The sequence below is a fragment of the Carassius auratus genome, unplaced genomic scaffold, assembly GCF_003368295.1.
Source record: "Carassius auratus strain Wakin unplaced genomic scaffold, ASM336829v1 scaf_tig00215628, whole genome shotgun sequence".
NCBI lineage: Eukaryota > Metazoa > Chordata > Actinopteri > Cypriniformes > Cyprinidae > Carassius > Carassius auratus.
The window spans coordinates 1-225,428 of NW_020528169.1; the positions used below are offsets into that span (position 1 = coordinate 1).

A 225,428-nucleotide genomic window follows, 5' to 3' on the forward strand; every position below is an offset into this window, starting at 1 on the left:
AGGGACGGGCAGTATCTTGGACCTTCACAGAGGTGAGGCTTAATCTTCAAAAAAAGACCATCAGGAGTGGAAAGTAACCTTCAAACCCCCTCTTTTAATCTCTGTGTAGGGTGCTGTACTATACAGATAAATGTGTTTTTCCTTTGTTTCCAGGAAAACATCATCCGAGAGTTTAACCTCAACGAGTTGTATCAGAAGTCAAAGAAGCTTGGGAAGGCCAAAGGAGAGAAGTTCGAGAGGGCCAGCGAATCTGTGTTCCCCCTGTGCCTGAAGAGGAAGAACCGGAGGCCGAGACCATCACCGCGATGGACACAGAGAGCAAGAAGGACAAATAGAAAGTGCATGCTGCTGAAGAGCACTGTGAATCACTTTGGGACTGGAGCAAAATGAGCTAATGTTCAGTATGCAGAAAAAGCATTATAAACCGAATGATTGTGTTATCGTTTCTTTTTTGTATAACGTATTAAATGCAAAAATCAGTCCAATAATATAGTAAATCCTTATATTAATATGTATTTAAATGTCATAATCATTGATATACTGGATATAGACGTCCAAACAGCTGTTATTTGGGACATTATTCAATTTAATTTAATCAAGTTAAACCGTTAAAAATTGGACATCTACCTCTAATATGGTTTATAATTGTGAAGTGATCATTAGTAAGGGGTTATTTTGTTGCATATGCATCACATCGGGGAGCAAACTTTATATCAGTTGGTTTTCTGTTGTATTGTCACTTGTATTGAGTTTTTTTTTTTTTACTACTTTTCTGAGATGGAGCTTGTTTGTGTGACGGTACTGACTTCTAGACTGAATTCGGTGGTCCGGAAAGAGAGGGTCTTTAATGCCAACGGTTTATTTTGAACATTTACTAAATCATTAAGAGCAAGATCTCAAGATAATATTCTGTAAAATTTAGTTGTTACTCAGTTACACATTTCATTTCAGAGAGAAAACTGCTGTAAAAGTCTTGAATGTTTTGTATATTGAGGTTATTATTTGAATTTTGTGCTGAATGAGTGTTTAACATTTTTATTTTAAACTGTCAGGCACGGAAGAAAGCTGCAGGCAGTCTTCACACTTAGACCATTTCCATTCCTTTTACTTTCACTGTTGAAAGCTTTTATTGTCTGTTTGGTTCTGTGGAATCTTCTCATCCATTTCCCAACAAAAATTACTATTGTTTTGTTTTAGTTCCTATTGAGTAAACCAGACTTGATTTTTCACTAATTTTTTATGAATTGATGACTAAAATGGGTTGAGTGGTTGTGAAAGGAAGTTTCAATAAAACTTTGTTCTTCACATTTTGCTCAGCTTGTGCATTTAAAATTTTTTCTCCAAACTTAAGACTTAACAGAACAACCCAGCAGATGTTTGACAAACTGGTCAGAAGCAGAAATGTGCACATCTAAATTACTCAAAGTGTTCATTAGCATTTGAGATTTGCGTTCAAATGGTCAAAGCATTCTCAGCGACGACACAAAGCCTGTGTAGTACCAAAAATATACATAAAAGTTACATTAAACACTTCCTCGTAGACCTTTGAGAACTAACTTCACTAATTCCAGAGTAAACACAGGTTCATCTCAAAAGGTCGTTTCAAAACAATAACTAAATATAAAATGTATTAATTCAATAATATATAAAACGTATATATATATATATATATATATTATATAATATATATATATATATATATATATATATAAAAACTTTTTATATAATAGCCAAAAACCTGTTAATTTACCAAAAACCAAAACAAAAAGCTTACAGGGATACTCCACCCCAAAATGAAATTTTGTCATTAATCACTTAGCCCCATGTCGTTCCAAACCCACAAAAGCTTTGTTCGTCTTTGGAAAACGATTTAAGATATTTTGGATGAAAACCAGCAGGCTTGTGACTGTCCATAGACTGCCAAGTAAATAACAGTGTCAAGGTCCAGAAAGTATGAAATACATCGTCAGAATAGTTAGTCTGCAATCAGTGGTTCAACCGTAATGTTATGAAGCAACGAAAATACTTTTTGTACACGAAGAAAACAATATAATGACTTTATTCAACAATTCTTTTGCCAATGGTCTCCTCGGTCTCATCATATCTCATATCACAGTATGTTCTTCTGTTGCTGTGTCCAAATTCAGGGTCTGCATCCTCCTTAGGATCCTTCCTACCCGGTTGAAGGAGGATGGGTCCTCCGACGACCGCAAAAACCGGAAGTCGGTGTTTGTGAATTTGGACAGCCTACCCTTCTTTCAGTTCCCTCCCTTAACCGTTGCTCATATCCTGTCGCCTAGCAACCGTGACAGCGCCAAGCAAGAAGCGGTGAAGAGCTCATCGTTCTCTCCCCGGAGCTTTATAAACACTTCTGTCTGCTCTTTCGTCCCTAGAAGCGTTAAAACAGCTTCAATCACTAACAAATAAACTGTGTGTAAGGGGATATTCACACAGGCAGTAAGGAAGAAGCTAGTTTACGAAAGTAAACGTTTTTTTTTTACATATACACGTACACATGTAAAAAAAAAATGCTTAATGCTAAAACAAAATGCCTAACTAGAAAACCACTGAAAATATATCTTTTTTGAAAAGCCAGTTTTTAAAAAACATCGAAAATAATACTCCTCCCCACTCCGCTACCGCTCGCTTCGTCCTGCCGAAAAGAATTATGGGATAGGTAGGACGCGAAAGGATCCATCACACCCATCCTTCGAATTCGGAAAAGGAGGACGCATTTGTGGGCCGCATTTGAAGGATCCTACGAATTTGGACAGCCTTCGTCGCGGCGCTGTGACGTAACATCCTTCAAATGCGTCCTCCGAAGGATGTAGACCCTGAATTTGGACACTCCGCGCCACAAGGATGCACTGTTTCTATGTGTATTTACCTTTGATTTGAAAGAAAACACTGCCTCCTTGTGGCACGGAGGAAACAGAAGAGCATACGCAGCATGTGTATGAAGAGACACAGAGACTGTTGACAAAATAATTTTTGAATAAAGTCATTATATTTGTTTTCCTAAGCGTATAAAAAGTATTGTCGTCGCTTCGTAACATTACGGTTATGTTTAGACTATTTTTCTGATGTCTACATTCACAAACAGGCTTTCACAAATTTGTGGATGGACAATTTTTTTTGGTGTATAGTTTTTCTAAATATTTTTATCTATTAAAACATATGCATTAAAAGGGGAAATAAAGTCAAAACTGAATTATAAAGAGTTTATTACCAATGCTCAAACACACACACACCCATACACATATTCACAACCATGTTCCTCACACTGAACTATACAGTTACACGTTCTTATTTCATCCCTCCTTCCCTTCAATCCATCTTTTGATCCAAAATATTTCTATAAGTGTATCATTGGCTTTATACAAGTCAACAAATACATTCTGTCTCCTGATTGGCCAGCTCTGATCTAAAATGTTGAACAACCTCTGACAAGACAGACATTGATTGAAATGAGTCCTGCACAACGTCACAATCTTCTCAAATGCAACAGGTAAGAATTAAATCATTAAAAATAAAAGGCTTTCACTGATTCATAATGACAGCTAACTTCCACTGATTGGTTCAACTGCTGTCCAATCAGAGGGCATGGATATGGTTCCCCATTGTTCTGTGGCATCGTGAGCAGGAAGCTTTAAAATCCTACGTGGAACATGGCTAGACAAGGCCACCAAAGAGATTTGGCTTTCACATATTAACATAAAACAAAATGAAAAAATAAATCAGATCTAAGAGGGCAGCCAATCAATGTTTATAGGATAAAATTTAAAATATGCCCCACATATTGGGCTCCACCATATCAAATGCATTTTTATGCTACGATTAACCCTCTGATTACAGGCTGAGCTCTTTCCAGTTTGTGGCCATCAGCTCTTTATCTCTCTATTTGATTAGATAAAAGTCCACAGAGAACAAATATCAGCCGTTGTAGAAAAAAAAAGGTAAAGAAAAAAGATTTTATCAATAGCCATTTATAAAAGTCATATAAAATAACACTTTATAAATTAAATAAAAACTTCCTTGAATTTCCAAAGCCATTGCTCAGAAAACACTACTTGAACTTGAAAAGGCTGCTGTCATTTAAATAATGCTTTAGTCCATTTCCTTATCTTTTCTACTGTTTTGCTTCACTGGTGCTGATTGGATACGGACGCAACATTGTCGCAAGCCAAACACGGTGGTCTGAAATGTCTACTGAATGCCACAGGTCCTCTTTTGTAAAAATCCACTCGGTGATTAAAAAAAAAAAAAAAAAAAAAAACTTAACACAACTGATCATTTTTTTGTCTATACAGAACAATTTACACATTTATGTTGGATAAAAATCTTTTTTGTCTTAATGTACTGAAATGTTTTCAAGGCAATCTGGTCCTTTGCCATCAAACTGATGCCATCAAACTCGCTCCAGCTCCTTACTGGTGAGGAGTCCTAAAGTCCCACTATATCACGGCTTGAATGACCCCCTGCTCCTCCTCCTCCTCCTCCTCCTCTATGTCATATCGAACCAAAACCTGCTGGTCAAAAAATAACAGCAGAGGACAGAAGTTTTCAGCTCTTTCCAGGAGGCACTAATAAATGTTCACCAAACAGGGTTTTCTCTGCTGTGTCAAAGGAACATGAGTCCATGGCTCCATTCTGGACAACACGGGTCAAACCAGAGTCTTTCTCACACAGAAATCTCATAAGTGGTCCCTCCGACGCCAGTCACCTTCTTCACCCCGCCTCCAGGCTTGTGGGCGGGGCTCTGAGAAGAGCCAGCACTGGAATATGCCTGACCTGGGCGAGTGGACACGCTGGCAGGATGAGAGGGGACGAGGGGGAGGAAGGTTTCGGTTGCCCGTTTGTCCGACTATACCGACTTCATCTGAATCTCGTCCCTAAAGCAGAGAAACAGAGATGTGTCAGAGAAAGACATAGAATATAATCTTCATGAATGTATTTAATTGCCTCTTCCATCAATTTAATGACAAAAACTTTTGAACAGCTGTGCAAGTACTAAAAAAAACTGCATTCTGATCTAAGTTATAATGATTTATATTTTAAACAAAAGCTCTGAAAACAAACATATACATACATACATACATACATATAAATATACACACACAAATCTCAAGGTTTCCACAAAAATATTAAGCAGCACAACTGTTCCCAACATTGATAATAAGAAATGTTTTTGAGCACTGGAGAAGTAGGATGATTCTGTAGAATGCATTCAAACCAAACAAGCCTGAATTATTAAAAATATACAGGTGCTGGTCAAATAATTAGAATATCATCAAAAAGTTTATTTATTTCACTAATTCAATTCAAAAAGTTAAACTTATGTTATATTCATTCATTACACACTGACTGATATATTTTAAATGTTTCTTTTAATTTCGATGTTTATAACTGACGTGCTAGTGCGTGCCAGGGCCAGTCGCGTTTCCACTGTCACTTCCGGGGCTTGATCGTGCCTCGCCGGGGCTTCCTCGGGGCCAACGGCCAGGGTTTTTGGCCTGACGAAAACCTTGGGCCAAAGCGGGCCAGCTGGGGCTAGAGGAGGGATTATGAACAAAGGCGGAGTTTCTCCGTGTCTGGAGAGCGTCAGCGCGGATCATTTCAGAAAGATAACAGCTTTAACAGCAGCATTAAAGACTTTTTAAAATAAGTTGAGCTCAAAACTTACTCTTAGTTAGCAGCAAGTGTTTGAAATAACTTGATCCGATGTGGATTATAATCACTAAACAAGGCATAAATATTTATAAGCGATGTAAAAGACTATGCACGCTAAACATTAACGTTACCATATAGTAAACATGGTAGGCTAAATATGACCGATTGGATAAATCAGACGTCAGCTTCTTATTCTCTATCACAATTGTGTATTTATTAAGTAAAATTTTATCTGTCGTCTCGTTTCAAGAGTTTAGCTCCACGTTGCATATCATCAAAATATAATAATTTTTGTTCGGGAGCTTTTATAAAAATAGCGAGTCTGCACTGCGGATCATTTCAGAAAGATAACAGCTTTAACACCAGTATTAAACACTTTTTTTAAATAAGTCGAGCTCAAAACTCTCTTTCAGTCAGCAGCGAGTGTTTGAAATAACTTCATCCAATGTGGATTATAATCACCATACAAGGCAGAAATATTTATAAGCGATGAAAAAGATATGCACGCTAAACTTAGTACCATAGTAAACATGGTAAAATATGACCGCTTGAAGAAATCAGACGTCGGCTTCTTATTCTCTATCACAATCGTGTATTTATTAAGTAACTTATATTATCTGTCACAAGTCTCGTCGCGAGAGTTTATCTCACGTTGCCTATCATAAAAGAATATAGCCTAATAATGTTTTTTGCTCGGGAGCCTTTATAAAAATAGAGATAATTATCATTCATTCTAAATATGACGGCTACTGTGGCTAATAAACAGAAACAGACTCGACTGAATAAGCATGCTATTTTCATGAGCGTTAAAAATAAATAAATAAAATAGAAATGTGTATTTATGTGTGATTAATTTTGAGTCCTGATAAATTAAATAAATTCTATAGTTAAAACATCGATGCTTTTGAATTTGAATATATAACAAAGCATGCAAACAAACGGCCTCTTTTATCATGTTTGTTTTGTGATCGCGCATGTTCCAGTGACTTATTTTTTAGTTTTCTGATAACTTCTCTTTGTTGGTGAAATTTTGAGGTTGCATGACGTTGTTCTGAGAGGCGTGTAAAGGGCATGTTTTAGTGACATGCAGCGGTGCTTCAGGCTCCACTGTGGAAACCCTGCGCTATTCTGGCCTCGGTGCTACTGGCCCGGGCTATGAGCCCCGCCCGGCCCGCTTTAAGCCCTGGCACGCACTGGCCCGACAGTGGAAATGTGGCTATTGACACCTTGCACAAGGAGGCCAAGACACAAAAGGTCATTTCAAAAGAGGCTGGCTGTTCACAGAGCTCTGTGTCCAAGCACATTAATAGAGGGGCGAAGGGAAGGAAAAGATGTGATAGAAAAAGGTGTACAAGCAATAGTGATAACCGCACCCTGGCAGAGGATTGTGAAACCTAACTCATTCAAAAATGTGGGAGAGATTCACAAAGAGTGAAATAAAATCAACTTTTTGATGATATTCTAATTATATGACCAGCACCTGTATAGGGTCAATAATAAAGTGGTGTGAAATGTGCAATTGTGTGTAGTCATGAATGTTTCACACCCACAGTTAAACAAATAAAGCATCATAATATAACCAAAAAACAAGTCACAACAAACACTAAATAACTGCAATATGATAACTGATAATATATAAATCACAATTTGCTTATTATGTCAGATTCACTTCCTGTGATAGGATACAGATGTTAGTTAAGACGCCTCCCAGAGCAGACATCAGTTCAGAAAGCAAAGTGCAAAAAGCAATGAATGAAGTTTATCCAGAAAGGCAAATTCAGCCTTCCCTGCCAGTAAATTTCAATTGCTCTGCCACACTATTTGGAAAGGACACATTTTCTTAAGCACAGAAGCATTGCAGGTTTATTCTAACTATCAGCTCAGCTTCATGCCACTGAAGTGACCGTTAATGAGGAGCGATCATTGCTTGGCCCTTGGTTTGTTTCCAAATAACAATGTATACATGTCAAATTAAAATATAAAGCGGTTATGACTGAATGCGTTTCATTTTGTTCTCTCCTTAATTCTAAGCAACGATGTTTCCTGTATAGAAGATTTATTCTCTGCTGCTTAGTGAAGGCCAGGTTGATTTAGTTTTAGTTTCAAACAGCTGACTAATAGCTTGAAGCAAAGCAGGCTTTCCAGAACCCTAAATGAGCACAGTGGTGAAGTTTTCTCTTTCTCAGATCTATCCATTTAGTCATTTTGCCAGTGATTAAAATTGATCTGTTTTGTTTACTTTAGAGTAAACAATATTCAGTTTATCTACCTAGGTCGCCATAGTAACAACTTAATTAGGAGCATGATGTCTGGAGACTTTACAAACATAGTTTCCACCCTGTCTCTGCACATAGACAAGGGCTTTATTTGATTCTGTTCATGTTTACGGTGACATCATGATATGGCACTGACACGACTAGGGAACATTAATAAATTTGCCACAACAGAAGCATTACTACATTTTTTGCATTCATGCAGAAGTCTGACCCTATCCTCAATTAAGAAGAAAAACTACCTGAAATCAGACCTGATTATTCAGAATAATTATTGTATAAATGAAATAATATTTATTGTATTTTTTTATGCTTGGATGAACAAAGCCTTTGAATTATGTAATAGTTGACTGGACATTTAAAATGAAATGGTTAGAGAATGTTTTAAATTAAATCAGTAATACTTAAATACCATTTTATTTACTTTTTCATGTAGATTTTTAAGTTTTTTTTAATGTTTTACGAATGTTGTAAAATTGATTAAATAAATACAGTACAGACCAAAAGTTTTGAAACATTACAATTTTTTTATGTTTTTGAAAGAAGTTTCTTCTGCTCATCAAGCCTGCATTTATTTGATCAAAAATACAGAAAAAAATGTAATATTGTTATATATTATTACAATTTAAAATCATTGTTTTTAAATGTATTATACTTTAAATTATCATTTAATTCTGTGATGCAAAGCTGAATTTGTAGGATCATTATCACATGATCCTTTAGAAATCATTCTAATATGATGATTAATTATCAAAGTTGGAAACAGTTCTGCTGCTTAATATTTTTTCAGAACATGTGATACTTTTTTAGGATACTTTGATGAATAAAAAGTAAAAATATTTAGTAATAACAATATAAACTACTGGTCAGTAATTTGGGGTCAGTAATTTTCTTTCTTTTTCTTTCTTTTTAAAAAAAAATAAAATCAATACTTTTATTCAGCAAGGATGTGTTAAATTGATAAAAAGTGATATTAAAGAAAATATATTATTAGAATATATGTTATTATAATTTGTTTTATTTATTTTGATTAAATGCAGTACTTTTTAACCTTTTATTCATGAAATATATTAGACAGCAGAACGGTTTCCAACACTCATAATAAATCAGAATATTAGAATGATTTCTAAATGATCATGTGATAGACTGGATGTCACATGTGACACTGAAGGCTGGATTAATGATGCTGAAAATTCAGCTTTGCATCATAGGAATATATATATATATATATATTTTTTTTTTTTTTTTTTGAAGTATATTCAGATAGAGAACTATTATTTTAAGTTGTAATAATATTTCACAATATTACTGTTTTGTCTGTATTTTTGATCAAATAAATACAGGCTTGATGAACAGAAGAAACAGCTTTCAAAAACATGAAAAATATTAATGTTTCCAATCTTTTGGTCTGTACTGTACATAAAATAAAAAAATAATAGTAACAATATTAATAATGAAATTTACAATCTAAATAAAGATTGGACATAATAAATTATATAGTCCCTGAACTTAATTTTTTTTAAGATAATAGATTTTTCTGCTGTTTTAATAATTTGACAATTATGATTCACAATGTTTAACACAATGACATCAATCAGCAGAAAGCAACAGATGATCACAGATGAAAGCATAAAATCACTGGCAAGTCGCCTTGATAAAATGAGTTTAGACTGATGGGAAAAAGCAGAAGGAAGAAAGAAGTGAAAGAGGTACACTCACAGGAGTCTGGGAGGAGGAGGAGGAAGAGTAGGAGGAAGGAGGCAGCAGGCTGCGCAGAGCTTCGTAAGGTTGATGGGGAGGTACTCACTTTGGCGCCTGTATGCCCCCTCCCCCGACCGAGGCCGAGGCTTTGCGGACCAGGCGGTACTGCATCTCTGCAGCGGCAGCGCTAGAGTAAGACAGAGACTTCCCCAGCGGCGGAGGGTGTGGCGAGTGTGGCGGGTGAGCGCTGGGCGGCAGGGACGTGTCAGTGGAGCGCGTGCGGTACGGATATGAGGGCTGAGGCGGGCCCGAGTCAGAGAGCAGCGGAGGTCGAGAGAAGCGGGGCGGCCGATGGTGATGGTGATGATGGTGGTGGTGGTGCTGATGCTGAGAGTCGTGCAGCAGGCGTTCCCGCTCGCGTTCAGGTGGAGCGGGCGGAGAAGTGGTGGAGCCACGTAGATAGCCAGTGTGCTGCGGTGAGGCGAGGAGGGCAGCGCTGGAGGCAGACGGCTGGTGGAGCTCCGTCTCCCGCTGCTGGGCGATCTGTGCTGACAGGAAAGGTGAACTGTATCCAACTACAGGCGTGCGCGGTCGGCCTGGTGACATCTCAGGTGCTGCCGACTCAAATTCTGGGATTTCGGACGATGTGAGCAGGCTATCGTATGACAGACTGCCGTTCCGAGGAGCTGGCGGTGGCGTCTGATTGGCTAAGCTCTTGTAGCTTGTGGAGGTTGTGGCTTCAGATGGAGGGGCATTGTGGGAAGAGCGAACACTGGAGGACCGCGAGGACCGTGGGGCCCCTCCGGCGAGAACTGTGGGATCAGAGAAGGAGGGATACGAACGCCCTCCTAGGGAGTATCCAGCGATCCCAGAGCCTGGAGGTCCTCCAGGACCCCCAGGTGTTCGCTCTGGCCCTCTTCGCTCCACTCCACCTCCCTCGTTCCCATCCAGACTGGGCTCAGAGCGATAGCCTGGCTGCTGACTGGACTGGAGGAGAGAGGAAGAGGACTCTTTAAGACTGTCCCCACGACTCATCTACAGAGAGAGCGAGAGAGAGACAGCAGGCAGAAGAGTTTATGCAGTTTCAAAGGAAATCTGAAAGCTAAATTCAAAGGGATGATGTCAAGGACAAAACCCTTGGGGTAAGGATCTTGTGGGCCACTGGGGACAGATGATTTAGGGAAAGCGCTTTCTATAGCTATAATAAAAAGCCAGCATTGAGACGGACAGAGAGCTAAGCTTGGAAAGGCAGGGAACAAACTTAGAAACACTAAAAGGCAGAGTGTCAATTTTGCTTTTTGTTTCAACGTTAAAAATCTAAAGACCACAACATCCATCTTTTCTTGCCTTGTGGTCTCTTTTGGCAGGGGATAAAAATCATTGGGGCCTCATGTACAAAAAGCTAGCTACAAGCAAGCATGACATTTACCCTGTTTGGCTTCTTAGCCTAAAATTGTAGCTTTGATTGTAGCCAACTGAGTGACTGTGCATAATTCATCCATTTAACTTGCAGGTACTTTTTTAGCTCTCCTCATGAATACCTAGTTTGTTTCACTACTAAATGATTTAACCAAAAACTGAACATTGTATATGTGATTTTACATCCTACCAGGCTGATAAAAGTCCAGTGCCTGTGATTTTCAAAGGATATCTTGTGATTTGCAATATTACTGTATGTGTAGTATTGACACAATATTAATATATATATATTTTTTTACATATCACAGATACTGGTGTATTGCTATTAAAAAGGAAGATAATTGTTCAATACAGACTTAAACCCAAGCCTGACCTACAGTTATAAATACTATTTAAAACTAAACCTTGTGTAAACACTTCCATAATGGAAACTCAGTAAACTTTTGTACATGAGGCCTCAGGTCTTTCAGAATCAATCAAAATCACATGAAATGGTGCATTTCACATCTAATATATCCTAATCCAGCATCATAGGGCCAAAACAGGCACACACCACAGCTATAACCAGCAAATTGTATTTCACAGCCCCTCTGTATGGGCTTTAGGCTTTATTAACATTACAAGCATTATAATGCAATTATAACCCTTAATCTTTCAAGTTATAGAAATGAAGTAACTGCAATAAGCTGCATATAAAAATTAATGCATATGGACCGTGGAAAAGACGGACACTAGAGAAAGGAGATGATCACTGGCACATAATAAAACAATAACACACACAGACACTCAGAAAAAGTAGTACAGTGTAAACTTACTGATACTGTTCAACTGAAAGCCACTGAGTCAACCAAATTGGAGGAGGGAAAACAATTTAATGGATTGAACAAAACGTTAGAGAAAAAAAAGACTTAAAAGTATGTGGCATAAAGGAAATAATAATTACAGTCATGCAAAAGAATGTAAATGATATCAAATTAAATGCTGTGAATAGATATAGATTGTGAATGAACACACAGACCTCTATACTTTGGATAAACAACACGTAAATCAACAGAGAAAAGTTACCTGGTTGGCGTAGGCATGTGTGAGGGCAGTGTGGTTCTTGCCCGGGCTGCTGTATGTGGGCCTGTACTTGAACATGGTGGGGGTGGGCGGGGCTTTATTCAACAGACTACTCTCTGCAAACAAAGAACAGAAGATTAGATTCAGAGTTGTAAATACATCTGAGGAATGTAAAGGTGAATTAAGCTGACACAGCACTGCAACAGGTAATCACAATCTTAAGACCGGTTCACACCGTACTATAAACTACAACTATAAAGTTTTGATAATCATTCTAAATCGAAGAAAACAAAAATTTTCACTTTTTTTGATTTTTGATTTTAATTTAGATTTTAGATTTTAATGCACTGGATTGCACACAAGAGAACTGCAGTGCTTGCTTATAATAAATAAAACATTAATGTGCTTTGGTGTAGACGCTAATATAGTTATTATAGTTCAATTCACAGTTATCATTCTTAGTGTGATCAGGCCTTTATACTTCATTCATCTACAGATGTTCATAAATGGCATTTGCAAAGAAACATATGCAAAGAAGACAAGACCGATCAAAAAGCATGTAAGTATTATGATGACATCACTGCTGTTATATTTTGAAAGCTTGAATAAACAGGAGCAAAAAGGAGCTATGTATGTTTGTGAGAATCAGAATGCTGCTGTAGTTTGCTCTAACCCTCAGAGTGTCCGGCAGGTCCTCGGGACAGCCCAGGGTATCTGAGCTCTGGTTTAGGTGGAGGTGGAGGTGGAGGCTCGGCGTCAGCAGACTGACTCTCCATCAAACTGCTCTTAGACTGAAAGAGTGCAAAAGAGAGGATGAAACACAAGTGGTTAATTAAACAAAGAAATAGACAAAACAGCGGACTAAAGGTATTTTCTGACTCGAATACAATGTCCGATAGAAAAAAACACTCATCATGACTCCTCAATGCCAAAGTCAATGCCAAAAAAATTACACTGTTGACGTTACAGTGCCTGAACCGGCAAACTGTGCGAAAGAGCTGCACATTGTTATTCTGGTCAGGTACTGAAATATGCTGAATTATTTATTTTTGTTCTACATTTTTAGTACTTGTTTAGCTTTGGTTTACCATGCTAGGGTTGTGTGATAAATCATTCGGGTTTTTGCTTTTTAGAGAAGTTTCTTGTACCAGTTGTTTTCATGTAAAGAATATTATTATTATCATATAAATAAAAACAATCAGGAAACTAGCTGAGATCAAATAAAGCACGCAATTTGCATTCTCTTGATTGGTGATGTGAGATGAATTCTTAATCATGACTATGATTTGAGCAAAGCAATTGTGATTATCAGATGAACCATTATTGTGGAAGTCCTATACCACGCAACCCTATTTGTCACAGACCAACAGGTTGCTGGGTGTGGCCACATGAACACACTTTAGGCTCTTTCTCAGGCTTTGGACCATTTGGCGTGCCAACTTTCCATGAGTAACTGGTAACAGCAGACACACCTCTGTTATAATTTGAACTAGGGCAATAGTATCATGGCAGAGGATGCCAAAAGATTCAGCAACCTTATCAGAGGGATAAGACCAGGACTTCTGAAGATAATGGAAGAAAAGTGAATGAACATTTCCAATAATCAGTTCCTTCCTTCCATTTCTGCACAGTGGTGTACATTTATCCAGCAGCTCTCTGCCACACTGTACTTCCTTCCTCCCTCTCACTATCAGTGCTTATAACTCAGCGAGCTACAAGCGGAGCCTTTCACTTTAGAAACCATTAAATGCAGAAATCCATTTATTGCCAGAAGATAGACTACCTTTCTTATAACTCCCGGTTGCATTGTTGAAAAATGTCAAAAGCATGTAATGAAGTGCTCCAAACTGGTAGAAACTAAGTTCATGTATTCTTAAAGAACATAAATCATTTCAGAGCACAACCTTTCATTATGGAATAAGAAAGTATTTTTGACAGTTTAAAAGCCAGTCTACATTTCAGCAATATTAATGCAAGCCTGTCTGTTTCAGCCGTCCTCAATCAGATGGTAAATGGCACAAACAGATATTTTTTGAGCTTCGTCTGCCAGAAAGGGGAATTGGAGCCAGTTGCTTCCAAAATAGTCTAAAGCACTCCCTGACCTAGGGATTTTGGCTCCAACGGGAACGTCTGCATCTCAGTGGCAAATGTAACGCTCTCAGTCTCATTTAAACATTTAAAGTCATGAATTTCTAGTTACCAGATAAGGGTTTTATAAATTAATCCAATTCAGAATGACTTCATAATGACTCATTAAGGATAATTTGTGAATCACTGAACAATTTATCAGAAAGAACAGACTCTGCACACAAAAACACAAGAGTAATATCTACAATTTCTTTAATTTCCTTGGCTTTTCTCTGGCCTGGAAAATACAAATTCAAAAATCCCTGATGTTTCATACCAGTTAAGAGACTGTTCTTCCAAAAGGAGAAGGATGGAGTGAAGCCTTAAGAGCACTTAAGAAAATAAGTAAAAATACTTTATTTCCTTACCCGGTGAAGGTCTCCTTGGATTCCGTTGTCGAGCACCTTGGCTGCCAGCTGAGCCTCAGTAAGCTGCGGTCGGAGGAAAGGAGGCTGAACAGACACTGTCTGAGCTTTCCTCTTTCTACCAAGATACCTGAGAGATCAGAATACAACACTGTGTAAAAACCTCAATAAGAAAATACAACATATAGGTCAAAGTTGTGAATGTAGGAGAAAACGTACCTGGGTGCCTGTGAGCTGCACAGAACGTGTGAAACGTTCCTCAAGCAGCCGTTTGTGAAGGGGTTCACACCTCCCCGGAACTTCCCTGTTACCTACAAACACAGAGTTGACCATTAAACAATAACGTTACTAGTTACTTTATTAGCGATTTGTCATAAAACATTTGAAAACAATAGAAAAAAGATGAAATGAGGCAGGAAAGAAGATTAGTGAAAGACAATAAGATACAAAAGTGTGCACATGTGGTTGACACAAAGAGGAGGAGAGATGGGCAGAAACTGGTTTGGGAAGAGGATTAAGATGAGATTACTATCTAAAGAAGAAGGGCTGAGAGAAGGTCATATTATGTAGGATTATAAAACTGCTTAATATGGATTTTAATCCCAGTTGACCAACAACAACATGGTTATTGACAGGAAAACAAACACAAAAGAAGATTATGATTGTGCATGTCACAACCTGCTCATTGGTGGTCCTGCCTCTTGCCACCAGAACGACATGGAAACCAGTGAGACCTGCCACTGGGATGAAGAAAAGCCCAGCGACACACATGACAGCCATACTGATAAAGGGTCAAGGAGGAAACTGTAAACTTTCATACAAATCACTTCTCAAGTTCAGATCTCACTGTTGCACAGTCTGAATTTTTAGCCAAAGGTTTTGGAGTGAGCACACATAAACTGAAACAATTGTTTGAGGATACGTGACAGCCGAATGCACTCGGTCCAGCTGCTGGGTGTGGTAGAGAATGAAAAGCAGGCCGAAGCCAAATACGCCCATTATGTGAGCCGTCAAAGAGAGCAAGAACAGGAAGAAGTAACGGTAGTTCCTCCGGCCGATGCAGTTGTTGACCCACGGACAGTGATGATCAAAATCCTGCAAGGAGAGAAGAGGCAAGTTGCATGTGTGTGTGTGAGTCATAATGGTGAAAAAGAGAGAGAGAGAAAAACTTAAGGCTGTCCAAAGCAAGCTCACTTCTCTACTCTACTCAATTAACACAAATTGATCAAGGACTGTAAATGTTATGGAATTCATTTGTTTCGTCAATACACATACTGAAGTCACATCTAAACACAATCACTGGAATAAGGTGTGTGTTGTGTGTGTGAGTGTGTTTACCTCCACACAGTTGTCGCACACGGAGCAGTGTGAGCAACGTGGGGGTCTGTAGAAACGGCAAGTAGAGCACCACTTCATCCGCACTTGAATGCCTCGAATCTCCACAGTCTTATAAAGAGGAGCTCGGAAATCATCCTCTTTATCCTCATCTTCCTCAGCTACAACACACACACACACACACACACAGTTTAACAAGCCTTCCTCTGTGGATCAAATTACAGTGGTGCTTTATTAAACTCCTGCTTAAAAGTCAACAAACCATGTTTACTCTATAACCATTGTGCTCTTTAACACGCATCTTCTTGTGCACAATTCATTAGTTCATGTTACTCCAAATGAATGAAATCGGTCTTTATAATATTTCATTATAATGCAATAAAATAAACAGCTTTTTTCGAGTGACGTCACCTAGGCCACACAAAGAGAAGAACTAATAGCCAATTAATATACAGCAGTTTTCCCCTTGTTGAATATTACATTTCACTCATAAATCTTAGGAAAGAGAAATGGACTGGGAGTGCATTTTCATGTTGACTTTAATACAGTGTTCTGTAGTACTGATTAACACTTAATATTATATATTTATTATTTTTTTGGAGCTTAAACTTCAACTTATTTTAGTTAGTTTGCAATGCAAAATTTATAATCTTTGTTAAAAAAATTTATTCAATAAGCTCTTCATCTAATATACATATTTTATTTCTATTCAAAATATTAGAAATCCTTTTTGCTCATTTTAGTTAATAAAAACACTGCTTTAAGGTTCATTCAGCTGATGTTTAGTACATCAAGGTCAGTTAAATAAAAAAAAAAAATATATATATTTATATATATATATCTTATTCATCGACTGAAATACAGTCTGAAGAATAGACTAAATGAAGAAGAGGTGAAAAACATTAAGTGGTTAATATATAAAGTGGTTTGTTTTTCCAATAAGACGTTTTTTCCACACATTCTACTGCAGCTGTATACTCACACACACACAGACAGACACATCACATGCAGATTTCTTTACTACCTCTAGGGAAGATGCCAGGATCCATAAAGGTGGCCATACAGAAGTTGGCCAGAACAAACAGAAACATAATGCCATTGTAGATTGGCACAGCGACAGAAAACTGCTCTGAAAGCCAAGGGCACCTGTGAGAAAAAGAGGCATGAATGAGACTGAAATCACACACTTCATGTATGCTTTTACATATCTTTGTCAAGTCTGTTTAACCGTCCTAATTTAGGAAAAGAGCTGGTTGCCAAGGGAACACACGACTGATAATGTTTTAGCCACATTCTTACAATAAGCAATATAGATGGACAAATAACCATTTCTCCTGGGAGAGGGTACCACAAAACATACGATGTGTGAGAGCACAAAAACACCCAGAAGAGAGAGAATAAAAAGGGAAGTGGCACTTTATGACAGATGCTGTCCTATTTTCATTGGCTTTCAGGGTTTAATTTGAGGGGTTGGTGAGAAGAGACGGATCAGAGGGGGCAAATGACAAGAATGAACAGACGTGACACAGCATCTGACTTAAGCCCCCCAGATTTCCTCTTGTGTGCCAACTGGAAGGGACATGTTTTTTTGGCACAGTGACGATTTCATGTTCCCGTTATATTTACAGGTCACAAGTTGCAGAATACAGGCCAAAAGAAGTTCTCAATTTCATTAAATGAAAACAACGCTGACTGCACTTGAAACGCTGCATAAACACACCGTCCTCATGTATCATTAAGGGATTCATCATTGAGACCTTTTGTTTATGCAACCATGCAATAACATCAACATCATGTCCATTTCAGTGTCAATACGTCAATCTACTAATGTCGTCTAGTCTAGTGTACTCTTAACTGTAAGTAGTATTGGCAGGAAGGCGACTCCTAAGACCAGAAATCCTTTTTGGATTTACATCAGTGATAGATAAATCCTAAGTGGAAAAATCTTTTATATTACTTCATGTAAGAAATGAAGTACAAGTACAAAAAGATTGTAGAATAAAAAAGATTATTCTAGTTATTTTAACACCGAGACTAGAACAATCTCAGATGTGGCTCATTTAATGATAAAAAGGCCGGCGTTAAAATACTGTCCTACCTTGCAATTACACATACTGTAATCATCACCAGACAAGTTATTTTGTAAAGTAAAATAATGGAATCCTGTGCACTTGAGTCGTTTTATACAGGATTCTATTGAAATTCATCTGAAATTACTCTGGTATAGCGGTGTTAAATGATAACATAGCAAAGGCACATTAAAAAGGACATGAATGGTTTTTAGTCATTTTTTTTCTAAATGTTGAAATAAGAACGAGAAGCGTATGCTGTCACCTCTCATCCCTCTATGAACATCTTTTGTTCAAACTAATTGTTCCTTCATTAAATATTAATTCATTTTACAGATATACTTGAACAGTAACAATATATGCAAACTCACAATGCAAAGCTTTTATAAAATGTCAGTAGTTTACTGCCTGCACATAAACACTATAATCTACAGCGTCGGCCTGATGTTTACACTCATATGCAATAAAGATAGCATTCAAATGTTACACCCATTTTATCCAAAATAGTTTTCACCTAGCTTGTGTGCACAGTTTTACTGTGAGCAAGCGAACACACACACAGACTGCTGTGTTGTAGAGAATAAGACTTAATCTTAATGTACCGTGCCAGCAAAAATCAGTTCCAGGTGGAATAATTTGGTGCTTCTAAATGAGCTGTAGGCAAAAACCTGCCATTACTCACTCCAGAGCGCATCAATACACCTTTGATCACTGTTATTTACCAGAACATGTTGACTCATCCATCATAAAGGATTGCAGCAATCAGTGTTAGTAAACGTGTCTGTGTACTCACGTGAAGCAGAAGAAGAGGGTGGTTGCTCCGACCAAGAAGGCTGTTGCCGCAGAGACTGGCACGTAGCGACTAGGCCGGAGAGGTCTGGATGGAGCAGTGGGGTGGGGTGGAGAAGTGGGTCCAGACACACCCCCACTCATGCTGCCGCTCGGCATCACCCAGGGGGCAGGATGGCAGCGTGCTCCGGAAAATTATCCGTTTGGAAGTGTGTTGGTGTTGTCAAGACAGCACAAATGCAAAGATAGACTAGCGGAGAAGTAGCTGTCCTTTCAGCATTATACAAAGAGGCCACAAGATGAGCATTGTTGCAAAAACACACAAAAAACGAATTTTCTAAGTTGAAAATGATAATAAAATAATTTAAAAAAATGAAGTAAACTGAAGAAATTTGGATTTTTAACAAATTGAGTTAAGTTTCTGATATTTAAACACTTATAAATTATTAAAGCATTTAACAAAATAAAAAGAAATGCTCAAAATCTTTAAATTTTAAGTATTTTGGGGTCATTTAAAACAATAAAAAAAACATTTAATTTCAAAAGGCTGTAAAAATAATAATCAATTGGGTTCAATCAGTTCTTTAGTGGTGTTTTAAAAATGTATTTTAAAAATTTGGTGTTACTGTATAAAATAAGAGGTAAGAGGAGAACAATGGGTATGAATTAGCTTTTTTTTTTTCTTTTTTTTTTAGATAACAAATATTTTAAATATATATTTCAGTTTGATGTGTTGATAAGCAGCACTGTATTCTATTAATGTTCTGGAGTTTTTCTGCTGTGGACTGGGAGTTGAAAAAACAAAGACCAAAACAGATTAAAAAAAAAAAAAGAAAAAAAAATATGAAACCGCAAAAGACAAAAAGAGGGACAGGAGGATTTTTCTCAGTTTTGGTGTAGTTCAGTTTTGAAGGGGGCAACAACAATGAAGGAACCAACCGTTAACAATTTCCCCCCACCATCCTCACTCAAAAAATATAAAAATGTCTTTCCTTCATTTCAACCAACAAGTGTGCTACAATGCACCTTAAATAATGGAACCTCACGTGTCACTCTCCAGAGTCGAAGCATTGCTAATCCACAGTTTCGTTTCGAAGGACAGGCCAGTATCTTCCCAAATAAGCAGGCTTACACCTGCATGGCTGATTAGATCAAATTTTCGCTTTTTGAGTCAAGGTGCATTAATGAGAGGAATGCTCCAGCTAAAACACCTCTCTTGATGGAGCTTGCACAGAGACAAAAAAAAAAAAAAAAACAGGTGAAAGAGCAGCGCTTAGCTTACACACACCTCAAAACTCCTGGGAACCGATCCAGGTCAGTGGAGCGATTCCGAAAAAGAAGACTTTGGAGCTCAGAGGAATCCTGGGATTCACAGGTGAGTATGTGAAGATTGAAGGAGGATGAGGTCAAACAGAAAACAATGGACAAGAGTTCAACTTCTCCCTTGGGACACTTCAGAGACTTCCTTGAATGTGTACGTGTGAGTTTATCAGGCCCAGCTGACGTCTATTAGCAGATGAGAAGGCATTACATAAGGAGCTCAGGGGGACGCGGCCTCAGGGGAGTGCCTTGAGCCATGCCTGCGCTTTCTTCTCTGACACTGTGAAGTTCTCTCGTCTTTAGCTGACCATACGCGCACTCAAACACAGAGTATCCACACACTCAGCCAATGTTGGGGCCTTCCAGTGGGTGTGCTGGAGAGAATGGAAATAAACTCCACCTGAAAAGAACAAAAGAGGGAAAAAAAATGAATTCTGAGCCAAAAAAAGGCTTGAGCAGCAACTTTTAAATGGTAGGGCTGACACAAACTACAAATATATAAAGCATTCTGTGAGTTGTACACTACAAATAATCATTCTACTATGCTATTTTGGTGCTCATACTAGAGCACAACTGTAAATAATGATTCTCTTAACAATGCTGGAACAGCTTTTGATGTTTAATATTTTTGCAGAAACCACAATCTATTTTCTCAGCATTCTTATTTAATATTATGTTCAAATAAAACAGCATTTATTTAAAAAACTAAACTTTGGTAACATTCTACATTTCTTTAATACCACTTTTAATCAATGAATTAATTGCTGAAGGAAAAAAAAAGCTATTATTAGTGCAAACCTGACATCACAGGACAGCCTGGGGAAGAACTCTTTCATTGACACTAAACCAAAGGGGAGAAAACCCCAGACCTTAATTACAGAGACATCTGTAGGGCAATACCTAACCTGTTTCTTTTCTTCACAAAACACACACTGAAATGACATCACATAAGCTTTCACTATCAAATGTTATGCAAACAAAGGTGATGTCTGAATGTTTGCAAAGCCTCAAGGCTTTCTGACATTGAGCACACATTAGGGCTGGGTATTGCTAACTACATCACCAAACAAAGAATGTACACAGTGATACTATCAGAGTTGAACTGCGAACCTGCACACATTTGTATTTGATAAAAGTTAATTCTGCCAACTTTCAACATATAGATGCTTTCACAAACACAAATGCTTTTTTTAAATCATGGGGTTCTCTATTATCTGTAAAATTAATTTATCCAGTCTACAGTGTGTATTAAAAAATACACAACAGAGAGGTGATACTGCAAGAGGAGACTGAAAATAAAGGAGAAAGATGTTAAAGCAACAGCCGTTAGGTGACAGCTGACAGATGTCCTCATTAATTAGTAAATAAAGGGGTGAAGGTGCAATTCAATACAGTAACTAACTCCTCCAGGAAGAGTCTACCATTACGGTCTAATCTAAAAAACATAAATAAATATATCTGTCACCAATACTCAGAAGATATCATGCAAGTAATTTTTACTTTTAGGGTAAACCACTCTTTTAAAATGCCATGACTATACGTGAAAGCAGACAGACTAACCACCGTAACCTTGAAATGCTAAAGCATTCTGGAAAACAATTAATAACAATACTTGACCTTTCTGTGTGATGAATGTACTGGTATTATGCACGAACATACGTTTTGGAGGTTTTATGACCCATTTTAATTGAGTCCAACCTTTATGACCAATTCAACGGTTAACACAGACCTGTGCTATTATTTGTTGTCCCAACACAATTTTAAAAAACCAAACCCAAATTGCAGTTGTGTCAAGTCATAAACCATTCAGTTCCAATGTCATTCCAATGCTATGCTGAAACGCACATTCACCTCATTTATCACTATTATTCACTGGCCCAGTGTGATCTATGCTCAGTTTTGGGACAAATTTTCTTTTAGATTTGTTGAATTAAGCTTGCTCAGCCAAGAAGTTCAAACAAATTTCAGACAGCCTTGTTATTAGTTCAGCTATGCCTGACATTTGGTAATCTGACCCAGGGTTTGGTCTAAAAACGCCAAAGCTGCGTAACCCTGCATAAGGTCCAAGGGACAACACTGCAAAGCATTTCAGGGTGGAGCTGCAAATCTGAACAGCTTGTAGATACTTTCCTTTGGCCACTCTGATCCTAGATCAGCATCCACTAGTGCAGTGCATCCTACAGCGAGAAACTTTGTTAAAGGCTGTATTAACCGCTGGATCAGGGTCCTGTCAATGTGGTTGAGTCAGCAACAGACAGGAAATAGTCTGGCTGACATTTTGACCAGTATTTAGGAAAGACTTGGTATGGGTTCAGTGTGTATGTTAAGTGAAAGAGAAAGAGTCTACAAGAGAACAGAATGCCAGAGATTAATCATTAAGTGAGGCCCGTCTTTCTTCATTCTCTTGCTTTTACTTTCATTATGGTCACTGTGTTATAATCATAAGTGTGGCTTATAAATTGTAGTTACATTTCCATAACCAGAAAAATATTTGCAAAGCCGCATTGCCTACACTGGTCCATATGGAAATAAGATTAATGATTTAAAAAAAAAAAAAAATCTATATCTAAAGTACTTGACTATTAGAATGTTTAAATAATATGTATCATTACCAACTAGTCAGCTGACATCCATAATTGTCCAATAATTATGCTTAAAGGGGTCACAAACTGCCCTTTTCTATTATTTTGTACTGTTCTCTGAGGTCCTTATAATATTATCAAGATTTGAAAAAAAACAATTTAGAAGTGAAGCATGAGGTACACCAAGCCAACATCAGGCCGTCGATGAGCGTCTGTCAAGCTAGTTTAGTTTGGTGTGTTCCACATGTCGCTTCTCATCGGGCACACATTGGCGGCAGGGACTATCGGGGATATCGGCGAGAGTGAGAACTCTGATAGGATGTTCAATCTATTCGTGCATAGTTGGACACTTGAACATTTTAAGTTTATTTGCTTCATTCGCACGTGAAATTCCATTCCCAACAGATGCGAATTCGCATCATGGGAGTTCACACAGCATTGCGATTTCAACCACCATTTATTCTGATAATTTTCAAAATATTACTGTTATGGTGTCATGAAATGTAGTTTTAAAAGTATTTCAGGCGAGAATGTAGTTGTTTAAAACTCAAACCTGCTGTTTATTCATAAAGACAGCACCTATTTAAAATATGTTTCACCGATTTCAAAAACGGTGAGCTCCACGCAATCAGCGGGAGCTCAGTGCTCATGTATCCACCTAGAGCTGTCTCAACTCGGCTAGTTCTTCTGACATTCTGACAGCGTACATCTCTGACAACCTTTTTACCGTTTCTCCTGTAAAATAACGAATATTTACTATTGACAGCTGCTATAGACAGCTAATACCTCTTACGCAGGCGCAGAATGCACGTTTTTGCTTTCAGTCAGCTGTTGTCAGAGTTGTGTGTTCACGTGCAGCTTTTTGATGGAGCCACTAGTTTTTTGAAGTCGGCTTTCCCAGCTTTAACCACCCTCATCGAAGTAGAAAACGCGGACAGAATCTCAAAATCCAGTCATGAAAATGAAACTTGCATATTAATATGGACAGTTACAGAATGTCAAAGTTAGCATAAGTTAATCAAATCAAATCTCCATATGGACCAGTAAATGTTAAGCCACAAAAGTTGGTTGAAATATGAATCCTGCATGTTCTGCACGTCTCTGTGTGAATGAATGAATGGTAGAGATGTACGGGTTTGTTTACTACGTAGACTGAAGCGCGTGAAGCTTGCAGTAATGAGGACATAAATACATCAACATCAACAGAACTGTTCTGAGTCACTTCACAAGCATTTTACCTTTTCATTTGAGTAAAACCAGTGTCAATTTAAAAGGTATTCTCGGCAACCCATCAAAATAAAAGTTCATTTTTACATAAAAGGCATTGTGCTAGAAATATTACTATTATTTAGTAGAATTTGATACTACTACTACTACTGTTGAAAAAATGTATACATCATATTTTTTAACGAAATATATAACAATATTTCTTCCATGCTTTAATTTTAATAGCAAATCCCTTTATTTATCAAAAAATAAAATGTGTTTAAATTTCATTAATTAAAAGACAAATTAAATTTGGGTGAAACTTGTTTACTGTTTTTCATAATTATATTTAGGGGTGGTCGATAACTCGATATTTAAAAATATATCAAGATATTTTTTAAACACGATATTGATTTTGACATACAGTATCGTATATATCGATATATTGTTTATATTTAATTCTGATTCCGCCACTTTGCTTGTTTGCATACTCTGTGCTGTGCTCGCCCCTGCTCCCTCGCCCCCCGCCTACTTGCTTTTGTCCCCCCTCCCCTCGCATGTACAGAACTAGTCTAAAAAAAAAACGTCGGGCAAACAGCAGGCAGATGTCTACTGTAGGGCCCTATGATTTGCGTTTTCTATGCAATGCAGAAAACGCGGAGGGAATCGCGGAATCCAGTCATAAAAACTGAATTTACAGTTTGACGTGGAACTTCATGGAATTTGTCCAATTTTGAATGAATTCATCAAAAGTAGGTCATTGCACTTACATTGAATCGCAATATGGACTAATATCTGCAAATATTAAGCGGGAAAAGTCTATGAATCCTGCATGTTAATGAATGGCGCAGAAGCGCGTCTTCATTCATTAACTATACACACACTGAAGTGTGCGTGACGCTCGCGGTGATTTCATCTTCTGTTGTCTCACTAAATTAGGACGTAAACACATGAAGAACATCTCCAGAACTGCTCTGAGAGTCACTTTATGAGCATCTGACCATTTGATTTGAGTAAAACTAGCATATCACATCATAGACTGTAGTATCACATGCACAAAACTGTAAAAGTAAACCCGTCAAAATAAAAGTATTTGCCAGAAATATATTACTATTGTTCAGCAGAATGTACATAGCCCACTACTACTACTATTAAAATGAAACGAACATCATTTTTAAGGAATAATCACACAACATTTCTTTCATGTTTTATGTTTAATAGTAAATCCCCTTTGTTTACCAAAAATAAAGTTAGCTTAATTTTAAATAATTAAAATAAATTAAATTAATGTTTTATGCCTTCCTTTTATGATAACCAGAAAAATGTAAATACACAGAATTCCTGAAGTGAAAAAAAATTTTCACATAAGGCTATTTTAAGCATTTTTTTTTTATCTAATTAAGTTGTTTTTATGCATTTAAAACACAGAATTAGGTAACAATAAAACATATGGTGAAGAAAAAAAATAAAACGTATCATAGGGTCCTAAACATAATATTTGGCATATTTGTTTTTGCAGTAGTTTTTGGAGGGTTATTTCTCCTGTAATGATATTGAGATATATATATCATATATCGAGATATAGCAAAATATATCGAGATATATTTTTTGCTCCATATCGCCCAGCCCTAATTATATTACTTGTTGAAAAACTTAAACACAACTGTAAATAAGTATAAAGAATGGCCTTGGTTTTATTTTTAGTGATAAAAAGTTTTTTTTTCTTTTTCTAATTAGCATATTTTTGTGTTTTGCTTGGTACCAAAATTGGTACAGAGAACCATGGATTCTCACTGGTATCGGTACCGAATACTGAAATTGTGGTACCGTGACAACACTAAAGAGAACTATGGCTCTGTGTAGTAAATGCTGCTCCACCTGAAGGCATGTGATGGCGATTTACTGCTAATCACAGAACCGGCTTTATGGACTAAATTCACATGACAATCGTGATTAATTGCATTCAGTTAATCGTGCAGCCCTAAATCATTCGGTATCGGTATCGGTATAAAATTTTTTAAAACTAATTGCATAAAATGGTTAATCCTTGTTATGCGAGGATTATAATTTTACTATCTTATAAATTGGAAAATGTGTCTCCTCGTTTTAAGGTTCTCATGTCTCTGTAACCCACTCCTGACCAGGTCGTAAAACTTTATGACCCCACTGGGCAACTCATGGCTCTGTTTTCTCAATGTATCCAAACTATTACTTTTTCAATGTGGTCGAGTATTGGTCGAGTGGTCGTATTGCTTTTTGGTGCATTAGAGATTCCCCATATAAATTGGAGAATCTGCAGTTTTAATTGTGTGCTAATCAAACGTTAAATGTGTGTAATTCTGCATTTGAATGTAACTTTGTGTTTCTATCAGTTATATATGTTTGGAATTGTCATGTTGTGACCCAACTATTCCCCTGTGTAAAATGTGTGTAAAATCTATTAATCTTGAATTATGAACTTGCTAGAATATCACTGATGAAATCTGACAAGCCCTAAATCATTAGGGTGGGTGTTCCACAGAGACAAAGGAACTTTTCCCCGCTTCAGATCCACTGTTTTTTTAATTAATTTATTGAGACAAACAACAAATAGTTTGTTTTAACAATCAAAGACAAAATCTAAATTAAACAAACATCTACTTTCAATTGTAACACTAATGAGCTGATGGTATTTCAGCCATCTGTTCCATATTAATGAATCCTGACTAACACATTCTGCACTCAAAGACCAGAACGTGAGTAAACAAGGACCTTTGGTGTTTACATAATTCACCATTTTAGGCGCCCTGAAATCAGCCATATCCTGCCTTGAGTGACAGTTATTACACCTATAAAAGAAATTCCAGAGTCACGTGGCGAGCCTCAACACACACACAAACACAAAAAACAAACCTTTCTGAAGGTTCTGTATCTTCGTCATTTTATTAATATGTATTTTGAATGTTTGTGTATTGCATAAAATGGTTAATCCTTGTTATGCGAGGATTATAATTTTACTATCTTATAAATTGGAAAATGTGTCTCCTCGTTTTAAGGTTCTCATGTCTCTGTAACCCCACTCCTGACCAGGTCGTAAAACTTTATGACCCCACTGGGCAACAGGACAGGAAAGAAGCAAAGTCACTAGCATCTTTTTCTCAATGTATCCTAAACTATTACTTTTTCAATGTGGTCGAGTGGTCAAGTATTGCTTTTTGGTGCATTAGAGATTCCCCATATAAATTGGAGAATCTGCAGTTTTAATTGTGTGCTAATCAAACGTTAAATGTGTGTAATTCTGCATTTGAATGTAACTTTGTGTTTCTATCAGTTATATATGTACTGTTTGGTGTTTTTGGAATTGTCATGTTGTGACCCAACTATTCCCCTGTGTAAAATGTGTGTAAAATCTATTAATCTTGAATTATGAACTTGCTAGAATATCACTGATGAAATCTGACAAGCCCTAAATCATTAGGGTGGGTGTTTCCACAGAGACAAAGGAACTTTTCCCCGCTTCAGATCGCGGACGCTCATTGGTTGTTCACGCGAACAGAGGCGTGAACCATCCCAAGCCATAAGAGCCGACCGAACAAGGTCCGATCTCTCTTTTTCCGCTCTCTTCCTTCACACATGTTGCTAAACGGCTTCGACCCTCGTTGCTCCCGCGAGTCCCTCGGCGCGGCCTTGGGCCGCGCTCATATCGCCGTCCCCCTCAGCACAGGAGCTGAAAGGAGACATTCTCATGGCTCCTTCCGGAAGCTTTCGTTTTCATTGTTTTGTTGTCTTTCCTTTACTAAGTTTATTCAACTATTCGCCCCTCCACACAAGGAAGACGAATTCTGGAACATTGTTTGTTGAACCTTTCAAATACCGCGCGATTCCACCGCAGCCCCGGGCCGGAAGACAAATGACCACGCCGCTCCAGCGCAGCTCCACACGCATGTCACACGGTCTCCGGCCCACACACGTTGTTTTCAAAAGGATCAGCGCACAAAGCGTCACAAAAAGACCACGCTCATGCACGCTGGGCCATGCAAGTATCTTTCTCTATGGAGATTTAAATGCTGCTTTAAAGTTGGTCTATGATTTGAATTGTTGGCTTTCCAAAAGTTTACTGTCTGTGATTTTCATCCCTGAGCTCATTCTTTGATCTCATTCATTCTCTCTCTCTCTCTCTCTCTTATTTGGATTCCGTTATGTCTTGTACAAAGTTTACTGTCCTGTATTGTCATACGCATATTTACTCTGTGTGATTTGTAGCTTTGATGTATTATTAGTCAATTATTAAAAACCCATATATTCATGATTGCCTTGGCCTCCACCCCACTCACATTACGAGTCCACTGAGATGTCTGATCTTTAGCTACAAGCTTTAAATTTAGAAACTAAATTTATCATAATGATAGGATAATGTTTTCATGGCCAGAGAATATTTTTCCTTGAATTATAAGAAGTGATAACTTTATTGAAAATTGATAGGTCAATCTTACGGCCGTTTGCTGGACCATTTGATTTTCAGTAATTTACAGTAAGAGATATCACAATAATTGATATGAAGAGTGGAATATTGACATATTAATGAGTAAATTACAGTGCCCTGTAATTAGTTATTGGTATAGACAATTGAGCTATTTTTCATCTTCAATAAAATTTAGTGTAACTGTCAAATGAGATGTATATTAATCATATTCCGGATTAATTATTCAAATTCCCTATATATCATTTGAGTTCATTATTATGTACAACCCATTGTTGTTACACAAGTTTTATATGCAGATTAAATAGTTCTTTATTGTATAGGTCTAATTGTCTCCCGAAGCCACAGGAGGTGCAATGAGCAAAATAATGCAGCACATTTAAATTATCAACACAAAGAAATAACTGCACATCTTAATCGAAAGAGCCAAAGTGCCATTCACACAGATTGCATTTAAAAACTTATGAGACTCAGTGAAAAGGAATAAACCTCCACAAATTTGTTACGTGTTTTCTAAAAGTTTAAACTGTTTTAACTTTGCATGGCTTTCTATACATCTCTTGTGTAAGACGTGAGTGCAGCAGTCGTATTTGTCAGTCTAAAAATGTGGTTAATATGCATCTGTGTGAATGGCTTGGTTTCGGTTTTTAACCTTCTATGTATCTCTAATATTTTGAATGAATAACGCAGCAGCAGTGTGTCTCTTGGGCTAGAGTAGACTAACATAACATTAAAATGCAACAATGTCACCTAAATTATCACTGATGACGCTCCCTGAGGGACATCTAATGTTCAAATGCAATTTTAAATTTGACTAATATTCAATCTTTATTCACAACCTCCTAATCACAGGCAGGAACAGCACTCATTTCAGCATGTGTTCATATGGGGTGTCTGCATCACTCACAGCATGTGCCTATATAGTCTGCTATATTTAAAAATAAAATTATATCAATATCGAAGAACATGCACCATCGATGAATATCAATACCGTTTTATCAACCAGGCCTATCAACAGTGCTCAAATATTAGCAGGACAATTATGTTTCTAAAATTTCAGTACCAAATAGTATCTTGGTATTTACTTTTGACACACACCAATTCTAAATATATAAAACTGCATAATGATTTTTTTTACAGGTTGCATTAATCAATACATCTTGTCAAAAAATAATCAGAAATCAGTCTCCTGACACCATGTTTACACTTGTATGTCAGTTCCTTGGTCTGGACCAAAAAATAAAAAGATACAGTTAGTCCTGGTTCACATCACACTGTTAATTTTTAACATCAAACCTTACAACACAAAAACAAAGACATAAGGATACAATCACAACCTGATCGGACAGCTTTTATAACATTTTGTGAACATACCCAGCAAACAAAACAATGCTGTGTGTTGGGGAAAATGTACTTGTGTGTGGTATTTTACCAATTCACAAAACAATCTTATCAAATGTGTAAAGGAGTCAAAACAGTGGCATGATTTCCATAAGGAGATCTGCTATAAGGACACAAATGTTATGACACCTGTCCTGGACCAAACTGTAATAGGCAACATAGTTCTTATAAAAAGAAGAATTAGGTCTGCTTGAGAATCCTGTCCTTTTAGGGTCAAGTATTGTGACATTACATACTGTTTTAGTTTCATTTAGATGTCTTCAATCCATGTTGCATTCATATATCAGCTGAACTGCACCAGAGTTTGTTTGGAAGCAGACCAATAGGTGGATCTCGGTCTGCTTGTTGGGTGCACATCAAGGGTTAGATGGCAGCGTTTACACTTTCTCAAATGAACCGGACAAACAGAGCAATTAAACCAGAGTTTATTTAATCAAACCAAACTTGTCAAGTGTGAATACTCCCTAAAAACCAGGTTGCATTAGGAATTGCTGCCTGACACATTTTGAAACTCAACACAAAATAATGCTAATGTTGCTGTTGGACTATGCAATCCTGTATTTTGTTTCAGGTCACACACACACAGAGTGTGTAATGATTCCTCCACTTTATTACATCCTTTTCAAGCAAGTTCTTTCTCTCTCAATGACGACTCACCGTCCTCTCACAACTCTCTCAATGACGACTCACCGTCCTCTCACAACAGAATGATTGAAGCCCAAAGCCATGTGGCATTACACTCCCTGCCAACTGAGGCAACCTGCATTTCACACAATCCACCAAATGCCTGAAAATTTTACATGGTGACAGCGAAGCAAAGCATCTCTTTGATTCTATGGGGGGAGCGAGAGATCTGTCACATACCCCTTTGAACTTTTTCATTGTCCAGACACGCCCCTTAAAAAAACAAACAAACACCAGCTATAACCTGGTACAGCTAGTTATGGCCTACACATAACTAGACACGCACACAAAAATACAATGGACCACAGCCAGAAAGCGTTTGATTTCCACCAGCACAGCTCATATTCTCAAGTTCAGCACGCTTTCATTCATAGGTGAGTCACTGACTGTAAGTAACCTAGTTAGTGCCCTGACATGATTTCATTTGAAAACAATGACTGCTATTTACACTCATTGTTAACTGAAGTAATAATAGGGCATTAATTAGCAGGTGATCTGATGAGAATGAATGACTCACACATGATTAAAACCACGAAACATGCATAACTCATAAATATGATGATCTTATTATGATCAGGTGAGAAGATTAAATGGTTCAAACGAATCAAAAAGCAGTGCGGCGTTGTCTTACTTTGAGGCGGTATGTATCTTTTGGGTGTGTTTCGCTGCAGCTGCACTGTTGTCATCGGTTATAGGCCCTGACAAGAATTTGCGCGACGCTTATAACGTTACTGAACGAAGCATCACGATTACACAAACGGTTTTTAACCCGCATATTTCAGACTTTGCCTGAAAATGCAACGAGTAATGTGAATTCAACGTAAAATCTATCTGTGATCACCACATTAAAACACTTATCCTGCTACACGAGGAATGACAGTAAAGACGGGCCTAGAATAAATGACTCGCATGTTAAAATAAATCAATATGTTTTTAGATATTGATGCGCTGGATTGAAATATAATCATTAGTAACGTTAGTAGTAGCAGCACAGCTGGGCAGGACTGTATTAGCATGACAGCTAGCATTAAATCGCCCCTTTTTCAAAACAGTGGTTACCTTAAAATAAAATACCAGCACTAGCGACCTACCTGTCAGTTCATTGGCGTCGCTGCTTTAGAGGATTGGTATGTGTGACATCGGTTATCCTCTTTGATAGATTAGATGTTGGCTTTAATCTCCGTTTCGATCTTTGGGTGGTGGGTCTTGCCGACGGCTCACTTAGCCAGTTAGCCTGCGTCCAAACTATCTATCTTTCGCCTTATTTCTGCAAACAATCGCGCTTATACAATTTCGCTGCAGCTGCACTGTTGTCATCGTTATAGGCCCTGACAAAGAATTTGCGCGACGCTTATAACGTTACTGAACGAAGCATCACGATTACACAAACGGTTTTTAACCCGCATATTTCAGACTTTGCCTGAAAATGCAACGAGTAATGTGAATTCAACGTAAAATCTATCTGTGATCACCACATTAAAACACTTATCCTGCTACACGAGGAATGACAGTAAAGACGGGCCTAGAATAAATGACTCGCATGTTAAAATAAATCAATATGTTTTTAGATATTTGATGCGCTGGATTGAAATATAATAATTAGTAACGTTAGTAGTAGCAGCACAGCTGGGCAGGACTGTATTAGCATGACAGCTAGCATTAAATCGCCCCTTTTTCAAAACAGTGGTTACCTTAAATAAAATACCAGCACTAGCGACCTACCTGTCAGTTCATTGGCGTCGCTGCTTTAGAGGATTGGTATGTGTGACATCGGTTATCCTCTTTGATAGATTAGATGTTGGCTTTAATCTCCGTTTCGAATCTTTGGGTGGGTGGGGTCTTGCCGACGGCTCACTTAGCCAGTTAGCCTGCGTCCAAACTATCTATCTTTCGCCTTATTTCTGCAAAACACTCGCGCTTTATACAATGTCATTCAAGTTTTTGGTCCTCTCGATACTCGCTTAAATCTAGATTCTGTCGCGTACGAACCTGCTAAAAGCTCGCGTAGCTGAAAGCTAGCGACAGGTTTAACCGTATTTTCACGCAGCTCAGCGCAGCGGCACGAGCTCCGGTCCACATCCACGAGCCTCCCAGAACAGTCTGACGTCTCCGCCCTCCTGTAAGATCATTGGCTGAGAGCTGCTGTCAATCCATCCCGAGCAGCCAATGAAAAGACGCAAGAGAACGTTTGACGGGAGGGACTTGTCAAATTCATTCCATTCTCAGGTGTTGATGAAAGAGTGTAAAGAATGGACACCTGAACGCAACGCTGTTGTACAGGAACTATGAGAACGAGCACTGTTATGACTAACAAATCGTTCATATGTTTATAGATACTACTTTTTTGTTTGTTTTAACATGTAATGAACTGACTGACATAAACAGCTTAACGGAGGATAAAAAGTGACACAGTGACATTAAATACGTGTGTCTGAGAGGGAGGCAGACAGTCAAGACGCTTGTGTTGCTCTGAGGATTAAACGGACAGCAGGAGTTTTACAGATAAGCGTCTAACCCCGCACCCACCCTAATATCCACACAAATCTGACCAACATCTGTCACACCACCTCTTTTAGACCAAATACTGTAACACAAATCTACTGCTCTGTGTACAACCACACATAAAATACAAGCACCCTGACAGATGCCAGGGCTAAACCAGACTGTAATTTCCTGTGAAATATACAGGGAAAACATCAATACTCTGAAATGCCTAGATATGGTCCAAATGACAAAGAGTGTAAAATAGAGCAGGCAACAAGAATACAGTAGTTGTGTTTGGCAGTGGCATATCATATCCTAAATGATGTGTGACCTTTTTCAAACAAGTTCATCATAACAGACTGTTAATCCAAGATCAGTAGATGCTCAAACAGATCCTGAATTTGGGGATAACTCAATTTTAATTGGTCCTCGAGCTGGAACAATAGGGGACCAAATGTTGACACATTCTGGATGTTCGGCTACAAATAAAGGCTTACTCATTATTCCTTTAAAAACCATCAAGGGAATTGTAGTCTGTTGATATATGTGCATATAGTAACCCTTGATGAGCTATTGTAACGTTATGATGAGCACAATGAACTGAGGTGAATCTGAGTGTGATTTATTTCAGTAATTGCAAATAAATTTAAAACAATTATTTTAATTATTCAAAATAGAAATTAAGTATAACAACACAAGCAGAAATTCAGATATATGTTTAAATTGTTTATATACTATTACTATTATATACATACAAAAATAAATAAATAAAATAAAAACATGTATGTAAGTATTCTTTGGCACTATGACAAATAATCTAATAGTGTAGCATTATACCCGTTACAATCTCAGTAATGCACGTCACAACAACTCTATCTATCAAAGTGCAATGTGTAATTTAAATACAGGTAAAATGCTGGTGAAAAATACAGAAAATTCCTTCACTTTAGCACAGTACACTGTGCCCTGTTTTTATGGACTTAACTGAGTATAGTAGTCAAGTTTTACTAGTAAAATATAATTGTTCAAAAATGTGTAACTTTTCAATAATTTAGTGTTATAATTTAAAAAAAGAAATGCAATAAAATATATTTATATTACTTTTACAATTAATCTATATTAAATGTTTATATTATTTTTACGAAGAAATCGAAATGAACATATATATTCTTTGCTGAGATTATTATTGTTATTTCAGTGTGTATTCTACGCAATGACGCAGTTTTGCGTCATGGTTTCATTATGACATCATCATACAATGATGTCACAACATCATTTAGCAAAAAATGTACCTGCCTTTAGCAACTTTACCTGAAAATTAGTTGGCAACACTGGAAGACAATGATGAGACCGTGAGAAAGACAAAGCAGCAGAAGTTAAATTTCTCTCGGTCTGCATTGCTAGGCTAATGTTACTTGAACCCAGAGAAGTGAAGAGACTTATAGCTGAGTATATGTTCTGGAAGATATGCAGCCTGTCAACAGTAGAATCCCTGGCTTTTAAGCTTGCCAGCAAAATCCCCATCAACAACACCAGCGATGGCAAGGTAAGCTAACGTTGCTATGATTTATATTAGGGATGTAATGTACCCCAAGTCGCTGAAATCAATAACATGTTATGATTCATATTGGTTATGAATATATCTCTGACTGTCTTAAAAAAAAGTTTAGCAATTAGTTTCTTCTTGCCTCTGTAATTTATATAATGCATTTTAAAGTGGCTGCTTTGTTTACTGGGGTTACCCAGGAAAGGCTGTATTGCTGCTGTTCATAATCACCACCTGCTGGCAGAGAGTGAATTTGTGTTTCATTCAAGCCCGTCTGATGTTTTTGTTTCGTTCAGGTAGGTTTTATGTTGCATAGCTTTAAAAAACTATATCTAAATTATACAATCTAATTTAAATATATAGAGCATATTTGTTTGGATCATGTTTAAAACGCAGTGGTTGCGTCCAATCAATGCATGTTTGTGCTATGAACTGGATTTAAAAGACAATGTAAGAAAAAATATTAAATTATAGCATTATAGTGTCTATTGTGTTGGGAATCTCTACCATGATTGACCAGATTTTGATTGTTTGTCTACTTTTGTGTTTCTAACAGGGAATGTTACTCATTGTGCCATGAGCCTTCACTGTGCCTTTTACATAATGTTGCTAGTAGGCTTGGGGGGCCTACACAGGCATTATGCTATATATAATGCTAAATAGCATTATTTAAATAATTATTTTTATGTAAGTATTTATTTATGCTTTACATTTATGTTAGTGTATTTATACAAGGCCTGAATGTATAGAGTGATGTTTGTACTATAAAATATTCACATAATCAGTTGAATTAAATTCAAATCAAGTTTATTTGTATAGCGCTTTTTGCAATACAAATTATTACAAAGCAACTTTACAGAAAATTAAGTTTCTACCATATTTAGTAGTAGCTTATAAGTGGTGACTGTCACTTTATGTTCATATGACAGGATTTTTCAGAATAACTAATAGTAGTCAACCAGACGATGAACATTATTAACAGCAATTAGGATATGATGCAATCACACTTGTAGCAATATTTGTTAGTTTTAGTTCTGTTTGTTGTTTCAGGGTTAGCATCATCTGAGGGGTTTGTAACCTACAAAAGCTTATTTTTTTATGGAATGTGACCTTTAATGCACAGACTATTAAATAATTTCTAAATTCAATTCAATTTGCTATAAACATAAAGCTGAAACTAGTGTTTTCACTTATGTTCCTTGAATCTACACTACAAGATTAGATATGAACATATCTTTCTTATGCTTTGAGCGTTTAAATATTCCTTATAAGGCTTTAAGAATCCTTTGATGATATTTGTACAATGCTGCACCCTTATGGCTAGAATGTGTATTACTATTATTATTTTGTGGCAAGGTGTATCATAGACTTGTGGGGAGAAGAAGAAAGCCCAATATTTGAAGTATCTAAAAAAAAAGAGGTAAATAAATATGCCATTCATTTTTTAAAAGCTTTTATTAATATAAAAATTACTGAAATTGTTGACCTGTATAAATATACTGGAATGTTTACACATCAACCAACACTTTTATGCCTTCCGACTTTCAATTACTTTATTTGAAGTCATTGTTGCTTTAAATCTTTTTAGTCAATATGCTATGCATTCTAGGTTATGAAATGAAAAGATGGATTAAAAACAGACAATGCATCCCCACTGGCCTAATCAAGAGATTTCCAATATTACTAAAAACCACACTGAGCAGCAGAGGGAAATCTGGGTCATTGGACAAGTCTGTTGCAAACTTTCACCTCTTGAGGGCATCGGAAGCCCATGATACACTAGAAATGATTATCAGGCTCAGACAGTGAAGCAAAAGTCTTTAAAGTAAAACACTGTCAATTTCATATGCCTTTATATCCTGCTTCAAACAATTCTCATCAAATCACAGTTATCAGAAATGGGTGGTAAAATGGCTGTCTGTCGGTCTGTCGGATTGTTCTGTCTGTCTGTCGTTGTCTGACTTTTGGTCTGTCGGTCTGTCGGTAGGTCTGTCTGTCTATCTATCTGTCTGTCGGTCTCTCTGTCTGTCGTTCTGTCTGTCTGTTGGTTTGTCTGTCTGTCTGTCTGTCTGTCTGTCTGCTGGTCGGTCTGTCTCTCTGTCTGTCGGTCGGTCTGCCGATCTGTATCTCTGTCTGTCAGTCTGTCTGTCGGTGTGTATGTTGGTCTGTCTGTCTGTCTGTCTGTCTGTCTGCCGATCTGTCTCTCTGTCTGTCTGTCTCTCTGTCTGTCTGTCTGTCTGTCTGCCAGTCTGTCTGTCTGTCTGTCTGTCGGTCTGCCGATCTGTCTGTCTGTCTGTCTGTCGGTCTGCTGATCTGTCTGTCTGTCTGTCGGTCTGTCATTCTGTCTGTCTGCCGATCTGTCTGTCTGTCTGTTGGTCTGCCTGTCTGCCTGTCTGTCTCTCTGTCTGTCTGTCTGTCTCTCTGTCTGTCTGTCTGTCTGTCTGTGTTTGTGTAGGATGGAGAGATTTGATACTTTAATAGAGCACAGGCTGTTCAGCAGATGAATGGAGAGAGGCAGCGGATGACTCATTATTGTCGGCCATCTTGAGAGGGATGATAGGGGATCCGTGAGTGTCCCAGGGCACAACTCTGCATCTGTCCTAGGTTATTTTTGATTCACTGAGATCCTTCTACGCACTGCCTAGACAAGCACGAGCAAAAATAGGCTAGTGAAAAGAGGCGGGAAGTGGAACAAAGAGCCAAAGAGTTTGAAGAGGAGAGATGGGTGGAGAAGGAGAAGAGGCAGGAGTTTAAACAAAAGAGAACAGGATGACGAAAACAGCAGCAGGGATGATGCAGAGAAAGACAGTGTGCGTGAAGTAAAAGATGAGGGATTGAAAATTGAAAAGACTTGAAAGGGAACACAGGAAGGAAGCATAAATTTGGTCATAGACATATGATTGATTAAATATTTTCTGAATACATATTTCTATTGTACATCTAGATAAAATCTTTGTTGAGTAATTATATTTGCTACGTCAGGCACTCAAATAGTATGATATAGGACAATATGGAACTAATATACGAGGAGGGAAAAAACACCCTGATTTTATTCTGCAGTCCAAATTATTCAGAGGAAAATTAGCAACTTTCTGATATTTATATGAACAAAAGATAAGATGAAATTCTGATAGCTTGTCCGAGATGTTTATAACATTATATCAGATTACTTATATAAAATGTATATAAATACTTAGTAAGATGTTTAAATGCTTAATGTTCTGATCAAACCTGTAGTTTTTATTGTGGGGCAAAACATATAATGCCATATATTACATAACATATAATGTAATATAGCGATGACTTCGAAATGTACAAGTAAACATTTCTCAAAAGTCTGATATATCATATTTGATACTTGCATTTGAACATGTTTGTTCCAACAAGTTCTGTGTGGAGTCACTTCAGTCCAGTAAGTGCTTATTTTGAATTATTATTGCTAAGAACATTTTTACGTTTACTTTATAAAAATCAGTAAAGATATATTTTCAAAAAGACAAGTACCACAACCTGAAGGTGGACATAGAGTGATATTTGTACTATAAAAATATTCACATAATCAGACAGTCACAGCTAAACAGCAGAATATTCTACAATTTAAGTGATTACATCTTAATAATACTTTTTGTTTTCATGTTTGTATTCATTGTTTGCTTCTTGCATAACGAGCCATATCACGCAGTGTTTTCAATAGATGGTTTCAATTCAATTAAATTCAAGTTTATTTGTATAGCGCTTTTTACGATACAAATTATTACAAAGCAACTTTACAGAAAATTAAGTTACTACCATATTTAGTAGTAGCTTATAAGTGGTGACTGTCAGTTTGAAACAATTCATAGCACTTTTTTTATAATAAAACTACCTTAATCAATATTCTAATAATTTTTAAGATGGAAATAGTATTACAGGCCAATGTTATGCTGAGTCAGTGATGTATAGCTTCTTAATACTGCATATGATATTGAACGTTATTAATTCTCTCAAACTTTGGACATAGCACAAAAGTGCAAAATAAGTAAGTCTGTCACTATAGCTTCATCAAAGTGAGCTCTGAACATTCAAAGCTGGGCAGATATTCATGGTGTTCCTAAACTGGATCTAGAACCAAAAGATTGAGTATGGAAAAAATAATGACGGATAATTTATTCATCTATGTCGTCACCAAATGTCTGGCAAAAATGTATTAATAGTGTAGTGTGGGTCGACAGGGGGAAAAACTGAAATAGTCCTCACAAGACTTACATCTTCACAAGACTCACCTGATGTGAGTGTGTGACAAAAATATTAAGAAGAAAAACAACGCTAAACTTTAAGAATCACTGTCAGTTTTCTGAAACCACTATTTACACATCTTTAGAAGTCAGGCTCAGACTGGTATATGCAAATTATCCAGTCCAGCCTCTGGAATTATGGGATTTCCAGTGGGAGACAGTGAGGAAACAAATAGGTAATTGACAAATCACATGGGCATAGTTTTTATTTATTTTTTATGTCATTTGCCATAAGTGATGAATTTATATGATGTCATGTCTAGTTAAAAATAGTTCAGCTTTGAAAAAAACAATGTCTGGAGACCGTCTCCTCTTTGTTCTGCTCTGTCTAGCTGTTTTGAATGCAATGCAAGAAAACCTCCTGCATTAATGGCCCCTTAGAGATGACAGTGTTCATCTCATCTCTGCTGTTAGATCCAATTTGGATACTGATTTGGTCATCATACAAGCAAATGTGTGATCTAGCTCTGCAGAAATAAGTGTAAACAGATGGCACTGGGGGTTTTCAAAAGCCTAGTCAGTGACACTCCGGTGTATTCACCTTTTGTGGCAGCTGTCTTGGTGCATCACCTTGGCGCATCCTTTGTAGCCTGCATTTCACATAACAATTCACACATGATAAGCTGCTGCAGCTTGACATGTCATGTCACCTACCCAAAAATATCACGTGCATAAAACCAAATGTATTAAAAAATTACAGATGATGAAGTTGCAACCATGTTTTGGTCATTCTCAGACTGTCTTACATGCCTTCACAAAAAAAGACATCCACTTTAAAAGATGTCTTTCTTAAAGATCTACTCTAAAAGACACCCTAATAGATAATATGTGACCCTGGAGCACAAAACTATTCTTAGGTCGATGTGGAATATTTTTAGCAATCGCCAAAAAAACACTGAATGGGTAAAAATGATAAATGTTTCTTTCATGCCAAAAATCATTAGCACATTAAGTAAAGATCATGTTCCATGAAGATTTCCTACTGTAACTATATCAAAACTTAATTTTTGATTAGTAATATGCATTGATAAAACTTCATTTGGACAACTTTAAAAGTGATTTTCTCAGTATTTAGATTTTTTTGCAACCTCAGATTCAAGATATTCAAATAGTTGTATCTCGGGCCAAATGTTGTCCTATCCTAACAAACCATACATCAATGGAAAGCTTATTTATTCAAAAACAGTATGCATAATATAGAGAGGTCAGACTGGAATTCTAAGTGAGTGTTTCCCCAACTTTGGTCACTTTTATGACAGTTTTGCTGCTGAAAGTATTTTTATTTATTTTTTAATAGCTGGTGTACTTGGTTTCCAATGAGAAAAAAATTGTCAGAGCATGTTTGCAAAAATAAATAAATAAATAAATAAATAAAGAATAAATATAAACAATGGAACAGAGCAGAATCTGAAATATCAAGGTAAATAGAGAATATGTTTTTTTAGGCCATTTAATCAACCTGTATTTGTGTTAAATTATGCAAGAAGTGCAAAACCTATTATTTGATTAAATGTGTTTGAAATACTTAAAATGAAATGCTAGCATGTTAAAACAAAGGAGTCTGTCATTTTCTTCCAAAAATAAAAAAAAGTAATTTCCTCCACCATCATTTCGACAACTGAAATAATGATGGAATCCTTCTTCGATTGCGTTCATTTTGCTACTGGATTTTGCTAATTAGACAAAGTAATAAACTAGTGTGAAAAGTGCTATTTATGTTTAAGTCCTGTAGGTAGCTACCAAAAAAGATGTTCCTTGTAACTAAATTTTACTTATTTCATTGGAGTGTATTTTTGACATTATTTTCACGTTGAAGGTGAGAAACAGAATATCAGGTGTAGAATGGGATAGAATTTTCTGAAAAGAACACATTTCTTGGTTCTAATCCCTAAAGCCCACTCTTACACCTACCCCGAGCTTAAACATACTGCTGCAGATGTCTTGCTTTTTCACAGCCAGTTAGGTGCTGAACACATAAGAAGATATTTTGAAGAATGTTGGTAACCAAACAACCATTGACTTCCACAGTATGGAAAAAATAATTATACTATGGAAGTCAATGGGTACCAGCAACTGTTTGGTAACCAACATTCTTCAAAACAACTTGTTTTGTACTCAAAAAAAAAACAAAAAAATAAAATAAAATAAAAAACACACACATAGAGGTTTGAAGCAACTTTAGATTGAGTAAAAGCTATTCCCCCTAACTGACAGCTGTAATTTGTCTTGTATGAGTACAGTGAAGAGGGTTGTTTAGGATTAAGATCTTTGCTTCAAGTTGACATGAAAACAGTGTCATCAGACAGTTAAGTTACAGGTATATGTGTAAGATTGCAACTCAGGCAGTGGAGACACGTGAAGCCTCCACGGTCCACTGATGAGAGCGATGACGCACTCCATTTGAAAACCGTCTGCCTCACTGCGGGAAGAGTGCAGCTCTCTGCGAATGTGTGATTAGGGCTAAATGAGTGTGTATGTGTGCACCCGCGCAAGTGTGCGACTTTGCATACGCAATTCATAAACTCTCCCAATGTCTGTGGCGCCGGAATCTGCCAAGAATGTGACTCAAATATTTCACATCTCCTCTCACTCCTCTCTGCATTTTATTCACCGTTTCACACACTATTTCAGCCCTGCCGATGTCTCTTGCAGTCTGTCTTTCTCTCTCTCCGTCTCCCTTTTGGTTCTCTTTCAAGTTTCAACGTCAGCCACTGTCTCCTCCATTTACGCAGAGCAGTAGGTTTTACATTTCTCTCCTTACACTTTGAAAACACATCAAAACACATGAGATAAAAAAAAAAACCTGTCAGTGTGTTTACGAGAAGAATAGGAGTTGACGCATCAAATTAGCACCCCCGCCACTTTTTATTTTCCTCAAGCAACGGATAGCCAGGCTAGTAATCATTAAGAAGGACATCATTAAATTCTGGGCCTCCAATACAAATCAATCCCTGGGTTCATTACTCAACAGCACTGGGCTCAGAACACCTATAATTAAGCCCAAAAAAGGGAGAAAAGAGGAGAGAGTCAAGAAAAATGAGTGATAGGAAGAAAACGGTGACATGCTCATGTCAAGAAGAGCTGGAGAAAGTGAAGAACCCAAGGGAGTGAATTGGAAAATGAGGGAGAGGAAGGTGAGGTGAGAGAGGAGCTGATGACGACAAACCGAGCGGAAAGACCGAAAGAAGACAGAGTGTGAAAAAAACTGAATATGGAACAAAGAATGAGAGCTTTGAGCTGTGCACAACTGCACGCTAGACAGAGATGTGGGAATTTATTTAAAATCATTGCTAATTTATACTGAATGAAACTCCAGCAGCAGCTAGAAATGAGAAATTTGTGCTTAGACGTTTTGTAATAATGTTTCATAGAGAGAAAATGCAATTTCAGATCACAGAAGTTTGCATGTAAAATGAACTGAACAACACCAAAGGGGCATCCATGTGTATGTGTCGATATGTACCAGTTACTGTATTTATTTGACATTTCTTTTCATGGGGGCGATTACCGACACTTCCAAACTCTTGCTGTGATGAGCAACTTCCGGTAAACTCACTCGCACACATGCACACACAAATAAAAAAACAAGTCGTTGCCTCCCATTTCTTTCTTTCTCACACATATCCCCCATTCATGTGAGTCAGTGACTCATTCTTCATCTAATATTCAGCGATACTGACGTGGTCGCCACCCCTCGATTGCCAGCCAACTCATTGTGTCTCATTGTTGAATAGCGTGGCCGACAGCCAATAGGCACGCAGATTGTGGGTGGGATGATGAAGAACTATTTGCGCAACTGTACTCCATCCAATGGGGGCATCGCGATGCAGATGTCTTCCATTCAAAGGCCTGATTCAGAAAATAGCCTCATGCATCAAATCGGCCATACACAGTTTACTCAGTTGGTTGATTAGTTGAGCAATAGAGTAGTTGTAGTCTACAAAATCATCACTGAAATCTTTAATCCACAATCAGTGCAAGTTGTAACACAGACAGGCTGACGATTGAGTATTGGATGGAAGATGAAACAGCCTGTTGGCAGTAGTTTTCATGGTAGATTTACAGTGGAATTGAGAGAAAAGGCACTTGAGCCTCTCACCGGGTCTCACACGTATTTGTGTGTGTGTGTATGTATGCGTACACGTTTGTGTTAAGCACAGCCTGCCTTTGCACATGGTGGGAGACTGAAGCAAACTCTGCATCTTGCTGCTCTTTCAGTGAGAGCCATCTGCTAAAGACAGAAAGACAGAAAGAAAAGAAGCTTTCTGAATCTGAATTAACAATAACCATTCAATACCACAGCAGGAGTGCTTTGTGAATACCTTATCCAATAACATCATCTTTTTTGTCAGCCTCAGGGGTGCGCTTACTCGCACACACGTCTTGCATACTCTGCAACTCTGAAGTGAAGCTCTGAATGGCGGCCAGAGCGTTGCATGGTAACTGCATGCTATAGTGAATGATGTTGCCTTCAAAGAACTTTGCAAGCGGTGAGGAGTAGAGTGTGTGTGTGTATGTGTGTGTTTCTGTCTATTTGTCTGTCTGTCTGTATGTGTCAAGGGAGGTCAGACTGAGGGATGCGAGGGAGAGAAGGCACATGCAAGATTCTGCTGTAGAGTCATGGCCGCTGGATAAAGATATAAAGAAAGTACGCCCACACCAGAGATGTTTCATATTCACAGATAAGCATTTATTCGTTTGTCATGCTTTCTGTCCAACACTTTGTGTTGTAGTGAAAAGATTGAACAGCTCATTCTTTCACATTCTTACGTTCGATTGCACATGATGCATACATTCTGGGTAAAAAGGTATAACTAATGCTTTGGTCATCTATGAGCAACCTCACAAACATGGTCACTCGAGAGCACCTTAAGGCAGTTTGACCTTACCCGTTCGGCTGATATACATTCACACATTATACAAACATTGTAAGACATAACTGTGTCATGGTAACATTCGAGGGACAAAAAGATCAGTATTGTTTGTCTCAGGGTATACAGGATATTGCTGGAATTAACAGTAGATCTTTATCTATTGTATTAAGGAACTATAGATTGCATTTCTCTTTATCAGCATGTCCATCCTTTATCATCTATCTATTCGCCTCTACTGCCCACATCCACCTCTGCTTTCCATGCATTTTTCCTCACACATTCATGTCCAATGTTAGACATTAATCTGAATGTCGACCAATATGTCACTAAGCACATTTTTTGGATTCAGTCCTAGTTTTTAGCACTTTGCCAATTTTTTTTTTTCTGACTATAGCTGCAAGCTGTGGCCTGGTTGGATTTAAAATTGATACTTTAAATGAGAAAGGATGTAATTTGCTGGAATATTCAGATACAATCAGTTGCATTTTGAATTTGAAAGGAAGAATAAACAAAGGGAAGTCTTGGAACAATGTAGGTAGTGTATTTTACAGTAAGAACATATTAACAGTATTTTGAAAGACATACAGTAAAAAAGGACATTCACACTCAGATTGATCTTTCCATGCACTGACCAAATGATATCACAGACGTTACTCACAGTGACATTCTTGGCCATTCAGAACAGTGACAAGCATAAGGCCTTTCATAGCATTATTTACAGCTCCCTCTGCCAAGATGTCATATTTACACAAGTGATAATTGCTGTCATATCTGGTGGGTGATGTAATCAATTCTTTCGCCTTTTCTTGTGCGTGCTCTCTGTCTCTTCTGCGTGTGCTTTCGCGCTCTCCGTGCATCTTAAATTATGGTTGTATTGCAACACTTTCAAACTCATCACTCCATTGTGCTTTCTCTATCTTGCTTCGCTGCTGCACGCCATTCCTTTTGTGCTTTTCAAGCCCTGAATGATTTTGAGACCCTTCTGTTATAATAGACGAAGTATTACATTCGATCGCTGCTTCCAAAGGGAATCAAAAGATTTGCTCATTTTGCTATTGTTACCAACTAACTACTGAAATAATGGAGCTGTGGCGTTGTTGGAAATAGTGACATCACAAGCTATAATTACAACTATCATAGAAGCACTTAGAGTGGCTGAAAAGTCTAAAAGTATACAAATATTGTACGTAAACCTAAGATGGAAATTTCTATCCTCTGTCTGCACTGACTGTGACAGAGACGGCTTAGAATACACTTGTCCTCAAAAAAAGAAGGACCGAGTATCTGCTTAACTTAACCAAGCCCTCTGAACAGCTTTCATTACTTTCCATTAAGGGCCTGTACCGCCCAACGTTCCCTGTTTACCCACTGTATCCTAAATCAGTCTAGTGCCCTCTAGATACTAGGAACTAGAGGCTCGAACTGAACAGAACAGAGATACAGGTGAGGCTGATAGTAAACAGGAATCAAGGCATTCAAGAGTTAAATTGAGCAAACAGGGTTTTCCCTCCTCCAGAGAGGAGAAAAAATGAGGGGGAAGAGGGTTCTTCTTGAGTTAAACAGATTCAGCCAAAAAGGAAGATGGATGCAGACAGTCAAGACAGACATGGAGAGTAGCAAGAGAACAGAAGATGCAGGAGCGAGAAGTAGAGGAAGATGGTGGCAGAGAGTCAAATTCGGGAGGGCACTCAAGCTCAAAGCAGCGCAAAGAGGTGATGCCCGCATCTTCATTGCCATAGTTGGCCCAATACTCTTCTGGGTCAAGCTTGGGAAGAAGAGCCTCTTCCTCCCCAAGCTCATATTTTGTGGATGTAGATGTGATTGAGGGATGCTGGGACTTGAAGGGGTACGCCTTGGTCTCGGAGGTCTTCTCAAAGATGCCCTTTGAAGTGCTGACGGGCTTGTGCTTGGAGAACCACCAGCGGGTCTTGGTGCTGAAGGTGGTGGTGGTGGTGCCAGAGAGGGAGCTGGGGTCGGGAAGAGGGCACAGAGCGAAGTCCATCTCCCTCAGAAAGCGCAGGTCCTGTCCACGACGAGAAGCTGGGGAGGCACACAGAACATCGGAGCTGGACACACGGACGCCTCTGAAGAAATCCCACAGGGGACGAGCCTCGCAGCCGCAGGCCCAGGGGTTGTTGTTCAGCCGCAGGAACTCGATGGAGGAGATGTCACGCATGGCCTGACCGGGCAGCTCTGCTAGGGAGTTGTTGAAGAGGAAGAGCATGGTCAGCCGGCCCAGATCGCGGAAAGCGCGGCGGTTGACCTGACGGACCCTGTTGTCGTGCAGCAGCAGACGGTCGAGGTTGACCAGGCCACGGAACACGTTCTCGGACAGAGTGCGGATGCGGTTGCCGTGCAGGAAGAGCTGGCTGAGGTTGATCAGGTCAGAGAAGAGATCGTCCTGGATGAAGTGGAGCTGGTTCTCCTGCAGGTAGAGGAACTGCAGGCTGTAGAGCTTGTGGAAAATGTCATGGGGAAGGGCAGCAAGCCGGCAGCGGTGCATGTGGAGGCTCTGGAGCTTCTCCAGGCCCCGGAAAGCTCCACCCTCAAGACGGTGCAGGTGAGGGTTGTCGCCCAGATCGAGCTCCTCCAGATCGCGCAGCTCGCTGAAGGCACCAGCCTCAATCCAGGTGATGTTGTTAGAGAAGAGCCACAAAACCTGGTATGTGATGAATTGATGGACGGAAAGGAAAGGAAGAGGGAGAGGGAGGGAGACGTAATGAGGCGAAGGTATTGAGAAGAAATACAAAATTAGTAAATATCTCATAAATGTACTCTCAAATGTATATTCACAAATGTAAATATTAAATGTTCTATTCTGTCGCACACCAAGAGCCTACATACGCTTCCTTACCTGTGTTCCAAAAGCAAAAGACCCCACTCTCAGTTCAGTTATGCGGTTGTTCTGCAGAAAAACGCGCTGGGATTCGTAGGGCATGCCGTGGGGCACAATGGTGAAGTTCTGCGCTTGGCAGCTTACTGTCATGGGGGTCGGGTAACACACGCACCGGTGAGGGCAGTTCTGCGCAGGAACGGGTTTTACCACGACCAGCCAGACAACCAGCCAGAGCGAGAGCGCGCCTGATGGAAAGAGAAGAGCGCGTCACATCACAAAGTCTTTGTAGCTAAAGCACAAGTTTCCATTTTGGAGAGCTCTCTAAAATGTTCTGTAAGTCTCATCTTATCTTTTGCATTAATTAATGTTAATAAAAGGATTTGATTTTGAAAAATTCAAGGATCTCGGAACGAATTAGCCTACTACAAATGCACTGTTATGTTTTACACATTATGTTAACATAGGCTATTGGTTCCATCCATTTACGTTGTGACAATAATTTCTCTCATTCAGAACTTTTCGTTATTTCAGTTCTTAAGTAAATCATTTTAGAGTGTTCTAAAAAAGCGTGTTTTGTTGTATCTTTAATTTTACTGACAGACTTTACAGCCTACCGCTCCGATTATTATTCTCTTGATCTCTTTGAATATAAATGCAATTCCAAATGTAACGTTCAACTTTTAAATATATGCGTACATTTGCTAAGACTTGTTTGAATAAAGTCATAATTCAAAGAACTAAAGCATTCATGCAAAACATTTTACGCATCAAGCACAAAATATATATTCTAACCATGCTGCGTAAAACCAAGCATTTTCGAAAGACAGCTTGGTCATATTCTAAATCCTAAAATAATTGATGAATACATGCATTCATTTCCATTACTTAGATATAGAATGCTTGAATTCCGGATTTCAAAAGCATATTCACTATAAAGATGAACAGAGAAGAAGCAGAAACTTACTCTTAAAGTTGTGCGCAATGGAGCTGCGTTGGCTCCGCGTAAAAGTTGATGTTTCCATTCCGAACCAAAGTCGAGAGCGAGTTAGCCTAAGGAGTTTAGAGACTGATTCCTTGCTATCTCCGCTGATGCTCTGGTTCCCGAGTCGGAGCGACTGAGAGAGTGCCGAATGATGGGTCCTGGGCCCAATTTATACCCGAGCGCAGCGCGCGCCTACGGCTGTGGGCACCATGGAATCTCTCCTACGTCACTAGTCGGGTCAAGCCCAAGCGAGGGTGGCAAACGGAAAAGGCGGTGCGGAGAGAGGAGGGGAGGGCTCTAACGCACCAGTTTGGACAGAGGGAAGTTGGACGTCTTAGCTCACAGTTACGATTGTGGAGACGTAGTTGGAAAGGGCGGGGGAGCGCAGGCACGGTGCCCGGTAATGACTGAGCTGAGAGCATGCGAGGAGGATCGCACGAGGCACATGAAAGAGGCACACAGCTCGTTTCTTGGCTTTGCTTATGCGTCCCTTCGGATTAGCTTGTCCTCCGCATTATTAATGAGATGCCTGAATGAAACAAACGCATTGTTTGAAGTGGAGCCTTTATGCTCTGGAGACACAAGTCATGACTTCAAATATAGAAATATAAAGCTATAAGCCTGAGATAATCGTTAAGGGAATTGGTAACGGATGACTAAAGAATGCAATTACTGTCACTTACTGCTGAAAGGAAAGACAAACCAATACCAAATTTGGTCTCAGCATCTCCTATTTGGGCATCTTCCTGGAATCTGCTAAAACATAAACCACTTTCCTTTTGTGTATCGCCTTTAGGTACTCCAAAGCTTTTTGCATTATAGGTATATGCTGCATTCACAACACTAGTTCATACACAGAATCATTAAAACCAATAGTAATATATTTTGTGACAATTGTATTGATTTTAAAGTGTATATGTGACAAGTGCTGCTTATGGTCATACAGCACCATTTCTGTAAGGAATAATGTAAAGCCAGTTATTTATTAACGAATAATAAAGCCAGGAAAGTAGATCAGGACTGACACAAAAATAAACAAATAGATGGACTTGAAATATTGATTTTACTTGAAATGATTTTATTATGTATGTGAAAAGAGTGTATCCAGGAAAACAGAACTCAATCAATCATTGATCATTGTCTTATTAGTTTCCTTGTAGAGACTATGAAGAGACCAAACAGAAGCACAGCTATTAAGGAAACATAGGATTTCAGTGTGAGTGGTCAGTTACACACCGCTGCCCTGGTCAGTGGCGTCACTGACCAATCAGAATCTAGCATTCCGGAGATCCTCGTAATAAACAGACAGACAAACCGAAAGACAACAGTAGACCCGAGGATGTCCATGTTGTTATTTAACACCTCCTCCATTCGCTCATGTTCTGGACACCTCTTTCTTTTCTTCCCTCCCTCTCCACCTCCACAAAAACTCAAGATGACTGAACGAACAGGCTTTCCCCGCTCCACCTACACCTACCAGCTGGGAGTGTGAGTGTGTGTGTGAGGGTTTTCATGTCTCGTGTATATTTCCCTATCACCAACAGTCAGCCGAGTGAATGCCATGACTGACAGCTTCTGGGTCGTGGGACAATTGTGTATGAAAACGAATTACCGGGCAACAACAAAAAGACTCTGACGGGGGAAGAGGAAGTACAAAGTATGGTTGGAAAGGAGGAGTTTATGGAATTAAAGACAAGGCAAAGAAGCGACACATGACTCATAGATAGTGGAACGAGAGGGATATGGGACAGCACTTGTAAGGCTTGATTAGTGTGCGGGCCAGCAGCCTAATGCATTAAAGCTGTATCCCTGTAGTGTTCCAAGAGTGGCTTTGTAGTGCCCTAAGGGAGTGCTCTCCAGTGGCAGCCCACATATAATGACAGATTTGCTTTGCCCTGTTGCATAGAGATAGCAGAATAAAATCAGCTCTGATAACTTTAGAGTCCTGCGTCATGAACCTCATTAGTTTGCTGTGCGTCGGAGAAATAATATAGGGCGGAGGCGAGGTTTTGAGGAGTCTGACCCCCAAATTTATGGGAAATTTTACCCCAAAGTGAAAATGATGACATCATTACTCACTCTGATGTTGTTTTAAAGCTGCATGACTGTGAAACACAAAAGAAGATATTTAGAAAAATGAGTAAATGATGACTTTGTTTACACATTCTTGTAATTTGTAATTTACTTTAAAGGGTTTAAATGAGTCAGATACAACTACTTTATAGGAGTCAATTAAAGAGGTTTTGAAAAAGTACATTTATAAACTGAAAAATTAAATGAAGTGTAAAATAAAAAAAATTTGCTTTGACATGAATTTTTTTTATTATTTTTTTCACATGCTTCTCCCTGGTGACATCTCCAGTCATTTAGTCTTCTTAAACTCCACCCCTTTCTAACTATCAGCTGCAAACTTGCATTCTGCTTTCATCCAATGAAGAAGTTCTTTTCTTTTTCAATAATCTGTTTCACCCAGATGTACGTCACAATATGAAAGAAAAGATCTGTCACTATTTCTGTTTCATCACAGATTTAATTTACCAGCACCTCAGCATTAAATAAATTTCTGTGTTAATCAAACAAAAAAAAAAAGACACATTCAGGAATAAAACATAACTGGGGGACAGTTTATTCCTTTCCAAACACAGACTATCCATTTAGGTTATCTCTTAGACCCAAATTGTATTTTGGCAGCTCATTTTTCTCTAGACACAGTGAGCTGCCAAAATACAATTTGGATGTGAGAGACTAACATAAACGGATCATGGCCTGAAATGAACTATAGAAAATATATTTTTAGAGTCATCTTTTGTACACTTGAAATAGAATAGAATATATGAATACATATATATATATTATTTCTCTCTCTCTCTCTCTCTCTCTCTCTCTCTCTCTCTCTCTCTCTCTCTCTCTTTCTCTCTTTTTCTCTCTCTCTCTCTCTCTCTATATATATATGTTATAACTCTATATAGTTTATATATTTTTTTATTCATTTATTGCTTTTAGTTTATTTAGTTTGTTATTTTAGTACCCTAAGTTAACAAAAATGAGAAATGATGCCTTGGCATCTATCCTAAATAAGTTTAAGTTTTTAATTATTTAATTTAATTATTTAATTTCAGTATCTTTTTTTTCAGGTGGTGCATTTTTACGGTTTTAGTTTAATGTACTATTGAGGGTAGCTATCTTTGTTGTTTATATTATATAAGTGAAGGTGCAGTGAGAAATGTTGTGCATACGTACGTACAGTGCTACATTACAGATACTGAGGCTGTCGCTGTTCACTTCCTGTGTGCTGTAATTCCCTTAGCTCTGCTTGTCTGGATACAAGAATAGTTACAACAAAGCCCAGAGCGCTGTAATCAGGATTCAGAAGAATCTAATGATGCAGAACCACAATCAAATGTTTAAAACCCCTGTGGTACCTTCACAGCCCACCTTTACTCTCTGTCTCTCTTTCTCTATGTCTCATGCTCATTACTTCTTCCTTCTTAAGCTCTTTATGTCTTGTTTATTATCAATGTTTTGCGTTGATTAGGATCATCATGTATACATTCACATATTTGAATTTGTGTAAAATTCTGAGGTGGTAATGTCAGGATCCTTTCATGTTAATAAAAACTGTCATCACACCTACACCTATCAATTGATTTCATAATTATTTATGAATATTTATAGTCTGTTGGTGTAAATAACTTCTAAACATGCTATCCATTTGAGAATGTGTACAGCAGCAAGTATAACATATGGATTATGTTTCTATTAGACGTGTCTTATATGACTCTTCTGTAACTGTCTCTGTTATATGTCTGTTGTAGCCGTTTGCTTTGATTATTCTCATTAGATGAAATCCATCTTAGACGCATTCGCCGGGCTTCACAAAGCAAAGTGTCCACTAGAGATTTGGCAGAAAATTGGTGCTGCGGTTGACTAGAAGCGTTCTTGTTGGCTCAAGTGGCTCATCTTGAAGACTGGGAAATATAATGATGTTGCCTCGACTGCACAAGAAAAAACAATCCCAGTTGGATCATAGGACTAAAATAGTGTTAGATACTGGATCAGTAAAGTCACAGAAAGACCCAAATCATATATTCGAATGCTCCTTCAATTATGGACACTTTTGACCCAGTCGAAATTAAATGTTCTCTAATAAATATTCTGTCATTCTTTTCCTCCCAATTTGTTTTGTACAAATTACATTTCCATCACCTAGTGTTTTAGACCTCAAATAAACAACTGGTTGTGTAGAGTTTGTTTACAAACTTTAATGTTGGCCTAAAAAAGCCTAGCCGTAGATAGATAGATAGATAGATGACTCAAAATGAAAATATTCTGTTCACAAGTGATATTTCCCTTGATTTTCCTTTGCTCACACATTTCATATTTCTCATACAATATTTTCTTCAAGTCTCATTTCATCATATTCTTGCTCTTCATGAGCATTGGAGGGTCCTTGGAAAACAAGTGCAAATAAAACCTTTTATTAGAAGCAAAATTCTAGGTCATATCAGACCAGTACTGAGCGACAGTCATAATAAAAATAAAATGTAATAAAAAGAATTACTATGAGTTTATATTATAATGATTTTACATGCAATAATTATACATATTTTTAAGAACATACGGAAACAAGATTTGTTTAATATGATGAAGAATCCAAAAGTTAAAATGTGTTTATTTTAATAAATTCAACCCCTGCATGTGACGTTAAAGTGCCTTTAGTTATAGAAACACTCGTTTGCATCTGGAAAGTTCTTGAGTCTAATACATCACTGACTACACAAGATTATAATTAGGGAGAGACTTCCAGTCACGCTTCAGACAAAAAGACCATGACAAGCTGTCAGACTTTTCCTGTCCTTCTTGACAGAAGCATTGTGTTTGGTAAGTCGTTGTCTTTCTTTCTCCTCTGCCTACTTACAGACCCACTTCCTCTCAGTGTTTCTCATACAGCAGTCATGCACTCTGCACTCGGCCACTATTTATTGATTTGATCCATTTCTGTAATGATGCACAAACTGAATCTACTGTAAAGTGATTTGACACTTGACACTTTAAAATCACATTACAACTGCATAAATATCAAACATTTTAAGGAAAGATAGCTTAAGCACACTTTTCCAACAATAGGTTTCACAAAAAGAAGTTTGTTGGTTTAAGATACCTCTACACTTTTGGGTCGCCACACTTAATGGAACATGTCCATTGTAACTGTGATAAACTACACTTATCCTGTTAGGACACTTACATGAATCTGAGCAGAACTGACTTCATACATCCACTAAAAATCATTAAGCAGACAGTCATAGTAATAATTTAATTACTGATAGTTGACTGTAATAAATAGTCCACTGAAGGCAAGTTGTGATGAACCCAAGTGCAGCTTTTATTCAAAGTAATCAAACAAACAAAGAAAGAAAGGCTTGACTTGACTTGACTTGACTTGACTTGACTTGACTTGACTCGACTCGACTCGACTCGACTCGACTCGACTCGACTCGACTCGACTCGGCTTGGCGACAGCAGGTTACAACATCATAACTCGACAGAAGAAAATGGCAACATGAGGGCTATTTATATCAAACAATACAGGTCACATGACTAAGACAACCAATGAGAATATGACACATGAACAAAAAGAACCAATAGCAGGATAACATGAGGGTAAACGAATCTCATGACTAGACAGGAACCACAACAAGGCAAAAATATCAAAATAAAAGACAATGAACAAGGAACAAATCCCAAAACCCACATTAACTTGGAGTTCCAGTGTTACTTGTTTTTAGTAGTAATAGTAGTAATGTCTAAACGAAACTATCAAAACAAAGCATTACCACTGTGGATGCCACTTATTGAATATTGTACGTTTTTAAAGTATCTGTAGGTGTCCAAGTAGTTTCTGAGGCCACATCAACCTGTAAAGGTACAGAATTAAGTATACAGTAAGTAGACTGTAAACCTAATGGACTGAATGTGTCACAATACAAAAATACACACAGGTTTCTTTAAGTGTGATGAGATCAACCAAGCAAAAAAAAAAAAGTGTAGTGGCGCATTCAGACGCTTTGTGTTCAAATGCCTGATGCGACTTTGATTTCATTTGAAAAGTTTTTTTTTTTCACATAGCGTACTGTGGATTGTGTCACTATTGTATGCCATGCTGTGAATAATACAATCATGAAAAGACCTCCATGTGATTCAGTGTGAATAAAGGAGGCTAGAAAGTGTTCATCTGACTCTCTCAGATCTTTGTACAGGGCGAGACGGATTATTAATTATGCATCGCGAAGTGCAAAGTGTGTCTCTGGTACACTAAGAAGCTGAACGTCACTGATGTTTTTCTAAAGCATTTCTTTTAAAGCCTGCGTCACTGTGCTGTGGTTCTCATCCTTATAATTTTATCATAATATAGCAAAATTATTTATATACTCAAGCTGTTCTATCTGAAATGCAAAACTGCTTGTGGTTTGTCTTTGTGTTTTTACTGCAATTTAATGATGTACTCAATTATTACATGCATTATAATTATAGATGTGCACTATATATATATACAGAAACATACATACATCTGTCTATACCCACACCTATATATTTATTTATAATTTTTGTATACAGAAAAGTATAAAATATTGTCTTTATAATAATATTTGATCTAAATAAATATTTAAAATTAAAATGTAATGATAATAATATTACATTTTATGTATTTTTTTTTCTGTCCTAAAAATCTTGATTAGACAGATTTGTTTTTGTTTTTTTGTTTTTGAGAGCCACTTCTACATAGGCTAAATGCACATGTACTGTAGACATCTAACTTCTCTATATTTGTAAGACTTGAACAACTTCAGACACTTTGAGCTTTTGAGATACAAACAATACAAACAGAGTATCTCCGACAATATCTCACTGAGAGTAGATGTGGGTAAACTCCTTTCTCACCAATCCATTACATCCCCATCCTTTCCTCCAGTCAGCACACTCATAATGGGCAATAGCGTGTTCTACATTAATGCAACTGAAATTCATTTGAAATGTTTCCCTGTGACTGGTCCAGTGGTCTAGGTCTTACAAGAAGTACACTAAAAGGTACGGTAATACAGATCCTAAGAATTTAGAATTATGTTGCTTACTGTAGAGGGTGTGTCATTTCCCAGTGTCTTTCTTGCAAATTACCATCTGTCCCCAAAAGGTGTAAACTCTCCATGTCTAGGACTTGATCAATGTAAATTCCAGTTGTTAATTCCTGTCTCTATTAAGATGATGTTTATCTACTTCAAGGGATAGTTCACCCAAAAAATGAGAATTACCCAATGATGTCCTACCTCTAATACAATTTAATTTAATTTTCGTACACCAAAAAGTCCACCATTGGAAGACTTTGTTGATCTCAATTAGGTGGACCTTACATATTGTATCTATCAGCATCTAACTATATCTTTATCTATAGGCACCAAAAGTGTACTTGTTTACATCCCTATCTATAGACAACTATCCATATCTACATCTACACATCTATATCTCACTATGCATTTATATATATATATAGGCACCCATATACAGTATATCTATGTCTATTTCTACATCTATATATACACCTACATCCATGCTTAGCAAACTCTTCACTTCTTGACTTCTCTTTGCAGTTGTTGCATAACCGTGACCCACATCTTTCAGTCCATTTCTCTGTTATTTTCTCACTCATCTGTTTCCTCTGTCATTAATGATACACAGTCGCATCTGCGTGTTGGCCTTCATTTTTGTCTTAATAAATCTTTCTGTTTTTCTCTCAGGCACATCCCTTCTCTCTGCCTCTCTCTCACATGTGCCTTTTGAGATTACAGTTCTTCTTAACTCTTCCTGCCTCATTCCCTCATTTTTTTCTGTTCTGTTTTTGTTTTGTGACATCCTCACTTTCCTCACCGTGCTGTTTTCCTCTCTCTAACTCCTTTTCTTTCTCACCTTCTTTTCTGCACTGACTCTTTGTCAGACTCAAAGAGAGGGATACAAGTGTTAGTTTGCTCACTGCCTTCTGTGTTTGTGATCGGAGTGTGGGCAAGTGTTCTGAAGGCAAAATGTGTAATGTTTGTGTACAGACACAGCCACAGTATAACTGACCCTCCATGTGCATTGTGGAAATGTGCTAGTGTGATGCTCAGCTTGAACCGTACACGTGTCTCTCTATGAATGTGACAATGTGACCATATTTTTTATACAACAGTTTGTTCCAGTCCTCTGATTTGATTGGCCAAGCCATTTTCTAAGATTCAAATCAGAGACCTATAATGTGGAGGAGGCGGACCACACACATAGAAAAATGATAGGAAAACTCGAAAATGCCATGATTTTAGCTAAACTAGCTAGATTGCTTTGGCTGCAGTTATTAGCTAAATATTGCTACATGAGCTTAGCCTTTGGCTTTTGACATTTTTTAAGTATCTATCTATGACTATTTAGTTTGGAGATGTACAAGGTGTTTCAACAAAAAGTCTGGCAGTTGGCATAAAAGGGATTTGCTAGTTTGCTAGTCTTTCACTGTCCTGTCGTTTTGCCCAGGGAAATGAATTAATCAGAATTTCAGTGTTTTTGCATTGTCTTGCTTCAAGACAACATGCAAACTTGATACTTTGGCTTATTTTGGAACTATTTGCGTTGATGGGTGAAAAAATTCAAAATATCCCACCAAATTTGATCTGAAATTATAGGTACTTGATATTAACTTGTGGTTTCTTTGACTGTTGTATACGGCTGTGTCTGAAAGCTGTGTTCAGAGGCAGCACATGCAGGTAGGAAAGTAGCAAAGCAAATCCAAATCCAATGATCATATCAAATTCTGTGCCCTGAGATACTTTCTTCTGATTCATTTTTGAAGGCAGCATAGATGGTAGTCCTAGCTGTCCATGATATCCACTTGCCTGTTCAATTCAATGACAGTCAAACTAAAACAATGGCATCTAAATGTTGCAGCTGCCATTCAGTTTGCTTAGGTTTTTGCCAGTTTTTTTCAACTTAAACTTAATTTCTTGCAAGAAATCAATATAGAGAATGATGCTTCTCCACAAATTTGAATGTTGAGGAAAAGTTCATTTATTTGAGCAATTGCACTGAATTTATTTTAATATGTGAGTTTCACAATTTAAGTTGAATTACTGAAATAAATCAACTTTTCCTCGACATTTTAATTTATTGAGAGGCACCTGTAGTGGTTTTACAATATTTGCTTGAAGATGACCAAAGTTCTCTCTGTTTAATTATAGATCATTATACAGTGATGGTGTCTCAGAAGCCTTTCCGAAATCAGTTTCAGAAGGTACTTTCAAGTTCAAACACTGTCTGAGAAGTCACTGGCTGAAGGCTGTGACAATCCAAGTCGACGGTCGGCTGTCGGCCAGTGTCTGTCGACTCTGCTTTTGTGGTGAATTGGTTTTGGGCAGTTTGTGAGACAGATCACTCTGACTGGCTGTTACAGCAGATGAGTGTATTTGAAGAAAAGCGAAAGTGAAAAAAGTGAGCAAACAACAAAGTCATGAGGGCACATCCAGTACAGAAGGCACTTCTTATTTTACATCTTCATCTTACCTGAGCATTACGATATGCAACATGCAATAATCCAATATTTTCATAATGGCATGCCTGCCTTGAATGAACAAGGATCAACAAGACCATGCACAACCAACGTGCTATTTTCCTGTTGCCTGTATTTACAGCATTTGATGTTGATTGATGTTGGTTTGGTGTGTTATATTAGTCAGTGTCTTCACAGCAGCAAGGCAAAATGTCAACTGCCTATGCTTCAGGGGCTGTTTACACGACAACCTTATCAGCCCAAAACAGTAAACATTTTATGGATTTTTTATGGTTGTTTCCTTGTTAACACTCAATAAGGGAACCTTTAAAAATGGTGATGTCATGCACGTGCTGTCACACCTGGACTCTTTTAGTGTGTTTTTGCCCGTGACCCAGTTTCTGTCTTTCCGTGTTTTGGTTTGATTAGTTCCCAGGTGTGTCTATTCTCTTCCTCATGTGTGTTAATTTAGTGATTCCATCCACCTGTGTTTCCCCATTATCCGCTGTACATAAGCCTTGTCCTTTCAGTTCTGTTTTGTCGGGTCTCCTCACTTGCTACTTACGTGTGTCTACCTCTGTGCTCCATGTTGGATATCCCCTGTGTTGGATATATTAAAAGCCTTATTCCGTTTATCCTCGACTCCGTATTCCTTCAGGCAGCGTAAAACTGTGACAGAAGACCCGACCTCAAAAAAGAAAGTAGAAAACTGCGTGTTTTTCCCTCCGTTTTGCTTTCGTTTTTTCTCAGTCTTTTTGTTTTGTAGTGTTTGATGGATCCCCTCTCTAGCCCCGGATTCCTCCTCCTCATGCTGGAGCAGGAAGGACGCTCTCTCGAGGACCACACCAGACGGTTTCTGCTATTAGCTAATGCCACCAGCTACCCGGACGACGCGCTCTGCACCTTCTACAACACCAGCCTGAACTCCGAGTGCAGAGCGTTGTCGCCCGAAGATGGTCCTCGGGAGGATTTCGCCGCATACGTGGAGTGGACTCTGGCGAGAAATGGCTCATCTTTCACCGTCAGCCCCATAGAGGATCTCGCCAGTCCCACTCCCTACCCAGAGACCAGCCAGCCACCAACTCGCTACACGGAGCCAGAGCCCACCGCAGCCGCAGAGCCCGAGCAATTCACCGACAGGGAACAGGATCTCGAGAGCGCGACTGACCAGGCTGAGCCGGCAACACCGTGCATCGTGGGAGTCCTCGTGGAGATCGAGGGCGTGGAGGAAAGCCCTGCCCACACTCCTGCGACTGAGGGTGAGCTATATGCAGTCTCTGAAGATCGTATGGAGCAAGTTCTGGATCTGATGGACTGGTCTATGGAGGTAATTTCCCCGCTGGTTCCGTCCAGCCCTGATTCCCCTGTATACCCTCTCAGTCTCCCACTCCTACCTCCTCCAGTCATTTCCTCTGCTCCATTTCTGCTGGTTCCGCCCAGCCCTGAGTTTTCTGTTTCTCCGCTGGTTCCGCCCAGCCCTGAGTTTTCTGTTTCTCCGCTGGTTCCGCCCAGCCCTGAATCTTCTGTGTCTCCGCTGGTTCCGCCCAGCCCTGAGTTTCCTGTGTCTCCGCTGGTTCCGCCCAGCCATGATTTTTCTGTTTCACCACTGGTTCCGCCCAGCCCTGAATCATCTGTGTCTCCGCTGGTTCCGCCCAGCCCTGAATCTTCTGTGTCTCCTGTATTCCCTCCCAGCCTCCCTCTCCCGCCTCCTCCCAAACCTGCTGGTCCCTCTACTCCTCTTTCGCTGGTTCCGTCCAGTCCTGATCCTCCTGTCCTTCCTCCCATCCTTCTCCTCTCTCCTCCTCCTAGACCAGCCAGTTCCTCGTCATCCCTGCTGGTGCCAGTCAGTCCCGCAGCTCACCCTCAGTCCGCGCCATCGGGGCGCGGTGGTTCGCCGCTGGACTGCCAGTCTCCAGCTCCGCCTTGGCGCGTTAAGGCCCTGTCTCCGCCTCCAGCCTCCGAGCCCTGGACTCCTCCTCGGTCCTTCGACCCAGCGGCTCCGCCTTGGCTCTTAGCTCCCTCGTCTCCACCGTGGCCTGTCATCCCACCTGCTCCACCGGGCTCCCTCGTCCCTCCGGCTCCACCTTGGTCAGTCGTCGACCATCCGCCGCCTTGGGACTCCACTCCTCCGGTTCCACCTCGTCTTTCCATCCCTCTGGCTCTGTCAGGCTCCTCCTTCTCTCCGGTTCCACCTCCATCCTCGGTCACTCCGGCTCCACAGCGCTCTGCCAGGACCCCGCCTCCGCCTTGGTCGCCTGAGCCTTCTGCTCCACCTAGGCCCTCCGGAACCTCGACGTCCCCCTGGCTCTGCGGCTGTGCTGCTCCATCTTGGGCTCCTCACCCAGTCTCCGCCTGTCGGCCCCCTGGTGTCGTCGACCCCTCCTTCACCATGGCTCCTCCCGCCGTCGACTCCACCTTGGATCTCCGTCCTGGCTGGTCTCTGGTGGACCATCTGGCTCCTCCTGCTCCTGTCTCCTCCCTGGCTCCTCCCTCCGTCGTCTCCTCCCTGGCTCCTTCCTCCGTGGTCCCTGTCTGCTGGCCCCCTCCTGGGAGTCCGTCCTCCACCGGAACCTCCTCCCAAGTTCCCACCCACGCCTCCCTCGGTTGTTTCTACGGTGCGAGGACGCACCTACCGGGAGGGGGGAGTACTGTCACACCTGGACTCTTTTAGTGTGTTTTTGCCCGTGACCCAGTTTCTGTCTTTCCGTGTTTTGGTTTGATTAGTTCCCAGGTGTGTCTATTCTCTTCCTCATGTGTGTTAATTTAGTGATTCCATCCACCTGTGTTTCCCCATTATCCGCTGTACATAAGCCTTGTCCTTTCAGTTCTGTTTTGTCGGGTCTCCTCACTTGCTACTTACGTGTGTCTACCTCTGTGCTCCATGTTGGATATCCCCTGTGTTGGATATATTAAAAGCCTTATTCCGTTTATCCTCGACTCCGTATTCCTTCAGGCAGCGTAAAACTGTGACACGTGCGAAGTATGTGTAAGGTATGTAGACATGCGCAGTACGAGTTGATTTTCTGACAGTAATGCGGAGAGACACAGAGAAGACAAATTGTTGAAGTCATTATTTTTGTTTTCTTCATGTATTCTCGTCACTTCGTAATGTTGAACCACTGATTGCAGATGGAGTATTCTGACGATGTCTTTCATACTTTTCTGGACCTTGACAGTGTAATTTATTTGGCAGTCAATGGGACAGTCACAAGCCTCCCGGTATTCATCTAAAATATCTTAAATTGTGTTCCAAAGATGAACAAACCTTTAACCGGTTTGGAACGACATGGGGGTAAGTGATTAATGACAATTTTTTTTATTTTGGAGTGGAGTATCCCTGTAAGTACTAAAATAAACAAAAACGAATAAATAAAAGTAATAAAAGATATATTGAAAAAATAAAGATACAAATAACAAGATTACTAAAACTTGAACTAAAATCAAAGTGAAAACAAAAAGATTATATACTTAACAAAAAGTAAAATAGTTTATTAGAAAAACAACCCTTAAGTAAAATGACAACCGTGCTCATATTCAGCAAGTTTACACGTTCAAATTTTCCAGTTATCCTCTTGCCACGTTTTCTGGTGTTTTACTTCCAACAGATGAAAGCTACATATAGATACTTTTTCCAAATAAAGGTTATGAGTACTATATATCATCCTCTTTCCACTTTTACACCTATCTAACACTAACTCATATTCTCCCACTAAAAATACCCTGCCTTCACATACGGCTCTTCCCCCAGATTCCTCAGACTTGCCCCAGCATCCCAACGCAGTTTCTGGCCTCTCAGCCTCATGCACTCGCTCACGCACACACTCTCACCCCTCTCTGCTCTTTATTTTTAACTCAGTCAATCAGACACCGCTCACCGATGACGCAGATCCACATGCAGCACTGACACCATCAGCCAGAATGAGAGAAAGAGAGAGGGAGGCTGGCAAAACAGGGACAAGCTGTGGCAAAGAGAAGAGACGGAGGGAGAAAAGAGTGCCAGATTATAATTGAAGATGAAAATCCTTGAAATGTACAACTGCATGACAAGTGCATTGTTCAAATATTTTGTCAGGTTACATCTAAATTAATTGGTTTTATTCAAATTATGAACTAGTATTGCTGAATCAACCACCAAAAAAGTTCCCGTTATGAGTCAGATCAGGTAGAAAAAGCTCCTCAAGGTAACACCTGTACATTTTCACCTTTTTTATACAGTGTAGAGTGTGTAAGATAAATATGCGTCTTTGTAGGTGTCTTCATCCTTTGCCTGTCCTCCACTATCTCTCTGTCACTTTCTCTCTAACTCTCTCTATCTTACTGATAGGTTCACACCCACTCGTTTGTTAAACACTGAGACAAATAGCTTACATCACTCTCGGCGGAAAGACTTTTTAGGAAGTTCCAGAAAAAGATGCGCTTCTCCCCCGGCTAACTCTCAACACAGCCGTGACGCAAGAAAGAGACCTGCCACACACACACACACACACACACAGCTCTTGTAGAGTCTGTATATGCGTGTGCTTCAGAAGCAGAGAGATGAAACAGCAAAGGACATCTCTGTAGATTTGTGTGTGTGTGTGTGTGTGTGTGTGTGTGTGTGTGTTAAAATGGAATACAGAATATCCATTAGTGAAAGAGGATATTGCACTGTAAAAGGGATTTCTAAGGCAACCTAATGTGCTTATCTAATTTAACTGATCACTAATATGATTCTAAATAGGTAGAAATAGACCTTTAAGGTGACAACTGCATATTTGCACTGTATGTGTGTGTAGATGTGAAGCCATGCTGTTGTTGACGTCATCATGACGTATTTCTCGAATGTTGTGAATAGAAAGCAACTACAATTATTTTCAAGAGCCGAAAAATGTGTAAAAGGAGCAAAAGAATAAGAAAACTAAGTAGAAAGACTTAACATAATTGTTAGTACCTTCTTGTGGTGGTTGTGTGGAACTACAAGAGTGAGATTCAATTACCTCAGAATCCCACCGGGAGTCTGTTTTCCCTCTAAATCATTCCAGCCTGTGCCCCGAATCATGTCTCTGTCTTCTCTTCATTACCTCTCTGAGAGTGAGGATGAGAAAAGTGTGAGAGATGGGATGATCACACACTTAGGATGTGGAGTTACTAGATTTCCCAAGGTGTTTGGAGTGTGTGTGTGTGTGTGTGTGTTTACGTGAGTGAGGCCTTAGGGCGACTGACGTCAGTGGAAAGGCTGGAGCTGTGATGAATCTTAATTGTGTCTGTGTATATGTTTTGGCCTTATGTGGGAAGCATGACATCAATTTCAAATAAATTATTAATTCATTCAGCAAGGTTTAGAAATGTGCTATGTTAAGATAATATAATATTCATGCATGTGTATGAAGAAATTGGTCAGGTGTTATTTGAACCCACAATCATTCTGTTTATGATGATAGAAGACTATATCGGTCTTATTTTTGCATTTTTATTTTTTAAATGCAATGAAATACAATATAATTGACAGGCAGAACAAATGTTGCTTTTTATTCAATGCATAGGCTCCAAAACTAATTATCAGCTTGTGTAATTATTATGCAATCTTAGTTTAGTATATTTGACAGCTCAAAAGAGTAATCCTAGATTGTTGCTGTATTTAAATAATTTAAATGGGTCATATCATATTTTTTATTTTATTTTAGTGCATTCATGCTAATGTATGCTTTAATTTAGTCTTTTAGTATTGCTTTTACTTTCTTAACTAAAACAGGCCAAAAGTATTTTTTATGACCATATTCTCTCTTTAGGTGCTTTTGAAGTATTCTGTCTAGCACATGACAACGTAGCTTAAGATACACAGTGTGCATTATGTGCGTTTTTTTTATTTATTTATATATATATATATATTTGGTATGAGTAGGAATTTGCCAATTTCCGAATTGCTGTAGGTGTTTATTTCAGGTGCACCGATATACTTTTATAGCTTTTATCATTATTTTGTGGTTAGTTTTTAGTATTATCTTGTGTTTTAATTTTAAATTTAGTTCAATTTCATTAATTTTGTTCTGTCATTTTTTTAGCATTATATATATATTTAGTTTTTTTAGTACATCAAGTTTTACTAAATGAAAATGAGAAATGTAGCGGAAATGATCCAAAGTTTTAAAGTTTTAGGTCACTATATCCCTGTAGCTTGTTTTTATCAGTATACACCAACCTTAGCCGCTTAGCTCCAAAAAGTTTCAGATTTCATAGTATGAAAATTTTCATTCCAAAAGACCAAGGACTTTATATTATACTACCCTTTACAGATGCTTTAATGCATAATTAATGTTAGCATTTGGTCCGTGTCTCTCTCTTGAAGGTGTTAGATAGTAGATTGAATTTTTGGGAATCTGATGATATGAGAGGCCTGACACATTAATACTAAAAATAAAATGCCATGGACACAGATAATCAGCAGTGATAACAAGGAACAACGGTCACAGGTGTTGCTTTTATTACTGTTCTAAAAAGATGTGGAGGTTTTACACGGCCTTTAGGCCAAAACACCCTTCCCTCTGCCACCCATTGTCCCGCCCCCCAACCCACACTTGTCAATCATCATCCCTGACCCCCAGGCATCAGTTAAGGCTCTTTGTGATGGACTGATGTCCTCAGGGGGAAAAGTAAATGGAGGATGAGGAAGGGGAGGAAGAGGGAAGAAAGAATAAGATGGAGAAGAGGTGAAGAGGGGTGGGGAAGAAAAAAGCCATTCTTTCATCTGTTATCAGCAGCCAAATTTCTATTGTGACGTTTTATCTGACTGACCTCCATCCCTCTGGCCCTCTTTTCCCTTCCCAGGATGACTCATACGGGTGGTGCGCTCCTCCTCTCCTTCTTGCCCCTCCCCCCTCCCCCTCCTTCATCATCTCCTCCTCCTCTCTTTCTCTCTCCCCTGTTCCCTCTCTTTCTCATCCTCCCTAGCCCTCACTTGGTGGCCATAGTGTAGCAGCCGTCTGGGTGCCACTGCATGTCACGGATGCGCCTGACGGACTGAAACTGGGGATGGCGAGCGCCGTACTCATTAAAGTGACGGTAGTCGCCCTTCTCCAGCAGGTACTGGCTGCCACGGTAACCAGGATACTGGTAGCCCACCCAACTAAGACAAGAAATGAGAGGAAAGACAAATAAACACAGAGAATGGATAAAACTCAAGTACAGATTTGAGAATAAAGAAGAGCCTCTTTTTCAGTTCTGTAGGGTCAAAAGTACCACACTGGAAATTATTTTATTGAAATATTAAGAGCATTAATACGGTTGAGTAACTATAACTGAAATTAACACTGAAGTGTGAAAAGCAAGACAAAAGTGACTGTTTTCAAACAGGTTTCCAGAAAGTCTGCCGGTTATTCGTAACAGTTTTATGTTTTGGAAAACTGGTGGCTTATTCATGTAAATTATGCAATTCATAAAATTTAATCAAATTATATCATTTGTATGATCTGTTTATGCAACAATGTCAGTTATGTTTAGAAGACCTTCATACTTTTTTCTGAAAATCATACATTTTTGTGTGATTAAGATTATATGAAATTACCACCTCTTAGAACAGTTATGTTTTTTTTTTTTTCTGTGAGTTTGGGTTGGTCTTGCCAAAAAAACAATGTTTTAAAAGTGCCAGATTTATACCATATTTTGTTGATTGAAATATTAGGAGCTTTGATACTGTTATCTTTTTTAGTTTGAGTGTCTTTAATGGAAATTAAAAGTGAAGTGTATAATGCAAGATAAAAATTAATGACTGTTTTCAAACAGGTTTCCACAAAGTCTTCCATTCGTCAGACAAACAATCTCCTGGTAATTCATAACTATTTTACGTTTTTAAGATTACAAATGAACAAATCACTTTCGTACAATTAGCTTTTCCCTCAGTACTGGTTAAGTTGAAGTCTTTCATTATTACTTTTTTTTTTAATGTATGTATTATTTGAATTCACGTATAATTTACAAATTAATCCATATTAAATTGGCACCTGGCAAAACAGTTACGTTTTCCCACGAGAAAGGGTTGCCCATCCCCCCAAAAAATATCAATGTCTTGATAGTGCCACATTTTATACGCTTTTCGGTAGCTAGAAGAAAGTGTTTTAACATGAGAAAATACACATTTCTGTTTTAAACTCGGTGGATTTAGGAAGTGAGGGTATGACTTATAGATCACAGACTTCAAAATTCTCTCCTATCAGATCTATATTTTATGTTGAGCTCTTACTTCAGATACTCAGAACTCATTTCTTTGATGAGAGACCACTTACGTGCCACAGCTGACCATGATGCTGCCGACGCGGTCAGTAAAGCCGAAGGTGTACATACTGGGAACATCATCATCGATAATCTCCATCTTACGGCCCTTGAATTCACCAACTTCGTACAGACAGATCTTATGCTTTTCTGGGTCCTGTGAGGAGCACAAACAAGAGGAGATCAAGGTATAATATTTACTAATAAATGCATAAGATTTAAAAAAAATAAAAAATTCTTTGACCACTTTTATCAGTGAGTGAGATAGGACAGGAAATGATGGGAGCTAGATTCAAACTCACATTGCCTTCAAAAACACCAAGGCTACCGTGACATGAAATATATTCATGAATATGTATAATTTTTTTTTTATTATATATATATATATATATATATATATATATATATATATATATATATATATATATATATATATATATATATATATATATATATATATATAATTATTATTATTATTACTTTTTTTTTCCTTTTTCGGTTTATCTGTAGCTGGGAACAGGAAACAAACTCATTTTTCTGAATGAGGACCATGGCTTAGGGAACCGTTACCTGACTTTATGTTGGAGTGATTTTGCTAAAAATGGAACGAAAACATATATAAAAAAAAAAAAACAGAAATGTGTATAATGAATAGAAGGGATGGATACCATTTTGATTGGTCTGAAGGACAGCAGGTAGTCGTTCCTGTGGCAGTTGCTCCAGCAGTCCCAGCGGGGGTACTCGCCCTTCTCCAGGATGTACATCTCTCCACAGAAGTTCATCTGCTCCCAACCCACCCAACTAAATAAGAGAAAGAAGCACAGAGAAAATGGGAGAATTGTTGAAATGCACAACTGGTAAGTCACCCAAATGGATCATGGGAACACTCACGGGCCGCACTCCACGCGGAGGGAACGCACTCTGTCCATGCCCATTTCACACACGTTCATGCACTCATTGGAGATCTCGATCATGCGACCCTGAAAGTTCTCCTGATCATACACATACATCTGAGAGAGGGAAAACAAGAAGAAAATCAAATTAGTTTTGCTTGTTATGCAACTCTCAATTAAAGTTGTCAGTTTTTAGTTTAGCTTGGTGTAAAAATAAAGCATGCATACAACTTCCACATGTATTTCTATGGAAACTAAATTGACACTCAGTTTCATATAGCAGTTTGTTATCGTGCACCTTTCGTCAGTCATCAAGTGCAACTTTTATGCATCAGTAAATATTGTACTGGCACATACCCTGTAGTTCCCCACGCCCATCTCAGTTTTCTTCTGAGTTTGCGCAGCCTTCCCATCAGGCTGGGAGGCAGGCTTGGACTTCTCTCCACCAGTGGACATGATGGCTACAACAAGGGAGCAGAGAAACGTGAATAACTCGTAGCCTTCTTTCTGGAAATGTCTATTGTTGGACATGTAGTGATGTGCTCAAAGCAAGTAATTAATCCCATTCCAACAAATCATCGAGTACATTTATAGCCCTTGAATGAATTCCTCACCCACTTACTTTGAAACACTTACACAATAGTGTTACAGACGTACAATGCTCATACGTAACAATTTGCCCGGGATGACTAATTTACAAATATATCACAAAATGGTACATTATGATGGCTGAATATTCAATGTGAAACATGGAATGAGACCCTTACGGTATCTGATGGAAAACTGAGGAACTATTGGATGATACAATTCTTGCAACTTCTTCAAAATATTTGCGTAAGATATTAAATTAACCTAGCCCCAGATTCTCACAAGGCTTCAAGCAGCCCTTTTTAACTAAAATATCACCCGCCCCAACAAGTAATTAACAGTAATTTAAATCGTAGACTGTGTTTAATAAATAAATAAAAACCTGCATCACTTGGTACTACATTATTTAACACACCACCTATAATTTATTTCTGTCTTTCTTCATATCCACAGCTTTTCTGTATTCATTTTTTTCTGTTATGACAAAAAGGTTACAGTTCTCCCTGATGATGAATAAAGTGCTATTCTCACAAAAGGATTACATTTTAATTGCCTTCTATCGGTGACTAATGTGTCAAAGCTGTTCGAGATATTCTTACACAAGCCCATGCTGGGGGATCCTTGCTGTAGACTATGCAACCAGACTAAACGTGGGATCAGCTCTCTCCCAGTTTTGTTTTTGCTCACTGAGCCCAGTCTCTTACCTGTGTGTTAGTCAGTAGCCGCTCTCTGTCTCAATCAGCGTGTGTATTGAAAGCAAACGTGTCCCTTTTATAGGCTGGCGCCCAGCATGGGGGTATTAGGCCCACAGAAACAAACTTGCTGAGCTCACCAACCCACACACAGAAAAGAAATGACCCCATCATCAAACAGAGAGAGAGAGAGAGAGAGAGAGAGAGAGTATATTTAAGTATAAGTATACTTATTTCTCAAACCCAAGATGTCTTTTTCAAAAGCTTACCTTTTGTCAATGTGCATCTGGTTCTGAAGCTTTTACAAGGTGACAAAAAATACAAGATATTGAGTGCCATTACAGCAATACTTGTAAAATGAGGTATAGGAAACCTGATAAAAGTAAACCAAAGGAAAAATACCAGCAGCAATGTTACCAAAGTGAAGGCTTACGTTTGATCTATCATATTTTACATAAAAGCTTAATTTATTTAGTGGTAGTAGAAGTTCATCATTTTAACCTGATAGACATGAATGTGCATGATACAAACCTAAATTTTTATATTTCATGACTGAAAACATTTTGTAACATGATTTTGATGTACCATTTACATGGTAATGCAATGTCTGATTTTAAAATGGGTTTTAAAGGATGAATTTTGAGATTGTAATATAGTATAGTCAACGTAGGCGTCCCGTATACGGGACGGGGTGACATTTAACAGGTTAAAACTACATTATTAGCCTGCTTCAACAGTACACTGAAATTGACTAAACAAAATCTCATTTGTCAGTGTAATGGAACACCATCGGGCCAAAGCCATCAGGCGCCAAATTGAAGACTTGGCAAATTTCCAAATGTACACTGAATTTATGAAATTTTTCAGAAAATGCATGCTAATGTGGTGCCAATAAAAGTTAATTTGCATCTTATTTCCAGAGTACATTACCCTTCATAAGCAGCCCATATGCTGTGTTAAAATTCTGGTAGACATGCTGCCAACTGTGTGAAAGTTAGTTTTTAGGATAATATGTCAACAAAACAGCACCAATTACAACATAAGAATCATGGTTGAATGATACTGTTAGCCTATTAATTGTAGCCGAAAAAACATGTTACAAGAACATATCTCCTATGTGAAATATGTTCTTTTACACACAGCCACAAAGCACTCTTATTTAGGAGGTGAAGATGTTACGTCAATGGCTTTGTTCAGAACAGCAATAAATCCCATAATGCAATGAGTTTGACTGTGATGGATGAACCGAAAGTAATATCAGCCATAGTTTGAAACCTCTTGCCTTAAAATTTGTCAGTATGATGACACAGTAAGATATATTTAGACAAAATTGGGGGGAAATGCAAAAAAAGAAAAGAAAAAGAAAAGTAAAAAATGCATTTCCTAGATGGTAAGATCCTTAATTTCTGAGATTTTATTTAGGCATACCATTTTTCATGCATTATAATTTGCATTACTATTCAGTAAACAGTGAGCTAGTCATCTAGTCTAAACCACATTCCCATTACTTCAACACTTCTGGCCTGGGTCATGGGTTATGGGCCATGGGTCAAGGTGAGGACAATGAGGAGCAGCCAGTTCCTAATGGAACACTACATGTATATTCTAAAGTGGGGATTTATTGATTTATGATGAATTTAGTATAGTACACTTGATTATAAAGGAAAAAGGTATTGTTGCATCAAAGAAACGTTCTCATATTTTAATTTAAGATTTGAAAAAGTTATATTTCCTAAATGAAATTACCATGGACAGACAGAATTACGTTAGGCCAACAATTTTTTTGTATAAACAGAAAAGAAAAGGGGGGAAAAAATCATTTAACTTATAGGACCTGCATCAAATTATTTTAAACCTCAAACTGAAAAATATAAAAATCTTAATCAAGACTAATCAATCTCCTGTTTAATGTGTGGGTTCGTTATGGTTGAGTAAGTTTACGAAAAATGACTAAACTGCCGTGGCTGTCTTCCAAACATTAAGACAGTAGACAAACTACAAAATGTTTCTGATTTTTGAAAGAGAGGACGTTCACAGTATGCAGTGGGTCAAATCCCTGTATTCTCCACATATAGGCCGCTCATTGTGTAGCATACGATGCACAGTGCTGACCGATAGGAATACAGGCGCTCGCGCTCCATTGTGTGTCACTCAATGTGTCTGCATTCACACGACCGCGGGCGTGCGCGTTCGCTCGCGGATACATCAAAACCAATGCGCTGACGGAGCAAAATGCTCGACAACTCTGGCCTCACAATAAAGAGTATGATCTCACAAACACACCCAAACACACACTCCCTCTAAATCTCAAAGATCCGTCCATCAGTATCAACGTCGCGACGCGCACCCAGCTTTGATGGTCGCTATAAAATAGAAGGGTCAAATAATCATAAAACTCCTCTCCAAACGGGACTGACGAGCATCACAGGTGGAAATTCAGGTAAGATAAAGCTAGAGTAATAGATGGGTTTATGGAAATTAAGCCATAAAGACAAAATAAAAAATTAAGAACTTCAATTAATTTCTAAGTTATTGCACTTTGTCACAACAATAACTTATTTGCAGTGTAGCATGTATGCTTCCGCTCACAATCAGCCTAGCAACGAACGCTGAAACAATATTACAATATTTTACATATTTTTATATGCAATATGATAAACAATTGTAATCTGCAAATCCACTTTCTATGGACGAGTTAGCTAAAATGTTACATGTAACGTAATTTAACTCCAATTTCTCTCTGACTGGTTATTCTTGTAAATATATAAGTTATCATCATACAAGCCATACTGAAGGTCACAAAAAGTATTTTTACCACTGTTGTTTTGAGATGCAATGTGTTGACAGTCAGCTATTTACTTTTTTAGTATTTGTATGAAAAAGAGAGCTCGCGGAGTGATAAAAAGGACATGAATGTAGCACCTGTTTGTTATCAGAATCAAGTATTCGGAAGAGATGCAATTATTCATGTAAAATGATCATGTATTATAATAAATATGATTTTATACTGTATATATATATGTATACATTCATACACACACACACACACACACTTTTATGTTTGTTCCAGTAGCCTTTTGACAGTAATTTCATTAGCACTCCTTAGGTTTTCCCAAAATGCCCAAATGTACGTCAAACTATATGTTTGTATAAAACGTAACTGTACATCTCACAAAGTTGGTAAAATACTTTTGAAGAAGTTTTAAGCCTTCACTCTTGTGCAGAAGAGAGGATTAACAGAGTTAGTAGGATCCAAACAAACCCGTCGATGTCTGGGATAGACATGGCTCCTTGCTTTAAGGTAACCACTCTTTCTCTCTTGTGAGAAGAACAATGAAATTGTGAGAAACAAGCTATTGATTCTTTGTCTGAGAGTGAGAAACAAGGCACCAAACTATCAATATTTTAACAAAGGCTTTCTCTGCTTAGGTATTGATTTTGAGACTTTAAAGATGAATGCTCTGTGGACGGTTGCTGCTTCTTGTCCAAGATGTGCAGAAGTATGTGAAGAATTCTGTATTATTTAAAGGGATAGTTCACCGGAAATGAACGTCATCGAGTTGTTCCAAACCTATATGAATTTCTTCTCTGGAACACAAATGTTTTGAAGAATCTGGCTAACCAAACAGGTTCTGGTCCTTATTTACTGCTTTTCCACTGTTTCTACTGACATGGGGCAGAACCACTGATCTATATATAACTGGATCGCTCATCGCATTCTAAACTGCCAACGGGCAGTGAAGCCACCGGAAGTGTTCGATCCGTCATCATACTTTTTTTTTTACTTGTTGACCACTTGGTTGGTGGTTCATTTAAACACTACTGTTGTCATGTCCCCTGCTATCTCCTCATCAACGCGCGTTTTTCTCATGCTACTTTCTAGTTTGCCTTGGATTTACCTCATCGACCAGATAGCGAGGAGAGCTTTGGTCTCTTCTGCGGACCACTGACATTTACTCCTTGTTTACTTGCCTGATCTGTGATAACTTAAAAAAAAAATGGCGGCTATCAAACTGTGGTCTGTTAGTTGGAAGCCCTGCCCACTAACATCATTTTAGGGCCATTTGTGGGCACCGGCTTATGATTTTTTGTGGAAAAGTGCAGCCAGGTTCCCATTTGGGCTCCAGCACCGGCACCAGCACCGATGGAAAAGTGATAATATAAATGTAAACTTTCGTAGTAGGTTTTTTTTTCTTTTTTTTTTTTCATTCTATGAAAGTCAGTGGGGACCAGCAACTTTGGTTATGCACATTCTTCAAAACATCTTCCTTTGTGTTCAAGAGAAAAAAGACATTCATACAGGGTTAGAAGAACTTAAGGGTGAATAAATGTGGCCAGATATTTCATTTTTGGATAAACTATCCCTTTAACAGATTGAGGACATAATGGAAGGACAGGAGGCCAGTGGTTGTGTGTGTGCAGGAAAGATACATTTCTCCAAATTAGAAAACGGAGCCGTGGCATGTGTGTGTTTGTCAGGTGACCGTGTTCGAGCAGGAGCATTTCCAAGGCAAATGTCAGGAGCTCCTCAGAGTGCCGCAACATCCAGGAGCGTGGGTTTGACAACATCCGCTCTATCCGTGTAGAGAACGGCGTGTGAGTCGCCCACTCTGTGTTAATAATTGCAAAATCTTACCAGTTAGTAAGGAAATTACAGTTTTTGATGTTTTTGAAAGCTTTTGGGTGTTTCATCCTGAGATTATTTAAAATGTGTGTTGGGAAGTTTCTAATTAATTATGAATATGATTGAGATGCCTCAAGATTACTTGAGAATTGGTTTCGTCTTGCTTCCTGTAGGCAACTCAGGGAAAAAACTAAGCCAGAAAAAAAACAGTTTGGGCACAATGCTTGTTAAAATACCTTTTAATGAAAACAAATCATCATATATACCTCAAAATCCTATTGTAAGCACATCAAAAATGTTTCATTCTTCTTAATTCTGCACAGCTGGGTGAGATACGAGCACCATGACTTCCAGGGACAACAGTATGTCCTGGAAAAAGGAGAATATCCTCACTGGGATGCCTACTGTGGCAGTCTGGGCTACCATGTGGAGAGGATGATGTCACTGCGCCCCATCTGTAGCGCTGTGAGTGTGTGAGCACATTCTGATGCTTTGAAAGGGTTTCATTCACAAAGTATTCAAAGGATTTGGACTGATTTTGCCTGACAATAAAAAAGATGAGAAAATAATTTACAATGAAGGACAGAGCTGAGTCATATCTATGGACCAGAGTATAATAGACTCTTTTGGCTAAGCAACAACACTCAAAAATTAAAGATTTATTGGCATTAATGGTTCCATGAAGAACCTTTAACATCCATGGAAGCTTTCCACTGCACAAAGGTTTGCAAACTCTCTCTCAATTTGTAGGACCACCAGAGCAGTCGCATGGTCATCTATGAGAAGGAGAACTTCTTGGGCCATAACGTAGAGCTGTCTAACGATCCCATCTGTACCCATCTCTACAGGCCATGGGCTGGTGTGACAAGTAAGTGGGCTCCATGCATGTGCTGTGTGGCGTGTGACTAATGCTTGACAAAACAGTAGTGCCAAACTACTGTTCTCCAGAACTACACATTTATCATGCACAACAGCTGTGCTGACAATACACTTAAACACAACACAGATGAGACCAGCGTCATTGGCTCATAGTATCCAGTCCTTGTATTTATGAAGTGTTAATGATTTTGCTTTCACAATAAAGTCAAGTGTAACATACCATCAGATGAAACATCTTTCTTTGACTGCACATTCCTCACTTGGTGCATCAGACGCACTCGCATAACAGCAATACTGTACCTTTGACTGACACATCGGTTATGTAATGATGTTATATCAACTTGATGTTTATGCATGTTTTATTCAATTTAGCATAGTGATAATTTACCATACCATACATGAAAGGAGGACTTGCAGTTTTCATGTGTTAGGTGATAAATCAGTAGAAAAACATACCATACTCCAAAGGGGCATAGAGAAGCAAAACTCTTATTATGATTATTTTAAATATTCCATTCTCATACTTTAAGGGCCAGTTCTCACGATGAACTAAGGCTTCCCCCTCAATAAAGTCTTAATTTGCTGCTTATTAATAGTTAGTAATGTAGTTGTGAAGTTTAGGTATTGAGAAGGATTAAAGGGTTAGTTCGCCTATAACTGAAAATTAGCCCATAAATTACTCACCCTCAAGTCATCCTATGACTTTCTTCTTTCAGACGAATCCAGTTGGAGTTATAAAAAAAAATGTCTTTGATCTTTCAAGCTGTTTAATGGCACTCAGCGGGTGTTGCATGCATCAGTTCAAAAGAAGTTAAATAAAAAGCACCCATCCATAAAAAAAAAGTCTTTCACTTTAGTAGGTGAACAAAGTCCTCCTGTAGCGAATGGGTTTTTGTAAGAAAAATATCCATATTCCAAACGTAATAATCACTTTAATCTAGCTTGCGCTCACTGTTGTACATGGTAGAAGCTCCAGATGTGTCTTCACAGTGTGTGTGTGCGTGCACTTTGGATGGGTTAAAAGCAGAGCAGTACAGCAGTAAAACAGTGAGCACAAGCCATTAAAGTGATTATAAAGGTTTGAATATGGATTTTTTTACAATAACACATCAATTCGCTTCAGGAGGCCTTTGTTCACCCATACATTTTTTTTAATTGATGTACGCTTTTTATTTAAATTATTTTGGACTAATGCATGCAACACCTGCTGAGTGTCATTAAAAAGCTTGAAAGATCAAAGACATTTTTTAATATTACTCAGACTGGATTCGTCTGAAATAAATAAGTCATATACACCCAAGATGACTTGAAGGGGAGTAATTTATGGCCTAATTTTCATTTTTGGGTGAGATAACCCTTTAAGGGTTGAAGAATATGGTATGCAGATTATGTGCTTTATAAGTACTTATAAACAGTCACTAGACATGTTAGCACTGTTAACTAGTAAACCATGAGAATTGGTCCCTAAACTACGGTGTTTTTGCACATTAGAATCTAGCCAAATTTGTTAAATGAAGATTATTACTTTCTATTAAAAAAAATTTTTTCCCTGTTCCCTTCCACACAGCTTGTCATAATGTATTCAGACGCCACATTTTCTCCTCATTTCCTGTCATTGTCTGTTTCCCTGCAGCCTTGTGTGTTATGAGTACCCTGGCTATCGAGGACCCCTCAGATCCAGTCCATCGACAGAATCCAGCAGTAATGCCTGAGGGCGCAAGGAAGGAAACGGAAAACATGCAGAGCTTGGAAGCAGAGTCGTCACACCAGTCATTGTAGCAGCAGTCACTTTATGAGGTGCAGTGTGGCAAATTGTAAGACCATCAATGGCTGCACGTAGTTTCCACTTCAAAGCATACAAAGATCCACATCAATGCCCATTCAACAAAAATCACCAGCTCACATTAATCCCCATGTGATCCAAGGTAAAGTAGTAGCATATAAAAACAGTATTCTTATGAAACTAATATTCTATACAACAGAAGTAAAGTGGGAGACACCGGAGAGTGAAAAGTGTCAATCAAGGCAAGATGTGTATCTGTATATGCAACCATGTCACGTCTCTGTGACGTTTGAGTGCCATATGGGGACAGATGGGAGTGTGTGTTACACCATTCGGAGGAGAGGAGGACAACGGTTGACTAATAAAAACATACTCACCTCAAACTAGCTTCTTTTTCTTTTTGCCTGTTCGCAAAAAGACTGTAATGTAAAGATAGTAATATATCTAGTAAATGTTTTATGATAGCAGTAAGGCACTAATACACAAAAAGGTCATAATGCTGGGGACTAAGGAATGTATTTTAAATTTAAAATTATTTTTGGGAAAAAATCCTGATTGACCACCATTCAGAGCAAATCATACTGTAGCGTCAAAGCATGCTCCTTTTTTTTTCATCTGAAATCCAAGCTCAGATGGGGCAGTTCGCATTATAACATCCCACTGTTTATATAAACATGATGTGCTAAATTTTTTGGCTGTTGCATTGCAGTCAAGTCTTGCATCTTTTGCAGCATTTTGCAAAAATGCATTGTTGAACTTTTCTGAACTTGAGTACTACATTTTTAGAATGCTGTGTCATGCACGAAAGTCATCTAGAGCATGTTTAAATAAAAAATAAATGGAAAAAATAATGGCAAAATACCAAAAAGTAATTCTGTGTAAAGAAGAATATAATGGCATAAAATACCTTACCAAATGCATATGAAAGGGAATCACTGCAAACTCTAAATCAATAAAAAATAAATAATAATCCTGCAGTATTATGGAGTTCATATTAAAGCACATCATACATTGGTTTAAAACATTCAAAAATAAGCAAAAGCACAATTTGAAATTATATATCTCATCTATTTTATGTTTATTACAAATTTAAAACTGGTTTTTCAGTTACAATCAGGAAAACAGATATGAATTGAATAAAGAAGTACAGCGCACAGAAAAGAATCAGAATTGACCAGGAATCACCTTGACCAAGTCTGAAATGTAGAATATCCATTTCTATGGCAACAAACCACTTAACTTTACAAGTTATCTGCAGTCCTCATTTAAATGAAATGTTTGGTTCACCTCTACTTTTATTTTTACACTGTGAACTACTTTCTGACCTTCATTTTTTCCATCGGTGGCCTAAACCTTTTCTTTCCAAAGAAAAAAGCACTATTTAATATAAAACTGAGTAAATGCTGCCCATACCATCGCTTCTCCTTCAATTGGCCATTCAGTATTTTACAACTTCCTCTCAACTCTTTTCAATCCCCAATCGTACCTTTTCACCTCTCCTTTTCTAGTCTCTCATGTGCTGGACATATTCCTCCCTCTCTGCTGCGTGTTCGTAGGCAGAGTTGTCATGTTTCTTTCTGCGGTCCCTAACCTTTCTCCTCTCCGGTCCCTGTGAACCCTGGGAATCCTCGTCTGTATTTCTGTCCTCCTCAACCAACCTTCTCTCATCCTCATCTTTCTCATCAGCATCACTCAAGTCTGTGTCAGATTCATCAGAATTTTCTTCCTCGAGGTACCGGTAACCTTTGACCTGGAACAGGACAGTAATGTAAGACATTAGCAGTGAGAGTGATATGGAAGTATAATAATCCAAATTGAGGATGAGTCAAAATTATCGTCTGTGGTTATCGACAAATTCTCTCAATAAAGTTGTTTTGAACCTGGAAACGTAATTTTTTTATTTTACCGAATAAATTAATCTACTTCTAAGCTAACAGAAAGGCACTGGAGAGGCTGTTTCTTTTATAGAATCACTTTAAAGCCTCCAGGGACTCACTGCAGTGACACATTAATAGCTGAATTACCTTGTGTCGTGGACGGGGAATCCGCGGCAACCTGAAAGGAATTTTCTTTGCCAGGCGTCGCTCCATCTGTACGTAGCAGAAGCACGCCACTATGAGAGTCAACAATAGGAGTCCAAGCTTGGCCTGTGAAAGAGACCAGAGATAATGTTCAACAATGTTAAATATTGATTTTTGTGTTAAAAACATGTGGATACATTTCCACATTTTTAATGGAATTTCATGAAGAAAATTCTGTCGGGAGTTTTGCGCGAGTGTGAAAAAGCGCCCAGTGCAGAATTCGCAATGCTCATGTTAGTAACGCAAATGAAAGCTGCTTGGTTTGAATTAACTTCTGTGTGAACTGTGCTTCATAGTACAGAAAAAATTTGCTGAAATACTGCTAATGTTGCCACACCTTTAGACAGAACGCCAGACTACCACCAAACTGTGGTGTTTGAGTAGATCTCAGTGTTTTCTGTACTCATTAACAATGTGATTTTTTTTAACAAACCGTTTTTTAAGTGCAGTGCAGTCACCATTTCAGCGAAATTTTGTTGACAAAAACAGTCCATTGTCCATTATCAGTTATAGTGCAGTGATATATAAAAAGCACAATTCACATAATGGTCAATTTCAAACCAAACAACTGTTCAGTGTCGCAAATTTGCATGACCAACTGAACCCAAAGTGAACTCTGCAGGGGGAAATCATTCATCCTCATGCAAAATTTCCCTGATCTTGTGGGCTCCTGCTAAAATTACTAAAAAGCTTTAAACAGGAAAAAATAATTCAAAAAGATACACAAAACAGCTTGTTTACGTCATTTATTAATTCCAGTTGTTACTGAGCTCACAACTGACTCCCCCTTACTAAACAGCTACTAACAGTATATCCAATCTGAAATTAACTGAGGACCCTTACATTACTGTATTTACTTAATCATTCTCACGTTACAATGTCTAATTAATAGTTCATATTCAAAACAGAATTTTGACTATATGACCAATTTATAATAGTACTTAAAAAAATGCACTGAAATTTGTAATTACATATAAATGCTTAAGGTTTCTGAGATTTAAAGGGATAGTTTACCCAAAAATGAAAATCTTCCTCAAGCCAAAGTGTTTATGATTTTCCTACTTTTTATATTTTAAAAAGTGTCCTGGCTCTTTGAAGCTTTATAATGGGGCTTACACTACGCCTACATCATCAGCTGGAACACCGCCACTCTCTCGTGAAACACACAGGAAGTTTTAAATATGGATATTATTTTAACACAAATGCATCGACACACTTCAGTAAGCATTTATTATCCATGTAGAGTACTTTTTATGATGGATTTATGCCCTTTATGTTGCATCAGGTGACATGTTGTAACCATAATTGACATAACTGAACATTTTGTAAATTATGTTTTGCCTAGTGTCCTGTTACAGCAAATGCAAAGTATGCAGCCAAAACCTACAAAAAATAAAGGCTTTACCCGCATAGGCAATGCAGACCAAAGATAGACGATGAAGATTGCAATGGCCTGCCACCAGTGGTAGATGGTATAAACAAAGTCTAGTCGCTCCTTGTCTTCATACAGCATCCCCAGCAGAGCTACACATAACAGCATTATGTTAAATCATTGATGTTAGAGCAATTTTGAAATGAGTGTAAACTTAACGTGGAAATGGCACATATACTCACTGCTCAGTCCAGTCTTGTTGAGCGCAGTACCCAGACCCCAGAGGGCAGTGAGCACCAACAGATACGGAAGATAGCTAGGCTCTCGTGGATGGGGCGACCAGCACATAAGGGCTATAATTAGCACAAAGTGCACAAAGGCACCCACCAGAAGAATAGTCTGCCTGGGCAAGCGCAGCAGCATCAGGGCCAGGCCCGAACAGATGGAGGATGACAAACCATACACCATAACTAACAACCACAGCTTCTCCATCCCTACTGCACACACTCCATATGACTGAGAAAGACGGGCATAAAAAAAAAGAGAAAATCTGTTTAGGTAATGAGTGATTGCATGCAGTTCCTTTAATAGCGTAATTAACCTAAATAGCAGGCAAATTGGTTTACTTGCAGTGTCTTCGTAGGCGTTTAATATTGTAAAACAGCAACCAAAAACTTGCCTTGTTAAGCTAAAAAGATACTCAGTGCTGAAGGCTGACACTGTGACTTTTGGTATTCACATTTTACTTGTGTATTTCAGCTACACAGTTTTTCTCATTTTTTCTCACCAGTATGATTCCCTGGACGGCGAAGAGCACTTCAAAACCAGAGTAGACGAAGAACGGACAGAGCAGACGGAGACGGTAGTCTCGTAAGTGCTTGAAGGGCAGCTGGAAGATGTTCCCCCAGCCGATGCTGCGGAGGTCAATCTCCTCTGTGGGACGATATGCAGCTCCACACAACACCAGGAACTGTTAGGGAACACCGGCAGCACACTGTTAAAACCGGTAGTTCACTCCAAAATGGCAATTATTTTTAAAGTGCAACATGAAAGGTGAAGTTTGATGAATTATGAGCAGTTTAATCCACTCGCGCACTACATGATAAAACATTGGAACGTTGTGTGAGGAACAGTCCAAAATATATGCTTTGTTGCTGGTATCAAACCAGAGCACAAGATCAGATTTTTTTTAATGACATTCTACATTATTCATTTGAAACACAAAAAGAAATACTTTTTTTGTAGTATGAGAATTATTAAATATTTCAATAGACAGCAATTACTGTTTTTTTAACTGAATTTTCTTAAAGAGAATGTTTAAAAATAAAAATAAAAATAAAATGGACATCAAACTTGATGTGATTCAGTTGAACAATGATACAATTTTGATTTGTTTATCCCATAAAAACAAAACTGCATTGTATGGACCACTCTATGTTCATTTTATAGTACTTGTTGTCATTTGGAACGTGGTAGTCATTAAGTCATTCAATTATAGGGAAATTAATTTTAAAAAGAAAAAAAGACATTTATTATTTTAATGTGTCTTTGTTACCATGTAATTACAAATGTGTACCCAGAAATCAATTAACGACGTGTACTTACCATACTAACTCTTTTTTAATTATGCATAATATACTGTTATTTCTATAATAAATACATATAATGTGTAACAAGGACACATGAAAAAAGTGCTAACAGAAAGTAATGGATTCAGAATAGCATGAGTCTATATAAAAGATTTATTTCTGGGTGAAATATTCCTTTTTTGAATTACCACTTGATTTATTAAAAACAAAATAACAATCCTAGTTTGTTTCAGTATGAAATATCTATGTGAAAAGACTATCAAGGTCAAATTGCTGTTGACTACAGACTGATATAATCCTTTATTTTATTATTTTATTTAAGATGATGTGGCGGATAGAGACGTCAGTGATGATGATGATGATGATGATCAAAGTCTTACGATGAGCATGGCGAGGAAGGCTGCCCCCATAAGCACACTCTCCACCTCGATGAGGAGCAGAGAGCGAGGCAAGCTGAGCAAAACGGTCTTATTTAAATTCTCTATCACCCCTTTCCCAGAGGCTCCTGAGAGAGAGAGAGAGGGAAGATAAATTAAGACAAGAGAAAATAATGCATTGCACAAGACTGCAAGACAGTTTTTATATTACATTTTGGGTCTGGATGCATACATTTTTTAAAGACTTGAGACTTCAAACTGCTTCTTTCTTTATACAGTGTTTTTTCATTACAAAATATGGCAAGTGGGTGACTTTCTATGTTAAGCAGGGCTGCTGGTAATTTGGCTATTTTGCAATTTTAAACACTGGTAAAAAAAAAAAAAAAAAAAAAAAAAAAAAAAAAAAAATAATAATATCCTCATCTCTGCTGAGAGCTAGGAAGAGTCAGAAACAGCAGAGCGCTGAAGAGCAGATGTGCTGATGCCCTGGTTTGCAGGAAGGCAGAAGTGTGAAATTTCTCATTGCCAAATAACTGATTTTTTCTTAACTGTAAATATTAACACATGAAACTACCATGCCTTCAAGATGATTTTGTTCCTATTTTTTAACTATTTTCTTTAGTGTTACATGGAGTTGATTAAGGGTAAATTTATTTTCGTTGTAATTAAGTAAATGTAGTAGAAGTAATGGGCATTTCACTCTGTTAAGTATTTGGACACTACTAAGGCCATACAACATATACAGAATACATTCATTTAAATTAATTATAAATAAATAAAAATAAACTAAACAATTAACAAATAGATATATATTATTCTAGAGAACCAACTTCACTTTTCGGAGTGAATTTTGCTATTAGTTACTGCATTACTTATGATCATGATTCACTAACATTTGACAAACACAAATGTGACCCTGGAGCACAAGACCAGTCTTAAGTCGCAGGGGTATATTTGTAGCAATAGCCAACAATACATTGTGTGGTTCAAAATTATATATTTTTTTCTTTTATGCCAAAAATCACTAGGATATTAAGTTTGTAAATTTGAAAAGTAAATAAAAAGTTTTAATATATCAAAACTTAATTTTTGATTAGTAATATGCTTTGCTAAGAACTTAGATTTGGACAGCTTTAAAGGCGATTTTCTCAGTATTTTAATTTTTTTGCACCCTCAGATTCCAGATTTTCAAATAGTTGTATCCTGGCCAAATATTTTCTGATCCTAACAAACCATACATCAATCGAAAGCTTATTTACTATATATTATTATGTATAAATAATACAAATATTTTAATTTAAATAATAGAATATTATGACTTTTTTTGTCCAGGGTCACGAATATGTTTTCTCTTAGTTATGAATCCATACATATATTGTTTTATAAAACCAAACCAAAAAAAGACAAAGAAATTAGAAAAAGGGTTTCAAATGCTAAACATTCAAAAGTTTGGCAGTCAGTACATTTTCTCAAAGAAATTATTACATTTATTCAGTAAGGATGTATTCAATTTTTGCTCTCTCATTTTTTAGTCTCTTTGGATTAATTAAATAATTAACTAACTAATTCAAATAAATGCTGTTCTTTAAAACAATCCTGGAAAATGGTTTCCATAAAAATAGTATGCAGCATCAAGTCAGTATGTAATCGTGATTTCTGAAGGATCATGTGACACTGAAGACTGGAGCAATGATGCTGAAATCTTAGCTTTACATCACAGGAATAAAATGCATTTTAAAATATATTCAAATAGAAAAACATACTGTTTTACTGTATTTTGATCAAATAGATGCAGCGTTTGTATGCATAAGAAAAAAAATATTTTTTTCAAAGATCTTACTGACAAACATTTGAATGAATCTCATACTGAAATCGATTTTCTTCTGCCGTTGGGTTACTCATTTTCCTAGCAATTCTGGTCGGCATAGAAAGCAACAGCTGTTCGGGTGTTATATTGTTTTTCCATAGTGTCAGTTTTTGTTTTTATATCCTGTAGCTCCCTTATAAATATGTATACCTTATGTTTAATGTGGTGGGTTTTATTTTTATAGGTGTTATAACTCGCAAAAGGTGAACAACTTTTTACAAGTCTCCCCAGTGAGCGCAGCAAGCCAGCACATCAGTTTTGAAAGTCTTTAGTACTTCACACTCCCAAGTCTTTTTTTGACTATTCTTCGTTCTACATTGAGCATCAAGCATGTGAAAACATCACAAAAAGATATGAGAACTAATGCAAATATCATACTAAGCAGCTGCTCGGTCTGTGAATGACACCAAGTGTGTAAAGCTAAAAAGAGTTCAAGATCAAGCGAGAGGATTTTACCACACTGCGTGACTTTGAAGAGAGTGTGTTTGTAATCATTCAGATAGCGATTGAGAAACAGCACCATGGGGAACTCGGCAAACACGAAACTCAGCTGCAGGAGAGAAGAGAGACAGAGTGAACGCTATAAATAGCTGCATATTAATGCACAAACCCACATATGCAGCCGGGATCTGACACATACACACACACGCAGCTCTGAATACACATAAACACTTCAGGGGAAAACACAACTAATTAAAGGTTAACTATTACTGATTTACTGCAACTGCACACATTTTAGCCAGAAACGGATCATCTTATCTCACATGGAAAATGATGTAGAAGACAGACTGGAAAATGATGATGTAAGAATTGAAGGCTCCTTTGGGGGGCTTCTTCTGCTCCTGGACATGTTCGTCCTTATAGTTCACATACTCATAATACTGCTGGGCCATTCTGATCACCACACAAAACAAAGAGGAGGGAGTGGGTGGGGAGTTAGTTAACTCTTATTGTATTTTTCTAGTGAGCAAAGACTATGTGAGGTGGTATAACTGAGAATTGCTAAATGCATAATCTGAAAAATGATGAGCAAGCAGGTTTCTCCGTTTACCAACTCACAGAACTGATTTGTCGAGTCGGTGTTGCAATAATGAAAATCATCCGACATTTTGGCTTAGCTATAGTTTCTCCAACAGAACTGGGATCATTTTACATTTACATTCAATCGTTTAGCAGATGGTTTTGTTGTTGTTATAAATAAGAACAATAGAAGCAATTAAACCAACAAACGGGTAATTTTTATGTAAATATAATATGTAAATACTGTGACAAATCCAGATTAGTATAACACCACTAGCAAGGGTTTTTAAAATAATAATAATAATAATAATAAAAAAACAAGTAGATAGAATTGAAAAATCTTTATTTTTTCAAATGCTACTGTTGGAGGTCAAGTTTCTTGTATTTAAAATATTTCACAGCGAAGGATGGTTTTCATGTTATGGCCTGTAACTGCAAAATATGTGACCCTGGAGCACAAAACCAGTCTTAAGCCACTGGGTTATATTTGTAGCAATAGCCAACAATACATTGTATCGGTCAAAATTATTGATATTTTGTAAATTTCCTAAAATTTACCCTCAGATTCCAGATTTTCAAATAGTTGTATCTCGGCCAAATATTGTCCTAATAAACCATACAACTTATTTTTTCAGCTTTCATGCGATGTATAAATCTCTATTTCGAAAAAACGGACTCTTATGACTGGTTTTGTTGTCCAGGGTCACATATATATTCAGAATTCTCTAATATTGGACAATAATCAATATAATACTGATAAAGTGCATTACAACTGCAGCTTCAGTTTTGCTTTTATTTTGCGTAATAATGCTGAACTACTGCAGAAAATTGAGAAGTAGAATAAAATACTGTAAACTTCCAATAAAATAGCAATATGCTTAAAATGACTGACCCATACACCATCATTCAAAAATTCTGTATGTTTTTCTGAAAGAAGCCTCCTATTAAAAACACCAAAACTGTGAAATATTATTACTATATATTATATTATTACTATCTTCTATTTTAAATACTTTAAAATCTTAATATTTCCGGTGAGGGAAAAGCTGAATTTTCAGCATCATTACATTTTATTAACAATGACCATTTTCTCAGGATTTATTTATAGAATAGTATTTATAATATTATAAATGTCTTTACTGTTGCTTTTGATCAATTTAAAGCTTACTTGCTCAATAGAATCATTCATGTCTTCCTCAAACTATACTGTACATCACTGATCCGGGCACCTTCAGCTTCTGAACACCCTCACCTGGTGATGTAGTTTCCAAGTGATGCCCAAAGAGGAACGATGACAATACCAATGGCCACAGCTGACGGTACAAGAGTGTAATATCGCTCCCAGTAATTGGTTGATACAAAGAGAGCATAGATGCCCGAAGCCAGGAACATCATCCACTTAGTACCAAGAAATCTGAGAAAGAAATTGAGAAAAACAATTAAGGGTGTGGGATTACTGAACTGTAATTATCACCAGTCATTTTTAGTTCACACCACAGACGTGAGAAGACCTTTGGTGCCAAAACTGCTTGAGCATTAAGTGGACAGTAGATGAACAGTAGAAGCTTTGCTAATAACTGTGACGGCGGGTGAAAGAAAACATCCAAAAAACCAAACTAAATGAGCAAAGCGGTAAAAACGTAGGTTGCATGAGCATTATGAAACAAAAGACAAATGCAAGGAAAGAGAAAAACTTAACCTAATGAGCACCGGCGTGTAGAGCAGGCCGACAATAGGTGTAACGTTGATGCCCATCAGCATTTTGTTGTCGATATCCTCCAGCCCTAAAGTACCATACTTCACCTCTCTATACGTCTCATCGTAGTGCAGAATTAACTGCATCTGTAATAGACCTACAAAGAAACAGCTCATGATGAAACATGCACAACTCTCCGAAAACCTTCTTTTGTTTTTGGCTTGTGACAAGATGTCTCAGATTTGTCAGCTGCTCCTCGATTTCACAGTCTCGGTCCAAATGAGACATCTTTTTGTGTGTGTGTGTGTGTGTGTGTGTGCATGCCAATGAACTTGCTAAAAATGGCCAGAAGAGTGAAGAGTCAGTGAAGTATGCCATCCACAAAACATGTCATATTCATTTGCACTGCAGACAGTGCATAATGAAATCACACTGATACAACAGTGTGACATAAGTAGAGTCCTACTCAGTGTCGTATTTAGAGTAAGATCTTTTTATAAAGCAGCGTGCAGACTTTGAGGAGTATGAGGTCATCACTGGACTGATTCATGTTATGTGCCTGTGGTGTGTGATGCACAATGGCTGACCCATGTAAACGCTGTAGATGATCATTCCTCCGCAACTGGCCCCCACCACGTTCTTCACTACGCCCAGCCTCTTTCGTCTGTAGTACTTGCGCTCCTCCTCATCCTCATCGTAGTCAGGATGTGGGCCGAGAAACTCCTCAACCTGTCAGTGGAAGAATGGTCCAAAAGGTCTGAGACAATATTGAAAATTCGAGATTTTACCATTTTTCATGTATTTTTCAAATAAATGCAGCCTTGGAGAACATAAAAGACTTTTGAACAGTAGTTTAATTAGGGCTGCACTGTCATGACAAAAAACATAATTGTCGATTATTCCCTTGAAATTGTACTTGCAATTATTAATTATGATTCTCACAATTTACATTGAATCATGTTTATACCATCGTTTGATGCAAGTGGATTCCGTATTTTTTATATGAAAGTAAACAAGCTGAAAACACTAACTTAAAAAAGCTTTTCTATAGTATTAAGCCTCAAATGTCAAATATGCAGGTGCTGGTCATAATACATTTATTTACATTTACATTTATTCATTTAGCTCACGCTTTTATCCAAAGCGACTTAAAATTGCTATATATGTCAGAGGTCGCACACCTCTGGAGCAACTAGGGGTTAAGTGTCTTGCTCAGGGACACATTGGTGTCTCACAGTGGAGCTAACACCATAATTAGAATATCATCAAAAAGTTGATTTATTTCAGTATTTCCATTCAAAAAGTGAAACTTGTATATTATATTAATTCATTACACACAGACTGATAGATTTCAAATGTTTATTTCTTTTAATTTTGATGATTATAACTGACAACTAAGGAAATCCCAAATTCAGTATCTCAGAAAATCATAATATTGTGAAAAGGTTCAATATTGAAGACACCTGGTACAACACTCTATGCAGCTAATTAACTCAAAACACCTGCAAAGGCTTTTAAATGGACTCTCAGTCTAGTTCTGTAGGCTACACAATCATGGGGAAGACTGCTGACTCGACAGTTGTCCAAAAGACGACCTTGCACAAGGAGGGTAAGACACAAAATGTCATTGCAAAAGAGGCTGGCCGTTCACAGAACTCTGTGTCCAAGCACATTAATAGAGAAGTGAAGGGAAGGGAAAGATGTGATAGAAAAAAAGTGCACAAGCAATAGGGATAACCGCACCCTGGAGAGGATTGTGAAACAAAACTGTGGGATAGATTCAAAAAGAGTGGACTGCAGCTGGAGTCAGTGCTTCAAGAACCACTACACACAGACGTATGCAAGTCATGGGTTTCAGCTGTCGCATTCCCTGTATCAAGCCACTCTTGAACAACAGACAGCGTCAGAAGTCTCTGGAGACAAAAAGGACTGGACTGCTGGTGAGTAGTCCAAAGTTATGTGCTCTGATGAAAGTAAATTTAGCATTTCCTTTGGAAATCAGGGTCCCAGAGTCAGGAGGAAGAGAGGAGAGGCACACAGTCCACGTTGCTTGAGGTCCAGTGTAAAGTTTCCACAGTCAGTGATGGTTTGGGGTGCCATGTCATCTGCTGGTGTTGGTCACCTGTGTTTTCTGAGGTCCAAGGTCAACACAGCCGTATACCAGGAAGTTTTAGAGCACTTCATGCTTCCTGCTGCTGACCAACTTTATGAAGATGCAGATTTAATTTTCCAACAGGACTTGGCATCTGCGCACAGTGCCAAAGCTACCAGTACCTGGTTTAAGGACCATGGTATCCCTTTTCTTAACTGGCCAGCAAACTCGCCTGACCTTAACCCCATAGAAAATCTATGGGGCATTGTGAAAAGGAAGATGCGATATGCCAGACCCAAGAATGCAGAAGAGCTGAAGGCCACTATCAGAGCAACCTGGGCTCTCATAACACCTGAGCAGTGCCACAGACTGATCGACTCCATGCCATGCTGCATTGCTGCAGTAATTCAGGCAAAAGGAGCTCCAACTAAGTATTGAGTGCTGTACATGCTCATACTTTTCATTTCATACTTTTTTTAGTTGGCCGAGATTTATAAAAATGCTTTCTTTGTATTGGTCTTAAGTAATATTCTAATTTTCTGAGTTAATGAATTTGGGATTTTCCTTAGTTGTCAGTTATAATCATCAAAATTAAAAGAAATAAACATTTGAAATATATCGGTCTGTGTGTGATGAATGAATATAATATACAAGTTTCACTTTTTGAATGGAATTAGTGAAATAAATAAACTTTTTGATGATATTCTAATTATATGACCAGCACCTGTACATCAGATTGGTGTCTTTAAATTATAAAAAAAAAGTAAAAATATGAATGGTATTAACATGTTATACTAAAATTCCAATTTAAATAATAGGGAAAACACTTAAGATAACATGTAGAAAGAAAAAACGCATCTTAAGCACGTAGAATAACATAAGTGGACTTGTAATCGAGATTAGAAATTCGATTAATTGTGCAGCCCTAAGTGTAATTTTAAAGAACATGTTGTAATAAATATAAAAAAAGACTTGAGTCTTTTAAACTTCATGGTACATCAGTATATTAAATTCACAAACTATAAATTATGAGTATTTAAAGAAAAAAAATAAAATAAGAAGGATTCAAGGAAATGTCAAATTAAAATTATTTATTATTTTTATATTATTGAATTATTTGATTAAAAGATGTAAAACATGTAACATTACATCACATTTCGTAAAATTATATAACATTTAATGTCACCTAAACAACAGTTTTTATTGAAGAATTAAGTTCTGGAATGATAACATTAACAGTGGTTAAATATTTATTTCGTAGATTTTCTTTTTTTTCAGTTTAGAAAACGTTTCAAGCTGTTTTGTCGTCAATAAAGCAGAAGTATCACTGATACATCCTAGCTTACATAAAAAAGAAAAATTCTTGGCCCGCTACTGACGCTACCTATCCCTGTATGTTTTCGTCAGGAGCGGCCAGCTGCACCTGATCATGTGCATCAGCAGGGGGCGCTCGGTTTCCTTCCGCCTCCCTCTCCGCCTCCGCCTCGCTGTACACGTTCTCCTCAGTGATCACTGCTGCCATCTGCCGGCCGCACTGCTCTCTCACCGCGGTAATGCAGGTAGATCACTGCCAGAGGTAAACATTTCAAACATAAAACAAAATAAACATTTTGAGTGACAGCAAAAAAGAGGGAGAAGAATAGAAAACTGTTGCGACTCTGAGTCTGTAATGTAATTAAATACTACATAAACTTGTTCGAAACAAGGTTTGATTGTGGGCGGAAGGTCTAATACAGGTGTATAAAACGACGACACGATAGCGCAACGGCTTTTTAACGCATTTATAGGTAACTTAATGTTGTATATGTAATGAAGCTTGACGATCAAGCAGGGCGAAGTAAACATTAAGCACTAACTAATGAACAAACTTACCAAAGTGGAAATGTCGCTATAGCGACAAAGTCTGCACAGCCGTTTAAAAGATTAAAACCTAACGTTTAAGCAACTTATATGGAGCATCTAATGAAATTTTCGCCTCATAAAACGATGGCTGTAGGTTTTATTAAAAAAAGAGAGAAGGAAATGAAAGTTTTCTGCCCTAGTTCCCCATTGTCTTAAAGGGACAGTGCCTTCTAATGTGGGCTGTTCACACGTGACATAAGGCAGTTGAAAGTTTGCTTTTAATGTTTGCTCAACTTAATGAAGATAACATTGCTGTCAACACACTAGTTACTAGCGAATTATTAGGCACCGTCTTGATTGATTGCAGTTTTAATGTCAGTGTTGCCAACTAATTTTAATGGGAAGTTGCTAAAGAAAGTTTGATTTGTTGCTAAAAGTTGCTAAATGACCCTGTGACGTCATTGCGTAATCACAAAGCAAAATTGTCACTGCATTAAATCTCAGCAAATATATATATGTACATTTAGATTTGTTTGTAAAATAATAAACGTTCTTAATATAATATTAAAATGCTAATAACTGTTTAACTAAATATATTGAATTTAAAAAAAACGTAGCTACCTGTTTTGAACGATTACAGTTTAAGATTGTTTTTTTTTTTTTGTTGGCTAGTAAACTGGAAAAACTAAACAATCTGAACAATTCTATTTTTAACAGTGTATTAGGAGTTAGTTAGTATGCTACACTCTAAAAAAAAGTCTGTAAAATAGGGCTCAAATTACTAGTACCTTTTCCATTTTTCTAGTATCAACTTTTTGCTACCTAATCAACAATTGCAAGTACAAGCTACTAACAAAATGTATCATAAATAAAAAATTATTAAATTACTAAATTATAACATTTTTATTATTAAAAAATTGCAAATAGTAGCAAATTGAATTCACATGATGTGTGTGTAATACTAGGCATCTTTGACTGAGACTTGTTATAGCACTTGTGTATCATTGCTCTTGTGTTGTTTTTGATTGCTTCCATTGTCCTCATTTGTAATTCGCTTTTGATAAAAGCGTCTGCTAAATGACTAAATGTTATGTAAAAGTTCCCAAATAAATTTTAATAGCTAAATTTGTTGCTAGGTGCTTTTGGAAGGAAAAATTGCTAGGGTAGTCTGAAAAGTTGCTAAATGATAAAACTTGAAATAAAGGTGCCTTTGGAAATAAAACAATTACCATTATTAATGGTTTACCAAAAAATTAAATTGTTCATTTTTACCCTCATGTTGTTCAAAAACTGTTTGCTGTTGTTTCCATGAAGAATCTTCAAGCAGCTGTTTTCCATACAAATGTCAGTTTATTGTGATCTATAGTGACCAAAACCGAACAGGAAACGTCTCGTTGAAAACAGAATTTATTACATAAGTGGTTCCTTAAAAAGATGAATTTACTGACACAATTCTTTAGCATACTGACAGTCCATTGGTTATTGTTAAAAATAGAAACTTTTAATGAATGCTCTTTAAACATATAATAATAGAATAAAAACTACATTCTCAACTGTCAAGTAACCATATTAACACAATTTTATTAAATAATACAGTTGTATATAATAACATGCTAATATTTGCTCATTTTAAAGAAAGAGTCAGAAGAGAAACAGAAAGGTAAACATTTTAATTATATTGCGCAAATAAAGGTACACTTTGTAAAATGCCTGTCAGACATTACAAAGATCAGTGACAACATAAAAAAAGTCTCAAACAAGTTCACAAGGACATAATTTCACAATATTTCACAAATATCCCTTCCCAGACAAACACTTTATTCTGTGACGTTAATAATGTTCATGCCAACAAACTATCAAAGACTCGTAGGATAAAATATATCCCACCTTCTTCCAAAAGTCTTGATCTTTCAGTGCAATGTCTAATAATGGATCAATACTTGTCACAATATTGTTCATATTTGTGTTATGTTGCTAATATCCGTAGCCATGCTGCCCGATTTCCCCCTTTAGATGTCCACAGAGCCCATTTCTCCCATAACCCCCATCCACAGGCCTTCAGGCCCACCCTTAGATTCTGCAGGAGGTCTATCCAGTGCCTGCAGCAGCCTTCCTCATCACCTCCTCATCCTGAACAGAGAGCTCAGTGAGTTTCCGACCTAGTCTCTCATGCAAGTCCAAGTATTTGGCGACACAGCGGTCCAGACACACAGCTTCCCCCTTTGAAAGTTCTGCCTCCTTGTAATGAGGTGGAACACATTTCCTGTGACATGCATTGGTCATTCTGCATGAGGAAAAGGCACAGGACGAATTAGATCATACACATTTGGATATGTAATGCATAATCTAATTGAAACACAGAAATTTCACAGAAAATTTTCATGAATTATTCAAGTAATATAATCTTTATTAATTCATGTCATTATTTTGTAGAGACTACATACTAGGTCTGCAAGAATTAATCAACAACATCTAAACAAAAAATTGCTAGAAAAAAAAAAAGGGACAACAAATTTGTTGATTAATCGCAATTGCAGGAACGTCCAGAAAACAGCCAGTATTGCCATTGTACAGTAATGAATAATGCATTTCTATAATTTGAGCTGCTATATGTCTGCAGTAATTCTGAATATAAATATATGTTGATATGTTAAATGTATGTTATAATGTAATGCACAAGTCATTGTATTTTTATGAGCGCAATAACAATAAAGGAAATATTGTAATGGGGTATAGATATTATTACTGTTCAGATTCAGCCTCTTACCACTTAGCCTTTTTTTTTTTTTAACTAGTGTTTTTAACTTTAAATGTAAATTTGCAATGTGGTTTCATTGCCTACAATTTATGTGATATATATACACAAAATAAAATGCGGCTTTTCCTCTGATTAACTGAGAAATAATCGAGTTCTATCCATTTAACACAATTTAATTTTTTTATTCACCTGCTATAAAGTGCTTCTGTTAATTGCAAAAACTATGCAGATCTAAGCCGCCTAAGGGGCACAGGCTAACAGTATGAGAGGTTTTTATATAAGGTTTTTGTTGATCAATCTGCTTTGACGGAGGCCAGAAAAGATGACATGATTCGAGCTGTACGATTAGATACAGGATTCTATTTGAGTGCATACAGCGTGAAGTACAAAATAGTAATGTGGCTTTACTGATGTGACGTATATAGCCACTGACTGTAGTCCTACGCTGCATCTACAAGATACTATTAATTCAATAGCGTCACCCACTACACAAGTCCACAGATTTCGTATGTCAGATGACATTGTAAGTAATCTAACAGAAAGCATGCTGTCACACATTTACAGAGACTACCGTGGGCTTCATACCGGTTATACATGTCAGCCATCATTTCGACCTCCAGCTCCGCGGCGAGCTGCTGCGCTTTCATGGGGTCCATCTTTGCTAATGACCTTTCGGTTTATCCTCACTAAAAACCCACCGGACAACGCGTGGGTCCCGTTCAACAAAGAGCTCTGACAGCTTGCTTAACCTTCAGTGAGCGCACTTGACCGGAAAAAGTACCCACGTTGATGGAGAAGGGTCTGGCTGCAGACCATGGGCGAGTGGAGCTCCACTCTCAAACCGGAAATACGTCACCTCCACTTGAAAACATCAAGATGGCGTCGCCGGGAGTACTTCAAACTTAAACTCAGGTAATTTTATCTCTGCATCGCTAAAATGGTGAACTGACGCTGTTGTAACGTGCAGTGTAAGAAAAACGCACAGGGCTTACGTGAAATTACTAACAAAAGAATTAATAAACACTATGGATTTATAGATTTATATCGCGAGCAATGTTGATGTCTGGCCACTGATCATATATACACCACATAGTAATTTATAGATCAATGTGTCTGTCCAATGTGTTTTTTTATTAAGTTATCAAGTTCAATTACAAACCTTTACACCAGATTTCAACAACTGAACACATATAATTAGTGTTGATACAGACAAATAGAAAGAAAAAAGATGGAAAAAAATAACAAATAACAATAATCACACCATAAGATAAAACAGAATAAATAACGTAAAGAAAAAGAAAGATGTCTTAGGGTCTTATTCTAACAACAAAAACAAGTTCAAAGCATACAAGAGTTTCTGGGCGTTCCTGTCAATCCTGAAATGAAGAGACTTTGCAAATATCTTTAGTTCATTCTTCCATCCGCTGAAGTGAGGTTTAACCTTTAAAAACGTACTTATCTTACTTATCTACTTATCTATGAATCTAGTATTTGCACAAAGTAATTAAGTTATTTATCAAAAAGTCTAGGATCTTTTCCTTCAACAATACTCCAACTTTAACTGAGATCACAGTCAAAGGGTGTATTGATATCTGTTTGAAATGAAGCCAGTTTTGAAATTCCAGCCAAAAAGTCTGTACAGATTCACATTTCAAAAACATATGATCAACAGTTTCAATATCTTTCTCACAGAACCCGCATGAATTGTTCTCCCAATTAAATCTTTCTTGTAGGAAGTGATTAGATGGATAAATGTCCTTTAGAATTTTAAATGTTACTTCTTTGGCTTTAGGAAGAACTGGATAAGTAAAATAAAGCTTCCTTATTTTCTTTGCCTCTTCTTCAATAAATTCTTGAAGAACATACTTTCTTTTCAGTTGACTGGGGAAGTACAGTTTGGATAATACATTTCTGATAAACTTATTTGTTAATTGTTTGCTCTTTAAATTTTTACCTTCAGTACATGATGGATAGCATAGGTGTAACTTAGTTTTTGGTGGCTTGTGGTAAAATAACGTAGTGAATAATGAAAGGACACGATCGTTTTGTATGTGTATACCTTTAGCATTTGTTGTATAATTTTAAAAAGGTCATATGAGGAGGTTGTTTTCATATTTAATTTAATTTTCCAGGGATAGGATTGGCATAGAAGATGCAGCACTCTTTACATTTTAAATGTATGTTGCCACCTTAGAAGTCAAGGTCTTTTTACATGTGACATTAACATATTTATTTTTCTCTATTTTGTTGTTCTGTTATTCTATTGTTTGACTTTTTTTTGTTTCAGATCAAATGTATATCAAGTGTTATCCATCCTTGATAACACCTCCACAAATAGAGACTGGAACTTCTGAGCACCATCACCTTGTCTGCTTTGGGACTGTCATAGGTGAATGATGCAGTACTATTCTGTGTTGAATTTACAAAACGTCAGTACACAGACATAGTTTTGTTCCAGTTTTGCTGTGCTCATGTCTTCTTTGTGTCCCCAGCCCAGCAATCAGATGCATCAGAACAACAAAGCACAACTGTGGTGCCCCAGGCACCTTCAGCAACAAGTAAATTGCTTTAACATTAATGATAATTAAATGTCAGTATTGTAATTAAACTTGACCCATCTGACGTAATTGTTCATGCCAGAGATTTAACAACACTGTCAGTCAGGAGCATATTTAACAGGAGCCACACTCAACTGGCTTGATGGTAACTTCAGTAAGTGTGGTAAACCCTCTTGTTTTTGTGGCTATAACAATTAGACTAAGTAATCTCACTCTCTTCCATTTCCTTAACATGAAACTTTTTGTTTTTGTTGATACTGAACAGGTGCAGTGAAGATATTTAAAGAGACACTATCTAAAGTACAGAAAGCCTTACATCATCTCTAGGTGCAGTCACCTACAGCGCAGCCAGCTTCACAAAGACTGTGGGGCTGGTCACCAGGAAAATGGCCAACAAGGAGTGCTTTTGGGGTTTTACCCCTCAGATGACCACCCTGGCTACTGTAGCTGGGATTGCTTCACAGACAATGGAGGTCTTGAAGAGTAAAGTGTGCATGCATGTGAACACATTGTGTTATTACAGTAACAATTATGGTCACTTGCAGTTCATGTGTTTTCAATGTAGTGTAAGATGTGTTAATTATTATTATTATTACTCAAAAACCATTAAAACTTCTAAATTGTGGAAGTTATTGTTCATTATTTTACTGTGGTTATTTTGTATATGTTGTTATTTTGATTAAAATACAAAATTCAACACATTTAATTCTGGTTGAGGTATTATTTTAATAATTTATTTAATATTTCATTTATTTTTCACTGCTAAATATTAAAAACATAAGATTAACTTTCTAAAATGTATGGAATGTTACATTGGCAGTTGTACACTGGTAAAACAAACATGAACAAATTGATGTCTGTAGTGCAAATTGCTGGGGGCGGGGGGAATAAAAAAAAAATGCTGTCTTGTCATAAACTGTAAAAGATTAGTGTGTATATATATATATATATATTATTTCTACTAGGTAAAAGTAACAAAGAACATATTAACATTATGTACAAAGAGGTGACATAACTGCCAAAGCACCCTTTATACGTGTATATAACAAGTAATACAAAACGAAAGTTTGGTGGTAGTGACATATTTTCCCTCTTAAATGGAGCTCCACTCGCCCCCATGGAGGCGACGTAATTCTACGTAAAGTGTTACCCGGACCAACATGGCGGCCGCGTCATTAGTGGAGGCGACGTAATTCTACGGAAAGTGTGGCCCGGTCCAACATGGCGGCGGCGTCGCTAGTGGAGGTGACGTATTTCCGCTCTTGAGTGGAGCTCCACTCGCCCATATGTCTGCAGCCAGACCCTCTTGCGTTGATGCGTGGATCCTATCTATCTAGCAAATTGATACTTCCGCTGACAATAAAGTTTTCTATTCAAAACCGCAGCTGTTTGCTAAGCTGCGTTAATTTTTATTATTATTTTTTTTTTTGCTGCGTTATTTTATGCTTTGATTCTGTATAATGACAATATCCCTTTAATTTATTATTTTTTCTTAATTTAACTATTATTTCATCTCGCTATTATCCTTATTCTCACATCTTTAAAAAAAAAAAAAATCCTATGACTTCCAGTTACTGGATAAAGAATATTACTATTTTAAAATTGAATAGAAACCCCGTTGTCAACATTTCTAATATAATCTTATATAGCTGTGCCAACAGAATACTACCACATTCTTTCAAATTTCCTAATATTTTAAAGAAATTTAAGATTTTCACATCGGGAAAGCGATTTTATGCTATATACTTGCACAATTATTTAATTTAAGAAATAAAGATACACACAAAGTCAGATAAAATTAATTTAAAAAACAAATAGGTATTGTGATATATTTTAAATAAAGCACACGTACAAAAGTGTAATGTGAACTTATATAAATTGATTTTAATTTACATAATTTTAATATGTAACTTTATACTTGTATGAGACAATCCAAAATAAACTGAATGAATTTACAGGCTAATTCACATAATGTCATATTGACAAAAAAAAAAAAAAAAAAAAAATTATTCTCACCATTTGATATATTAAACCTTGGGTTAAGAACTTGGTTTAAACATCTGCTATTGATTTCAAAATGCTAAACATGTATTCTCAACATGAACATAAAAATTTATTCTGTCTCTTCTCCAGTGACATCTACCTCCTCTTCTTCAGTGGCATCCAGCTCATCCTCTTGCTCCATTAGACACTCAATAGCCAGTGTGACAAACTGTCTAGCTGCCAAAAGCCCTAACGGATCATCTACAGATTCATCGACAACATCTACGTCAATATCTTCTTCATCGGATGATTCTGAACTGGACGTCACCGCTGAGATATTCTCACTGCGCACTCGGGGGCTTTGATAGTTTGACTGAAGCGATACTTCAGTCTGGACAGAAGGAGCATCTCTGCATATTATTTCTTCTGTTTTTCTCAGTGTCAGAGCTAGGAGGACAAAAGAGAAATCAGGAATATGGATTATTGATAACAGGAGTATAAAAAATGTTGAGTTAGAATTCAAAGTTTAGACATTTTACCTCTGTTTGATGCATCATCTGCAATCCCAGCACTCCTAATGTGTCCTTTACTCAATTCGTCTTCCTCCAGTAGGGTCTGTTCATTAGTCTTCCCAGCACTGTACTGGTGCCCCTCTTCATTCATTTCATCATCATCATCCAAGCTATTGGTGGTTTCCAAACACCTATCATCCGAAGAAGCCTCCACAAGCTCAGTTGCCCTCAGAAATTCAGTTTCTTCTCCATCCATAGTTTCTTCAATCATCTGAACCTTGTTGTTTCTTCCTATACAGCTAACATCCTGGGTATTAACACCACATGCTTCCTGAACACCTTTGTCCATGTCTGATGTCTCATTAGAAACAGTATCTTCCAGGTTTTGTTCATCTCGGAGATGTTCTGCTGGTTTACTATCAGGATTCGTACTGAAATTAATTTCTATTCCCTCCATCACTGTCAGTTCACTGGTAGAACCATCACAGTCTTTCTCTGTGGGCAACTTGGGATGATCAGCATCATCGATATCATCAGCCAGGATCATCATTTCCTTCATTACGTCCTCCTCAGCTGTTAACGGCAAAGATATCTCATTCATCTGGTCCTGAATGTCTTTTCCCATCTCTTTTTGGGAATCATTATTCTGTAACACATTGACTTGTCGGTCACTTGTAGGTGATCCTCCGTGCTTGTCAGATACCTCCATGTCTTTATTCTCGTTCATCAGCAGAGACATCTCTGCTTTTTTCTGCTTATTGAGCACTTCACTGCTATTCATCATTAATTTACTACACTCGTCTTCACTGTTCCCTCCTTGGAATATTTGAAGGCTAAAAGAGGCGTCTCGTTGGCTAGATGTTAGCGGCTGATCAGTATTCAGAGAACTCTCACAAGCGAGGCTTTCAACACTTGGAAGAGTCTGATGGAAAATTTGATCAATGATGCTTTGTCCTTTTGCCTGAGCAGCATATTTTAAGTGAGAATTCAGTGTCGCCTGTGCAAAATTGCCATTAGCATCTGCTTCTTCCACTTCTGTTGAGTCTTTCTCCTGCTGTGTATTTGGTTGTTGCTTATTACCCTGCTCAATCTCACTGTCTTTCTTAGTTTTTTCTACTTCACTATCATCTTGTCTTGAAGCGGGCAATTTCTCTGCACTGTTGCACATGTGAGCTAGAGCGGTGTTTTTAGACTTAGGGGGTCTACCACGACCACGTTTTACAATACCAGTGTAGTTTGGTTGTTCACGGTCAGCTTTCACCGAAGGCATTTTCTTACTGATAGGTGAAGACATTTCTTTTTTTCTCTTCACACCTGCAGTTGCTTTTCTCTTCGCATTGATTATGCGGGTACTGACTCTACGTGCGTTAGAAGTTGACGGCTTGATCTCTTCACAGCGGGGATCATCACACTTTGATATCCTCGGTTGAACCTGATCCGGATTTTCTAGCTTTTGAAACTTTGTATCCCCATTCACTTCTGAATTTTGAGTTGCAAGCCTCCGTCTTCTCGTCCTTCTCTGCTTCGGGTGCTCACTAGCATCTTTCAAATCATGCCGAATGGTGTTTGTACTACTCCTACTCATTAACTCATCTTGTAAAAAGGAAGTCTTCGATTCTTGCTTTTCTGCAGGGTCAGGGCACGATCGATTTTGGCAGGCGATGAGGTCAGGCTGTGGATGTGGGTAGGAGGAATCAATCATCGAGCTTAGAGGGAAGTCCAATTTCAGTGGTGCTTCAGAAAGCCACAAGGGAAGGTTTTGCATTTCTAGGTCCTGTCTGTGTGGTGGTTCTTGTGTAGGAACATCACTGTCTCCCTTATCTGATTCAAGGGGGGAAAGGCATCGTAGTAGTTTGAATTCTGGCCTGTCATCCAGTATGCTGGTCATACCAAGGCTTGGCATTTCACCCTCGGCCGGAGAAGGGTTAGCTGGGGCTTTTGGGGTTAAGAACAGGTCTTCTAACAGTGAGGGGGTGGGGTTTCTTGCCCCACCTGCCAGATTCTTATCTTTGTTCAAGTCGTCCTGTCCAGGTGTCTGAATCACGAGTGTATTGGATTTTGACTGATTTTGTAAGCCTGAGTGGTCTAAAAAACAAGGAGTACAGTCAGGAATAAATCACTCGATGACATATATATATATATATTATTATTATATTATATTATATTATATATATAGATATGTAAAATTAGCATATTTTAAATAACTTAAAACATATTTTTGGGACCAAAATGTCAAAGTGATACAACTGTCCTGATATAGTGAAGAGAATACTACTATTATTATTATTATTATTATTATTATATCTGAGAAAAAATATTTGAACAAAATTGCTTTAATGTGTAGTAATATAAAAAAAAAACTAATATAGGCTACAAAATCAAATACGCAAATCAATCAAAACGTTCATAAAAAAAGTCATTTTTTTGCCTTTTAAAGCATTAAGTGTTAATATATGATGGTTGCACCATAGGAAATTTCATTAAATTATTTTTTTTAACTAAACTAACATGAAACCAACATGAATTCAGATTTTTAAGATATTTGCACTTGTGTTTTAAGCCAGATTATTTATATTTATATTTATCATATATATATTTATCATGGACAGTCTTATTTTTCATTGACCCATAGACTAAGGCACTGTTTGGGTTAAATAAGCATGGGAAGAGTACGGAGTTGAGAATGTGGGATGTTTGACGAATCTAAGTGCTATACTAAAACCATGAAAAGGAAAGCTGGGAGCACCACAAGACAATGAATGTGGTCTAAAGAACCATAAACCCAAGATGATGCTTTATTACCTTCATCTCTTGGTCCTGGTGATCCAGCTGGTACTGCTGTCTTGCTAACATCAGATCCCCTCATCTCTGGCTCACAGCTTTGCATAAAAACACAAGCACCCTGAGCAGAGGCCTCGGCAGCCCTCTGCTGACCTTTCGGATCCTGAAGAAGACCTAGCTGCTCTTGCTCATCCAGATTTCTGTCTATTGGCATCAATGGCAGGATGTTCAAATCCATCAACATATCATCCAACATCTTTGCAATATGTTCATCAGATTCATCTGCTTGGGGAGGGCTTGAAGATAAAGTTGGTATTACCAAAGGGGAGGAGATAGAAATGTGGTGTGGAGTATGGAGACATTTATCTGAAGAGGCGTGCGAGGAAGAATAGGAGGGTGAAATAGTCAGGTCCGTCGGTGGGGTGAGGGTTTCAAGACTTTGACCAGGAACTACACTAGCTGGGCAGCTCTTTAGTCAGAAAAAAAGAAAAAAAAAATTAAATGAACATGTTTTCAGGGTGTTTTTATCTATGTCAATATATCCATATAAACTATGTTTTATTTGTCTAAATTGTGTTATAAATTTAGATTTAAAGATAAATCCTTACCTGAGTTTGAAGTCCACACTCTTTGATTTCTTCTGGGTTCTTCTCGCTCTCACCTTGGACAGAAACGAGAAGGTTGCTCTCCCAGCAAGCTCCGCTCCTCCTCAGTTTTATCCTAACTTTAAGCTGGTCCAATTTGGCCTCCTTCTGTTCAGCAGTAGCACTTTTTTGCCTGTTATCTACCTCTAAAAGTTTCTGGAAGTTTTTGCCCGAAACATTCATTTGTTGGCGAGTTAATTTTTTTAGCTGGGTTTCTCTCTTTGCCATTTTCCACCTCTTCTTAGACTTTGTTTTCTGATGATTTATTACAGATGCTTCTGTCACGATGGTGAGGGAAGGAATATTGGCATTACTGGTCCGATTAAAACCTGCAGTTGGACTAGTTTCATCAAGTAATGACATTGATGACAAATCGGCGTCCAGTAAACCACAAGCTTGCACTGGAAGAGTACTGCTCTGTATCCTTAATTGCTCAGAAACTATTTCACTTTCCTGGCTATAGACATCTTCTGTCTGTACACCAATCTCTCTCCAACGTCTCACAACATCCTTATCTCCTCTTTCCACATACACTCTCTTCTTTTCAAAAAGGTTTTTAAGTCCAAGTCTGAAGGAGGCAGTCATTACCTCCTCATGTTCACTCTGACTCTTGATCTCCATTTCCCCTGTGTACAGGAACTTAACTAGCTTTAGTAAGGCATTAGATCCTACAGCCTCAAGGCTGAGAAGCCTGTTCTGCCCTGCCTGTGGAGCAGGGGAAGTGGAAAGGACTCTTGACAGGACAGGGCTTAGAGCAGCTAACACACAACTGTGAGCTGGAACACACACACCTGAAGAGATTAAAAGATTTTTTTAAAGAAAAGGCAAGTATAGAAAAATACAACATTAAAGGGCAACGGAAGTCTATAGATTCTTATGAAACAATAAATAAATAAATAAATATATATTATTGTGTAAAATAAATGCTCAGAAACCAAATTATTAATTCCCCCTAGCAAAAGGCTCCTTTTTTAAATTCTTAAAATGTAAAAAAAATGACCTTCCAATCAACTTCCAAAAATAAATAAATATATAAACACATCTAAATGGTATTGGAACTTGCATCAGGAGCATTCAAACACTACTAAAATATTACTTGAAAAAAATGATGAATGTGTTAATAGAAAAATACGTTCATTAACTTATGTCTATATGGCCACTGACTGCTAATTAATGTCTGTTGTACAAATTGGAAATCATAGCATTGACATAATCAGGGTCTGTATATGATTTGTTTACAAGGTGCTCACTGTAGAGTTGAGAGCTCTTTCCAGTGACACAGACCCAGAGCTGGCCATCTTCAACAGAAGAGCTCTGATCTCTTACCGTCAGTCTGCAGAAGTGTGTCACAGAAGACGCTTCCCTGCTGCTGCTGCTTCTGAAGTTCTCCAAGCAGGAATACTGCAAAGTCTGGATGCTGATACTGCCACATGCTGGTAGCAACTTCAGACTAAAACATATTTAGAAACTCCAAAACAACGGTTACAACTGTTAACCATCCAGAAATAACAGCTTTCTTCGAATTTGCAAGATAAGATTTACTTGCTCTGTGTTATCAATTCTGATCCAACTGTTGATATTAAGTTTTTTTTTTTTTTAGATAGGACAGACCGACCTGTGATTTAACGTCAGGTAATTGTGTTCAGTTCAACGGATTTATGTTGCTCGGTATTAAATGGCAAAGAAAGGCTAGCTCAGCCATATTTTCAATCTCTAAGGTCAACTGAGCCTGATATCACGAGAATTTATCTGTTATTATATTAATACTGCCTTGTTTTCAAACGCTTAGTGCACGTTGTTCGTCAAACTTGCTAAAACGACACCCTTTTATAATCCAACATAAACAATGTAACATACGCAAACACAGGTGATCCGTAAGACACGTGAGCCGCTGCATCACAAATCATCTGAAGTCGAGCTCCACTCATCAGCTTTCAGTCACGTGAATCTTTTGAATCGGTTCACCAGAATGATTCACTCACTGATTTGTTCAGTGGCTCCGCCTGCACCGACGCACCTCTAGATGGCGCTATGGGCGAGTCTGTTGAATGAATCATTCAAACGATCCGTTTAAAACACCAATTTCATGATTTTGTTCTCGTTTGCTTTTGCAAAGCTCTCTTCGATTAGGGTTGTATTGGTAGTTCTGAGCAGGGGGTGCTCACTATGGCTTAAAATAGGGCAAAATAAGCTTTATTATCAGCCACAATTACCAAAACCCAACATAGTTTAGCTTCGTTTAAAAAAATAAAATAATAATAATCCCTGGGCATAGGAAGTAGCCTATGTGGCCATGTGGCGTTCTCATTAGATTTTGTTGTTATGCCAAACACACTAAAATATCAGGTATAAATTATGAGATGACTTAACTCGTGTTAATGCTTTGGTAAAAAGGGATGGGAACATTGACAATATTCAGGAAAAAGCTTGTAGTAAACCACTGGTTTACTGAAGTAATTTAAGATGACAACTAGCATGTTTAGTTCATCTGTCTTGACTAGGTTTTTTGTTTTGTAACTCTCATTAGGTTTAATAAATTCAATAATGATGCCATGTGTAATCAAACATATTTCTCTGTAAGCAGATAGGCTGTATATGGTAAAACATATTACATTACTCAATTACTTCATTATACTGATATTCTGAAAATGAAGAATTCTAATCGAATGTATTAAATGTGTTAAAACACTCTTTGAACCACAAAAATTCACTGTCAGAACTCTGGAAAAAAAAAAAAATCATTCTTTTATTTAAAAAAACAGTATTGCTAAGTTACATTTTCAATCCATGAGAGAAAGGTGCAACAGTTAAGACCAAAGGTAAAGTGTTGAAATATAGGAATTATGAATCAAGATCCACATGTTAGTGTTGCAGAAACATGTCAACAGACAGTACGACACAAATAGTTTTTCCTTTCGTCTTTAATTAAAAGATATAAACCGTAAATGCATTTATTTAAAAAATAAAACTGATTGCATATGCATTCACCCACAACACCCCCGAAAACAACATCAGCCCAAATCATAAAATATAGAAAAGAAAAAGCAACAGAACAAAAACCAAGAAGAAAACGAAATAATTAAAATTAACAAATATTCTCTGGTATATATAGTAAAATGTGCTTTTTTATCCATCTTCTTATCTCATCAAGCTAGAATCCAAATCTAGCTAAATCCTGCCTCAAAGAGATGCAATTTTCTTGTAATTAAAAGATTTCTTTATCTGTCTCCCTCAACACTGATCAATCGATTGATTCCTCAAACTTGTGAACAACCTCCTGTATCAAGACTCGGACTTCTGGCTCACATCCACTCAGTCAACAGCCAACCTTTCCTTTACTGACTCGAGCGTCTCGAAGGATTGGCCTGCGGATTGGCAGACAGGGAATTAAAAAGGAATAAAAAAAAATAAAAAATAAAAAACCATCCATTGCCCCTGGTGCCAAAGTTTCCATTCAGTAAATATCTACAACAGACTTACTGTGCATTTTTAATTATGCAGTCTAAGAAACAAGCACTGTACTTACGGATGTCAGAAAAAAAAAAAAAAAATGCATATACATCCTCAAATGTACACTCGTTCACGCTCTACAGACAGGCACTGAAACCAAACGTCCCTGTTCACCGCTCAACACAAACGACACGCTGAGCAAGTGAGGCACTCCAAGTACGCAGAGTGGATTTGTGGGACACGGTCATATTTACACATTCATTTACATTCAGACAGATCCAAGACCAGGGCTACCATTTGTCTCTGAGTTAAAGGCTTTTTTTTATCTTCTCTTTTGTGGTCATTTAATTGTCCTTCTAAATTAATAGTGAGGAACTCTCGAGTTCCCACACAGAAGCTAATCGTTGTCAGTGACCATTTTAAAAGACAAAACAAAGAGGGGGGGGGGGGGGTATCATCCCAAATAAGCTTTCCCACTCTGGAATTCTTTGCAGATTTGACAGCTGAATGAACAATTATACTTGCCTACCGCTAGAGAACTTTCTTGAATGCTACTGGTTTAAAAAACAAACAACAACAAAAACAGATCTCCCAATCAAATATCCCTCTGCATCTTTTGTGATGCTTCATCAACATGTGCACAACCACTTCCTAGAGACCCAACACTCCACGAGACCACATATGGATAACTTAAGGAGAATTGGTGGTCATCTAGTGCTTTCAGAAAATGACAAAAAATAAGCCTCATGCCCGTTGCAATTTATCAACAAGACACAAAACTTACCGAAAAACTCTATATACATTATTTTCTGCAGGCTGCATATGAATGATGCAATTTGGCATTACCTTTTTATCAATGTGAACCACAAAGCAGGATGAAGCAAAATAATCAAAACACCAATGCTGTACTATACTAATGTTCTAATAGATGCAGAAGCAAAAAATAAAAAGGAAATGATTCATAAAGCTAAATAGAGCTTGTAGTCCCTAGTGTTTCCATTATTTGACATAAAAAGAGTCTGTTTGACGTAGTGGCTGTACTCAATCACATTGATCTCAATGAAAGCAGGAGAGTGTCAACTTGAGAATGGAGTAAACTACAGAAGGGTCGTTGCAATTAGTGGCTATGGTCCCGTAAGTGATGAGATCAGAGGCTCAGCAGGGACAGTAGGCAGGAGGAGGAAACTCACGGCGGGTGATGCACACGATCAGTTTTTCTGTGGACAGAAACAGGATGAGACGTGAAGGTCAGATGTTGTACTTACTCGCTTACATTGATAAAAAAGGAAAATGATTCAGTAATGTGTCATCAGAGAGCGGAGATGGGAATTTGTGTGCATAACACAATTCACATCAGCCATTTTATGTGCCAAAGTGATGACGGATACAACCACTGAAACATCAGTCATGTGACCAGAGTGGACACATGAGAGGAAGAGATCAGTGTTGGGGAGTAACTAAAGTAGCAACACTACTAATGGAACGTGACATTGGCTGAGCTGTTTTCTGAACATATTTAATGTACTTTTCAGTCATTTGTTCAGCACCAGATTAATTAGAGCTCTAATGAAATCAATACAATAATACATTAAAAAAAACAAAAAAAACATGTGAAATATTGATTATTCAGTATTTTTTCTTTAGTCGTTCATTGCAAATTAGTTTAAAACAGATTAAATTGCACAAAAAGCTGATCAATTGTAAAATTTAAATTAAATAGTAAATTAATTTGAATTTAAAGCTGTCATCCCATTAGATATCCTTGTTTTTGCACCAGATAAATGGCTCCAACTGAAAAAAAGAAATGTTAAAAAAACATTACCTCGACTTTAGTAGTTAAATATTTCACAAAATAAATAATTATATAATTATTATTTTTTTTGTGAAATATTTCACAATATATATATATATATAATTATTATTTATTTTGTGAAATATTTAAGTCGAGGTAAAATGTTTTTTTAACATTTCTTTTTTTCAGTTGGAGTTGGATTTATTTTATATATATATATATATATATATATATATATATATATATATATATATATATATATATATATATATATATATATACACATACACATTTTTATTAGTGCTGTCAAAGGATTAATCATTATTAAATCACATCCAAAATAAGTTGTTTACATAATGTGTACTGTGTATATTTATTATGTATATACAAATACACACATTATTAAATATTTTGAAAATATTTATATTCATATAATTTATATTATATATAAAAAAAAATCTTAAATACATACATGAGTGTGTTCAATTGTTTGTTTTTGTGCAACGTAAACCGGTCTTCCTATTTTACATTTTTATTTTTGTATGAGATAATTATGGCCCCAGTAGTAAAAATTAAGTTCTAAAAATCCATTACGATAAATTCATTCATTTTAATAAACAGCTTGCATACCTAACTGCATTTCAGTAGTTGTAGCTTAATTCAACTACTGTGAAACTAAAGCTTTCCAATTTTAAAGAAGCTTCCCCAACACTGGACGAGATTTACAGAAATGAGTGAAAACCATTTCCACTCAAGTTCAGAATAACAAAATACAGTTAATGAGGGTCAGAACCACAAATACACTGAGCAGCACACATACACTTAAATATCCACATGAAGGCCATGCAGAAGGTGGACACACATACCATGCGTGCTCATGCACTGAGTGGGGGGGAGGGGGAGTGGCCTAACCATCATAAGAGTCCAACAGAGGCAAAGAGCCCCGCCTCTCCCCATACATTCCTCCCTGAGAGTCAAAGAGAAAGAGAGAGAGAGGATAAAAGAAAGGGAAAGGCATTGAAGAGGTGAGTGATAATGGAAGGAGAGAGGTGTGTGAAAGAGTTAGTTGAGGCGAGACCCCTCCTAGTATTATTAGTGAAATCACAGCAGGTTAATAACAGGTTTCAGGTTGTGTAGTGTGTGAGTTTTGGGATGTCTGGTGTGCTGAATTGCTTGTGAGGGAAGTTTAGTGAGAACAAGTTTGATGTGTGGGTGGATGTTCCCTTGCAGGGGTGTGTTACCTGAGGTGCCTCTCTGTCGGAGCGATCCAGAGTGTCATCTAAAGTGTTTCTCCGTCCTCTCTGGTCTATTGTAGAGTAAGCGTCTGGCATCACAGATAAAAAGCATTCAGAGTTGGGGAAATACTTTTTTCCCCCTCAAGAAAGTCACACTTGTATTCAGCAAAAGTGATAATCTGTAACACTATAAGTGTGTTTACTATTTCTTTTTTTTTTTCAAAAATGATGTTAAAATCAGCATATTAGAATGATTTCTGAAGGATCATGTGACAATGAAAACCTAATCCACCGGTGGAAAAAGTGGCAAAAATGTCATTTTTGACACTGTATATAACCATTAGGTGCGTCCCAGATCCTGTACTTATACACTATTCGATGATGTTTTTAGTTTAAATGGTGCGAGTAGTGCATTCACACTGAAAATTCCAAAAAGAAAAAAAAGTGCACTCTAAACAAGCGGATGGTGCACTTAAATAACCGCAAAAATGAAGTGTGGAATGTTGGACACTTCATGCACTCATCTGTCACAGCTTTAATTATGTAGCGAAGGTGGAGGGGCTATCAAACTCTGATTATGATTATGATGATTATGAATGACAAAACATCCTTATATAATTCATGCACTACATGGTTGAGTACATAGTGCTAAGTACATAGTACATAGTGCATAGTGTGTCATTTGGGAAGCAGCTACAATCTATGAGAATACAGTATGTGTTTTTTTACCTGGTCCCATGTCATTAAGAGGAATCATGTCTCGGTCCTGTTTGCCCCCTAACAAAGAGACCCAAACAAAGTCAGATCACAAAAACACTTGTTTGTTGCATTAACACACTAAAGAGCATTCAGCAGGAATGTGTTGTGTCTTACCCCGGTCTATTAGCGGCAGGGTGCTGTCCTCGTATCCTCCGTTGCTGCGGGTGTTGTTAGGAGGGTTAAGGTTCACCATGAAGTCTGTTTTCTTCCAGCCATCTTTCTCCAGCGTGCGGCGGAGATCTTTGAAGCCCCACACGATCTGCAGCACCTGCCCAGCGCCACGCACCTCCCGATCTGAACGGTTGCTATAAGGGAAAGCGGAGGATTGGCATTTGCAGTTAAATACTTGTTCCTCTTCAGTTTTCTCCAATGTGACCAGACAGTTTAAAAAAAAAAAAAAATCACTTATACATACCCGTCTTTGTTGATGAGCACCAGTCTCTCGATGCCCTGGGAGCTGCGCAGGGTTTTGGCCGCATCCACGCTGGAGCCGACCACCTCCGCCATAGTGCTGAGAACAGACACCACCGTCTCCTCCGAGAGCGCGCGCGCAGGCTGACTCTGACCACCGCCTGGCAGATTGGCCACCAAGTTAGGCACAGCATGCTTCCCTACACAGAGAGAGGAAGAGGAGAAAATGCACTGGGATTCGTTCACTGGGACTGTACAAATTTGGCTTTTTAAATATGAACAACACTGAATGGACATGAACATGTTTGCTCACATACCTAGCAGATCACGGTTGCGAGCATCAATGGCCAGGTTTCTCAAGGCTCCGGACATGGCTCGGACCACACGGTCGTTCCCATGAGACAACAGCTCGGTCATCATCGGCAGGCCATGCTCCTGTCTAACCACTGCTCTGATGTACCGCCCATACTGAAGAGAGAATGACAGAAGTTCAATTATAAAACTGTCAGATTTTTCCTCCTGATTAAATCACCTTTGGGATGTGTGACAACCAATCAGTATCATTAAATAAATGTGGCATATTTATTGTAAAAGAGGTCAAATGATACTTTCATTTACTTTTCTCCCCACTGATGTCGGTCATATTTTATTCAGTGGCAAAATAAACAAAAAAAGCTACAGAAGTTCAAAACGAAATTGTTTTTACAGCCCATCTTCCATAAATGCTTGTATTTCTATATTAAAGAGTTCAAGTTGCATTAGGTTTTCATAGTAAATCAAGCTTTTAATTACATAATAAAAATATGTCTCCTTTAATGATGAATAAGTCTAATACGGTATCATATCTTCATACAAAAATCTATTCAAAGTGACTATAACTCACAGTCCAGCGGCCCGCACACAGGTTCTGCACGGCCCCCGCCGCCGCTTCCAGAACCGAGGGGTTCTTGCTCTCTTTCAGGAGAGAAGTGTACACACGCACCACCTCTGGCTGGAACAGCAGCTCATAACCTACAAAACACAATCGGTCCGCTTTACTTCATCTATTATTTAACTACAATACGAAGGAAAACTAAACAAAGCATTAAAAGCATTAAAGCATTCAGAGCGAAACAAGACTGTCATTGTACCTTTGGCTGGTGTGCTTCTCTTTGGAATGTCAATAGTATCTGATGTTCCATCATCCTCTTTTTTTCCTGAACAAAGCAGACGGCATGAGCAACGAGTGAAATAGAGTAGTGACACATGAAGTGGCACAGAAATCTTATCTGCTGTTTAATGGTTGTGATGTCATTTGTGATTTAAGAGGACAAAGACTTCTTCAGACACCGTTATGGCAGAGGCTACGTTTATTCCCCGAGGAAAACCCCATGTGCTTTAATGACTGATGACTTTAAGCCCCATTATACTTCAAGCGAAGTCAAAGAATAAACTGGTCTGGTGTCATTTCAAATAAAATCAGCCTAAAACAAAGTCCATTCTGAGCTTGAAACGGCTTTGCTAAAGCAAACTTTCCATTATGAAGTCCACCACAATGACTAGTGAACACCTATGAATGACCATTCGACTTCATAGAGAGGTGACAGAGTGCAAGTTTAAAAGAATCAGATAATTCTCTTTTAATAGGTCTATATGATTAAAGATTAACAATCATTTAAGGTTTATAAAGAATGGAGTTATCAGAAGTGCTGCGTTCTGGCATCCTCTGGTGGCTACTAGTGAAATGTTATAACTACAGAAAACATTTTTACAGAGCAGTCACACAAAAATCATATCTAAACGATTTTGATGACATTTCCTAGTTGTCCAAGAACAGATTTGTAAACTCATGCTAAAGATTTATTGTCTATGATATGTCTGGATACCTACTGGGCTTTAAAACAGAGGCCCTAGTCTTCAGTGTCCAGCGACATAATCTGATACTTGTTAATGATTCCACGTCTACTTCCTTCAGATCAATAAAAACCTTATTTGTGTGACTGGTCCCCTTAAAATGCCTTCTACTTTACCAAAGTAGTCCAGCTCATAAAACGAATTTGAAATGGGATATATATATAAAAATTTAAAAAAAATATTATTTTGCCTTAAAACACTTGAGTTTCCCACTTCAGATGCATTTTCTGAACTTTGACCTGTAAATGTGTTAATGATGGGTTACAGTGAGATGAAAAAATGTGATTCCCATGAAAGCAAAGCAAAGCCTTTTTACTCCCTCCAAAAAAAAAAGGAAAGAAAATAAAAAATAAAAAGAGAGTAAAGCTTACCTTTGGAAAACCACTCGTCTGTTACAGGATAAAAAGACGTACGGATTGAAAGCAGAAGAGACAGATACAGAAGAAAATGAGAGGAAAGGACTGTTTTGGCAATAAAAAAAAAACTGCAATAGTGCCCCAGCCACCATACAATTATTCAGCAACAAACCCACAAAGCACATACTCGTGTGAAAGTCATGCACGTCGCATCTCCTTCGTGTGTAAACAAACTTGATCAGGCACATATCAAATTTACAAGCTTAACACACTTTAAAGTGTGTCCTATGATTAAGACAAGGAATAGACCTGGCCTCTTGGTTTGGTTTACACAACAGATCATGCACTAGAATGCAAAGATAGCAAGTTAACTTCTTTTCATTGGTGACGACCCACAGCCAGTGCCTGTGTTTTTCTTTAAATGAATCAGACACGCACCTTTGCCCTTTCGGGAGCTGAAGCAGCCGCCCTTTTGGGCAGGGGCGGGGCCTTGATTGACAGGAGCCGTCTCCTGATAGCGCTCGCAGCCTGGTATCTCCCGATGCACCTGATAGGACAGATTCCTCAGGAGACACACACTGTTCTCAATCAGCTGCACAAAGACATAATAAACATGATTAAATATTAGATACCGTGTAAGAGAATGAAACAGGACAGCTACCAATGCAAAATTTTGTTCTAATATATAAAATCATTGAAGACTTATTCTATTAACTAAAGAGTAATATATGAAGTATGTAATATATAAGTATATGAGTTTAATAGCAAAATAAATATTATATATATATTAATAAAGGTCAAACACCCCCCTTCCCAAAAAAAAAAAAACACTAGCTCTAAATAACCCTTCCCTGACCCAAATTATAACACCGCATCAATATGCAATAATAAAATTGACCAACAATGCTTTGTTCCCCCTTTGCTCTTCCCTAAAACGCTCTACTTATGTGCTTCCCCATCATAAAAAGAGTAGTGCGCACTAAAGTACAGCTTTCAAATCCCGGAAGGTCAAAGTCCAGTTGTTACCTTGTTGTCCACATCTTTACAGTTGATCTGTGACTGGACGATGTACATGAGCGAGTCGACCAGTCCAGTGCACTCCCTCAGCTTCCTCCTGGCCTCGCTTCGCTCCGAGCTCACATTCCTGAGAGCAAAACGTCATGCGACTAATTAGGACACAGCCGGTTTAATGTTTGGTGAAGTTTGGCATGCACAGAACATTTTAGCTCCAGGACATCACCTAAAACATATTAACCGAGTGTATACACAGATGGCATCTGAAAAGCTGAACGGGGAGGGTTATAAAAAGGCAAGACACCGTTAGCTCTACTTAAATGTAATCACGGTGTAAAACCATTCCTCCGACTGCTTTCTAAAAACAGGCGAGTAGGAGAAGTGAAGGACACTCTCAAAGAGAAGCACTCAAGGGAAATAAGTGGACTCAAAGATCACATTTCTCTCTTTTGTCCAAACTTGGTCCTGATTCTTTCACAACCTCAGAGGTTCCTGATCGCAAACACAATTCAAGAGCATTTCCTTTGCACTTCACTCCTTTCTTCAACATAAAATGCAGTTTCCTCACACACACACACACACACACAAACTTTCTTGACAGGAATTCTTTAGCAGCACTGAGGCACACCCCTCCTCCCTTTAACCTCTTTCATTAATCTGAATCATAAAACTGTCCCTCCTCAATGCATCCTAACACTTTCCTCCGCCTCTCTCTCTGACTTAACTACTCTTGATTCTCAGGCTGAAAAAATTAGCATTTGAATTAGCTCTCAGCCACTTTGGATAAAAGTGTTTGGCGAATGCATGAATGTAACGCACCTTAAGCAGCCGGTGGTGTTGGTGAGTGCCGTCTCCCACTCCAAGTGTCTGGGTTTGCAGCTCTCCTCTCCCCCCTCGTTCCCCCTCTCCCAGCCCGAGTGAGGAACCATCACCTCGTCGGACAGGGCATGCAGCGCATGGTCAACGATCTCCATCTTTACAGAGTCGTGAGACGACAGGTTCCACAGCGTGCCTGATAGAGAACGAGCCATCAGTCAATACAAGATGTAAGCGACAAACTGTCTTGTGCTTGAATCACCTGAAATAGGACGGTGACATCAAAATGGAAATTGACAGAACATGAGTCTCTAATGCTTTATTTGATCAGAAATAAAGTGAAAAAGCAATATTTTGCAATATTACAGCTTTTAAATAGCCCTTCTATATTAAATATTTTAAATCAATTTATTCCTGCCATTACTCCAGTCTTTAGTGTCAGATAATCGTTCAGAAATCACTCTAATATGCTGATTTGGTGCTCAAGAAATAGTTCTTAGTATTTGCTTAATATGTCAAAACAATGATAATTATATTTTACCAGGATTGTATGATGAAGTTCTGAAACAGAAATCTTCCATAATCTTAAAAAGGTAAACGTGTTTACTGTGACTGTTCGATCAATGTAATGAACTTAAAAAAAAAAAAAAATTCAATTCAATTCAAATATTAAATAAAATTCAAAGTGTATTAAAAACAGCCAAAAGAACTAAAGTTGAAATACACACATTTTCTAAATGCATGTTATTGATATTAAATGTAAATGATCAATCCATGCATCTTTTGTTTTTTCCTTTGAGCTCGTAATTTTTTTAATCAAAAGGTTAGATTTGTATCCGATGACATTTTACTGCATTCAAATCTGCCTCCAGCCAATCAACAAATAATGGATAAGTCCCCGTCCTACATTTTTCCTTTTTGGTTAAAAAAAATGGATTTGGTGCTAATCCCGGACGTGACCGTTGTCATGTCATGCTGAAACTAGTCTGTCTACACTGGATGTGGCAAAGTAAGCATTGAAAAATATTTGTTGCTAACAAGGCAGCAGTTTACTGACTGGGATTTGTTGTGTCGCATCCATTGTAGATAGCATCACTGATTATAATGATAATCACGCTACACCACGCCATTCACATCCGTTGTGGAGACGGTGCAAGTCGGTTTCATTGTGACTTTACTAGCATAAAAACCATTTGTACCCGTTATGGTGTCGGTAAGGTCCTGATCTCTCGTCTTCCTCAGTAGCCGAACCAGCGCGGGAATTCCATCACAGTTCTTGATGGCTATCTTGTTATCTGGATCTCGTCCGTATGAGATGTTCTTGAGTGCTCCGCATGCTGCGTAATGCACCTCCTTCTTTGGGTTATCCAGCATGGACACGAGGGCAGGGATCCCCTTCAGTCGTCTTACTTCTGACTTCACCTGCAAAGACAGAGAGGAAAGACTGAGGGCATGGAATCTGCACAGACACCATGTAATTTGGGTGACTTTTCATAAATATTAAGCAGAACAACCTTTAAACAATTCGGCTCAAGAAACTTTACGGAATTCTGAAGGATCATGTGACACTAAAAATTGAAGTAATGACTGATGAAAATTCAACTTTGCTTTATAGGAATAAGTGACATTTTAAAACAACAATACTGTTTTTTTTTTTTTTTTTTTATAAAAAAAAACTGACCCCAACTTTTGAACAGTACTGGATTTGAAGTTTAATATACATTTGTCCCAGCACCTTGTGTACATTCATACTAACCTTATCGTTCTTAAAAGTGAGATGTTGTAAGTACGCTGCAGCGTTGCTTTTGACAGGGTCCAGGCGGTAGTTGAGCATAGCGATGACTTCAGGAAGCTCCGGCTGCCTCCAAGCTGTGGGGGCGGGGCCTTTACGCAGAGTGCTGTCCAATGATGCCATGCTGCCTCTCTCTCCCTGAGCCAGCGGAGCTCCTCCTCCCCAATAATACATATCACCAGCTCCACTCATATCACCATCCAATGTGCCCTCATATGACCTACACAAAACCAACAGAGGTTCAAGCTGACTCACTTTTTTTTTGCCCTTCTCCAGTCAAAATAAATACACTTACCCTGTCCGGCGTGGAGGTGGTGCGTGATGTGCATGTGCCAACCGGGGCATTGTGCTGTAATGCATGGCTGGTCCCATGCCATAATCAGATTCGTCGTATCCCAGGCTCCTCTGATCATCCTCCAGGCCGTATGGCTCTGGTACAAATCGCTGAATGCCAGAGATCTCCATAGCACTGCCCATTCGTCCTACCTGGGGCTGGGCTGTGTACGGGTCCAACTGCGGCCGGCTGTGGGTGCGATACGCAGAGTCCAGCGTGCGATAGGCATCCACGGGCCTAAAGAGAAAGAACCAGGTAAATTAATTAGTAAATCCACAATGCTCGCACTCACACAATGCAAACGCAACAGGCACAGACCTGTAGCGGTCATCCATTCGTGTTCCTCGGCTGAGACTGGTGTAGGCTTCAGAATGAGGGTAGCTGCGCAAATCCTCATAGCCTGGTGGTCCATAGTGGTAGTTACGGGGGACAGTAGCGGTGGGGTAGTCCATGGGGCCAACCGGTGGCCTGTACACACGGTCCATTGGGGTATTACAACTTGGCATCCCAGTGACTGAACCAGTGCCATCAAGAGAAAGTGTGTCGGAGACTGAGGGAATGACTGTTCGTGTGGTAGTCGTCTTTGTGACCTTCTTTACCTGATAAGAGAAAGCACCATCATTATCCTTCCAAAGACAAGTAGTCACACTTGACAAAATATTGTCAGTTTAATCAGATTGCACACTTACTGTAGTCTCAGTGCGACGTGTGGTGCCATCATCACTGGTTTCAACTGAAATAATTGGCATCGACTCACGGGGGTCCTCCTCCACTGTGACCGACTCAACAATATGACCAGGGTCCAACATCCTGTACTGTAGCACAGACGCATTAACAAAGAACAATAGTGAGCATAAGGCAAGAACAGGAAGTGTGTACACTCACGCAAACACACCATCTGGAGAATTCGCTGGTGGACGGTAATGACAACACAACAACAAGTTAGTGCAGAAACAGAAGAATTAAGTGTGAAAGTATGCGCAGGAGTACATTTCACGTACACTGACACACAGGGTTCAACAACAGAGACCAGAGCTGTTTTACAAACCATAAAACAGATGAACAAGAAAGCATTTGAATTTACCCAGTGTACATATACCTTTTTTTTCCTGAATAAAAATAACTACCGTAACTAATCATTATTTAGTCCTATATTTTATAATAATACAACCATCTTAATTATATTTCATTTTTGTGAAATTATTATTAGCAGTAGTAGTATTCATATTATTAATCTAGTTGCACAATTGGAACAAAGAATCCATTGAGGACACCAAACTAACCTGAGTCCCGTTTATGTATCCGTCGCTTAATTTGAGCCGTTCTAACTCTGCATCACCAGTGACACGGCCGTTCTAAAGAGAGAGAGAGAGAAAAATTACAACAGCCCGAAACAACAACGAAAAAGAGATGCTGTCAATGTGGCCAGTGATCATGTCAGTGAATATCCAGAGAGACCACAAATTGTAGCAGGACCTCGGATTAAATATCTTGACAAATAAACATTTTCTTATGAAGGTTCATGCAAAGGACGCATAGGGATGAACAACACTTAGAACAAATGACTTAGGTTAATGAGTCCATTGCATAAGAGAAACATGACAAAGTTGCAGGAATGGATGATGGATGAATAAATGACTGCCAGGAATGAGAAGGGGGTTGACTGCTACTAGATAATATTACTCATGCTTTTACATGACAATGGCATGCAGCACCATTCACACTTCTCTACACACAAACCAGGGGATATGGGCTGTTGTACTGTTCCCAGTCCACAGAGGGAGCCGTGAAAGTAGATGGTAATCTTAGCTGACAGGCGGGCTTGTGGAAACCTGTCAGCAGGTAGGAACGGAGCCTGCTCAGCATGTTAAAATCTACACAACTATGTCAACAGAGAGCAGATACATATGATGGCGGCATTCCAAGCACTGCTGACCAGCTTATCTTTACATACATGTCTGTCTCTGCATGTTAAAGTGTGCTAGAGGAATAAATGGAAAAGATTTATGAAAGAAAAAAAAATTTTAATCGCCAATTTAAGCCGTATGGTACTTTTATGTGATGATAATACCTAGATCTCAATCTTTCTGTAGTTCTCAGTATCATTCACATTTGTGGTGAATTCAACAATGTGGAGCATCAAAATGTGTTGCACAAGCGTCGAATGGTGGTTCTCTTGCTCCATATTCAGTGCAAATGACATCTGAGAGTTATGACAGATGGAAAGCTTTTTAATTAAATCAAATTAAAACTATTGAAGTGGTGGCTAGAATGTTTGGACTGTATTTATGGTGCTTTATGTTAATTTCTATTAAGTCTTTATTAGTAAATAATATCAAGTCCCTATTTGTTATTATAAATTGAATTAACACAAAGTGCAACCTAGACATCCTGCAAAAGATCATGTTGCACGTAAGAAAATAAGCCGTAAGATAACGGTCTTATTAAAATAACGGTGTTATTAAAAGGATAGTTTACCCAAATATGAAAATTGTCATTTACTCTCCCTCATGTCATTCCAAACCTATGAGTTTTTTTTTTCTTATGTTGAACTATGATCAGCTATCATTTTGAGTGATTGAAAAAGCAGGAAAAAAATGAAATGAAAATCCTAAATTTAGAAATGTTGGCACTTGAAATGATAAATCAACAAAAACTCACAACTGACTGAAGTTATACAAAAATACTTAAATGACAAGCACATAAATTGCTCAAACTAAAATGGAAATGAAAAAAAGGCAAATTCAAAACATTATTAAATACTACATTATTATATAAATGACACTAAAACAACAGTTATTTTACACTGAGAGAGTATAAATGACAGAAAATAAATTTTGGTGAAGTACTGCCAATTTTGAGAGATTATGTTTGTCTGATGTATCTGAGTGCCAAGAGAAGCAAAAGTTGTCTATGCATCTATCTAGCCATGAATAAAACCTTCAGATCTTTTGAAATCACACACCCAGTCGACGCCCTCGAAGGAGGGGCAGTTCCTAAGTAGAATCCCGCAACCAATCAGAGAAATCTTCTAGTCTGAAGTAAACTGAGATTAAGACGATACTTGACATGTTCGCATTGAGCAATTGCCACCATACAGATAGAGCTTTCTGACATCCTTTACACACAAGGGAGACTCATCTCACTAAACCGGTTTGTTATCTCTCCACTCACAGGCATCAGAGGAAGGGGGTTTTGGTGTTGAGAAAGTTTCAGTGATATCTGAGACGTTCACCATGAGGACAGTGAGTAAACGAGGGAAATTCCTCTTCGCTGAAGAATTCTCATACCGCTAAGTTAAACAGAAAGGTTACGGACACATGTACAGACATGCGTTTGTGTGACATTCACAAAAAAAATAAATAAAATGGTTATGTGGTAAACAAATTGGCGACATGAGGAAACATGCAAGGGAAGTGTGACTTTAAAACAAAGTATTCTGTGATGCCATAAACCGCAGAATGAAGCAGACGGCTGCGCTTTATGACGAGAAAGGGCGGGTGGTGAATGATGACAAGAGGGAAGGATGCAAAAAGTGGTTTCTGGTGACATTAGACACAACGGTGAAGGATGGGTTAATCGCCATGCTCCTTGAGGTGCCAACATTGGTGCAGAGTGGTGCAGCATGGGTGATGATGCGGAGAACCCTGCTGCTGCGTGATTGGCTGGGAAGGCGTTACCTGCAGGGTGGGGAGGGGGCGGGGTAGGGTACCGGAGGGCCCCACGCTCCTCCTCTCCTCCTCCAGAGCTCGAGTCAGACGCTCGAACTGCATCTCCTGCTCTCGCACAGAGGCCAGGAGAGATGCGGCATTCTCACACTGCTCCATACACACTGAGAGAAAGAGGACAGGGTTACACACTCGCACACACCATGAGACTCATGACACACGTGCCCCGAAACACACACACACAAACATGCGCTCCACGCAGACACAAATACACCACATAAGGAGGAGAACGCAACGTGACCCATGCGGCAAGCTAAATCGAGATACGGTAACTCTGAGAGACGGAAAAGAAATGTGAGAGATAGAGAGAACATGACAGACAGAAAATAAGAACTGTGAAGAGACGGGTGCTAACAAAGCGCTTCAGACGCAGACGTGATCACGCTGCCACCGCTGAGTGACAACACACAGAGGAAACCAGACCGGTTTACAGCTCGCAGATAGGAGAGTGATTCAGACGCTGTGTGAGAAGAGATTGTGTCGAGGCAGGAACGACGAGTGCAGACACAACAAGTAATGAGCCAAGGTCGGTTCAAATCAAAAGCAGCTCAACGAAACCGTACTGCAGCTAAAGAAACGGTCCGTTCTGCTGTGCTGGCCTTTCTGGAGGCCATTTCACTGTCTGACAACTGGAAACAAACTCTGTGTTTTAATGCTTAGGCATTTTCTAAATAGCACTGCAGAAGTAGCACGGTACTGTCAGCAAGACATGTATAAACAATGACATTGAATAATAGATTTGTTAAATGATAAAAATCTTCAAATGTATAAATACAGATAAAATTAAATAAAGCTAAACTAAAGCTAACTAAAACACAAAACAAATCATGGTATTGTTGTCATAAAGACTCATTTGTAACTAGATGGTCACTGCAACTAGTGTTGTCAAAAGACCCAGTACTTTGGTACCATGTCTGTACAAAAAAAATTAAAATGTCACGGTAGCAGGTTTCTTTAAGTACCGGTGATACTGAGTACCCGGTCAACCCGGTTCTTGACGCATACAGCGCTATGATTTCCGCGAAGCAGAAAACGCGGACGGAATCTCAAAACCCAGTCATGAAAATTAAACTCACATTTTAATAGGGATGCACTGGTTGACCGGCCATAAATCGGAACCGGACGATTTTTTTTTTTTTCGGCGCCTCGCATGCACAGACTACATTGCAATCGTTCGCTATGTCATTTGTGTGGAAAAGTATTTCGAAATCTGTGCGCAGGACACCGTTCAGCGCTGGAAATTGAGCTTCATGTCTGAGGCACAGATAGCAGGAAGCGAACAGCAGTTGTTGTACTGGCCCACAAATAAGAGAGCCCCTTCCCCGCACCCTGAACATGAGTAGACCGTGAAGAGAGGTTCAGCTCAACTTCTCATGTGTTGGATGAGAAACGAAACGGACTAAACTGTGACAAAACTGAGATTTTTTTTTCTTTTTTTTTTCGTTTTATAAAATGAATGTTTCATTCATCCAATTTAAGAATTTTAGGGTAATGATTCACATTTATATTTTTTAGATTGAGACAATAAGTTATTTATTTTTCAAAAATATATATTTATAGATCATTACCCAATTTTTATTTTTAATTTTATTTTTTTTGGATGAATGAAACACTTTGCATCTTTGTTTTATTCGCATCAACATTATTTGATTTTAACATTTTGTAATGTATTTATATAGCATACTTTTATTTAGTCTCACTGGTAAAGACCTTTTTTATTTTATTTAAAACCAAATTTAAAAACTTAAATACTGAATGCTGATTAAGCAACCTCTTATTGAATGCGTGTTGCTTGTGTTGTTTGGACTGTAGAACTATGAAGTTGTTGCCTTTAATTTCACATGATTACAGTTAATCTTTTAATTTAAGGCCAGTTCAATGTAGTTTCAACCCAATTAAAAAACAAAAGCTAAATGCTGATGTCTGTACCATCCATGTTTGTATTGAATGTAGGCTACTTACTGTGCAGTTACTGCTGTTAATTTCAGATGGTTACAGTTATTGTTTTCAATAGCCAAAAGCCAGTTTGACCTATTAAATACCAAATAAACATCTTGTTTATGCATACCTTCCCTTCTTTCTTGTTTGTTGCTTAATTTTTTTTTTTTTTAAATCGGAAATCTGTATCGGAATCAGCCAGATTGCTTGTAAAAAAAAAAAAAAATCGGTATCGGAATCGGCCATGAAAAATCAACGCCCTACATTTTAATATGGACAGTCACAGAATTTGTCAACGGCGGCATAAGTTAACCAAATCAATTCTCCATATGGACCAGTATCTGTAAATGTTAAGCCGCAAAAGTTGAAATATGAATCCTGCATGTTCTGCGGGTCTCTGTGTGAATGAATGAATGGTAGAGACATGCGAGTTTGTTTACTACATAAACTGAAGCGCGTGACGCTTGCAGTAATGAGGACATAAATACATCAACATCAACAGAACTGTTCTGAGTCACTTCACAAGCATTTAACAGTTTCATTTGAGTAAAACCAGTGTCAATTTAAAGGTATTCTCGGCAACACGTCAAAATAATAGTTTGTTTAAAACAATATTTCTTCCATGTTTTAATTTTAATAGCAAATCCCCTTTATTTACCAAAAAACAAAAGGTTAAAATTTCATTAATTAAAAGACTAATTCAATTTGGGTGAAACTTGTTTACTGTTTTTTAATAATTAAATTACTTGTAGAAAAACTTTAAACACAATTGTAAATAAGTATAAAGAAAAGAATGGTACTGCTTTTATTTTTAGTGATACAAAGTGTGTGTTTTTTTAATTAGCATATTTTTGTGTTTTGCTTTGGTACCGAAATTGGTACAGAGAAGCGTGGTTTTCCACTGGTATCGGTACTGAATACTGAAATTTTGGTACCGTGAAAACACTAACTACAACTATACACCATAATTAAAAAATGTTATGTTACAGGTCAAAGAAATTAAGTGCTATACACACACACACACACAAAACAGTATTTTAGTACTTTACAGGCAGTATCTGCTCACTGCATTTTTACCCTGGTTTTAAAATAAGACTCTTATTAACTAACAACTACAGTGAAGTTTATAAAACAGCTGGAGATGCTACTGTGAAAGCTCCGTGATCTTTTATTATTATTCACTGTTAAACATAGAAGCTCCAGTGTTAGATGTGAAACTTATCAAGATATCAGTAGTGTAGTGTATAAATAACTGCTTCTGTGAGTTCAGGCTGCATTTGCTCGTTAGCACCACTGATCTGGGTGGGGTGCAAACGCTGCGTGTGAACGGCAGGTGGTAAAAAAACACCACCACCTCTGGAGCCCTCATCTGAGCCCTGATAACAGCACAGTGATGTGCTCTGAAACATGACTGATGTCATCTATGGGAAGCTGAGTCAATTTGATTCAGGTCAAGAGAAGTTTAAAAGGTTCCCTGGAAGAGCTACAAAGAGGGAACGGCAGCTTTACACAATCTATATAACTTACACAAAAGGGAAGATAGAGAACCAAAGAACCATTTCTGATCATTTCCAACTGAACTATTTTTTTTTGTTTTATTACGGTTAAGCCAAAGTGAAAGAGAAACAAGGCTTTACCTGCCCTTGTTCGGGAATCATTACTACGATATAATTTCAAAAGATAACAAAAACATAACTTGGGCACATACATCAATGGGCCAAATGTAAAAACAAAATTCCAAACCTGTGACAAAACAAGCGATAAATACAACTGGAAATCCAAATTCCCCTAGAAATCACCTGCATGCAAGAACAACCACATTACTATGTTTCCAGGAATAATTCATTCAAAGAAAAGTCAACATTTACTCACTCATTCTCATGCCATGACTAGTCTATAAGTGATAGCTGGTAGTAGTCAACTAATATGAGCTTTTTAATTGCCAATGCTGATATCTGAGTGTAAATTAATAATATAATATATAAGAGGAATATATTGTTCACCCTGCTATACATTTAATAACTTATTTGTAAATGTTTTGTAATAAATGCATAATTTCTGCAATTAAAAGATTTAAGTTTAGTAAATATAAGAAATAAATTAAAGGATCAATATGAAACAATTTGAACTTGATAAATCTGTGAAAGAATCTGATTTTTACTTAATTATTTAACCCTATTATAATATTTTTCACAAACTGTTAAATTATGAATAAAATTAATTGTAACCAGCAGCGCACTCAGTAATCGGATAAATTTGTGAACACTGGAAATCATATTTTCCTAAATAAATACAAATAATAAAACACGTAACAATTATTTTTTTATCTAGTACAAGTGAATATGTCATGGATCTATGACATGAATAACTTGAAATCAAGGATTTAAAGTTGCTTAATCGACTCAACTCTCTTGTCTGTATCCAACTCACGCACTTTGCATCCTTCACATATCATAAAAAAGAAAGATAAGCTAAGCTTGAATATGTGAACGCACAAAAGAAAAGCTTTAACTTCTGGAAAGATTATCCATGAAAGTGTCTTTATGCCTATTGTGCAACATTGGTCCACTCACTGGAGCCTTTAGGATGCAAACAATGCAACATATTTTCTGTGCAATATGATATTTAATAAGGCTTAAATTTTGTTTGTACTGTCTTTGTATTGTATTGTTAAAAAGCAAACTGTTTATCACTGACTGTACTCCAGAAGAGGCTTAACTTTGCACTATTGCCTTGTTTGTATTGGTTTGTGTAATGTATTATATAGTAATAACACTTTTGCTCTATTAAAGATGTTTAAGTAACATGAGACTGCACTGTTAGGGTAGCTCAACATTCACTATCCTTGTATAGTGACAATAAAGAATCTTGAATAATAAACTTAAGTTTTAGCCTAAAATATACGGCTTGAAAAGACTTCAGAACATGTGGTTAAATACTGACAGTTTTAATGGCTGCATATAAAACTGAACTATAACGCATGACTCATACGGATCATTTTAAGGTACTTTGAGTTGTTTTAGGAACTTGATCGCTTTTGATCACTTTATGCTTTGTTGGATGGAAAAGAACAGCATGGACATTCTTCAAAATGCACACAAGAACGATCATCGAATGTATATTTTCAGGTGAAAAAGGTATTTAAAACAAATAAAATCACAAGATTCCTAACAGCTAGTCAAAGCACTCCCAAACAGTGGTCTTTAACTAAATATGGACTCGAAGACCTAAAACAATCAATCTGGGCTTTGACTCTTTATCTACAGCTCTGCAGGGATCGAAACTTCCCAACATCTGTAACAAAGCCACTGCATAAAGCACAAACTCAACTGAGATTTCTAGACATGCACAAAACTACCGTGCATGTCAGAAACTATTTTAAGGAGACCACAAAAGCACAACAATCCAAGAGCGAAAAAGAATCCCGAAAAACAAACAGCGGCTATCATGAGAGCAGGACTGAAATGGAAGCATACAAGAGTCCAGGCCAAAATGTACAAAACGGCAGCATAGGAAAAGCTCCGCCCCCCCCCCCCCCCGAGTGCTGTGGCCACTGAAGATTCAAGAAGCGAACTCAACCCGCAACCAGCTCAGGAAATATTTGCAGCTGTCTGCCTGGTGGTTAACAGAACAATAGGAAATGTGTGTCCACTACAGAGAATCAGTGGAGAGGGGGACAGCAGCGGGGTGTGCATATGCCGTGGTGATTTTAGTTTGCCGGGGGGGTGTGGGTGTGATGATCGCATTGTCCTTGAAAACACAGATGCAGCAGTCAGTTTCATCTAGGACTGAAACTGTTTTCCACCTCTCTTCGACTTCCCTCCCCACAAAGCAAACAGACTCTCGTAGAAAGCGAGGAATGAACACACACACACACACATTCCAGCTTGTATTGTGGCATGTCAGATCCTGTCTCAGCTCCTCTGGCCGCTCGAAAATAACTGAAAAAAAAAAAAAACACTTCTCTTCCTTTCTCCTTATATGTCGCTCTTTCTCTGCATTCCCTATGACATATGTCCTCATTCTTTCCCTAAGCCTCTGATTGAAGAGTGTGTAACCAATGACTCATTCACATCTCAGACCGTTTCTGGCTAATGCATGCATCATCCAGACAACAAAGACTTCTGATACACTTTTCACAAAGTTGAACACAGAGGGGAGCGTCTTAATTCTAATGGGAACTCTCTGGGAATACTTCATTCTGATTGGTTGATGGCAATATTCTGTGGTTAAACATTATTGTGCTTGTGTTAGTTGCGCATCTCTCATTCCGCTCTGTGGTCTCTTCGACCATTATAATTTAATCTTAAACCATTATTTTACGTCCATTAGTTTGTTTATTTAATAAGTAGTTTGTATTACGTGCAGTAATGTACAGAGAATTAGTCGTTACTGGAAAATAAACCCCATTCAGGATGATAGAAGGATATGGGTTTTGCTTTATTTCACTATGATGACCAGCTGGAACTGCATTAGTACCAACTAGACACTCATCCCACGAGACGAGGAACGAGACTGGGTTCACGAGGACGAGACAACACTTTTTTTTTTTTTAAGGAATCCTCAGTGATGAAATATATAGGGAAAAATTGTATTTTATTCAACTGAAAAACACAAAATGCAAAAAATGTAGTTGCATTTTGAAATCAATTTGTACTTTATGAAATTAAACTTCTATTTTAATGAATTATATGCAGAAATAACATGAGAGCTGCAAGATCGTAACAGACATAGCTGAATCGCTGTCATTCAGGAATAAGATCACGTGGGTGTTTGATTTGAGATCGCCATCTTTAAATGATTAATCTTGCAGCTCTAATGTAAACACTGCAAATTGTTTTGCGAGACAAATCGGATCTAGTCACATCCCTAGTACCAACGTAACTTTGTTTTTGAGAAATATTATTAAACAAAACATACGCTTGTAAAGAATGATTTTCGAAGTTGTAAATAAAACATTGTTAAAGTAAATTTTTCAATCCGTTTAATCTTGATGTTTAAAACAAAGCCATTTCTTTGTAATAAGTTGCACTAGAATTTGTTCAAGTGTTCTATCATAGAATAAAACATTTTCAAACATAAATCAACAGAGAAGTGGCGTATCACAAAATCGAGTTATGACATTTATTAAAAAGGTCAAAAATAGTTAAAGGAAACATTTATGGATGAATTGTTCACAATAAGCTTGTTAAGAAAACTGATATGGTGCATTTCCATTTCATGCTGCAACTCCACAACTGTAATGACACATACAAGTGACACCTTGCAGACAAGACGCTATAAAACCATGGTGTGCGGGTGTGATTGTGGTTCACAACCAGAGCTTCGACTGTGTCTGAAACAGAAGGCAGCTTCCTTTGCTGACTAGTCAATCAATGACTTCACAGACAGCAGTTTTTGTAAAAAGGTAGCTAGAATAAAGGAAACCAGTCTTCTAAATTATAGACCAAAGAGATGGACTTCTAGCACTAAAATGCTACACAACAAGTGAGCTGAAATCAATTCAAATCAAACATGAATAATGAAAGAAATCAAAAAGTAATAAATATCTTAAATATTTACTTATGATTATATTCTGTCTAATATAAATATACATCAGTGAGATGAAGGCTTCCAAGTAGACAGGATGTTACACATTTGTAAGCTGCATTTTTCAAGTTTCAGACACAGCCTATTTGCTTTACAAATAGGCCTCCACAGGACGCTACCAGCGAAAGATCTCGTCTTCTAAGGAGAAAACTGTCATGGGACGACTCCCTAAATAGGTCTGACCTAGAACACCCTGAAACTTGGGCAAGAATCATATAAAACATGGTTTAACACCACAGGTACACTATATCTGCAGAGCTCAGCGTGCTGAAGTATGTGTCAAAAACCCAGCATAACTGGCACAAAAAAAACACATCTGGTCAAATGCCAGTCCATATTAAGAAAGCGTGATTCATAATGCACCAAAACCCCACCGAGACTGCCCTGAGCTCTGGAGGGATTACAGAGAAAGTGCCCTGTGTGACATCATCAACACATCATCAAAACCATTTGACTTTAGAAGCCTCATGACAGACGGAGGTAGGGATGGCGAAATTAGACATAAGTCTGAGTCATTTCATTTGCAGGTGCTTAACCATTTGCATCCTTTAATGGGATAGCAGAGGTATTAGACAGCTAAGCCACTAAGAATCCAGACTCTAAACACCTTTGGGTTGAGATAACACTTACAGCGAGATACAATATAACAGGACACAGTTTAAACATTAAGGGCAAGAAAATTGATCTTGCTGTTTAACAGACTGCAACTGCAGCAGGCGGTCAAATATGATCATCATATGCACGTGGGAGGCAATGCAGACAACAGCTGCTGACTTCTGCTCCAAATATGTGGTTTATGGGAAGAAAAACATTATGTGGACTATAATGTGCCTTCATATAGAGAGACTCTGAGACAATGTCAATACAGGTGTCCAAGTAGGAAAACACTTTAAGACCTTAATCAGGGTAGAGTCATTAAATTTTTGATCGCAACAAAAACAAGGCTGCGAGAGACAAAAGTACGGTATGTTCAATGGATTTTACAACAGTAAAATTGATCCGACCGAAATAAAAAAGCTGCATTAAAAAGTTGAGTTTGAAAGGGAGTCATGAAAACTAAGTGATCTTGGATTCTTCTGCCACTGTCAAGACTGTAAGTCTATCCCTCACAATCTGGCTTTCATCCGCGTTAAACTCAATATGGCGTCTAACCTGACTAAGGTGTATAGCATTTGTAGTGCTATCTCGCCACACATCATGCATGCTTCTGGGTTCCTGCTGACTCAGGCAATGCTGTGCAATGTAAAGAGCAACACCATCAGCACTGGCTCGTCTCCAGTCTAATGCTCAGTGAACTTTGGTACACACAGAGCCATCTGATCCACAATCAGTCATGCGCTTTAACCCACTCAAACTGCAACTCCAACCCACATTCGATGTATGTTAAAGCCTCAAAGCATTTGGGAAGTATCTACTGACCTTTTCTGCACAGACACATGAATTAGTCTTTATAAATTATAGCCTTTACTTCTCATTCAGTCAGAACGCAGGGACCAGGAAACTGGTGCTGGTGACGTAATGCTTTTCAAACATCAACCTGAGGCCGTTACTGCAGGTACAAGGTAACAAGGAGGGGCAGACCTTCCTGTCTTCCTGTAATGAATGACGTTGCCTGGAATTTGAAAACCTAAAGTATAGTGTTGTAACCACTGAGGAAAAGAGAAGGGTGTGCTTTTTTTAAACCATGCTTGGAAGAACTATTACTAGCTCAGTTTCTCTCCACAAAGTTCTTTCCTTTGGAAGAACTGCAATAGAACAAGTGGTTATACTTTTTGGGGGGGCCAAATTGCTTTAACAGAGACATAAATGATACATTGGGCTATTTCTGATAAAAATGGAAAAGTATTATCTTATGAACAATTTATGAGTACATAGGATTTCCCTATACATTTGGAAGAATAACTTATTAAAGCAAGCCCCTCAACTCCTATACAACTAGAAAGTCAGCAACTCTTTAGCAGTTATCACTTCCAAACTGGGTTAGATGAGATAAAAAACACATTTTTCAAAAACAAAACTTTTTTGGAAACTTCTGTTGCCTGTAATATGTTAAAGACCAGCTGGCTGGTTCTCCACATTAAAATCAGATAAGAGGTCCCAAGCAAGATTTAACCCGTCAGTTCTTTAATCGCCATTTAATCTTCCACTGACATCCCATAATACGGCCATCAATTAGTATCCCTCATGTTATTTCAAACCTGTATGACTTGGAATATAAAAATATATTTTGAGAAATGCTTCAGTGTTTTGTACAATGAATGTCAATGGTCACCAACATTATTCAAAAAAAATGTTTGCAGGAGAAACAAATCCATAAAGGTTTGGAAGGCCACAGGGGTGTCTAAATGATGACAGAATTCACATTTTTGGGTGAAACATTCCTTCAAGCAAAAAGGTTGTAGCATATCGTTTATAGAGTCACTGTTCAAGCATGCAGCGAAGTGCCTTTTTGCTTGATTGTTAATACATAATAAATGTGAGAAAACATTCAAAAACCTACCAATCTAATAAATCAAAAGTCTTGATCTGTCATTTGTCATTTTAACTTCATAAACAAAACAAAAAAGTATACACTTACTTAATGCCCAAGGTCCCAAATGTTCTTTTTAAAGTCCAGATTTGATCTTTTAGATGTTAAAAATGTTCCGCCTTTTTATTCTACTACTAATAAATTATTATTATTATTATTATCATCATCTTTGCATGGTGCTACTCTGGTTTATTTTTACAGTAATGCACGCTACAATTTACCACTATTATTTTGCACCGGTATGCTATGTTAACTGTATCCTGCATACATGTTAGTAAGAAATAATTAAACCGTTTTTAAAAACAGTGCTGTGTCCTTCCGCGTTTGAAAGACACACCCTGCTGTTAACATTAGAGCCGGTCATTACCGCGGTCAGACTATTTGGTTACCAGTCCTCAAAGACACACCTCCCCTCGCAGTTTTTGACTCATTCTTCACTAATTCAGTTAGTAACGGGAGGATCGAGCTTCCTCTATGGGTGGGGGGCGTCTTAAATCGGGCGAGTGTACACACGCACCGGTCTTTACAGGTCAAGGTAAGAGAGGAAGTCCCAAACATTCCTGCTTTGAGCCCTTTGGTTTCTGCTAAGGGTCTGATCATGAGCGAGCAGCACTGACGGGTCGAGAAGTAAATCACACACACGCACTCAGTGTAACCTGCTGCTTCACAGGGGTTGTGTGTAAATGAGAGTCACTGTTAACACACACACACACACACACTGGACCGCGCCTTCCCCTTCCCCCACCCACACACTAAAATACTAACTCAACAGGTTCCCAAACTTTTCTTCGCAATGATCATTGACTATATTCCGATTCCGAACTGACCGAATCTTGCCCTCTTCTGGGAAAAAAAGTAGTCAAAGTCAAGCAAGCCTGAGGAACACAGCGCACCTGTGAAGCTCAGTTCAGGTGAAGCAGTAGTGGCCAATGCGATATACTACATAAACATGTGACTCCTGACCCAATACACATCTGAAACACCAATCCATTCATCCTCATTTGAAAAATGGCGTTATTTTGATTTCAGTTAAATCCACTAGTTTATTAAGAGCCACTTCAATTTTTTTTTAATACCAAAACTAATTGGATACCATATTTTCCAACTTTTTTTCCCTATTCTCCATAAACAGTGCTTCAAATAACTTCCGCAAACTCAGGTGTGTTCACGGGCCTTGCCCTGTTTGACTTCACTGCAGTGAACAGTTCCTCACTGACATTTATTCACCAACAGATGCATTACCTACAGTATAAATTCACATATCAAAAAAATAATTGCGATGACACCTACAATTACATCAAAATAAATTAGTCTCGAGAATAAGAAAAAAAAAAAAAAACAGGCGGAACATTCCCACTGAGGAATATAAACCATTAAAATCGACACATTATTAGATGTGAGGCACTGACGCCAATCTAAATGTAAATCAGCTTCTGGAATAATTCGGTGGAATTATGTCTTGAATATAAACATTATTAATACAATAGCACGGTCAGGTTTACGTATGCACATTAAATAAAAGAGTTCCCAAAACCCAGAACTTTATCCGCTCTATTTATCCTGAATATCGGTTAAGGGAAAACAGCAGAACCCTCCGCTCCCAGTTATTCTCTCACAAAGCCAGCATTACAGAACAAAGCAAAGACAACGCACTCGATTTACAGACGAACTTTGAGGAATTTCAGGGACGCAAGCTCCCTCCGTCCCAAAGATCCTCCTCACGCTCGTGCCATTTCGATTAGCACGGCGGCTAACCCCACTAGCCTGCTAACATGGAAAGCTGGCTAACTTTGTTCTAACATTAACGTTACTCCTCAATTACGAGGCCAAACAGGGCAAACCAGAAGACAACAAAGAGAGCTATCAGAACAAACAGAAGAGTTTCCATGGAGTCTACCTTTGTTTATGGTTTCGTTAAAGTCCCGATGTGAGGTCGTGGCCTATCGAAACGGGCTTCTCTATGGCCAGTTTCAGATTTTCCAAGCGGTAGGAACTGATTGTAATTCCAAACGTTTGCTGTTCTATATTTGGGCGTTTCAGCCCCACGTTACGCCAGACGCATCTGCCCTATATTATGAGTTCGCTTCCTAAAGACCGGCCTGTAACGCGTTTCTTCCGACGAAGCAAAACAAAGAAGAAACCTGAGATTGAACAGATTTAAGGAGTCTTTTTAAAAACCCACCAATCTATCTGGCTCCCCTTGTTCACTCCTCTCTGTGCTCGTCGTCCCACCGTAGAGCGTCTGACCCCTCCCCCGTGGAGCAGGAGTTCAGCTCACCGACACTCACACCGATTTGGGCGGGCACACGGAGCACTTTTCAATATGCAAGCGAAAGAAAACAATCGCAAGATCACGCTGCAGAGTTGCTCTTTCGATGTTAACGCACTTAAACGCAGTCATTCGTCGTCGTGTGAAGGATCAGACTGCGCTGTAGATGATATGCCGCGAAACGACGACTTTTCGCTGCACCTGTGAACCTGCGATACTTCGTCACGGATTGACTGGAAATCTGAGCTGAGAGAATTCCACCAAAATGGAATCGTTTATTAGGAACAAAGAGAATATATACATATACAAATAAACATAAAAAGGCAAAAAAAAGAATGCACTACACTTTTCTCACATAATTCATTCATATTTATTAAAACACTCTTTTGTTTATTAATTATATTTTGTATTATTCGATCAAACTTCTATTTATTTATTTATTCCAGTTTTTTGCCTATGTGTTAAGTCCCTATTTTTCATATATAGACAGTTATTTATCTTAGTTTTTTATTTTATTTCTTCGTTTATTTAGTTAAAGTTCATTTCATAATTCTGTATGATGATATGAAAATCAAATGAAACTTTTTAGGGTTCCCCATTTAATGTGCTCAGATTGTCAGCTTGTGGTTCTCCAACGGGTTCAACCATTGTAAATATTTCCTAAATTGTCTTTTTAATTTGTACCCTGCTTGAGCAATATAGAAAACAATACAAAAAAAAAATGTTTTTCAAAAAAATAAAAATAAAATATCAGTCATTATCAATAAGAGGTAAGATAATATGCTGGCTAACTATTTAACCTGATTTCAGATTTTGAATTCATTATTCTTTTAAGAAGCCATCCCATTAATTTTCAATATGAACTATGAGGAATATGAGATTTGAGGTTGGTTGATTTACAGTTTTGAGTTTAGTGGAGATTCTATTTATTCAGTATGATGAGAATCTTGGTGGACTTGTTATCACTACACAGAACTGACATTGCATTCAAAACATATGAATTATTAATGCTGTGGTCCATCTCAGTTTGCATTTCATTTGCTCAGAAGACTTCCTGAGGTCACCAGATGGATATGTCACTTTTCAAATAGATTTTATAATTACAGTAAATAACAACAAGAACTAACCTTAAACAGTGATATTGGTAATGAAAGGTTATCTGTCATTTTTTGCCATGTCAGACAGAACAATTAAAGATAACTAAATAAATAGATAATTCTGACAATATCACACAGTAACTAATTAAAGAGATAGACATCAGTAATTTATGGACTTTTAACTCAGTAATTTATAGACTTGCTATTGGTGTCAATATTAGTGATCCAAATCTAAAAGTTCAAATGTTATCTATATTACTTCCATAACAACCAACTCATTTCTATATTTATCACTTGATGATCTGTCACTGGTGGGTCAATGAAGCATCAGTCATAATGTCATCTGAACCTTTCAGCGTGGGATATTACAGTAACACTGAGTTCCCCACCCAGTGAATAAAGCTCTGCTGATGTTAAAACTCGGTTCAGTTGAAAACTAAGCTTAACACAGCCAGTCAGGAAGGGAGTTTGTAGATCCAAGCGCTCAGTATGAGTCAGAGTCACCCAACTATTAGCAAGTAGGAGCACACAGTAGCTCCTGATAGGTTCGTAGGTCACTCTCTTGACTCGATCGATTAAACGCAACCTTGGTGAGCATAAAATGTTACAATCTTTTGAATGGTAGTGTATGCCCACTTGGCTCTATTGTTTATTCTATGCCTGCTTAGAACAGTTCCTGATGTTCTCTCTGAATGCCACACTCAAATCTCAGATAAGGTTTAGGTTGGAATCCATGACCATTTCAAGGACTGACAAGACAAATAAGCAAATACTGGCAAAACAACAGAGACGTGCAAAGACTCTCTCACATAATTTATTATTATTATTTTTTTTTTTACATTGAACAAAAAGTAGGAACCAGTTGTGCTGTATCATTTCAGTATGTGCCTTATTTCACATATATTGCAGCCTTTCTTGAAAAGGTCCCTGAGATACATCCTAATCAAATAGCAGGCATCCATTGAGGAGCTAGAAACAAATCCACTATTAAGGCATTTCACTTTACATTATCGCTTCTAATAAAGCTTTCTTCAGTAAAAATGTCCATTTCCTGTTGTCCTCTTAGATCAAAATCCACTGACATATTAGGCTAGAACTGGAATTTGTTTCTTAAAAACACAAAGCCTTTCACCTCACAAGACGTTAATTGTGGACTATTGTGTTGTTTTTAACAGCTGTTTGGACTCTCATTTTGACGGCACCCATTCACTACAGAGGATTCACTGGTGAGCTAGTAATGTAATGCTAAATTTCTCAAAATCTGTTCAGATGATGAAATAAACTCATCTACATCTTGCATGGCCTGAGGGTGAGTACACAGCTATTCGTTTATTTTTTATTTTCGGTAAACGATTCCTTTAGGACTGAGACATTAAATGGACAGAAATAGGTAGATGAATACAAACTCAGCTGCAAAGACATAGTTGCCAAAAGCTAGACAGATCTGATTAAAAGTGTTTCATTGAGCTGACAAGAAGAGAATGCAGGAAGGTTAGGATCAGATGAAGAATTTTAATATTTGCCAAATGTGCCAGAGAATGAAATAACTGATTAAACTTTGCATGGGGGCACAAGATGACTCATGATGTTGAGCAGAGCAAGTCAGTCATGAGAGGGTTGATTAGGGCTCTCATGGCTCCATCTAGTGTTTATCAGTGGAAACTACAGCGGGGCCCTCTGAGCACTTAAAAAAGAACATTTGCTGTTAATATACACACAGATTAGTTTGTTTTTTAAGAGGGAGAGATTTGCAGGAATTTAGCATTTCATTACTTGCTTCCCAATTGATCCTCTGCAGTGAATGGGTGCCGTCAGAATGAGAGTCCAAACAGTTAAAAAATATCACAATAATCCACAAGTATAGATCTGTTTTGGATTGCCTTTGGTTGTAAACAGTACTGGATCTGTGCATATTTCTCTCCAAATTCAGGCCAGACAACATTTTCACTATGAATATTATGGATGGAGTCATATTTTAGCTGGAAATAACTCTTTTTAACACCTTGATGGATTTTAGCATTTCACTTATGATGTTTATGATGCTGACTGCAGTCAGTTGATTATTGTGATGTTTTTATCAGCTGTTTAAACTATAATTTTGATGGCACTGACAACACAGACACTAGTAGTCTTTATTCGGACCTTCACCTTTTACACATGTAATAAGTGTATTTTCATTTCCTTTAGCACCTGCATCACACAAAGACTGCACAAGCTCTCATGATCAAACACACAAAGCCTTAATGTCAACCCACTAGAGGGAGCCAGATGGCCACAAGATTTAATTATCTGTTCAACCAGGCAGGACAGATAAAGGTCAGGAACTGCAAGTCCATTATATCTTTAACCTTACCTGGTTACTTCCTTGCGGTCGCTTGCTCTGCATCTCTTTAAGTTTTTCATCACACAAAGAAGTGGCACTTTGCATAAAAAGAGTACAAAATATTGGCAATTTCTTCTTTTTCTACAAACGGACAATGAACTTTAAATAAATGTTTTATTTTGTGTGTGTGCACTTTTTTTTTATTGTGTGCTTGCCAATTTTTGCAACAGTGGTTACCAAAATGTTGCAATAAACATTTTATAAATAAAGAGTTTATTTTCAAAAATAGATAACTCAGCTTTTTAAAATGGTCAAATATTATGCTTTTTATCATGTTTTTTTTTATTCTGTTAGTTGGCTGTATTTTTTAATCTAAGCAAAGTAACCCAAGTGCAGTTTGATTGAGATTAACTTTAAAAATGAAAAATTCAGGAGTTAGCTGACAGCACAATTAGAAATGAGTTATCATCACAATAACACACTGAGCAAAATATTGTCTATTTATCGTAATATAATTATTTGTCGATACTGCAAACACTTAAATTGTCTTTCCTTTATTTTGATGTGCCACCCCAAGATTTACTGTGGCCTCATGTGGCCACCCCTATTAAAAATTTCTGGGGGCGCCACTGGAGGGGAGGGGCTTACCAATAGGTACATAAACAACTTAAAATAATTTTTTAAACCGCGAATGTGAAACTCATTTCGTAGTTCTATGACCAATTCATATATTTAAATAATTATTTTAAAATAACTGCTTTGGGCTGTAGTCAATAAATCTGTAATAGCAGGCTAGTAACAAAACGGGTTCTCGTTCACTTTGGCTAACTGCCAGGCTCATGAACGCGCACAGACGTGCACACAGGTTTAGTAGCCTACTGTTCAGCTCAAACGGGATTTTACAGCGCTTCAGCGTTTCCGTCATTCAGTGTGACAGAAGACTGTTGTGAGTAGATGCCTATATGCAAATAGAATAATTTTGTAATAATTTAAATTGAGAAAAACCTGACTCATGCCCATGTATTTGCTATTGCTCAAGATTGGAATGGAAAGGGAGTAAAATCCATTTGCTTGTGATGGTTTTAATTTAATTAGATCTGACGCTCTTTTAGCATTATATCGGATATCGCCTGTATCTGTTTATATCTTTTGCATTACCCATAAAAACGGTGGACGAGGACAACTGTTGTTCTTGTTAGAGAGATTAGAGCTCGCAGACATGATAATCTGGATTAGTCAACTGTCCACAGAGCGCGCACACGTGTGCCATCAGTGATCAACAGTTTTACCTTATGTCACATTTCAAGATTCGAGACACTGTTGCAGCACGTCTTAACTGCTAAATCACAATTATGTAAGGGATACTGTACAGACAGACGATCATTATAACAAGAAAAAAACCTCTTCATCCGGGTTATCCGAGATCCCCTCTTTATAGATCATGATAACCCTCGCGATATTTAAATGTGATTTTTTTTTACTGCTTGCCAAGTAAACATAGACAAAAATATTGATTTGAGTTGAAATTACACATTTCTTTTTTCCGTATAGCCTGTTATCTATTACATTATTAATCAATAATAATAATAACACCTTTAAATTACTACTACTAGTTTACAACTACTACTAATGTTTTTGTTGTATTGTTCTGCCATTCAGATTGCTTTATAAATTAGCTTTCTTCTCTTTTTTGTTTTTATTGTTTTGATTGGACATAGACTGGGAATTCCCATGCCTCTAACTATTGATCAATATTTTATTCTCGCCATAGATTTACATTGTCCTTCCATCTGTTTTTATTATAAGCGTACTGTCAGTGTTCCCAGTGATCCTGAGATGGTGCTACTGTAATTTGCGATGCAGGATAAATGTCCAATTTTGGGGTGATTATTCAAAAAATAGTTGAGTGTTGCTCAGTGCTGTGACTGACTGATCAGAATCAAGTGTGTTGGTTAGGCTATTGATACCCTTGAAAAATATTTTTTATTGATTAAATTGAATAGCATCAGTAAAATGCGATTTTGTCTGTCTCTTCTTGCAGTTTTACATAACCTTCAGACACATGCACAGTTTTAGAGGGTGGCAATTTTAGGGAGAGGCCTACAAATTAAAAGAATCGTGGCATACAAAGATAATAAACTCCACTTCTTACGTTTTCTGTCATGTTGTTTTCAACAGCAGATCTGTACCTCCCTCTCTTGAGAGGAACATGCACAATTTAGTCCATACACGTGGAAAACGTTATCTCTACCACCATATAACCGACTTGCATGGTGTCTTTCTGGTCAATTATGAGCAAGCCTTAACACAAACAAGAGAAGTGGATCAGGATTTAGGATGATGCATTCAAGATTAAAATTAATTTAACAACACATAGTGGCAAGCGTATACAGTGCACTTTCCTACACAAGTGGATATTTCAAGAAGCGTTGCTGACCCCGACGGTGTGGAAGTGCAAAGGATGCTGGGATGCAAGGGATCATCTGGGACTGGGGTGAGATACAAGCTGACTCTGGCTACAGGACTGCTGGAGTGCTTGTGTTTTGCTGGAGTCGTGTTTGGTTGGGCGTCTCTTGTGTTTGTCCTAAAGACTGATGGCTACTTCAACGATTTGTGCATCAATGCGACAGACGCTAGTGGAGAAGTTAGCACAGGTGAGGCCATTTACAACAATGGCTTTTAAGTTCTTACATGGTTTACTTCATTTTATGCTTTTTCATATTGGTCTGTGTCTGCCTGCTCATCTGTTTTTCTCTTTAGATTGCAGTCTGCAAGATGAGAATTTCTCACTGGTTTTTACCGTGGCCTCCTTCATGAACAACTTTCTCACTCTGCCCAACGGATTCTTCTACGACCATTTCGGCACGATGGCGACACGATTTTTGGCTATGTGAGTTATTTCCTCATAGGATGCAAAGCAGAGGTCAGGCAAGAATGAACAGAACTGCTGTGTCTCTGCAGTAGAGACTGGAAGTTTATCTGATTGTGTGTGGGGTGTGCTTTAAGCAGATAGTAGAAATCATCGTGGGCGTTTGACTGGGCTCCAAAAACAGGGCTTTGTGCACTGCAGCCATTAAGTAAAAACAGCCCCTAAGCAAAATTAGTTGAGACTGCCAGAGTATGTGCAAATGTAAGCTGTTCTGTAATGTTAGTGACCACTTGTTCTATACAGAAAATATACATTTATAAAAAGAAAAACACTGAACCATCACAATCATATTTGAACAGTTAAATGTTTCCTAATTGATTTTGAATTATATTTTATTTATACAACTTTATGTATAATCATTATTTTGTAGATTTCTGTACACCACTGGGACTCTTATTGTGGCATTGTCCAATAAAGGTAAAGACAGATTTTTTTTTTTAATAATTACATCACACTCATCATGGACATATTTGATTTGACTAATTTTTCTTTCTTTTCATTGAAACAACTTTCTCTGTCTTGCTTTTTCCTGCTATGTCGATCGTTGCTGTTGGAGGTATTTTATTTCTAATGACAAATATGCAGGTATGTTCATGAATGATTATATTCCATACATGCAATACATCAAGGGTATGATCAATTGCTTGTCCTCATTATAGGTGGGGAACCTTTTTGGCTCTCGTAGATCTACAATTATTACAGTCTATAATGGGGCCTTTGACTCTTCGTCAGTTATTTTTCTTATCATCAAGGTAAAAACTACTCTCTCTCACACACACACACACACACACGCACGCATGCACACACACACACACACACACACACACACACACACACACACACACACACATATAAAATGCATTGAAAAATCCTATATTTGTTCCACAGTGATAAAAAAGAGTTTATGATACCCTGTATAACCATTTCTGAAGGTGCTCTATGAGAAAGGGGTTTCTCTTCGCTCCTCATTTCTCTTCCTCTCAGCTTGTAATCTCATTCATCTCCTCCGGACTCTTTTCCTTATGCCAAAATCACACATTCCCTATCCCATCCCAGAAGACTACAAATATGGGTGAGTGAAATGATAAGATGAGTATAAGATGAATAAACAACAGTCCAAATGTTTTGGGTCAGAGATTAATTATTTTATTCAGCAAAGATTCATTATATTGATCAAAGGCGACACTGTAGACTTTTACATTGTTACAAAAAATATTTAAATTTTAAATAAATGCTGTTCTTTTAAACTTTTTATTCATTAAATAATTAAAAAGAAAAATCATGGTTTCCAAAAAAGCATGAAAGCGGGACCCCTGTTTTCAACATTGATAATAATAATAATAAAAAACAATTTTGAGCAGCAAATCAGCATATTTGAATGATTTCTGAAGGTTTATGTGACACTGAAGACTAGAGTAATGATTAATAGTGATTAATCACATTTAAAATAAAAGTTTATGTTTACATACTTTATGTGTGTACTGTAGTCTATTTATTATGTATATATAAATACACACATATACATGTATATATTAAAGGGGGGGGTGAAATGCTATTTCATGCATACTGAGTTTTTTACACTGTTAAAGAGTTGGATTCCCATGCTAAACATGGACAAAGTTTCAAAAATTAAGTTGTACGTTTGAAGGAGTATTTCTGTTCCAAAAATACTCCTTCCGGTTTGTCACAAGTTTCGGAAAGTTTTTTCCGAGTATGGCTCTGTGTGACGTTAGATGGAGCGGAATTTCCTTATATGGGTCCTGAGGGCACTTATGCCGGAAGAGCGCGTGCTCCCTTATAGCAGAGCACTGAGAGGCTGTGAACAGACAATCACTGATCAGAGCGAGAGCGTTGCGAAATGTCACAAAAGGAGTGTTTTTGGTTGCCAGGGCAAGACAACCCTGCACAGATTACCAAAGAAAAAACAGCATTAAGGGACCAGTGGATGGAGTTTATTTTTACAGAGCATCAAACAAGGCCCAGTTTGACGACGGATTTGCATATCGTTTATTTTTTAAGGATGATGCAATCCCAACGAAAAAGGGTCACGTTCGTGTGTTGGAACTGCAGGCGGTGAGTAAAACTGCTTCAAATATCTCTGCCTCCTTGTTAGTGCGTCCGCCTCCCATCGGAGACCCGGGTTCGAGCCCCGCTCGGAGCGAGTCGTTGCTGCTGCTGCTCTCGTTCAGTTTCAGCCTCGGGATCTGATTCTGGATCATAAATAAACGCTGAATCTGACTGTTAGCCATGGTTTATTTTGGATGATGGTTTTTTCCTCAAGGTAATGTCAGAGCCATTAAATATGTTTTTCAACGGCTCTGGGTAATGTCACAGCTTCCAAACGCTCTCAACACAAAAGCCTACTGGCGCTCGTGATTCTTTAGCTCCGCCCACACGTCATGCCTCCAGTCGGTCGTGTTTTTCCGGGAAAAATCGGTACAGACTATCTTTCTTTTATGAATATAATAAAACTAAAGACTTTTTGGAGTTATGAAGGATGCAGTACTACTCTATAGGTACTCAAGATTAACAGGATATTGAGTGAAAACGAGCATTTCACCCTCCCTTTAAGGAAAACATAAATATTCATATTTAATATAAATTATATACAAATATAAATAAATAAATATATATATATATATATATATATATATATATATATATATATATATATATATGTATATGTATATGTATATATGTATATGTATATATGTATACATACAAATATTTTTTTTAATATATACATATATGCCTGTGTATTTATATATACATAATACAAATACACATTACACACATTTAGTATGTAAACAAAAGCTTTTATTTTGAATGTGATTAATCACAAGTAATCGTTTTGCAGCTCTAATACGTATATACTCTATATTTATTATGTAGTAAATCTGATATATCCTTAACTACGTATAGTACATAATTCATGCTCTTATCCATATTAATTCAAATGCAAATCCTTATTTACAGGATGAGCTGTGCTAAATCACGTAGCTACAATGTTGAACAGTATGAGGCAGAGCGAGACCCGAGTTCAGACAGAGGCAGAGGTGGAGCTAATGAGCCACTGGAGACTGACACACTCCAGCTAACAGACAACTCTGAGAAAGGTGCTGCTTGGCTTGCATAGCTCTTAATTTGGTAGACACTGCATGGTTGTGGAACCATTTCTTTTCAATGAATGGTTCAAATAACAACTGACTGAAATATTTTTATAAAATTTTCCCAATAGACAGCTTTAGGAGCTGTGTTCTGTCCTGGTTCTTTCTGTGGCACCTCATATGGCTGTCAGTCATGCAGCTGCGGCATTATTTCTTCATTGGAACTCTAAATCCAATGCTCAACAGACTGGCCAACCAAGACCCAGACATTGGTAAACAATTTTTTCTCTTTACTATGATGCAGTTCAGTGAATTCTGTTTAATCTTTGTTAATGTTAGTAGTCTCTCTGTTCATAAAATCAAGTGGAATTTGAATTACAGGACGAGAAATTTGCTGAATTCAAAGACAACACTATCACACATTAGACTTGATTTAAAACACTCTGGGTTATGAAGAGATTTTGCACTATGGCCCATAAACTAATATATACTGTATTTCTATATTAAATATACTGTATACTTATAGATATTTAGATTTAACTTATATAATTAACATATTAAAAGTAAAATCATTTAAATAAAAAAAATATATTAATAACATTTCCACAACTGATTATTATTATAATATATAATATAATGATATATTGTATTTCTATATATCCTGTGTGTGTGTGTGTGGGCATGTTTTTTTGACATTTCAGGACACAACTTTGTATAATGACATGGGTATGACACAGGTATTACAAGGAGAGGGTGACTTATGAGGACATAACCCATGTCCCCATTTTTCAAAACGCTTATAAATCATACAGAATGAGTTTTTTTGAGAAAGTAAAAATGCACAAAGTTTCCTGTGAGGGTTAGGGTTAGGTGTAGGTGTAGGGTTGGTGAAGGGTGATAGAATATACAGTTTCTACATTATAAAAACCATTATGCCTATGGGATGTCCCCTCTTTTCACAAAAACAAATGTGTGTGTGTGTATAATCATTGCTAATTTTTCAGATTTACTGAATACAAAGGCATTTAACACAATCACACATCAGACTTTGTGGTAAATTAAAGCATTCTTAAATTATGTAAATTAAATGTATAAATATAAATTTTATAAAAAAATAAATGAATTCAAATAAAAATATATTTTAATGACACATTTCCAGAAATATTCCATATGTTGTGTGATGGGTAATTTTTATAGATAATTTTAATTGACAGATTTTTTTGTCAAAAACTACACTTACAACATGAATTCAATTCCATTTGAATTCTACTCCCTTAAATAAATAATAATAACAAAAATCTATCTACAGTTCTACATCCTCTTTCCTATACCAGTCAAAATTCAGGAATGGAATTGGATTTTCAGTTGTCAACACTCAAGGATGTAGCAGCAGAGGTTACGGAGTTTGACCGAGACTTCTTTATCTCTTTTTCATTCTCAGTGAGTGAGTACACCAATGCATTTGCTTTCACCCAGTTGTGTGGAGTTCTCTGTGCTCCCTGGAATGGACTGCTAATGGACAGACACAAAAGAAAACCCCTAGATACAGGTCAGTTAAAAGAGAAATGTGAAGGTCTGTTCCCTTTCAATACTTCACTTGTACTGCGTTGCTAGACTCTCTTAATTGGAAAACTCCTTTTTCTCCAATCACTGAAGCCTTTTTCAATCACCTTACGGGGTCCATGGGGTCGTGCAGTGAAATAAAAATGAATCAATGGCTCGCCAGCGGAGCAAATTTCTCAAAAGAGCAAGAGTTCTCTCTACTCAAGATTGCCAAGTCCCATCACAGTGACCCACCACACGTACCAAACCAACACCTAGCCACATGAGCAGAGGCCCGTGATTCAGGGGCATATTTTAAACCTTAGTGCAGAGCAAGGAAGCTCATGTCCCATGCTCCAAGGTGAGGATTTTACTGGCAAAAGGAGCTGTAGAAATGGATTTCGCCAGCTCAGAGTGAGTCAGGCTTCTACAACCATTACTTTCTTGTCCCCATCTTGATCCTCGATCTCAGGCACCTGTACCGTGCTCTCATGTAATGCTGATTCTGGATGACTACTTTGAAACAGATCCTCTTGCAAATATGGCCAGGGGATTGGTTCTTTTCTTAGTTTTACATTCAGATAACCCCCCTCATAGATGATTCCTGAGATTCACAGATTCCATCCCTTCGGACTGTCCCTGGCTTTTACAGTATGCATGGATGCGGCTCTCTCCCCTCTGAGACAGATGGGAATCTGCATACTGAACTACCTCGATGAGTGGCTCATCCTATCCCAGTCGGAGGCCGAGATAATATCTCACAGATCCCTCTTTCTCAGCCACTTAGAGTTCCTGGGTCTCAGGGTCAATTTTGCCAAGAGCTCACTGTCTCCCAGCCAACAAATCTCAGGATGGGAGCAGTTTCTGATAGTTGCATCAGAATGCGCAAGGGTCATACAACAACTTGTGGCTTCCTTCAAAATCGGAGCCTCTTCCCCTCTCAAAATGTTTTAAAAGACACTAGGCCCCATGGGAGCTCTGTGTAAGGCCAAACCGACTTTCAGCTCCTGGTCGGACAAAGAAGGTCGGCTACACATCAACTGCCTTTTTGGTAGTGTGTCGAGCCCTTCAGACTTACTTGCCAGATCTCAAGGGACACTGTGATATGCTAGTCCACTCGGACAGCATGACAGTGGTATCTTATATAAATCGCCAAGGCAGGTTCACCCCGAAGTGACCCTTCGAGATGGTAAACCGCCTCTTGGAATGGGCACATCTCAACATTTTCCACCTGGTACTAACACTTGCCAAAAGCTCGGCTTCCTGTGATATTTATATTGTTCTTCCTACAAGAGCTGTTCCCATTCCACACTCATGGTCTGTGTGGCAGCTATAGAAACTCACCATGCTCTTATATCCGATAGTAGGTGGGCAGGAACAACTTATTTTTTTACTTTTTGAAGGGATCCAGGAGACTCAATCGGCCTCCGCCTCTTACCATCTCTACATGGGATTTGTGCATGGTTCTGAGAGCCCTGAAGGGTTCCCCCTTTGAGCCACTACAGTTAGCATATCTAAGAACCCTGTTGCTAAAAAACACTCTGCAACTGGCATTGGCATCGGTAAAGTGAGTAGGTGGCTTGCAGGCACTCTCTATAAGCCCTACTTACATTGAGTTTGGGCCTAGCAATTTCAAGATTGTCCTAAAGCCAAGGAATGGATATGTTCCCAAAGCACTCTACACCCTGGTTAGAGCACAGGTTATTACTATCTCTGCGCTTCCTCCTTCGGCGGAGGACCAGGAGCTGAACCTTCTCTGTCCTGTCAGGGGTCTGAGAATTTACATCGAGCATTCCACCCTGTTCATGCAGTCAGAACAACTCTTTGTGTGCCTCGTTGGCTGCACCAAAGGGTCTCCGGTCACGAAGCAGAAAATGTATTGATTGTTAGTTGATGCTATTCCACTAGCATACTCCTCCCTGGGCCTGAAGTGCCCCTTGGGAGTAAGAGCCCACTCTACACTGGGCGTAGCCTCGCTGTGGTCTAGCAGTGTGTCAATAGCAGACATTTGTGCAGCGACCGGCTGGGTCTCGCTGTTCACCTTTGCCAGGTTCTATAACTTGGATGTTTCGGCCTTACAGGCTCAAATCCTCTCTGCTTAAATGGGCATGCAACTCCCAAAAAGCAGGTCCAATCTGGCGTCTGCTTTACTTCATGTAAGCTCTTGGCCCTTTTTAGAAGTGCCGAGGCTAAATAGGATTGTTTGGAATGATTTTTCAACGCTGAGCTGACCTCATTGAGTTCAGCCCTCCTGGCTCCTGCGGGGCTCATCCTACTTATACTTGGTCCATTTGAGCTCTTAGATGCTCAAGTTAATTTTAGTTGTTCCTCTATCATAGCATGTTGGGATTGTACTGGTTCCCTATAAGCGTCTAGAGATGCAGTACGAGTGAAGTATCGAAGGGAACATACTCGGTTACTAACGTAAACTCGGTTTCCTAAGTTACAGGAGTACTGCTTTGTTAGCCATGCTATGATGCTACATGACTCCGTGTTGTCACATCAGTCGAATTTACCTGAAGATCCTATGCTTATATAGCCAGATGGCCCCACCCATGCTGACACGCTCTGTTGGGCTTCATTGAGGCTTGTACAGTTCCACTGCTGAGCCATTGGTTCGTTTTTATTTCACTTCATGAACCAAGAGTTGTACAGTTACACTTGGTTATTGAAAAAGGCTTAAGTGATCAGAGAAAAAATTGTTTTATTTTTTCCCTATATGTGTCTAGCGACGCAGTACTCGTTCATTACATTAGTAACCAAGTACGTTTTCTTTAACATGTTTCTTTTACTTTCACACCGTTTTTTTTTTTTTGTAGGTGTGTCAGAACGTGAAGCAGACCTGCGCTCGTCTGTTCTGTCTCTCCTCCTCACCTCTCTGCAGTGCTTGTTGTTTTCCATCTGTGCAAGCATTCCGTTCCTCCCTCTCCAGTACGTCACATTCATCCTTCAGGTCCTTAATCGCTCTTTTCTGTATGGAGGGAATGCTGCATTCATCAGCATAGCGTAAGTAAATCGGGTGATACAAGTATCTCGACTGTCACTAGACTGGAATCTTTACTTTAGTGAGTGCAATAAATCTGAATTCCTACAGGTTTCCTGGCCGTCATTTTGGAAAGCTGTATGGTCTAGCGATGTCTCTATCAGCTGTGGTATCATTGCTGCAGTATCCCTGCTTCGCCCTCAACAAAGTTTTTGGAGGAGACCCCTTCTGTGTAAATCTATGATTCCCACACCGTTTCAACTACATAGAGCTCATATACATCATACACAGTGGCCCCAAAAGTTTGTATACACTTGTAATTGTATGAAAGTCATTGAATTATATCACAAAAAAATCAACCAAGTGACATTTATTTTAAATAAATCTAGCACAAGCACTCTTTAAAAGCAAGGACATTTTTACTAAAAGATGTTTTAAGTTATTAAACAATATACTAAGATACAAAAAGTATTGATTGAACTTGATTTGATATTTTGTTATCTAATTTAATTAAATTAATTTATTTTAAATCTGTGCATTTGAGGTTTTAAAATTATTTGAGCCGCTAGATGTGGATTCCTATGGAAGCCCATTTCTGTAAAATAATTTGCTTTGATAAATCATAAAAGCCAAAATTATATAAAGTTAGAATTATGAGATAAAAAGTCAAAGCTAAAAAAAAAAAAAACTGAAGTCAAAAAGCTGAAATTATTTGATAAAGATTATTAGATACTGTGTGTGGCAGAAATGTTCTTCCATACTATACCTGCAGCGAGATTATATGATTAAATGCTATATACTAAAACCATATAAATACTAAAAAAGCCTATAAAAGTGAGTTTTTCACATCAAACATTAATACAAAATAAATGATTTCTCCATATAAATTTCCAGTAGCATTTGATTAAATATCCAGTTAGTTTTAATTCTTTGTGTTTAAATTGACCATAATCATTCATTTGTTTTTTCCAGCTTTTACTGTAATTAGTAAATTCTCCTGTGTTTCTTTAGGTGAACATCATCTTGACTGTCCTGACTCTACTGGCCTTCATTCATCCTGTCTATGTGTTTCTTCACTGCAGAGAGCTTGCAAAACAGCGAGAGAATTCACAAAGTATTTCAGAAGCCTCCATACAGGAAACATCAATGTATTAATTTAAATCTACTATAGACATACTTGAATAATTATTTTGATTATGCAAACCTATCTAGGCCTTAGCTTTTGTAACTGACAAAGGGAAGATTATTAAGCATTTTGATTCTTGTGTATTCAGTGCAATGTTTTACCACCATTGTATTTAGCGTTTGAAATACTTGAAAATAAGAGTTAACAATCAGCAATTAAATTAATTCCATTTAATTTAACTGGTTATTAAATATTTACAATCTTTATGAGTACAGAAATAGCAATAAAAAATATTGAATTTTTTTTTAATAGTTCAGTGTTGGCATGAACAGATATTTAGATAAAAACATTTATTTAAACAATGATTAAGGAGCAAGGGGAGATCACATAGGTCTCAGAAACATAGTGATCTTTACAATTGACCTCCAGACTGTATGATGACTTGTATGATATGCAATTTTGCATGTTAATATCCTGTTCCCACTGCAAAAGCATTAACTGTCCTTAAAGCATCATAAAGGAACTCTAGACCCATTAATCAGTGGTTTACCTTCCAAAACACACGTAATACTAAGTCCACAATGACCATTTCACAATCTCATATACAGTTTTCAGAAGTTATTAATTCATGTCCATTTAGGGTTTATAGCATGTTTTATAAATAATATGTGCTACAGCTATGCATCCTTACAATTCTGAACATGTTGTGGAAATGTGGAAAATTACTTAATTAACTCCTTAATTATTATTTTTATTTTATTTCAGACCAAAAGTTTGAAATAAATTATAAGAAACAAACGTTTCCGCTTTGTCATAAAAACAAACAAATGTGTGCAATAAAGGTCTGTGTATGAAAGAAAGAAAAAAACAGTATGCTTTAAATAATTACATACGGTAGTTAATTAAAGCAGACACATAGCATTTCATTCTTCACATTAGGAGTTGGCAAGCTGGTTCTCTTCCTTTTTCATGATTCTTCTAAGTTAGCGAGACATCATTCGGACAAACTCTATGGAGCATAAGGTGAAACAAACAGGTTATACAGATTAAATGTATTTATTTACATTTATGCATTTAGCATATGCTTTTGTCCAAAGCAACTTAGAGTACATGCAGGCTATTTATTTGTTTGTTTTACCAATATGCATGTTTCTGGAAATTGAAACCACAACCTTTTGTGCTGACACAATGCTCTACCCCTGAGCCACAGGAACAGCATGGGCTCAGTGGTAGAACTGATTGTTCAATATATATATGCTTAGTTGCTCCTATGTGATTGGCTGATTAGAATTTGTGTTAACAAGCAGTTGAACAGGTGTACCTAATAAATTGTCAAGCGTTATTAATAAAGACTACATATATAATGGTTTCCCCAAATCCACATGCAAGAAATAAAATAAAAGAACCTGTGGAGCACAATTATATTTCAAACCTTCAAAGTCAACCTGCCCATCTCCATTGAGGTCAACATCCCTGAGGATCTCATCAATCTCTCTGTGGTTGAGCTGCTCTCCCATCAGCTTCTTCATGGCTTCCCTCAGTTCAGCCAGACTGATCTCACCATCACCATCTGAGTCAAACTGAGACAAAAAGATACATTTTAAAGGGGTGTGACTTGAGAACTTGGGAATACAGTACACCTGTCAGTAGCATGGAACACCAACCTCTCTAAAAGCATCTCTCAGTTCTTTCACTCCGATCATATCTGCTGTCTCAGCCAGCATCTTTGGACCCATAAGGTCTACAAAGTCCTCGAAGTCCACTCTACCACCACCTATTGAACAAACAAACAATCAAGTAAGAAGGAGCATGAATACACCCCAAATATACAGTATATGCTGCCAACTGAGATAAGGAAGTACAATGATAACAAGGTCAGGGTTTCCATCTCTCAAGCATCTGGCATGACACTCACGCTTGGACTTCAGCATGAGATTGATGCTGAAAGTGTGAGTGTCATGCCAGATTCCTGAAACCTGCAAGGTTGCCACTCACAGATCTGCTGACTCAGTTCAATCAGCTCCATTTCTGTTGGCATGTAGCCCATCGTCCTCATGCACTCGCCCAGATCCTTACAGCTAATGAAGCCGTCTTTGTCTTTGTCAAATTCTTGGAAGGCTTCTTTCAACTCTGAAGGCAGAGAAAGAATGAGAGAGAGAGCGTCTTCCTCGGTTTGCTGACATTAATGTGTAATCTGTCTGTCCAGTAAGAGGATTTTGAAGGATAAAGGTACGGTGATCACTCATATAATTTGTTGGGGGAATAGTTCATCCAAAACTACTCACACCTATGCAATTGCAAAGCAATAGCTAATGCCCTATTTTCATAGTTTAGCTGAATTATTAAATTGGATGTATTCTCTCAAGGGATTTAGAGGAGACTGAAGGTAGACTTGTTTAAATTGAGAGAGGTAATGGTAAGATTCCATGTTGATGGAGGGAGATGAAGTCAATCAGGGAAGGAATCATATTACTTTGGATGGTGGGAGAGTTTAATGCTCTTAAAGATATAAAGCATATCGGTGATGTTGGATATCTCTGTACCTTCAATTTCCTCTGGCCGTAGATCTCTGTCCTGCAGTGAGAACAGATTTCAGAGACATACAGAGACAAACTATTAGGACAGACACACAGATACGTAGCCAGGCACATACATACAAAACACATACATAAAATGTGCGTAATAATGACAATTATGATAAATAATGAATACAAATAAATAATTAAAAATAGTATAATCATAACAAAATATAAACAATCAAAATAATGCAATTACATTTTTTTTTTTACGGTTTAGTTACCAAATCATTATAAATGGTGTGGGAAAATCATTAAAATGTGGGAACCCTGTATTATAATCTTTCCTGTAATCTGCTTTGCATTCAGACTGTGCTTGTTGAACTCAAAGTACATTGTAGCAGCGCGCCTCACACACACCTGTCGCTGGGAGCAACCATCTGCACACCACTGCATGAACACGCGGGTGGATGAATGAAACACACGAGGCTCAGATCACCGGTAAACACAAGTAAAGACAAAAGAAGTGCCTGCACGTAAAATGTGCTTTGAATCACACATAACACTAATGCATGTATCTTCTTCTTTCCAGGGAAGATTCAGCTGATCCAGATCACACTTGTTCTCCCAAAAAAATCCACAGAATAATCCACAAAATGGATTTATAAGCCCTGTTTTGGGGTTTACAACTGTTTCACCTACAGTACAACAAATACTGCACAACATACTAACAAATGTGGCAGTTCACTCAAAAAATGAAATATTGCCAAAAATGTACTCACGCCATCCAAGATTTAGATGAGTTTTCTTCATCTGAAGAGATTTGGAGAAATTTGGCATCACTTGCTCCAAACAGTTGATAATCTACACAAGTAATCTACACAACTCCATCAATCCATTAATGTCTTGTGAGAAGCTGTGTGTTTAAATCCATTATTAAGTCGGGTTGACTTCAAACTTTTGCTTCTGGCTGAATTATGAGTCGTCTATCCATCATATGGCTTTTCCCAGTGAAACAGTCATCTTGTCAGGGGAGAAATATGCACAGATCAAACACTGTTTAGAAAACACCTAATGGATTTGTTTATTACAAATACCAAGCGTTTCACTTCACAAGATGTTAATTGATGGATGTGAGTTGTATGAAGTACTTGTGCATTATTGTGATGTATTTATCAGCTGTTTGGACTCTCATTCTGACGGCAGCCATTCATTCCATTGGATCGATTGGTGAGCAAATGATGTAATGATAAATTTCTCCAAATCTGTTTAGATGAAGAAACAAACTCATCTGTCTGAGAATCACAGTGTTATGATATTATGGATTACACTGTAAGTTATCAAAGGATAGAAATGCACACACATGGGATTGCGTGTTGTCAGATATTCATGTTCACGGAAATGCAGAAACTCTGTCATTAAAACATTATCAACATAGCTCCAAGTAAAAAAAGAACAAGCAGAGCAATGAAATCTCAAATGAATCAACATTTATACATTACATAAGTAATAAATGGTAGAGTGATTTGGATTTTGATCTGATTGACTGAGTCTGTGTTTTGGCAGTGGCCAGTCAGAACATATTCACACAGCTGGGGAGTATTTAGGCTGATTACTACCATGAATTGGCAAGCATGATGCAAGCAGCAGTAGGATAAGGTCTCTATGGTGAACATATTACAAGGGTCCAGGTTGCCAGGCAACAAATGGAGTCAATGGAGTTCACATATTATTATTTTTTGAAAATCAAGTTTACATCCATACAATATATAGTTTTTAAGTAGTCTGTTCAACGGGAACCCTGGAGCATCAATAAGTGCTGCACTACTAAGCAGATAAAAATACAGTGATATTATTTGGTGAAAAAGGCTTTAGATAAATAAATTAATATGTCACAAACAATTTCAGGGATATTTTCCATCTGTTTTGTCTTTGCAGCAATTTCTGCAGCTTACACCCTACTTTTCTATCCACACCAAAAATGATTCTGGGATTATCAGACAGATGTAGACATTGATATGAAACATTAAGCTACTATGAAACAACACACTTGTACACTTTTTCTCTTTGTAGTTTTGACTACATTCACCAGAATAACATAAGGATCTGATTATAGATCAATGACTGTCATAATGACTGTCATAATTTTTTTTTTTTTTTATTCTGCAGAGACATAAGAGGTTTTACCAAGATTCTCCCATGAGTAAAACAAAACATTATACTAATGGTATATATAAATCACAATTGACAGCAGAAGGATATTACACTGTCTCAGTCACATCGAACAGTACGTCTAGGATCTACAAGAACTTAATTTACAATTTTAAAAACTACTAATAAAAAAAACACTATCAGGTAATATTATATTATTCTATATAATTTCCGATCTGGTGAACACTCGTACGTAATTAGGTTGTAGAAATGCATTCATGGTAGGTTGTGCATTCATGTCTATTATGAACACTTTCATGTGAATTGTTACTTTTAAGTGCATTTAAATTTAAGTATCCTTACAAATCTGCATGAAGGACTTGGCAACATAAAAAATGACCTGGTATTGTCTCACAAAGAACAATGCGGCACAGCATCCTCCAGTCATAGGAATGGAGATGGTGGGTCATTATGAAAATAATGGCGGCTCAAGGGAGGATTTGACTGAAGATGGATAAGACAGATAATTTGCGTTCAAAAAACCTTGATGGAAATTCTGACACTGATGTTCTGTGTCCACACCATGCATTGTCTAAAAAAGTGTGTTTGTAAGTGTGTGTGTACATACGAGTTGAGCCTGAGCGAAGCTTTGTCGGAGAAAGATGCAGGCCGGGCCCACGATGTTGTGTAGCATGGTACAGTTCTGAACCAGAGCACATATCGGCTCCTCAAACTGCTGCCCCAACTCTTCATCATCCTCATCCTCAGCTGCCGCATCACCACTGTCTCCTAACACGGCGGATGCCAATGGAAGACCACTGCCTTCGAGGGGAGGGACCCCCTTTGCAAGGAACCATTTCGTTATGCACCAGACAAAATCGCAGTCTGACAAGATCTAATGCTGTATGTGGTGCCAATGTCTATACTATGAATTACAAATATTATTTTATTTAAAAATCAGTTCTCAAAAAAAAAAAAAAAAAAAAAAACATAAGTAAAAGCACCATAAAAGCATCACAAAAGTGCACTATATTACAAATCTTCTGGGGCCATATGATTGCTTTGTGTGACGTAATGAGTGAAATTTGATTATAGGAAATCTGAAAAATCCTTCTCAAAAGCAATGGTTACCATTCAGTTTTACTGTCATAGAACAGCTTGGACATTCTTCTATAAATATTATGTTTGGAATTACATGAAAGTGAAGATATGTATAATTTATCATTATACATAGTACTTTTCAAAGGTTTGGGGTCAGTAAGGGTTGTAATTTGTAAACAATTAATAATTAAGTTTTAAGTAATTTACCATTTTCTTCAGCAAGAATGCGTTAATTTTACAATAAATAAATAAATAAATAAATAAATAAATAAAAATAAACCTACAAGTAAATACATTTATAATGTTTCCAGTATTTTCCAAAAATCTATTTTAAATAAATGTTGTAATTTTTTGTATCCCTATTTAAACAAATATTAAGCAGAACAACTGTTTATATCATAGATTGTAATAATAAATAATCTTTCAGCATATTCAGTTTATCAGAATGATTTCTGAAGGATCATGTGACAGTGAAAACTGTGTTAATGACTGGTTAAAATTCAGCATTGCCATCACAGGAATAAAATGTAACTATTTTAAAATAAGGTAAAGCAAAACAAAGTTATTTTAAATTATAGTAATATTTTAGCATACGTATCAGCACAAGAGACTTCTTGTTAACCCCCCCAAACTTCTGAAGTGGTGAAATATTCCTTTAAGTTTGTACATTACAAATATTACAACTTACACTCACACACTTTCTTTCAATAGATTAATTTATCACACCACAATACTTTCTGCAAAAGGCCAAGTAAGTATGAATAGTTTCAAGTAATTTTCTAAATCAGTCTCACTAATCTACATCTTATAAAATAGTCATTTTAAAAAACGTACATAGTTCTTACCTTCTTCACGCTGTTTCTTTTAGATGGCTTCGCTCCCATCATTTGTATTTCTCTAATTCTCTCTGCTCCAACTCTTTCTTGTCATCTCTGTCCCTCCCTCTTTATCACTCACTCTTGGTTCCTGTCCTCAGATTATTACATAAACTTTGCGACACACAATCCCTGTCGTCAGAATATCCCAAAAGGGGCGGAGCTACTTAAACAAGAGGTGATGGGTAGTGATGCTCATATAACCAAAAACAGTCACGGCATGCTTAAGGGAGGAGTGAGACCTATTCCTTCAGCCAGAAATGGCATTTCCATGGTTTTCTGAGCACAATAACCCTGATGCTCTCGGACCTTGCATCTGTTGTCTGTTTTCTGTCTCTCTCTCTGCACGTTTTTTCTTCTCCCTTCTTTCTTTTTTTCACATTCTCTCATCTCACATCCTCATTTTGCTTGTGACGGACTCTAATCGCACTTGTTCTACTGCAAGTGACTGACACGGTACAAAATGGGATGGGATGGAGGGATGAGGAGAGAAATAGAGAGAGAGAGAGAGAGAGAGAGAGCAAAGGGGTGGGAAAGGTCCGTATAATCCACAACATTCCAGATTACATGGTGAGTGCAACGCAGCTGGCAATGCTGATAATGGAAAGAAGGATTGTCGAAAGATTGTAGAGCGCAGGTAGACAGCCATCAGATTGTTTTTTAGAAGGGCGATGAGCTGCAGTGTCAGGGGTCAGAGGTCAAAAGGGTCAGATGAGAGGATAGATGGATCAGTAGATGAAGCCAAATCAGTACTTATAATAATAAATAATAAATAAATATAAAAAATATAATTAAAATATTAAATATTATTAAATATTAAATAATATAATAATAAATGTCAGTGATGAAAATGGGGGAAATGTGTATATTGTTATATAGCTTATTAGTTACTATATGTTAAGTTATTCAGTACTATACATAGCAATATATATTACCATATATGTTACCATATTGAACTATATTATTACTAATAATATTAATATATGATCTAATTTGGTCCATTTCCCTTTAGGTGAAAGACTGTTATAAACAAACAAACAAATAAATAATGAATAAATATCAAAATGACAGCTATCCCCGGACACATAAACATGGTTGTTTGTTTTGATCTAATCTACTCATAACTCCCAAAATATGATATTCTGGGCAAAGATCTAATTCTTGGTATTACAGGGAAAAACCAAACATATTTTACATTTTGGCTTACAGAATTACTTTAGCGAATTACAGAATTATCTCTGATTAACATCAGTAACACTGGTGGAAATTAAATTATGCTTGTCTATAAGATTAGATAGGTTTTAAACATGCAGGTTAGGGCGCAAAACATGTTTTACAAGCAAGAAGAGTTTTTGTCCAGAACAAGGTATTACTGTGTTCAATCCCACATTCATGCGATATTACAATGTAATCTCTTCATGCCATGCCAGGCTATTCTCTTTTATACACAACTAAGATATTTTAAGATCGGCTAAAAGATAATTGTGCTTAAAAGCTCTTCAGGTGGAGAGAAAGTAGGTATACACAGACAGAGATGCAGGGCTGTTTCGTAATACCACACAATCTGGCATTTAAATGATGTTAGGTTTGTTATTATAGATCTCCCTAGCACAAGAGGTCAGAGTCAATTCAGTGAATCCTGCATGAATGATTTAAATATGAATAATTCATATTTTCTTTATATCTGTTTTATAAAAGAGTGATCTTACACATCCTGCAGAATAAGCTAAAGCTATATATCTAGCTCTCTTCAGATTCCTTTCTATCTACAGTCAGCAGCTGTATTATGGAAATATAACCACTAGGGGGAACCAAACAAGCACTTTTGATATTCCGTGATGTTTACAAGGTGATAGACCTGTGCAACACCATTTACACACTTACATTAGTTAAGATTTGGCAAAAATGAAAATATTGATGCCGAAATCATCTGTAATGCATATGTCCATAAAAAGAAAATAAATACCTGTAATAGCTTATAAAAAATGTAGAAAATAGAAAATAAAGAGTGGGTGTGTCCAAACCTTTGACTAGTATGAAATGAGCATTGAAGGAAAGGGATGTAATCTCGTAAAAGTCATAAATCCTGAAGTTTTCTGCTGAATTCTGAGGGTGAGGATTATAACCAAAATCACACACACAAACCTAAACTAAAAATAACATTATTTCAGGTAGAAAATTCATACACATTTACAAATGTACAAAGATTCAAATATTTAATTATTTTGTATTTAATTATAATCAAAATAAAAATCCTTCCTGCATCACAGTTTAAAGACAAATTAATTTAAGCAAAACGCATTATTGGTAAATGTTCTTAAATATGCTCTATAATGTGTTTACTTTTTTCATAGAATCAGTCATTGAAATAGGCTACCATAAAAGTTATTTAAGCATTATATTAGTATATTATATAATATTATATTATTTTATTATAGCCTTCCAGGTTTTGACTTCGGGCTCAGCATTCCATAAGTACACCACACCATAGAGCAGGTCAATGAAAGTAAATGGGGTGCAAAACAACACTGTACAAAAAACAAAAAAAAAAAAAAAACCTGAGACATTCTTCTGAATATCTTCTTTTGTGTGCCACAGGATTCTCACTCATAATTGTTTTTCATGTAATAAAGTACCAGCCGGTGATACTCTACAGAGCGGCTCCTAATTGGGTTACACATAAATACCTGGTCTCTGATTGGTGGATTAAATGACTTATTGTCAAACAGCCAGACAACTGACCTACAGCGGTGAAATGTAGAGCGTCTCGTTTCTGTTGACTCAAACAGCTTCTGTACTTGTTTATTTGTATATGTGTATGGGCTATAGAGGAGATTTGGGTTGTCTGCTGTGTATTGGTGGGCTTTCGATGGATTAAGGCCAAAACACAAGAGACAAGCAACAGTGAGACACGGAAGCAGAGGAAAAAAGATGTTAACTGAATGCAGAATGTTTGTGTGGCTGTCAGCACCTGATGTATCCTACAGTCACACGAATATTTACATTTTTTTACTCTTTTTAATTTAACAAAATTACATCTTGATCAGAAATTACACAGTAGGTGATGTTTTCCTTCTTTGGCAGTGTTTCCATGTGATCAGGAAACCAAAATGTACGGAATTGGTGAAAAATAAAAATGGATGTGGCAGTTAATATTTCTCTGATTAGGATATTTTCTTCTGACTTGAAGCAAATATCTACGTATTTTTTAACTTTAATAACGGTTGTAATTTGTGTAAAAGAAGTCATGTAACACACACACACCCAAAATGATATATTTAATTTCACACTGAATTTAGAATATGATACTTTACCATACACCAATTATTTAGTCCAGTGTACATTCAAATCTAAATTTATATATAAAAAAATAATAAAGAAATAAAGAAATAATAATAAAAAATAAAAATGTGACTTTCATTTTCCAAAGAAAAAAGTTTTAAACTCTTAGTTTTCATATAAATCAATAAACCAGACATATAATTTCCTGCATTTAAAGAAACAGTGACCTTGTGATTTCAGCATCTGGTATAATGGATGGTGCATGAGATGTTTTGAAACTTCTGCAGCAAAAATAAGATGCGTTAGGTTTAGTGTTTAGGTTATGGTATGTTGGATGTACAAAGCTGTCCCCACGTCTAGTGTGTGTTGTGTTATTATTACGATGGCCAAAGCTGGAGTGTTCACAAGAGTGTTCTTGTGAGTGAATCAGTTTTTAGATCTGATCTCTTTGAGTCATTAATCTCACCCATATAATCCTCCCCTTCTCAATCAATCTCTCTTATTCTTTTTCTTTTATCCCTCACTCTCTTCTCCCACGCTTTTCACTCCTCCTCCTTTCTTCCCCCTTTAAGTGTTTATCTTTGATCGAGTGTTATGATATCCAAGATTCAATCTCTGCATTGTGGATGAATTACACTTTCTCAGACGTATGTTTTTCTTGGCATGGTAGCAGCATACTAAGACTGTATTGTTATTAGATTCTGACACGTCAAAGGATAAAATTGTAGTGGTTTTTTTTAAAGGTTTTGAAACTAGTATTATTAATGCTATTAAGTCAGTCATGTTTAAAGAATTTGAATGTTGTTAGAGTTGGTCTTTATTTTAAGTAAGTGATGAAGGTTAGTGAATTAGTGAAAAGGGAAATAAAGAGATTTAATGGAAAGCTGTGATCGTTTTATATCCCATGTGTTTGGGAAGGCACGCTTTAAAGAATGAGGTGTGGTGAATAATAGATAAAACATAACACTCTTTCAGCTTTTACTCCAGTACAGAGCCATAATCCTCTGAAAGCAGAGAGTTTGTCAGAAAATGATTATTATGATTAATGCTGTGTGAAAGGGTTTCAGAATAAATAAACAACAGACCGGAAAGAGTAATTGTGAGGGGAGTGTAGATGAAGAGAACAATTCTGTGTTTCTTAACAGATTTTTCAGCACTTAACAATGGTGACATGTTTACTGACAAGTTTATTAAAGTTATTTTGGTCTTGTTTTACAAGAATAAACTAATTCAGTCTGTCTGCTTCACAATTTCATGTTTAAAAGAAAATTGTTTGTACACCATTTCTATTTTCAGTGACAGTCTAATATCTCCCATCCAGTTAAAATATTTTAGCTCCCAGTGTGTATTATTATTACATAAAATGTCTAAGCACAATGCAGGCTTCAGATAACTTTTGACCAACGTTTGATAATTCAGCATTTGAAATAGGCATTTTTCCCCTTTTTTTCTCCATTCCAGAAGAAATGCCAACTAATAAGTAACATTGTAGTAAGAATTTATTTTTAACATCATGTTCTTAACATAAAACGTTTAAAAAAGCACAATGTATAAACTGCAAATAACCCAGACACTAAAGAATCCTGACTAGCGGTCTTTCAGTTAATTGAGCAAAAAAAAAAGCCCATGTGACCCATTCACAAATAGAGACCCTCGTTCAGAATCACACAAAAAACTGCTTTTGGAGTATCCATCAGCGTAATAATAAGCACTATTTCATTAGCAATCACAGTTCCTCTTTTCTTTTAATAGTAGGCCTGTATGTCAGACCTGATCACCATTTTTAGTTCAAGTGTGAACTGTATCATCAAGCACTTAATAGAGAAAGTTTCGCATTAACCACTATTTGATGCTTACAGCCTGTGAATAAGCTCAAAACATTTGTTTAAATGTGAGCTCACTGTTCACCTCAGCACAACACAAAACCATAAATAACTTCCTGCGTGACACAGCAGCCCATACCTGACCAAAGACGGATGCCACAATGGGTCTGAGTTTCCTGCGCTCGGTCTCTACTCTGAGGGGCTCTGTGTCCGGGTCAGTGGGTGAGTTCAGACTGAGGGTTTTGGTTTTGGGTGGCCGTTTAAAGCTGCCGCCGCCTGAAGAGGTGCTCCATCTCCTCAGCTTCTCTATCTTCTTCCTGAAGGACCCCTGCATTCACAGTATGGAGCAGAAGAGCATTTTATAATCTAAAATTAAAAAGTGCACAGACACTTTTCACACACTGCTGTGTGTACAAAATCCCAAAAAACTGTAATATGTCTACATGCTCATACACTACATATCATCTTGCATTGTTCCCCAGCCTGCTGCTTGATTTACAATGTTTCTTTTTGCACATGTACAGTATTATGTGAAGCATATTTTATTTAATTTATATATAGATAAACATCTATATAAAGTATATTTATAGTCAGAATCTGTCATTAGTTTAGTTGCATAGGTTTATACTGTTTTACTTGTTGTATGTCTGTATTTATGTAGCACCGTGGTCCTGTGAGACATGACATTTCATTCCACTGAGTGTCCACACACGTAGCGGAATGACAATAAAGTTCAACTTGAACTTGAACTTGAACTTGAACTTGAGCTCCAATTATGAAATGTGGATGCCAGGAATAGTTGTCACATGGGTTATATATCAAAAACGATTAGATTTTGAGGAAAGTACAGTCTCACAAGTACTTGTACAACAGTAGCTAATGTGAACTATATCTTAGCAATAATGGTTAAATAGTGTATAAAAACTTTTGATTGTCCAAATTAGAAGGTATGTGCCTGTACAGAAAACCTAGAAACATTAACTTGACTAAAAAGTGTGACCACCAGCCTCAGTCTTTCTGATTTATTTCATAATTGTTAAGCACACATACAAAGTTTCAATCTGGAAAACTTAGTACATTTTCAATCATTTGTCCTCCATCTCATAATCTAAGACTCAAAGGTCACATACCTTTTTGACAATCTTGTCTTGAGGAACCTCAATGGTTTCCATGCTGCCTGCTTCCATTGACATCTTTCTCTGTGATGACTGATGAGCATTAATGCTTTTCTATGGCTCTGTGATTCCTCCTCTCACTCTGAGGAATGTTTAGATTCTGTTGCAGAAAATTACATTGAGTGTTTCCATCTTTGGACATCACTCGCCCCTCCTTTCCGCCCCCCCACCCCTACCCCCACAGCTCGCATTCTCATCATTCAGTCTCTCTCAATCTGTTCCTGTCTAATACTGTCCCTCCATCTCTCATTCTCTCTCACTCATTCATCCGTAGGTTCTCTGTCTCCTCCCCCTTTGCTGTATAGATTCTCTGAGTCAAGTAAATATATCAAATATTTACAGACACATGACACATGTGACTTCACGAACAGTGATAAAAGAAAACTATGATTCTTTTGACTTTTTTTAGTTACAAGAAAAACTACTGTCTAACTCATATTCAGCATCATTTCACATCTCAGTCTTACCGTTTTAGTTGTGGCAAATTGTTTAAGGCAAATTCAAATGAATTTCTCTTCATTCTCACAACAACAACGTTGATTTTCTCTGATCAGACACTAGATTGATGCACTGGCAGTTTATGATTAGACTGTAGATAAGAAGAAATGTTCCATCTCTCATTCTTTTTCCTGATTTACATCTGATTTAATCCTTTACCCTGTCTCCTGCTCTCTCATAAAATCCTCTTACACGTCCATGTTCTTGTCTATAATTTTTCATCCTGTGTTTCCACCCATCACCATTTATTTATATTGTCAAATCTATATGGGTCATTTGAAATGAAGTCAATAACCTTCTGTAAATGTTGCTTACCTTTTGTTGATATACATTAATAGTATAGTAGTAGTAGTGGCAGTAGTAGTAATAATAATAATGATAATAATAGATATATGATAATAATTAATATTTTACAAGATTAGTCATTTGTGGGAAAAGTATGCATCTTCTGAAGTCAGACCTCAGTCATAGACCAGATGTTCTGACAAGCAGCAGCTTAAATAACTAGGTGTAAGACTCACATTCCACAGCAGTGCTTTTGTTTGCAGGTGAAGATTTCATGATATACTAAGCACGCACAGCCCACACAACAGTAATGTTATGTAAAAATAGAAAAAATCGAATCTCTATGATCTGCATATTGTTCTGATCTCGAGTAACTGTCACATTCACAGAGATGCTAGAGATGTATTCAACTGGTAATCTGACTGCTAAGATTAATTATAATAAGAATATGTTAATGTGGGTTCTTGCTAAGCATGTATGTGTTAATGAACATGTACACTCTGGTGTAAAGCGCTTCTTGATTTGGTCACTGTCCATAGCTGGGTTCCTCATTCCCTTTGTCCTCAAGTGCTCAGAGTAGCCGCAAGCTGCTAGTGACGCATAAATGGAGTTTTAATACCCCTAAGAGCATCTGTTTCATACTGTTACAGCAAAGAGCTCAATGTTTTACAGCTTAAAACGTGAACTGTTCCGTCTGTCCACTCTGTGCTCCATCCGTTTAACAATTTAAACATTTTTTTCCCCTCCCGCATGATCCCTTGCTAACTACAACTGCTTATTAAAAACTGGGTCAATGCACATGGAGTATACAGATACTGTGGAAGTTTTGTACAGTACAAAACTATCTATTAAGTAAGCCATATTTAAATAATAATTATTAGAGATTTAGTATTTTGACAGTGATGGGAATTTAGGAAGAAATATTTGAGATTCTGCACTTTTCAGTGTCACTAATCCAGTAAGCAAATTTATAACGTTGATCATGTGAGATTCTTTGTACAGACCGTCAGATGTTCTTGCTTCCATTGAAACATAAGCTGCTCTTTGGATCATCAGAATCATCCTGGACAACATGATCATTAGGTTTTACACAAATTTGTGAAGTTTATGCAACTTTTGTGCTGCAGAGTTCACAATAATTCAAAATCAAATGTTTTACCATATGTATTTTTCTTGGTTCTGTGGAATGCAATACATATTATTTATAGTAGAAGATCCAAACTTTTTCATGCAGTGAAAGTGATTAGTAACCACAGCCATCAAACAAGATTTAAAGTGATTATCAACCTATGAAAACTCTGCCATTAATTACTGTGTGGTACTCTTGTGAATGTGCATTGAAGACTGACACAGAAGAGAAGAAATTGTTTAATAAATTTGTTATTTTTGTTTTCTTTGCACACAAAAAGTGTTCTCATAGCTTTATAATATTATGGTTGAAACACTGATGTCACATGGACTATTTTACCAATCTCATCATTACTACCTTTCTGGGCCATAAACAGTGTCAGTTGCATTGTTGTCTATGTAGGGTCTGAAAGCTCTCCGATTTCATCACAAATATTTTAATCGATGTTCTGAAGATGAACAAAGGTCTTACGAGTGTGGAACAACATGAAGGTGAGTAATTAATGACAGAATCACTGTAAATGACGGCCTGTTCCTTCGCAATCAAAGGACAAAATGTTGCATTAAAATCTTATGTACTCATTTTTATCATGTTTTTTTGTTTACTTCTGACAGTTTGTCAGCCTCTGGCCAACATTCAGTTTTACAGTATGGAAAAGAACTGCAGTAGCATTCTTCGAAACATTGCATTGTGTGTTCCACAAAACATGACAGACCAAACACAAGAAATTCTGAAATTCATGTAGTTAAAAAAAAAAAGTAAACACACACACACACACACACACACACACACACATATATATATACTTAAGTTGTTATACTGATAATTTAATTTGTAATAGCAATTTAATGTTATCTGCATATGTGTGGCCTGGGTTAAAATGAGCAGTAATATTTGTATTAAGTCAGCAAACATATTGCATTTAAATGCTTTTCAGCTAATTTTTTAGTGTGCAAATATTTATATTAAGATAAAACACGAACCCTACATACTTTGCAGGCATTTGATGAAAAGAAATGGAAAAATTAGTCCCCGAACAAAAGTAGCAGTGAGTATCTTGTGTGGTCACCAGCTGCTTTAAGCACCTCAGTGTGAGATGTTACCCCACTCTTTCACCCAGAAACTTGCAAGTTCTGGAGGGAAACCTGGTTACATTTTGATACTTTGACCCTGCAAGGATGATGGCATGTTCACACAGGTGATCATCAGGGACCATGGGCATCTTATATCAGGATTTTGAAAGTCAGTAGAAAGGTCTCTTTATTATCCTAAGTAACCGTGTCTGTGATTGACTATTAAGGACTACTCCACAGTTGCATGAGCAAAAATTACTATGGTTCATTGAACAAGCATGAAAAAAAAAAATCTTTTCAATAAAGACCCTGTTGCTGAGTTATATATGTATGTAGTCAGTAATCTAAACAATGCGAGAGAACAGAAACAGGAATATGGGTCATGTGTGTTTGAGGGGCTTTGGTTTTGAGTTAATTTGTGTTTACCAGTGGTAATCCAGCATGACTAAAGCCAGTGAAGCAAAGAGATGCAGAAAAGATAAAAGCTTATAAGGCCATCCCATGATTGTGACATCTGGTTTGTAGACTGTAGTTCACTCAGAAACATTAGTCATCAATTCCAGGATATGATAAAGTCACATTTTGTCATCCCTCTCTCCCTCATTTGCCGGGCAGTTTTTAAAGCCAGTGAGGTTGATGGAGTCCTGCATGCCATGCTGAATGTGAGTGGCTCTGGTGGGGGTGGGAGAGCTGGGTGAAGAGGGGAATAATGAATCTTTCTTCCTCATCCTTTCTGTAACCCATATTATGGGTCCAGCTTCCTCCACCAGCCCTTCGAAAAGAGCCCCAAAACTTTGGCGGATACGAGTGCAGAAGTTTGGACAGCTAAAAGTGTAGATAATTGGGTTCAATACAGAGCTTAGGAAGGAGAAGGTTGTCAAGACAGGCAGGTACACCTCCACAAGCTCCACAATTTCTGTCTTGTACTGAGCCGTCACCTCCAGCAAGCAGAAGACGTGGTAGGGCACCCAGCAGAGAATAAAGGTTGCAATCACTGAGGCGACCATCTTCATGAAACTCTCAGAGAGTCGAACGCTGGTTTGTCTGTCTGATGAAGATAGGCTGCGGAAGAATTTCAAGGATCTCACTTTGCCATTGCTCACACCCTGTCGTCGACTCTCAAGCCTCTTTCTGCGAGCTCGCAGTTCAAGAAAAATGGAAGTGTAACTGATGGCGATGACAATCAGAGGTACGACAAATGCCAGCAAGACTTTGGACACTGCCGTCGCTGCCTGACGCACCTTACAGTCTCTGTGCAGTGTGTTTGAGGAGGAATAGAGTGCAAAATTGTGATAGCAGAGTTTGCGGCCATCCTTCTTTTCCACAACGGAACGGAACATGAAATACGGAAGTGCATTAACCGCCGCCCAAGCCCATCCTAGACCACAGATCTTCCACGCTGCCGACACTGTACGATTGTTCTGAGTCCAAACCGGCTTAGTCACCAACAAACAACGGTCCAATGATATCACAGCCAGAAGGAAGGCAGAGACAAACATGTTGAGGAAAAAAATGGAGGCCTGGGCTGCACACAAAGCACTGCCCAACTCCCAGCTGTGGTTCATCAATAGGTAATGAGTGAAAAGCGGCAAGGTTAGTGTGGTTAGGAAGTCCGACAATGCCAGATTGAGGACCCATACTGCAGCAACCGTCTTGCGACGAAGACGGAAACCAAGCACCCACAGCACCAGTCCGTTTTCCAGGATCCCCAGAGTGGATACCACACCGTGGATGCTCACCACTGCCAAGTTCACACCAGTGTCTTTGTTTAAGGTGTGATTGCTCATTGTTTGCAGAAGAGGGCAGTGGAGCTCTGAGGTGGATGATGGGCTGAGGGTGGAATTAGGAGGGAATGAGGAAGTCATTGCTGTCACAAAAAAAGAGAAAGAATATTAACATATTTTATTACAACCTTCTGCAATGAAGCATAGATCAATGAAACCTTTATTATGTGTTTTTTTTAAATGTGTGTGTCGGTGTGTGTTTTTTCTTGAAGATGAAAATCTGTAGGACCTTCAGCCAGGTGTTGTATTACATCCACGCTCAGAAAAAAGGTACAAAAGCAGTCATTTTGATGGTACATTTTAAAAAGGTATGCCTTTGTATGTATAAGGTCTATATTAGTACCTAAAAGATATAAAAGTGTAAATTTGGAACAGTTACCGCCCCAGTGTCAGCTTTCGTACCTTTTTCTGAGAGTTTGGGATCTGCCAATTGTTTTAGCTTTTTGGAAAATTTGTGAAAGATGTCTCTTATGCTCAACAAGTCCAAATTTATTGGCAAATAAAATACAGTAAAACAGTAATACTATGAAACATTAGTACAGTGGGATATAAAACATCACGGTTAAAACTGCAGCTTTTTGAGATTTAAAACTTAGCATGATTTGTTTGCATAAAAATTCCCTTTATAATAAGACATCTAGTTTTGGAATTTGAAAGCAGTGACATTCCAAAGATTATGGTATCTGCCAAAGATTGATGAAAAAAAGAAAGAAAACATATTAGGCTGCCAAGAGACATCCCTTAACATTAAAGGAGCTGCATTCATGTGTGGAAAGTAATGGTCACTTGCTGCATGTTGCAATAACATTCTTTATTCTCCATGTCTGTGGTGTAGCGTGCATGAAGAGATGGAAGCTGTTCAGCAAAAAAAAAAAAATGATTTGAGTAAACTACACTGAACTTTTGAACCCATGATGGAGATGGTGGATCATGCAACAGATGCTTCAGAAGAAGAAAACCTGCAAACATATATATTTCATTTTTACACATAAAACTTTTTGTTTGTTACTGGTTTCAGTATTACATTAAATTTGGATCTGACATGATTTTACTAGGATTCCTTTTTTCTTCTGATAAAACAGGGGCCATTTTAACAGGGGCTTGTAGACTTTTTATACCCACTGCGTATTTTAAACTAGCGGTTTTCTCTTTAAATTTCTTTTAGAATGTAATTTATTGCTTTGTTGCATTTTATGGCTGAAAAACAGAAGATTTCCTAATGCTTTCAAAAAAAAAAGAGGAAGAATGTTAAAAGGAGTGAAAAAAACAAGCAAATAGGAGTTGACAAAAGTTAAGCAATCTCAGTCAACTTTATGTCATTTGTAATGAACCGCCTTGTTCTCTTAAGTCTGTTAGATTGTCTGTGAAACATCACACTTTTCATCCAAGACAAGGTACGTTAAATCTTTTTCTCTGTTTAGGCATGTGCACGGATGATCGTATAAGTGTTTTGAGTAACAGCATTTGTCTGCATTTTGTTTTATCTTGTTATCAAAAAAGAGCAGTGAGGACCAAGTCCTGCCAAAATGTAGTGAAATCTGAACAGTGGTGGACGAAGTACACAAATCAAGTACTTGAGTAAAAGTACAGATACATATAATAAAATATTACTCCAGTAAGAGTAAAAGTACTCCTTTTTCAATTTTACTCAAGTGAAAGTACAAAAGTATTTGATTTTTTATGTACTTAAGTAAAAAATTAATGAACGATAGATGTTTGCAATTTTATATAGGCTACTTAATTTAATTTTATATTAACACATATTTTTTTATAATCCTACTGCTCAAAATACCTGGGATTTTTTCCAAAATAACCCCTATATGGAGTCAAGATATATTTTTGTTGTTGATATGGACTACGCTGATGAGAGTAATGTTAACTGTGAAGCTTACACTGTGATGTACCCGAGAGAAAACAGAGATGACCATCTGATCTTCACCAGTAAAAACAAAGTATTTTAAAGCTTGTTGTTTTACAGAACATCAAAGTTACAGTACAGACCAAAAGTTTGGACACATCTTCTCATTCAAAGAGTTTTCTTTATTTTCATGACTTTGAAAATTGTAGAGTCACACTGAAGGCATCAAGGGCTATTTGACCAAGAAGGAGACAGATGACCTGGCCTCCACAGTCACCGGACCTGAACCCAATCGAGATGGTTTAGGGGTGAGCTGGACCGCAGACAGAAGGCAAAAGGGCCAACAAGTGCTCAGCATCTCTCGGGGAACTCCTTCAAGACTGTTGGAAGACCATTTCAGGTGACTACCTCTTGAAGCTCATCAAGAGAACGCCAAGAGTGTGCAAAGCAGTAATCAAAGCAAAAGCTGGCTACTTTGAAGAACCTAGAATATGACATATTTTCAGTTGTTTCACACTTTTTTGTTATGTATATAATTCCATATATAATTCCACATGTGTTAATTCATAGTTTTGATGCCTTCTGTGTGAATTTACAATTTTCATAATCATGAAAATAAAGAAAACTCTTTGAATGAGAAGGTGTGTCCAAACTTTTGGTCTGTACTGTATATATGACATGATAATAAGGCCTGAAGTTAGGAAGAACATTTTAAGGAAAATATAATTATATTTTCATAATGATTTTTTTCCTTCTCAAACCTTGTCTGTGGTTTAAAAACACCCCTGGCCAAACGGGGTGCATCTCTTCCCACTTTGATAATTACTGTAGTTACCATCACATCCTTTCTTTTCTACCCAGGTGTAATCTATATATATATATATATATATATATATATATATATATATATATATATATATATATATATATGTGTGTGTGGTTGAATAAAAATATTTGGACATTATTTATAAAAATTACCTCAACTTAGCACCAACAAGCTTGTTAGCTAGACAGTTAGCATCAGCTGACAATATTTACTTATTTTCAGTACGGTTATGAATAAACATTCATGTCTGTCTACTCGTCTAGTTCCCTCTCGAGAACGGTCTCTCGACATGGCGTTAACGCCTTGGGGACTCCCTTCCTTCCTAACCTACCTGAAATCCTATTGCACAACGCCAGTGAAGTTGCAACTCTCACTGGCCAACTCTCACTGGCCAATGCCAGCCAAGATGGCAAATGTGGGCGGGGCCTCGCCACTATATATTGTGCCGTGTTGGCGGCATAACCTCAGAATCTTCCTCTTTCAATTATCCTACGGAGACAGCTGTTGAGAAGACGCAAGAAGGCAGATTTCCCTCCTGGCGTTCCAGCATGTCGAAAGTTTGCACGCTGTGTTCGGGGCCTATCGAGGCCCCAGACACCCACGAGTTCTGCATCCGTTGCCTGGGCCTCACCCATGCGGAGGCAGCACTCAACGGGTCAGGCTGTCCACACTGCAAAGAATTCTCAGTGCGGGTGCTTAGGGCCCGAAAGAATATCGCACTCAGTGATTTGACAGGTGGGATGACAGCCGCACGTGGGCGATCGAGCGGAATGGCGCAATTCACCTCCCCCCTGCTCTCCAATGTGCTTGGAGGAGGATCTTCAACCTGCTGCTTGAGCATCAGAGATTATTTCATTCGGTGCAGCGAGGGACAACGATTTCGATGAGGCGCTGTCCCTAACGACGTCCGAGAAGGACTGGGCCCACTCTCCAGAGGAGCACTCTGAAGTGGAGGGACACGCTGCATTCCAGGATGAACTCGTCCGGATTCTCACTAAGGCCGTGAGTGGTTTAGGCTTAGAGTGGGAATCCCCCGACAAACCAGCTAAGAGCAAGCTGGATTCTTGAAATCCCTGGACGAGGGCGGGTCGGATCCAGAGGCGTTTAAAGATTTACGCGCAGCAACGGATTTCGCTCTCAAAGCCACAAAGAAGACGGCCCAGGCGATCGGGCGGAGCATGGGCTACATGATTGTGCTCCACCGGCACCTGTGGTTTACTCTCACTGAGCTGAAGGATGCGGACAGGAGGGCGCTGCTCAACGCTCCTGTATCTCCATCTGGCCTATTTGGAGATGCAGTCGAGGCTATCGCAGAGCGTTTCTCAGAGGCACAGAAATGCTCTAGGGCGATCAATCACTTTCTGCTGCGCCAGGCTGCAGCACAGCCTTCTGCGCACAGTAGATCCTCATCTACTTCCAACCTGCCGTCGAAGCGCCAAAACTCCGTGGCAGAGGACACCGAAGGAAAGGTGTCACAGGTTCAAGAAAGGCGGGAACCGTCCCGGGGGAGCTCCTCCGTCAGATCAAAAACCTCGTTCCTGACGAGAGGGCATGGAGGAGGAGAGCGCTGAGCGGAGGCCCCGCTGCGAAGCGTCTATGATATTCTTACGAAGTCCCCTTGGCGGTTGCAGGCGACTACGAGAATGTCTGTGTTGTGTATGTTCAAAAAGCAATAAAGTCTGTGACACCCTCACAAAAAGAGCATTTTTCTCCTCCCCCAGTGATAACTGTCTTACAAACAGCCATGAAACAGTCAATAGAACCGGGCTCACAGCTTTCCCGTGTATCTGGCAAGGCTCATGCCCAGGTGTCAGGTGTCAGGTGTCGGACCTACGCAGCCGCGGCTTGCTCTCGACATCTCGCACACACGCACATGCGTGTCATTCAATCATTCAACAGGAGACTCGCGCACCCCGCTGATCGGCGAAGCACGACCCTTCCTAACACACATCGCTCCCACTCGTCCCGTGAGTTTTCTGAAAACAACCCCGGTACACAGCAGCGTCATTCAGAATGCAGAGGGCGAGGCGCTTCGCCCTCTGTGTCTTTTTGCGAGCGCATGGCGATCCATTCCGGGCATTTCGGTTTGGTCACGGAACGTCATAGAGAACGGCTACACGCTTCAGTTTCGAAAGCAGACCACCCTGGTTCAATGGCGTGGTCATGTCGACGGTTCCGGCTCACAGCGAGCTGGTTCTGGGACAAGAAATTCTCAATCTCCTCGCAAAACGCGAAGAAAGGTGGTGGTCTCCATCCAATATTAGACCTGAGACCCGTCAACCGTGCGTTGTACAAACGCGCTTTCAAAATGACAATGCTAAAGCAGATACTGGCACAGATTTGACCCGGAGATTGGTTCGGTGGACCTGAAAGACGCATATTTTCATATCCAGATCGCCCCTCATCACAGGCGCTTTCTGAGATTTGCGTTTGAAGGCATAGCATATCAGTTCATGGTGATGCCATTCGGGCTAGGGCTTGCGCCCCGTATGTTTACGAAATGTGTGGATGCATCACTTTCCCCTCTGAGAGTGAGCGGAATGCGCATACTGAACTATTTGGACGATTGGCTGATCTTGCCACATTCAGAGGATGTGCTCAACGGCCACAAACACGCTCTGTTATGTCACCTGCAGAGTTTGGGTCTCTGTGTGAACGTACAAAAAAGCGTGTTACGCCCCAGCCAAACAATCATGTATCTAGGGGTGCAGTTGGTCTGGCTTACAATGAGGGCACGTCTGAGCCAGGAGCGTGTACAACATTTAATGTCCGCTCTGAACGCATTCAGACTGGGCCGTCCCGTAGCACTGAAGGAATATCAGAGGCTGTTGGGGCGGATGGCGGCGGTCGCGACGGTCTGTCACCTCGGTCTACTCTATATGCGCCCACTCCAGTTATGGCTGAAAACGCAAGTACCGAGAAGGGCGTGGAAATTGGGCTGTGCCCCCATTGGGGTCACTCGCAGGTGCTTAAGCATGCTGAAACCATGGCAGAACCCCGACTTGTACCAGCGCTGCGTCCAGATGGGTCTGGTCACGCGGTGGAAAGTGGTCACGACAGACGCATCGACGACAGTCGACAGTGAGAGTTGCAACTTGATTTCAGGTAGGTTAGGAAGGAAGGGACTCCCCAAGGCGTTAACGCCATGTCTCGTTCCCGTCTCTCAGGGAACCAAGGTTACGACAGTAACTGGAGACGTTAATCCAAACAATATAACATTACTGTTGATAAACAATATAAAAACAGACGTCACATAGGACATTTTAATAAAACTGTTAACATTACGGCAGCGGGGAATTTGAACGTGCATTAATTATTGTATTTAATCTGTGTTATTTGAAGTTTTTTTTTTTTACCTAAAATTGATATGTCTGCATCGTCTGCACTCGTGCATTTCAGTGGGCTTAAAAAGATCACCCTTTTTCCAACGGATTTAGTTCCCAAACAACTGACAATTTTGACCTAAATATTATTTTCAGTTACAATTATTAAACCAAAATGTAGACATTAATAACTTACTTTTAGCAACATCAGACGCACGTGCACTCACAAGATCTCCTGGTTCTTAGTTCTGGAGACTTGCACTAAACAGTTCATTTGAATCAGCGAGTGGTCGACTCCAGAAAAGCTGCAATCCATAGACAGTAGGCTGCAATTGGATCATTCTAATTCGTAAACGAATCATTTGGTGCGATTTGCAATCCGATTTAAAAGTATATTTTCAAAAGACTCAGTTCGTTCATGATGAATCAGACACCGCTTCTGCGTGTCGGAGCACTTGATATATTATAGGGAGTAACGATATGTTTTATAAAATGTAGTGAAGTTAAAAGTACGATTTTATGCTTTGGAATGTAGTGAAGTAAAAGTTACTCAAAACTACTCAAGTAAAGTACAGTTACTTGAAAAATGTACTTAAGTACAGCAACGAAGTAAAGCTACTCCATTACTGCCCACCACTGAATCTGAACCATAGTTTATCAAGAGCACTCATTTTCTAATCAATATAACAGTAGTTTACAGTGTCTAAACTAGCATATTGCTTAATAAATGTGCTCAGATTTAGATTCATTTAGTTTCACAGTGTGTTAAACAGGAATGTATCTCACACTTACATAACAATTGGTGTTTAAGCAGAAATGATGACTGCGCGATGTCTACCGTTCGTTTATCCTACATCATCCATTCATGTCAAAGTTGTCAGTTATTATTCCTCAGAAAAATCTTGGTGTTGAGGATATAAACCTACTAGACTTTCATTCAGGAATGGTAATGGTTCTCATTGTTCCTTGAAAAAAGTAGATTACGAGTGGGAACATGAGCATGTCAGTGCCTGTCCGACAATTCCTCTGTAACAACAACATTTACTTAGAAACATGAAAAGGGCAGTGGGAAGATGAAAGGCAGTCTTAGAAGAAAAGTGAGCAATCGGTTTCATTTGAATTATAATGTAATGACACAGATGTTTACTCATCCAAGACTTAAGGATGGGTCTTCAGAGGAAACCTCCTGAAATACAGAAAAATACAGTGGATAAAATATTTCATTTTGTGTAAAAACAGATGTTCATGTTCATCAGCATGATTTGAGAATGTTACAAATAGCATCTTTTGCTTCACAGAATTTTTTTTTATTTAGGGCAGAATCTGTAATCCCCATGTTATTGCAAACCTGTATGAATTTATTTATTTTTCGGAGCACACAAAGATAAATTCCTGTCATATGAGGTCAAATAGCTTTGCCTGAGGAACAGACTAAAATGTAGTCATTGTTCACTAATAACTTTAACAATCAATATTGAAACAAGAGCAAAAAACAACAACTTTGTGGTATTTCATGGCACCTTTGAGCCTTGATTTTTGTCTGCCTTGATTCTTCTTCTCTTTATTATTATTATTATTATTATTATTATTATTATTAAGAGATCAGTGAGGATGTTCTTAAAGTCCTTCTTACTATTTTAGTTGATCAGTATCTTGTTTCTGTAAAAAGGGAATTTCAAACATATTAATCTTTTTTGTGCCACATTTGACAGTAATACTGTAAAATATGATTTTAAATTATCTCTTGTATTTAAATATGTATATTTATTGTAATCTGTCTGTGTGTGTGTGTGTGTGTGTGTGTGTGTGTGTGTGTGTGTGTGTGTGTGTGTGTGTAAGGTGATACTATCATATTTCAAATAACTTTTGTGAAAATAAAACATCAAAATATGGGGGAAATACTGTTCCAAAGTGTTGTATTGTCATTCAGTGTAAATATCTGGACTTTGATTTTGCCATTACATCTTTAAATAAACATATGAAATACCAGGTTAAAACATTATGTTTTTTTTTTTTTTTGCCATTTTCAATTAAGTGTTGGCTTTGTTATATTAAAAGGACTATGTCTTATCAGTTATAACCAGGGGACTTTCGTCCCGGAAATGCAGTTTATCAGAAATCATTCAGTGTAACATGAAAAAGAAGCCATTCTGAAATCATATAAAAAACTGACAGTCATTTGACTGTCTGTGACATCTTCAGATGGCACCCTGAAGATTGAGCAGTGCTGCAAAAAAGTGAATTTATTGCTCTTAAAAAATTTTGAAGTTACAAAAACACATTTCATTCAGTGAAATGCCAAAAATCACTTTGTTAGATGTTTTGAAAAATAAGTTGATGCTGTGAATAATTGTAATCAACTTTACTAGTCAATCGCATATTTGAAATAGGTGGCCAGTTGATTGCCTAATGTTTTTGTCATTTAATGCAAATTCCATGTTACATTGTCATGATTTGGTCATTGAACTTCCGTTTATTCACCATCAGAGGTCATCATCCACAGCACAGACTCTCACACTACACAGTACTCCCTAGACTACATTTCTTATGCTCCATTGCACCAACCACATTCTCCAGATAACTATCACACACAGCTGCCACCAATTACACACACAGCACAATCATCAGACACACTTTATAAGCACTGGACTTCCTCTCACACACCGTCGAGTATTGTTCTGCATACATCCCTTTCCTAGCAATTGGTGTGATACCAAATTATTCCTTTGTTTTCATTGTGTTGTTTTAGTTTCTTGTTTTCATAGTGCTGTTTTAGTTTCTTGTTTTCATAGTGCTGTTTTAGTTTCTTGTTTTCATAGTGTTGTTTTAGTTTCTTGTTTTCTTAGTCTTGCCTTAGTTTCTTTATTTCATAGTCTTGTCTTAGTTTCTTGTTTTCATAGTCTTTTCTTAGTTCCCTTGCCATTCTTCACTCATACTGCGTATGGGGAAAAGCACCTTTTTTCCTTAATACTGAAGCCTTTTTTCAATAACGCAGTGCAATTGCACTGCAATTGGTTTAATCTGTAAACTTTTTTAAACCGATGGCAGCGCTGCGTAGCTGCGCTAGACTGTGGCGATGCAACGTGCCAAAGCCCGCCAAAATGGGGGGAGGGGTGGCTATATAAGCAGTCAAATCGCCAGAGGAAATCAGATCTCACTCCTTCAGCGACGACTTCACTTCGCTGGGTCCCGACTGAACGCCTTCGCAGGAACGAGCTCTCACCGTTGAAGAGGCACAAGAGGTGATTCTGACCCCACCCACTTACGTCACAAGAGCCCATCGACGCTAGAGCAGGGATGGATGACGAGCTTCTCCGTATCCTCTCCAAAACTTTGGGCCCCCCCCTAAAGAGCCGACGCGCAGCAGGCTGGATGAGTGTTACCTGCCGGGACACCGCCAGGCCCCCCACCAGCGCTTTGCCCCGTTCTTCCCTGAGGTTCATGACGAGCTGACCAAGTCATGGCACGCCCCCTACGCACTTCCGCTGCAGCTCTCACCTCAGTAGACTGCTCTCAGGAGAAGGGCTATGAGCAATTGGCGCGCCTGGCTGTGGGGTGGAAAAGCAAAAGAGCCCTTTCTTCCAAGCCCTGCAGGATGACCTCTGCCATGGCCGACAGAGCCTACATTTCTGTGGTTTTCATGGCCATATTGCAAGTGTTCCGGGCAAAGCTACTCCGTTCCCTGGATGAGTCTAGGCCTAATGAACCTGCTTTACACAACCTTTACACGCCACGAAAGTCACAGCCCAGGCCATCGGATGATCTATGGCAAACCTTGTTGTGCTGGAGTGCCACCTCTGGCTCAACCTGACGGAAATAAAGGAGAGCGACAAAGCAGCTTTCCTCGTTGCCGCAGTCTCTCCATCCGGTCAAGAAACACAAATGATTCTTTTTTTTAAATATGTTTAACAATATTTTTTTTTTGGTATATAAATAATGTTAATGAAATTTAGTGGGTTTCTTCTGTAAATCATAGGGAACAAAAAATGTATCAGAAAAACATAAATCCCAGTTACAGTTAAATTACACTATTAATGTATCACAATATTATTACTGTATTACAATTTTGTTGATTCTTGAAACACCTTTTCCTCTTTCACCCATATATGAAATATATTGCAATAAACATTTGTTGTTGTTTTTATCAGGGTTGACATTTTAAAGGATCCTTTGATAAATAGGAAGTTCAAAGATTTTACTCGGTTCAAAGCTTTTTACTCTGCCACTGCCATTAGTTCCTCTATTCACAAAGCAGCACCCGGATAGACTAAAATGAAACATACCTTTTATGAAGTTTGTTTGCTGTGCTCCCACAGAGCATCTTCTTCAGGTGATCTTTAGGTGTCCCTCAGTTTCTTTCTTCTGTCTCATTTCTTCTTGCTCTTCACTCTCTTTTTTCCAATCCTGTGTCTCTTACATCATTTGTATGTAGTTTTGAAGAGGTGGGGTCTATCACAGTTGAAGAACAGTAAAAAGCTGTAGGTGTAAGTGGGATCTTTGTGTTTTTCTGTCACATGACAGTTCATCTATTCATAATTATTATATTTTGTTTCGCCTACAGATAACAGCTGTATGTATGTATTCAGATTGTATGTCTTTTAAATGTATGAATAGTGCTGAACAATACATTTGAATTGTTTTATTAGCAATTTGAGGCCACAGAGGAACCAAATAAATAAATAAATGAGCAGAGACAATGAAAGGTTTGACAAAATACAGACAAGATAATCACCACAGTAGATTTAAAACTTCTTAATGTGTGAAAATCTCATTACCTTGCTGTAACATGATGGTATGGCTTATTTTTTGGCTCACATCCTTAGATCTTTTAATTTAAATTATCTGAGAGACATGGTCATAGTTGCTGATATATAATCACTGAATAAGACAATAATGATTGACTTTTTGAAAAATGAGGTAAAAAGAGCTGAGCAGGGCGCGATTCAACAACCATGTGATGTAAAAGACAGGTTGAAATCTGCCACATTTGCGAAAGAAATGTATATTTTGTCAACCTGATTGATAATTGGAACTAAATTGCTCCTACATTTGTTTTTATTTTCAGTTATGTAAGGAACTTCACATGAAATAATGAAAAAAATTAATCTGGTTACACTTTAGAATTCAGCTCGGTGGAACATTGGCAAAAACTGTATTTTCCAAAAGTACTATTCATTTATTTATTTTAATAAGGACCATTTTTGTACAAATTTAAATAAAGTAATAGTATAATACAAAAGTAAATTCTGATTCAATGATTTAATTAATCCAATTAAGGTTATATGGATTTCCTTATTGCATCCTGGCAAGTCTCAAGATAATGTATGAATCTCAGTTAACCTGTTACGAAATACAGTCAATAATATTACTGACTGAGCAATTTACTGAACTTTCAGGGGGCATCAGTGTTCGAGAACAGGTCTGCTCTTATCGCAGAATGTGATTGTTGTTTCTATAGATTATAATAAACTGGGACGAGGCTCATACATTCATAAAGTAAATTAAAATTAATCAATGTAGAATTTTTATATGCATGGTCAAAGGTGGATTTGACCCAATATAAACTTATCTGACATGCTTCAGACCAGAAACAGTTAAGTCGTAAACTCAGTTTTATTACAGCTCTAGTTTTATAATAACAGTTTTGGATGTTATTTCACAGTTGATGTTGGCTATTATAGTAATGATTCATAATTTTGTTTTTGTGTGAGATGTAACAATATTTTAAAGGCAGCCATGTAATAATGTAATTCCTCCATTGTGGTTAATCATTTGCTGCGGTCTGATTGCATGACAACTTCTGACCACTCTGAGATAAGACATTATATATACTTGTCATCAGAGACTAACAAGGATCCACAATTAAGGGGAGATACAGGAGGAAAAGAATCAAATTGCAAGTTGGTGTAAGGTAAGAAGGTCTTATATTTTCATATCATATCATATCATATCATATTAGATCATCCTATTCTAATGAAAGTAATAGTTTACTTATTTATATATATATATATATATATATATATATATATATATATATATATATATATATATATATATATATATATATATATATATATATATGAGTTTGTGTTTGTGTGAGACCCTGGACCACAAATAAGTCATAAGTCACTGGGGTATATTTGTAGCGATCGCCAACAATACGTACTTAATTATGTATCAAAACTTAATTTTAGATTAGTAATATGCATTGCTAAGATTGATGAAAATTTCTCTTACATAGTTATTTTCACATATCTGTAACTAGTGCTGTTGCACAGGCCAGCTTTACTGAAAGTTAATATTTGTACACTTAATTCAGATGATCATGAAGTTATTGGTGCCCACCGTGGCCCTGATCGCACTAGTAGTGTCCAGGGTGCAGGCATTTTATTCAGTTGGGGAAAACGAAAACACCCATGTGACCATTACTCACAATGCGGTAATGGCGAAGATCCGTGAGGTGTGTGAAGCAGTGGCTGAATCAGAAGGAAGAGATTTCAAACCCATGGTGAGTTTGTGTACAAGCAGAGGCATAAAACAGCACTAGCATGAAAGCTGTGCACTTGAATATGAAAGACATATGATAATAATTTTTCTAAACTATGACACATAATTGAATTTCCCACTTTAACTCAGAACTCATCAGCAGAAGAGCTGCTGCATGCGTGTCTGGGCAGAGCCACAGGTGAGGTATCGGGGGCCAAGTTCAGGACAGCACTGAATCAGATCTACAAGCAGAATGGCTTTGTGGACCAGGACTTCATGAGCAGCGCACCACACCACTTCAATAATGAGGCCTTCAAAGAGGGTCGCAACCTTATCATTCAGGGGATTGTAGCCATTAAAGCGAACGTCCGCACCGACAACTTTCAGTCTGCCCGAGAAACACTGGGGCGAGTGTGTCACACACTTCAGGTCAGCAAGAGGGAGATAAGTCAGAATAAGTGACATTGCACAAGTATATTGCCTCAGAATTGCTCAAGTCAAGTCGAGCTTTTTGTCTTTCCGCTACATGTGTGGACATACAGTGGAATGAAATGTCGTGTCTCGCACGACCACGGTGGTAAAGAAATAATCATAAATATACAACACTAAATATAATAACACATAAATATAATCATAAAAATACAACACTAGAAGCAAGAACAATTTTTAGACCTACATAGCTTACTTTTTCTGAAGCGGTAATCTTAATATACCCTTATGAAACAAAAATATATCGCAGTATATTGGAAAATATCATGTAATATATTAGGCATATATTCTTATATATATTTATTTTTCCCAATATATTTCATTATATTGAAAGCGGCAATCATTTGTATATTTTGCAATATATTATATAATATATGTATCATCAATATATTATTAAATGTATTCAAACATATAAAATATTAGAAAACAAAAAGGGAAAAAAATATATTACAATATATCACAATATATTTTAAGAAATGTATTGGTAAATATATTTTCCTTTCGTAAGGGTACATATACTAGAATAGTTGACTATACATACATATAACCTAAGACAGACTACACAAGTACTTTACATAACTGTGCATGATATTGTGCAAAAGAGTTAAGGTTAAGATGGAAGTAGTGCGATATGATTTGTGGTGCATTCAAAAGTAAATATTTGTGTTATCTTATTAAGTCCTTGTAACATGAATTCATAAGAAAAATTCTGGTGGAGTGGTTTGGACGGTATTTGATCATCATCGTCTGTCTGGAATAACACGGAGAAACAGAACAAACTGAGACAGACTAAATCCAGACTAACACATCTCAAAGATGCTTCAAGAAACCTACCAAAAATATGCCAAAAATAACGTCATAAAACTTCTATTAACTGAATTAAATTAACATTTGGTGTGAACAAAAATCTTACTTGATTACAATTTATGGCAAAATGAATGTTTGTGAATGTAAACTGTTATTTCCTACTGAGACACTACAGCAAAAGATAGAAATAACTGACTTAAAACCATTTTTAGCTGGTGAAAATACTAGTGTTTTAATAATTGTGGCCACCACTGTGTGCGAGTATATATATATATGTATATAAATAAATAAATGAATATAAATATATAAATTATTATTTTTAATAAATTATATATATATATATATATATATATTTTTTTTTTTTTTTTCAGGATTTTTACAGCCACAGTAACTGGGTTGAATTAGGTAACCAAAGTCCTTATACCAACCTCATCAGTCCGGATCTCAACATTGAGAATATTGCAGGTAAATAAAGCTATGGGTGTGATTTATGAGAGAGGCTCATGTAAAAAAAAAAAAAGAGATTACTCCATTTTTTTTGGTGTTTACATGTCCAATGTTCATGTGTAATAGCTCTTAATAATCAATATTTTTAATGAAAACCGGAGGTAAGTAAACAGATGACTTGGTGCTTAACTGATTAGAGTTTATACTTGGGAGTACATATCATATTATGTGAGATTAATCTATGTTGACTGTTCCTAAACAGCAAATAAGTCAATTGAGTGCATGACTGTGATTTGCATGTGTATGTGTTAATGTGCAGACATTGAAATGCCAACATGCAGTGACTGTGCCAGTGGAACCTGTCCAAACCAGCTGCTTCCGGCCATTCTGAATGGGAAGTACCTCACTTCAGGATATATAGGCTTGTTCTCCTCTGTAAAACCTGAAGGTGAGGAGACATACCTAGATATATGGATGAGCAAACATACTGCAAAAAAAAAGTTGAACTCAAAATGTATTAGCAACTAGTTACTAACCTAACTTTACAGTCTTGGTTTTGTAAATCCTATTAACTATGTAAATAGATTAGCTTTTAAAAAAACAATTCATACCCAAATGAAGTTTTGGTGTTCAGCCCTAGTATGGGTAAACAACTGAGCATGGACTTTTTTTCAAATGACGTTGTAACTAGGATGTTGTCGGATGTTGTAAGGTTGTGGCAAACTGGCACATTTTTTCTTTCATTATTACATCATTCAGCAAAATCTATTTGATATATTGTGTTCATGGGGTAAGAAGTGGCTTCAAATTAAGCAGTATCCAAATTTTAAAATTTGTTGTGAAAAAAAGAGTTGCTTTTCATATAAGTAACTCCAGTTATTTTGTTTCCCATGTATGGACTGACAGCTCTAGTATTGCCATGTTGAGAGAAATCGTGAGAAAGTGCAAGTCTTCAAAATCAATAAAAACAGTCAAATGCAAACTCAGAATATTAAACAAACATTTAATAATTAAATGTGTTAAATAATACAATATAATTTATGTATTTAATCCCATTTTATTAATCAATGTCTTTGCTACTGACCTTCGATAATCCAATTCAACACTTATAAGTAAAAATGATGCATTATTTTTCGTAAAAAGTAATTAACTTAATTACTTATTAGGGAGTAACACAGTAATGTAATGCATTACTTTTAAAAGTAACTTTGCCCAACACTGCTCTTATTAGTCTTTTATGTGTGTAAAAGGAAAATGTAGCCATGGTGGGGAGACTGATCTCAGCAGTAGCCAGAATCCTCGAGGTGGGATCAGTAAAGATGAGAGCCATCCCTATAACGCTAATCTACACAGGGATGCTGTGAACCTGGCAGCTGAAGCCACAATGGAGCTGCTAGAGGACATCCGTGGAGCTATAGGAAACCAAAACTACCTCAGGTATGGAGATAGACTCCTCCTAAAGGGATAGTTCAGCCCAGAATGAAAATTCGTCCAACTTCTACCCTACCTCGAAGAATCCTAGGTGAATGTGACTGTCTTCTTTCAGAAAAATCCATTCGAAGTTATAATAAAAATTGTCCTTGCTCTACCAAGTCTTTCAATGTGGGTAAGCGGGTGTTTGTTGTCGACAGTTCAGAAGACGTGAAATAAAGTTCACGGATCTGTAAGAAAACATCCCTCACACGGCTCCGGGAGATGAATAAAGCCCCTCTGTAGCGAACTACGCAGTGCTGACATACTACGACATCCACCTGTACGTCTTCTGGTTCCCCACAGTCAGCCAATCTGAAAAAAAGGTGTTTATTGCATTTGAAATCTGGATATTTATTTTACAAAAATGCATGGATTCGCTACAGGGGGCCTTTATTCACCCCCCGGATCCATGTGAGGGACATTTTATTACCGATGAGCGCACTTTATTTCACGTCTTCTGTACTGTTGACAACAAACACCCATTTACTTCCATTGAAAGGCCTGGCAGAGCAAGGATAATCTTTAATACAACTTCGATTGGATTATTCTGCAAAAAGAAAGTCACATACACCTATAGGAAGCTTCAACAGTGAGTAGAAGTTGGACGCATTTTCATTCTCAGAAGTGAACTAACCCTTTAAGACAAACCTTCTTAAACTTTTAAGAGATTTGCAAAGAACTTACAAAGTTACAAGTTGTTCTCTTAACAACCGGTTCTCTACACCACTACTCAAATGCTTGAGGAAAGTAAAAAAAAAAGAAAAAAAAATCTGTTTTTGAATCCATTAACCAAAATATTTCTCTCTTTTTCCTCCCCCATCAGGCTGATGGGTATTGCGAGATCTGCAGTGCTGGCTTTTGTGATTGACACCACAGGCAGCATGGGAGACGACATTGCAGAGGCCAAGAGAATCGCCTTCAGCATTATTGACAAAAAGAAAGGAACTCAAGATGAACCATCTGAATACATTCTGGTGCCGTTTAATGACCCAGGTGAGTGCAAAAAACAGCATATAGCACATAAAAATATTAAGTAAAATTATCCATTTTAATTAAACTGAACTGTTTCAATTTATTATAGGTTTATTTATTACCAACATTTGTTAAATTATCCTGTAAAAAAAAAAAAAAAAAACATGCATTGCTGCCTTAGTATATATCTTAGGAAACATAAGAAAAACGAATCATAATAAAGGCTTTGTGATATGGTGACTTAAAATATCACCTTTGTAGGTTGCTCACTAGAATTTGAAATAGGGCAATGATGTATTTTTTCAATCAATTATGGCAAAAGTGAACAGATTTAGTCTAAATGAATATAAATCTAAATTATTTACTGACCAAATATGTATATATTTTCCATTAATTTGTAGACTTTGGACCGCTATTAAGAACCACAGACCCAGGTGTTATGAAGTCAGAGATCTCCAAGATCAGCGCTAATGGAGGAGGAGATACCCCAGAAATGTGCCTGTCAGCACTTCAGGTACTTTGTTTTATTTGTGGACTTTCAGCCAATCTTCTCAATTGTCAAATGTGAATACTGCCAATATAATTCCTAATTAGAACTAAGAAATATTAGATAATTGAGCAAGGAGTCCACCCTCTGTTTCTCCCACAGTTGGCTCTGACAGGAGCTCCTTCCTCCTCATATATATATGTATTCACGGATGCTCCACCTAAGGATACACACTTGGAGAATACCATAAAAGCCCTTGAGAGCAGCACCAAGTCTACAGTAAATCTATCCATTCTTGTTTCACATGCAGTCCTTGCCATCAAAATGTTCAGCAGCCCTCCATCAGTTTCCCACTTTTCCATCTCTTGGCCTTTCTTTTCAGGTATCTTTCATGCTGACAGCATCAAGCAGGAGAAGAAGGGCATTGAGTGCATCGTCACAGTTTCAGATGTATTATGACATGGCCTTGGCCTCTGGCGGTCAAGCCATTGAGGTCTCCAAGTCCAGCATATCTCAAGCTACGGCCATCATTGTAGACACCTCTAGTTCAGCACTGGTATGATCAGTGTCTTATAGTCTTTTCACAATTGTAAACATCTCACAAACAAAACAGTTATGCTAGCTCACTGACAAAAATACAAACAAAATTGCATTTTCAAAAAACGTTCTATTATTATTTTTGTTTGCACACTGTTTCTTTATCTATCAGGTGACAATTCTTCAGTGCTCTAGGGATCCAGGACGTGAAGAGAATTTCCCCTTCTTACTGGACGGGTCTTTGTCCAACACTATCATCTACATCACAGGAACTGGCCTCACGTTCAACCTCCGCAGCCCCACAAGTAAATTCGGAGACACCTTGAACTAAAACTAAAATACTAATATTTTTTTTCTAACCAAATTAAATTTTCATGATAAAAAAAAAAAAAAAAAAAAAAAAAAGAAAATAAACAAAACTAAATAAAAAATGTACAACTATAATAACCCCAACAAGAATGGATTGTATTATATTGTGTTCAGCTTCAATATAAGATATCTAGGTAAGTTCTAACTTGCTTCCAGGAGTGACTCAATCGAACACTGTTGTCAACGGACCTCTGGGAACAATTCAGACAGTGGGAAACCTGCAACGAATCCAATTAACTGGAACAGAGATGGGCCTGTGGCACATTGACATGACGACAACACGGCCCTACACCATAAAAGTGATGGGTGAGCCATCATGTACTTATATGATAAATCAATGCAAAGCCAAACATAAAAACTATTGCCAACCTGTTATGAGAAGAATACAGATAAAGTCCTCTCATGAAGCTCAGGCATGTTGGGTCTTTAACATAAACTATGATATTATTTAAAGCATTAAACTACCGTGTTAAACCAAGCTGATTGGTTCATGTTGGACACGCAGCCAATGAGTTTGCTGCTTTACATTTGAATGGATGGTTAGCATTTGCTTGAGTTTTCAGAGTTCCTCTGAAACTCTCCACCTTCCCCAACTCCACCTGTACAGATCTGCTACATATGCTATTTGTGCAGCAACAGTATATCTAATACAGCACCGTATCAACAGCAGAATCAGCATTAACCTAAAATAATAGCAGTGTTCCTGTAGCTCAACTGGTAGAGCACTGCGCTAGCAAGCAAGCAAGCAAGAGCTAGATTGGGGGTTTGATTCCCCGGGAACACATGATATGTAAAAATTGATAGCCTGAATGCACTGTAAGTCGCTTTGGATAAAAGCGTCTGCTAAATGCATAAATTGTATTTAATTTAATTTTAATTCAGTAACAAACAACAGCAGCAGCGTAGCAGATCTATTCCACCAAGACCAAATACATTAAAATTGTCATATCCATTACCATGATAAAATCTTCATAGAGTCATGATAAAAATGTAATTGTTCTTTAATAGGCACCCAGAGATGGATGTTGAGAGTATTTAGACCCTTTTTTGCCTTTATAATTTTAAACCTTGTTTTAAAGGTCAGAGTGCGATTACATTCATCTACGACTTTGTGGAGGAGTTCAAAGGTCCCCATCCTGGATTTGCTGCCATTGATGGGCGGCCGAAATCAGGTTTAAACGGTCGCCCTGTTTAACTATTAAACAATTCTTATTGAATGATTTGAATGGAAGTGTAGGGCTACAGATATTTTGCTCTTTATTTAGGCTCACCGGTTAAGCTGCTGCTAACACTGACTGGAGAGAAAGGTCCAGAGGCTCTAGAGCTGCAGGAGGTTGCTCTCATGGAGGTGTCTGGGGTCAAAGTGTCTAAAGGAACCACTGAGAAAATGGCTAATGGAGATTACCTGGTTACTGTGAACGAAGTGCCAGAAGGAGAGTTTGTCATAAGGCTGAAGGGAAAAGACAAGACCTTCACCAGCCTGTTCCAGAGACAGACCACCACACTGATGTCTCAGTCTAAAGTCACCATCAAGGTACAGATGGCATTCTTCTTATTAAAACTTGAAATTAAAAATTAATTATATTTGTGGACTGTGTTATTTAGCTTATTTAAGTGTTGTGCTGTTAGCTTAACAACATGCTAACATAAACATCTATTGAAATAACTAACTAACTCGTGGGTCGAGAAAATCAGTAATTTCTAAGTTCCCATGACCATAATACTTCCTTACGAAGGCAGTAGTTAGCTATAGCTAGTTGTTTAAACAAATGTAATTTGTATTCTGTTATTTTCTCTCCATCTACAGGCAAGAGCAGACAGCTCCATGCTACCAGGACAAGTATTTAAACTCAATTTTACTGTTACAACCAAGGGAACCAGTGGCACCTACACAATTCGTGCAAGGAATGACAAAAACATCCCTATGAATCATCCATCAACGTAGTTCCTTCACTTAGTTCTCAAATCACTCAGTGATGATTGACATACATGCTTTAACCAGCTTGTCTTATCAAGAACAAAACTCAGTGCTACTATTCTGTTTCTTTGCCCTCACAGGCTCAATCTCGTGAGTGGCGGCAGTGCTCAGGGGACTGTGTCTCTCACTCCACCTGGTGATACAGTCTCAGGCACAGATGTTACGCTAACCATCCAGGCAGAAAGCCCAGGAGGAATTGATTCTAACTATGCTGTCCTTCGCCTTTCTGTTCTCTCCAAGGTAACCTCAAGAGGTTTCAGAATGACTGACGAAGCATTCTACTATTGTGAAATTTCCATGGAAAAGAATGTGGGCTTGGAATATTTTCATGTGAATGTTATTTCAGTCTTTTCAGATTCTCTGCTGATTTTGCACTAGTGGCGTTCCAGCATAAGAAAATGGACAGTTTAGATTTCAACATGATTTCCATGACAGCCAATTGTTTCATAACACAAAACGTCTCAGGTTACAAATGTAACCTTTGTTCCCTGAGAACAGGGAACTAGACAATACGTCATCGACGCTATGGGGAACGCCTCAGGTGTGACAGGTGTCTGAAATAAAATATCAACTCACAGCAATCATGCTGACCGGCGACAGCCGTGAATCATCAGCTTGAATGATGAGCGTGCGACCTGGATATAAAAGGGGCGCCTTGAAACCATGACAATATCCTTTCGTCTGAAGGGACTGTTTGGCAGGCAGACCCTGAGGCATGGCTGGGAGACGTATTGTCTCGTTCCCTGTTCTCAGGGAACAAAGGTTACATTTGTAACCTGAGACGTTCCCTTTCGAAGGGATCCTCGACAATACGTCATCGACGCTATAGGGAACGAAATACCCACGCCGCCATGCTAAAGGGAGTGCATGCCCAATGGCAGTGACAACTGTCAGAACCAGCAATTCAATGAACGCTAGAACCACTCACCCTCAGGTCACACAGGGCTGTCAGTGACAGCACTCCCTACGGTCATAGCCCAAGCTATATGATACCACAGAAAACCTCCATAAACATAGTTTAGTGAAAGGTCTACCTGGGCCTGCTCAAGGGCCTAGGACCACAACTTCAACTTCTTAGAAGGGGTCCCTTCTAGGGAATGTGGCTAGGGAACCCGAGGGAACCCCAGCCAGTCACTATTCAGGGGAATGTACCACCTGAAAAGCCACCAGGCAGGCCTGACCTGGTGTCACTACATAAGACACTACAGACTGGCCACTTCCTGTCTGTCCGAAGACAGAGCCTCTGTACACTTGCCTTTAGGAAGGCATCCAGCCCGAGGAACTGTGGAGCAGGCTGTGAACCACTCGGCCCGGATCTCAGAGACGGGATATCCTGGAGAGTATGACTCAGCGTAGTGCTTTACAACCCTTGCCAGCGAGGGGAGTTTCTCTACTCGATCCACGGATCTACCCAGTGTTTGTGTTTCAAAAACACTGAGGAGGCCTGTGAGGGCCTTAGGACTGATCTAACTGGGAGGCCTCATGAGAGGCCTACGACAGACTGACCAGACTCAGGAGACCACATACTCACATTGACCCTCAGTGAGGGGAGCATAAGATCTACCTGGTAGGCAACCAGGCTTTAGCAGGATAAAGAGGTTCCAGGAGGGAACCCGTAGCAGAGAATAAAAACTTGAGCCAAGCCAGGGCGCAAGCTCACCTTCGGTAGCTGCCTGCTAAGGACTGCTAAACTGAAAGTAAGCGGCCACTAGCTTACAAAACCCAGCATCACCGTGAAACTACTCCCAGGGAGACCTGGAGAGGCCTACTACCTGACCACCACAGTATGTGGGAGCTCACCTTCGGAGAGGCCTGGTGAAGCCTACTACCTGATAACCACGATATGTGGGAGTTCACCTACAGAGAGGCTTAGAGAGGCCTACGACCTGTTACCAGATAACCACCTTAAGTGGAAACTGAAAGTTATTTGAAACTCAACTCCAGGGAGGCCTGGTGAGGCCTACTACCTGACAACCACAGTATTTGGGAGCTCAACTACAGGGAGGCCTAGTGAGGCCTACTACCTGATAAACACAGTGCAGGAAAGCTTACTTTTAGGGAGGCCTGGAGAGGCCTACTACCTGAAAACCATAGCTGATAGTGAGCCAGACTGGCAGTCCAGTTGACTGTCTTTGGGGCCTTGCCTTCAGGGAGGCCTTATGAGGCCTACTACCTGACAGTTCAAGGGAATTCAACTTCAGGGAGGCCTGTGGGGCCTGCCACCTAGTAACCACAGTATGTGGGATTAAACCCTCAGGGAGGCCTACTAAAGCCTACTACCTGACCACCACAATTTGTGGGAGCCCACCTTCAGGGAAGCCTGAAGAGACCTACTACCTGAAACAGTCTAATCAGCTGGATGTAACTGCTGCTGGGGACTCGCCTAACAGGGAGGCCTGGTCGAGCCTACTAGCTGATAGCGAGTCTATTCTGCTACTTTAACGAACACTGCTGGAACCATACTATTAAAAAACTTTTCCCATAGTTTTGACCTAGTGTATGTTCCACAATGTTGTGAACCACGTCCGAGGAGGCCTGTTAAGGCCTACTAATCGGCAGTGAGCCTTCTGCCCGAACTACCAGGGCCAGCCACCGAAGGTGATGCATAGGCGTCAGCCCATGGCAATGCTCTGGCTTCAAAGGGAGCGGAGTTCAAACCGGAGTGAAATGTAGTTTAGAACACCCTGCTCAACCGGAGCCATCATGGTGTGAGGTAGATACATACAGAGCTGAGAATGGACTACTCAAAACTACCCTGAGTTAGCGGGGGAGTAACAACCATATGCCCCTGCAATGTTAGACAGGGAGCAGGCCTGCAAGTGGCTCCAAAGGGTGACAGGGATTTGTCCTGCGCCCAGCCTAGGGGGGGCTAAATTGCAAGCCAACCCATTTCAACCCATCGGTCGAACGATTAGCTCAACGGGCTGAGTGGAGCCAGCTCTAGAGGCCCAAAAACATCTCTGTTCGGCAGGGTCTGACAAACTGTCACTTCGCAGAGCGAAAGATGCCTAACCCTGCCAGACTGATCTTACCTCAGCTACCACCCTGCATTACTCTATCACCCCTGAATGCAGAGAAAGGGGCGGGCCTTGGCCAACAACTCCCATTTAAGGGAGGAGGCTGAAATCTAGGGGAGGAAGCCTAACACATAATGAATGTGGCAGCTATACTTAGCAACACGCCTCCAATATCCCTAGCATAGCCTAGGCCAGCTACAGAGCCTACAAGCATAGATCTACCTGAGGGCTCGGAGGAGCCACAGCCTACTTGATTGAGAGGCTGTGAAAACACTCAACCTACTGAAACCCTACAGAGCTCAGGGGAGCGAGTACTCAGGATACCAATGTCACAAACCGATAGGCAGGACATCTATCTGAAGCGCCAGCGTCAGTCTAAACCTAAAGCAAAAAAGTTTTTTTTTTTTTTTTTTTTAGGAAGACCAACTACTCTACCCCTGGGTGCCTAATAGCCCTGAGGCTAAACAGAAATGAGCGGTGGCCCACCACGCATATAAAATGTTATGACAGGAAGGCCATCACATACTCAGCACAGAAGCCAAATCTCCTTTGAGCTTCTTCCTAATTCGTTCTAGCCACCAACTGGGGGAGGCTTCAGGGCCCTAAAGTCCATACTTTAATTGCTCTTCTAAGAATGACCCCCTAGGTCTATACAGGGAACAAGGTCTGTAGAGAAATACAATCAGTGTTAGTTATACACACAGAATTTTACAAACCAAAAAGTTCACCTGCGGCGTGCGGAGTGAAGACTCGCCAGAGAGTTCCCAATGAATCTGGGGTCCACCACTTTTACATGCCTAAAAGAGGCGCTCACATCAACCAGTTGCTACGGCGGCCCATCAGAACATAGTTCTCATCATAAGGCCCATCCCCAGGGCTGGTGTAACGTAAACGCCTGGGGAGTCAAGAAGAGGGAGAGGGCTGGTAGAAAAAGCCCTCCAGGGAGATCAGACCCTACTTCCGCTGAGCATTGCAGTGCTTGTGCTGAATGACCTCCCTTAAGTCCCTCTTTTTGCGGGAGGCTCGCCTCCTCTGTGTCCTACTCCTCCATGGAGGGGGGGCACGAGAGGCGACACTAGACCTCTGGTCCTGCCTATGGTCCTCAGACCAAGACGGACCAGGTCCTCCCGCCTGCCTGGGCTGGGGCCCGGATCTCAGCGGTATACAGGTCTTAAATGCAGCCGAGCGCGCCTTCGCCTCCCTAAACTTCCCAACCACCGCCTCAACGGAGGTGCCAAAAAGTTTAGCAGGCGAAACTGGTGAATCAAGGAGAAGGGACTTTTCTTTCTCCTCGATATCAGCCAAGTTGAGCCACAGATGCCTCTCTGTGGCCACCATGGCCGCCATCGATCGGCCGATCGCGGCAGCAGTCTGTTTAGTGGCCCGGAGGGACAAATCTGTGGTCCGGCGCAACTCAGCGACCGCCTCAGGGGACAGCCCTGCCCCCTGGTCGAGATCCTGCAGCAGGTCAGCTTGGTAGGCTTGGAGCACTGCCATGGTATGAAGGGCAGCACCAGCCTGACCTGCTGCCGTGTACGCTCTGCCATTCAAGCAAGCCGTGGTTTTAAGGGGCTTGGATGGCAGAGTCGGAGCTTTTAGTGTCGACACCCGCCCAGAAACGAGATAGTTCGCAAACGTCTCGTCAACGGGCGGCATTGACACATAACCGTACTCACCGATCCCCTCAACATCAGCAAAGTTACCCCGCTGATGTCGATGAATACGGGCAGAGTACGGTTTCTTCCATGCCCTCTCGATCTCTGAATGGAGATCAGGAAGGAATGGAAGGCTCTGCTGAGCTGGTGGTCTATGTTCAGGGAGAAACCGATCATCCAAACGGCCGCGAACAATCTCACCCTGAGCGCGCCGCCATGGCAACTGAAGTTTGTCAGTGGCGCGCTCCATAACTTCCACCAACTCTGCGTACACGAGGCAGGATGGCTGACGAGGTTGAGGATCTAAATCATCCTCCTCAGCCATCTCTTGCCCGAGAGACTCGAGACTGTCAGCGAGCTCCATCTGGGAGCCCCATGAAGCGCGTCGCCGCTCTGCCTCGGCACGAGCGGGACCCGATCCGCGAGGACCAGACGCTGAACTCTCTTCCTTCGAGAAGAGAGCCAGACGAGAGCGGAGCGTTCTCATAGGAAAACGCTCACAATTTGCACAGGACGCTCCCTCAAGAGCATCCTGTGCGTGCTTTTCACCCAAACAGTACACACACATCTCGTGAGTGTCACCCGGCGACAAATATCTTGGGCACGGGTCAGCACATTTCACGAAATTTTTAGGACTTGCCTTAGATGTGCGTTTCATTTTCGCTGTAAGCAGACGTTTAAATCAGACAAAACAGTCCCTGAAGACGAAAAGGATACTGTCATGGTTTCAAGGCGCCCCTTTTATATCCAGGTCGCACGCTCATCATTCAAGCTGATGATTCACGGCTGTCGCCGGTCAGCATGATTGCTGTGAGTTGATATTTGATTTCAGACACCTGTCACACCTGAGGCGTTCCCCATAGCGTCGATGACGTATTGTCGAGGTTCCCTTCGAAAGGGAACAAAACAAATTGTGTTTGACTTATTCTGAATAAATTCTGCCGAATTTCTATCCATCAAAGAATCCTGAAAGAAAATGTATTATGGTTTTCACCATTGCTTATAATAATTATACAGTAAATGTTCCTTGAACTTGAACAGCAAATCAGTAGATTAGAATCATTTCTGAAGGATCATGTGACACTGAAGACCGGCGTAATGATGCTTTGTCATCACTGGAATAATTTACAATTAAAAATATATTTAAACAGAAAAGTTATTTCAAATTATAACAACATTTCCAACACTATTCTTTTTACCGTCATTTTAATGAAATCTATATACCGCATAATTCAACACTAAGCTGTTGTTTCAACTAACCTTTACTGTTTCATGCAGGTTACTGACTTCACACCTCCAAAATGTGAAATCGTCGATGTAAAGGGTATTTGCGACTCCTCCTCTTGCAACTCATCAAACTGGGAACTGTCTGTCAACATCACAGACGGTTATGGCACAGGCATCGAGAGCATTTCCATCCAGCAAGGAAGTGGAAACTTCACCCAGAGGGAAGTGTTAGATGGTGTGATCGTGGTGATGGGTCTGTATGAGGCCTCATGTTGTTCACCTTCTGTGACTTTGTCTGCAGTTGACAAGGTTGGGAACGTGGGCAGATGCAGTAACACCATGAAGTCCAACACAGGCTCGCGCCTTGTTAGCATGTCTCTCCCTCTGTGGGCATCTCTGCTTTTATACACTTTCTTACCTGACGTCTTCCCTATGTAGTGAAATGGAGTTCATCCAGCCAAATACACAGTCAAACAATTATTTTATGCCAATATAAATGTAAAGCATTCTTAAAGCTTTGAAATTGCAAAGCATTTCATCCTAATCAACTGTAACTCACGAATCACCTGTTATTTTTATTATTTCAAAAGTTATAATCGTCATTTTTTGTCACATACTAGTTTTGTGTATGATCAGTACAAATAAATGTTTTCTAATCCACAATATAAATTTTTTTGCTCAAATATAGATTTTTATTTTAGTATATTTTGTGTAAACATATAAGGTCACATATATTTTGAATATGAAATGTTATCATAAATTGGAATGTGTACAACGTTCAATGTGCCTGTATGCTTGCCTAAAATGAAAATATACTTTTTTCCAGTTTACAATTCTTCACAGTGTGTTTCTGCTCATGTTTTGCTTTTCATCTCTATGGCAATTCATGCAAGTTATTTCAATCTTGAGCTTTATAAACGGTATGTTAGACAATCTGTGGTATCATACACTGCCACCCAGTGGCTGATATGATTTTTTTCTTGTCTGCATCATACTAGTACAATTCATATTCACATATAGAATATTGCTAATACTATTTCAAGATAAACTGTGGAGCAAACAAACTCAGTTTACATAGGTATCATTTTACAAAATGCCACCCAAGGTGTTTTATTTATATTTATAGTAGGATGGACAATAGAAAAACTATCAACATATTTATATAAAAAAATGAAAGATGCAGTATGTTCCACACTGACAAAAGAATAGAAAAATCTTCACATTTAATTACTTAATATTTAAAATGTTTTATTAAGAGCATGCACAAAGTCAGTGCAGTAAAAGTTATTTTACTACTTTTCTATTTTATTATTAGCATCTTTAGAAATTAATTTACAGTTGGACCTAATACTGTTTTATTTTCTGTAACAGAATAATTATCAGTAGCCCAACTAAATGCATAATATTTAACAATTCAAATCATTTTCTTCATGTAACATGTTGTGTGTTGACATGTTTCTTGAGATGGGGCGAATGAGTAAAGCGCTTCCCACATTCCTTGCACTCAAACGGTCTTTCCCCTGTGTGGATGAGCTTGTGTCTTTTAAAATTGCCTAGATCCACAAATCCCTTTTCACAGTGGGGGCAGATGTAGCGTTTCTCTCCTCTATGCCCCTGCATATGCATATTCAGAGCGACTCGATGTTTAAACTTCTTCCCACATAGGGTGCAAGAGAACGGCTTCTCTCCAGTGTACATTCACATATGGGTAGCCCGGTCTGCCTTGGCCAAGAACCTCTTTCAACAAACTTTACAAGGAAATGGCCTTTCTCCAGAGTAAATAAGCTGATGTTTAGTAAGGGTAAAGTGGTATACAAAACTCTTCCCACATCGATACTGCTTCTCCTCTGCATGGACCTCGTACACTAGGAAACCACATCCTTAGATCTTTTAATTTAAATTATCTGAGAGACATGGTTATATTTGCTGATATATAAGAACTGAATGACACAATAATGATTTACTTTTTGAAAAACTAGGTAAAAAGAGCTGAGCAGGGCAAGATTCAACAACCATGCGATTTAAAATACAGGTTGACATCTGCCACATTTGCGAAAGAAATTAATCTTTTGTCAGCCTGATTGATAATTGGACCTAAATTGCACCTATTATCTTTTTTTTTTGTCAGTTATATAAAGGAACTTCACATGAAATAATGAAAAAAAAAAAAAAAATGAAAATCTTGTTACACTTTAGAACTCAGCTAGTTGGTTCATTGGCAAAAACAGTTAATATTTTCCTAAAGTACTATTTGTTTATTTAAATAAGGACAATTTTTGTACAAATTTAAATAAAGTAATAGCATAATGTCAGGGATCTGGGAAGGAGGACCCAGTTGCAGGGATATAACAAGGTTTTGACAAGACAGGCTGATACAAGAGGTAGTGAAGAGCACAGATACCACAACAGGAACACAAACAGAACAGCTAGGGAAGGCCACTGGGAAGGCTTCAGGAAACAACTGTCAGAATACTTGGTCAGAGGGGGCAGCAAGACCAGGCTGATAGAAAAGGCCACACAAGGCACCATAGAGCAGAGCTCAGGAACTGGTTGACCACAGACTCTGGAGACAGACCAGATGCCAGGCTGGTAGAACCAGGGCAGGACACATGGGGACAGGTCAGGAACTCGAACACAAGACTAGAAGGGACAAAGCTCCACAAAAACACAAGTTAAAGCCAAGACAAAGAATATTAACCAATGAACTAATAAAGGTAAAGTAACAAAAGAAATTACCAATTTAACCAACATAAGAGAATGATCAAACAAAACCAAGAATCAAGAAAAGAAAACTAAATTCTACAAATGAAAGCAAAGGGCAAGAACAAACAAATTACTAAAACAAGGAGCAAGACAAGAACATAGAATCACAAGGACTATACAAAACAAGGGTACAAGACCAACCACACAGGGAGACTCGGACACATATTCCGACACATATTCAGACAAAGGGCGTGAGAATAAAAATGGAGCAGCAAACACAAAAGGGTGAGGTGCACTATAAATAGGGAGGAAAATACATGAGGGACAGGTGAGCCCAATTAGACCAACTAGGCTAACAAGAGGGTGTGGTAAAGAGGAAACAAGGAGGAGGGGCTAAAGGAGCACATGGCCGAGAAAATAACCAACAAGGCCATATGCTGACACAATACACAAGAAACAAAAACATAAAACAAAGTGACAGTGAAAAACCCTGACATATAATACAAAAATAAATTCTGATTCAATTATTTAATTAATCCAATTAAGGTTATATGGATTTCCTCATTGCATCCTGGCAAGTCTCAAGATAATGTACAAGAATGAATGTCATTTAACCTGTAACGAAATACAGTCAATAATATTACTGACTGAGCAATTTACTGAACTTTCAGGGGGCCTCAGTGTTCGAGAACAGGTCTGATCTTATTGCAGAATGTGATTGTTGTTTCTATAGATTATAATAAACTGGGACGAGGCTCATACATTCATAAAGTAAATGAAAATTAATCAATGCAGAATTTTTATATGTATGGTCAAAGGTGGTTTTGACCCAATATAAACTTATCTGACATGCTTCAGACCAGAAACAGTTAAGTCGTAAACTCACTTCTATTACAGCTCTAGTTTTATAATAACAGTTTTGGATGTTATTTCACAGTTGATGTTGGCTATTATAGTAATGATTCATTACTATAGTCATCAGCCCGTTTTTATGACAGTGAAAACAACGGTATACAGATAGGTGAATTGTGTGAAAAATACTGTGTTTTTTTACACGTTTTTTTACACGTGAAACATGAACACATGTTATATTGCACACTGTTAACACAATCAAAGCTTCAAAAAAGCACGGGACCTTTAACTGTTTATTTCCTGAACTGAAACTTTCTTTACCACGCTATAGAGCATCACAGTCCCGCCCACAGCCGGTGCCGGAAGTAAAAATTCAATACAATTTCTGCATTGACAGTTGGGGTATAAGTCATAAAAACGTAACCATACATGGTAGACTTAAAACCAGCTATGGCTGTACTAAGCGATAGTATATGCTCATATAAACGCCGGTTCATGGGGCACTAACCTTGTTTTGAGATAAATGCCTTTTTTTTTGCGATGTCTTGGATAAGTACTTCATTACCCACAATCCTGAACAATCCCACAATCCCACAGTGATGCATCTGATTGATGGAGCTCGTGTAACCGTCTGGTTAAACCCTGTGAAGGTCCGTGAAGACTGAAGATCATTAATAAAAAAAATAAAAATAAAAAAAAATTGCGTGGTAGACTTATCAGTGCAATCATGATCTCCTTGGCTGCCATGATGCCTTTTTTCAAGGAGGAAAACCAAAGTGTTCAAAGGGGTGAAAACCACTTCAGATAGGGTCATGTAGTTGAGTGTAGCGTGTCCGAGGGTCAGCTTGTGGGTTTTGTAAGGGTCAGCATGAGGGACAAAGTTTTGGTGAGTTTTGCAGGGAGGTTGGTAACGTTAGTTAGCATTATCATCCACTTTAGCTAGGCTACTGTAGCCTTCAATATGGTATGAGTAATATCAATTATCAATCCCGCCATTCCGTCAATTTCACTGGTTTATGGTAAGGTGTGGGGTAGGTTTAGGGGTTAGCTTTTTTGTTGCATAGTTTAGGAAACACTTTAACTGACACAACCAATAAAAACTTCAGAATCAGCTGTGGGTCGGAGTTTGCACTGAAGTGGATTGGGGGAAAATTGTGCATGCGTGTCATGCGCCGGTCTCTCAATGGGAGGAAGCCACGCCCCCCTTTTTTGGAGCTCCCACCCCATTTTGGAGTTCCCGCCCCTATTTGGAGATCTCCAGGCTGCAGATATACCCTTCTCAGACTTCCTGGATTGTGGGTTGCTATGCAACGGAGTTTGCTCTAAGACTGGAGCGACTCTGAGAGGGTTTTCTTTGACGAAGTTCAGCGAAGGATCTTACGGAAGTTTTGAGTGAGCTTTTGGTGGTTTGAAGAGTACACGCTGGACGATGGAAAGGTCAGCACAAAGCATTGACAAGAGCCCAAGTCACTGCAAAAGCAGAAAAAAAAAGCAAGGCAAAACTGCTTGTCATTGGGTTATATGCTTGTCCATCTGACCCGTCCTTATTGCACAGCCAATCAGATATTGTCTTGGGCGGGACCTAGAAACAACCCCGCAGAAACAACGAACCCCAGGAACGGAACCGACTAGGCATGGAAGACGCACTTCTCCGCCTTAACATAGAGATGGTTCTCCAGCAGCCATTGTAACACCTGGTGAACATGCTGAGTGTGTACCTGCAGAGATGGGGAAAATATCAAGATATCATCAAGATACACGAAGACAAAGCGATTCACCATGTCTCTCAACACGTCGTTAACCAGGGCCTGGAAGACAGCTGGGGCAATGGTCAGACCAAATGGTAGGACCCGGTACTCAAAGTGTCCCGTGGGTGTGTTGAAAGCTGTCTTCCACTCATCCCCCTCACGTATGCGAATCAGGTGATAGGCATTCCAAAGGTCTAGCTTGGTGAAGACCTTGGCTCCCTGCAATAGCTCAAAGGCGGATGACATAAGAAGCAAGTGGTACCTGTTTTTAATAGTGATGTCATTCAGGCCTCGATAATCTATACAAGGATGCAAGGAGCCGTCCTTCTTCTTGACAAAGAAGAACCCAGCAATTGCAGGAGATGAAGAGGGTCGGATGAGACCAGCTTTGAGGGATTCATTAATATATTTGTCCATGGCCTCTCTTTCAGGGCCTTCAAGAAGGTACAGCGTGGTCACCGTACGGTGATTGCCCGAGACTATAAGATTGACAGGAGTAGCATAGGAGACAGTGGTGATCAAAGTGCCATTCAATGAACGGGCAGGAATACGTTCAGGAAGAGGAATGGCAGGAATTCCCCAACGGGTGGCTAGAGAGAGGTCCATAAAGTTGTCCTCAGCTCCCGAGTCAACCAGTGCTGTACAGGAGTTAAAGACATCACCAAACTACTGAATTGAGACAGAAAGGAGAGTGCGAGAGGAGGGGGGATGCAATAAAGGGGTAGGGCTCACCAGCATCCCCCTCTTTACTGGTGAGCCTTGACTTTTAACGGACAGCCTGCTGCGAAGTGACCTGATTTGCCGCAATACAGACATAGCCCTAGGGCGATGCGTTGCTGCTTCTGTTGAGGAGTGAGCCAAAGGCGCCCCACCTGCATAGGCTTAGGCTCAGTGGTTTCTGTGGGGGAAACAGATGACGACTCCTCAGTCCTCCAGGGTGGACGAACTGCCAGGCGCTGACGACGGCAGTTTTGACTAACTTTCTTTTCATCGTCTATTCTGTGAAATGATAGCTGGCTAGCAATGGAACTTGTTGAATTTGCTTTTCAACTGTTTATTCTCTCTCTCTCTCTCTCTCTCTCTCTCTCAAGCAGGGATGTCATATAAACACAGGCACACACATAACAGGGTCTTTCTCATACATGCAGCTTATAAAATGCATAACAAGCAGTGGTGTACTTATTTATGCTCACAAAACGGGTTACACACTCACTCAGTTCAGGAAATGTAGAATAAGCAGGAGTGTCTCTCACACACTCAACTGGGTTCTGGTCAGCGCTCTTTATTCATTACTATGTATTGTCTCGCCAGGATATGCCAGGTGACGGACTGCAGCAAACAATGGCCGTCTTAATCAGTGACACAGACACCAGGCTTCTCATTGAGGGCACAGAGGTCCTCAGTAACGTGCCCTCAACCGCAGCTGCTGAAGCAATGGATTGACATATCTGCTAAACCTCAAGTATCCAAAAGAACTGAAATTCAATTGAGTTTTTTCAGAAAGTTTTAATGGAACTGGACACAAGAAAAATGACACCCAAAGTATGTCGCCTCTGCACTCTGCTGCATAGTCTATGACTGACTGACAGCCTCCATTTCAGTGCTTTGATGATCACACACACACAAACAAACAGGATGGCCCCAGTCTCCACTACATCATAATAATACACTCTAAAAAACGCTGGGTTGTTTTTTCAACCCAACTGCTGGGTTGAGGCCGTTGGATAGGACTTTGGGATGTTTTAACCCAAGTTTGGGTTGAAAATATGTCTCTGTTTTAACCCAAAGGGGCTGGGTTGAGGACGCGGACGTGAAGGAGAGCACGCACGTCAAGATCGTACGTTCTCAGCGTGAAAGAAGCGAGAAGCGAGAGAAAGACTATGGTAAGTATATATTCAAAATGTAAAGTTATCTTTTATTGTTTACCCGGTTGTATGAAAGGCGGAAACAAAGGAGCTTAATGTTATATATATATTTTTTTTTTAAAACGGACGCGTTTTTCGCCTCAGACATGGAGGTCTAAACTGACTAATGTAACTTTACTGAACGGAAGATGTACTTATAATATAACGTCCCTGAATGTGTTTTGTCATATTTACATAAGATTTTACATTATCTGTACTTTTTGAGGCGTTAATAGACAGTTATGGTCACGGTTACGCTCATGTTAATTTGTTTTTTTTTTTTCGCGGTTAAACTGAATGTGTTTGTCTCCTAAAGGAAACGGCATTGTGTAGTAAAGAGTAGCATAATTATTTTGAGGCTGTTGAAGTGGTAACTGTTAAAAGTATGTTAATATACTTATTACATGTAATATTTCAGACTTGTCGAGCTCGTGTCTTCATTGTCCTCGCGTCGAGAGTTAAAGACACAGAAGCTGTTTGTGTGAGGAGTCATAGACCTGTGTGAGGATGAGGAGGAGGTGTTCTTCTGAAGAGAGGGACAGATGGTTTAAGGGGAGTAAACTTCAGAATAACATCAAGTTATCTTTATTTTAACTAAGACTAAAATAATGTTTGTTTTTTTAGATGTTGAAATCCAGAGACAAGATAACTTCATTCTTTTGGGACTGATGTAAGTTATTTTTATTTTTTTAGAAAATTAATGTTTCTGTTGTGTCCTGCCTGTTTACTTCACATTTTGATGCAACAACAGTGTGATTATTTATATATATATATATATATATATATATATATATATATATATATATATATATATATATATATATATATATATATATATGTATGTATGTGTGTATATATGTATAAATATATATATGTATATGTTCATATTTTATTGAAACCATTGATGTCCCTCTTTGCAGAACTCAAACTAACTGGAGTTAAGGACACAGAAGTCTGCTTGTGTGAGGAGGAGGTGGTTTTCTCAGCTTCTTCTGAAGAGAGGGAAAGATAGTTTAAGGCAAGTAAACTTCATAATTTCATGTTATCAGTTGTTGTTTTTTTAATAAGAGTAAAATAATGTTTGTTTTTTGTTTTTGTAGATGTTAAAAGCCAGAGACATGGGAGAGCATCATTCTTTTGAGATTTTATGTAAGTTATTTTTAGAAAATAAATGTTTCTGTTGTCTCCTGCTGGCTTACTTCACATTTTGATGCAACAACAGTGTGATTACGTGCTCATTTCATTAAAACCATTGATGTCTGTGTTTTTTATTGCAGAACTCAAACCAACTTTGGAGTTGTCTTGTCTGATTTGGAGAGTCATCAATCTTGGTCTTCCCTCTTAAAGGTAAAGTTCACACACAGAAATCATTTACTTGCCCTCATGTCATTCCAAACCTATAAGACTTTTGTCTGTCTTTACAACATAAATTAATATATTTTTAATTTTCTCATAATATTTGTTAATCCATTTATAGTTTAGATAATCAGTATTTTCAAGCCTAATAAATTCATTAATAAATTCAGTTATTGTAGAAGTAATTCATTCTTAAATTATATGATAGCAAACATGTATGTTCAAAATAAAATACTGGTCTCCCAGACCAGCAATGGAGGACACAAATTAAGAGAATATTAAATATATTCATATGTTTTCCAAAAAATGAGTTTGTGTGAGTATGGAAAAACATGGGGAGAGTAAATTATGACCATTTTAATTATTTGGTGAACTTACGGTTTGAAGAGCAGCCCTCCACGTACATGAACATTTTCTGAGGTATGTGAATGTCATGACTGTTTTAATGTTTCAGTAAAGAAGCTTTCTGAAAGCAATATTTATTCCAACAATATCGCATGTCCTCACACTAGTGCTGCCATTATAGCATTCTGGAGCGCTGTGGTGGACTGAGACATTAAACAACCGCACAAAGTGTTGAAACTTTAAAACCAATTATTTACTTATCCTTACGGATGTGAATACACCTCTACCTGAAAATGGATAGTTTAATTAAATGTTTAATTTTTTCAAATGTGTTTCTCTTAGGCCACTGATGAAGAACAGGCGGTGACTGGGATGAATCCTGGTCAGAGAGGAGAATCTTCTTTCCCCTAAACTGATGCAGCGGTGGTTTTAAAGGAGGACGCTGCCCTGGATGATGTAGAAGATGTCACATGCTGTGCTGATGGGGTTTCTTCATGATTACATCAGTTATGCTAAAGAGATCATGAAAATTGACCGTGATGCATGATCTGTATTAATGGACTATGAAACAAACTGTAAGTGTATAATTTGTAAAAAAAAAAAAAAAAAAAAAAAAAAAAGTTAAATGCTTTTTCTGTGTTGTTTAGTTGAAGAGTTTACACTCTTTCACTCATACACCTGCTCACATTCTTTCACTCACACACACACACGCGTCTGTTAAATGTTATAATATCAAAGTTAATGTTGTGATTTACTTGTGTACTGTCATGCCAGAATAGTTGGTAAAGAACCTAACTAATTGTAATTTTATTGTATAAGTGTTTTCGTATATTTTTATACAATATATACAATTGAACAAAGTCCAATTTGATCTTAAGTTATATTCATCAAATGTTCAATGCTTTATTTATGAACTCTGTAGCTGTTAATGCCATCCTTTTCTGCATTTCTTCTAACATTTAACTTTTTGAGTTTTCTCTTGTTTTTAATAAATATTTTCCTTTTGATAATTATTATTTGTGTGTAAAAGTGATATTTAAAATGAACAACATTTGTAGGTTTAATGCCTAGCTCAATTTGGGTTAATTTTAACGTACAAATGCAGTGTTTCCCCACATCCTTACACTCAATTGGTGGCGGCACTCCGCAAGTTCATTTTCTTCCAGTAGGAGGTGCTAAGAGCGGGAGAGGTAGGTTTCTCCGGTAACGGCTGCAAAGCGGTGCTGAGCTCACAAACGCTGCCTCATCAAATGATATCGAACATTTTCTAAATACAGTAGTTTTCCTTCTGAAATACAGTGATAAAAAACATCCGCTCTGGTTTTTGAAACCCTGCAATGTAGTTATTTTAAACCATAAAAAAGGCAACCCAGCAGGCTGGGTTAAATATGATAACCCAGCGCTGGGTTCGTCCCTTTTTGACACAGCGCTGGGTTGTCAAAATAACCCAAATTGGGTTGTTTTCAACCCAGCAGTTTTTAGAGAGTAGTTCAGTAGTTGTTTGTTGTTTACTGGGTGTGGCAATATCTATTTTGTATTTGATTTACATTTATTTCTTCTGCCAAAAATGTTAAAGGGTTAGTTCGCCCAAAAATAAAAATTATGTCATTAATAACTCACCCTTATGCTGTTCCAAACATGTAAGACCTCCTTTTATCTTTGGAACACAGTTTAAGATATTTTAGATTTAGTCCGAGAGCTCTTAGTCCCTCCATTGAAGCTGTGTGTACGGTATACTGTCCATGTCCAGAAAGGTAAGAAAAACATCATCAAAGTAGTCCATGTGACATCAGAGGGTCTGTTGGAATTTTTTGTAGCATCGAAAATACATTTTGGTCCAAAAATAGCAAAAACTACGACTTTATTCAGCATTGTCTTCTCTTCCGTGTCTGTTGTGAGAAAGAGTTCAAATCAAAGCATTCTGGATATCCGTTTCGCGAACGAATCATTCAGTTCCCCAAATCGAACTGAATCGTTTTAAACGGTTCGCATTAATCCACAAATGATTTAAGATGTTAACTTTTTTTAATGTGGCTGACACTCCCTCTGAGTTCAAACAAACCAATATCCCGGAGTAATGCATGCACTCAAACAGTACACTAACTGAACTGCTGTGAAGATGAACACCGAGCCGAGCCAGATAACGAACAATAGACTGACTCGTTCACGAGTGAAGAACCGGTTGCATCGGTGTTCGGATCACCAGTAGTTCTTTCGGACAGTTCGATTCAATAAACCGGTTGAATAAAACGGTTCACCAGTTATTAATTAGTTATTTATGACATAATTTTCATTTTTGGGCGAACTAACCCTTTAATTCCTGAGAGAAACAGACCAATTGTTTTTAGGTATTTGTTCTTATTTCTTATTCCTTATTCCTGTTCTTATTTGTTCTTATGATATAATCACATTTTAATACTGCTATGTATGAAATTCAGCTTGAAATGAACTGATCTCTGTCTCAGTCAATGTTTGTTTTGCCAAAAAAGTATCTTAAAAACAGTGATTTTCATACAAGATGTAATAAATCTTTAAAAGAACGTTTGATCTGACTCATTTAATATATGTATGTATATATATATATATATATATATATATATATATATATATATATATATTTAGAGTTTACATTTTTTCGATTATGCCAATTGTGAAGCCTTATATTACTTACAATGTATACATATTTCAGATTGAAGAAAATTCAATTTAGATCAAGTCACTTAAAAAACTTTTTTTTTTTTTTTTTAAGCCAATTTAAAATATTGATTTACACCCAAATTCGGAAAAGAGTTTGCATGACATGCAGAAAATTAGTTTGAACTGAATGGTTTCTGAACATTAGGTCAATGTAAAATCTTTATTGTGAATGGTTACTTCAATTTTATTAAGTTAATCCAATGTTTCACTTTTTACAGAGGAGACAGGCACAGAAAGGGAAAGGGAGGTGCATTTCTTTTAGTCATCTTGGCACCATGACTGTGTTTTATGACGCACCAATGGTTCGATGGGAAATGGAATGTTCAACGATAATCCTACATCTGTGAGATAAGACATTATGTATATATACTTGTCATCAGAGACTAACAAGGATCCACAATTAAGGGGAGATACAGGAGGAAAAGAATCAAATTGCAAGTTGGTATAAGGTAAGAAGGTCTTATATTATTTTATCATATCATATCTTATCGTATCATATCATATCATATAATATTATATTAGATCCACCTATTCTAATGAAAGTAATAGTGTACTTTTATACTATATATATATATATAGAGAGAGAGAGAGAGAGGTGTGTGTGTGTGAGACCCTGGACCACAAATAAGTCATACAGTAAGTAACTGGGTTATATTTGTAGCAATAGCCAACAATACGTTATATGGTTGAAAATGATTGATTATTCCTTTATGCCAAAAATCATTTTGTAGATTTCCTACTGTAAAGGTATCAAAACTTAATTTTAGATTAGTAATATGCATTGCTAAGAACTTCATATGGACAACTTTAAAGGTGATTTTCCTCATATTACAGATTTTTAAATAGTTGTATCTTGGCCAAATACTGAGAAACGTGGTCATATTTTCTGACATATTATCACAGAATAAGACAATAATGATCAGAGGTGGGTAGTAACTAGGGATGGGCATTCGATTAGATTTTCTTAGTCGATCGTCGGGAGAATTAACGATCGACTATCGATTAATCATTAATATTTTTATAATATAATTATTTATTTTTTATAATAAAAAAATGCAATGAATACAAAAATACAGCGTGTTTTTCCTCGGTGAGACCTTTATTACAAGATCAACTTGTGGCAGACAGTTAAACTACGTTCAGGCAAACCGAACATATATCCGCGTGCATATGCAGTGCTCTAAAGCAGCGGAACCTGCAGCTGCTAGCAGGCGTTCTTAAACAGAGACCTCATTAGTTCCAAAACAATAATAATGATAAAAGAATCATGTTAAACAATAACATTAAAAAAAACATTATAATACTTAGATCTGACAGATTTTGTCAAAATGTAACTCAAAACTATCCAAGCCAGAAGAAAAGGCCAGATATTAGCCTTCCTAACAATTACGCTAACGTAACAAATTATGTTACTTAAAGCCTCATGAAAAATAACTAACTTTAATAACTAGCATACAACTTCTGCACGAGTCTACGAATTTTTGCTGAGAAATACCGCATGTTGACATGATCTGGTGTCAGACGCGACCGCAACCATGGTGACCGTCAGTCCAGCCGCCGAAAACACCCGCTCTGAGGGAACTGACGTTGCCGGGATGCACAGGTACATCATTTGAGTCGTGGCCGTGTTGTACTTAAACACGGCATCGCAATGTTTGCAGTTTACTAGTTCGCTTTTTAAATCAAAATGGTCACATGCCACACTTCGCCGTTACATCTTCATGATTACTCTTTGAAATCAAAACGGAAGATCACAGATAACCGAGTAGGGTGTCAAATATTGCACCCTGGTGGTAAAATATTTAATTGCTGCCACACAGTGAAATTCATTTGATTGCTTCAAGACTCGCACTACGCAACGCAACCTGCATTAGATTAAAAAAAATGCTTTAGATTAATCGATAACAAATTAACATGATCGAGGAAAATCTTAACGATCAATTATCGATCGTCGATTAATCATGCCCATCCCTAGTAGTAACGAGTTACATTTACTTCGTTACATTTACTTGAGTAATTTTTGGGGGTAACTAATACTTTCGGAGATCTTTTAAAGATGGGTACTTTATACTCTTACTTGAGTAAATTTTTTGGGAAAAATCTGTACTTTCACTTCGTTACTGTGGGCGACGCTCCTCTAGTTACTTTATCTTAATGCAATAAATGTTATAAATGCTTCAGTTTATTCCAAACGCGCCGTCTACTATTCTCTGGGCAATGAGCGATGTCCATTCGCGAATGATTCATTCTTTTGAGTCAATTCTGTTCAAAGGCTTGATCAAACCAATAGAGGTCGGGATCGTTGCGTCACGTCGCAATGCATTGTGGGAATCGCGGTACAGAAGTAGATGTACTGTATAGTAGGCATTAGGTAACGTTGGTCATTTGGTCATTAATTTTGATTATTTTTTGGAAAATGGTTCAGTATTGCTGTATTCAGTGGCGGCTCCAGACAATTTTGATTGGGGGGGCAATGGGGGGTCCTGGTCTTTTCAAGGGGGGTCTCATGAAAACCAACAAAAAATACAGTGGACATGGCTAATAACTGCATATTTCTGCTACTAAACAACAAAAACACCTTTGCAATGTAAACAAATGACAGGCTACATTTGTTATTCATATCCTTCACACTGCACTTTCATGTCAGGTATATTATGCATTTCTATTGACATTGATATTTTTACATTTATTTCCAGATAGATATTATTGAGTTTACAGGTTAAAGTGGTCTTGCTGTTGTAAACACTGTTGCTATTGTAGAAAAAATATTTGCATCACATTTAAAATATAATTATATTTTAATTCATTTCTGAATTGTTTTTATTTTTATAATGATAATTCAGAGAATGAGAAAATCTGAATAAGCCTTACCAGTGTTGTGATAATTATTTTTACGTGTTAAAAATAAGTAAGAACTGTAATATAATAAAAGTTTATTCAAATAACATAAAAAAGAACAGACCCCTCGATGCCTGTGAAACTTTTCTCCCTCAAACAACACGCAAGTGTTCCTTCTACACTACAGGCTACACACAGCAATATAAACAACGTATCTGCATGTTCTCACATCACATCGTTCTTGTAAAATAATAATAAGTAAATAAACACCAAAATCACTTCGTTGAGAATGAAACACCACTTACCAGCTGCCACGATGTTTAAAATATCCTCTAGCAATTAAAAAATGCGCGTGCAGCATGAGGGATCTTCCCGGTTGGATGAGGTCGTAGTCAGGTGAAAGGTCATCATGTTGGTCATTTTATTTACGGCTAAATTATTATTAATAAATTGTACTAATATTATGATTGGGCGTGGGCAGGCATTCACAAAAGTGTATGTTATTACAAAAAAAAATTGAGGAAATTTTGCTTTGACAAAAGGGCACTTAAGGGCCAAAGGAGCAGGTGCTCAAGTGAACCGGTTCTTTCGGACAATTCGATCAAATAAACCAGTTGAAGAAAAATGGTTCACCGGTTCTTTTGCGCTCGATGTAATGCCGTCATTGGCGATGATTGCCCTTCATTCAAGCCTTTGGTTTAACCGCGCTTATAACATTAGCACAGAATCAGTTCAGAATCAATCACCAAAAGAATCAGTTCGGTTCAGATGCGCTCTGTGTCAGTCTGCTTCACGCTGAATCACGCATGCGCAGTTATCATCAGCTCATCGGTTCTCGAATTGGACGCGTCCGACAGAAACGGTTCTCGGTTCAGTGTATGAATAAATGTCGAAATAATTATTATTTATTATTGTTCTGCGTAGTTTTAAGAGAAACATTTTTGGATCTTTATCCCGAGTATATATATATTTTTAATCAGGAAGAGGCTGGGGGGTCAAATGGGGGGTCAAGGCATTTTTTGGCAGGGTCTTGAGACCCCCCAAGACCCCCCCTGGCGCCGCCGGTGGCTGTATTGTGAACTGCTGTAATCGGTTTCATGATCGACAGGGCAAACGCCTCGTGAATCATATTAGTTTTCAACATTTTCCTACTTGGAAAAAAAACACAAGGTGTCTGAAATCACCAAGAGGCGTCAGATGGCTTGGGTCGCCGCTGTACAGAGGGAAACCATCACCTTCGATAATATTATAATACATAGTTATGGTGAGACATGTTGTGTATGGTCTCTCTCTCTCTCTCACATACACACACACAAACTCAGACACAAACACATTACGTTTTCTCTAGTTTTTGGCCAGTAAGGGAGTCAGTTTAGTGTCTGTATTTTTTGTTTAAACATTTTCTTTTGACCCAATCCTGAACTTAATTTGCTTTTTGATATTTTTGTGCTGACTGTATTTAACAAATTTGAACAACTTGTTTAAAAAAAAAAAAAAACTGAAACGAACTTCAAAATAGGAAGTTAAGCGTCTTGTTTTGGTGAATGGTGGGTTGTGTCTGAGGTGAATGTTCGTCAATATTATACCGGATTACAGAACTACCGGAGGAAAACAGTGGATTTTTGCAAGTATGATAGGTGAGTAATTACTCCTGAAGTGTAACAAACCCGCATAGACAAGCTTCATAGCTCGCAGAATCTGATAAGTGTGTGTGTGTGTGTGTGTGTGTGTGTGTGTCACCACTGATGCTTGGTTAATGTTAACATTTCCTTAGTGAAAAAGATTGTTTTCTCCACGTTTAATTTGCAGATCCATTTATGATCTGCAGGTGAGCCTCCAGTGACTTTTTAAAAAGTGAAAGTGACATTTTTAAATTGATTGGAGGTGTAAGCGCTCACTCCACAGACCCGGTAGGATAAATTATCAGGGAAACTGAGGCTTGGTAAACTTTCATGTGTTCATAGGGATCGATTCCGCCTACAACCTCTTTTTTTTTTAAGTAGCGTTGTTTGGCTTCATTATTAAGTTTGTCCGTATAGGTATAGGCAACTTTTTTTGTCACGTTCTATAACTTTTTCTGGAGACTGGCTATTATCTTATTACAAACCTGCTTTGCGATGCCTCTAAAATGGCCGCCGTTACCCACAATGCACCATTCCATGACGTCTACGCCCGAGCTCTATTGGCAAACGAGTGAACGTTTAAGATCATCAGCAGCGTTGAAAACGGGGCTATGGAACTGCACTGAATTGAAAGCAAATCTGCAAAGGCTATTATTTGCTTGCGATGGAGATCCTTATTATATGAACGCGTGTGCTGTCTACTGTTTATCAGGTAATAACTTGGGCTACATTCGATTACATTAGTACAAGATACCACTATGACATCAGTTTGTTGTACGGGTGTGGCTTATAACGGCGGGGGGTCAAGTTGAATGCAGCCTCCAAAAGACAAAAAATAGCCGATTAAAATTGTATTAATTTTAATACAATCACACCGGTGCGAGTACGTCCAGCAAGTCATATCATCAGCTGTTAAATTCAGATCTGTGATCGCTTGCTGGCGCTGAGCCAGAGATAGATGCGTTTTTACAGAGTTGCGCATTATAACCAATCACACACGATTCTGTTGAGCTTTTGAATGCTTCACTCGCTCGCTGACTGAATAATACCTCTTTCTGGCGAATTCTTTCGTCAGAAACAACAAAGTGCAGATGTGTGTAAGAATCTATAATTAAAGATATTTATTTTACAGTGTTAACAGTTTCAGTGATTTTAATGGGACTTTCTGAGAGTGATTGAAATCTAGACTGTCAGTGAAAATGATCTTTAAAAATGTAAATGTTATTTGCACTCTTTCTGAAAAATGAAAGATTAGTAGCAATATTTATATCACATTAACTTTCAATGTTAAATTCAAATTTAATATAAAGTCAGTCGTATTAAAAATATGTTATGACATGATACCTATATCTGTTACTTAAGTAAACAGACAGGGTTTTATAATAAATTACATATATTGGAGTAAAGGCTGATGAAATATATACATTTATACACACACACATACATTGCATACATTTTATCTATGTATCTAAATAAAAATAGGCTCAGTATATGACCCAAAGTAATTAGTAACTAACTACTTGAGTAGATTTTTTATCCGATACTCTTTTACTCTTACTCAAGTAACTATTCAAGACTAGTACTTTTACTTGAGTAAATATTTCTAGAAGTACTTTTACATTTAGTTGAGTACAGTTTTTGGGTACTCTACCCACCTCTGATAATGATTGACTTGACATGTGTGTGTGTGTGTGTGTGTGTGTGTGTGTGTATGTATGTGTGTGTATATATATATATATATATATATATATATATATATATATATATATATATATATATATATATATTAGTTTTTTTATAAAGTGGGGCAGTTCCATCTTTGGAAGGACAGTCTGGTGCTTGTGGCTCACAGTCTTAGTGCGTTTACCATATGTAAAGTATTTGCGAGATGATTCATACGCGAGTTTTGAGCATTGTAGAGTATTGCTTGTTGTTTGTCGTTTCTCCATTCACAAATGCAGACATGGTATTATGTTTACGCAACGCTTATTAAGACAGTGTAACTCATTATAATCAGTATTTATGTCCCCACTGGATGCAATAAATGTCTTGTTTGTAATGGGTTTTATTATTTTTGTCTTGTCCTGCTGGGACACACATCATCACAGTATGATGAGGAGCATAACATTTCCGTCACATGCTTGAGGCAGTTGTCCAATCACAAAGCACTGCATAGCTGGCCAATCAGAGGACACTTCACTTTTCAGAATGATGAGCTTTGTAAAATACAATGCATTACAGAAAGGTGGGGCATAGAGGAGAAACAATACTGTACAGTATGTGGAAAATAATGTGGTTTTTTTAAACCTTAACCGCATAAACACATCGCATTACACCAAATACACAAAATAATGTTATTTTTAGCAACATCATATGACCCCTTTAAGAGAATAGGGAAAACCCGTTTAGACCATGTGCACGCCAATCTTTTTTTCCCCTCATTAAACCATCAAAAGTGGTTTAGGACACTCCTGTGTGCACCTGCGTCATGCGCTTTAGACCATGCGATTGATGAAAATTTCTCTTACATCGTTGTTTTCACATATCTGTAACTAGTGCTGTTGCACTGGCCTGCTTTAGTGAAAGTAAATATGTTTTCACTTAATTTAGGTGATCATGAAGTTATTGGTGCCCATCGTGGCCCTGATTGCACTAGTGGTGTCCAGGGTGCAGGCATTTTATTCATTTGGGGAAAACGAAAACACCCATGTGACCATTACTCACAATGCGGTAATGGCGAAGATCCGTGAGGTGTGTGAAGCAGTGGCTGAATCAGAAGGAAGAGATTTCAAACCCATGGTGAGTTTGTGTACAAGCAGAGGCATAAAACAGTACTACCATGAAAGCTGTGCACTTGAATATGAAAGACATATAAACCAAGTCATTTTTCAAAATTATGACACATAATTGAATTTCCCACTTTAACTCAGGGCTCATCAGCAGAAGAGCTGCTGCATGCGTGTCTGGGCAGAGCCACAGGTGAGGTATCGGGGGCCAAGTTCTTCACAGCACTGAGTCAGATCTACAAGCAGAATGGCTTTGTGGACCAGGACTTCATGGGCAGCGCACCACACCACTTCAATAATGAGGCCTTCAAAGAGGGTCGCAACCTTATCATTCAGGGGATTGTAGCCATTAAAGCGAACATCCGCACCGACAACTTTCAGTCTGCCCGAGAAACACTGGGGCAAGTGTGTCACACACTGCAGGTCAGCAAGAGGGAGATAAGTCACAATGTTAAATAATTCCTTGTTAAATAACAGGAAATTACTGCCATTATTTTCCTGTTATTTTTACAGTTAATTCCTGTTTTTATAGTGCACTCCCCGTAATCTTTTTTAAAAGGAATTTACTGTGAATCACAAAAAAAACTGGAAACAACAGGGAGCAGTGTTACCATTATTTTCCTGTTAAATTACCATTTATTTTATTTCCATTAAATATTATTAATTAATTTTAGCATAGTAACATGTACCACTGATTGTTATAGACATAGCTTGAGTTAATAAAAGAACAGGCATAATCCATCAGATAACACTTAAGTGAAAGAAAACAAATAGTTCTGTGTTGAAATTAACTTTTGTTTTATTGTAATACAAACACTGAAAGGTAAATACTTACAAATGTAGGCACACATGGATCAGACCAATCACAGAAATATATTGTATATCATGTTGATTGCTGACATCTGTGGTCGCTGGATGGTAAATAACAACTGTGTCTGTCTTAAACTAGCAAAGACACTTGCGTTTGGCTTTGCGCTGGGTCGTGGCAAGATAGGACCTCAATCCTCAACATTTAATGTTCCCTGAACTTCTACATTTCAACTAAAAAGACTCAAACCAAGGATATACACTGTGACTCCTGTACATTGTTCATTATAACAAAATGCTGAACCTCAACAGTGTTTACTTAAACCACTAAAATTCAACATGTATGAATACATTCAAACCAATACTTAACACTTAATGGAACTATTCATCAATAAAGAGCAATAAGCAAAAACACTGTCACTGCTTAGATCACTAACCATTATCTCAAAGCACACAGTGAGGATCCTTTGCACAGTCTTGGGTCTGTACATATATATATATATAGAGAGAGAGAGAGAGAGAGAGAGAGAGAGAGAGAGAGAGAGAGAGGAGTTCCATAATTTCAAAAAAAATTTTATCCAAAATTATATCACATGGCTTGACCTAACAAAAGCTAATTTTAGAAACAGAGCACCAAACAGACAGAATAACAAAAAATAGAAAGTGTGATGAGTACAATTCATTGAAAGAACAAAAAAAAAGAAGAAAAACACAATGGCAAAAGCATGGAAGAGGAGTTCAGCATTCTATCTTTGAAAGGCAGTTAAGAATGAACATTAGAATGAATTTCCCCAGCCTCCTCAGTCATTGCTGTTTGAACAGGTGGAATGTACAGGTGCTGGTCATATAATTAGAAAATCATCAAAAAGTTGATTTATTTCACAAATTCCATTCAAAAAGTGAAACTTGTGTAATATATTCATTCATTACACATAGACTGATATATTTCAAATGTATATTTCTTTTAATTTTGATGATTATAGCTGACAACTAAGGAAAATCCTAAATTCAGTATCTCAGAAAATTTGAATATTGTGAAAAGGTTCAATATTGAAGACACTTGGTACAACACTCTAATCAGCTAATTAACTAAATAAAACATGCAAAGCCTTTAAATGGCCTATCAGTCTAGTTCTGTAGGCTACACAATCATGGGGAAGACTGCTGACTTGACAGTTGTCCAAAAGTCGACTATTGACACCTTGCACAAGCCCCAACTAAGTACTGAATGCTGAACATGCTCATACTTTTCAAGTTTTCTAAAAATCCTTTCTTTGTATTGGTCTTAAGTAATATTCTAATTTTCTGAGACACTGAATTTTGGATTTTCCTTAGTTGTCAGTTAAAATCATCAACATTAAATATATCCGTCTGTGTGTAATGAATTAATATAATTTACAAGTTTCACTTTTTGAATGGAATTAGTGAAATAAATCAACTTTTTGATGATATTCTAATTATATTGACCAGCACCTGTATACATACATCTTACTCACCATTTTCAAATGAAATCCCACTGAAAGTCCATGAGCCAAGAGGCTGGCGATATGTGATTTGACAGTTCTTCTTTGTTCCCCTTTGCAGCTTCTGCCCCTTTTTCTGGGTTTATACCCACAAAGCAAATTATACACTGGTTAAAAATCTAGTAATTCACACAGACTAACAGCACAATAAAGACAACAAATGTACATGAACTGTCCTCAACAAGCACTATCTTCTTGCCTCTGTGAATATTGTATGTTGCACTAAAACTTTCTAAATCAAAGTTAATTGCTAAATCCCATCCCCAGACCTGTTGAAACCATGCTTGACCCACAGCTAGGCCAGAAAAAAAATTCATACCTCTGGATGAATTCAAGCATGCAGGCTGCCTTCTCTTGGTACTGTAGGTTAGAGGTGTAAAAACAGGAAGAAAAAAAAGATGTCAGCCCTGTCACAAAGGTGGACTGTATCCCTGATTTGGCCCTCAAGGCTGAGCATCCAGTGCTGGAAGCGGCTTCCCGTTTATCCTGAAACAGAAATATTTTTACTGTCAAATTTCTGTTTTAGTTTTCATTTTGAATACAGTTTAGTTTGATACCATTGAATTCACTACATACAACACTAAAGCCAACTGTCCTATCTAAAACCAACTTACCAAGAAGTATCAGACGAGGAGTTGTAGGTATAGAGGGAACTCTCAAGGTCAGCTGCAGTGGCATATCCCTACGACATAGAAATGACATACAACGACATACAAATTAAACACGATATTAATGACATGTTAAGGAAATATTAATTCCACCTGGTTCTGAGATATAAATCCTTGGATATCACAGCAGTGTGATCAGGGGTGGTTCCCTGCATCTGCATCTGTAATTAAAAAAATATTAATGTAAACACTGATCTACAACTCAATGATAATCAAATAAATGGGGGTCATCTTTGACAGTACCTTATCTTTTTATGCTCACATTAATAACATAACCAGGTCTTGTTATTTCATCTCCGCAATATTGCTCGCCTCCGTCCATTTCTCACTCCGCATAGTTCCTCTAATTTTGTTCATTCGCTTGTCACCTCCCGCATCGATTATTCTAACTCTCTATTATCTGGTCTACCACACAAATCTCTTCATAAACTCCAGCTGATTCAGAATTCTGCAGCTCGTATCATAACCCGTACTTCACCTACTGAACACATCACCCCACCACTTCAACAGCTACATTGGCTTCCTATCAACTTTCGGATTTAATTTAAAATTATCCTCCTCACATACAAATCTCTTCATAACCTTGCTCCACCTTACCTTTCAGACCTCTTACATCCCTACACCGTTCACCTTCACTGGGTCTCCTCCATGCACCTTCAGCTCGCCTAACCACCATGGGCCATAAGGCCTTTAGTCGTGTTTCTCCTCATCTTTGGAATTCTCTCCCAGTCAACATCCGTAATTCAGACTCTTTAGCTCAATTTAAAGTCAAACTTAAAACTCATTTATTCAGAACTGCTTATCTTCTATGATTACTTTGTGCACTCAAGTCCAGTATTTTTATTTTTTCTTATTTATTTATTATTATTGCTGTTTTTATTGACATTGTTATTTGCTGTTATTTTCTGTTTTAATATTGTTACTGTTGTTACTTGTTGTACGGTGACCTTGAGTGGTTTGATAGGCGCCTTAAATAAAATGCATTATTATTATTATTATTATTATTATTATTATTATGTATAGAAATAAATAAATGAATATAAATATATAAATTATTATTTGTAATAAATTATATATATATATATTATATATATATAATTTTTTTTCCAGGATTTTTACAGCCACAGTAACTGGGTTGAATTAGGTAACCAAAGTCCTTATGCCAACCTCATCAGTCCGGGTCTCAACATTGAAAATATTGCAGGTAAATAAAGCTAGTGGGTGTGATTTATGAGAGAGGGTCATGTAAAAAAAAAAAAAAAAAAGAGATTACTCCATTTTCCATTTTCCTCTTAATAATCAGTTTTTTTTAATGAAAACCGGAGGTAAGTAAACAGATGACTTGGTGCTTAACTGATTAGAGTTTATACTTGGGAGTACATATCATATTATGTGAGATTAATCTATGTTGACTGTTCCTAAACAGCAAATAAGTCAATTGAGTGCATGACTGTGATTTGCATGTGTATGTGTTAATGTGCAGACATTGAAATGCCAACATGCAGTGACTGTGCCAGTGGAACCTGTCCAAACCAGCTGCTTCCGGCCATTCTGAATGGGAAGTACCTCACTTCAGGATATATAGGCTTGTTCTCCTCTGGAAAACCTCAAGGTGAGGAGACCTACCTAGATACATGGATGAGCAAACATACTGCAAAAAAAAAAAAATGGGACTCAAAATGTATTAGCAACTAGTTACTAACCTAACTTTACAGTCTTGGTTTTGTAAATCCTATTAACTATGTAAATAGATTAGCTGTTGAAAACACAAATCATACCCAAATGACCAAGTTTTGGTGTTCAGCCCTAGTATGGGTAAACAATTGAGCATTTTTCAGATGATGTTGTAACTAGGATGTTGTCGGATGTTGTAAGGTTGTGGCAAACTGGCACATTTTTTCTTTCATTATTACATAATTCAGCAAAATATATTTGATATATTGTGTTCATGGGGTAAGAAGTGGCTTCAATTAAGCAGTGTCCAAATTTTCCAAAGAAAAATCTGTTGTGAAAAAAAGAGTTGCTTTTCAAATAAGTAACTCCAGTTATTTTGTTTCCCATGTATGGACTGACAGCTCTAGTGTTGCCATGTTGAGAGAAATCGTGAGAAAGTGCAATTCTTCAAAATCAATAACAACAGTCAAATGCAAACAAATGCAAACTAAACAAACCTTCAATAATTAACTGTTAAATAATACAACATAATTTATGTATTTAATCCCATTTTATTAATCAATGTCTTTGCTACTGACCTTCAATAATCCAATTCAACACTTATAAGTAAAAATGATGCATTATTTTTCATAAAAAGTAATTAACTTAATTACTTATTAGGGAGTAACACAATATTGTAATGCATTACTTTTAAAAGTAACTTTGCCCAACACTGCTCTTATTAGTATTTTATGTGTGTAAAAGGAAAATGTAGCCATGGTGGGGAGACTGATCTCAGCAGTAGCCAGAATCCTCGAGGTGGGATCAGTAAAGATGAGAGCCATCCCTATAACGCTAATCTACACAGGGATGCTGTGAACCTGGCAGCTGAAGCCACAATGGAGCTGCTAGAGGACATCCGTGCAGCTATAGGAAACCAAAACTACCTCCGGTATGGAGATAGACTCCTCCTAAAGGGATAGTTCAGCCCAGAATGAAAATTCGTCCAACTTCTACCCTACCTCGAAGAATCCTAGGTGAATGTGACTGTCTTCTTTCAGAAAAATCCATTCGAAGTTATAATAAAAATTGTCCTTGCTCTACCAAGTCTTTCAATGTGGGTAAGCGGGTGTTTGTTGTTGACAGTTCAGAAGACGTGAAATAAAGCATGGATCTGTAATAAAACATCCCTCACATGGCTCCAGGGGATGAATAAAGGCCCTCTGGAGCGACATCCACCTGTATGCCTTCTGGTTCCCCATCTGTAAGAAAACATCCCTCACACGGCTCCGGGAGATGAATAAAGCCCCTCTGTAGCGAACTACGCAGTGCTGACATACTACGACATCCACCTGTACATCTTCTGGTTCCCCACAGTCAGCCAATCTGAAAAAAAGGTGTTTATTGCGTTTGAAATCTGGATATTTATTTTTACAAAAATGTATGGATTCGCTACAGGGGGCCTTTATTCACCCTCCGGAGATGTGTGAGGGACATTTTATTACAGATGAGCACACTTTATTTCACGTCTTCTGAACTGTTGACAACAAACACCCATTTACTTCCATTGAAAGGCCTGGCAGAGCAAGGATAATCTTTAATACAACTTTGACTGGATTATTCTGCAAGAAGAAAGTCACATACACCTATAGGAAGCTTCAAGGGTAAATAGAAGTTGGACAAATTTTCATTCTCCGAAGTGAACTAACACTTCGGGAAGTGAAGACAAACCTTCTTAAACTTTTAAGAGATTTGCAAAGAACTTACAAAGGTAGGAGTTGTTCTCTTAACAACTGGTTCTCTACACCACTACTCAAATGCTTGAGGACAGTAACATTTAAAACTAAGTAACTTAAATCTGTTTTTGAATCCATTAACCAAAATATTTCTCTCTTTTTCCTCTCCCATCAGGCTGATGGGTATTGCGAGATCTGCAGTGCTGGCTTTTGTGATTGACACCACAGCCAGCATGGGAGTCGACATTGCAGAGGCCAAGAGAATCGCCTTCAGCATTATTGACAAAAAGAAAGGAACTCAAGATGAACCATCTGAATACATTCTGGTGCCGTTTAATGACCCAGGTGAGTGCAAAAAACAGCATATAGCACATAAAAATATTAAGTAAAATTATCCATTTTAATTAAACTGAACTGTTTCAATTTATTATAGGATTATTTATTACCAACATTTGTTCATTACCCAACCCCCCCCCCCCCCTAAATTTTCCTGTGGAAAAAAACAAACATGCATTGCTGCCTTATTATATATCTTAGGAAACATAAGCAAAATTAATCATAATAAAGGCTTTGTGATATGGTGACTTAAAATATCACCTTTGTAGGTAGCTCACTATAATTTGAAATAGGGCAATGATGTATTCTTTCAATCATATTATGGCAAAAGTGAACAGATTTAGTCTAAATGAATATAAATCTAAATTATTTACTGACCAAATATGTATATATTTTCCATTAATTTGTAGACTTTGGACCGCTATTAAGAACCACAGACCCAGCTGTTATGAAGTCAGAGATCTCCAAGATCCGCGCTAGAGGAGGAGAAGATATCCCAGAAATGTGCCTGTCAGCACTTCAGGTACTGTGTTTTATTTGTGGACTTTCAGCCAATCTTCTCAATTGTCAAATGTGAATACTGCCAATATAATTCCTAATTAGAACTAAGAAATATTAGATAATTGAGCAAGGAGTCCACCCTCTGTTTCTCCCACAGTTGGCTCTGACAGGAGCTCCTTCCTCCTCATATATATATGTATTCACGGATGCTCCACCTAAGGATGAACACCTGAACAATACCATAAAAGCCCTTCAGAGCAGCACCAAGTCTACAGTAAATCTATCCATTCTTGTTTCACATGCAGTCCTTGCCATCAAAATGTTCACCTGCCCTCCATCAGTTTCCCACTTTTCCATCTCTTGGCCTTTCTTTTCAGGTATCTTTCATGCTGACAGCATCAAGCGCATCGTCACAGTTTCAGATATATTATGACTTGGCCTTGTCCTCTGGCGGTCAAGTCATTGAGGTCTCCAAGTCCAGCATATCTCAAGCTACTGCCATCATTGTAGACACCTCTAGTTCAGCACTGGTATGATCAGTGTCTTATAGTCTTTTCACAATTGTAATCATCTCACAAACAAAACAGTTATGCTAGCTCACTGACAAAAATACAAACAAAATTGTATTTCAAATAACTTTCTATTATTATTTTGTTTGCTCACTGTTTCTTTATCTATCAGGTGACAATTCTTCAGTGCTCTAGGGATCCAGGACGTGAAGAGAATTTCCCCTTCTTACTGGACGGGTCTTTGTCCAACACTATCATCTACATCACAGGAACTGGCCTCACGTTCAACCTCTGCAGCCCCACAAGTAAATTCAGAGACACCTTGAACTAAATAATATAAATATACTCATATTATTTTCTAACCAAATTAAATTTTCCTGATTAAAAACAAAACAAAAAAGAAAATAAACAAAAACTAAATAAAAAATGTACGACTATAATAACCCCAACAAGAATGGATTGTATTATATTGTGTTCAGCTTCAATATAAGATATCTAGGTAAGTTCTAACTTGCTTCCAGGAGTGACTCAATCGAACACTGTTGTCAACGGACCTCTGGGAACAATTCAGACAGTGGGAAACCTGCAACGAATCCAATTAAATGGAACAGAGATGGGCCTGTGGCACATTGACATGACGACAACACGGCCCTACACCATAAAAGTGATGGGTGAGCCATCATGTACTTATATGATAAATCAATGCAAAGCCAAACATAAAAAACTATTGCCAACCTGTTATGAGAAGAATACAGATAAAGTCCTCTCATGAAGCTCAGGCATGTTGGGTCTTTAACACAAACTATGATATTATTTAAAGCATTAAACTACAGTGTTAAACCAAGCCGATTGGTTCATGTTGGACACGCAGCCAATGAGTTTGCTGCTTTACATTTGAATGGATGGTTAGCATTTGCTTGAGCTTTTTAGAGTTCCTCTGAAACTCTCCACCTTCCCCAGCTCCACCTGTATAGATCTGCTACATATGCTATTTGTGCAGCAGCAGTACATCTAATACAGCACCGTATCAACAGCAATATCAGCAATAACCTAAATTAACAGCAGCGTTCCTGTAGCTCAACTGGTAGAGCACTGCGCTAGCTAGCAAGCAAGCAAGCGCTAGATTAGGGGTTGATATGTAAAAATTGATAGCCTGAATGCACTGTAAGTCGCTTTGGATAAAAGCGTCTGCTAAATGCATACATTTAATTTAATTTAATTTAAATTCAGTAACAAACAACAGCAGCAGCGTAGCAGATCTATTCCGCCAAGACCAAATACATTAACATTGTCATATCCATTACCATGATAAAATCTTCAAAGAGTCATGATAGAAATTTATATTTGTTCTTTAATAGGCACCCAGAGATGGATGTTGAGAGTATTTAGACCCTTTTTTGCCTTTCTAATTTTAAACCGTGTTTTACAGGTCAGAGTGCGATTACATTCATCTATGACTTTGTGGAGGAGTTCAAAGGTCCCCATCCTGGATTTGCTGCCATTGATGGGCGGCCGAAATCAGGTTTAAACATTCGCCCTGTTTAACTATTAAACAATTCTTATTGAATGATTTGAATGGAAGTGTAGGGCTACAGATATTTTGCTCTTTATTTAGGCTCACCGGTTAAGCTGCTGCTAACACTGACTGGAGAGAAAGGTCCAGAGGCTCTAGTGCTGCAGGAGGTTGCTCTCATGGAGGTGTCTGGGGTCAAAGTGTCTAAAGGAACCACTGAGAAAATGGCTAATGGAGATTACCTGGTTACTGTGAACGAAGTGCCAGAAGGAGAGTTTGTCGTAAGGCTGAAGGGAAAAGACAAGACCACCAGAAAGAAGTTCCAGAGGCAGACCACCACACTGATGTCTCAGTCTAAAGTCACCATCAAGGTACAGACTGCATTCTTCTTATTAAAACTTGAAATTAAAAATTAATTATATTTGTGGACTGTGTTATTTAGCTTATTTAAGTGTTGTGCTGTTAACTTAACAACATGCTAACATAAACATCTATTGAAATAACTAACTAACTCGTGGGTCGAGAAAATCAGTAATTTCTAAGTTCCCATGACCATTATACTTCCTTACGAAGGCAGTAGTTAGCTATAGCTAGTTGTTTAAACAAATGTAATTTGTATTCTGTTATTTTCTCTCCATCTACAGGCAAGAGCAGACAGCTCCATGCTACCCAGGACAAGTATTTAAACTCAATTTTACTGTTACAACCAAGGGAACCAGTGGCACCTACACAATTCATGCAAGGAATGACAAAAACATCCCTATGACTCATCCATCAACGTAGTTCCTTCACTTAGTTCTCAAATCACTCAGTGATGATTGACATACATGCTTTAACCAGCTTGTCTTATAAAGAACAAAACTCAGTGCTACTATTCTGTTTCTTTGCCCTCACAGGCTCAATCTCGTGAGTGACGGCAGTGCTCAGGGGACTGTGTCTCTCACTCCACCTGGTGATACAGTCTCAGGCACAGATGTTACGCTAACCATCCAGGCAGAAAGCCCAGGAGGAAGTGATTCTAACTATGCTGTCCTTCGCCTTTCTGTTCTCTCCAAGGTAACCTCAAGAGCTTTCAGAATGACTGACGAAGCATTCTGCTATTGTGCAGAGTTGTCAAGTAACGAAGTACAAATACTTAATTACTGTACTTAAGTAGAAATTTGGGGTATCTATACTTTACTTGAGTAATTATTTTTCAGCCGACTACTCCTTACATTTTCACGCAAGTATTTGTACTTTCTACTCCTTACATTTTAAAAATAGCTTTGTTACTGCCATTTCATTTTTTACACTTTTACTTGAGTAAAAAGCTTGAGTTGATACTTCAGCTTCTACAAAAGTCTTTTTAAACCCTAGTGTCTATACTTCTACTTGAGTAATGAATTCCAATACTTCGGACACCACTGCTATTGTGAAATTTCCATGGAAAAGAATGTGGGCTTGGAATATTTTCATTCGAATGTTATTTCAGTCTTTTCAGATTCTCTGCTGATTTTGCACTAGTGGCGTTCCAGCATAAGAAAATGGACAGTTTAGATTTCAACATGATTTCCATGACAGCCAATTGTTTCATAACACAAAACAAAACAAATTGTGTTTGACTTATTCTGAATAAATTCTGCCGAATTACTATTCCTCAAAGAATCCTGAAAGAAAATGTATTATGGTTTTCACAAAAATTTTTAGCAGCTCAACTGTTTTCACCATTGCTTATAATAATCATACATAAATGTTCCTTGAGCAAATCAATAGATTAGAATCATTTCTGAAGGATCATGTGACACTGAAGACCGGCGTAATGATGCTTAATTGCCATCACTGGAATAAATTACAATTAAAAATATATTTAAACAGAAAAGTTATTTTTAATTATAACAGCATTTCACAAGGATATTCTTTTTACCGTTGTTTTAAAGAAATCTATATACCTCATAATTCAACACTAAGTTGTTGTTTCAACTAACCTTTACTGTTTCATTCAGGTTACTGACTTCACACCTCCAAAATGTGAAATCGTCGATGTAAAGGGTATTTGCAACTCCTCTTCTTGCAACTCATCAAACTGGGAACTGTCTGTCAACATCACAGACGGTTATGGAACAGGCATCGAGAGCATTTCCATCCAGCAAGGGAAGTGGAAACTTAACCCAGAGGGAAGTGTTAGATGGTGTGATCGTGGTGATGGGTCTGTATGAGGCCTCATGTTGTTCACCTTCTGTGACTTTGTCTGCAGTTGACAAGGTTGGGAACGTGGGCAGATGCAGTAACACCATGAAGTCCAACACAGGCTCGCGCCTTGTTTAGCATGTCCCTCCCTCTGTGGGCATCTCTGCTTTTATACACTTTCTTACCTGACATCTTCCCTATGTTGTGAAATGGAGTTCATCCATTCAAATACACAGTCAAACCATTATTTTATGCCAATATAAATGTAAAGCATTCTTAAAGCTCTGAAATTTCAAAGCATTTCATCATAATCAACTGTAACTCACGAATCCCCTGTTATTTTTATTATTTCAAAAGTTATAATCGTCATTTTTTTGTCACATACTAGTTTTGTGTATGATCAGTACAAATAAATGTTTTACAATCCACAATATACTATTTTCTACTCAAATATAGATCTTTATTTTAGTATATTTTGTGTAAACATATAATGTCACATATATTTTGAATATGAAATTATATCATAAATTGGAATGTGTACAACGTTCAATGTGCTTGTATGCTTGCCTAAAATGAAAATATACTTTTTTTCCATTTACAATTCTTCACAGTGTGTTTCTGCTCCTCTTTTGCTTTTCATCTCTATGGCAATTCATGCAAGTTATTTCAATCTTGAGCTTTATAAACGGCGCATTAGACATATCTGTGGGTATCATACACTGACACCCAGTGGCTGATATGATTTTTTTCTTGTCTGCATCATACTAAGTACAATTCATATTCACATATAGAATATTGCTAATACTATTCAAGATAAACTGTTGGAGCAACCAAACTCAGTTTACATAGGTATCATTTTACAAAATGCCACCCAGGTGTTTTATTTATATTTATAGTAGGATGGACAATAGAAAAACTATCAACATATTTATATAAAAAAATGAAAGATGCAGTATGTTCCACACTGACAAAAGAATAGAAAAATCTTCCCATTTAATTACTTCATATTTAAAAATGTGCTTTATTAAAGCACTTAAAAATATTTTCATTAGGTAATCATCTTTTTTTTTTTTTTGCTTAGCTTGGTATAAGAAAAAGAGCATGCACAAAGTCAATTGCAGTAAAGCAGTTATTTTTCTACTTTTCTATTTTAATAATGGCATCTTAATAAATTAATTTACAGTTGGGCCTAATACTGTTTTATTTTCTGTAACAGAATAATTATCAGTAGACCAACTAAATGCATAATATTTAACAATTCAAATCATTTTCTTCATGTGACATGTTGTGTGTTGACATGTTTCTTGAGATGGGCCGACTGAGTAAAGCGCTTCCCACATTCCTTGCACTCAAACGGTCTTTCCCCTGTGTGGATGAGCTTGTGTCTTTTAAAATTGCCTAGATCCACAAATCCCTTTTCACAGTGGGGTCAGATGTAGCGTTTCTCTCCTCTATGCCCCTGCATATGCATATTCAGAGCGACTCGATGTTTAAACTTCTTCCCACATAGGGTGGCAAGAGAACGGCTTCTCTCCAGTGTGCATTCGCATATGGGTAGCCCCGGTCCGCTTGGCCAAAAACCTCTTTCCACAAACTTTACAAGGAAATGGCCTTTCTCCAGAGTGAATAAGCTGATGTTTAGTAAGCGTAAAGTGGTATACAAAACTCTTCCCACACTCCTCACACTGATACCGCTTCTCCTCTGCATGGACCTTCAATGTGCCGGTTTAAACCTCGTACACTAGGAAACGCTTTCTCCACACTGGGAACAGGTATACGGTCTTTCGCCTGTATGAAGTCTCATGTGGTTCTCCAAGGCTGATGCATTGCCTGAGGACCCTTCCACACTGGGGGACACTCTGTATTTCTCTGCAGTGTTTTGCCCAAAGGTTTTTGTAATAGTGGACTTCCATTATTTAGGCCCAGAATTTGGTGTTTTCACTAATCAAGTTGTTCTGCGCCTGATCCACCCTCTTATCCTTTACCATAAGTCTGCGTCCTCAATGCAGGATCTATTGGGTCTAGATTTAGAGCAAATCTTTCTCTGTTTTTCTAATTCTAGACTGGAGTGTGGGCGTGTCATCATCTTCTGAAAGGTCTTTATCATTGTTCCTTCTGAGCAACATGTTGAAAATGGTACATCTGCTTCAAAGTTTTCAACTGGAGACCAGAGGTACCTACAGATGGAATGGGTACTCGCCCCTTAAAACAACGTTAGTGGAGCGGCAGCAGCAGCTTGTTGCTCTTCAGTGTTAGCAGGAGGGAGCAAACTGCCCAGGTGGCTGAAAATGGTGCATGGGTGCCAGCCCGAGGCATCTTGTGGCGTTATCATGATAGGCGAATGCAAATGCAAAGTATCAAGAGAGTCAAGCAAACCTGGCGTATTATCGGGTGGAGGAAAAAAATGGTCTGGAGAAGAGGAGAACTGATTGGATTGTGGTAGATATTGAGATTGAGGGAGTGGAGCATGAGGTGGGTTTAAGGAGATGGATCCCTGAATTGCGTTAACTGGAATGTGTGGAGAAGGAAATGGAACATGCGTTGGTAGATAAGAAGGTGGCGTCGCCTGAACCGGATTGTGTGGCAGAACCAAAGGGAACTGGAATGATGGACTTGAATTCACAGAATGTGCTGGCATTACCTGTGGTGATGCAAAAGCATGAGATTGAGAAGGAACAAGACTGGATGAGGGAGTCCTATCCTGAACTGGTGGAAGAGTATTTGGAGCTGCTGCGACAGGAATGTGTCCTGATGGCACGACAGTGTGTACTTGTGGAGGCATCTCATGGGTTGGAGTTTTGATGGACTGTGGTGGAAAGAATGGTGGTTGTGTAAGTTGAGAGGAACATTGGGTTAATGGCTCAGGAGCCTGGTTTAGCGAGGCAATGGTTGAAAAAGTTTTCCCAGTATGTGAAACCAATGCCTGAGCTCGCTGTTTGAAGGAATGAGGCTCTGTAACTAAGACTTGGCTTGGAGGTACAGGAGTTAAGTAAGTGTTTTGACAGATATTTGACCCCTCTTTCTGAAGGACTACTGTCTGGTTTGATGTTTGAGGATTTGGTTTTGGTCGACGATGAACTAATGATGCTGTAGGCTTGGTCTGAGGTATTGATAGAGCACCAGACAGCTCAATCATTGGCACAGATGAGTTAACATTGGAAGCAGGAGTCTGGGTTAAATTGGGAAGCACTGAAGAAGTTGATGTCTGTGCTGATGCAATGGCATTCTGTTTTTTGTTTTGGGAAGACAAGCCTTCAGTGTTTTCCAATGTTCTTTCAGATGTACCGCGGCTGGGTTGTATAGTCTGATTGGGTATTTGACCACTGGAATCCACTCTGCGACTACAAGAGGAAGGAATCACTGGTGGTGGTGGAGACTTTCCTCTGTTGCTGTTATCGGGCCTGGTTATTGTTTGCAATGCTGGTGGGACCACAACTGTGAATAGAGAGGTGAAGATGCAAGAAAGGAACACAAGGAAGACAAAATGCAAATATAAAGAGTTGCAAAGTTGCAAACGGAGTCCTCATTAGATAGATTACGGGTAGTTGAGTATCTGAGTGGTATACACTATGGGATGGGGTAATTTCATCAGCACTATTTTTTTTTTTTTGGTCTATGGACCTAACAGTGAAATAAAAAAAATTTTTTTATTTGAAAAAGACTGGCTCTTCTATGATAAATATATGCAAATAGAAGATAAAAAAAAGTGTAAAAAGTTAAACTTTTAAAATGGTTATATAATAACTCTAATAAATCAATCAATTGCTGCTAAATTAGTAAATTCATATTACACCAAGCAGACGAGTCTCCATTGTGGACTTGTGAAAGAGCTACATATAAGATATGACATAAATGAGAATTTATTCCTGCATTGTTCAGTTGAAATTGTGAATGACTCTTGTACCCCTTTTCACGATGTCCTTATTTGGCTCTCTGCGCACCAGTATGGGCTCAGCACCCTCTTGCTTTAGTAGAAAGTATCCTGGTGCATAGCTGTTGCATTCAGTCTCTTGAGGCTGAAGACACAGAACATAAAATAATAATTTTTAAAGAGGCTATAGCATTAAAATACTATCCACTCCAGAAAAATCAACTATAAACATAAGATTTAAACTCAATCCTAACTGACCTCTCCTCCCATAGCACTTTCAGTCAAGCCTCTAAATATAGCAAACCCTTACAGAGAGGAAATATGACATCAGTCTCTGAACTCTGCTGTTTCTCGCCACATAACTGATATGCAAAACAAAAATGGGGAAGAAGGGAGGAGGGAAAGACTAAACAGTTACTCTTCTATCATATGACCTGTCATTTCTTACCTCTTTTTTGATGAGGAGCAATGCAAGCTGTCTGTTCCCATCCTCACTGGCACATAGATCTGTGAGTTTATCACTAGTTATGTCTCCCACATTAAGATGTTGTCCTATAAACTGAAGAGTGTTGCATCCTCTGTCAACCAAAGTGGGCTTTTCTGACCAAAACAACAACAACAAAACTGTAAACATTTTATGTTTTATGAGAGGTAATTACAAATTACATAGTATGAGATAAAATGTATATAAAAATACATTAAATATATTAATGTATTAAATATAGCCTATTTGTAAACAAAAAAAATCCATAACTGAAGAGTCAGAGGCCACTGAAATCATTATTATGTATTTACCATCTGACTCTGTCTAAGGCGTTAAAAGTCGTTTTAATTTTCCAGGAAGTGTTTAAGGCACGCCATAACCCAGGAACACACTGATGGAATAAAAAGAACCTACCACACTGCACGCCGATATCCCGGTGTTTAAAGACGTTTCCAGGCCTCTGGCTCCCGGCTTCAGAGAATCTCTCTGTGGCTCTGGATGGATGTAAACACCTGTCTTCGTGTTGACTTTCTCTTGTCTCAACTGCACCAATTCCCGCTTTCAAGCGTCTGCAAAGTGCCTTCATTAAAGTTTGTCGCTTCCCTGACAGCAGTCTGTAAAATTGTTTCCAATGATTTGCGCGAACTGGGTCTGAAACCCGTCAAAGTCGTCTGCGCTCGCATCCGGCATGGTTTTAAGTTAAGTTTATGGAGAACACGTTATGATCCCTTTTCACATTGTCAACGAGAGTCAAAATGACGCGCCCAGAGGAGGGCGGTATATACTTCCGCTGCTGAATGTTACAAAGTTTTATTTGTAGACTGCAGTAGCCCTAAAGATATCGCAGTCTAAACAATTGTATACATGTCGATGTCTTTATAAGGCAGAGTCACGACGTCTTTATAAACTTACTGATTTATTTCGATTTTTTTCAAAGTCCAGTAATCTTTTCTTAAGTGGTTTTAATGGATCAAGAAATCTAAATATCCTGCATCTTGACAAAATTCAGCTGATTTCCAAAAAAAGAAAAAAAAAGAAAAAAAAGACCTACGATTGCCTCATTAAAAATATCAATAGAAACTTTCATTTACATGCATTAAAAAAAAAATATTTTTCCAAATTATAGGCTATAAAACATGCACTTTTTAACACATTGTTTCTTACTATGCTATCAGTAACTGAAAAGTGAACTAGCAGTTAATATTATAGTAATATTATAATATTATAGTAGGTCTACATTAGAAAAGAGAAGTACATGCAAATTGCATTTTCCAACAGCGTGCCTATAGAGCAGTCGTTCTGAAGATTTTTTTAAGTCTTATATCTGCTACTTCTGTTGTCATAAAATAAGGAAACCACTGGTCTATATAATAACTTATGATCTAATGTTCTGTATTATAGACCAGTGAAGTAAACTTAAAAATATGACGTCAGTTAAATGTTGTAGCTACAACTTCATTTAAATTGTGCTTTTAAAATGTTTTTTCCCCTGTGAAATCCCACCTTGTCTCGGTCTATTTTGCTTCCATTGGATGGTGACTGGGGCTGTCCTTCTACCCTAAGTCTACTTTTCTGTCCCACAGAAGAAAATATCACACATGTTACTAACAACATGAAAGGAAATAATTATTTATGTATTTATTTGAATTGGGGAAATATATATGCAAATAAATGATGAGTAAAAGGAAAATGCTGTAAATGCGTAAACGCTATTTTCATTTTTGGATGAACTGTCCCTTTAAATATGTCCCTTACTGCCATCCGTAGGGTGGCTTCAGGAAGTGCTTTCAGTCAGAACCGCTGTACGAGAACATGTTTTCGGATCAGCGATTATTCTCCGCGTATCGTTTATGATACATTGTTTAAATGTGACAATAATAAGAGAACAATAACCGGTAACGTTAGTTAGCGTCAACGAACACTGGCACAATAACAGTCATCGCGAGCAAGTACATGGAGTAACGTTAGTGCAAATTTGACCAAACTAAAAGATGGTTCGAAAACACAAATAATATGATGTGACAATTTGGTTTGAAACGTCAAACAACGAGCTGGAGGCCTTTTAGCTTGTTTATATTACAAAGAAAGTAGCTAAGTTAAACTATTCTCGGTTGGTTTAAGGCTTTTAAGAATCTGTTTACTCGTCATTATGTCCGAAGTCATACACTCGTTTCAGTCACAGCTGTCCGGGGTCATGGAGACCGTGTTTAAAGCTGCCATATTTGAAATCACCCGTCTCGTGGAGGACAGTTTCGTGAG

The 225,428-nt window shown here is 38.1% G+C and overlaps 11 protein-coding genes, 1 long non-coding RNA gene and 2 pseudogenes across 22 annotated transcripts; 4 read left to right on the forward strand and 10 right to left on the reverse strand.

Annotated features, from left to right (window-relative positions):
* Positions 1-3,623: 3,623 nt before the first annotated feature.
* LOC113095112 (palmitoyltransferase ZDHHC5-like) lies at positions 3,624-31,684 on the reverse strand (annotated as a pseudogene).
* Positions 31,685-44,159: 12,475 nt separating this feature from the next.
* LOC113095118 (reticulon-4 receptor-like 2) lies at positions 44,160-47,658 on the reverse strand. Its single transcript, XM_026260732.1, has 3 exons — positions 47,441-47,658; positions 46,495-46,721; positions 44,160-46,299 (listed from the first exon to the last, which is right to left on the reverse strand). The coding sequence occupies exons 1-3, from the start codon at positions 47,496-47,498 to the stop codon at positions 45,196-45,198; spliced, it is 1,389 nt and encodes a 462-aa protein (XP_026116517.1). The 5' UTR covers positions 47,499-47,658; the 3' UTR covers positions 44,160-45,195.
* Positions 47,659-63,458: 15,800 nt separating this feature from the next.
* LOC113095122 (beta-crystallin B1-like) lies at positions 63,459-67,553 on the reverse strand. Its single transcript, XM_026260735.1, has 6 exons — positions 67,450-67,553; positions 66,515-66,618; positions 66,156-66,274; positions 65,933-66,065; positions 65,279-65,421; positions 63,459-64,122 (listed from the first exon to the last, which is right to left on the reverse strand). Exons 2-6 carry the CDS (start codon positions 66,611-66,613, stop codon positions 63,951-63,953), a joined length of 666 nt encoding a protein of 221 aa, XP_026116520.1. The 5' UTR covers positions 66,614-66,618; positions 67,450-67,553; the 3' UTR covers positions 63,459-63,950.
* An 8,231-nt stretch (positions 67,554-75,784) lies between these two features.
* On the reverse strand, positions 75,785-88,888 carry LOC113095123 (protein unc-93 homolog B1-like). Of its 2 annotated transcripts, XM_026260736.1 has the most exons (13): positions 88,690-88,888; positions 88,241-88,384; positions 85,313-85,454; positions 84,729-84,882; positions 84,282-84,443; positions 82,774-82,903; positions 82,466-82,559; positions 80,146-80,270; positions 78,964-79,146; positions 78,419-78,692; positions 78,210-78,328; positions 76,748-76,870; positions 75,785-76,473 (listed from the first exon to the last, which is right to left on the reverse strand). In XM_026260736.1, the coding sequence occupies exons 2-13, from the start codon at positions 88,337-88,339 to the stop codon at positions 76,228-76,230; spliced, it is 1,851 nt and encodes a 616-aa protein (XP_026116521.1). In that variant the 5' UTR covers positions 88,340-88,384; positions 88,690-88,888; the 3' UTR covers positions 75,785-76,227. The 2 variants fall into 2 exon arrangements, with proteins under 2 accessions (XP_026116521.1, XP_026116522.1); XM_026260737.1 differs by lacking the exons at positions 88,241-88,384; positions 88,690-88,888 and adding an exon at positions 88,202-88,223.
* A 1,425-nt stretch (positions 88,889-90,313) lies between these two features.
* On the reverse strand, positions 90,314-92,249 carry timm10 (translocase of inner mitochondrial membrane 10 homolog (yeast)). Its single transcript, XM_026260738.1, has 2 exons — positions 92,003-92,249; positions 90,314-90,943 (listed from the first exon to the last, which is right to left on the reverse strand). Exons 1-2 carry the CDS (start codon positions 92,071-92,073, stop codon positions 90,748-90,750), a joined length of 267 nt encoding a protein of 88 aa, XP_026116523.1. The 5' UTR covers positions 92,074-92,249; the 3' UTR covers positions 90,314-90,747.
* LOC113095126 (uncharacterized) lies at positions 92,207-94,628 on the forward strand. Of its 2 annotated transcripts, XR_003288277.1 has the most exons (5): positions 92,210-92,329; positions 93,550-93,594; positions 93,705-93,806; positions 93,910-94,129; positions 94,241-94,628. It is a non-coding gene; the product is annotated as an uncharacterized LOC113095126 (long non-coding RNA). The 2 variants fall into 2 exon arrangements; XR_003288278.1 differs by lacking the exon at positions 93,550-93,594 and having other exon boundaries at positions 92,207-92,329.
* Positions 94,629-95,966: 1,338 nt separating this feature from the next.
* LOC113095116 (uncharacterized) lies at positions 95,967-102,521 on the reverse strand. Its single transcript, XM_026260723.1, has 5 exons — positions 101,222-102,521; positions 99,860-100,686; positions 99,273-99,720; positions 96,498-98,555; positions 95,967-96,405 (listed from the first exon to the last, which is right to left on the reverse strand). Exons 1-5 carry the CDS (start codon positions 101,325-101,327, stop codon positions 96,089-96,091), a joined length of 3,756 nt encoding a protein of 1,251 aa, XP_026116508.1. The 5' UTR covers positions 101,328-102,521; the 3' UTR covers positions 95,967-96,088.
* A 277-nt stretch (positions 102,522-102,798) lies between these two features.
* Positions 102,799-130,018, reverse strand: LOC113095117 (catenin delta-1-like). 7 transcript variants are annotated; one of them, XM_026260728.1, is made up of 20 exons: positions 129,715-130,017; positions 117,428-117,579; positions 115,031-115,102; positions 114,437-114,562; positions 114,066-114,346; positions 113,709-113,984; positions 113,378-113,633; positions 112,821-113,043; positions 111,625-111,817; positions 110,818-110,935; positions 110,230-110,383; positions 108,673-108,738; positions 108,426-108,553; positions 107,860-108,010; positions 107,547-107,742; positions 107,246-107,436; positions 107,102-107,149; positions 106,379-106,461; positions 106,004-106,104; positions 102,799-104,562 (listed from the first exon to the last, which is right to left on the reverse strand). In XM_026260728.1, exons 2-19 carry the CDS (start codon positions 117,572-117,574, stop codon positions 106,045-106,047), a joined length of 2,769 nt encoding a protein of 922 aa, XP_026116513.1. In that variant the 5' UTR covers positions 117,575-117,579; positions 129,715-130,017; the 3' UTR covers positions 102,799-104,562; positions 106,004-106,044. The 7 variants fall into 7 exon arrangements, with proteins under 7 accessions (XP_026116513.1, XP_026116514.1, XP_026116509.1 ...); XM_026260729.1 differs by lacking the exon at positions 106,004-106,104 and adding an exon at positions 109,807-109,824 and having other exon boundaries at positions 129,715-130,015; XM_026260724.1 differs by lacking the exon at positions 129,715-130,017 and adding an exon at positions 109,807-109,824 and having other exon boundaries at positions 117,428-117,574.
* A 3,882-nt stretch (positions 130,019-133,900) lies between these two features.
* On the forward strand, positions 133,901-145,703 carry slc43a3a (solute carrier family 43 member 3a). Of its 2 annotated transcripts, none has more exons than XM_026260719.1 (13): positions 133,901-134,167; positions 135,263-135,875; positions 135,982-136,111; positions 136,521-136,567; positions 136,659-136,735; positions 136,810-136,902; positions 137,083-137,222; positions 139,127-139,266; positions 139,389-139,529; positions 140,699-140,806; positions 143,619-143,805; positions 143,894-144,014; positions 144,794-145,703. In XM_026260719.1, exons 2-13 carry the CDS (start codon positions 135,683-135,685, stop codon positions 144,935-144,937), a joined length of 1,521 nt encoding a protein of 506 aa, XP_026116504.1. In that variant the 5' UTR covers positions 133,901-134,167; positions 135,263-135,682; the 3' UTR covers positions 144,938-145,703. The 2 variants fall into 2 exon arrangements, with proteins under 2 accessions (XP_026116504.1, XP_026116505.1); XM_026260720.1 differs by having other exon boundaries at positions 136,707-136,735; positions 144,794-145,700.
* On the reverse strand, positions 145,207-158,096 carry cabp2a (calcium binding protein 2a). 2 transcript variants are annotated; one of them, XM_026260722.1, is made up of 7 exons: positions 157,787-158,096; positions 156,796-156,984; positions 147,452-147,482; positions 146,904-147,038; positions 146,573-146,682; positions 146,341-146,488; positions 145,207-145,917 (listed from the first exon to the last, which is right to left on the reverse strand). In XM_026260722.1, exons 1-7 carry the CDS (start codon positions 157,847-157,849, stop codon positions 145,892-145,894), a joined length of 702 nt encoding a protein of 233 aa, XP_026116507.1. In that variant the 5' UTR covers positions 157,850-158,096; the 3' UTR covers positions 145,207-145,891. The 2 variants fall into 2 exon arrangements, with proteins under 2 accessions (XP_026116507.1, XP_026116506.1); XM_026260721.1 differs by lacking the exons at positions 156,796-156,984; positions 157,787-158,096 and adding exons at positions 150,204-150,416; positions 151,522-152,031.
* Positions 158,097-160,107: 2,011 nt separating this feature from the next.
* LOC113095120 (prostaglandin D2 receptor 2) lies at positions 160,108-170,104 on the reverse strand. Its single transcript, XM_026260734.1, has 2 exons — positions 169,400-170,104; positions 160,108-162,683 (listed from the first exon to the last, which is right to left on the reverse strand). The coding sequence occupies exon 2, from the start codon at positions 162,679-162,681 to the stop codon at positions 161,392-161,394; it is 1,290 nt and encodes a 429-aa protein (XP_026116519.1). The 5' UTR covers positions 162,682-162,683; positions 169,400-170,104; the 3' UTR covers positions 160,108-161,391.
* On the forward strand, positions 163,895-189,357 carry LOC113095119 (von Willebrand factor A domain-containing protein 7-like). Its single transcript, XM_026260733.1, has 18 exons — positions 163,895-163,994; positions 174,450-174,518; positions 174,927-175,115; positions 175,244-175,522; positions 176,761-176,854; positions 177,156-177,284; positions 178,087-178,273; positions 179,133-179,302; positions 179,683-179,795; positions 179,931-180,047; positions 180,151-180,324; positions 180,478-180,610; positions 180,831-180,980; positions 181,754-181,846; positions 181,940-182,208; positions 182,482-182,615; positions 182,733-182,892; positions 188,603-189,357. The coding sequence occupies exons 3-18, from the start codon at positions 174,927-174,929 to the stop codon at positions 188,987-188,989; spliced, it is 2,778 nt and encodes a 925-aa protein (XP_026116518.1). The 5' UTR covers positions 163,895-163,994; positions 174,450-174,518; the 3' UTR covers positions 188,990-189,357.
* Positions 189,358-200,470: 11,113 nt separating this feature from the next.
* Positions 200,471-219,418, forward strand: LOC113095127 (von Willebrand factor A domain-containing protein 7-like; annotated as a pseudogene).
* Positions 219,419-221,017: 1,599 nt separating this feature from the next.
* Positions 221,018-223,755, reverse strand: LOC113095128 (proline-rich protein 36-like). The gene is made up of 4 exons (XM_026260740.1): positions 223,584-223,755; positions 223,134-223,285; positions 222,719-222,830; positions 221,018-222,249 (listed from the first exon to the last, which is right to left on the reverse strand). Exons 1-4 carry the CDS (start codon positions 223,753-223,755, stop codon positions 221,018-221,020), a joined length of 1,668 nt encoding a protein of 555 aa, XP_026116525.1.
* Positions 223,756-225,428: the final 1,673 nt, after the last annotated feature.

Excerpts from the sequence above, each read along its gene's own strand:
- LOC113095118 (XM_026260732.1), bottom strand. The coding sequence starts at position 47,498 with ATGGAAACATCAACTTTTACGCGGAGCCAACGCAGCTCCATTGCGCAC. Across the intron at positions 46,722-47,440 it reads CATTGCGCACAACTTTAAGA|GCGCGCTCTCGCTCTGGCTG; the intron begins GTAAGTTTCTGC and ends TCTTTCCATCAG. Across the intron at positions 46,300-46,494 it reads CTTTTGCTTTTGGAACACAG|GTTTTGTGGCTCTTCTCTAA; the intron begins GTAAGGAAGCGT and ends ATCACATACCAG.
- LOC113095122 (XM_026260735.1), bottom strand. The coding sequence starts at position 66,613 with ATGTCCACTGGTGGAGAGAAGTCCAAGCCTGCCTCCCAGCCTGATGGG. Across the intron at positions 66,066-66,155 it reads CTCCGCGTGGAGTGCGGCCC|TTGGGTGGGTTGGGAGCAGA; the intron begins GTGAGTGTTCCC and ends TCTCTTATTTAG. Across the intron at positions 65,422-65,932 it reads CCTTCAGACCAATCAAAATG|GACCCAGAAAAGCATAAGAT; the intron begins GTATCCATCCCT and ends TGCTCCTCACAG.
- LOC113095123 (XM_026260736.1), bottom strand. The coding sequence starts at position 88,339 with ATGGCAGCAGTGATCACTGAGGAGAACGTGTACAGCGAGGCGGAGGCG. Across the intron at positions 79,147-80,145 it reads CCTTCCTCGCCATGCTCATC|TTCCTGGTGTTGTGTGGAGC; the intron begins GTAAGACTTTGA and ends GTTCCCTAACAG. Across the intron at positions 78,329-78,418 it reads CAACAAGACTGGACTGAGCA|CTCTGCTGGGGATGCTGTAT; the intron begins GTGAGTATATGT and ends TGTTATGTGTAG.
- timm10 (XM_026260738.1), bottom strand. The coding sequence starts at position 92,073 with ATGGACCCCATGAAAGCGCAGCAGCTCGCCGCGGAGCTGGAGGTCGAA. Across the intron at positions 90,944-92,002 it reads ATGGCTGACATGTATAACCG|AATGACCAATGCATGTCACA; the intron begins GTATGAAGCCCA and ends TTCCTCATGCAG.
- LOC113095116 (XM_026260723.1), bottom strand. The coding sequence starts at position 101,327 with ATGTGGCAGTATCAGCATCCAGACTTTGCAGTATTCCTGCTTGGAGAA. Across the intron at positions 100,687-101,221 it reads CACACTTCTGCAGACTGACG|GTGTGTGTGTTCCAGCTCAC; the intron begins GTAAGAGATCAG and ends TAATCTCTTCAG. Across the intron at positions 99,721-99,859 it reads AGTGTGGACTTCAAACTCAG|AGCTGCCCAGCTAGTGTAGT; the intron begins GTAAGGATTTAT and ends TTCTGACTAAAG.
- LOC113095117 (XM_026260724.1), bottom strand. The coding sequence starts at position 117,574 with ATGGAGCAGTGTGAGAATGCCGCATCTCTCCTGGCCTCTGTGCGAGAG. Across the intron at positions 114,563-115,030 it reads GATACATAAACGGGACTCAG|TACAGGATGTTGGACCCTGG; the intron begins GTTAGTTTGGTG and ends TCTGTGCTACAG. Across the intron at positions 108,554-108,672 it reads GAGAAGCACACCAGCCAAAG|GTTATGAGCTGCTGTTCCAG; the intron begins GTACAATGACAG and ends TGTGTTTTGTAG.
- slc43a3a (XM_026260719.1), top strand. The coding sequence starts at position 135,683 with ATGCTGGGATGCAAGGGATCATCTGGGACTGGGGTGAGATACAAGCTG. Across the intron at positions 136,568-136,658 it reads TGTGGCATTGTCCAATAAAG|CTTTCTCTGTCTTGCTTTTT; the intron begins GTAAAGACAGAT and ends TCATTGAAACAA. Across the intron at positions 136,903-137,082 it reads TTATTTTTCTTATCATCAAG|GTGCTCTATGAGAAAGGGGT; the intron begins GTAAAAACTACT and ends CCATTTCTGAAG.
- cabp2a (XM_026260721.1), bottom strand. The coding sequence starts at position 151,563 with ATGATGGGAGCGAAGCCATCTAAAAGAAACAGCGTGAAGAAG. Across the intron at positions 147,483-150,203 it reads GCTTCGCTCAGGCTCAACTC|GACAGAGATCTACGGCCAGA; the intron begins GTATGTACACAC and ends TTCTCACTGCAG. Across the intron at positions 145,918-146,340 it reads TGGGCAGGTTGACTTTGAAG|AGTTTGTCCGAATGATGTCT; the intron begins GTTTGAAATATA and ends TATGCTCCATAG.
- LOC113095120 (XM_026260734.1), bottom strand. The coding sequence starts at position 162,681 with ATGACTTCCTCATTCCCTCCTAATTCCACCCTCAGCCCATCATCCACC.
- LOC113095119 (XM_026260733.1), top strand. The coding sequence starts at position 174,927 with ATGATCATGAAGTTATTGGTGCCCACCGTGGCCCTGATCGCACTAGTA. Across the intron at positions 175,116-175,243 it reads GAAGAGATTTCAAACCCATG|AACTCATCAGCAGAAGAGCT; the intron begins GTGAGTTTGTGT and ends ACTTTAACTCAG. Across the intron at positions 178,274-179,132 it reads GGAAACCAAAACTACCTCAG|GCTGATGGGTATTGCGAGAT; the intron begins GTATGGAGATAG and ends CTCCCCCATCAG.
- LOC113095128 (XM_026260740.1), bottom strand. The coding sequence starts at position 223,755 with ATGAAGGCACTTTGCAGACGCTTGAAAGCGGGAATTGGTGCAGTTGAG. Across the intron at positions 223,286-223,583 it reads GGATATCGGCGTGCAGTGTG|AAAAGCCCACTTTGGTTGAC; the intron begins GTAGGTTCTTTT and ends TGTTTTGGTCAG. Across the intron at positions 222,250-222,718 it reads TAAGGACATCGTGAAAAGGG|TTGTGGTCCCACCAGCATTG; the intron begins GTACAAGAGTCA and ends CTCTATTCACAG.